Below are 288,358 nucleotides of genomic sequence, written 5' to 3'. Positions count from 1 at the left end.
TTTTTTTTTTAAATGTTCGTTTTTTTTTTTTGTTTAGCAAAAAATAGAAACCCCAGTAGTGATGAAATACCACCAAAAGAAAGCTCTATTTGTGTGAAAAAAAATATAGAAATGTCATACAGCATAGCATGACAGCGCAATTGTCATTCAAAGTGTGACAGCCCTGAAAGCTGAAAATTGGCCTGGGCAGGAAGGAGGTTTAAGTGCCCAGTAGGCAAGTGGTTAAATTTTACCTGAAAGTTGAATACCAAGTTTGCTTTCCTTAAAAAAATTATAATAAGATTAATATTATAATAATGATATTATTTCATATACTTACCGGATAATCCAGTTAGTGCTGAAGACAGCTGGAAGACTTCGGTGGAGGTCTACTCTACAAAGAATGGGGTTGGCTATTATAATAAAAGATAAAAGTTGAGTACACAGAAGTTTTAACTAAAGTTTGAGGTAAAAGTCACATCTTCCTTGGGAACACATATCTGATAGCACATGTATTTACTAAAATATTTACCTGCTATCCATAGGCGTGCGCAGGGGGTGTGCCAGGTGTGCCTGGGCACACCCTAATCACTATGTGTGGTGCAGATTCTCCCTACTGCCTGGGTTTCCCTCCTCTCCTCCTGTTGGCCCCACAGTGCTGCTAGCTTTCCTCCTCTGCCAGGGCCGGTACAAGGCAGGGGCGGAAGGGACACGTGCCCTGGGCGGTACCATTTGCTATGGGGGTGGGCGCAGCCTGCAGGTGAAGTTCTGCCACGGCCGCCGCCCGCCAGTGTGTACAATACAACTACTGTCTACAGTGCATTTACAGCGCCCAGCGGCACTGTACAAATTGCCGACTTCGTGCGCTCCTGCATCCTCCCTTCGCTCAGCACAACTACACTGTGTTACAGTTTACTCCCCTACGGAGAAGTCCCGTAGTCCCTGCCAACGGCGTGACGTCACTCACGGCTGGAGGCAAGGTGGGAGGACGCAGAGGAGCGCAGGGAGGCGGGAGCTGTGTCGGCGTGCTGTTACCTCAAGGAGCCAAGCTGAGGAGCTGCTGCCTGCCTGCCTGGCTGGCTGGCTGGCTCTAGTAGCTGCTGCTGGATTCTGGAAGGAAGCGAAGGTAGAAGATTGCAGTGCCAGTGTGTGCCAGTGTTCTGAGTCTGAACTTGTGTATGTAAACACTAAAAAACAGATTAATAAATGGCTGGATTGGGGGAGGGGAGGAGGCTGAGGCGAGGTTGCCATCCCTAATGCTCTGCAATGCCCCACAATACTCTGCAATGCCCCAGAATACTGTGCAATACTCTGCAATGCCCCAGAATACTATGCAATACTCTGCAATGCCCCACAATGCCCCACAATACCCCGCAATACCCTGCAATACTCTGCAATACCCCGCAACACTGTGCAGTACTCTGCAATACCCTGCAATACTCTGCAATACCCCGCAATACTCTGCAATACCCCACAACACTGTGCAATACTCTGCAATACCCCGCAATACTCTGCAATACCCCACAACACTGTGCAATACTCTGCAATACCCCACAATACTCTGCAATACCCCACAACACTGTGCAATACTCTGCAATACCCTGCAATACTCTGCAATACCCCGCAATACTCTGCAATACTTTGCAATACCCCGCAATACTCTGCAATACCCCGCCATACTCTGCAATACTCTGCAATACCCCGCAATACCCTGCCATACCCAGCCATACCCTGCAATACTCGGTGATACCCAGCCATACTCTGCAATACTCTGCCATACCCAGCCATACTCTGCCATACCCAGCCATGCTCAGTTATACCCAGCCATGCTCAGTTATACCCAGCCATGCTCAGCCATACTCGGCTGTACTCGGCCTCTGTATGTGGCCAGGCTGTGGAAGTCTCACACATGTGGTATCGCCGTACTCAGGAGGAGTAGGAGAATCTATTTTAGCGTGTCATTTTTGGTATGTACATGTTATGTGTTAGAAATATTGTATAAATGGACAACTTTGTGTTAAAAAAAAAATGCGTTTTAACCACTTCCTGTCCGCCGGTTGTCATACGACGTCCTTGACTTTGTGCGGGGATATCTGAATGATAAATGGGCGGGGGGGCGCAGTTTGCCTTCTTCGCCCTGGGCACCAAATGGCCTTGTCCCAGCACTGTCCTCTGCTGCAGGGGATGTTTCAGGATGGAGAGTGGGGGAAGGGGCTAGTATATATGTAATTTACCAGTGCCTTCCTTTTGTAAATGAACACAGTGAACACACTCACTAACTGTGTTCGTTCATAACTGAAACATAGTGAACTGTGTTTACTTTGCTTCAATTTGTGAATGAACAGGAAGCTGCTGAGCGCAGATCAATTTTTATTCATTCACTGTCCAGTGCAGCTGAGGCTGCAAAGAAAGGCATGTGTATGTGAGCTCTAGGGGGCACACCCTGTTCCCATTCTGTTCTGTTCCCATTGGTGGTGCTCAGGACGGCATTCAGACTTCTGTCAGTATGGACAGAGTCACCTCAACTGACATCACACAACAAATATTCCAGCACCCCTCAGCCCCAGACCAGCCCGGCATGAGGAGGGACACAGGATTACTACAACTGCTCTGCCTCCCATCCCACTGCTTCAACCAATGGGGACTGGCAAATTGTATCTTTTATTACAAATAGAATAACAAGGACTGTATATGATAAGAGCATCTCAATCATACATGAGAACTGGTAAGACCCCCCCCCCCACCTCATAATAACTTAAAATCTTCCTGACAATATGAATTTTTAGTTATTGTCAATGCTGATCCAGAAGCATATGAAGAGCTCTATGAAGAGCATGTTGATGATTTGCAGGTGTCATTTTATCTATAAATGAAGTTATTGTCTACTTTTGGGAGGCCGTGGTTTGTAGGACTTCCTTAGTTGAAGATGCTGCTGGTGAAGAAATACTTTGTGATGATCCAGAAACAGCAGAAAGCGTGTTTCTGAAATGAGAACTCTGGGGGGAAAAGCTCCTCACACTTTCATTCCGGTCCTCATCATTTCATTCCATAACGTATTAATGTTTTTAGGGCATCTCTGGCATGCCAGGGTATGCTTTGTCATCCTTGTAGTACTTGGAAAATAATATTTCTTCTCACAATACAGTGGAACCTCGGATTACGAGCATAATCCGTTCCAGCAGTATGCTCGTAATCCAAAGTACTCGCATATCAAAACGAGTTTTCCCATTGAAGTCAATGGAAACGAAAGTAATTTGTTCCGCATTGACTTCAATGGGATGCAATACCGCATGGCGGGGGGGCACCGGAGAGCCTTGGAAACGGGAGAAAGGCCCGAGCACACTTCGGCTGATCTCGCCAAACCTCTGAAAGAATCCGTTCACGAGCCTTTGCAAGGTTTGCCGAGGTCAGCCGAACTGTCCTCGGGCCTTTCCGTGCATTTCCGAATGGTGACGATCGGCACCGTTCGGCTCCGGCGCCCCCACCTCAGGCCAAAAGCAGTACTGCACACCACTTTGGCCTGAATCCTGCTCATTTTGTGAGACAACACTCGCAAACCGAGTTAGGATTTTTAGAAATACAGTGCTCGTATTGTGAAACGCTCGTTACCGCGTTACTCGCAATCCGAGGTTCCACTCTATTTGCAAATTGCAGCTTTGCTCTCAGCAGAAATTGAACTGTGGAAATGTTTCCAAACTCTAGATGCTGGTTGCACCATTTTACTGGAAGGAGGGAAAGAAAAAATAATCTACTGACCAGACTATTGGGAAACATTATGCTGTGATGGTGGAGAACATTATTAGGAATCCTTTAAGGTTAAACAAGATAAACTAATTTGTCAGACAAATGTACCCTTTTACCTGTCAATTATGGCCTCAGGGGACTGAAATCATCACCTACTGTATCTCAACAATCACCCACGTAGGAGGTGCAAGATGGAGCCCACAAACAAACTAAACTGGAGCTTTTCCCCTGTAGTGCCCCCTAGTGGCAGAAATGCATATGTGTGTTGTTTGAGCACTGCATTGAGAAGTACAGTGTTACTTGAACGGTATTCCAGGATATGCTTGTTTTTGGCCGCCAAGGGCCGTTCTACCCCCTGAAGACTCTGCAGGCAGTTTTTGCCACTGAGGGCCATTCTGGGCGCTGAGGGCAGTTCTGGCCCCTAAGAACTCTGAGGTCCATTTTGGTCCCCGAGGGCAATTTTTTTGGCCCAGATGGCCATTCTGGCTCCTGATGGCCATTTTTGGCCCCAAGGGTCCTTCAAGCCCCTGGGGACTCCGAGGGCCGTTTTGGTCCCCGAGGGCCATTTTTGGCCCCCGAAAGTCCTTCTTGGCCTAAGGACTCTGAGGGCTATTTTGACCTCCGAGGTCTGTTATAACACCATTGGGCAATTTTTGGCCCCCAAAGGCTGTTTTGGACACCGAGGACTCTCATAGCAGTTTTGGCCCTGAGAGCCATTTTTATCCCCGAGGGCCATTATGACCCTAGAGGGCCATTTTTGGCCCCAAGAGCTGTTCTGGTCCCCGAGGGCCATTTATGGACTCAAGGGCTGTTTTGGCTCCTGAGAGCCATTTTTGGCTGCCCACATCTGTTCTGACCCCTGAGGACCATTTTTGGTTCCCGAGGGCCATTCTGACCACTGAGGACTCAGAGGGCTGTTCTGGCCCCGAGGGCAATTTTTTGGTCCCAAGGGTCATTCTGACAATCGAGTGCCAATTTCAGCCTCTGAGGGCTGTTCTGCCCCTAAGGACTCTGAGGGCCGTTCTGGCCCCCGAGGGACATTTTTAGCCCCCAAGGCCATTCTGGCCCTGAGAGCTATTTTTGTCTCAAAGGGCCATGTTGGCCCCTAAGAGCGGTTCTGGCTTCAGATGGTCATTTTTGGCCCCTGAGGGCTGTTCTGACCATCAAGGGTCATTTTTGGCCCCCAAGGGCCTGTTTAGCCACTGAGGGCCATTTTTAGCCAGAGAGTTCGATTCTGACCCCTAAGGACCCTGAGGGCCATTTTTGGCCCTAAAGAGTCAATTTGGCCTCTAAGGTCGTTATTTGGTCCCTGAGGGCTATTAACAGCTCTGAGGACCGTTCTGACCCGTAAGGACCATTATTAGCCCCCAAGGGCCTTTCTGTCCTCCGTTGGCCTATTTTGGAACCCAAGACCAATTCCTGGTCCCTGAGGGCCGTTCTGGCCTCTGAAAGATGTTCTGACTTCTGTTCTGATCCCTGAGGACCATTTTTAGCCCCCGAGGGCTGCTATAACCCTAGATGGCCATTTGGCCCCAAGGGTCATTCTGACATTCGAGGGCCAGTTTTGGACCCTGAAGGCCACCCCGTCCCTAAAAACCCTGAAGGCCGTTCTGGCCCCCAAGGACCATTTTTAGGCCTCAAAGCCATTCTGGCCCTGAGCACCATTTTTGGCTCAAAGGGCCATTTTAGCCCCCGAGGGTTGTTTTAACCCCAGAGGGCCATTTTTGTCCTCAAGGACCGTTCTGACCATCAAGGGCTACTTTTGGCCTCCGAGGGCCATTCTGACCTCTAAGGACTTTGAGGGCCATCCTGGCTCTGAGAACCATTTTTGACCCACAAGGACCGTTTTGGCCCATGAGGGCCATTTTTGGCCACCGAAGTACGTTCTGGCCCCTGGGGGCCATTTTTAGCTCCTGAGAGCTGTTATGACAACGGTGGGCCATGTTTGGCCCCAAGGACTGTTCTGGTTCCTGAAGACTCTAATGGAAATTTTTACCTTGAGGGCCCTTTTTGAGCCCTGAGGGCTGTTTTGGCCCCTGAGGAGTCCAAAAGACATTCTGGCCCTCGTGGGCCATTTTTTAGCACCGAGGGCCCTTTTTGACCACCAAGGGCCATTCTTGCCCCTAAGTACTCTATGGGCAGTTCTGGTCCCCAAGGGCAATTTTTGACTCCCAAGGGATGTTCTGGTCCCCGAGGGCCATTATGCCCCCCCGAGTTCCATTTTCAGCCAAGATGGCAGCTCACTTCATAGAAGATTAATAGATTAGTCTGGCAAGAATGATTCTTCATGAATCCACGCTGATTACTACCAATGATACCCCTTTTCATTACTAAAATCTTGCATATAGTCCCTTACAGGAATGTGCAGTTGCCTCACCTGCCATGAACATAAAAAAATTATTAACTTCGGGCTATGAGGAACCCCCATACCCAAGGAAAGGCCACCTACCTCCAGAGGTTTTGCACCGTGGTAATGGACCCAGTCCGAATCCTCAATGTCAACGGCTTCTGGATATGTAAGTGGTCTGTGCTTTGCAAACTTAGAAAAGACACTTTGGGGGACATTCAGCACCTGCAGCCGTGCTTCTCCCTGGGATCACCTGCAGGAATCCTTTTCTACCCCACAACTCTTACAGATGTGGCCATCCGGGACACATAGGTAAGGATTGTACAGAGCTTGCTTGCAGGTTCTGTAGGCTTTCAGGCCACGAGACCAAAGACTGTCCGAGGTCCAAAGCCTGCAACCTTTGGGGATTGGCAGAGCATGTTTTCAGACACAGCGCCCAGAGGACCCGGACCTACGCTGGAGCCCTGATCCAGGGTAAGCCATCTCCATAACTTCCATATTAGCCTTTAAAATTCATACTTTTGATTGCTCACGTTCGAGTCCCATAGACTTTAACGATGTTCGAAAGTTCGCGCAAACTTTCGGTCTGTTGGCATGTTTTGGATGCGAACCGAACCGGGGGTGTTCGGCTCATCCCTAGTGGCTGCATATGATGGGCACAGGTGGCTACATTGATGGGCTCAGTGGCTGCATATAATGGGCACAGGTGGTTGCATTTGCTGGGCACAGGTGGTTGCATTTGCTGGGCACAGGTGGCTGAATTTGCTGGGCACAGGTGGCTGCATATGATGGGCACAAGTGGCTGAATTTGATGGGCACAATGGCTGCATTTGGGCACAAGTGGCTGTGTTTGATGGGCACAAGTGGCTGCATATGATGGGCACAAGTAGCTGCATATGATGGGCACACGTGGCTGCGTTTGATGGGCACAATGGCTGCATTTGATGGGGAAAGTGAGGCTGCAATTGATGGGGGGGTTTCAGTATTTTTTAGTTTGTTTGCGTCCCCCAAAAAATTTGGAGCAGCAGCCGCCAATGCTGCTGATGGGATGTTGAAGCTGACATCCCTATACACCAAGGACTAAAAAAACTTTGAAATGCATCAGTGAGATGGCCCCCTTCTCCACCGCTCCTCCTTTGACAAACAGATGCCTCAAACTAGCTAACCTAACAGAGTCTGGAAAGGTGTTACATAAACTCTTCTATAAGGTGTCCTCAAGATATTTTATCCTCTGCTCCCTCTGCAAGGGCAGGATGAGTTCAAAGACTTTCTTCTTGTAATGGTGGTCAAGGAGGGTTGCCAACCAATAATGATCCTTATAAAGCGATTGGATACCTAGAATTGATGCCCTATGAATGAGGAATATGCAAATGAAGCTGCCCCTTGAAGTTGAACAAGTCACATAAAAGTTGGAAAAAATATAGAAAAGGTGGTGCTAAGCATATACAAGTGAATATACAGTATATATCATGAACCAAAATCATGAACATATATCACTGCAAAAAAACGCATATTGTTGAACATATAGCAAGCTAAAAAGTCCATTAGTGATAGTTCTTCCACCATAGGTGCTCAATGGAAAGGTGGCAACTCACCACAGGTGTTTTTAAGCACTTTTTAAGGTAGGTCAAATTCCGCATTTGGAATAACAAATTGATTTCCACTGCCAATACCACTCCATGGATCCACCGAATGAAGCTAGGGCATAAAAATTGACTCCACGGGAGACGAGGGAGCAAGTCTCATAGTGTAGTATATTTAATAAAATTTAAAAGCAATGACAAAGTAGTAGGTTGCACTCACATGTAAAAGTGCCTGCCTGGCACTAGGGAAAACAGCGTGTGCGGATCTGGCTGGTTCCTAACATAATAGCATGCATTCTGCATCCCACTCGTAGGGGTAAAGCCTGGTGTGGGGTGACAAATCAGGACCCGGAAGTAACGAAACCTCTGCTCCGACGTACGTTTCGCCATAAATGGCGTCTTCAGGAATGATTCTTAGCCTTGATGCCACAAATTCTCGGGTCCTTTTGCAGGCTTTGAAGAATAAGGAAGCCCATGCATTGCAAGTTTGCAGAGGAATGAGAAGCAGAGTCTTTGGGTCACTGAGGGTTACAGTGTCTGAAACTGCCTTCTCCCAGCCACGTACTACTCCCAAGGGATCTGGGGACAGAAAACCATCTCTTAAGGTTTGATGTATGCCTTCCTCTGCTTCAATGCCTCTAAAACTGCCAGAGTCGTCCTCCTCCCTCTATTTTTTGTGTGTTCTGTGGCGTCGCAAGAATGGTGTCTGCATAAAGCGGGCCTTGAGAGGAAAGGAAGTCCTTCTCTTTCTCCCACTGCTCTGCCTCAAGTGCCCTGTCCATAATGGCATGTAGAGTATGCTTCAGCAGGAACACAAGAGGGATTGTGTCACTGATGCATGCATTGTCACAGCTTCCCATCCTTGTCGCCTCCTTAAATGGTGACAGTACAGAGCATGCATCCTGTATCAGCAGCCGTTGGTGTGGGGGAAAAAAAGCTGAGCTGCCCTGAGACTGTCCTTTGCCATACTCACACAAGTACTTTTTGACGGCCCTCTGTTGCATGTGCAGCCGCTGCAGCATTGCCAAAGTTGAGTTCCACCTGGTGGGCATGTCACAAATCAGGCGGTTTATGGGCAGGTGGAATTCCTGCAGAATTTCAGCCAACTTAACACTGGCTGTGTATCACCGCCTAAAATGGCTACAGATTCTTCTGGCCTGCTTTAGAAGATCTTGCAAACCTGGGTACCTGTTTTAAGAAATGCTGCACCGCCAAATTGAGGACATGTGCCAGGCATGGCACGTGTGTCAACTTTCCCTGTCGAAAGGCAGACAGAAGGTTAGTGCCATTATCACACACCACCATTCCTGGCTCAAGCTTCCATGGTGTGAACCACCTCTGGGCTTGCCCCTGCAGAGCTGAAAGAATCTCTGCTCCAGTGTGGCTCTTGTCCCCTAGACAGACAAGCTACTGCATGACATCTTTATGACTGACTCGTTGATTGGCCCCTTGAACGCTTAGGGGGTACTTGAGGTTCATAGGACAGTCCAGTAGAGGAGAGCATGAAGGAGCAGGAGGGGGTTGGTGCTGACAAATCTCGCATCATCACCACCAGCTGTATGGAGAAGTGGCCGCAAAACAAGCTGCAGCACTGAGACCTGTCCTGCATCCTTACTAGTTGCAAGCAGAGTTACCCAGTGTGCTGTGAACAAAATATTGTCCTTGACCATGCTTGCTTGACCATGAGTCTGCAATAAGGTGGACTTTGCATCTGACTGCCTTGCCCAAGGATGCCAAAACATTGCCTTCCACATGATGGTACAGAGCTGAAATGGCTTTACGTGAAAATAAATAACGATTGGGAACCTGACATTGTGGTACAGCACATTCTGCAAATTCATGTAACTAGGCAGAATCCACCAGATGAAAAGGCAGGAGTTGTAAAGCCATCAATTTGGACAAGCTTGAATTTAGATGCTGGGCATGTGAGTGGCAGGGAGTGTATTTTTTTTTTTTTTTGTGCTGCACCAGCTGGGGCAGAGAAATTTGCCTGCTATACTGTACAGCTAGTGGTGTGCTGCTGTTGCAACGACCCGGGACACCCTTTGCTATACTATCATCCCTGTCAGTGGAGGCTGCTGAGAGGTTATGAGATATAGCAGGGTAAGACATGAGAGGTGAGGAGTGAGGAGGAAAAGAATTGTGTCCCTTGTGTGTGCCTTTCAATGGGCTGAGTGGCAGGAGGTTAAATGCCTTGTCAAGCATGTGGTACTCAAATAGCTAGTGTTTCCACCAGCCGAGCTGAGCTGTTGGAAGTGGGTAGGGAGATAACAGCTCCAAGAACTGATGAAATAGGGTGGCTGCTCTCTACTCTTCCATGATGCCTGCCTCTGGAGGACATCCTGCCTATTTGGGGTTGTGCCTCCCCCTCACTATCCTCCTCTGCTCTGTCTGGCACCCAAGTCATGTCAGGGACCTCATCATCATCATTCAACCCCAACCTCATCATCACTGGAGCCAACTTGGCAATACGCTGCAGCTGGGGGAACATGACTGCCAATTTGTTGTTTATCAGTGTTCTCCCCTCTCTGTAGCCTCATGTTACTCCCTTCCTCTACCTCAGAACCAACATCAGAATCAAGTAATGTCTATGCATCCTCCCTTAGGAAGTAAGTGGCTGAAGCTGTGTTCAAATAATTCAGCTGACTCCTCCATGCATGACGCTGCAGCTATGGCAGGAGTAACTGTGGACAAGGGGACAGAATAAGCCGCTCTGGCAGCTGCGGTGGACTGTGCACTAGTGCCAGCTTGGGTCATAGAGGATGAGCAGGATGAGGATGGTTTAGTAAGCCAGTCCATCACCTCCTCTGTATGCTGTGGCTGGATGGCACAGGCAACATCACTAAACAGAGACAAAGGTGCCCTGCTCCAGGACAGAGCATATCCACCTTTGCCTGTGGACACAGATGCTGCTGGCCCCCTCATAGTGGCATGGGAACATCTGCCTCTCCTTGTTGGCCTCCCAGACATGATGGGGGAGGCTTATTATCCAAATTTTATAGATGCTGGGAAATGTGTAATTGGATGCACTTTATTCAATGAAAAGTGATGTTTGGTGCACTTTAAACTGAGGACTGATGCTGACAGAATTGTAAATACTATAAAAAAAATAAAAAAGATATACTGTGGCACAATGATTCTCCTGGGCGAAATCCCATACGGGTACATCCTACTCGTTTTCGGCCACCAGAGGGCGTGCGTGCCCACTACACGGTGGGGGACCTGATGCGCGTGGCCCGGCTGCCATGATCGCCGTTGGCCACGTGCGATTGCTTGCACGAGTGCCAGCGCAGGGACTTGTGTGTGTGTGTGCGCTTTTTTTGTTTATAGCGCAAAAAATAAAAACCGCAGAGGTGATCAAATACCACCAAAAGAAAGCCCTATTTGTGGGGAAAAAAAAGGACACAAATTTTGTTCAGGTACAGCGTTGAACGACCGCGCAATTGTCAGTTAAAGCGACGCAGTGCCAAATTGTAAAAAATGCTCTGGTCAGGAAGGGGGTAAAATCTTCCAGGGCTGATGCGGGTAAACACTACAATGCATTAACACACTATTTTCACACACTATACTAATGTGACACTAACACTCTACACTCAGAGTCAAATGTTAGGTACAGTAAAGCTGTGTTAAACACTGCACTACTGTACACTAACACACTACACTGACACACTATTCTCACACACTATACTAATACTACATTTACACTCTACATTAACTTTTGCTTGAACTGTTCACCCATCTCTATTGTTGACCCTGATTGACATAGTTTGTCTTATTGAAAAAGGATATAAGTCCATCCAGTTCAACCAATAGAAGGGGAAAAAATGACAGTCCTATATACACAATCCTATACCACAGTTGATCCAGAGGAACAAAGTCACCTAAATTCCAATTCTTCCCCATTCTGATGCTCCATTTGAATTTCAGCAAGTCGTCTTCACAACGCTTAGATGCCTAAATGTATTGAGTTGCGGCCATGTGATTGGCTGATTTAGCAATTTGTGCTATCAAGCAATTGAACAGGTGTACCTAATAAAGTGGCCGGTGAGTGTATAAAGCAAAGCAAAAATATGGGCTGGAATTCCTCTTAAATTGCTTTTGCATTAAAATTTTCTAAATAGTAGATCAGGAGATAACTGCTGACTGGGTGCTGATATTTGTCCCACCTGGAGGCTAGAAGGTAAAAATTTGAATCAATCCATGTGGTAAAACGTTTGTGAAAAAAGAAAGATGTGACTTCTAAATAGAACTTTAATTCAAATTTCTGTGTACTCAACTTCTTTGTTTTTTATTATATAAGCCAACTCCGGTCTTTGTAGGGTAGACCTTCATTGAAGTCCAGTCTACTCCACTTCCAGCCTTCTTCATTCTCAGCACCAACTGAATTACCTGGTAAGGATAATCTTGAAATATCGTTATCATAATATTATTCTTAATATAATTATTGATAAGGAAAGATACCTTGGTATTCAGATTTCAGATAAAGTTTAAATGACTCCTCTGTTTTATTTGTATTTTAAATGATAGCAAGGTTCCTCATATCACTTTTACCATAATGGATTATTTTGCACAATGAATGTTTTCGATCATTTCTTTTCCCAAGTTTCTTCAAGCTTTAACTGCATTTGATATGTAAAAGAGGAATCCATTATTTTAGGTATAATGGTTGCTATAGGGGCAGGGCCAGATCTAGCCTGTCCGATGTGGGGGTGCAATAAAAAATGTAAGGGGACAGAGGATGGGAGGTCAGCAGGGAAAAGTACAGGGGTCAGCAGTGCAAAGGATAGGATCAGCAGTTTGTAGCCCAGTGTATTGGGGCTATTCGTTTTTAGGACAGCATACAGGGGTCAGCTGGACAGTGTATAGTGAGTCAGTAATGGAGTGCACAGGAATTAGTAAGGCAGTGTACTGGGTAGGGCAGAGGACAGAGGTCACTGCTGGCAGGAGAGAGGACAGGGGTCACTGCTGGCAGGAGAGAGGACAGGGGTCACTGCTGGCAGGAGAGAGGACAGAGGTCACCGCTGGCAGGAGAGAGGACAGAGGTCACTGCTGGCAGGAGAGAGGACAGGGGTCACTGCTGGCAGGAAAGAGGACAGGGGTCACTGCTGGCAGGAGAGAGGACAGTCACAGGGGTCACTATTGGAAGGAGAGAGAGGACAGGGGTCACTATTGGAAGGAGAGAGGACAGGGGTCACTTTTGGAAGGAGAGAGGACAGGGGTCACCGCTGGCAGGAGAGAGGACAGGGGTCACTGCTGGCAGGTTGAGAGGACAGGGGTCACTGCTGGCAGGAGAGAGGACAGGGGTCACTGCTGGCAGGAGAGAGGACAGGGGTCACCGCTGACAGGACACTCACCATAGCTCCCATCCCTGCACTGTACATACACAGCTTGAGCACAGGCAGCAAGATCTCCTCTTCCGCTCTTCTCCACACAGCACAGAGCTGTAATCCAATTCTCTCTCACATAGCTATGATCTGCATGGTGTGTAGCCTGTGACTTTATTTTACTTCTGACCTGTGAAATTCCCAGGTCAGAACAGCGGTGTGCCTGTAGTCACCAGCTGATCACATTGCAGTGCACATAGCTGTGTGAGAGAGAGAGTTGGATTTCAGCTCTGTGCTGTGTGGAGAAGAGTCAAGCAGGAGATCTTGCTGCCTGTGCTCAGGCTGTGTATGTACAATGCAGGGATAGGAGACAGCCGGGCACAGCGTCAGGTGTGGAGGGGGGTTGTGAGATGAAAGGTTTGGGGGGCGCAACTGAAATCTAGGGGGGTGCAGCCAGTGCCAGGATAAGGTCATTCAGCACCCAGGGCAAAGATGACAAACTGCACCTCCTCATGCATGAAGTGCAAGCTTAGGAGATCCTACACCCAGCAGTTACTTGCTTGTCAAAATCACTGCCGCTGTCATTACTCCTTTAGGCCTTGTAACAGAAGGTAGGCGCCCCCATTCCTACAGTAAATCATTGCGCCCAGAGCAGTCACCCCTCTCGCACACCCCTCGTCCCGGCCCAGGGCACAGCCCACCCCAGCACCCCCCCTAGATCCGGCCATGTATAGAGCTATGGTCAACCAAAAGTATAAAATGCCTGTTTGGAAAGAATGATTACCTGACCACTCATGTCTGCATTACTTTTTTTTAATATCAATTTATGATGTAGATCTACACATGTGGACTCTTGTAGGCTCTCTGGGCTGTATTTAGCTTAACTGTTAAAGTTCAGACAGCGCTGAATCAAATAGCTTTTCAATAGAAAAATGCTTGCTAAATCTTATTAGTTTGATCCCCATCGAATGTTCTTGCTCATACTGTACTGTAACCCCCCTAAAAATGAGTGAATACTTCCCCCCCCAGACCCTTCCTACCCCCTAACCCTATTCCCCCTCTCTGTAATGATGTGAATGCTGGTGTCCAAACAAAAGTCGCACCAGGTTGGTAAGCTCTGCAGAGGATTGTTGATAACTAGTTGCTCTATACCAGATAGTCCACTACTCTGTGTAATACTCCTCTCACATGTGCCAGGTCCAATCTGTTGCAAATAGTGATAAGCTTGGGCGTGTTCGAATCAAACCCCCCAGGAGGCTGTCACTGCACACTGCCAATCATAGGCAGTGAGGCATTTCCCAACCAGCAGCTGCACATACACACGCTGGCTATGATTGGCGGTGTGCAGTGCCGGCTTTCTGGCGGGTTCGATCCAAACACATCCGAGCCCATTCCTAGGTGTAAATTACAGATAGAATATAGTGAAGGCTAATCAACCTTCGGCAGGTACGGGGACCGCGTATAGCTGAGGTACTGTAGCGATAAGCATAAGCTGTAGAGCTATTGTGTGCAATCTTCATATACCAGGAAACTGCTATGAATCCAATATGGTTGTCACAGGTTTATGAAGGTGTCTCATAAATAGTAAGCTGAGTCCAGCCTGCTAGTGATTGGATCAGCTAACCCTTTGTGGTTTAAGCAGCTGATTGATCTTCAGCTAAACTACTGGAGAATTCCCACACAGCCTGTCATTGCATTAGTAGTGCAGTACTCTATACAGCCATCACAAAGATCTTCCACTGATAGAGTCCTAACCTAATGCAAAAGAAAGCAACAACCACACAACATGTCCATAAAGCCTGTAGCTTCTCATCTTCAACATATATATGAACTGTGCTGCACTGGATATGGCCAGGGTGTAACAGCCTGCAGCTATATATGTAGCTCATGGGAAGCATGGGAAGCCACACTGCGTATTGAACTTAATTTTTCTCTGCTCGTCGTACGTGTTGTACGTCACTGCGTTCTTGACGTTCGGAATTTCCAACAAGTTTGAGCCAACATCTGTCAGAAAAAATCCATGGATTTTGTTGTTGGAATGTCTGATCGTGTGTATGGGGCATAAGTCCAGTTAGTAAAGAAGATTCGTATACAGTAAAATGATTTTCAATCTAGCATCCTTTAGCATTGTTTGAGTGAGGACCACAGTGGGTAGACAAGGTGAGGCAAGAGGCATCCCTGTTTATGATAGAAAGCCCTGGAAACTATAGATACTGGAGATTGGAACTTGGATTTTTGTGAACCAGCTCCAATGGTATCTGAGAACCTGCTGTGCTCTTCCTTTTGTTTTATTGAGGAATAAGATCAAATTCCCTTAATCATTTTTAATCCATGGGTAGCCAGGTCATATAAGGTCTGGAAAGCCTCAAGCAAATCCATGTCATTAACAACACTCAACCTGCCAATAATGGGTTCCAGTCATGCGTGATCCCTTAGAACAAATGAACATTGGCCCTTTTACCGTATTGGAAAAACCATTTTATGTGTGCCTTACATTAATATGGTTTAACATTAATATGCCTTTTTTAGCCATATTTTCAATGTTGTCTTCTTTTTCTTTCAATAATCCAAATACTCCACAGAGCCCAAAGATGTTCACCTTGAAGAAATCCCTGTTACTCCTTTTCTTCCTTGGGACCATCAACTTATCTCTTTGTGAGGGACGACAGTAAGTATGTTAAGACTTTTTAAAATAAAAGTATAGACTTTTAAAGCTTCAAGTGGTTCTAAAATCTAAGTATGTTTTACCTTAACGCATTCTCTGCATTAAGATGCCCAACTCTCCACTATAATATCCACAGCAACCGCACTTATGGGTCTACTTCATTACTATATACCCCTTAACCCAAATATCCAATTATCAAATGTGGGAATATTCAAAATGTACAGCTGTTCACCACATGTACCCATGTACATGTATTCAACAAAGTATTAAAAGATTCAGAGCCACACTTGGCATAAACCTTATATAAATCCACCCCAAAGGACCTTGTCCCTATGTTGATGGGGACAAGGGCATCATCCCCACATCCGTTGGCGGTGGTTGTGGGGGTCTGCGGGCAGGGGGCCCCGAGATCCTGCCTCCCCTACCCATTCACCAAAAAAGTGTCAAAAAGTAAAAAAACACAGTTTTTGATAACTCTTTTATTAAAAAATAGTGTCCCCTGATGTAAATCCATGGTCAATCACCCCGCACCCAAAAAATAAAAAAACAAAAACTCCCCCCCCCCGCTGGCCGCCTACTGCTGGTTAAGCCATTTCACATTTCTTATATAAGTAAGGACTAGAGCCACCTGGCGACGTCACCTGGTGGCACCGCCCCCTTCTGCCTTCATGGACTGGTGCATGCTGGGTTGGCAACATCAAAAGGGGGGCGGTGCCACCAGGTGATGTTGCCAGGTGTCTCCGCCCCTTACCTATATAAGACATGTTAAATGGCTTAGCCTGCAGTAGGCGGCCAGCCTTCATAAACGGCAGGAGCAACTTTGCCAATGTTCGGCCCAAACTAATGCTCGGGCCGAACTGTTCACCCAACACTACATCTGGGGTATATAAGACCCCACATCTCTCCTCTACCCTTTAAAAGCATGAGATATAAAAAAATTGATCATTGAACATGCTTTCCAGAAAGAAAAAATTGCGAGTGTCATTTTCCAAGTAATTGCTCCGCAGCCAGGCACACATTCACAGTCACTCTTTGACACAAGGACAAGTTCAGGGTCTACATTTTAGTGTTTTTATTTTTGGTGTAACTTGGATAGGGTTGGGGAATTTGAGTGGGATACTTCAAAAACAGAAACTTTGTACAAGTCCCTTCAAAGAGAATTAGATAAGCTGAGCTCTTCAGGACGCCAGGTGATGTCCCCTTTACACACACGCAGCTGACTCTCTAGCACAAGATGGGTGGCATCAGGCCAAAAGCATATAAGATCTCTCACAGCAGTCTGTAATCACAAAATGTCCTTGAAAAGTTGGTTGCCTCCTTCCAAAATCCATGCGACTCCTTTCTCCTGTAATATCAGACTAGATCTTCAGATGACAGCGCCTCAGTCAGCTCTCTGTAACTTCAGGATCCAGGTCCCTTAGCTAGCCCAGCTGAGGCCTCGTGAACAGCAAGCACATGACAGGCCTGCCCATAGGGCAACAAGCCCTCCAGGCTGGACTTCTTCTCTCCAGGACAAGACAAGACTGCTGTGTGTCTCATAGTATTTATACAGACTCCCAGCAGCCTTCAGGCGTGGGCATGAGATACTCCAGTACTGCTGAGGATGTAGTCCCTGCAGAGCGGAACTATAGGACCCTTTTCAGGGCTGATGTCCCAGGCAAGGTAGTACAGGACATGGGAGGAATAGCTCTAGTCGCCCTGTCTCCCCCGACTTTCTTCTGTGGGTCCTGCAGTGAGGTGCTTAAAGTGGTAGTAAACTTATAATTTAAAAATGTCTGCCTTATAATCCTTATTAAAATCATGTATATGTTGCTGTTTCTACATTTGTGCTAACCTTTTCCGTTCTCCTGCAATCGAGGCTGGAGCACTGAAATGACACATACACTATATTGTCAAAAGTAGTGTGACGCCTGCCTTTACATGCAAATGAACTTTAATGGCATCCCAGTCTTAGTCCGTAGTGTTCAATATTGAGTTGGCCCACCCTTCACAGCTATAACAGTTTCAACTCTTCTGGGAAGGCTGTCCACAAGGTTTAGGAGTGTGTCTATGGGAATGTTTGACCATTATTCCAGAAGTGCATTTGTGAGGTCAGGCACTGATGTTGGAAGGCCTGGCTCACAGTCTCCGCTCTAATCCATCCCAAAGGCATCGGGTTGAGGTCAGGACTCTGTGCGGGCCAGTCAAGTTCCTCCACCCCAAACTCGCTCATCCATGTCTTTATGGACCTTGCTTTGTGCACTGGTGCGTAGTCATGTTGGAACAGGAAGGGGCCATCCCCAAACTGTTCCCACAAAGTTGGGAGCATGAAATTGTCCAAAATGTCTTCCCAGAATAGTTGAAGCTGTTATAGTTGCAAAGGGTGGGCCAACTCAATATTGAACCCTATGGACTAAGACCGGGATGTCATTAAAATTTATGTGTGTGTAAAAGCAGGCGCTCCAATACTTTTGACAAGTGTATCATCGGCTATTTATGGCATGTACTGTGTGCTGTTAGTCTGTTCCAGCTGATGCCTCCATCATGTACTCTTTGCGGCATTGCAATGCCGTGAGAGTTCAGCCCCATGTAGAGCTTCCTGATACACCCCAAGTGACTTGCCATGTCACATGGGGGTGTAAACATGTATAAATATTCATGCTGCTCAGTTCTCCAGAAAACAGAGGAAGCAATCAAACCTGCAGCAGCTGAAACACTGAACAGACCTAACTAATCACATGCAGCTGCACTGTTTACAGTGAGCCCAACTAAATTAATCGAACAGCAAAACAGCTCCACTGGGTACAGTGAGCCAGAACTAAGTTTACCTAATCCTAGCACCTATCTAGGAGGGTGCCACACATACAATAATTTAGATGGAGACAAACAACCCTAGAAGTGCACAAGGGGAGATGGGAGTCGCTGATGTGAGATTAATCTGGGATGTCCCGAGAGATGCCTGATATCATTGAGGAGACAATATTGGGTAAGGGCAATGCTTCCTTCCAAAGATGTCTCTGTTGCTCCTTCATCAAGAGCGTAGGATCCTTTATAAATGAGGTGTGTTACTGGCCAGATCACAAGGACAAAACAGGGGGGCATAAGCCTAAAAAAAATACAACTAATGCAGACACCACTTCTAATGATTTGTAAGCTGTAATATTACATTTTGGCCATACACTGAAAGAATATATTTAGAATATTTTCATTTTTAAAAGATTGGTTTGATTTCCTAATGGTTTGTGGGGTCATATTGTTGATTGTTTTTGACCATAACAATGAAAATATTTGAGGGAACAGAATGGGAAAATCACACATATTGTAATGCAGATCTTTTAAGGCATAAAAGAAACATTTTTAAACTACTTAAGGACCGGGCCTACTTTTCAGACTTGATGTTTACAAGTTAAAGTCAGGTTTTTTGGCTAGAAAATTACTAAGAACCCCCAAACATTAAGTATTTTTTTAGACACCCTAGAGAATAAAATGGCGTTGCAATATTTTGTCACACCATATTTGAGCAGCGATCTTACAAGCGCAAATTTTTGAAAAACTACACTAAAAACAACAGTAAAGTTAGCCCAATTTTTTTTATATTGTGAAAGATAATGTTACGCCGAGTACCCAACATGTCACGCTTCAAAATTGCGCCCGCTCGTGGAATGGTGACAAACTTTGACCCTTAAAAATCTCCATAGACGACGTTGAAAAGTTTCTACAGGATACCAGTTTGGAGTTACAGAGCAGGTCTAGTGCTAGAATTATGGCTCTGGCTCCAACGATCGCAGAGATACCTCATGTGTGGTTTTCATATGCGGGCGCGACTTACGTATGTGTTCGCTTGCTCGGCGGTATGGGGCACTTCAATTTTTTATCTATTTTACTTTTTTATTTTTACAATGGGGTCAAAAAGACCTCAGATCTCATTTACACGCCCAAAAAAGATTAAAAAATAAATAAATGTCTTTTTTTTAATTTTTTTCCACAAAAAAATAAAATTCCCATTTAAGACCATTGGGTGGAAGTGACGTTTGACATCCAGTGTTATGGAGCCGAGTGGGGGCCATCTTTCCCTCACTTGGCTTCAGGCCTGTCAGGCACCAATTGCTCCCATAAGCAACGGAGACGACCATGGCATGGCGGGAGGGGGGCCTCTCCCGCCCCGATAAGTGATCTTGCGGCGAATCCGCTGCAGAGACCACTTTTATCTGAAAGTGGACCGCCTGCCGTTTAAGAGGATACCGGAGTTATGGCAGCTATCTGCTGCCATAACTCCGGTATTCCACTTCAAACAGCCGACGTACAACGATGGCGGACGATCCGCAAGTAGTTAATACATCTGGGATTCCATTCAAGTAGTGGGTCTGGATGAATTTCTAAGGGCATTAGAACAGAATTAGTTGACTTAGTGATAGCAAGATCAAATACTCTGCTGTATGATTTTTCAGAATTTCCATACAAATGAAACCCTATTGGTGTATGGCAGCTTTAGCTGTGTCCACTTACTGATGGGAAAGCTCTGTGCCGTAGCATGAAACACAGAGTGATCCAGCTGGCTATTCAGTAAGACCCCTTTCTCACTGGGAGCGCCCGTGCATTAGCGCTAAAGTGCTGCTCGTTTTAGCGGCGCTTTAGTGCTGTTTAACCAGTTGCCGCCTGCCCACCGTCAAATGACAGCGAGGTGGTGCGGCTCTCGTTCTGGGATGTCGTCATATGACAGCATCCCAGAATGGCTGCTCTCGCACGCCTGCGGGGGCGCGTAGCATGGCCGTGCCGTGTTGCTAAGACACAGCGCGACCCCGATCTATGTAAAGAGCCGCATGCGTGGCTCTTTAACCATGTGATTGGCTGTGTTCAATCACAGCCGGTCACATGTAAACACAGAGATGGCGGTAATTGGCGCTCCTCGCCTCACACTGACAGAGTGTGGCGAGGAGAGACGGTCAGCGGCATCTCCTTGCAGGGGGACATCTACACATGTAATCAGGGCATTGATCATCAGTGCCCTGTTTACAATATAGCACCAGCAATGTCACCAATCAGTGCCCACTATTGCCAGCAATCAGTTCCTACCAGTGCCACCAATCAGTGCCCATTAGTGATGTCAGTCAGTGCTGGCTATCAGTGCCGCCTATCGGTGCAGCCCAACAATGCCCATCACTGCTGTCCATCAATGCCCATCAGTGTAGCCCATCAGTGCCACCCCTCAATGACCATCAGTACCACCTATCTATGCCACCTAACAGTGCCCATCAGTGCCACCTAATGGTGCCCACAAGTGCGGCATATTAGTGCCTCCCTATCAGTGCCACCTAATCAGTGCCCATAAGTGCCGCCTTATCAGTGCCCATAAGTGCCACCTCATCAGTGCCCACTAGTTCAGCCTATCAGTGCCCATCAGTGCCGCCTCATCAGTGCACATCAGTGAAGAAGAAAAATTACTTAGTTACAAAATTTACTAACAGAAACTAGGTAAAACAAAAAAGTTTTTTTTTCAAAATTTTTGGTCTTTTTATTTTTTTTTTGTAAAAAATAAAAAACCCAGCAGGGATTAAATACCACCAAAAAAAAGTTCAATTTGTGTGAAGAAAATAATAAAAAATGTCATCTGGGTACAGTGTAGCATAACCGCGGAATTGTCATTCAAAGTGTGACAGCGCTGAAAGCTGAAAAATGGCCTATGCAGGAATGGGGTGAAAGTGCCCTGTAGGCAAGTGGTTAAGCGGCGCTTTTAACCCCACTAGCGGCCGAAGAAGAGGTTAAAAATGCCCGTGTTGCAGTGCTGCCCATTCATTGCAATGGGCAGGGCCGGTTTGGGAGCGCTGTATTCAGTTCTCCAGTTTTCAGGCGCTTTACAGGCGCTATTGCTAACACTAAAACACCTGAAAACTGCCTCAGTGTGAAGAGGGTCTAAGAGATTCAATTTTGTGACATCTTGTTGTGCCGTATTCCTTCACCATGTTACTGTGGTCATAGAATAGTAATCAACGTGGTCTAAAAATACACATTTGTGGTCCCAGCGAAATACGGTTATTGTGTAATAATCAATGTTGGTTTATTTACCGATAATCGTGTCTTCTCCCAGGAGAGATGTCGATCAAGAAGAAAGAAGAGATGATCCAGGTGAAAGGGATGTTCAAGTAGAAAAACGATTTTTAACATTTCCTGGAATGACTTTCGGTAAATTGTTGGGAAAATAACCAGAAATGTTGAAACTTTGAAAATGGAATTGGAAATCATCTGATGTGGAATATTATTTGGCTAAATGCTCAACAGATGTCTTATAAAAATAAATAAATATGTTGCATATACTGTGTTTTCCTCTTTTTTATTATTTTTATATGATGAACCTAATTTATTTGGGGAAATAATGTCCTTGGAGCACTTCCCAGGGAATGTAATCATTTATCGACTTTCAGTTGGATTCAGCCGCCCCCCTGATCCGGATAGATCCTCCACCTTATCCAATCACGATAAAAGCATACAGAATGGATCAGTCCACACTTAGGTCTCATGTACTCTGGTTTCTTCTAAATTCTGTTAATCCCGACAGGAGAAAATCAGAATTATAAACTCATCTAAGCTGCATTTTTTCAAAACAGTTTATGTGAGTTTAGCAGAGTTTAAAGTTTGGGAGTTTATTTATTTCATTGGCCAGAAGTTTAATTTATTCTGGCCATTGAAATAAATAAACACTGAAGTGCTAAATGTGCGTTTAACAGCGTCCAGCATTTTTTAATGTGATTTTAGGGTGTACAGAAAACAGCCTATATGTGTGTTCATGGACACATAAGATAACATAGAGGGGAGTTTAAGGGCAGAAAAAAATGTAGCAGTGTACATGAGACCTTACTCTTTATACTTTCACTTCCTCTCTACTTATATTTATAAACCATTTTCCTTCCGACAAACCACCATCAGTAATTCTCACTGGATTTCATTGCAGCAATACCAACATTGCTATATATCCCATATAAGATTAGCTGAATAGGAGTGCTATCATCCGCTGTCCATTAAACATAGCAGCACACTATGTATAAAGCTTTGACTGTATAAATGTGACAACATGTTGCCATTCTTGTTTGTCTGCATTCAGTTGCCCACATGTTGGCAGGTGCAGTTAGCCTGCCCACCACTAGATGGCTTAATTCCCATTAAAGCAGGCAGGGCAAACCTTGGCACCCCAGATGTTTTGGAACTACATTTCCCATGATGCTCATGCACTCTGCAGAGCAGTTGGGCATCATGGGAAATGTAGTTCAAAAACATCTGGGGTGCCAAGGTTCACCATCACTGCATTATAGGGAAAGTTGTAATTGGATGTTGGCTCCCTTCTAGTGATGTCATGGTTGCAGTCAGTGCCAAGAAAAATGTCAGCGTAGGAGGAGAACCAGCTCTCAAATTTTTGTTGTGGGAAATTCCATCAACAAATGTCCGATGGAGCCTACACAAGGTCCGAATTTCCAACAACAAGCTCACATCAAACATTTGTTGTCGTAAATTCCGACCGTGTGTACTCGGCATTATACTGCTTACCAGAAGCTTAGAGCCGAGATTATAGGAGGTCTGGCAGAGTTTATTTTTGATATCCCAATCTAGTAATGGTAACCTGGATAGATCTTTTACTCTCCGGTTCTTCATGTAGCAAATACTCAATATCCGGCACATAAAAAACAGAGGAGGAACTCCATAGTGTAGCAATTCAAATTAAAATAGTACCGCACTACAGTAACCAAAATAATAGGATGATTATAATATTTGCAACATTTGTAAAATCAAAAATGTCATATGTATATACAGGCATACCCCACTTTTAAGTACACAATGGGGTTTATTTACTAACGCTGGAAAGTGCAAAATCAGGCTCACTTCTGCATAGAAACCAATGAGCTTCTAACCTCAGCTTGTTCAATTAAACTTTGGTAATAATACCTGGAAGCTCATTGGTTTATATACAGAAGTGAGCCTGATTTTGCACTTTCCAGCTTTAGTAAATATACCCCATTGCGTACTTAAAAGTGGGGTATGCCTGTATATATATACAGTTCCTTGAAAAAGTATTCAAGCCCCTTTGAAATGTTCCACATTTTGTCATGTTACAACCAAAAACGTAAATGTATTTTATTGGGATTTTATGTGATAGACCAACACAAAGTAGCACATACTTGTGAAGTGGAAGGAAAATGATAAATGGTTTTGAAATTTTTTTTCAAATAAATTTCTGAAAAGTGTGGGGTGCCTTCTTCCACTTGTTTGCTGTGTCCCCCACATGGCTTCTCGCAAACTGCAAAGGGTACTTATACCTTTCTTTCAACAATGGCTTTCTTCTTGCCACTCTTCCATAAAGGGCAGATTTGTGGAGAGCACGACTAATAGATGTCCTGTGGACAGATTCTCCCACCTGAGCTGTGGATCTCTGCAGCTCCTCCAGAGTTACCATGGACCTCTTGGCTGCTTCTCTGATTAATGCTCTCCTTGCCTGGTCTTTCAGTTTAGGTGGACAGCCAAGTCTTGGTAGGTTTGCAGTTGTGCCATACACTTTCCATTTTCGGGTGATGGATTGAACAGTGCTCCGTGAGATGAACCTAACCCTGCTTTAAACTTTTCCACAACTTTATGCCTGACCTGTCTAGTGTGTTCCTTGGCCTTCATGATGCTGTTTGTTCACTAAGGTTCTCTAAAAAACCTCTGAGGGCTTCACAGAACAGCTGTATTTATATTGAGATTCTATTTATTAATTAGGTGACTTCTGAAGGCAATTGGTTCCACTAGATTTTAGTTAGGGGAGCTGAATAAAAATGCACTCCACACTTTACAGATATGTATTTGTAAATAAAATGTGAAAACCATTTATCATTTTCATTGCACTTAACAATTACGTATGTGCCACTTTGTGTTGGTCTATCACATAAAATCCCAATAAAAACATTTACGTTTATGGTTGTAACAAGACAAAATGTGGAAAATTTCAAGGAGTATGAATACTTTTTCAAGACACTGTATACAGTTGTGCTCATAAGTTTACATATCCTGGTAGAATTTATGATTTCTTGGCCATTTTTCAGAGAATATGAATAATAACACAAAAACATTTCTCTCACTCGTGGTTAGTTTCTTCAAACTACTACAAAAGACTTCAAGCTGTCATTGATGTTAAAGGGGGCAATACATGGTATTAAGAACTGGGGTATGTAAACTGTTGATAAAATAAAATAGCAGCCAGGTGGAGGAGAGGACAGAGTGGGAGCAGACAGGTGGAGGGGAGGACAGAGTGGGAGCAGACAGGTGGAGGGAAGGACAGGGTGGATGCAGCCAGGTGGAGGGGAGGACAGAGTGGGAGCAGCCAGGTGGAGGGGAGGACAAGGTGGGAGCAGCCAGTCGGAAGGGAGGACAGAGTGGGAGCAGCCAGGTGGAGGGGAGGACAGAGTGGGAGCAGCCAGGTGGAGGGGAGGACAGGGTGGGAGCAGACAGGTGGAGGGAAGGACAGGGTGGATGCAGCCAGGTGGAGGGGAGGACAGAGTGGGAGCAGCCAGGTGGAGGGGAGGACAAGGTGGGAGCAGCCAGTCGGAAGGGAGGACAGAGTGGGAGCAGCCAGGTGGAGGGGAGGACAGAGTGGGAGCAGCCAGGTGGAGGGGAGGACAGGGTGGGAGCAGCCAGGTGGAGGGGAGGACAGGGTGGATGCAGCCAGGTGGAGGGGGAGGACAGGGTGGATGCAGCCAGGTGGAGGGGGAGGACAGGGTGGGAGTAGCCAGGTGGAGGGGAGGACAGGGTGGGAACAGCCAGTGAAAAGGTCCTGTACCTCTATGGAAGCCTGCATCCCGCCCCCCCATCCCCCCACCTGGAGGTAAGTTCTTACCTTGGGGGATATATAGTAGAATCAGATCACTGACACTTTCTCTCTGGCTCCCTCCACCCGACAGCTTCGTGGTCCCTCTTCTCCTTTCATGGTCCTCTCTCCCCTCCTCCCGCTCGGCATGTTGGGGGCTGCAGTGCACTCTCAGGGAATCATCTTGGGGCCTGCTGGTATCCGGGACTACATGTCCCATAATCCTGTATTGTTAGTTTCCCAGCCATTGGCCCTGAATGTAGCCAATAGGAGTGGGCATTGACGGGTGAATAAGAACTGTTCGGCTCAAGAAGGAGAAAGAGGGGTGGAAATCTCCCGCAGCTGCGGCTCTGCCTGTGTCCCTTCACAGAGCTTGTCTGTCTCTGTGGCGCTGCCCTGTGTCAGCAGCGGCTGATGGGGGGGCAGCATCAGCACCCGCTATTAAAAAAAAAAGCCATTTTAATTGAGGGGGGGCAGAATAATGTTGCCACTGGTGAGAGATGTCATCTCTCTGCTCACTCACTTACCCCCGGTGGTGGCCCGCTCAGCAGCCTGCCTGCTAAGTCACAGACAGACAGCCTGCTCACTATTTTCTCGGGGGGGAGGGGCAATTGCCCTGCTGCCCCCCCCCCCCCCCCGGATCTGCCCCTGATTTGTGCAAGGTGCAGGATATGACGACTGCAATCTCTTCACTCCCACTAGACTTTTTGCCAGCACAGTACCTTCTTCATTTCCTTAAATATCCCCAAAAAACATACTGTAAATTGGTAGCTATGCATATGGTCAGCGCTGCTAGGCTTTGCATACCGGTCCATTAGAAGTCCATATCTCCCCTTCAGTGAAGGAATGTGCCTCTCATATTAACCATGTAAAGCGATGGAGGAGCTGATCTACACCACTCAGGATAAAATATCCAGTTTCTCGGACACATGAGAAACTTGGATTCAATTTCAAAATTCTCAGTTATACCACAAACAAATACAGGACAGCACTTGAACTGTTCTTATGGTACAATGATCTATTAGATGTTGAAATCAGGGGTCGTTGTGGGTTCAATATAAAATACATAGTTACCAGAATTAGATGGAGAGGGTAGTTGGTGGTTTTCCCACCCCCTCTCCTTTCTTTTTGTGTGCATCCCCCCATTCCCCTTCTCTCCTTTGTCCCCTCTAACTAAGTCTTAGTAAACGGGGGCTGTGGGGCATAATGTTATGCCGAGTAAATAGATACCTAACATATCACGCTTTAACATTGTGCACACTTGTGGAATGGCGTCAAACTTCAGTACTTAAAAATCTCCACGTTTTAAAAAAATTTACAGGTTACATGTTTAGAGTTACAGAGGAGGTCCAGTGCTAAAATTATCGCTCTCGCACTAACGTTCGCGGCATATGTAACCTGTGTGTATCTGGCTTTGATACTAGCCAGTCCCTCACCAGCCACTGACCTCACCGCATGTCCCTGGTCCCTTATCATCCTTTCCAATAGCTTGCAGACTATATTGCCCCGTACACACGATTGGACATAGATCGGACATTCCGACAACAAAATCCATGGATTTTTTCCGACGGTTGTTGGCTCAAACTTGTTTTGCGTACACACGGTCGCACAAAGTTGTCGGAATTTCCGCTCGCCAAGAACGCGGTGATGTACACCACGTACAACGAGAATAGAAAAGGCCATTTCAGAACCAAGCGCGGCACCTTTTGGGCTCCTTTTGCTAATCTCGTGTTAGTAAAAGTTTGGTGAGAGACGATTCGCGCTTTTTCAGACTCGTGGTTTTCAGATGGTTTTCTGCTGTTCAGTTTGTGCTTGTGGGTTTGTATCTGCTCTTCAGTGCGTGCAGCGAGTACCATTGACTTGTCATTGTGTTCTTGTTCGTTCGTTACTGTTTTTCAGGTCGCTCTTCACAGGCCTTGCTGTTCTTCAGTGCGTTCTGTTACTTCATTCTGAGCAGCCGACCGTTTTCTAGCCATGTTGCGTATACGTACTCCTCGTAGAGTTCGTGCTGTGCGGGGGCTTGGTGTTGGGGTCCTGACCTTGACACAAGTCCAATCCATGAACAGGGTGGGGAGGAGTTCATGGACCAAGAATTGGTTGCTTCAGCGTGACCAGTTCTGTCATATGCCTTTGCTCCGTGAGATCCGTGAGAATAATCCTGATGATTTCAGGAACTTTCTCTGGAGGACGGACCCCGTTTTTCACCGTTTGTTGGCTTTGCTGACCCCCCACATCAGCAGGCAGGATACCTGCATGAGGCAAGCCACCACTCCAGAGAAGAGGCTCGTCGTCACCCTGCGGTACTTGGCGACAGGGAGAAGCCTGCAAGCCTGCAGGACTTGAAGTTCTCGACAGGCATCTCCCCCCAGGCTCTGGGAATCATTATCCCAGAGACCTGTTCTGCCATCATATAGGTCCTGCAGAAGGAGTATATGAAGGTAAGATTTTTATCCTTTAACATCAACTTTTATTGTATTTAATGTTTGATAATATATTGTATTTCTTTCCTCATCCCTTAATTACCATGATTGGAATATGCTGTGAATGTCCCCTTTGTTCTCATGCATGCTGGATTTTTATGTAATTATTTTTTTGCTCCTTCATACATATTTGCCTTCACTTACCTCCCCAGCATGCTCTCCTGGCCCTATATTCACCTCATGTAGTCAATTAACAATGTATTTTATCAGCTCCATAGTAGTGCTTTACCCCAAACACCCCTAAAATGTTTTGAAATGTGATTGGTGCTTACAATTCAGGCCGAGTGCCAGAGGCTTTTTTTGGGGGTCTCCAAATCATTTGGAACCCTCCCTCCCCCCAACTGCTAAGTCAGCTGATACCAATCCTCTATCTATCCTCAATCATCCATCTGCTGACTTTGCCAAACCCATACACACTATACCCACCTCTTTTGTGGTCATATTTATGGATGAATTCCCCAAAGCATGTAGTGCAAGGGCCTGCCTGAATACTTTCAAATGGTACTGTTTCATGTTTTTGTATCCTATTATTATCTTGATATGTAATAGCAGAATGTCCAAATATGCTCAAATGTGTACAGTGTGTATTTATATCTTTGTATTATGACACCTCTTACCTGTCCAGTGGGCTGCCAATAGTGTAACTAAGGAGGGGCTGTTCAAAGTAATACCCATTATTTAGGCATTCATCTCTCAATGAAGTGGAGAGGGTTACCTGTCCCAGAGTCCCCCCCCCTATAATGTTAGAAATGGCCCAGGAGGGGGGGGGGGATCTGATAGTTGGACCTTATACTTTGGTTTTTAAAAATTTCCTCTAATAAATGTTATCTTGATGTTGGCCAACAATGTTTGTGTCTAATCTGCTTTCCCTGTTTATGTGCACAAAGACTAATTTTTTTTTTGGTTTTGACTCCACAGTTTCCTTCCACGCCACAGGAATGGCAGACTGTGGCCTCCCACTTTGCCCAGCGGTGGGACTTTCCTAACTGCAGAGGGGCAATTGATGGGAAACACGTCCACATCGTCCCACCGCCCAACTCGGGGTCGTAGTATTATAATTATAAGGGGTTCAATAGTATTGTGATGTTGGCGGTGGTGTCGGCTACTTATGAATTTCTGTATGTGGACGTGGGGAAGAATGGCCGGATGTCCGATGGTGGAGTCATCACCCAGACCCAGAACCCAGAGTTCTACAGGCGTCTCCAGAATGGCAGCTTGGACTTGCCACCTCCAGAAGACAATGTGGAAGGACTCCCATTTGTCTTTGTTGCGGATGAAGTTTTTGCGCTGGGGGACCATCTTATGTGGCCATTCCCGATGAGGACCCTCACCCTGGACCAGAGGGTTTTTAATTACCGGCTGGCCAGAGCCAGAAGAGTGGTGGAGAACACGTTTGGAATCATGGCCAGCCGGTTCCGCCTATTTCTTACACCCATACATATGGCGGAGTACAAACTGAATCACATCATCCTGGCGTGCTGTGTTCTACACAATCTTGATTAACAATCTTTTTAATAACAGCACAATCACATGTGCATTTCCAAAAGGTTTTTAAAACAAACCAACATGTTTGATGTTTAACAATTTTTGGGGTCACATTAGAAAAAGTAGAAATGTCCATTTAAGATAAAACAGGCATGTGTAAAACCCACAAGAAATACACAAATTTAGAACTTACAAAGTTCACATTTGTTAGAACTTGAAGGCAATATCAGACATGAGTATTTACAATTCAAACAGGTAAAATTACTGCGCTATCCCCAAACCCAGTATATAAGGATATACAGTGTATAAATAATGTGAATGGTGTAAAGCTGCAACTAAAAATGTGAGACACATCCACTGAATATACCAAAAAAGCAAAAATAGCTGTGCTGCAAATAGGGAAATGATATAAAAATGAAACAATATAATCACCTCTATATATACAAATTAAGCACCCATTATAGTGTGACTAACAGTGAAGAAAACACTTGATTGTCATCCTAAATGAAATAATAGAATAACTCATGGAACGATGAACATGTACAGTCCAATTCCAAAGTACATAGAATGTAAAGTTCACTGGCAGAGCAATCTTTCAAAGGACAAAATGACAGGCATCCATGCGGTGTGAAACATGCGACCATATCACTCAGGAAAGTGTGATGACAGAAGGCTTCCTCCACCATTAAAAATGCTGCCCCTTACCAGCTCCTTTGATCTCTTGTTAAGGAGATCGTGTAAGCGTGTGGCTATCTACCCCAGCCTCGGGTCTTTAATGAGGACGGATCCCAGTATGTCTCCTCGCCGAGAATCCTCTGGATGGTAGATGGACACTCGTCTCCCATAAAGGAATATATAAAAGGGGCTTCCATAGTGTAACACGTTTTAACAAATTTATTAAAAGGTAATAGAAATGCACTTACAATATCGTTGTATAAAAGACTCATTTAAAATCAATATCTGGCCGGCTTCAGACTGCTGCCCGTCGCTTCCGGGATCAGCGTGGTAAGTGGTGACGTCAGCACGCCGCTCCTCCCTACGCCGCTTCGTCACAACTGACGTCTTCCAGGGGCACGGGCAGCGTGCTGACTCACCGCCTATATGTATCCTACTAACTATAAGGAACGCCCCCCTCTGAGCTCAAGGTGTCCCGTGATTTGTGTCGCCATCTTATAAGAGGGCAAACGCCCTTCCCCGAGGAGGACATGTGTATTATTGTTAAATATCAGTGAAGATTCACTCGGTATCCTTAAACCACGTATTAGCTACTAGAAAGAACTGATAAGGAGAAAAATCAATAAAAAATATTTACTAAAAAGCAACCTTCACCGTCCAAACATAGATAGGTGGTGGAGATTAGCAATCAAAAGAGGTCCCATAAAACCACATTGTTCCTTATCGGCCCGGGTGTTCATGGCAACCACGGACCCAGGATAGCTGAATCCCTCACATTGCTCAGTGCTATCACAGTGCATGTGATGAAAAACAAAGGGCACAGAGTATAACATAGGAAACCACAACACACTCTCAAAAATTAAATGCATATACAGCAAATCCAAAATTACTTGGTAGGTATAAAAAAACTTTGAAAATAAATTTCATTCGTCGTCCCCCCAAAGTCGCATCGCAACTTAGGGTCGCGAGGAATCCAACGAGTTAAAAATTATGTGTACAGCCTTAATTTTAGTAGAAACCCTCTTAATTGTAATGACTGAGATAGGCCATAAATAATCAATTTATTGTAAATGGGAAGGAGAGATCCCTCTCTGTGTTCCCTTAAATTGATGTAATAATATAAAAGATATCATTATTTCAAAAAAAGAAGAGAGAGTTGGGTCCCAACCTTACATGTATTTGGGAATTTATAATCTTCATTTTTTGAGATAATGATACCTTTTATATTATTACATCAATTTAAGGGAACACAGAGAGGGATCTCTCATTCCCATTCTTCTACTACTACTTCATTCTTCTCACATTATAAAGATGAACAGAGTGAGCTGTATTAAACTATTTCAAACATTGTAGCCTGACGAAAGTGCTGTATCCATTCCGAACGCTAATTTTACCAGACCGAGCTGTTCCGTCTCGGAATTTCTTCTGAGCATGCGTTGCACTTTGTGCGTCGGAACTGGCCACACACGGTCGGAATTGACGCGATCGGATTTTGTTGTCGGAAAATTTTATAGCCTGCTCTCAAACTTTGTGTGTCGGAAAATCCGATGGAAAAAGTCCAATGGAGCCCACACACGGTCGGAATGTCCAACAACACGCTCCGATCGAACATTTTCCATCGGAAAATCTGACCGTGTGTAAGGGGGAATTAATGTTAGGCTGACTGGCCTGTAGTTCCCAGATATATATCTTGGCTCTTTTTAAATTTTGATGCCACTTCGGCTTTTTTTCAATCAGCTGTCAGCATTCCAGTCAGTAAACTGTCCATAAAAATTAGGAGCAATGGTCTGGCTACTGCCAGTCACTTTCTTTTAAATGAAAGTGACTTAACACTTTAACAGGAATACAAAAACTAAATGACCCCATAATACTATATACAGTATAAAGTAAAGCAAAAATTTGGGCTGGAATTCCTCATAAACTGATCTTAGATTAAAACGTTCTAAATAGCAGATCGGCAGATAACTAAACTGCTGACTGGGTGCTGATGTTTGTCTCACCTGGAGGCTAGAAGTTAAATATTTTAATTTAGTTTTAGGTATGTGAGAAAAGAAAAATGTGAATTCTAAATTAAACTAATTCAAATTTCTGTATACTCAACTTGTTTGTCTTTTATTATATAAGCCAACCCCCTTCTCTGTAGGGTAGACCTCCACTAAAGTCTCCCAGCTCTCTACATTTTCAGAACCAACTGAACTACCCAGTAAGTATATGCTGGAATATCGTTATTTTAATATTAATTTTAATATAATAATTGATAAGGAGAGAAACCTTGGTATTCAGATTTCAGGTAAAGTTTAAAAATCTGCTCGGTTTCATTTTAATTTTAAATGATAGCAAGATTCCTCATATCATTTTACCATAATGGCTTTTTTTTTTTTTTGCACAATTAATTTTTTAGGTAATTTCTTTTCCCAAGTTTCTTCAACCTTTAACTACATTTAATATGTAAGAGAGTAATCCATTGTTTCAGTATAATGGTTGCTATAGGGGTATGGTCAACCAAAAGTATAAAATGTCTGTTTGGAAAGAATGATGACCTGCCTGCTCATGTCTGCATGACTTTTTTATACCAATGTTCTTAGTGTTTTATTTATGATGTAGATCTACACATGTGGACTCTTGTGGGCTCTCTGTGTTGTATTTAGCTGAATTGGTTCAGACAGTACTGAATCGCAGCCATTAATGTCTAAACCGCTGCCAACAAAATTGAGTACACCCCTAAGTGTGAAAATGTCCAAATTGGGCCCAATTAGCCATTTTTCCTCCCCGGTGTCATGTGACTTGTTAGTGTTACAAGGTCTCAGGTGTGAATGGGGAGCAGGTGTGTTAAATTTGATGTTATCCCTCTCACTCTCTCATACTGGTCACTGGAAATTCAACATGTCACCTCATGGCAAAGAACTCTCTGAGGATCTGAAAAAAATAATTGTTACTCTACATAAAGATGGCCTAGGCTATAAGATGATTGCCAAGACCCTGAAACTGAGCTGCAGCACGGTGACCAAGACCATACAGCGGTTTAACAGGACAGGTTCCACTCAGAACAGGCCTCGCCATGGTCGACCAAAGGAGTTGAGTGCACATGCTCAGCTTCATATCCAGAGGTTGTCTTTGGGAAATAGACATATGAGTGCTGCTAGCATTGCTGCAGAGGTTGAAGGGGTGGGGGGTCAGCCTGTCAGTGCTCAGACCATACGCCACACACTGCATCAAATTGGTCTGCATGGTTGTCGTCTCAGAAGGTAGCCTCTTCTAAAGATGATGCACAAGAAAGCCTGCAAACAGTTTGCTAAAGACAAGCAGACTAAGGACATGGATTATTGGAACCATATCCTGTGGCCTGATGAGACCAAGATAAACTTATTTGGTTCAGATTGTGTCAAGCATGTGTGGCGGCAACCAGGTGAGTAGTACAAAGACAAGTGTGTTCTGCCTACAGTCAAACATGGTGGTGGGAGTGTCATGGTCTGGGTCTGCGTGAGTGCCGCCGGCACTGGGGAGCTACAGTTCATTGAGGGAACCATGAATGCCAACATGTACTGTGACATACTGAAGCAGAGCATGATCCCCTCCCCTTGGAGAGTGGGCCGCAGGGCAGTAATCCAACATAATAACAACCCTAAACACAATTCCAAGACAACCACTGCCTTGCTAAAGAAGCTGAGGGTAAAGGTGATGGATTGGCCAAGCATGTCTCCAGACCTAAACCCTATTGAGCATCTGTGAGGCATCCTTAAACGGAAGGTGGAGGAGCGCAATGTCTCTAACATCCACCAGCTCCGAGATGTCGTCATGGAGGAGTGGAAGAGGACTCCAGAGGCAACCTGTGAAGCTCTGTTGAACTCCATGCCCAAGAGGGCAAAGGCAGTGCTGTAAATTAATGATGGCCACACAAAATATTGACACTTTTGGGCCTAATTTGGATATTTTCACTTAAGTGTGTACCCACTGTTGTTGCCAGCGGTTTAGACATTAATGGCTGTGTTGAGTTATTTTGAGGGGACAGCAAATTTACACTGTTATACAAGCTGTACACTCACTACTTTACATTGTAGCAAAGTGTAATTTCTTAAGTGTTGTCACGTGAAAAGATATAGTAAAATATTTACAAAAATGTGAGGGGTGTACTCACTTTGTGAGATACTGTATATGATCTGTACTGCACCGGATATGGCCAGGATGTAACAGCCTGCAGCTATATATTTAGCTTGTGTGAAGCATGCAGATGCTGGACAGGCAATTTTCATATAAAACACCTATATACAGTATGGCTTGTCTCACCATCTCTCATGAAACAATAGTCCTCATGTCCTGCTTCGTGCAGATATGAGGGCGGTGCATTCAATGTAACAGTGTGTGTTGACTCGTCTAGCTGTTACCCACATCCAGTGGAGCTTCTGTGCAGTGTAGTGAGGTATCCTGGCTGAGCATTCACAGCAGCGTGCTCTCCAGTGTGACACGAGGGCTACCAGCAACAAGAGGGAGGGTGCCCAACCTGGTGCGACTTTTGATAGAACTCCAGCATTCACATTAGTAGAGAGAGGGGAAAAAGGGGCTTTGGTAGGGGTGGGCTATCAGGGTTTGACTGGGGTGGGGGCTTGGGTTGAGGGATTGGAAGGGTCGGTGGGGAGGGATGCGCTAATTTTTAGGGGCGTTTGTCACTGGTTATTTGTATATGAACATATGTCCCATGATCAATAAAGACTAATGATAGCCTTATTAGGTGCTGTATCCTCTTGTGGTTTGTCTTTCATGTTATATTTTGGATGTGCCTCCCCTACATTTTTGGGTTTAGTCACCATAACCGTTTACACTCCCAGATCTCATTTTTGGTGTGCTTCTGTAGTGCCATAATAAGTACCTGTTGGTAGGTTGATCAGTAGTCCTTTGTTCAAAATGATTTTAGGTACTACTTAAACTTTGAAGAAATGCCATTTTAAGGATGAGAAGTATATAACGATAGAAAGGTACTTATTTACTTGTATAAAAATAAAAAATATGTTTAACAGTACAATTTACTGAGTAAGCAAATAAAACCTAAGAAACATAAAGGTATAGTTGAAACAAAAACCTTTGCTTACGTCCATTTTGTTTGTGCAGAGTTGTGGAAATGTGTTAGATTTAGAGAACAATTCTGGTACAGAGCAGATATAGGTAGCACATGGTGTTATTCATGTTTTTGTTACCAACCGACCAGTGGAAGAGGGGGATGGGATATTGCCCTTTAGAACATAGTAAAACCTAACATACTTTCACTGAATTCCAATATCAATCATTTGACTCAAACAGTGGCGGCTGGTGAAGTTTTAGGATGGGGGGGCCAGACCGCGCCCTTCCCCAGAATCACCGGACAAGAGTATATAGCCCCAGCATCACAGGACAGAGTATACAGCCCCAGCATCACAGGACAGAGTATACAGCCCCAGAATCACAGGACAGAGTATACAGCCCCAGCATCACAGGACAGAGTATACAGCCCCAGAATCACAGGACAGAGTATACAGCCCCAGCATCACAGGACAGAGTATACAGCCCCAGAATCACAGGACAGTGTATACAGCCCCAGAATCACAGGACAGATCATACAGCCCCAGCATCACAGGACAAGAGTATATAGCCCCGCATCACAGGACAGAGTATACAGCCCCAGCATCACAGGACAGATCATACAGCCCCAGAATCACAGGACAGAGTATACAGCCCCAGCATCACAGGACAGATCATACAGCCCCAGAATCACAGGACAGAGTATACAGCCCCAGAATCACAGGACAGAGTATACAGCCCCAGAATCACAGGACAGATCATACAGCCCCAGAATCACAGGACAGATCATACAGCCCCAGAATCACAGGACAGATCATACAGCCCCAGAATCACAGGACAGAGTATACAGCCCCAGCATCACAGGACAGAGTATACAGCCCCAGCATCACAGGACAGAGTATACAGCCCCAGAATCACAGGACAGCATATATAGATCAGCATTGGAGATACGATATAAAGATCAACATCACAGATGGGGTATATAGATCAGCATCACAGATAGTGTAGCATGACAGCACCCCCCCTCTCAAGACCCTACCCCCCCCGCTCATGGCACACTTATAGGAATTTTTTTTTGTAAAAACCCTGGGTGCAGGAGGTCCGGCACTTACCGGGCTGTCGTGTCCTCTCCTCCTGTGTCTCCTCCAGGCAGCAGCAGCGGCGGAGGAGTCTGCTCCTCCAGCTTCCTCCACTCTGTCTCCTCTTCCGCCAAAGCGCTGGGCATCCAATAGGATCGCCTAGTGCTTCGGCCAATTGGGAAACAGGTCTTGACCTGCCTCCTGATTGGTGGGGAGGCACTATGGTTTGAAAATAGCAAAAATCCATTTGCGAAGGTCACACAATTGGGTGCGATCAGGGTGCACACTCTTCGCCCTGAGCCCACTCTTTTTTTGAGCCTGTTAGAGCCTCTGTGTCTCTAATTAAGTGCTTAAAAAAACACCTCCTCCCACCCCCGCCATAGGAGGCTATGTGTCCGGGATCCTGAAAGGGGCCTGGTGCATGGAGAGGGAGGCAGCGGCAGGGACAGGGAGGGCGACGCCCGTGCGCCCACAATGCACGGGCCACCACTGGACTGAAATATTATTGCATATCCTACTATAGTTATATATAAAATAGAAAGAAAGATTGCACTCATAAGTTATATACCTTACAATGATCAATTATTTTCACATAATCTCTGTGGACTCTTCTCATTCATACAAGAAATACCCTAAAGAAACCCATATACAGTAAAAAATATTTTCAATCTAACATCCTTTAGTACTGCTTGAGTGAGGACCACACTGGGTAGACAAGGTGAGGAAAAAGGCATCCCTCTTTGAGATAGAAAGCCCTGGAAACCATAGGCAATGAAGATTGGAACTATGGTTTTTGTGAACCAGCTCCAATGGTATTTGAGAACCTGTTGTGCTCTTCCTTTTGTGGTATTGAGGAATAAGATAGCTCAAATCCTCTTGTCATTGCTTTATCCATGGGTAGCCAGATCATAAAAAGTCTGGAAAGCATTAACCAAATCCATGTCATTAACAACACTCAACCTGCCAATAATGGGTGCCAGTCATTAGTGATCCTTTATTTAGAACAAATGAACATTGGACTGTATATTGTATTGGAACAATCATTTTATGAGTGCCTAATATTAGGGTGCCTCATGTTATTTTTAGCCATATTTTCAATGTTGTCTTCTTTTTCTTTCAATGAATCCAAATTAGCCACAGAGCCCAATGATGTTCACCTTGAAGAAATCCCTGTTACTCCTTTTTTTCCTCGGGACTATCAAATTATCTCTCTGTGAGGAAGAGTAAGTATATTAAAACTTTTTTTTTTTTTTTTTTTTAATAAAAGTATAGACTTAAAGCTTAAAGTGGTTCTAAAGTCTAAGTATGTTTTACCTCAATGCATTCTCTGCATTAGGATACACAACTCCCCACAATAATATCCACAGCACCCGCACTTATGGGCCTACTTCAATACTATATACTAATATAATAATTAAAATATCCAATAATCAAATGTGGGAATATAAAAAATGTACAACAGCTCACCACATATACCCCTGTATATGTATACAACAAAATATTAAGTGTAGAGCCATGCTTAGCATAAACCTTTTACCCAATTTGTACAAACTTGAATTTAAGTTATGTGTAAATGTGATAGTGCTCAATTGTGGCATAAATTACAAACCAGCACAAACTGTGATATAGAAACACAAATTAATTTGATAACCCCCACAACATATAAGTTGAAAACATTTTAGTCCAACTGTGATATAGTTTTATAAACCAAATAAATCAGATTCCTGCAAAGTCTTATGCCTCAATCTCCTTGCAGCTCGTGATCACAAAATAATCCTCTCCCAGAAATGGAAGGTCCATTTTCATTTTGTCCCCAATTGTTAATAGCTTATTGTCATGAACTCGTCATTATCCAGGATTTAGTGTTAATGTACCTTTAAAACAATTATTAAATGTATCGAACTGTATTCTATATATTTTGAAATTAAAATATTTTGAAAGTAAAATAATCCTCTCCAATGTGAATGCACCAGCTTTCCCTAAATAAATCTTCACTCACCACCTTCAACTCAAATTTGTGCTCCAAAGTGCCCCTTTAAGTGTGCCCACTCACTGGATTTAATTGACCTCTTATACGGTATATAATAAGTAGGTCCAGCCAGCACTTAAATTTTTTGTTTTCCTCCTCCAAGCCAAGGACACTCTCAGAGGGACATGTAATTGGCCACCCACCAGTATTTACATCATATGTTTGTATGGTACATAGGAGATACACACCCAACATAGCAGCATTGCGCAATGCCTTTTATTAGAAAATGCCCAAAAAGTATGCACTCACAATGGCACCCAGAATCACGGCACAGTAAGTTATCCATGAAAGCGGCGCAGCGTGGAGCCAGTGCGTGTTCCACCAAACAGAAATGATGTCACTACGCACTTTATCACTTATCGGATGTCTTCAGGAAGCAGATCATCTGGTGCCATCTCCGCGCCATAGATTTACTCATTAACCCTTGCTTTGACAAATCCAATCTCAAATATATGAATGATTCTATATTCGGTCATTTCAGGCTTGAATGGTATTTCATTGGTATTGATATACAAAATAAAATGTAAAGTAAAATGGGCCGTGAAATATTACCTAAGTAAACCTTGATTGAAAAACCTCTATATCAAATCGTTTAGCACTATCTTATGGTTAAAAAGTATTCTACCTCCCCCATACACACCTTACTGCATCTAACATCACATTATGGTTAAAAAATGTGTACTATCTATCCTACAGACATGCCCTCCTACTCCTTCTGTATTAAACGGTATTGTAATTGTACTGTCCCCCTTTTTATTGTAAAGTGCTGCTTAAACTGTTGGCGCTATATAAATTATGTACAATAATAATAATCCTACATACTCATGTAGTGAAAAGATTGTATACTATCTATCCCCCAGCTCTAATTATAACAAAAAAAAACAAATAAATAATACACTATCAAATTTACAGGATAAAATCATCCTTACATTATTAAACAAAATACATAAAAAATATGGTGCTGTGCCGATATAGCAGGTGATTCTGCATCCCAAGCTCCAGCCTGCAGAGAACGACCACAGGTGGTACAAAAGGTTGTAACTGTGGGGAATGAGCTGTTGGAAGTGGTAGGAGATTAGTTGGAGAAGTGATACGCTTTCCTGAAGAGATTAGATTATTTAACCAGCAGCCCGCTAGTTATTTTCAACTTGTCATATCTCACAGTCAGTCTGAAAGAATAGGGGGTCTGTCAGTGTTGGGGGTGGGCAGTGTCACTGTACGGGGTATGGAGTGTCAGTGTAGGGGGTGTCAGTGTGGTGGTTGGGGAGCAGGGTGTGTTAGTGTAGGAGGTGGGGGCGTCAGTGTGGGAGGTAACAGTGTAGGGGGTGTCAGCGTGGAGGGTGGTGGTTGTCAGAGTGCAGGGGTTGGGGTGTCAGTGTTGGGGAACGGGGGTGTCAGTATTGGGGGTGGGAGTATCAATGTGGGGGAGCAGGGGGTGTCAGTGTAAGAGATGAGGGTTTCAGTGTGGGAGGTGACAGTGTAGGGGGTGTTAGTGTGGGGGGTGGTGGTTGTCAGAGTGCAGGGTTTGGGGTGTCAGTGTTGGGGAATGGGGGTGTCAGTATTGGGGGTGGGAGTATCAATGTGGGGGAGCAAGGGGTGTCGGTGTAGGGAGTGGGGGTGTTAGTGTGGGAGTGGGGGTCTATCAGTGTGCTAGACGAAAGTCTGACATGGTGGGGGTGTCAGTCTGGACTCTGGAGGGGTGGGAGTGTCAGTCTTGGGAGTCTGTTGGAGTGGGGGTTTTAGTCTGGGTGGGGATCTGTTTATGAGGGAGGTTAGTAGTTGGGGATGGGGGGTGTCAGTCCGGGAGAAGTGTGGCTCTGTCAGTGAGGGGGGGGGCAGGGGTATTATGGGGTTACAGAACATCATGGTCTATTTTACTATTAGAGGAGATAAAAAGGGGGTGCGGAATATGACGGCCTGCATTGCTTTTAGAGGAGAAATAGAAGGGATTCAGAATGTCACGGTCGTCATTATTATCAGAGGAGATATAGAGGAGATATAGAGGGGGTGCAGAATATCATGGCACATTCAAACATTATTCTGCAGGCTGTGATATTCTGTATCCACTCTATATATCATCTGATAATAATGAATCCTGTGATATAGATAGATAGATAGATAGATAGATAGATAGATAGATAGATAGATAGATAGATAGATAGATAGATAGATAGATAGATAGATAGATAGTTAAATACACGCATGTGCATACATACATGCACACACTTATGCATATAAATGCAAATACAGTGGAACCTCGGTTTGCGAGTAACGCGGTTAACGAGAGTTTCGCAAACTGAGCACTGTATTTCTGAAATTTCTAACTCGGTTTGGGAGTGTTGTCTCTCAAAACTAGCAGGATTCAGGCCAAAAGTGGTGTGCAGTACCACTTTTGGCCTGAGGTGGGGGGCGCCGGAGCCGAGCAGAGACAAAAGTCGCCAATCTGCTCCATTCGGAAATGCACGGAAAGGCCCGAGGACAGTTCGGCTGACCTCGGCAAACCTCGGAAAGGCTCATGAACGGAGTCTTTCCGAGGTTTGTCGAGGTCCGCCGAAGTGTCCCTCTGGCCTTTTCGGCCGTTTCCGAGGCTCTCCGGCGCCCCCTGCCTCTGGCCGCATGCGGTATTGCATCCCATTGAAGTCAATGCGGAACAAATTATTTTAGTTTCCATTGACTTCAATGGGAAAACTCGCTTTGATATGCAAGTACATTGGATTACGAGCATACTGTACTCCTGGAACGGATTATGCTCGTAATCCGAGGTTCCACTGTATGCATAACCATATACAAACATGCATTCATAGATACACACATGGACATATATACAGACACACATACATATATATAAATAGTTAATTAAAACAAACTTTGTAGCAGTGATGGCCCATCCATATGCCCCCCTAATCCATGTGTCCGGCCCCTAATCTACATGCAGGGCACGGACACATAGATTTCCATTTTTTTTTTCTCAGAAGCACGTGATTAGAGCCAGAGGCTATTTTTATTATTTATTGTATACAAAAAAATGTTTTATTTTTGACACTTTTTTTTTAATTAACTTTATTGCTATCAGAAGGGATTAACAGCATTCCTTCAAAAGAATCATATTTAATACATCTGGGATTCCATTCATGTAGCAGTGAATGATTTTTCAGAATTCCCATATGAATGAAATCCTCCTGGTGTATGGACAGCTTTAGCTGTGTTCACTGATGGGAAATGTTCCAGCTGGTTATTCAATAAGAGATTCAAGTTTGTGACATCCCGATGTGCCGTATTCCTTCACCATGTTACTGTGGTCATAGAATAGCCTAAAAATAAACATTTGTGGTCCCAGTGAAATACAGTTTTTGTGTAATAATCAATGTTGTTTTATTTACCGATAATCGTGTCTTCTCCCAGGAGAGATGCCGATCAAGAAGAAAGAAGAGATGATCCGGGTGAAAGGGATGTTGAAGTGGAAAAACGATTTTTACCAAATGTTGGAAGCAGTGGCGGCTGGCGTTCAAAATCATCAATTGCAGCCACTATGCCCATCAAACGCTGCCACTGTGCCATCAAACGCTGCAACTGTGCCATCAAACGCTGCAAGTGTGCCATCAAACCCTGCCGCTGTGGCCCCAAATGCTGCCACTGTGCCAAACGCTGCCACTGTGCCCATTAAACACTGCCACTGTGCCCATCAAATGCTGCCACTGTGCCCATCAAACCCTGCCAGTGTGCCATCAAACCCTGCCACTGTGCCCTCAAATGCTGCCACTGTGCCATCAATTGCAGCCACTGTGCAAAACGCTGCCACTGTGCCCATCAAGCGCTGCCACTGTGCCAACAAACACTTTCAGTGTGCCCATCAAATGCTGCCAGTGTGCCCATCAAATGCTGCCAGTGTGCCCATCATATGCTGCCAGTGTGCCCATCATATGCTGCCAGCGTGCCCATCAAATGCTGCCAGTGTGCCCATCATATGCTGGCAGTGTGCCCTTGAATGCCCCTGGCAGCATTTGATGTGCCCATCAAATGCTGCCAGTGTGCCCATCATATGCTGGCAGTGTGCCCATCAAATGCTGGCAGTGTGCCTATTAAATGCTGCCAGTGTGCCCTTGAATGCCCCTAGTGTGACCCCTGCCTGCTCGCCATCTGCCCAGCACTTACCCTGACTTGGTAGGGCAGTGGGTGAGGGTGACGAGCGGGGTCCTCAATGCATCCCCTGCCGTCCTCATCTCCTGTCCTCTCCTCCTGATAGGCATCCAATAGCGGTGCCTGTCGTTTCAGCCAATCAAGTAACAGGTAACAGACCTGAGCACCTAATTGGCAAAGAGACGGTTTAGTGTTAGGAAAGCGAATAGTCATTCGCTTTTCCAGCACAGCTGAGCGATCTGCGAGCGCCCAGCATGGCACTCGCGGGTCACCTTTTTTGACACCTATTAGAGCCTATGGCTCTAATCAGGTGCTTCAAAAACACCCCCCCTCCACTGTAATTCAGGCGCCCGGCCCCCGAAAAGGGGCCGGGCGCCTGAATAGGGCGTGGCAGCGGCGGCCATAGATAGATTCATGCAATGCATGAATCTATCTATTGGTGATAGAGGGGGTGGCAGGAGAGAGGGGGCAGCGCCCGTGTGTCCTTAATGCACGGGCAGCCACTGGTTTGATGGCTTCTCTCAGGTTTGTTGGGAAAATAACCAAAAATGTTAAAACTTTGAAAATGGAATTGGAAATCATCTGATGTGGAATATTATTTGGCTAAATGCTCAACAGATGTCTTATAAAAATAAATAAATATGTTGCATATACTGTGTTTTCTTCTTTTTTATTATTTTTATATGATGAACCTAATTTAGTTGGGGAAATAATGTCCTTGGAGCACTTCCCAGGGAATTTAATCATTTATTGACTTTCAGTTGGATTCAGCCGCCCCCCTGATCCGGATAGATCCTCCACCTTATCCAATCACGATAAAAGCATACAGAATGGATCAGTCCACACTTAGGTCTCATGTACTCTGGTTTCTTCTAAATGCTGTTAATCCCGACAGGAGAAAATCAGAATTATAAACTCATCTAAGCTGCATTTTTTTCAAAACAGTTTAGGTGAGTTTAACAGAGTTTAAAGTTTGGGAGTTTATTTATTTCATTGGCCAAAATTTTAATTTATTCTGGCCATTGAAATAAATAAACGCTGAAGTGCTAAAGTGCTAAACGTGCCTAGAGTTTATGCGCGTTTATGAGTGTTTAACAGCGTTCAGCGTTTTTTGTGGTCAGAATTTCTGCTCTTGAATGCGATTTTAGGGGTGTTCAGAAAACAGCCTATTATCTCCCCTGCTAATAAACTGCTAAAAATGTCCATGTATGTATGGACACATAGGATAACATAGAGGGGAGTTTAACCACTTGAAGTCCGGGCCATAACCGAATGACGGCTACAATGCGGACCTCAATTTCCGGGAGGGCGTCATATGACGTCCTCCCCTGTGCACGCTCCCAGCGCGCCCCGCAGGTCACTGAGTCGCTGAGACTCGGGTGATCACCAATCGGAATAAGGGGCTGATCCCGGACCCTTACCATGTGATCAGCTGTCAGCCAATGACAGCTAATCACTTGATGTAAACAAAAGCTCGGTAGTCGTTTTTTTTTTTTTCTCCTCACGCAGCGTGAGGAGAAAAAAAAGCCGATTACTGGCTTATGTTCAAGGGACATCGGTCCCGAAGAGGAAGGAGGCACATCTGCCTCCTCTGTGCCCACTAGTACCCCCTGCCAGTGCCACCTGCCATTGCCAGTGCCCACAGTGCCCATTAGTGCCACCTATCAATGCCCACCAGTGGTGCCAATCAATGCCACCTAGCAATGCTGCCTATCAGTGTAACCGATCAGTGCCCATTATTGCCACCCATCAGTGCCCATCACTGCCACCTATCAGTGCCCATCAGTGCCGCCTCATCAGCGTACATCAATGAAGGAGAAAAATTACCTGTTTGCAAAATTTTATAACAAAATATAAAAAATATATATATATTTTTTTTTAAATTCTGTCTTTTTACATTTTTTTTAACAAAAAATAAAAACCGCAGAGATGATCAAATACCACCAAAAGAAAGCTCTATTTGTGGGGGGGGAAAAATGATAAAAATGTAATTTGGGTACAGTGTTGTATAACCGCGCAATTGTCATTCAAATTGCATCAGCACTGAAAGCTGAAAATTGGTCTGGACAGGGGGGATGGGGGGGGGGGGTTTAAGTGCCTAGTAAGCAAGTGGTTAAGGCAGAAAAAAAAAAACCCATCCAAATGTGAAAAAACGCGAGTTTAACAGCAGCAGTGTGCATGAGGCCTTACTCTTTATACTTTCACTTCCTTTATACTAATATTTATAAAACATTTTCCATCCAGCAAACCTCCATCAGTAATGCTAACTGGATTTTATTGCAGCAATACCAACATTGCTATTCCCATATAAGATTAGCTGTATAGGAGTGCTATCATCCGCTGTCCATTAAACATAGCAGCACACTATGTATAAAGCTTTGACTGTATAAATGTGACAAAATGTTGCCATTTTTATTTGTCTGCATTCAGACTTACCAACATGTTGGCAGGTGCAGTTAGCCTGCCCACCACTAGATGGCTCAGTTCTCATTATAGTATGGTAAGGGGGAAGTTGTAATCGGATGTTGGCTCCCTTTTAGGAAAGTCCCTCCTCTAGTGATGTCATTGGTGTAGTGAGTGCCAAGAAAAATGTCAGTGTAGGAGGGGCCCAAGGTAGATGGGGCGTGGACATGAGATACTCCAGTAGTGCTGAGGCTGTAGTCCCTGCAGAGCTGAACAAAAGGGCCCTTTTGAGGGCTGATGTCCCAGTCAAGGTGGTACAGGACATGGGAGGAATATCTCTAGTCACCCTGTCTCCCCCCCGACTTTTTTTCTGAGGGTCCTTGCGGTGTGGTGCTTAAAGTGGTAGCAAACAATTAAAAAAATCTCAAATGTGCTGCCTTATAATCCTTACTATTAACCAAATGCAGACTGTTCCACGTACATTTACTGTGGCAGGGCAGCTGCTCTAGGCAGAATCACGTACGTGATTCTGCACTTCTGGGTCTGGGACGTGACCTGCTCCAGCTGTAATTGAAAACAGTAGGATCCAAACAACGGGTCCGGCGGACGTGCCAATCGTTCGGGACACAGGCAGAACGGCGATCTGCCTATGCAAACAAGGCAGATTGCCATTCTGTGACAAGGAAAGGTAGAGATTCTGTGTTTCTGCTGAGCGGGAACACGGATCTCTGCCTTCCCACAGTACAAGCACTTCCCCCACAGTTAGAAAGCATGCCCTAGAAACACATTTACAGGGGTTGTAAGGCTTAATGTTTTTTCACCTTAATGCATCCTATGCATTAAGGTGAAAAAACAACTTGCACGCTCTGGCCCCCCCGAGCCCCCGTTTTACTTACCTGAGCCCCGAATCTCCGTGGGCACGATCCGCGCCGTTTTCCCCATGGCTGATCGGCTCCTTATTGGATAGATTGATAGCAGTGCAGCCATTGGCTCCCACTGCTGTCAATCAAATCGCCGCGTCACTGGATTTGATTCCAAAAATTGTCTGTCTTTTTTGTTTATAATGCAAAAAATTTAAAAAAAGGCGATCAATTACCACCGAAAGAAAGCTCTATTTGTGAGGAAAAAAGGGCGTCCATTTTTTTTGTTTACAAACGATTTTTATTATTGTAAAAGGTCATAGGTTAGTACAAATGTGTAACCAAAACATAACATAGGTACTTCCGATATATCAAGTATGTACTTAATATGAGGTGAATGGTACATATAAGAACATATTAATACAATATAAGAATAATAATGGTGCGATCTAGGTATGTATATTTCCTATCGGGTTATATAATTTAACAAACAGAGTTTTGTTTTATAATGATATGCATTATTAGACCATACAAGGTGATATTTAACCGCTTGCCGCCCGTGCACGACGATATACATCGGCACAATTGCACGGCTGCACAAATGGGCGTACCTGTACATCCCCTTTAAGACGCGGTATTGTGGGCGCACGCCCGCGCGTCCGCAGCGTACTCCGTGACCGCTGGTGTCCCGCGATCGTGTCACGGAGTGGCAGAATGGGGAGATGCCTATGTAAACAAGGCATTTCCCTGTTCTGCCTAGTGACATGACAGAGATCTACTGCTCCCTGTCATCGGGAGCGGTGATCTCTGTTATGTTGTAGTGAGCCCATCCCCACCACAGTTAGAATCACTCCCTAGGACACACGTAACCCCTTGATCACCCCCTAGTGTTTAACCCTTTCCCTGCCAGTGTCATTTATACAGTAATCAGTGCATTTTTATAGCACCGATCGCTGTATAAATGACAATGGTCCCAAAATAGTGTCAAAAGTGTCCGATGTGTCCGCCATAATGTCGCAGTCACAATAAAAATTGCTGATCACCGCCATTACTAATAAAAAAAATTAATAACAAAAATGCCATAAATCTATCCCCTATTTTGAAGACACTATAACTTTTGCGCAAACCAATCAATAATTGCTTATTGCAATTTTTTTACCAAAAATATGTAGAAGAACACATATCGGCCTAAACTGAGAAGGAAATTTGTTTTTTTATATATTTCTTGGGGATATTTATTATAGCAAAAAGTAAAAAATATTGCTTTTTTTTTTCAAAAAATAAAAATCGCAGAGGTCACAACAAATTCCGACCGTCCAGAACGCGGTGACGTACAACACGTACGACGGGACTAGAAAATGGAAGTTCAATAGCCAGTAGCCAATAGCTTCCGTCTCGTACTTGCTTCAGAGCATGCATCGTTTTTGGTACGTCGGAACAGCATACAGACGAGCAGTTTTCCTGACAGGAATTGGTTCCTCTTGATCTCACGCATGCGCGATTCACCGGCGCTCGTAGCGCCATTTGTTTCTAAAGTTGCCATAACAAAGGGCGGCGACAGAGGAAGGTACCGCCCTGTCGTTGTAGCAACATAGATAAACACATCTTGGCGCTGTGATCCGCCTTAAATCGCATCATTTCCTGTCAGGAAATAACGCGATTTTTGATCACAGTACTGCCCAGAGACTCCTGGAAAATTATCATTTCCTGGGTGCACAGGTAAGGGAGGAAGTGACGAAGAGCTCCGTGGACCAGGAAGTGGCAGATTAGGAGGACTACATAGCAACAGGGCGATTCTGGTAAGTATAAAAACATTTTTTCCTCCAAATGTTTTTTTATAGGTTTAGAGAAGTCTGATTCAGGGTGGAACTCCACTTTAAACAGTGTATGTATTAGTCTAATATGCTGTATGGGTATATTTGGTATAGGTGCAAACAATAAACACATCTTAGGGGTGAGGGGAATTTTTTTACCCATATGTTCAATCTTAGCAGCTGCTGGTAGCCATATGGGTTTCACAATTTTGCAGTTCCAGAATGTGTGTAAGATGGTACCTTGATCTGGGCATCTTGTAAAACATGTGGAAGATACCGATGGATAAAATGAGTTTATTTTGTACGGGGTTAGGTACCATCTGGTGGGTAACTTCATGGCCGTTTCTCTTGCTGAAATTGAGCAAGTACATTTCAGTAAGTTTTGGATCAAAGTGGTCCATTCTGGTAGTGTAAAAGATTGGTCCAAGTCAATTTCCCATGGGAGCAATGGTTTTGACTTTTCTGAAAGAGGAAATTCATTTAATCAGCAGTAAATACGAGAGATCAATCCCCTATCTCTCGGTGAGGAGATGCAGATTTGTTCAAATTGGGAATAAGGGAATGTATTGTTAGAGAGAAGTATTTTAAGCAGAATTTTTAAATTTGAGTATAATGGGGTAATTCTGAAATTAGGATATTGTATAGTTTCCGTAAATCTGAAAAAGGGCAAAATGTATTATTTAGGGATAGAGATTTAGAGGTAGGGAGGTTATGTAGTTTCCATATATAGAAAGCGGTGCTATTTCTAAAGGCCCGGGAGAAGCGGGGGTCTCCTATAAAGGATGCTGCCGGGGGGGGGGGGTGGAAGAAATCAAGTCAAATTTATCTTTATATCGGTGCCACAATTGATATGAATGAGCCACCACTATATTTAAGGGAAAGATCTCTCTGGGTTGAATTGACTTGGACCATAAAATAACTTGAAGATGGAATGGTATAATTGACTGTTCTTCAAAATGTAACCAAGACACTTGATTGGAAAGAGCAAACCATTGAGCTAACTATGTAAATCTTGCAGCTGGATAATAACACCATAAGTTAGGAAGGCTTAAACCACCATTTGAATGAGATCTGTGCATAAGAGAGTAAACAAACCTCAGTTTATTGTTGAGCCATATAAATGTGTTAATTTCTCTTTGATGGGAGTCTAAAGTGCTTTTAGGGATCAGTATGGGCAAAGCTCTAAAATAAAATAGTAGTTTAGGTAAAATCACCATTAAAGGACATACATTTTATATGGGTACAGCATCACATGACCGTGCAATTGTCAGTTAACCTCTTGACATCCACGCTATAGCCGAATGATGGCCAGAGCGTGGACCTTAATTTCCGGGAGGCCGTCATATGATGGCCTCCCCTGTGTGCACGTGGAGCGCTGTAATCACCGAGTCACTGAGACTCGGATGATCACCGAGCTGAGTAAGGGCCGGTTCCGGCCCCTTACCATGTGATCAGCTGTCAGCCAATGACAGCTGATCACACGATCAAACAAAAGCTCTGTGATCATTTTTTTTTTACTCCTCACGCTGACAGCGCGAGGAGAAAAAAAAGCCGGTCACCGGCTCATCTGCAAGGGACATCGGTCCCGAAGAGGAAGAGGCAATTATGCCTCATCTGTGCCACATGCCATTGCCACCTGACAGTGCCCACCAGTGCCACCTATCAATGCCCACAAGTGCCACCTATCAATGCCCACAAGTGCCACCTATTAATGCCCACCAGTGGTGCCAATCAATGCCACCTAGCAGTGCTGCCTATCAGTGTAACCAATCAGTGCCCATTATTGCCACCCATCAGTGCCCATCACTGCCACCCATCAGTGCCCATCACTGCCACCTATCGGTGCCCATCAGTGCCGCCTCATCAGCGTACATCAATGAAGGAGAAAAATTACCTGTTTTAAAATTTTATAACAAAATATAACAACAACAAAAAAAAAAAATTTTTTTTAATTTGGTCTTTTTACATTTTTTTAACAAAAAATAAAAACCACAAAGGTGATCAAATACCACCAAAAGAAAGCTCTATTTGTGGGAAAAAAAATGATAAAAATTTCATTTGGGTACCATGTTGTATGACCGCGCAATTGTCATTCAAAGTGCGTCAGCGCTGAAAGCTGAAAAATGGTCTGGATAGGAGGGGGGTTTAAGTGCCCAGTAAGCAAGTGGTTAAAGTAACGCAGTGCCGTATCGCATAAAAATGGCTTGGGGGTAAATCTTCCCACAGCAAGTGGTTAAATGTATATGTTGCTGTTTCTACATTTGTGCTAACCTTTTCCGTTCTCTTGCAATCCAGGCTGGAGCGCTGAAATGATGTCAACGGCGCATGTGCATATTTTTGGCTATTTATGGCATGTGCTGTGTGCCATTAGTCTGTTCCGCCCGATGCCATGCCCCTGTCATGTACTCTCTGCAGAATTGCATTGCTATACCACGAGAGTACAGTCCCATGCAGAGCTTACTGATACACCCCCGGTGGGACTTGCCACGTCTAGTGCTTTAAGGTCACAGAAGTCTAGACAGAGTCTTCTTATGTAACTAGTGGTGGAAGCCTTGGACATCTGGGAGTGTGATCGTCTGGGCGGAGGTATAGAAGGAAATGTAAATGTAAAAACATCACATAGTGCAGTGCAACCAATTCAATTAAAGGGAGCTGCATTCACCAGATATTGGAATACAAATATCAAAACATTTAAGTGCAAAACAATTAGTTTTACTTCCCCTTCAAATCACATGACTTAAACTAATGCAATCATAATAAATGTGATCATAATAAAAAAAACTCAGGTGTCCACATAAATGACCAAATCGGTGATTCTAATAATATATACATACATAAAATAACAACAATCAAGTGATCCACAGTGCGAAAAAGTCCACAAATTCAAATTCAAATTCCGAGCAGCTTGTGTTATCTTTCCGACAGAAAATGTGCGATCGGAGTTTGTTGTCAGAAATTCCGACCGTGTGTGGGCTCCATCGGACTTTTTCCATCAGAATTTCCGGCACACAAAGTTTGAGAGCTGGCTCTAAAATTTTCCGACAACAAAATCCGTTCACGGAAATTCCGATCGTGTGTAGACAATTCTGACACACAAAGTGCCACGCATGCTTGGAATCAAGCAGAAGAGCAGCACTGGCTATTGAACTTAATTTTTCTCGGCTCGTCGTACGTGTTGTACGTCACCGCATTCTTGACGATCGGAATTTCCGACCAACTTTGTGTGACCGTGTGTATGCAAGACAAGTTTAAGCCAACATCCTTTGGAAAAAATCCGATGGATTTTGTTGTCGGAATGTGCGATCTCGTGTACAGGGCATTATACTGCTTACCAGAAGCCTAGACCTCAAATTATAGGAGGTCTGACAGAGTTTTGTGATACCCCAGTCTAGTTATGGCAACCTGGATAGATCTCTCACCCTCCAGGTTCTCCAGTAGCAAATACTCAATAATATCCGGAATTAAAAAAACACTTTTACCCCCTTCTTGCCCAGGCCAATTTTCAGCTTTCAGGGCTGTCACACTTTGAATGACAATTGCGCAATCATTCAACACTGTACCCAAATTACATTTTTTATCATATAATTTTTATCATTTTTTTTAGATAGATAGAGCTTTCTAATGGTGGTATTTAATCACCACTGGGTTTTTTACAATACAAATGAAAAACGACCAAACATTAAAAAAAAAAGCTTTCATTAGTTTCTGCTATAAAACTTTGCAAATAAGTACCTTTTCTTCACTGATGTGCGCTAATGAGGCTGCATTGATGGGCACTGATAGGCACTCTGATAAGGATGCACTGATAATGTGGCACACTGATGAGGCAACACTGATAGGCGGCACTGTTGGGCAATGATAGGCACTGATGAGGCTGGCTGGACAGCCGTACAGAAAAAGAGCTTTTAAGCTCTAACCACCAATCTGTACTTTTGTAGTAACAGATGTCTCCTATAGCAACTGGAAAACTACTCACATTTTCTGAATTTTCTGGATAAGGCCATCTTTTCTCAGGCTCTCCACATTCTCCGGTCTATGGCACAGTAACTTCTGGTACTTCATCTCAGGTCTCCATTCTTTCCTTCACGTCTCCAGGCGACAAACAGGCTCTCTCACCAGGCTTAGGAGAAACCCCAAATGATCACTGACTACAAATCAGCCAGGTTAACTACATCCCAGAAAAGCTAAATTTACTAGTAGCCCTGTTTACGACAAGGATGCTACAGGTTAGTCGAAGCTTCAGATGTATCTTAATCTCCGAATGAAATAGTAACAAATTTAGTTGAAATTCATTTAGTTTCATGTCATATTTAATGAATTCCATCTTTTCAGAATGATTTGAATTCGGATCAGTTGAAAAATGATCGACGGATATGAATTTTGTGTGAAGAATAGCTGGTTGTTAAGGAGCGGCCAGGAAGCAATCAACGACTCACCAGAATGCCTGAAAAATGCGAAAAAAAAAAAACGCGTGAAGTCCCCCCCAATCCTTACCAGGCCCTTAGGGTCCAGTCCTTTATTAAAAAAACAAAACAATACAAAATAATAAATGTCCCCGGAAGTAGATCCAAAGTAAATCACAAAGCCCGCTGCTACTGGCGACCCGGAAAAAGAAACCCCGGCTCCACATCCGACGAAGGCTCCTGCCGTCTGACTGCTCTGCCGTCTGACAGTTTTTAAAAAACCAAGGGGGAGGCCACCAGATGACATCACCAGATAACCCTGCTCCCTTGTGACGCCATCACTCGGGGGGGGGGGGCATGCTGGGTCGGTGATGTCACAAGGGAGCGGGAGTCACCCAAAGAGTCAGATGGAGAAGCTGTCAGATGGAATCAAAAAGGAAGGATAAGTACAGCGCTGCCCCAATGATGTTAAAAAGATAGTTACACAATAAGCGGCTAACACGCCTCTAAGACATAGATAGAAGTAAATTAATCAGAAAATATATAGTGTAGCGCTATGCGTATAAATAATAATACAAAATAAAGCTCGAGCTATCTCTCAATGGCCGGCACATAGACAAAAAGTATTTCAAAGTTAGATAAAGAGTGACTCAATACAAAAAGTGCACTATATATTACAAAATGACATGTAAAATATAATAATTACAATACACCAGTGAAGTGTGAAGACAAGACCAAATAATGGATAAAAAATCAACCAAAAAAGTCCAAAATATTTAAAAAGTGTATTCCTGATGAGAATCGAAAACCACCACCAAGTCTCTGAGGGTTAACTGGTGAAGATAAAAAATTGGAAAACTTCTGGTAGGTGAAAGGGTAAAACATCAAGTGAAATGAGACGTCTGGATATATGATAGAACCATCACCAGGGCATCTGAGGAGGCTTACCGGAAGCAGGTGACTTGAAAAGACATACGTCTTACAAGTCTCAAAAGGCTTATTTAGCCGCCAGGGCTGGCAAGATGGAACATCGGGTATCCACAACTTCAAAATAGGGGGGAAGGGAAGATCTGTCACAGCTTCAACCGTCCAAACTTTTCAGCAGGCCAACCGGATGTTTATGTAAAAACCATGAGAGAAAGAAACTCACATGGCGTGATATCGTTTAAAAAGCATGCATTTATTAGGATAATAAAAAAAGAACACTCACATGATATAAAATCGTATACAGCTCAGATTGTATCAAACGCGGTGATCATAGGGGGTCCACCCAACATGTTTCGGCTAACGAGCCTTCATCTGGGGTGTGGAGCCCCCCTATCCCACCGCTATTTAAACTGGAAATGACCCCCACTGGGAGTGTCACGACCCAGGAAGTGACCGACTGACGTCACTTCCGGTTCTCGAATTGATGTTGGTGTATATAAAATGTGTATAAAATATATCACATAGAAAATACAATAAGCGGTATTTATACCGCTGTCCCTAAACTTATGACTCAAAAAATAAACAAAGATATAACGTAAATAATAATGGCATTGTGGCCGGCCGATCAGGAAGTGCTTGGGATATAAACCAAGCCTCCTTATCAGCACGGCCAGATCGTATAGGACAGAGCGCCCTCGCGCTCCACCCACCAAGCTCGGTCGGACACTGAGGCCATGCGCAATAGCGGAACTCACACAGAGGAAGTCCGCCAGCGCACCAAGCCTCGTTTTCAGCCGAAAAATTCTATAGGACAGGGCGCCGTCACACCCCGCCCCCTGATCTTACGTCTTTAGCTTATGTAAAGAACGCGGCCGGCCTCTGTCACTTGCGGTCCGCCCACGTTCACATAGTAGAGCCAAACCTCTCATCCACATCAGCGGCATGGATGTTTCCTGTGTAGAGAGCCGCGATTGGATAGAGAGGACCGGAACTAAGTCCCGGCGCTCTAACAGTGAAAGGAAGTGTCAGCAGAGGTGGTACAAATAACAAAAAACAAATGCCATAGATCCAAAGGTCCGGCAAGGATAAAAATTATAATGATAAAATGTTAGGTAAAAATAAAGAACTTAACAATAAGTTAATGATAACATATATTTAAAAAGAGAGTGACACTGCCAGTGAGAGACACCCCCCACATCCTATATACTAGAACATATGTAAGGGGAACCAGCAGTAACAATCTTACAAAGGAAGGAACATCTAGCAAATAGAAGAAATAAATAAAAACTAGTGGGAAATGACATAATAAAGGCATTAATACCCAAAAGTATCCGACTAGCAATGATAGGCCCATGTAGATGTATGCAAAGAGATTCACCCAGAAAATGTAAAAATAGAATAAAAATGAAAAAATATATTATAAAATAAATAAAAATAAGGAGGATCATGAATATAGTAACTATGCCTGATTAATAAATGAATTGATGTCCCACTCTACGTTAATACCTTGTGGAAAGTGGGAACCCAACTCATAGATCCAGTAGGTCTCCAACCTGGAGACCCCCCTAAGTGTTGACCCACCCCGCCAGGGAGCCACACATTTGTGAATGATGAGGAACTGAGTGCCCTCAGGGTTTCGGTCGTGGAATTCCCTGTAATGACGGGGCACAGTGTGCTTAGTACTACCTGCCTTAATAAGATTATTATGCTCAGAGACTCTTGTAGTAAACGACCTGATTGTCCGTCCCACATATTGTTTGCCACAGGGGCAAGTCAAGAGGTAGACTATCCCCGTCGTAGCACATGTGCAAAACTGCTTTATTTTGTAGGTGCGACCATTCACCCTAGAGGAAAAGGTGTAGCTGGCACGTCTGCCACTGGTATTATACTGACAGACTAAGCATTTTTTGCAAGGGTAGAACCCTATCAGGTTATGAAAGAAGGACGGTTTAGTTGGAGGATTGACCACATTAGGTGCCAACTTGTTACGGAGGGATGGAGCTCCCTTAAAAACTACCTTAGGGATTCCGGGCAGTCTAGGGCCCAAGATCTTATCAGTTTTTAAAACATCCCAATGGTGTTCGAAAATTCTTCTGATGTGCTTGTGTTGAATGGAGAAAGATGTCATAAAGGACCATTTAAAGTCCTCATTTGCTTGTTTAGGTTTGTCCTCTAAGAGTGATTGGCGATCAACTAAACTAGCATTATCTATCTCCTTGTCTAGGTCTGAAGGTTTGTATCCCTTTTCTAAAAACCTATTTCTCAGAGACGCTGCCTGGGTCTTGAAAGTATTAAGATCACTGCAGTTCCTACGTAATCGCAGGAACTGGCTCTTGGGGACTGATCTGATCCAAGGGACATGATGGCAGCTATCGGTAGGGATATATCCATTCCGATCGGTGGACTTAAAGTATGTACTGAATACAAATTGACCTTCCCTTCTATCGATGACCAAATCCAAACAATGGACAGAGGTTGCACTTGCCTCAAAGGACAAAACAATGTTTCTATCGTTAGCATTAAGGTTCATAAAAAAATCGGCCAAATCATCTAAGCTCCCAGTCCATAGGAGGAGGATGTCGTCTATGTACCGCGCCCACAACAAAAGGTGTGGGCACTGCATATTATAGACGACATCCTCCTTCCATTTGGCCATAAATAAATTGGCCAGACTGGGAGCGAACTTCGCTCCCATCGCGACACCCTTAATTTGATGGTAGAATCTCCCATCGAACCAGAAATAATTGTGCTGTGTTGCAAACTCAATTAGCTCGACAATGTAGTCCACCTGGGGTGAGGCGAGGGAAGCATCTCTATCAAGAAAACACTTAACTGCATCGATACCTCTACTTTGCGGAATGCAAGTGTAGAGAGATGCAACGTCCGCAGTTGCCATGATCAGGTCGCCTGAATGGGAAACCTTGGAGAGTAGTTTGATCACATCTTTGGTGTCCTTTAAGTAGGACGGCATCTTGGCAACTGATGGCTGAAGAAAATAATCGATATATTTCCCGATTTTAGAGCTTTTTTGGTTGATTTTTTATCCATTATTTGGTCTTGTCTTCACACTTCACTGGTGTATTGTAATTATTATATTTTACATGTCATTTTGTAATATATAGTGCACTTTTTGTATTGAGTCACTCTTTATCTAACTTTGAAATACTTTTTGTCTATGTGCCGGCCATTGAGAGATAGCTCGAGCTTTATTTTGTATTATTATTTATACGCATAGCGCTACACTATATATTTTCGGAGCTGTCAGATGGCAGGAGCCTTCGTTGGGTGCAGAGCTCTTTTTTTTCGGGTCGGCGGTAGTGGCTGGCATTGTAATTGATGTTGGATCTACTTTGGGGACATTTATTTTTTGTTTTTTTTTGGAAAGGACTTTTTCAAAACTGTTGTTGTGTGTTATTAATGAGTAGTGTTCTGGAAGTTTTATAGATAGGCAACTCCTATCCTCGTATAGATTAGTGATTCCAAATTAATAACTACTGCAGTAGGGAACAGGCACAAAAGATACACTACTGCATATTCAGTACGAATATTGCCATCCTGGGTATAAAAACCATTATCAAATCTACAAAAAAAAATCAAATATCTGAGTCTTCAAGGAGAGTGTCCTGCACTGGGCTCACAGCAGCTGATTCCTGCGTCATCAATGTAACACGTTTTTTCTAAGTCTCAAGCCTCCTTCAATACAGGCAATAAGGTGGCTGGGTTCAATGGTACAACTTTTTCATAAATACATAAATAACAATAAAAACTCATATTTTGTGGACCTTGCATTAGACGAATATTTAGTTTGGCTGTTTGCAATATTTAGATGTATAACAATGATTCCGCGCTTAGGAATAAGAGACAAGTTGAAGGGACTGCTGCCCCCCTGTAAATGAGGATCACCTAGGTGAAATCCAAAAATGGTTAGAATTCTACGCAGGGGAAATGGCGCTGTCCGGCTATATGCACGTAAAAGGCTACTTAAGTAAGAAATATTTTAAATAAAATAAAGTGAAAAATATTTCTAAAAAGAAGTAATGTGTGTAAACAAAGTGTAACAAGCGCTAGGGTGTATAAAATAATAATACCCCTAGTGGGTAATACAATAAAGTGCAAGGTGCTCCTAAAAGTGAAGAATGTGCCTTAATCTCAATTCATCAAATGCCCATTGTGTGTATATCAAGTTCCATAAGTGTATGAGGAAATATGCCCACAGTAGAATGGGCGATAGTGGTAATCTAAACAGTGTTCTACAATACAAGCAAACAATGGCAGCATTAAAAATAAAAATCATGAAAATAAAAATGAAAATAAGAATAAAAATAAAAATAAAAATAAAAAATAAAAATAAAAAAAACCCAACAGGTGTAATAGATATCAAGGATTATAAAATGTGTAAAACATAAATGTCCAAAATCAAAAATCCCAAAAAAGTGTCCTTTTGATAGAAAAACGTGATCTCAGCTACAGGAGATATAGTCCCCCTCATCCACTGCACCCCCACTCGTGCTTGCGCTCACCGGACTACCTTACCCCTGCAGGGGTAAAAGGTATAAGTGGAAAAAATCCCGCTGGCGAATCCAAGAAGCGCTCCTCCGTCTAGGGGTGTTTTATCCTTGATGGTATCCCCAATAGCGAACAACCATGTAATATAAGGAAAGGAGGAAACCTCATAGCGTGAATCCACAAAAGATGCAATTTATTTGTAAAGGTCCATGACAATCGTGGTAAAAATGAAACCAGTAAAAACAATGGAGAAAACACTGGAGCTGACAGTGCTCCCGAAGCCGGCTCTCAGCTGTTGAGTAGCGTGGTGCGGCGTGCGTTCCACCGCTCACAGCTGGAGACCGGAACAATCACAAGCGATACTGACGTGTGCGTATCACGAGGCCACGCCTCAGATGACGTCTTGATGATGAAACGCGTAAGGCATACCATCAAGGATACCATCAAGGATAAAACACCCCTAGACGGAGGAGCGCTTCTTGGATTCGCCAGCGGGATTTTTTCCACTTATACCTTTTACCCCTGCAGGGGTGAGGTAGTCCGGTGAGTGCAAGCACGAGTGGGGGTGCAGTGGATGACGGGGACTATATCTCCTGTAGCTGAGATCACGTTTTTCTATCAAAAGGACACTTTTTTGGGATTTTTGATTTTGGACATTTATGTTTTACACATTTTATAATCCTTGATATCTATTACACCTGTTGGGTTTTTTTCATTTATTTTTATTTTCATTTTTATTTTTATTTTTTATTTTTATTTTTATTTTTATTTTTATTCTTATTTTCATTTTTATTTTCATGATTTTTATTTTTAATGCTGCCATTGTTTGCTTGTATTGTAGAACACTGTTTAGATTACCACTATCGCCCATTCTACTGTGGGCATATTTCCTCATACACTTATGGAACTTGATATACACACAATGGGCATTTGATGAATTGAGATTAAGGCACATTCTTCACTTTTAGGAGCACGTTGCACTTTATTGTATTACCCACTAGGGGTATTATTATTTTATACACCCTAGCGCTTGTTACGCTTTGTTTACACACATTACCTCTTTTTAGAAATATTTTTCACTTTATTTTATTTAAAATATTTCTTACTTAAGTAGCCTTTTATGTGCATATAGCCGGACAGCGCCATTTCCCCTGCGTAGAATTCTAACCATGTTTGCAATATTTGCTGCACAGAAAGTGGGACCATTAAAGTTAAATAATTGACTAAAATAATGTCTGTAACTTTTTCTAGTACTGCTCTGCTATAGCTGGGTGAACCCTTCATTACTGGGTCCAGATTGCATGAAATATATCTCAATGGCTTGTTTTTTTCATATCATGCTCTTTAAGTAAAAACTTCAGTTTCATATTTCAGAAAGACAACCTTTTCCTGGCAATATTATAATTACAACACAAGTCCTTACTTTCCATCTTTACATTATTTTCCTGATGTCACAACATAATATATTGCAACAATACTGTGCAGTTTATCACTGTTAGATCAAAAAGCAAGCCAACCAAAGGTTGACCTGGGTCAAGGAGTTTGCCCACAATAGACAAGGGAAAAAGCAAGTAGCAATGTCGAAGTAGGAGGTGCTCGTGTGTGCTATAAAATGCCTGGTCAAGCCATATTTTATTCTTACGTATTCTATAAATGAGGCACGGGCCATGACCAGGTTCTGAATTTAACATGTAGTGCCCAACCTAAGGACTAAATAAAGATAGCACTTGAATGCCTTGAAAGCGTATGAAGAGTGCTGAAGTAGTGACTGTTTGTAGAATATGGATGAGGATAGATATTTCTACCCTCATAGGCTCCCTGAAAATTGGATTGGAGTTTGTGCTCCTAATAGGGACACGCACTTGGGACAGGTCAAAGGGTAGAGTCCACATAAATAGATATCCAAGGGTTTGACAGGACTTTAAGGTGTCACAAAGCTATACTCTGATCCGTATTTCTCCAGTTGTCTTCTCGTATCTTCAAATTATTAATTGATTTGAGTGAGTGCAGAACCTTCTAGAGAGTGGACACTTAACTTGTGGAGGTATCCATGGTATGTAGATCCCTTCAAGTTGTACCAGTTTTGATGAGCGAGGAAAGTTGTTAAAGAAGGACTTTTCTTTTAATAGCTATGCCCCATATTATTATCATTTAATCTTAAGGGAGCAAATCACAATTTTAATGGTTAGGCTTTGGTTTGTCTCCTCTTGGCCAGCAAAGCCATTACACTTTGTGCTCAATATAACAATTCAGAAAGCCAGAAATAGGACAGTGCCATAGAAGCTATGGATTGTAGAGGAATGCTAGATGGCCCTGGGGTTAAGGAATCCTAAAGAGAAGCGAGGATAAGATTAAAGAGATCTATGTTGGCCATTGGCCAATCTGAAAGCTTGAAATGGTAGATCATCCAGGTTGTGTGACTAGCAGCATTGATTATAGAAAATATGGAGCATCATAATTGTGTAAGTTGAACTTTCCTAAAGAAAATACCAGTTGCTTGACTTTTTTCAGGTTTTCATTTCAAAGTACTGAAATATGAGACAGCCAGCATACCAACAATTTCTGAAAGTGGTCAGCAACAACAACACCCATGTTTCTCAGCACAGGTCTTCTTTAAAGTTAGACCGGTGGTGTTTATTATTCTCACCTAATATTTGTATCTGAAGTCATGCCTTTCTTTCTTGTGTAATGTTTGCTTAAAGCAGTGTGTGTTGATACATAATTAAAAGTCTCAAAACATTTTGATAAAATAGAATTCCTACTACCTTTATTAACCTGAACGCACCCGAAGAAATTAGTTCAGATGGCAATACTGATGGGAAAAGTATTTTACTCAAAGCCCCTGGGGGAATTAGGGGTGAAAAAAAGATCTAGGGTAGGGATGGGCCGAACACCCCTTGTTTGGTTTGCAGGACTCCCAAACAGGGGAAATGTTCTAACCCGAACGGCGAATCCCATTGACGTCTATAAGAGCCAAACAGGAAAAATCAAAAGTGCCCATTTTTAAGGCTTATATTCAAGTAATAGGCCATAAAAGGGGTCTGGGTACTGCCCTGGGGGACATGTAGCAATATTTTTTATTTATTTTTTAAACCATTCTTTTTTAGGAGCAGTGATTTTAATTATTCTTAAAGTGCAACAATAAAAATGAAAAGTTCCTGCCCCTTAATGTGCCTGTAACGTGGCGCATCTGTAGCATGCATAAAACATGCTGCAGTAAAAATGACAAAATCCCATTACAAATGACTCAGCAGGCGATGTGATTGAGAATGGATTTACATCGAGGGACACTATTTTTTGAATAAAGGAATTGTCTCTTGTGTTTATTACCTTTTGACAATTTTTTGGTGAGTGGGTAGGGGTACGATGTACCTGATACTCATTCACATGGGGGGGTGGGATCTGGGGGCCCGTTTGTTAAAGGGGGCTTCCAGATTCCGCCCTGCCCACAGATCCCCACAACCACCGGCCACGGTGGGGACAAGGTGCTTTGGGGACAAGGTGATTGGGGTGAGGGAGGGAACTTTAGAAATGTAACTTGTTCTTTAGAAATTTAATTTTCATTTGCAATCGTGAGTTGCACCACTTTACAGACAGACTAAGGGGACCCCCCCCCCCAGGCACTATATTTAAAGGAATTAGTTATTTTTATTGTCTCACTTAAAGTGTTTCTTTTTGCTTATAATAGTGATGATCACTGTTATAAACAATAGTTTTAGCTGTCATGAATGGAAGCCATACATGACAGCTTGCATACAATTGAATGAAAGCCATACATGACCGCTTGCATACAATTGTGATTGGCTATAGCTAATCACATGGTACAGGGTGCCAGGTACCAAGTGTTAGCTGTGGGCCAATCACAGCATCACAAAGGTAAGCAAACAGTCATGAATGGAAGCCATTCATGACTGTTTTGTTTACATTGTAATCTTGTGATTGCTATGATTGGTCACAGCGGTCTCATAATTTCCCAGCCGCTCACACCAAGTACAGAGCGCTGCGATCCACTGTTAGGATCACACCACTGCGCACTCTAAGGGGGAGCACCGGTGTGCATTTTACATACCAGTACGTTGGTGAGCCTGTAGCTCTTGTCTGCTCGCAGTTACTGTGGGCCTGCAGCAAGCAGTAAATGCATTCAGGAACAGAGATTGATGATTTAAATTGATTGTAAAGGTTTTTTTATTTTTAAATAACAAACATGTTATACTTACCTCCTCTGTGCAAGGGTTTTGCACAGAGTGGCCCTGATCCACCTCTTCTGGGGTCCCCCGGCGGCGCTCCTGACTCCTCCCCGCATCGAGTGCCCCCATAGAGACCCGCATTCCAAGGGGGCACCTGTACGGAGGCGCTCCTGAGTCCTGCTGCTATGGCTGCTGCTGCTATCAATCTATCCAATGAGGAACCGTGGCTGGAGCTGTTTGGCTTGTTCTCGTCGCTGGAAAGATCGGGTTCAGGTAAGTAAAAGGGGGGGGGCTCTGGGGGGCTGCTGCACTAAGGAAGGTTTTTCACCTTAATGCATAGAATGTCTTGCAAAAGGGATTCCCTGGGATTCCCTGGATGGCTGCCAACACATGCAGGAAGGGTCAGAACCAACAAGTGCCTCGCCCTACACCTTCCCCACTGGGTCCAAATGCGTGGCTCCTTGTAAGCCCCGTGGACTACGGACGCGCCCAGAGGTGACAGAGGGAATGAGCAAACATTGTGGGACCACCGCACGCAATGGTTTTTATTAATTCAAATTATGCGACACAAGCCCACTTTCCTATTCCCAAATGAATTTAAAACTCCCCCCGAAGAAGACCAGAAAAGGAAAAAGGGTCGAAATGCATTGAGGTATTTATGGGGATTCACATGGATAGTATTGTTAAAATGTAACCATACAATTAGAACTTTTTTAATGAATTGATTGCCATGGGAGATGGTCCTTTGTTGTTGCTTGTGTCGACTACTGGAATTTTATGTGATATTGATTGTATCTATATAATGCATTCTATGTCCGAATTAAACAATATTTTTACCAAACATGGTTACTAAACATTGTTTCAATATTTTGCTGCTTTAAAGCCCCCCCGGGGAAACTTTTCCAGTAATTTTGCAATGCATTTTGGGGTGTGCAGCTGTGTCAACTTTTGCATGTGTTACTTCACTTTGTTATGCATAGAATGTCATAGAATGCATTAAGGTGAAAAAGCTTGAAGGTTTACAACCCCTTTCATAATTACTGCATGGCCCATGGAATGAGCTAATGGCACTGATAAACACAGGAGAGGACAAAATCAGAAGCATCACTTACATTTGAGTAACGTTGTATGCATACAAGTAGGGTTGGAAACATTTTCTCACATTCATACAGTGAAAGCTTTATATATAGTGTGCTGCTATGTTTAATGGACAGCGGATGATACCACTTTCAAAATAGAGCAGCAGTTTACTCCTATACAGCTACTCTTATACAGAAATAGCAATATCAATATTGCTGCAATTAATTCCAGTGAGCATTACCGATGGTGGTTTGCTGGATAGAAAATTATTTATAAATATTAGTAGGAAGAACGTGAAAGCAGGGCCATAGATAGGGGGTACCACCAGCAGTGGCAGCTGGTGATTTTTTTGGTGGGGGGGCAGCAAACAACTACCCCCCGGTTTGTCGTCCGGTGGCACCACCCCCCACCCCAGCACTTACCCCATCGGTTGCAGGTGGGCGGGCTCCTACGGGTTGTGGGCTTCTATGGGCAGGTTGCGAGCTCCTCCCTCCTCCTCTTAGGCGTCCAATAGGATCGCCTGTCCTTTCAGTCAATCGGGTTACTGGTGTCAAAACCTGCTTCCTGATTGGCCGGGAGGAGGATCAGTGTTACAACAGCGAATATTAATTTGCTGTTGTAACACACCTGGGTGGGCTCAGAGTCCACCCTATATTGAAGCCTATTAGAGCCCCTAGCTCTAATTGGTGCTTCAAAAAAACAGCCCCCCTGCATTGGAATCCATGTGCCGGTGTCCTGAATGGGGCCAGATGCATGGATAGCAGAAGAGGCGATGGAAAGAGGGGGTGGCGCCCATGCGCTCTTAATGGACGGGCCGCCCCTGACCACCAGTCCTCCTGTATGGGGCCCAGTCAGCAGGGTGAATTGGATGTGAGCAGGGATGGTGATTGGGGCTGCAGGGGGGCAATTACTGGAACCAATCCCCTGAATGGCTCTCTCTGCAGCAGCTGAAAGCTGGCTCCTTCTCCTCTCCCTCCCATTGGCTTTAAGCTGCTGCAGGGAGAGCCATGCAAAGGATCGGTTCCATTAATTGTCCCACCCTCACCACCCGCCACACCGATCACCCTCCTTGTGCATCATACGTTTCCCCCTTCTGCTCAGGCCCACATGTGTGCCCCCTCTATGCCCACAGTGCTTCCAGCCTCTCTCCCTTCCTTCCTGCTGGCAGCTGCAAGCACACAACATAATCTTTCAACATTGGGAGTGGGGGAATATGTTATATTTACCAGCCTCTACCTCTCCTGAATGAACACAATGAGTGATCAGTACCGATCACTCACTGTGTTCATTCATAACTGAAGCATTGACTGTATGGGGCCCTAGTGGTTTCTAACAGCAGAACTGCATGAAAGTATAGAGAGTAAGTGTGGAGTGATACATTCTGTATGCTTTTCTATTGATTAGATAAAGTGGAGGATTCATCCTGATCAGTGGGGTTGCTGAATCCAGCTGAAAGTTGATAGGTGATGATTACATTCCCTTGAAAATAGGTATAACGTTTAAAAATAATAAAAAAGAAGAAAACACAGTGTATGCGTATTGTCATTTTTTATTAGACATCTGCTTATATATTTTTTATTAGACATTTTTTATTAGACATCATTTAGCTAAAGGATATTCAGATGATTTCCAATTCAAGATTTCAGCTTGTTCGGAATGTTTCTTTCCAAGGACTAGGGGGCAAAACTCTTTTAATTTCCTCCACTTTAGCTTCCCCTCCATTTTCCTCTTCTTCATAGGCATCTCTCCTGGGAGAAGACAGTCCTTTTTTTTTGTTTCAGTATTTACAAAAAATTTTTATGTGCTAGTATGATACTAGCTCTCATGCTCATTATACCTTTATATTTTGTATAATTTTTTCATTTTTCATTCACCTCTCTATACATTTGAGTTAGCCCCTTCCCCTCCCTCTTCCTTCCTTCCCCTTTTATCACAGGGAAGACATTTGCTTGATTCCTCCATCAACATAGTGTTGATGCAGGAATCCCTCCTGTTGGGACATTGTCTTCTTATGCCGGGGGGCGGGCGGGGTAAGCTGCCCCCTAGGAGAAGACAGGGATTATCATAAGCGGCTAGAGCAGCTGCTAGCAATAAGTGGGAAAGAATCCGACAGGCTGGTTGTACCCTAGTTGACCGATCAACTTGGTACATTCAGCCTGCCCATTAACGCTTCAAATCTTGGCTGGTAGAGCATTCAAACTTATTATTATTATTATTATACAGGATTTATATAGCGCCAACAGCTTACGCAGCGCTTTACAATATAAAAGGGAGACAATACACTTATAATACAATAAGATACAAGAGGATTAAGAGGGCCCTGCTCAGAAGAGCTTACAATCTAATAGGGTGGGACAGGTGGTACAAAAGATTGTAACTGTGGGGAATGAGCTGATGGAAGTGGTAAGAGATTAGTTATAGGCTTTCCTGAAGAGATGAGTTTTCAGGGATCGCCTGAAGGTAGCAAGAGTAGGGGATAGCCGGACAGGTGGAGGTAGCGAGTTCCAGAGGATGGGAGAGGCTCTGGAGAAATCCTGGAGATGAGCATGAGAGGAGGAGATGAGAGAGCTTGAGAGTAGGAGGTCTTGAGAAAAGCAGAGAGGACGATTTGGGTGATATTTGGAGTTTTAAAAGCCCCTCATCCAGACTTGCTACTTGAGTGGAATCCCAGATGTATTAAAATATTTCTTTTGGAACGCATTCATTACAATATGTGTAATTGTTCCCAAACCAAAATCACATTCATCTTAGAATTTTGCTCATTCAAGTAAAGCTTTCCATGGTGATTCTTTGAATTTTCTCATCATTACGGTCAAAAACAAACATCTATTTGACCTCATTATCCATTAAGAAATCAAATGAACCTTCAAAAACTATAATCTTCTAACAAAAATTCTGCCAGTGTATAGCCAGCATTCAGGAAACATGTAGAGGGAATGTCAAGATATCCTTATCATGCTCAGTTAGAAACTTTAATTCACATATGGTGGATTGGCCAAGTAGCAAGGCACTTCTGGGAAGAAATATTTCAGATGATCTCAGAACTGATGGTCTTCATGGTCTTCTTTATAGCTTAACCACTTGACCTGAAGATTTATCCCCCTTCATGACCAGGCCATTTTTTGCTATATGGCACTGCGTTATTTTACCTGACAATTGTGTGTTCATGCAACGCTGTACATAAATTAAATGTATGTTATTTTTTTCCCCCACAAATAGAGCAATTTTTTTTTTCGGTGGTATTTTTTTTTTCCCACTTTATTTTATTTTTTTTTTTTTTTGTGCTATAAACAAAAAAAGACTAACAGTTTTGAAAAAAAAACTATATTTTTTCTTTTTGCTATAAAACATATCCAATAAAACATGTAAGAAATGAAATGTCTTCATAAATTTAAGCCAATATGTATTCTGCTACATATTTTTGGTAAAAAAAATCCCAATAAGCGCATATTGATTATTGTTTGGGCAAAAGTTATAGCGTTTACAAATTATGGGATATACACTGGAATTTACAGTGGGGACGGAAAGTATTCAGACCCCCTTAAATTTTTTACTCTTTGTTATATTGCAGCGATTTGCTAAAATCATTTAAGTTCATTTTTTTTCCTCATGAATGTACACAAAGCACCCCATATTGACAGAAAAACACAGAATTGTTGACATTTTTGCAGATTTTTAAAAAAAGAAAAACTGAAATATCACATGGTCCTAAGTATTCAGACCCTTTGCTGTGACACTCATATATTAAGGTTCTGTCCATTTCTTCTGATCATCCTTGAGATGGTTCTACACCTTCATTTGAGTCCAGCTGTGTTTGATTATACTGATTGGACTTGATTAGGAAAGCCACACACCTGTCTATATAAGATCTTACAGCTCACAGTGCATGTCAGAGCAAATGAGAATCATGAGGTCAAAGGAACTGCCTGAAGAGCTCAGAGACAGAATTGTGGCAAGGCACAGATCTGGCCAAGGTTACGAAAAAATGTCTGCTGCACTTAAGGTTCCTAAGAGCACAGTGGCCTCCATAATCCTTAAATGGAAGACGTTTGGGACGACCACAACCCTTCCTAGAGCTGGCCGTCCGGCCAAACTGAGCTATCGGGGGAGAAGAGCCTTGGTGAGAGAGGTAAAGAAGAACCCAAAGATCACTGTGGCTGAGCTCCAGAGATGCAGTCGGGAGATGGGAGAAAGTTGTAGAAAGTCAACCATCAATGCAGCCCTCCACCAGTCGGGGCTTTATGGCAGAGTGGCCCGACGGAAGCCTCTCCTCCATGCAAGACACATGAAAGCCCACATGGAGTTTGCTAAAAAACACCTGAAGGACTCCAAGATGGTGGAAAATAAGATTCTCTGGTCTGATGAGACCAAGATAGAACTTTTTGGCCTTAATTCTAAGCGGTATGTGTGGAGAAAACTAGGCACTGCTCATCACCTGTCCAATACAGTCCCAACAGTGAAGCATGGTGGTGGCAGCATCATGCTGCGGGGGTGTTTTTCAGCTGCAGGGACAGGATGACTGGTTGCAATCGAGGGAAAGATGAATGTGGTCAAGTACAGGGATATCCTGGATGAAAACCTTCTCCAGAGTGCTCAAGACCTAAGACTGGGCCAAAGGTTTACCTTCCAACAAGACAATAACCCTAAGCCTGTGGTTCTCAACTCCTGTCCCCAGGACCCACTAACAGGCCAGGTTTACAAGATAACTGAAATACATCACAGGTGATATCATTTGCTGCTCAGTGATTGCAGTATTCTAGTCTGCATCTCCCCAAGGTAATACTTAAAAACTGGCCTGTTGGTGGGTCCTGAGGACTGGAGTTGAGAACCACTGCCCTAAGCACACAGCTAAAATAACGAAGGAGTGGCTTCACAACAACTCAGTGACTGTTCTTGAATGGCCCAGCCAGAGCCCTGACTTAAACCCAATTGAGCATCTCTGGAGAGACCTAAAAATGGCTGTCCACCAACGTTTACCATCCAACCTGACAGAACCGGAGAGGATCTGCAAGGAGGAATGGCAGAGGATCCCCAAATCCAGGTGTAAAAAACTTGTTTTATCTTTCCCAAAAAGACTCATGGCTGTATTAGATCAAAAGGGTGCTTCTACTAAATACTGAGGATGGAAACAAAAAGTGTAGCGCTAATAAGTGGGAAGTGAAATGGTGACAAATGCCAAAAAAAGGAGGTAAAACTCAATACCTGATATAGAAATATATATATATATATATATATATATATATATATATATATATATAAATGAAAATATGTGGGAGAATAATAATGGAAGCGGAAAGATGGGTTCATAAGGTAAAGGGCCAACACAGGAAATTTGAAAAGAAATGGGCAGGCTGGAAGGAATGTTTAGTTGAGATGGAAAAAGAAGACGGAGATGACTAAAATGAGTAGGAGGTGGAGGTACAGCCCTTGTAAATATGTAAAATAAAAGATACTGACCTATGGAAGGAAGAAAAGGGGAAGAGAAAAGAAAAAAAAAAAAAGGAAAGAAAGATGAAAGGAATATTGGAATTAGTTCGCTGGCCCAATATGTAGGGGAGGGTTTGGAGGGGGTGGGGTTGTGGTTTTCCTGTGTTTTTCCTTTCCCCCCCTTTCCCCCTTTTTTTTTTTTTTTTTTTTTTTTTTTTTTACGATGGGTAAAGGGTAATAACACCTATAGTTTGGCCATGGAGGGCTTCCTCTCAAATTTAAAAATAATGATAAACACGGGGTTTGGGATGGGGGTTTGGGTTTTTTTTTTTTCTCTCGAGATAACGTGATGGGTAAGGGTAATAACACTTATAGTTCGGCCAATGAGGGCCTTTTACACAAATTATATAATTGATAAACTTGGGTTTCGTGTAATTTTTTTTTTTTTTTTTTTTTTAATACGACGGGTAAAGGGTAACAACACTTATAGTTTGGCCATGGAAGGCCTCCTCTCAAATTTTAAAATAATGATAAACACGGGGTTTGGGATGGGTTTTTTTTTTTTTTTTTTTTCTCGAGAGATAACGCGATGGGTAAGGGTAATAACACTTATAGTTCGGCCAATGAGGGCCTTTTACACAAATTATATAATTGATAAACTTGGGTTTCGTGTATTTTTTTTTTTTTTTGTTTTTTGTTTGGTTTTCTGGTGTTTTGATGGGTAAAGGGTAATAACACTTACTAGAATAGCTTGGCCAATGAGGGCCTCGTACACAAATACAAATTGATAAACACGTACACTTTTTATTCAATTATGTACACTTATGCACTTTTATGTCCCCCCCTTTTTGAATTTTTTTTTTTTTTTCTCCTCTCTCCTTCTCACAAAGGGTAAGATGTCTTCTTGCACAAAGAGAGGAGGGGGAAGGAGTAACTACAGGATTACCGAGTGGTTTGGAAAGGGGGGGAGGGATAAGATTTAAGCGAATGTGGTAGTAGAAGATGTAATGTAATAAGGGTCTGGGGTGGGTGAGGAGGGGTTTTTCTTTTTTGTTTGTAACAATGTATGAAGATTGTTGTATTGTAAAATGGAAATAAAAAATTCTGATTATTAAAAAAAAATATGTGGGAGAAAATAATAATGATACATAAATGTAAACGTCTATAAACAATAAACACAATGAACCCAGTGAATGGTGATGAGCAATTGAAAACCATATATCAAAAAAATAAATAAAAATGAAAATAAATATGGAATCCAAGTGAAAAATAAATAGGAATATCAAAATGTGATGATGAGTCCCATATATATATAAAACTTCATGCGAAGTTCATGACGGTGAACAGAATGTGAACTTGAAATGATGAGGTACCGCCACCGAAATAGGGAGGCTTACCGGAACATTTGAACCCAAAAGAACATACGTTCAGTGGGTCAAACAGGCTTGTGTTGTGTGGACAACCAATGAAAACAAACATGAAATCTTCTGGAAGCTCCAACGGGAACACAGAGCCGTTCTCAGAATGATGTGTCACATGGAGATAGTGACCCGGTATACATGGATGGGATGGGTGGGTTAAAATGGGGAGAACAAAAAGGGCCACATAGCGTAAATCCGTAAAATATACAATAAAATTTATCAAGTTGAAAAAACTCACATTTGAGTAGATAAAACAGCGCTTTTGGTATATAAAATGGCGTCAGTGGAGTCCTTCCCGACGCATTTCATCTCCTTAGACATCGTCTGGGGGTAAACCCAGAAGATTTCATGTTTATTTTCATCTGGTTCTTCCTCCGGTGTTCTCGTCCGGCATCTTCCTCCGCGGCGCCGGCGTCTTCTTCCCTTCGTCTTCTCGGGCCGCTCCGCATCCACCATGATGGGAGGCTCCCGCTGTGTGATGCTTCTCCAGATGATGGAGGAAGAAACCAAAGGAAGACAGAAGATAGAAGAAAGAAGATAGAAGATAGAAGAAAGAAGAAAGAAGAAACATTTAAATAAAGGAATTGTCAAAAACTGTCTCTTGTCATCTTTAACATTTTTGACACTTTTTTTGTGAAATGGTAGGGGTACTTTTGTACCCCCTTACCATTTCACACAGGGGGGAGGGCCGAGATCTGGGGGTCCCCTTGTTAAAGGGGGCTTTCAGATTCCGATAAGCCCCCTGCCCGCAGACCCCCACAACCACCGGGTAAGGGTTGTGGGGATGAGGCCCTTGTCCCGATCAACATGGGGACAAGGTGTTTTGGGGGGCTACCCCAAAGCACCCTCCCAATGTTGAGGGCATGTGGCCTGGTACGGTTCAGGAGGGGGGGCCGCTCTCTCACCCCCCCCTCTTTTCCTGCGGCCTGCCAGGTTGCGTGCTTGGATAAGGATCTGGTATGGATTTTTGGGGGGACCCCACGCCATTTTTTTTTGGCGCGGGGTTCCCCTTAAAATCCATACCAGAGCTGAAGGGTCTGGTATAGATTTTGAGGGGGACCCCACGCCATTTAAAAAAAAAAAATTTGGCCGGGGTTCCCCTTAATATCCATACCAGACCTGAAGGGCCTGGTATGGAATTTAGGGGAACTCCCACGTCATTTTTTTTTTTTTTTAATTTTGGTTTCTGGGTTCCCCTGTGGGGAATTCCCAATGCCGTTTTTATCAATGAACTTTTATGTGTATTGTCGGACCGGCAATTCATTAATAGCCGCGAGTAGTTTTAAATGACTTTTTTTCCTTTGAAATGTCATTTTGCTGTCAGACTGTTCTAAACACGGGAAACATGCGCCCCTTTACAGGCATACTATAGACACCCCCCAGGTACGAAATTTAAAGGAATATTACACTTTTATTGTTTCACTTTAAGCATTATTAAAATCTCTGCTCCTGAAAAAACGGCCGCTTTTAAAACTTTTTTTTGCATTGATCCATGTCCCCTGGGGCAGGACCCAGGTCCCCAAATACTTTTTATGACTATAACTTGCATATAAGCCTTTAAAATTAGCACTTTTGATTTCTCCCATAGACTTTTAAAGGGTGTTCGAATTTGCCGCGAACACATCAAATTGTTCGCTGTTCGGTGAACTGGCAAACAGCCGTTGTTCGAGTCGAACATGAGTTCGACTCGAACTCGAAGCTCATCCCTACTTCCCACACATTAGCTCTACACTTTTTGTTTCCATTTTTAGTGCATATATCTATATTGCTGTGTTAGCTGCTTTTTTTTTTAGGCAGCGCAGAGTTATTTGTTACACCATTACTAAATACTGAGCAAAGGGTCTGAATACTTAGGACCATGTGATATTTCAATTTTTCTTTTTTAAGAAATCTGCAAAAATGTCAACAATTCTGTGTTTTTCTGTCAATATGGGGTGCTGTGTGTACATTAATGAGGAAAATAAATGAACTTAAATGATTTTAGCAAATGGCTGCAATATAACAGAGTGAAAAATTTAAGGGGGTCTGAATACTTTCCGTTCCCACTGTATACTCTGCATTTTGCATAGACTACTGTAGATATTCAGTGTAGATTCTCTATATTCAGTCAGTGCAGGCAGTGTAGTTTATATAACACAGTGTATTGAAGTGGTTAAGGGGAACCCTGAGCCAAAATAAAAATAAAAAAATGGTGTGGGGGTCCTCCCAAAATCCATACCAGGTCCTTCAGCTCTGGTATTGATTTTAAGGGGAACCCCACACCAAATGTAAAAAAAATTGTGTGGGGGGGGTCCCCCCCAAAATCCATACCAGACCCTTATCCCATCGTCCAAATGGGGGACGAGAGAGCGCCCCCCCCTCCTGAACTGTACCAGGCCACATGCCCTCAACATGGGGAGGGTGCTTTGGGGTCTCCCCCAAAGCACCTTGTCACCATGTTGATTGGGACAAGGGCCTCATCCCCACAACCCTTGCCCTGTGGTTGTGGAGGTCTGCAGGCGGGGGCTTATGGGAATCTGGAAGCCCCCTTTAACAAGGGGCCCCCAGATCCCAGCACCCCCAATGTGAATGAGTATGGGGTACATTGTACTCCTACCCATTCACCAAAAAAGTGTCAAAAAAGTAAAAACGACAGCAGACAGTTTTTGACAATTCCTTTATTAAAAAAAGTGTCCCGGGATGTGAATCAATCTTCAATCACGACGCCGACGGTACAGAGAAAAAAAAAACATGGATACATTGGAGGCGTCCCGCCGACTGCAGTCTTTTCGCAGTGACATCTGTTATATAGCAATGGGCAGGGCCACTCGGTGACGTAACCGGGTGACCCCGCCCCTTCTGATGTCATTTAACATCAGAGGGGGCAGGGTTACTCATGTATGTCACCGGGTGGCCCCACCCTCAGCTATATAACAGCTTTCAAAGCGAAAAGATGGCAGTTGGCGGGACGCCTCCCATGGAGGCAGAGTTTTTTTCTTTTTTTTTTACTCGGGACTGTCGAACGCCGTGATTGATGATGGATTTACATCGCGGGACACTTTTTTTTTTTTTAATAAAGGAATTTCCAAAAACTGCCTGCTGTCGTTTTTACTTTTTTGACACTTTTTTGGTGAATGGGTAGGGGTACAATGTACCCCATACCCATTCACATAGGGGGGTGAGATCTGGGAGCCTCCTTGTTAAAGGGGGCTTCCAGATTCCGATAAGCCCCCCGCCCGCAGACCCCCACAACCACCATGCAATGGTTGTGGGGATGAGGCCCTTGTCCTCATCAATATGGGGACAAGGTGCTTTGGGGGGAACCCCAAAGCACCCTCTCCATGTTGAGGGCATGTGGCCTGGTATAGTTCAGGAGGGGAGTGGGGTCGCTCTCTCACCCCCCCTTTTCCTGCGGCCTGCTAGGTTGCATGCTCAGATAAAGGTCTGGTATGGATTTTGGGGGGGGGCCCATGCCATTTTTTTTATTTTGTGTGGGGTTCCTCTTAACCACTTCAGCCACGGAGGATTTGGCTGCTCAATGACCAGAGCACTTTTTACAATTTGGCACTGCGCTGCTTTAACTTGTAATTACGCAGTCAGTCATGCAATGCTGTACTCAAACGAAATTTGCATCCTTTTTTTCCCACAAATAGAGCTTTCTTTTGATTGTATTTGATTGCCTCTGCGACTTTTATTTTTTGCGATATAAATGGAAAAAGACCAAAAATTAAAAAAAAAAATTATATTTTCTACTTTTTGTTACAAAAATAATCCAATAAACTCAATTTTAGTCATACATTTAGGCCAAAATGTATTCAGCCACATGTCTTTGGTAAAAAAAATGGCAATAAGCATATATTTATTGGTTTGCACAAACGTTATAGCGTCTGCAAACTAGGGTAAATGTTCTGGAATTTACACAGCTTTTAGTTTATGACTGCCTATCTCATTTCTTGAGGTGCTAAAATGGCAGGGCAGTACAAACTGCCCCCAAATTACCCCATTTTGGAAAGTAAACACCCCAAGGAAATTGCTGAGAGGCATGTTGAGGCCATTGAATATTTAATTTTTTTTCACAAATGATTGAAAAATGACGAAAAAAAAATACACAAAGTTGTCACCAAATGATATATTGCTCACACATGCCATGGTTATATGTAGAATTACACCCCAAAATACATTCTGCTGCTTCTCCTGTGTATGGGATACCTCACGTGTGAGACTTTTTGGGAGCCTAGCCGCGTACAGGACCCCGAAAACCAATCACCGCCTTCAGGCTTTCTAAGGGTGTAAATTTTTGATTTCACTCCTTACTACCTATCACAGTTTCGAAGGCCATAAAATGCCAAGATAGCACAAATCCCCCCAAATGACCCCATTTTGGAAAGTAGACACCCCAAGCTATTTGATGAGAGGCATGTTAAGTCCATGGAATATTTTATATTTTGCCACAAGTTGCGGGAAAATTATAATTTTTTTTTTTTTTTGCACAAAGTTGTCATTAAATGATCTATTGCTCAAACATGTCATGGGCATATGTGAAATTACATGCCAAAATACATTCTGCTGCTTCTCCTGAGTACGGGGATACCACATGTGTAAGACTTTTTGGGAGCCTAGCCGTTGGCCATTCTGGCACATTTGTCCATTTTACCCTTTTTGCCCCTTTTGGCGTTATTGCTCCTGTTGGCCCTTTTGCCATGTCTGTCTCTTCTGCCCCTTTTGTCCTTTCTGCCTGTTTATCCCCTGTTGGCCCTTTTGGCCCATCTTGCCTCTTTTACCCCTTCTGCCTTTTATGTTCCCTTTGGATCTTTCATCTTATTTGGCCTATCTGGCCAATTTTTACCTTTTTGACCTTTTTACAACTTATGCCCTATTTGGCCCTACTGTCTTTTTATCCACTTAAGGACCAGAAGGATTTGCCCCCTTAATGACCAGGCCATTTTTTGTGATACGGCACTGCATCGCTTTAACTGACAATTGCACGGCTGTGCGACGCTGTACCCAAACAAAATTGATGTCCTTTTTTTCCCACAAATAGAGCTTTCTTTTGGTGGTATTTGATCACCTCTGTGGTTTTATTTTTTGCACTATAAATAAAAAAAGAGCATCAATTTTGAAAAAAAAACAAAACATTTTTTACCTTTTGCTATAATAAATATCCCCAAAAAATGTGAAAAAAAAGTTTAGGCCCATATGTATTCTACATATTTTTGGTAAAAAAAAATTGCAATAAGCGTATATTGATTGGTTTGCGCAAAAGTTATAGCGTCTACAAAATAGGAGATAGATTTATGGCATTTTCATTATATTTTTTTTTATTAGTAATGGCGGTGATCAGCAATTTTTAGTGGGACTGCAGACAGATCGAACACTTTTGACACTTTTTTGGGACCATTAACATTTATACAGCGATCAGTGCTAAAAATAGCCACTGAATACTCTGTAAATGTCACTGACAGGGAAGGGGTTAATACTAGGGGGCGATCAAGGGGTTAAATGTGTTCCCTAGGGAGTGTTTCTATGTGTGGGGGATGGGACTGCCTGAAGGAGGAGACCGATCGATCGCTGTCCCTAATCATTAGGAACAGCAAATCTGTCTCTACTCTCCTGACAGAGCAGAGATCTGTCTGTTTACATTGACAGATCTCCGTTCTGTCTCTCTCAGGAGCAATCACGGTTACCCTACAGCTCTTAAAGTGGCCGATGTACCGTGATGGCGATTTGCCTAGGGGAGCCAACCTGCCACAGTATAACTCGGCAGCTGGACCTTAACAGGTTAAACCAGTTTTACCAGCTTTGTCCATTTTTACCCTTTTGGCTATTTTTTTCATCAATTTTGCTCATTTTGGCCCTTTTCTCAATTTTGTCCTATTTCTCAATTTTTCCTGTTTTGACCCTTTTGGTCCTTTTATCCCTTATGGTCATTTTGTCCCTTTTTTCAATTTTCTCTTTTGGTTCTTCTGACCCTTCTGTCCCTTTTGCCCTTTTTATCTCTCTATCCCTGTCTATTCCTTTTTGTTTTTTTTGTCCTTTTTTTCCTGTTTGACCCTTCTGACCCTTTTCAATATTTCTGTCCCCTTTGTCCTCCTTTCGTCATTTTGCCTTTTTTCACTCCTAACCCCTTGTTTCCTTTTTGCCTTTTTTTGACCCTTTGGTCCTTTGACCCTTTTGGCCATTTTGCCCTATCCATCAATGTTTGCCTATTTTGCTCCTTTTGCCCATTTTTTCACCTTTTAGCTCCTTTTCTCTGTTCTTTTTATTATTATTATTATTATTATTATTTCAGCCCTTTTGGCCTTTTAGCCCCTTTTGGCTCTTTTACCCCTTCTTGCCCTTTTGACCCTTTGGCCCTTCTGCTCTTTTGTGCTATTTGTTTTTTTCCCTTCTATCCTTTTTTGGCTCATTTTGCTCTTTTGACTTGTTTGTTCTTTTATGCCATTGTTCTTGATTATGCTACTTTTGTGTTTTGATCCCTTTTGGTTCTTTGCCCTTTTTAGCCCTTTTGCCTCTTTTTTATCCCTTTCGGCCCTTTTGCCTTTTTGTCCTTTTTTCAGCTTTTAGCCCTTCTGTCCCTTTTTATCCCATCAGCATTTTTTGGTCTTTTTGCCCTCTTGGCTCTTTGTGCCACTTTTGCTCCATTTTGCCCATTTGGCTTGTTTTTCCCCTTTGGTCCCTTTACCCCAATTTGACTATTTTTCCACCTTTTGGCACCTTTGGTCCTTTTGTTTTATTTTCCCCTATCGCCCTTTTGTCCTTTTTGCTCCTTTTTTTGGCACTTAGCCATTCTTTACTTTTGGCCTATTTTCTCTCTTTCCATCCCATTTGGTCCTCTTGCCTTTTTTTACCAATTTCTTTCTTCTTTTGTTTCTTTTGTCTCTTCTGTCCTTTTTGTACCTTTTGCACTTCTTTCCTTTTTGGTACTTTTGTTCATTTTGGCAATTTTTTACCTTTTAGTCCTTTTGCCCATTTTGTCCCTTCTTCTCTTTTGTAGAGCATAGAGGGAGGGAGCAGCCACTGTAAAGGTTGATTTTTTTCTAATTCCCAGACTTCAAACTGGCTGAACAGTAGGATTTTAATAACAGAAGGGACCCTTTTGGTCTCGTTTGTCATAACTGCTTCTCCATACCTGTGCGCATGCACAATGTATATTCATGTCATTGCTCAGTGCTGAGACTTGTGATTTCCAAGCGCAGGTGCTGGAGCAACATCATCTCTGGCTAGCTAATCAAGATGCCAAGGAGTCCAAATTCAGAACAAAGACCAGGAGAAGATGGAAGCACCCGTGAATGACAGTGCTGACACCACAACACTGGAATGAAATTGCGTTCAAGGTGCTAATATGGAGAACATACTAGCAAATTATGGCAAAACGTGCCGGGGGCATTTTTAGGGAGTTAATTCTACTTTGATGCCTTTACCACTTAGAAAATAGAGCAACGGTTTACTCCTATACAGCTAATCTTATACAGGAATAGCAATATCGGTACTGCTGCAGTGAATTCCAGTGAGCACTACTGATGGTGGAAAATGTTTTATAAATATTAATAGGAAGAAAGTAAAAGTACAAAGAGTAATGCTGGGCCATACTTGGTCGAATTTTCGAAAGAATTTTCTTTTAAAAATCTTATCTAAGGATTTTCTTTTGAATTTCGCACCATTATTGAATTTATTGAATTTGAGTAATCGGACATATTGGAAATTTTTTGAAAAACTAACGATTTTCTAATCAATGATGGGAAAATCGTGTGCGAAATATTATTGGAAAAAAAATGCGCATGAGCACAAGAAAAGAAAGTTCCTGGAAAGAAAATTTCCAGCCACAAAAATTCTTTTCCGTAGCAACATTAGGGGAAATTGAACACTTGGTTGGTGGAATTTCAAAATCAATGGTGGCACCATCCGATCATAAAACACAAAGTTTCTGATTTGCAAAATAAAATTTGTTTGGTATTCGACTCATGTATGGCCTGCATTAGTGTGGACTGATCAGGAGAAGATGGAAGCACTCGTGAATGACAGTGCTGACACCACAACACTGGAATGAAATTGCTTTCAAGGTAATTGTATCCCAACGTGCTAATATGGGGATTATTTTCTGTAGCAACATTAGGAGAAATTGAAGGTTTGGTTGGTGGAATTTCGAAATCAATGGTGGCACTATAGGATCATAAAACACACAAAGTTTCTGATTTGCAAAAAAAAATTTGTTCGGTATTTGACTCATGTGTGGACTGATAGTTTTATTTTGATTGAATAAAGGAGAGGATCTATCCGGATCCGTGGGGTTGCTGTATCCAACTGAAAGTTAATAAATGATTACATTCCCTGGAAAGTGCACTAAGGACATTATTTCCCCAACTAATGTAGGGTCATTATGTAAAAATGAAAAAAATATAAGAAAACACAGCATATCTGGCATTGTTATTTTTATTAGACATTTAGCATTTAGCTAAATGATATTCCACATCAGATGATTTCCAATTCAGGTTTTAACATTCACCTTTAATTTTTCAGCCTGCAAAGTCTATCCCATCTATGAGCGGAAGCAGAATTGGCTTGCCTCTGGCCTTGTGTAATCTGAAGTATACATTCTTAGTCCCGGTAACTTTTGTGAAAATATCTCTTTTTATTTTGCTTTCCTCGTCTTCCTCGGCATTTCTCCTGGGAGAACACAGTTATTGTTAATCACTTCAAAAATGGGTCAGTTCTGACATTAATCACATACATATTAAAATCTGCATTTTTTTGCTATAAATTTCTTAGAATCCCCAAACATTATATATTTTTTGAAAGCAAAAGAAGTGGAGACTTTTAATATAAGGACACTAACCTGTCCAGGGATCCAGCGATGTTGGCTCCCCAAGCCGATTTGTCAATCGGCTTCGGGTGCAGGTGCATTGTAATTAGGGGAAACCAGTAGTGATCCCGTCAGGCTTCACAGCTGGTTTCCTACTGTGCATGTGCGAGTCGTGCTGCACTTTCTGAATGGTCCCACTGTCTTCTGGGAATTGTGTGTGTCCCAGAAGGCAGCAGTGGGGGAAGGAGGAGGTGCCAGAAATTCCATAGATTGTGATGGCGATCTTACCCGGCGATCGTACTGTGACATACTAAAGCAGAGCATGATCCCCTCCCACCGGAGACTGGTCCACAGGACAGTATTCCAACATGATAACGACCCCAAACACACCTCCAAGATGATCACTGCTTAGCTAAAGAAGCTGAGGGTATAAAGGTGATGGACTGGCCAAGCATGTCTCCAGACCTAAACCCTATTGAGTATCTGTGGGACATCCTCAAATGGAAGGTGGAGGAGCACAAGGTCTCTAACATCCACCAGCTCTGTGATGTCATCATGGAGGAGTGGAAGAGGACTCCAGTGGCGACCTGTGAAGCTCTGGTGAACTCCATGCCCAAGAGGGTTAAGGCAGTGCTGGAAAATAATGGTGGCCACACAAAATATGGACACGTTGGGCCCAATTTGGACATTTTCACTTAGGGGTGTACTCACTTTTGTTGCCAGTGATTTGGAAATTAATGGCTGTGTGTTGAGTTATTTTGAGGGAACAGCACAATTACACTGTTATACAAGCTGTACACTCACTACTTTACATTGTAGCAAAGTGTAATTTCTTCAGTGCTGTCACATGAAAAGATATAATAAAATAATTACAAAAATGTGAGGGGATGTACTCACTTTTGTGAGATACTGTGTATATATATATATATATATATATATATATATATATATATATATATATATATATATACACTATATTACCAAAAGTAACTGGGACGCCTGTCTTAACACGCACATAAACTTTAATGGCATCCCAGTCTTAGTCAGTAGGGTTCAATATTGAGTTGGCCCACCCTTTGCAGCTATAACAGCTTCAACTCTTCTGAAAAGGCTGTCCACAAGGTTTAGGAGTGTGTCTAGGAGTGTGCAGGCCAGTCAAGTTCCTCCACCCCAAACTCGCTCATCCATGTCTTTATGGACCTTGCTTTGTGCACTGGTCCAAATCATTTGGTGGAGGAGGGGATTATGGTGTGGGGTTGTTTTTTAGTGGTTGGCCTTGGCCCCTTAGTTCCAGTGAAGGTAACTCTTAAAGAGTCAACATACCATGACATTTTGTGGGAACAGTTTGGGGATGGCCCCTTCCTGTTCCAACATAACTGCGCACCAGTGCACAAAGCAAGGTCCATAAGGACATGTATGAGTGAGTTTGGAGTGGAGGAACTTGACTTGCCTGCACAGAGTCCTGACCTCAACCCGACAGAACACTTTTGGAATGAATAAGAGCGGAGACTGCGAGCCAGGCCTTCTCTCCAACATCAGTGCCTGACCTCACAAATGCGCTTCTGGAAGAATGATCAAACATTCCCATAGACACACTCCTAAACCTTGTGGACAGTTTTTCCAGTAGAGTTGAAGCTGTTATAGCTGCAAAGGGTGGACCAACTCAATATTGAACCCCATGGACCAACACTGGGATGCCATTAAAGTTCATGTGCGTGTAAAGGCAGGTGGTAGTATATATATATGTGGGCGGCACAGTGGTGTAGTAGGTAGACACTACCTGCCTGGAGTTTGCATGTTCTCCCTGTGCCTGTGTGGGTTTCCTCCGGGTACTCTGGTTTCCTCCCACACTCCAAAGACATGCTGGTAGGTTCATTGGATCCTGTCTAAATTGTCCCTAGTATGTATGAATGTGAGTTAGGGACCTTAGATTGTAAGCTCCTTGAGGGTAGGGACTGATGTGAATGTACAATGTATATGTAAAGCGCTGTGTAAATTGACAGCGCTATATAAGTACCTGAAATAAATAAATATAAAATGGGTATTTTATTTTTTATAACTATTCTATGACATTAACACCACACAGAGGGAGGCCATACACTTGAATCTCTTATTGAATAGTCAGCAGGAGCATTCTGATGTACAGTATCTCATGCTATGGTACAGAGCTTCCCAATCAGTAAGAGGACACAGCTAAAGCTGCCCATACACCAGGAGAATTTTGTTTGCATGAAAATTTGAAAAAAAAAAAATTTACCAGAGCATTCAACCTTTTCCATCACCGAGTCAACTCATTTTGTTCAAAAGCCCTTCAAATTTCATCCAGACCTTCTACGGAGTATAATATGTGTGATTTTTCCCAAATGAAAATCACATTCATGGTTTCACAATTTCTTCTATTTTTTTTTTTTCTTTCAAATATTTTTATTGGGTTTTACATTTAAATACATTTGATAACAGTAGAAATCATATACATACATTTCTACACGTAAGACCATATAGATTACTAACAGTAAGGTTATGTACTAGCGTGTGTACAGATGATATTTAAGAAAATATAACCTGTCATGAACTAATTATAGTTCTGTATCCTCGGGTGGTGGTTGTTTGCATTTCCCTCTCACCCCTAATGGGATCACACTGTGATTGGGATAGGCTGATTACAGGATACAGATACCAAAATGCTCTGGTTACCTGATAAGGTAATGTGATATATAAAGCTATGCGTTTTATTGTCAACAAAAGGAGGCTAAACTAAAAACAACATAAATTTTAGAACATAACATAAAAACAGACAAAAGGGGAGTGTAATAGAAATTACAGTTACCTTACACTTGTAATCCAGTTAAAATAGTCCATAAATTTCACTCACATCTCGCAACTTTATACAAGACAAACAATGAATTTAATCCTACAGAGGCTGAATCCTTCTTCTCAAAAATAACCTTACCTGAGTTATCTCAGAATCAAAAAAGCAGTTTGGATGAGCCTATAACTATAGATGAAGTTGCTAACGCCATAAAAGACCTAAAACTTAACAAAAGACCAGGCCCAGACGGCTACTCGGCTTTATACTATAAAACATTCTCAGAAATACTCTCTCCCATTCTCACTGAAACTTTTAACAAACTTCTAGATGGACATTCTTTTCGGCAAGAAACACTAATGGCAATTGTTTGTATGATCCCAAAACCCCTTTCTGATGATACTTCCTGTGTGAATTATCGGCCTATCTCTCTGTTAAACCTCGATATTAAATTATTAGCAAAAATAATAGCAAAACGCCTCAATAGCATTATAGGAAAATTAATACATAGAGATCAAGTAGGCTTCATGCCAAATAGACAGGCAGGCGATAATATACGCAGGGCAGTGTTATTGGCACATATTGCTAAAAAAACGGAAAATCCCTTTATGTTTTCTATCTCTCGATATTAAGAGGGCATTTGACACAGTATCCTGGCAATATATGCAATATTCATTACAAAAATGGGGTTTTGGACCCCACTTTTTAACATGGATCAAAGCATTATATAATAAACCCAAAGCCTATATAAAATATGCTGGATACAAATCTGAAGCCTTTAATATCGAAAGAGGTACCCGACAGGGTTGCCCATTACCTCCCTTATTATTTGCCCTTATACTCGAACCCATGGCCCAATACATCAGAACAAACCAAACTATAACTGGCATTGAAGTAGGAGGTATTACACACAAATTATGTATATTTGCAGACGATATATTACTTTTTCTATCATCACCACAGGTCTTTGGTCCTAACTTAATACCAGCTCTTGATGGATTTGCAGCTCTATCCGGCCTTATGATTAATCCTAAGAAATGCCTAGTGCTTAATATTTCACTCACAAACATGGAATTGATCCCGGCTAGGGCTGCACTCCCATTCACATGGGCAGAAAAATCAATCCCATATCTTGGAATTCATTTAACAGCATCTCATTCTGACTTATTCTCAACCAATTATCCTCCTGTATTAAGACAGATCACAAATCTAATAAAACAATGGTCGCAACTTCCTTTATCCTGGATGGGGAAGATTAATGCAATAAAAATGACTATTCTACCCAAATTGCTTTATCTATTCAGAGTCCTCCCTATTCCAATTCCTTCCTATTTTTTGAGACTAGTACAAAAAAGAGCAACTTCGTTTATATGGGGCTCTTCTAAACCACGTATACCTATACACACACTACATCTTCCCAAAAATAAAGGAGGCCTGGGATACCCTAATTTTACTAACTACTACAGAGCAGCACATTTGGCCAGTCTGTCCAAATACCATGCAAAACAGGAAATCCCATTATGGGTATTTATAGAGGCTTCAGAAAATGACCCTCTATTAATATCAAATTTATTATGGCTTGATCCTAAAGACTGCTTTAAAATTCATAATCCCATAACTAAACACTTCTTATCTCTCTGGGATAAACTAAAAACCAAATATCAGTTACAATCTCCACACAATCCTCTCCTTTCTTTTATCAGAAATCCGGCCTTTTATCCGGCATGGATCTACCCAAATTCTTTTAAAGCTTGGACAACATCAGGCATTCAGACACTAAATGACTTCATAGCATCTAAATCATTCCTTTCATTCCCATCGCTTAGAGAAAAATATGATCTACCAAACTCTGAGATATTTAGATATCTCCAAATCAAAAATTTCTATACACCATTCCTAAAGGGGGATACACCATTATCCCAATTATCCATTTTTGAATCAATCTGTACAAAAGATCCATTTGCTAAAGGTACAATTTCATCACTTTATAATCAATTATATGGAGTAGCAAATCTTAATAGACCCTCTTACGTTCAGAGGTGGGAGGAGGACCTGGGACGAACTTTAGAAGACACGGACTGGTCTAACATATGGCTCACATCTAAGTCATCTTCACCCAACATCTTAGCACTGGAGACAAATTATAAAGTCCTAACTCACTGGTACCTTGTACCCGCTAGAGTGGCAAAATATTCACCTAATACCTCAGCTCTTTGTTTTCGAGGATGCCCAGAAATTCTGGAAGGAAGTCTTCGTGATTGCATCTAAAATATTTAAAAAAATAATACAACCAGATCCATATTTAACTTTACTTAATCTAAAACCGGAATGGTTAACACTCTCTCAATTCAAACTAATGATCCAACTAATAACGGCTGCAAAACAAACAGTGGCCAAGGCATGGAAATCTCCTACATTGGTACTAGCAGAAACAATTCACAGAATGAATAATACAATGTCCCATGCTAAGATGGTAGCCATTGATCAAAATCAAATTCCAAAATTTGAAAAACTTTGGCATCCTTGGATAAAACAACAGTTCCTGTCAAACTTCAATGACTCTGTCCTGTTGCCATGGTAACAGATTAAATGACTTACAGAGACACCCATTCTAAGGCTTCAAAGAGAACTAAAAAGAATAATAAACTGACGAGCGGGACAACCTTGTGGACCATACCTCTACCTTTCAACCCTTTTTCTTCTTTCTCTTTCCTTTTCTCCACCTTACGATTAAAGCTCATTATCAGAATTTATTTGACCTATATACACTCTACTTGTAAACAATATGTATAGTAGGTATAAATCATTTAAATACCTACAAAAGTAACTAAGGAAATTATATATATCTTTAATTTAGGTTTACGTGAACCCAATGTTTAATATTTGAAATTTCATGATATTTACCTATATAAACTCTACTGTAAAACAATGAGCTTACTTTATAGATCCTTGTAAACTTACTTTATGTATCTTTATAACATTGTATACTCAATAAACTTCTTTTGACAAGGAAATTACAGTTACCAACATTGCATTCAGATACCACTTTATTCAGTATAAATAGTTAGGATACCCAACAATTCCTGCAGGCATAACAAGCCAAGGTTATAGAGGTCTTTGGCCGCTTCTGGATGATGGAACCAAGCTTGCCATACTTTCATAAATTGTGGCGCTTTAAACTTTTTAAATGCCGGTATTTTTTCATATTGACATTGTATATTAACCCTTGTGGTTATTTCTCTCCTAGCAGGGAGAACAGGGGATTTCCATTTACTAGCAAGAGCAGTTCTAGCTGTGAATAGGACATGGGCGATTACTGTTCTGACTGTACTCTGGTAGGAGTCAAGGCCTATATTCAAGAGGGCTAGTTCCGGGGTCAAGGTTTTGTATTGACCTGTGATTTCACTGATTAAAGAGGCTACATTTTCCCAAAATGGTGTTATGTGCGGACAATTCCAGAAAAAATGGTACAGATTCCCAATTCGGTTACACAATCTCCAGCATTTGTTCGTGGAGTCTTTGAATATTTTGGACATCCTGTATGGAGTCATGTACCAGCTATGATACATTTTTAGGAAATTTTCCCAGCCCTCCACACATGATGACATACGGAAGCTCATTTGTATGGACTTCAACCATTGCTTCTCTCATCAGGAATTCTTCTTCTATTTTTTATCTAGTGATCCAGCCAGTAAGTCTGTTCTTCAAATGGCCAAGCTCTCCAGCAGAATGTATCAGTTTACATGGGTGAGACAAACCACCTCACATTGGCAGGGGTGCTTATAATGATCAGCTTTCATTTTTTGGTGTAAAACCTTTATCCCAAAAGGAAAAAAAAAATAGTTTGCTGTAACTCATTTTAAAGTGTGAGCTGGAGTTGGTGATATGAAACTGAATACATTTAACACTACCCCCCCCCCTAGACTGACAATGCTGCTGACTGCTGTGCCACCTGTGCTCATTCCTCCAGGGGGGTGTCTCACTAATACTGGAGATGTGTTACTGGCCAGAAAACACGAGGTGAAAAGAGGGGGGGGGGGGGGGAAGCCAAACAAAACAAATGCAGCTACCATATCGAATGATTGGTAAACTCCAATGTCATATTTTTGGTTTTGAGTTTTGAGTTTATTTATTTAAAATTAATTACGTCGTGGGAATTTCAAGCTGTCCTTACTGAAACTTTTTTCAACATTTGGTGGACTTACCCTATAACATGGCACTTTTAGGAAAAAATATTTCAGTTTAAAAAGAAAACTAATGCAGCCATCAAATCTAAGAATCAGGGCTGGTGCAAGGATTTTGGACACCCTAGGTGAAACCTCATTTTTGCTGCCCCCTGGCTCCACCCCCTTTGCCCTGCCCATGTATAGCCCACCTTTTTAATGAAGCGCCCATCAAATGCAGCCTCACCAGCGCCCATCAATGCAGCCTACCAGCGCCCTTTAAATGCAGCCTCACCAGCGCCCATAAATGCAGCCTATCAGCTCCCATCAGTGAATGTTTGCTTGCTTTCATTCATTCGGGAGTCGGGACACAGACACAGTCCTCCGCCGCCACTGCGCCTCTGACACTATGTGCGAACTGAGCGGCGGCTGCCTGCTGATGCTGAGACTTAGTTGCTTGCTGAAGAGAGTAGGAACACCAGTGTGTGGGCGCCCTAAGCAGCAGTGCGCCCTAGGCGGCTGCCTAGTTTGCCTAGTGGTAGCACCGGCCCTGCTAAGAATTGGTAGGCTACAATAGAATAAATGTTTGCTTTTGGGTGCTTTAAACTTCAAACCTCCATGCCTTTCCAAGATTTAATTATAATTTCTTGCTTATGCTTTTAAGGCATCCATTGGCACACACAGCACTGGTAAGCCATCCCCCACTCCCTCATCACAGGAGTTGGGCTGACAGCAGTTGGAGTCTATGGTTCCTGCTGCTTTCAGAGTCTCCTGTGAGTCCAAGAAGAGAGGAGAGCGGTGGGGCAGCCGGGACAGTGCTAGATCAATGGGAGGAGTCAAGTAAGTGGTTAGAGAATGGGGGAGAATTAGTAGAGGGGAGTTTTGTATCTTAACCACTTCAATGCCGGGCATTGATTGGCATACCTGGTGGTCCTGGGTGGGCATCCCTAGTGGTCCTGGGTGGGCATCCTTGGGGGGGGGGGCTGCACTGATAATCAGCGTTGAACACCCAGTCAGGAGAGCAGCCGATCGGCTCTCCTCTACTTGGGTCTGTCAGTGTGAGTGGAGGAAAAGCCGATAAATGGCTCTTCCTATTTACACTGTGATCAGCTGTGATTGAACACAGCTCATCACATGGTAAAGAGCTTACGTCATAGGCTCTTTACCAAAATCGGAGATACGGTATGTCAGACTGACACACCACACCACTGATCGCCCCGCAGGCACACACTGGCTTATTATTCTGCTGGACGTCATATGACGCCCAGTCAGGATAACTCAACCACTTTCTGGCCGTCATTCTGCATACGGCGTGCAGGAAGTGGTTAATGCAGAATACATTACGGTAAAACACACTAATGCCCCGTACACATAGTCGGATTTTCGGAAAATGTGTGATAGGACCTTGTTGTCGGAAATTCCGACCGAGTGTGGGCTCCATCACACATTTTCCATTGGAATTTCCGACACACAAAGTTTGAGAGCTTGCTATAAAATTTTCTGACAACAAAATCCGTTGTCGGAAATTCCGATCGTGTGTACACAAATCCAACACAAAGTGCCACACGTGCTCAGAATAAATTAAGAGATGAAAGCTATTGGCTACTGTCCAGTTTATAGCCCCGACGTACGTGTTTTACGTCACCGCGTTTAGAACGATCAGATTTTCCGACAACTTTGTGTGACTGTGTGTATGCAAGACAAGTTTGAGCCGACATCCGTCGGAAAAAATCCATGGATTTTGTTGTCGGAATGTCCAATCAATGTCCGACCGTGTGTACAGGGCCTTAGACTTTAAGCACTTTAAAGGGGTCAAATTAAATGTATCCTATGCATTAAGGTGAAAAAAATTCTGTCACTCAGCAGCCCCCCCCCCATTTTCCATTCGTTCCCACAGCGGAGACACGCTCTACCTCTCTGCCCGGGGTTCTGGCACTTGATTGGATAGATTGATAGCAGCGCAGCCATTAGCTCCCGCTGCTGTCAATCAAATCCAATGACCGGGGGGGCGGGGCCAAGGCAGGCATTGTGTGTCTATGGACGCAAATGCTGGACTCGGGAGCGCGCCCACACATTAACCCCCTGGGAGAGCGATTCTCCTAGGGGGTTTACAGATGCCAGGAGGAGCGGCGAGCACCGCCGGGGGACCCCAGAAGACGGGGTCACTCTGTGCAAAACGAACTGCACAGTGGAGGGAAGTATGATATGTTTGTGATTTAAAAACAAAAAAAAACGAGGGTTTAGTAACCCTTTAAGCTTTAAAAGTCTATATGTTTATTTAAAAAAAAAGTCCAATGCCTCGTACACACGATAGGATTTTCCGACGGAAAATTTTCTATAGGAGCTTGTTGTCAGAAATTCCGACCCTGTGTAGGCTCCATCGGACATTTTCCATCGGAATTTCCATCACACAAAATTTGAGAGCTGGTTCTCAAATTTTCCAACAACAAAATCTGTTGTCGTAAATTCTGATCGTGTGTACACAATTCCGACGCACAAAGTTCTACACATGCTCAGAATCAAGCAGAAGAGCCGCACTGGCTATTGAACTTCATTTTTCTCGGCTCGTCATACGAGTTGTACGTCACCGCGTTCTCACGTTCGGAATTTCTGACAAGATTTGTGTGACCGTGTGTATGCAAGACAAGTTTGAGCCAACATCCGTCGGAAAAAAAACATGGATTTTGTTGTCGGAAAATCCTATCGTGTGTACAGGGCATTGTACTTACTCTTGCTCACAGAGAGATAAGGAGATGCTCCCAAGAAGGACAATCAGTAAAAGGGGTTTCTTCAAGGTGAACATCTTTGGGCTCTGTGGATTCTCTAAATTGGATTCTCCGAGAGAAAAAGACAAAGTTGAAAGTATGACTCAAAAATAACATGAGGCCCCCCAATGTTACACACCTAAAGTGGTTGTTCCAATACAATAAAAGGTCCAATCTATGTTTGCTCTAAACCAGCATAAAAGACCATGTACATCTGGCACCCATTATAGGCAGGAGAATTGTTTTTTATTGACGTAGATTTGCTTGATGCTTTCCCAGACCTTACTGGATCTGGTTACCCATAGATAAAACAATGATTATGGGGTCTTTATCATCTTGTACCTCAATCTCACAAAGGGAAGAGCACAGCAGATTCTAATGGAATTTCTGACAAAATTTGTGTGACCATGTGTATGCAAGACAAGTTTGAGCCAACATCTGTCGGAAAAAAAACATGGATTTTGTTGTCGGAAAATCCTATCATGTGTACGGGGCATCAGATGCATTGGAGCTGGTTCTCAAGAACTGAAATTCCAATCTCCATTGTCTATGGTTTCCAGGGATTTCTATCTTAAACAAGGATGCCTTCCCCTCACCTGAGCTACCCACTCTAGTCTTCACTCAAGCAGTGCTAAGGCCCCTTTCACATGGGCTCTACGATCAGGTCCGCCTGTCAGTTTTTCAAGCAGACCTGATAGGATGCTGTATTCACCTCTATGGAGCGGCAGATGTCAGCTGTGACATGTCTGCTGACATCCGCCGATATCAAATCCTATCCGTGAAATCCAGACGCATGGAAACCCTATTTTCCACCTGTCTGGAGGATCGGTGATCCAGGAGAGTGGGGCTCTGACCGCACAGTAAGCTATGGTTGCCACCTCATCCTTTTAAACCTGAACACATATGAATTACACAGGTTCTGTGGCTGATTAAGGTGGTAATTAAACTTACTTGCTGCCTTATCTGCATTTAATTAGCCTCAGAACCTGTGTAATTCAAAGGTGTTCGGGTTTAAAGGGATGAGGTGGCAACTCTACAGTAAGCGGAGACAGACCTGTCATCTGCCTGCTCAGCGGGGATCAGCGGATCGACGGACAAGCCCGTGTGAAAGGACCCTGAAGGATGTTAGATGAAAAATAATGATACTGTATGTGAATCTGCTTTACTAACTGGACTGAGGGTTTCATTAGGATTTCTCTTGCATGGATGAGAAGAGTCCCCAGATCATATTCTCTGTGATTTTAATTTGTTCCAGGTTTGGAGAGATGAATTAAACCATTGAAATTTTGTGAAAATAATTTATCATTACAAGGAATATAACTTATGAATGTTTTCTTGTTTTCTTTTTATTGTACTATTTCCTAATAAGAGCATAAATATATGAAAGAACAGTATTTAATGCATAAATATTATTATTATTATTTAAGGTACTTATATAGCGCTATCAATTTGCGCAGCGCTTTACATATACATTCACATCAGTCCCTACTCTCAAGGAGCTTACAATCTAAGGTCCCTAACTCACATTCATATACTAGGGGCAATTTAGACAGAAGCCAATTCACCTCCCTGGCGGTATGATTATTTCAGATTTTTAATGCTGAATGTGGTACAATTATTTTGAACGTAAATTTGGCATTTTATATTGTAGGCCTGTAATTCTTAGGAATAACTCACTTAAATCTGTCCAAACAAGAGTCTAGTAGACATCCCGGGTATGATAAAGTTTGAAAAAAATTTTAATATAATAAATAACTATAAATAATTTTAACAAATAATAATATAATAATAATAAAAATTATTCAATAATGTAATCAAATCAAAAAACACTGAAATTTGCTCAGTTGCAGAATTGTCGCTGTCATTACTTTTAGTGTTTGCTGACGAATTTCCCCACAAATCACTATCGCTCAATTCTGCAAGTGATTCTAATTTACTATCGCTGTTTTCTAGCTGCTCTAAAACCACTTTTGATGTAAAGGGACGGTTTTGGTTGTTATGGACAATCTCCAGTTTCCAGACAGAAAGAACAGTATTTATAATATAAAACTGTATGTATACTGTGTTTTTTACTTTTTGAATTTGGCGCTAAACTCCATCCCCGTGCATCGCAACGCTCGCAGGGAACGGAGCTCGTCACTGTGAATCGAGCGAGACACGGCAGCTCACAGATCACAGCGGGGAGACATCGCAGGATCCAGGGGACAAGGTAAGTAACCTCTACATGGATCCTGCGATGGGTTACCGATTTTGGTACTGAAAATCCACCCCGAGCCAGACTCGGGAATACCGCCGGGGGGGGGTTAACCTACCAGCATGTCTTTGGAGTGTGGGAGGAAACCAGAGTACCCGGAGGAAACCCACACAGGCACAGGGAGAACATGCAAACTCCAGGCAGGAGGTAGTGCTAGGCAAGAGCCACTACACCACTGTGCCACCTAGCATATGTAATAATACTTGCGTCAAATGATTGATATTGAAATTTAGTGAAAGTATGTTAGGTTTTACTATGTACTGAAGGGCAATATCCCACCCCCCCCCCCCCATTGGTCAGCTGGTGACAAAGATTTGAATTACACAATGTGCTACATATTACTGCTCTGTACCAAAAATGTTCTCTAAAAAAACGGACATAGGCGTGCACAGGGTGTGCCAGGTGTGCCTGGGTACACCCTAATCACTGCGTGTGGCGTATATTCTCCCAGTTTCTTTTTTCTGCAAAAAAAAAAATTGTAGATAAATAATCAAAAAAATAAAATTGTGAAAAAAAAAATTCAAGTAAACTACTAACATCCTCCACCACCCTACTGACACTAATCTCTATCCTTATGACACCTTCCACTGCTCTACTGACACCGTCAGTATATATAACCACTTCAGCTCCGGAAGGTTTTACCCACTTCCTGACCAGTCCATTTTTTGCGATACGGCGCTTTAACTGACAATTGCGTGGCCGTGCAACTCTGTGCCCAAATAAAATTGATGTTTTTTTTTCCCCACAAATAGAGCTTTCTTTTGGTGGTATTTGATTGCATATGCATGTTTTATTTTTTGCGCTATAAAAAGACCGACAATTTTAAATAAAAACATTTTTTTTTACTTTCTGTTATAAAACATTCCCAATAAAAAAATGTAAAAAAATCAAATGTCTGCTACATATTTTTTGTAAAAAAAAAAAAATAAGCGCATATGGATTGGTTTGCACAAAAGGTTAAATATTCCTTAGGGAGGTGTTAACTAACTGTGTGAGGCAGTGTCACACTGAAGGAAAAGAGATCTGTGATTCAGCTTAGCTGAATCACAAAATCTCTCTTTCCCTTCCTGAAGGGTCCCCTGTTTGCCTTGTTTACACAAGCAGATGGCTGATCCGTTTCCCCTGTGAACGATCGGCGGGTCGCGGCGGCCATCTGGACCCGCTGATTGGCTCCCGCTGTGTTTGTTTCTAATATACCTTTCAGTTTGATATGCTTTAGATCTTATTTTATTTGCTTATTCAGAGTTTTATGAGTAAATAAGTACCTCTTATCTTTAAACGTTTCTCATCCTTGGAGGTATTTTGTCAAAGTTTAAGACGTACCAAAAATAAAGTTAAACAAAGGACCACTGATCAGCCTATCAACAGTTACTTATTACTGTACGCCGCTAAGAGCTGTGAAAGAACATTAGAGACCGAATATTATGCTGACCAGGGAAAGAAGAGACACTGTCTCTTCTTTCCCTGGTTAGCCTGCTATTCCGTCTCTAATGTTCCTTCACAGCTCGTGTTTTTTTTTTCCCCAGAAGGCTTTCTTACTGAATTCTTTCCAGGGCAGCGAATTTACTAAATGCACACAAGGCCATTAGATGGGGATCAAACTAGAATGATTTAGCAAGTATATAAATATTTGCCATTGAAAAGTTATTTGATTCAGAGCTACCTGAACCTTAACAATAAGCTCATTACAACACAGAGAGCCTACAAGAGTTCACATGTGTAGATCTACATCATAAATAAATCACTAAGAACATTGGTAAAAAAAAAAAAAAAAAAAAAAAAAAGTCATGCAGACATGAGCAGGCAAGTCATCATTCTTTCCAAACAGACATTTTATAGTTTTGGTTGACCATACCCCTATAGCAACCATTAGAGCAAAACAATGGATTCCTCCTGTACATATCAAACATAGTTAAACTTGAGAAGTAAAATTACTTAAACTTGCAAAACTGTAAACATGGTTTTGTTAAATAAAACTCTTTACTTGCATCTGTTGTATATGAGCAAGATATTTAGGGATTAGAATTTCAAAAAGTTCCATTAAAGTTGTAAAATAAACCATTATGAGAAAAGTGATATGAGGAACCTTGCTATCATTTAAAAACAAAATAAAACAGAGGAGTCATTTAAACTTTACCTGAACGTTGAATACCAAGTTTTCTTCCCCTATAAATAATTATAATAGGAATGATAATATAATAACGATATTCCAGCGTATACTTACCGGGTAGTTCAGTTGGTGCTGGGAATGTAGACAGCTGGAAGACTTCAGTGGAGGTCTACACTACCAAGAACGGGGTTGGCTTATATAATAAAAGTTAAAGAAGTTTATTGGACATAAGTTTTAATTAAAGTTTAAGTTTCTTTCTTGGGAACACAACTGATAGCACATCTATTTACTAAAATATTTACCTACTAGCCTCCAGGTGGGACAAATATCAGCACCCAATAAACATTTCAAATATCTCCTGATCTGCTATTTTAGAAAGTTTTAATCCAAAACAGATTTAAGTGGAATTTCAGCCCACATTGTTGCTTTGTTTTATATAGCATGGAGTCATTTGGGGCAATTACTTAGTCCTGTCTAAGTGTTCATTCAGTTTTGCTTAAAATTGTTTAATTGCCACTGAGTTTTTTTATTTTTGATATATAAAGGAAAAAATTTAAGAATATTTTAAAAAAAAAATGTTATTCTTAGTTTGTTATAAAACTTTGCAAATAAATAATCTTTCTTCATAAATTTCGGCCAAATGTATTCTGCTATATTAGGTTTACAGAATATTACTTAGTCTGTGTGAAAGTTATAGAGTCTACAAACTATGGGATATATCTGAAAATTGATTAATCCCGATGTACTGACTTACTTCTTGAGGCCCTAAAATGCCAGAACAGTACAAATACCCTCCAAATGACCCCTTTTTGGAAAGTAGACAGTCTAAGGTATTTAGTAAGAGACATGGCAAGTTTTATAACGTTGTGAATGTTTTTGTTATAATTTTTTGGATAATGAAGAAATTAAATAAACTTAGTTTTGTCGTTTTAACAAGTTATTTCACACACATAGCAAAGGCATACTTAGAATTACAGCCCAAAACACATTCTGCTTCGTGATACCACGTGTGCGACTTTTTTTATAGCCTAACCACATAGAGAGCCCCATTCCCTCCTTACATCAGAGTCTGCAGAGACCCCTTATATCAGAGTCCCCCCTTTATCAGACTGCTTCATACACTCTGTGGGGTAGTCACTTATTTAGTCACTCTGTAGGGCAGTAAGTCAGTTACTCTATGGGGTAGTATGACTGACCGTAGAGTCTAGTACTTGGCCTGAACAGTATGATTGACCGACTGACTGCCCCACAGAGTGCCAACAGCTAGGTTCCTGGCTGGCTATGTAGAGAAGCGAAAGCAAGGTGGGCTGAGAAAGCGGGTAGCAGGTGATGTGGATCCAGTGGCCTGGAGCTGTCCCACTTTATTTAATTTCTGTGCAGGGAGGGCTCAGGCTGTTGGTCCTCCTCTCTTGCTCCTTCTCACTCTGGAAACGGTCTCTGGGAGCCCTGGCAATCTTTGTGGCATTTCCTGTGGGAGCCCTGGCAATCTCTGTGGCAGGGGCGGCCCGTCTATTAGGGGCACCCAGGCGCCGCCCCCTCTCTCCTTGCCACCCCCTATATGCAATCGATAGATTCATGCATAGCATGAATCTATCCATGGCCGCCCCGACTGCCCCCCTATTCATGTGTCCAGCCCCTTTCAGGGCACCAGGCGCATGAATAACAGTGGCCAGGGTTTTTTTTTTTAAGCATCTGAGTAGAGTCAGAAGCTCTAACAGGCTTCAAAATTGAGTGGGCTCGGGTCGCAGAGAGTGCGACCAGAGCCCTCCCAGGTGTGTTACAACAGCGAATGAATATTCGCTGTTGCAACACTGATCCTCCTCCTGGCCAATCAGGTAGCCGGTCTGATACCCGTTACCCGATTAGCTGAAAGAACAGGCACTCCTATTGGACGCAAAGGAGGAGGGGAGGAGATGGCAGAAGCAAGGAGGAGAAGAGCCACTGGCCGATGCATGGATGCCCTGTCCCCACCGCTGATCCTCGGTTTGCCCGATCCCTGCCACTCCTCGGATGCCCAGCATCTAAGTGCCGGGGGCTGGTAAGTGCCAGGGCGTCGGTTGTTTGCCGCTCCCCCCAAAAAAAAACACCAGCCACCACTGCTCTGTGGGGGCAATTTTTGTGGGAGCCCTGGCAATCTCTGTGGTTAGTTTCTGTGGAAGCCCTGGCAAACTCTGTGGGGGCAGATGCTGTGGGAGCCCTGGCAATCTCTGGAGGGGCAGTTTCTGTGGAAGCCCTGGCAAACTCTGTGGGGGCAGATCCTGTGGGAGCCCTGGCAATCTCTGTGGGGACAGTTTCTGTGGGAGCCCTGGCAATCTCTGTGGGGGGCAGTTTCTGTGGAAGCACTGGCAATCTCTGTGGGGACAGTTTCTGTGGGAGCCCTGGCAATCTCTGTGGGAGCAGCAATCTCCGCCCTTGAGACTCCGGGAGCCCTAGCAATCTCTATGGGGCAGAGAGTGCCCCCACAGAGATTGCCAGGGACTAATGGACAGAGACTGCTGCTGAGTGCCAGTGATCTCCCACAGAAACTGCCCAACAGAGACACTAGTGCTCCCACAGAAACTGTCTCAAAGAATTCTCCCAGAGAGATTGCCCCCATGTAACAGGGGCTTCCCAATAGAATTTTCCCACAGAGCCTGCCCCATGTCACAGAGACATCCCCACACAATGCACACACACAGAGATTACCCCATGTCACAGAGACTGCCACCGACACCCAAAGAAATATTTTTCCACACCTGTTTGACAGGTGCATATCATTACAATTTTTGACAGCAAGGCCAATTCTTGCTTTCATCAAGAGTACCTCTATAGAGTTACGGTGTGAAGGCACCATCGACATCCAAAAAACAATTTTTCCACACCCGTTACAGAAGTAGAAATCCAAAGTCTGTGGTAGAGACACCAAAATATATCCAAAAAATCTCTAATCTTGTATCCAGTGCACTATATTGTGGCCTCATCATACAAACTGATTCTCCAAGCCGTTGCTTACAAAATATAGAAAGCTTGCAGGAAGAAATTCACTTTTTGGGCTTTATAAATGCAATTATTTCTGCAGCAGCTTCTATACACAGTACAGATGTGCCACTTTACAGGTAGACTAAAGGGACCCCCCAGGCACTATATTAAAAGGAATTTTTCATTTTTATACTTTCACTTTAAGCATCAATAAATCACTATTCATTTAAAGATGAAGTGTTTTACAAACTTTTTTGTCATTGATACATGTCCCCCAGGGCAGTACCCGAGCCCCTCATAACCATTGTATGCCAAATTACTTGCATATAAGCCTTCAAAATGGGCACTTTTGAATTTCACGTTTGGGTCCCATAGACTTCAATGGAGTTCGTTATTTGGTTAGGAACTTTCCCGATGTTCAAAAGTTCTGGTGCAAACCGAACAGGGGGTCATTCGGCCCATCCCTACTGGGCAGAAAGGGGGTCAAAGTGCAGATACTGATGGGGTTAAAGGTAAAGTTTAAGTACCCTTTTTCCAGAAAATAGCCAATGCAATCAAGGGGCCCCAGTAGATTTGAGATAATTGTGCAGCTACTGTATGTAAAACAACCCAAAATACATTTTACTTTTCCTGATAATTACAGCGGTACCTCATATGTGCATAAATGTTTTTTTGCACCTTTAGTAAGGCCCAGAAACATCCATCCAGCATAAAATTGAAACTTGCTTCAAATCTTCCCGCCGTAACTCCGCCGGACTCAGTTCCTATCGGAAAGCCTGTTCGTCTGTATGCTCGTCCCACAGATCAAATACGATGCAAGGGCAGCTACAGCACCTGCCTGTGAGAATGTTTCCAGCGCGATCCTATCTCGCTGGTTCTCGGCAACAGGGTACTACATCTCACGCTCGCTGCAATAGGAAAAACACATTTTGCCAATGCAGCGAGCGTGGGGGGAGGCGACAATGTCCCTTAGGTCTGGTATGGATTTTAAGGGGAACCCCCTACGCTGAAAAAACTCACTCGTCCCCACCCCCTTTCCTGACCGTCCAGGCTGCGTGCTCGGATAAGGGTCTGGTATGGATTTTGGGGGGACCCCCACGCCGTTTGTTCGACGTAGGGGATTACCCATAAAATCCATATCAGACCTAAGGGCCTGGTATACCCTGCGACAGGGGCCCACAAGGTGTCAATCTCGCCAATAAAAGTGGCGAGATTGACTTCCTTTTCCAGTCCCGTCGTACCTGAGTCACGTTCAAAATGAACGGACTTGTCCGTGTGTGGGCAAGTCCGTTCATTCGGAAAGTCCGCCGTAACTCCATTGAAAGTCCGTCAGGAAGACCGGCAGACCTGTAAAAACAAAAAGAAAAATACTGCGCTATCCCTTAATTCAGAAAAATCAAGAAATGTGTTAAGTGAAAAACTAAAAAGGAAAAACTAAAGTGCTGCTGCAGCCTGAAATGTGAGACACCCCCCACCTCAATAACTATACAAAACAAAGAGCTGCGCTGCTAATACATGAACGTGATCATAATGATTACAACCAACGCTGAAAAAAACATGCAAAAAACAATAAACAAATGAATTAGCGATAAAAATAGCTGGGAAACTAGAATCTCACAAATAAAATGATGTAATAAATGATGGTGACTAAGGATTCAATATCCAGAAAGATTATAATAAGTCCATATAATCAGAAAAAAAGGAGTCCTTATGGGTACAGAAAATCTGCTGGTAAAGGGAGAAAAGAACACATTTCTTCAAGTGGTGTGAGGCATGCAAAGATGGTCTCCCTAGGGAGAGTGATGTTACAGGGAGATCCTCCACCTCAAATAAATCAGCCCCTTACCAAATCCATAGATCTCCTGTCACAGAGATCATGCACGCAGGTGGCTGTGTCCCCCAGCCACTGGGTCTCTGCTGGGATGTAATTCACAGGTCACCGCTCCAGGAGATCAACTTAATGAGTTACCGCTCCCAATCCACAGATAGACATGAAAAGGAAATGCTCCATAGCGTAATACAGTTAAAACACGTTTATTAAAAAATTAGAAATGCACTTACAGTGTGTGCAGGTATAAGATCGTAAATAAAATCAATGTGCGCCGGCCGGCTCTCAGCTGCTACCCGTCCACTTCCGGGATCAGCGTGGTGTGGTGGTGACGTCAGCACGCCGCTCCTCCCTACGCCGTTTCGACAAATCTGTCGTCTGCCTGGGGTACGGGCGGCGTGCTGACACACCACCTATATGGGTAAAGTTGCTAACAAGGGAACGCCCCCCTCTGAGATCAAGGCGTCCGAGGTCACCGCCGCCATACTTTAAATAGGGCAACCGGGACCTGTGTATCATGAATTAAAATGTATTTGCGCCAGGGCAAAAAAAACTTTTATCATACAAGACATATTTATTCTGCTGTTGCCAACAGCTTACGGACCCCATTGCTATCCTTGATATTAGCAAAGTTAAAAAACTCAGATCAAAATATACCACATCTAGGGCTAAGTAGTAAACATTAGAGTGCAAAAACGTGAGCATCACATCTAAAGTATATCAAGATACCCTAATGGACTAATATTATTCTCTGTTCACCTTAAACCAACAGGTAATTCAACCCTTATGAACAAAGTACTCCCATGTAGTAGCCCATTAAATTGTGGTATATGACAGTGTAAATACGGGGGTCACACCATCCCTGCTAATACTAAACAAATGAACTGCTGTCAATCCATGCTGGGCGCACAGAGTAAGATTTGAAAATTAAAAAATATCACTCTAGTACCTTTGGACTTAAATGTAAATAGATGTATAGAAAAATATATATATATATAAAAATTATTTAAATAAATTATATTTAAATAAATTAATATTGGTTTTCACAAAAAATTCCCTTTGAATACAAAAATTTACTTCCTCATAGAGAGAGCATGGATTATCTATGCTAATCTGAGCATGTGCTGATGGGTTACTGCGATAATCACATTCATTGCGAATCGTACCTCATTGATAAAAAAAAAGTGTTACTTGACCTCCATAATCACAATGGATGGACTAAAATTCCTGATAGGATACACCCCCTATCCTAGTATGTTAATATGCCAATAGGGATATTAAAAATATCCAATCCTTGGGTTGGTTGTTTAACACGCTGAAAAATTAAATATCCATCCAGGGCTGGGAGTATGGGGAGGGTTAGCCCGTAAACTGTCCACCCACCTCCGAACACCTTGATCTCAGAACGAGGCCCTAAAATTACATATCTAACCATTATCAATAAAAGCGTTTACATCAGTATCAATGTTTAAACCATGGGGGGTATAACAACGGACACGATGGATCCAGGACATTTCCATTCTGGACAGTTCCCTGACCAGAGATCCACCCCTCCAGTGGGCACTATACCTGTCTATTCCCAAAAATAAAGTGTTAGCAGGGTTCCGATTATGATGTAGCGCATAATGTTTAGATACCGAATGGTATTGATATCCATTTTTGATATTGGTGATATGTTCTCCTAGACGGACCTGCATGGGACGTTTTGTCCTGCCTATATATTGCAACCCACATGGGCATTGCAATAAATACACCACCCCTTTTGTACTACATGTGACAAAAGGCTCAATATTATGGACCTTGGATGTGCTGAAAGATGTAAAAGACTCTGTTTTCCTCTGTTTACTACTATTTAGTGAGCAGATCTGGCACCTTCGACATTGATGGTAGCCAGATAAGTTCTGGAAAAAGGATATCTTTTGGGTAGGTGGGTCCACTACATTAGGGGCAATTCTGTCCCGCAACGAGGGGACCCCCCTAAATACAATTTGTGGTTTATTAGGCAAAACTGTTTTGATAACCCTATCGTTTTCCAATAGGTGCCAGTGTTTTCACAAGATCTTAGTAATCAGGTAGTGTTGCGTAGAGAAACCCGTAATGAACGGTAACGAAGGTCCCCCTGTGTCGTTTTTAGGGGCCTCATTCAACAGGGAAGCCCTGCCAATGGTTTCCACTTGTTGCTTGGTTTTAACCAAAAATTCTTTATCGTATCCCTTCTCCTCCAATCTTTTAGATATAATATCAGCCTGTATCCTGTAGTCCCTGATGTCAGTGCAATTACGCCTCATTCTAGTGAACTGGCTTTTCGGAATGGATTTAAGCCAAGGGTCATGATGGCAACTTCCAATGGGGATAAAGGAGTTCCGATCCGTTTTTTTAAAAAAAGAAATTGTTTTAAACATACCTCCTTCTTTAGAAATAGTGAGATCAAGGAAATTGATCCTCTCGTAGCTGTTTTCCTGAACAAACCTTATCCCCCTATTGTTATCATTAATTGAGGAAAAGAAGTTTTCAAGTTGGGAGATGGACCCCTCCCATAGGAGGAGGACATCATCTATATACCTAGCCCAAAACTTGAGAAAGGGGCTCCGGTCTTTATAGATGATGTCCTCCTCCCACTTAGCCATAAATAGGTTGGCTAGACTAGGGGCATACTTTGCCCCCATGGCTACGCCACGTTGTTGTCGATAGAATTGATGACTAAACCAAAAATAATTATGGCCAGCTGCGTATTCGAGTAATTCAACAATATATGCCTGCTGTTGTTCGTGTAGGGTGGAGAATTTCTTTAGATAGTATTCCACAGCGGCCACTCCCAGATGGTGGGGGATAATGGTGTATAGGGATGTGACATCCGCAGTCACCAATAATGTTCGATCGTTAGGCCTCTGTTCAGACAATAAGTTAATTATATGTCGTGTGTCTTTCACATACGAGGGCATTTTATGCACCAGTGGTTGGAGGAAGTGATCTATATACTTGCCCACCCGGGACGTGATGGAATCGATCCCACTAACAATGGGACGTCCCGGGGGGCAAGTCAAACTTTTATGAATCTTGGGTAAGCAATACAAAATTGGGACTCGCGGGGCCTTCGGAATGAGAAACAGTTTTTCTTTCTCATTTAAAATACCCATCTGAAAGCCTTTATCAACTATGGGTATTAATGTCTTCTTGTAGTCCCGAGTAGGGTTACCTGGTAATCGGACATAAGTGTCCTGGTCACCTAGGATATTCTGCATTTCCAAGAGATATGCGTCTCTATCCAAAATGACGATGCCCCCGCCCTTATCCGCTGGGCGAATCACTATGTTTTTTTTATTGCAGAGTGAATCCAGCCCTTCCTCAAGGGTTTTCTCCATGCGAGGGATAGGGTTCTTTATAAGTTCCAAATCACGTATAAGAACGTCCCTAAACACTCTCAATGAAGGAGCTAGGGTTCCGGGGGGGTTGAATGTTGAAGCATTCGACAACCCCGAATGTTGGATACGTTGCTGTTCACTTGTAGTATGGATTGTTTGATTTATCGCAAAGTGTCGTTTGATATTTATCTTGCGAACAAATCTATGTATGTCCATATAGGTTTGAAATTTATTTAACTTCCTAGGAGGTGCAAATTTCAAACCCTTACTCAGCAAAGAGGTCTCCGCAACAGTAAGGGTTTGAGAGCTTAGATTAAAAATACAGTCACTATTTACTTCCTTAGTTTTTTTTAGACTGTGCTCTCCTCCCCCCTCTGGTTCCTCTTTGTTTTCCACCGGCCTTTTGACCCCTTGGTTTGGCCTGGGAAAACCCCTATTCTGTTGTGAGTGGTTTCCCCCTTTTGGATTATTAGAGTGTTCACTGGAGGGACCTGGTCTTACAAGTTCATAATCCCGATTGCGATTAACTGAATTTGCCAGACCTCTGTTCTATGGGGCCTTCCCTATCACTTAAGGGAAAAAAACGATTCTGAGTGTCAATTCTATAATCATAGCCATCATCGTTATCCCTTTCAGAATATGTACGGTCCCTATGATGATATTCATATCATAATGCCTAATAGGGCCATAATCATAATATGGCAATCTATCGGTTTCCCTTCTAGGGTACTGATGTTCCCTTCCTTGGTCACGATAGGAGCCCCTATGCTGTGGAGAGCCATATTCATAATGAACATTCCTTCTTGATGGCGGTGGACCATTGTCCCCTATAGGTTTCTTGGGATATCCGCCTCTGGGCATACCCCTCCCCCTTTGTGGGGATTGATAGGAGACCCTCCTCCCTTTCTTATCGCCCTTGTTGGTACTAGATTGTTTTTTTTATATCTGTTGCGAATGATGTGTCTTAGGCAAATAATGTGACGTTATGGGGGTTGTGTCTGGGCACTTCTCTCCCTGGGTAATAGCTTCCATACGGGGATCAGAGTGAACAGTTTGTTCAGCCACCAATTTCTTCTGCCATTCAAAAACCAAGCTAGCTTGATAATCATCATAGTCCCTATTATATTTTTTACGTGTTTTGATTTTCTGATCTTTCTCCTCTTTGTCGAGGGTTTTTATCAAGGAACAAGTCCTTTCTTTGTATTCATCACCATCTTTATAGGGAAGGAGACTGTCTTTAAGAGTCTTAATTTCCAAATCCAATCTAGTAAGTTTATCTTTTTTACGGGTTATCAGGAACTGAAGGAAATCAATACCAGCGCCATTGAAATACCGGAACCATTCCTCAAGTTCCATCTCTCCTTTCTGTGGGCAAACCTCCCACCTCAAGCTCCTGGGGACCATTTTCAAACGGATGTAGGTTTCCAAGAACGCTACATCCCACTGTGTATGAATTTCCGAGACCATAACATTTTTTCGTCTCATGAAGAGGCCTCCCAGATCCCTATCCCCATCTCTATAGGTTTCGAAGACCCCATCCGTATTGACTGTCTTCGATGCCCTATAGTCAAAGATGTCCATATTTGTGTGTGAGAATCCTCTCCACCCAAAAATAAAAACAATTATTTATGAGTGAAAAAAACTCAATTAGTTAAAATTATGTGCAAACCAGTATTTATCAGATTTGAAAAATGGTGCAAAATGCAAGTGATTATAAGTGGTAATGATTAAATAATATTCTGATGTGGATTAATTTATAGGTGAACTCATATGAGTGATGCGTTCAGGGATTGCTGCTGTATATTTGTGTCTCAATAAACAACTGTAAAAACAAAAAGAAAAATACTGCGCTGATAATGCTGATAATGGTTAGATATGTAATTTTAGGGCCTCGTTCTGAGATCAAGGTGTTCGGAGGTGGGTGGACAGTTTACGGGCTAACCCTCCCCATACTCCCAGCCCTGGATGGATGTTTAATTTTTCAGCATGTTAAACAACCAACCCAAGGATTGGATATTTTTAATATCCCTATTGGCATATTAACATACTAGGATGGGGGGTGTATCCTATCAGGAATTTTAGTCCATCCATTGTGATTATGGAGGTCAAGTAACACTTTTTTTTTATCAATGAGGTACGATTCGCAATGAATGTGATTATCGCAGTAACCCATCAGCACATGCTCAGATTAGCATAGATAATCCATGCTCTCTCTATGAGGAAGTAAATTTTTGTATTCAAAGGGAATTTTTTGTGAAAACCAATATTAATTTATTTAAATATAATTTATTTAAATAATTTTTATATATATATATATTTTTCTATACATCTATTTACATTTAAGTCCAAAGGTACTAGAGTGATATTTTTTAATTTTCAAATCTTACTCTGTGTGCTCAGCATGGATTGACAGCAGTTCATTTGTTTAGTATTAGCAGGGATGGTGTGACCCCCGTATTTACACTGTCATATACCACAATTTAATGGGCTACTACATGGGAGTACTTTGTTCATAAGGGTTGAATTACCTGTTGGTTTAAGGTGAACAGAGAATAATATTAGTCCATTAGGGTATCTCGATATACTTTAGATGTGATGCTCACGTTTTTGCACTCTAATGTTTACTACTTAGCCCTAGATGTGGTATATTTTGATCTGAGTTTTTTAACTTTGCTAATATCAAGGATAGCAATGGGGTCCGTAAGCTGTTGGCAACAGCAGAATAAATATGTCTTGTATGATAAAAGTTTTTTTTGCCCTGGCGCAAATACATTTTAATTCATGATACACAGGTCCCGGTTGCCCTATTTAAAGTATGGCGGCGGTGACCTCGGACGCCTTGATCTCAGAGGGGGGCGTTCCCTTGTTAGCAACTTTACCCATATAGGTGGTGTGTCAGCACGCCGCCCGTACCCCAGGAAGACGACAGATTTGTCGAAACGGCGTAGGGAGGAGCGGCGTGCTGACGTCACCACCACACCACGCTGATCCCGGAAGTGGACGGGTAGCAGCTGAGAGCCGGCCGGCGCACATTGATTTTATTTACGATCTTATACCTGCACACACTGTAAGTGCATTTCTAATTTTTTAATAAACGTGTTTTAACTGTATTACGCTATGGAGCACATCCTTTTCATGTCTATCTGTGGATTGGGAGCGGTAACTCATTAAGTTGATCTCCTGGAGCGGTGACCTGTGAATTACATCCCAGCAGAGACCCAGTGGCTGGGGGACACAGCCACCTGCGTGCATGATCTCTGTGACAGGAGATCTATGGATTTGGTAAGGGGCTGATTTATTTGAGGTGGAGGATCTCCCTGTAACATCACTCTCCCTAGGGAGACCATCTTTGCTTGCCTCACACCACTTGAAGAAAGACCGGCAGACCTACTCTGCCGGAAAGTCTGGTCGTGTGTAGACAAGTCCGCCCATTCAGAAAGTACTTCGTGTATAGGCAAGTCCGTCCGTTTAGAAAGACTAAAGCAGGGGTCTCCAAACTTTCTAAACAAAGGGCCAGCTTACTGTCCTTCAGACTTTAGGACGGCCAGACATTGGTGTCAGTGGGAGGAATAGTACCCCATTGATGGTGTCAGTGGGAGAATTGGTGCGCCATCATTTGTGTCAGTGGGAAGAATAGTGCCCAATCATTTGTGTCAGTGGAGGGAAAAGTGCCCCATCGATGGTAGTGGGAGGAATCGTACCCCATCGTTGATGTCAGTGGGAGGAATAGTGCCCCATTGTTGGTGTCAGTAGGAAGAATAGTGCCCCATCATTGGTGTCAGTGAGAAGAAAAGTGCCCCATCATTGGTGTCAGTGGGTGGAATAGTGCTCCATCATTGGCATCAGTAGGAATAATAGTGCTCCATCATTGGCGTCAGTAGGAATAATAGTGCCCCAATCATTGGGGCAGGCAGTCTCAAAGAGGACATGGTCAGTGCAGCAGGTGGCTGTTGGGTCATTTTGATGCAATGTTGGGAACACAGGCTGAATAGTGGGCATCTCCTGGTTTATGGGACTCTACTGTCAAACCTGCTGTCATCACCTGATTATGGAGAGGTCATCAGTGCAGCTGAAATTGCTGAGCCTCAGTAAGGGAGCAGAAGAAGACCAGTCGTAACCCTAGGATTCGGTAAGAGGCTGCCAACCATTCCCTACCACACGGTACTTAATGGAACAGAATTGATTACTAGCGACACCATTCAAGCACCTACAACCAGGATCAGAGGGACTAATTTGAGCACTCCAATGCTAGATTTGGGCTCAAACGTACTGGACAGAAGCTAAGGGTTTGACTAAGACGGCTGAACCATTGTCATAGCATAGACCCCTAGACATGACCTTGTCAACTACAGGGATTAGGGGCCATTCAGTGCTCTGTTCGTTTATTACCAATTAAATGTGTTCATTTACTAGCTTTTGCTTGTTCTGAACAGGCTTGGGTCCAAACCAAGATGTCAGCTGTTTTTCCTGGGCCAATGAAGTGTGGGTGGGGGAATTCCCCATCAGCTTATTTATACAAAGGGATGGGGATGTTTGTGACATCATTGACCTAATATGACCACCTGGATGAGAAATTGTTGCTGAGTGAGAGTGTTAATATGCTGTTTATAATGTGAATTGTCGTTATATCTTTAGATTTAATGCTATGTGTCCAGCAGCATTTTGATTGTCATATCTGCACCAGCTTTCCAACATATGAGGAGCCTTGCCACCATTTATGATATAAATAAAACCGAAGATTAAGAAAGCTTGAGGTTACAGACAGTAGAATTTCAGTGGAGGTCTACCCTACAAAGGAAAGGGTTATCTTATGTAATAAGGGTTGCAAGTTACTTTAAGAACAGTTTTCACTGAAGTTTCTCATGCAAGTCGTGTCTTTGTTAATATCACATATTTGACATCACATGTATTTGTTGAAATATTTACCTGCCTGAATAGGACAAATATTAAACCCACATAAGGAGTCTCATTATCTCTTGATCTGCTAATTATTTCCAATCCAAATGTTTGGGGGAATTTCATCGATATTTTTATTTTGGCTTTTTTTTGCACAGTGTAGGTCAATTGGGGCAGTTTTTTACTGCTGTGTGCATGTCCAGCCGGTTTCTCTTAAAGGAAAACTGTGAGGGCAGAAATATGGAGGCTTCCACAACATTCTATCCAATTACTGTACTTGTATCTCTCACATTGCTCAAACTACAGTAATATACAGTGCCTTTAAAAAAGTATTCATACCCCTTGAAATTTTCCACATTTTGTCATGTTACAACCAAAAATGTAAATGCATTTTATTGGTATTTTATGGGATAAACCAACACAAAGGGGCACAAAATTGTGAAGTGGAAGGAAAATGATAAATTGTTTTCAACATTTTTTTACAAATAATAATGTGAAAAGTGTGGGGTACATTTGTATTCAGCCCCCCTGAGTCAATACTTTGTAGAACCACCTTTCGCTGCAATTACAGCTGCAAGTCTTTTTGGGGAGGGTCTCTACCAGCTTTGCACATCTAGAGAGTGACAATTTTTGCCCATTGTTCTTTGAAAAATAGCTTAAGCTCTATCAGATTGGATAGAGAGCGTCTGCGAACAGCAATTTTCTTGTCTTGCCACAGATTCTCAATTGGATTTAGGTCTGGACTTTGACTGGGCCATTCTAACTCATGAATATGCTTTGATCTAAAACATTCCATTGTAGCTCTGGCTGTATGTTTAGGGTCGTTATCCTGCTGGAAGGTAGACTATATTTACTAATTACGTGACTTCTGAAGGCAATTGGTTCCACTAGATTTTAGTTAGGGATATCAGAGCAAAGGGGGCTGAATACAAAAGCACGCTATACTTTTCACATATTAGTTTGTAAACAGTTTTGAAAACCATATATCATTTTCCTTCCACTTCACAATTATGTGCCACTTTGTGTTGGTCTATCACATAAAATCCCAATAAAATACATTTACGTTTTTGGTTGTAACATCACAAAACGTGGAAAATGTCAAGGGGTATGAATACTTTTTCAAGGCACTGTATGTGGATACAATGTCCATATCTCCTTCAATAACCCCTTAATGACAAAGGTCCAAGCAAATCTTAATTCCTGAAACCAGTTTTGCAATTTTGGCATGTGTAAGTAAAACGGTACTTGTATCTTTTCAACTACTTAGTGTATACAGGTGTATTATACCTGTTTTTTTACTGGACTGACTAGTCATGTGGCCATGGGGAAGCACCTTGCCAAATCATTCAGCCCTGAGGGAATGGACCCTTCTGGGTGTTGTTGACCATAACTACTGCTGTTATGGTAGAAGGACAACCTACCAGGAAACACTCATATCACTGCAAAAATAACCCGGCAGCTAGCACCAAACTAAAAAGACAGAGAACATTCCTTAAAAGTCCAAAAAAAAGGACTATTGGGTCTCTGAAATGGGTGGGGGCGTTAAAAACAATATGTAGTCAGCCACACTGCAGTTTACAACAATTTAACTCAATGCAGAACAGCATAGCATGGTATAGCTACTTAACTCTCTCTACATAGACTGTCCCCTCTTTCTAATGTACTCTAACACAACACTGGCATATGGCTACTGGGAACCCACCCTTTTATGGTAAGGAGTTGGCCCATATCTAAGCCTCCATTATTGCCCTTTTAAGCTATAAGACCTATATTCCTTAAGCCATAAAGTGCATTATGAGTATAAATACTTTTTTCCTGCAAATTTAGGCTGTAACTGATCCTGAAACATGCAGGGTTTAACTTAAGAGGTTATAACCCTAGAAAAAAAAAAAAAAAAAAAAAAAAGATCCTGTTCCTTAAGACCCCTTTCACACTGGAGGCGTTTTTCAGGCACTTTAGTACTAAAAATAGCGCCTGTAAAGCGCCTGAAAAAGCCTCAGCTGCAATCCCAGTGTGAAAGCCTGAGCGTTTTCACACTGGGGCGCTGCGCTACCAGAGCGTCACAAAAAGTCCTGCAAGCAGCTTCTTTGCAGCGCTATAGGAGCGGTAAATACACCGCTCCTAAAGCGCCCCTGCCCATATAGACACAGATGAGCGAGTTTGGGGTGGAGGAACTTGACTGGCCTGCTCAGAGACCTCAACCTGATAGAACACCTTTGGGATGAACTAGAGCAGAGACTACAAGTCCACATCAGTGCCTGACCTCCCAAAGAATGGTCAAACATTCCCATAGACACACTCCTAAACCTTGTGGACAGCCTTCCCAGAAGAGTTGAAGCTGTTATAGCTGCAAAGGGTGGGCCAACTCAATATTGAACCCTACGGACTAAGACTGGGATGCCATTATATTCATGTAAAGGCAGGCGTCACAATACTTTTGACAATATAGTGTCCTGTATATGCGCAGCTGGGGGACTGTGGAGCAAGTGTTTCTGGTGCTATGATGGTACAATAATGAGAGGTGATTCTTACTACTATTAATAATAATAATAATATTAGTAAGAATCACCTCTCTATCATTATTGGACCTTCACAGCACTGGAAACACTTGCTCCACAGTCCCCCAGCTGCTTCCTGGTTGCCATAGTGTCAAAAATTTTATTATGATTACTATACTATTTTTATTATTAATATTATTATTTTACTGTTTCTACTACTATTATTAATATTTTTATTTTTTACTATTATTATTATTATTTTTTTACTATTTGTTTTCTTACTATTGATGTAACTATTATTATATATTTTTTTACTAATATTACTATTATCTTTCAAATATATATATATTTTTTAATTACTTTCTATGATTATTCTGATACTATTAACGTTTTTGCTATTATTATTATTCTATAATAGCAATAATAATACAAGAGAGAATAAAATAATAATAATAACAATAAAGATAATAACAATTCTAATAACAAAATAATAATAATAATAAATATTATTATTATTATACAGGAATTATACAGCGTCGGCAGTTTACGCAGCGCTACAACATTAGGGCAGACAGTACAAGTACAATACAATTCAATACAGGAGGAATCAGAGGGCCCTGCTCGTTAGAGCTTACAATCTAGGATATAATAAAAAAATAATAATAACAATAACAATAAAGTTTATAAAGATAATAATAGCAATAATTAAAATAGTCATAATAATAACAATCATAATAAATATAATATTGATATAAAAAAATAGTAATATATCATTATTACTATTTATTAATATTATGATTGTTATATTTATTACTACAGTAAAAATCATCTCTCTATCATTATTTTACCACCACAGCACCGGAAACACGCTTCCTGGTTGCTATAGTGACGTTCTCTTCATTCCTTCCTATGTGGAGTTTTGCGGCCATTTCTCTCAGCTCACATGTTATCAGGGTTGCCATCCTCCCGCAGCATTTTTTACTGACAAAACATGGAAATTTTACTGGCGGAGCACATTTTTTACTGGTAACCTGAGAAATTACAGAACTCCTATTGAAAACTAACACAGTGAATATTTAAACAGTAACAACATGATATGGAAACTGACGATACCTATAACAAATTTGCTTGATTTACACTTAAAGTGGAGGGCCACCCCGAAAAAAAAAAAACTACACCAAAAATACTAAAAAAAATTAAAAAAAAAAAACATTTGGAAAAAAAAATATTTAAACTTACCTAAACCCTTGTTGCTAGGCAGTCTTCCTAATCTGCCTCTTCCTTTTCCGCGGCGTCTTCTGCTCCTCGGTGAGCGGCCCCGTTGCCTTCTGGGAACTGTGTGTGTTCCCAGAACACCATGGGGGCCATTCACAGAGCCCCGCGCAGCTCGCACATGCACAGTAGGAAATTGGCAGTGAAGCAGCAAGGCTCCACTGCCTGTTTCCCTTACCTAGGATGGCGGTGCCGGGACCCGAGAGCCGAGGGACGGGTCGGCCTCGGGTGGCCAACATCACGGGCACCCAGGACAGGTAAGTACTTATTTAAAGTCAACAGCTACAGTGTTAGTAGCTGCTGACTTTTATTTATTTTTTTTTTTAAAGCCGGAATCCCGCTTTAAAAAGTCAACACAGCATGAAATTATCAGCCCCTGATATTTACTGGCAGTTGTAAAAAAAATCACAGATTTTTACAAACTGTCAGTAAATTTACTGGCGGTTGGCAACCCTGCATTTTATGTTTTAGTTGTTTTACTTTAGCATTGAGCTAGAAAAAGTATAATGCCCCGTACACACGATCGGACATTGATCGGACATTCCGACAACAAAATCCATGTATTTTTTCCGACGGATGTTGGCTCAAACTTGTTTTGCCTACACACGGTCACACAAAGTTGTCGGAATTTCCGATCACCAACCACGCGGTGACGTACACCACGTACGACAAGACTAGAAAAGGCCATTTCAGAACCAAGCGCGGCACCCTTTGGGCTCCTTTTGCTAATCTTGTGTTAGTAAAAGTTTGGTGAGAGACGATTCGCGCTTTTTCAGACTTGTGGTTTTCAGATCGTTTTCTGCTGTTCAGTTTGTGCTTATGGGTTTATATCTGCTCTTCAGTGTGTGCAAGCAAGCTACGCGTGACTTGTCATTGTGTTCTTGTTCGTTCATTACTGTTTTTCAGGTCGCTCTTAACAGGCATTGCTGTTCTTCAGTGCGTTCTGTTACTTCGTTCCGAGCAGCCGACTGTTTTCTAGCCATGTTTCGTATACGTACTCCTCGTAGAGTTCGTGCTGTGCGGGGGCTTGGTGTTGGGGTCCTGGCCTTGACACAAGTCCATTCCATGAACAGGGTGGGGAGGAGTTCATGGACAAAGAATTGGTTGCTTCAGCGTGACCAGTTCTGTCATATGCCTTTGCTCCGTGAGATCCGTGAGAATAATCCTGATGATTTCAGGAACTTTCTCAGGATGACGGACCCAGTATTTCACCGTTTGTTGGCTTAGTTGACCCCCTATATTAGCAGGCAGGATACCTGCATGAGGCAAGCCATCACTCCGGAGCAGAGGCTAGTCGCCACCCTGCGGTACTTGGCAATGGGGAGAAACCTGCAGGACTTGAAGTTCTCGACAGGCATCTCCCCCCAGGCTCTGGGTATCATTATCCCAGAGACCTGTTCTGCCATCATCCAGGTCCTGCAGAAGGAGTATATTAAGGTAAGATTTTTATCCTTTAATATCACATTTTATTGTATATAATGTTTTCTAATATGTTGTATTTCTTTCCTCATTCCCTAATTACCATGATTGTAATATGCTGTGAATGTCCCCTTTGTCCTCATGCATGCTGGATTTTTATGTAATTATTTTTGTTGTCCTTCATACATATTTGCCTTCACTAACCTCCCCAGCATGGTCTCCTGGCCGTATATTCACCTCATGTAGTCACTTAACAATGTATTTTATCAGCTCCATAGTAGTGCTTTACCCCAAACACCCCTAAAATGTTTTGAAATGTGATTGGTGCTTCAAATTCAGGCAGAGTGCCAGAGGCTTTTTTTGGGGGGTCCCCAAATCATTTTGAACCCTGCCTCCCCCCAACTGCTAAGTCAGCTGATACCAATTCTCTATCGATCTTCAATCATCTATCTGCTGACTTTGCCAAACCCATACACACTATACCCATCTCTTCTGTGCTCAGATTTATGGATGAATTCCCCAAAGCATGTAGTGCAAGGGCCTGCCTGTATACTTTCAAATGGTACTGTTTAAAGTTTTGGTATCTTATTATTATCTTGAATGGTAATAGCAGAATGTCCAAATGTGCTAAAATGTGTACAGTGTGTATTTATATCTTTGTATTATGACACTTCTTACCTGTCCAGTGGGCTGTCAATAGTGTAACTAAGGAGGGTCTGTTCAAAGTAATACACATTATAAACGCATTCATCTCTCAATTAAGTGGAGAGGGTTACCTGTCCAAGAATCCCCCCCCCCCCCCCATAATGTTAGAAATGGCCCATGAGAGGGGGGGAGGGGGAATCTGATAGGTGTACCTTATACTTCGGTCTTTAAAAATTCCCATAAATAAATGGTATCTTGATGTTGGCCAAGAATGTTTGTGTCTAATCTGCTTTCCATGTTTATGTGCAAAAAGACTAATTTTTTGTTTTGTTTTACACCACAGTTTCCTTCCACGCCACAGGAATGGCAGATTGTGGCCCACTTTGCCCAGCGGTGGGACTTTCCTAACTGCGGAGGGGCAATTGATGGAAAACACGTCCACATCATCCCACCACCCAACTCGGGGTCATACTATTATAATTATAAGGGGTTCAATAGTATTGTGATGTTGGCGGTGGTGTCGGCTACTTATGAATTTCTATATGTGGACGTGGGGAAGAATGGCCGGATGTCCGATGGTGGAGTCATCGCCCAGACCGAGTTCTACAGGCGTCTCCAGAATGGCAGCTTGGACTTGCCACCTCCAGAAGACAATGTGGAAGGACTCCCATTCGTCTTCGTTGCGGATGAAGCTTTTGCGCTGGGGGACCATCTTATGCAGCCATTCCCGATGAGGACCCTCACCACAGACCAGAGGGTTTTTAATTACCGGCTGGCCAGAGCCAGAAGAGTGGTGGAGAACACGTTTGGAATCATGGCCAGTCGGTTCCGCCTATTTCTTACACCCATACATATGGCGGAGTACAAACTGAATCGCATTATCCTGGCGTGCTAAAAAAAGTAGAAATGTCCATTTCAGATAAAACAGACATGTTTAAAACCAACAAGAAAGACACAAATCTTGAACTTACAAAGTTCACATTCGGTAGAACTTGAAGGCAATATCAGACATGAGTATTTAGAAACTGTGTTTGATATTGCATTCAGATGGGGTGAAGTCACCCTCGGAAAAGCCAAATTTTGAAGATGCACACAAATAGCCGAATGTCAACATGTGCTACCTGCCATCACGGGGGATCAAGGGACGTGTTTTGGGGGTGCAACCCCTTCCTCTCAGCTACTTTATTATTGAGGAAGGGGTTGCACCCCCAAAACGCATCTATTGAACTCCCGTGATGGCAGATAGCACATGTTGACACACTGTGTGCCTCTTCAAAATTTGGCTTTTCTCCAATTTGACAAAAAATGTTAAAAAATTGTAGCACACCAAAAAACAAAGGGATTTGGAGGGGTTTTAAACTCTCCCCAAAACATTAATGATGTTCTTATTTTTTTGAAGAACATCATTGATGTTTTTCTTGATGTTTTCCAAGTCCCTATTACACCCCATGATCTCCCCGATCAGGATCTGTGCACTTTCCGAGGTGAAAGGATCTGGATCCACAACATCACGATCACCTAAAAAGATAGAAACCAAAAAAAAACGTATTATAAATATGCCGGCATCCATCTCTTACCTGAGCCTGTGGTCGCAGACACTCACCTGTTGTGGTGCCAATTTCCACCACGTCTTCCTCCTCCTGCTCTGTTTGTCTTGGGTGGATTTCCCCTTCTTCCAGAGGTGGGGGTCTCTGGTCTCCTCTGATGAGGGGTGTCCTCCGAGTCTTTTCTCCCCATGTCAAAAAAAAATGGTATACTTAGCACACAGATATTTGATGGCAGAACTATAAATATGAAACATTGCTTGGAAGTGGGGTACAATTGTCTGTTTTGGCAGAGTTCCAAGATGTAGAATTTTTAGTGTCCTTTGTCAAGCTTCAATACTTTACCTGTTTTGTACAAGCTTCACAGATGGAGACACCCCTATAGTATCCACTGGAGCACCTGTGTGGGACCCCTAATAAAAAGGGTGTTCTTGTGTCCAACACTAGTGCTCCAGCGTCCAGATGTGTAACCAGCTGCTGAGTGTCCTCTCCTTACACAGAATCTAGTTTGCATTTCATTCTAGTAACAAACACATCTACACAACCAAATTAGTTTCAGACAAGTAGGCCCTAAAAAATGTGGGCAAATGCATATGGCCAAAACAATGGTGTTTTCTAGGCTGCACGAAAAATGTTTGATACGAATGAATAATGTGCCCATGAACATGAAAGTTCACATTTAGAAATGGATAACAGTTAAGAAAAGCACATGGAGCAGCACGAACGTAATAAGCATAAAAAGAATCGGAACACAGCACAACTACTTACTTTTTTGCAGCACTCTCCGGATCTTTCTGTACTGCTCATGCTCTCTTAATTTGAGGTCCGACCACCATTTCCAGAGCTGATCTTTCGATCGTCGTACCCCGAAATTCCAATGCAGGCTCTTGATCTTGGCCTTTCTGACATTGGGGTTGGGGTAAGGTCCATACTTCCCGTCATAGTCGGCCTTCTTCAGGATGTCCACCATCTCCAACATCTCCCCAAAGGACATATTTGATGCCTTAAATCGTCTCCTTCTGGATCCAGACGTTTCAGGCTCTGGGCTTTCCTCCCCCTCCTTCTCGTTGCTGTAATTAGCATGCACCTGCTGTGTCTCTGCCATGTGCTCTTCCCCCACTGCGCCGAACGAAAAGGGCCGGGGAATAGACTAGAAGGAACGTCAGGGGTGGGTGGAGTTACACGCATGCGCAGTGTGCATAAAGCGTAGCACGCGTGCGTAGTACGTACGATCTGTGAGCAGAGGAAGGAGTATCGGAGGTCTAAATTTGGGCCTATACTACTTTTAGATTGAGGCCTATATTGTAACCAGATTAGGAGAGTTTTGCCTGACATTAGGGTTTGTCTTGTGTTGTGTCTTGCAGATAAAATTGATGGCTTCAATGACCACAACTTCCTCCCCCTGTTCATAGACAAGTACAGGGAGCTGCCCTGTCTGTGGCAGGTGAAACATCCACATTACAATAATAAACAAAAGAGGCAGGCAGCACTGGAGAAACTGCTGGAGTTGGTGAAGCCGGTGGTCCCCACAGCAACCATCCCCCTAAAGACCAAAATTGGTGGCCTGAGGAGCACTTATCTTAGGGAGCGCAAGAAGGTCACGGATTCCCAGAGATCCGGAGCTGCAGCAGATGACATTTATGTCCCCAGGCTGTGATACTATGAGAGACTGCGATTTCTGTCAGACCAGACTGGAGTCAGGGAATCCCTCTCAACCCTTCCTTCCACTTTTCCTTCCACCCCAGCTGAGACATCCGATGTCCAACCTGGGACTTCCAGCCAGGAAGAAGTGGAGGAGCCCAGCTGGAGTCAGGTATAGCATTGTTCTACAGATTTCTGGACAATAAATAAATTATGTTTACTAGATGTTATTATTGATCACTAATTGCTGATTTAAGAAAGTGTTTTACATATCAATAGACAGTAGTGGCCAAAAATAATTGGGACAAGAATGAAAAATGCTGGGCTCAGAAGGATAGTCTGTTATATATTCAATTTGCAACAATCATGAGTTGAAAATTGTGTATGATTGATGAATAAATTATACTAAAAATATGTCCCTTTTTCATACACAGGAAGACCTCAGCCAGGACGAGGCTGTGGAATGTGCCACACAGGAGGAGGCTGTGGAATGTGGCAGCCAGGAGGAGACAGGGGTTAGTGGCAGCCAGGAGAAGCCTGGGCCCAGTCGTAGCCTGACCGAATCACAGGTTCCTCCCCTCCGCCTTCCATACAAAAGACCTAGGAAGGGGTGTAACGTGCAGGATTCAGCACTCAGGCTGATTCAGGAGGCTTCTGCGTCCCTCAGAGCCACCCCCACTCCTGAAGAGGCCTTTGCCTGCCACCAAACTGCAGGCCATGCAGGAGGGTCAACGCAAGCTGTGTGAGGACCTGTATAAAGTCCTAAGTAAGAGGGTGAGTGGCGAAATCACACCCAATACCCACCTGAGTGAGTTGGCCCATCCCCCTCCTCCTCCTCCTCCTCCTGCTGCCACAACTCCACCACCACAGCCACAGCGTGGAAGGAAGCGTGGAGGGAAGACCAGAGAGTGATGGCCCTGGGCTCAGTCTGGTCTTACAAAAGATGCAGTCTCTTGTAGTACCACAGCCTGGGGACACAGATGTCATCTGCTGCTTTCCGGATCTCTGGGACTTCTGGACCAGACTGCACTCCCTTAGATATGGACTCCTCAGGCCACCAATTTTGCTGTAAAAGAATTGATGTGTGCCCTGGGGGCCAAAGGCTTCACCAATTTCTGCTGTTTCTCCAGCGTTGCCTCCCTCTTTGTTTGCTTGTGAGCCCTTAATAAAGGAATTTTTGTTTTAATTATACTTGCCTATGTGTGTTTTCCTTAAAAAAAACAGTTTGTTGGTGAGGAGGCAGGTACATTTCAAAATACAATGTGAAATGAACAAGGGACACCAACACCAAACAATCTCATTGAGATTAAATAATACAAGATAATAATGGTGTTGTGGTAACTTGACACACAAAACATACACAAAAATATTCTGGAGTAAAAACCAAAAAAAAGAAAAAAATACAAACCCAAAAAAAAAATGAAACAGCCTTGAAAAAAATTTTTAAAAAAATTAAAAACAACCAAAAAAATTTGTCAGATGTGACAAATCAAAATATATTGAGGTAATCCCGATAAAGAATAAAGAAAGAAGTTTGTGAGAAGTTTATGTGAATATGAGCAGCAAAACTACTTCATTCTTCTCACATTATAAAGATAAACAGAGTGCACTGTATTAAACTATTTAAAATAGAGGTCGACCGATATGGGTTTTTCTCTGGCCGATGCCAAAGCCGATATTTAGAAATCGCGGTGGCCGATGGCCGATATATGATGCCGATTTTTTTTTTTTTTTCCCTTCATCTCATAAAATCTAACAGTTAGACCCCTTTCACACTGGGGCGTTTTTCAGGCGCTTTTGGGCTAAAAATAGCGCCTGTAAAACGGCTCCCCTGCAGTCTGTGTGAAAGCTCGAGTGCTTTCACACTGAGGCGATGCGCTGGCAGGATGTTAAAAAAAAAGTCCTGCAAGCAGCATCTTTGGAGCGGTGTATACCACCCCTCCACAACTCCTGCCCATTGAAATAAATGCACACCGCTGCCGAAGCGCCTGCAAAGCGTTTCGGCAGCAGCGCTTCAGGGGCGCATTTAACCCCTTCTTCGGCTGCTAGCTGGGTTATAAGTGCCCCGCTAGCAGCAGAATAGCGCCGCTAAAATGACGGTAAAGCGCCGCTAAAATTAACAGCGTTTTACCATCAACGCATGCCCGCTCCAGTGTGAAAGCAGCCTTAAGTAATAAGTGATACAGAAAATTTTTTATATTTAAACATTCATTAAACAAAACAAACCTCCAATCAGTTCACTTGTATGTAGAATTTAGATTAAAAAAAAATAACTATATCTTAAATATTAAATACACAAAAACAGGTAATCAAAACTTTTGGACAAAAAAAATGGGCTAACTTTACTGCTTTTTTTTTTTTTAATTTCATTAGTGTATTTTTTTTTTTTAAATTGCGTTTGAAAGACCGCTGCGCAAATACCGTGTGACATAAAATATTGCAACAACCGCTATTTTATTCCCTAGGGTCTCTGCTAAAAAAAATATATATATAATGTTTGGGGGTTCTAAGTGATTTTATAGTAGAAAATACAGGATTTTTACTTGTAAGCAACAAGTGTCAGAAAAGATTTAGTCTTTAAATGGTTAAACTGAAAACTTCTCCACAGAGTTCAGTCTATTGATAAAAGAACCTGAAAGAGATACAATGTATCTTCTTATCAGACTTGGCAGGCTGCCCAGAGGAGGAGAGAAGAAAACTTCAGACAACTTGCAATTGACTTCTATTACAGAAGTCATTTGCAAGTCCCATCAGCACAATCGGCCGATGCCGATTAAGTAAAAAAAGCCAAATATCGGCCTATATATCGGTCGACCTCTAATTTAAAACATTGCAGTGTGACGAAAGTGCTGTATCCATTCCGAACGCTAATTTTACCAGACCGAGCTGTTCCGTCTCGGAATTTCTTCTGAGCATGCGTGGCACTTTGTGTGTCGGAACTGGCCAAACACGGTCGGAATTGACGCAATCGGATTTTGTTGTCGGAAAATTTTATAGCCTGCTCTCAAACTTTGTGTGTCGGAAAATCCGATGGAAAATGTCCGATGGAGCCCACACGGAATGTCCGACAACACGCTCCGATCGCACGTTTTCCGTCGGAATATCCGACCGTGTGTATGGGGCATAAGTGTCTTTCAATAAGGAAGCAGGATTTAATGTGTCCATTCATTTAGACGTCTTTTGTGTCCTCAGTTCAGGAGAGGCGGTGGCCATTTTGTTGTAGCCCCAGGTAGAGTACAAGGAGTTCAGGCAGTATGAGGATCCTCCTGGCATGGATGTGAGTGTGGAGAGTGTGTGCCCAGTGAGGAGGTAATAATAATTTTCTTATTATGAGAGAAGGGGGTCCCAGCACTCTGTGTGGACTGGTTAGGGTGGTCCATGTCTCTTCCCATTAATTATCTTCCTGCAAGTCCTATGTCATCTAGAACATTAGATGGGGGCTCCTCTGGATACTCCCTGGAAAGCTACAGCTGAGACCCCGGCACTGTAGAATAACATAAATTGTTGGGCTTTTTCTCTTTTGGACTAAATATAAATGTTTCTATAGTCATCGCTTTTTATATCCCAGGGTATAAATCCCTATGATTATAAGGACCAGCTACCTCCTAAGGTGTTGATATTAGATCTTTACTGCAGAGTCCACAGAGTCAGTGATTATGTTGCTCATGTTGCACATTTCAACCATTTTTCATTCTCTCCGTCTGAAAACACAGATAAATGTGGCTAGGCTATCATGGACAGTGCGACTATTTATTGTACAATAAGATTTATTTTTTATTAGTCAACTCATGGTAGTATTTTATGCTATTGGGACCATCCATTGGGTTCTCCAGGCAGGTTGTAGGGTTTTGTGTTGTAAGGTGATTGACCGACCTTTCCTTCATGTTGTTCAAATCATGACCGTATTTTATGCTATTGGAACTATCCATTGGGTTCTCCTGGTAGTTTGCAAAAGGAGATTGCCCAACCTTTCCTTGATGTCGGTCAACTCATGGCCATATTTTATGCTATTGGGAACATTCATTGAGTTCCCCAGGCAGGCTGCAGAAGGAGAGCAACCTTTCTTGATGTTGGTAGGCAGTTAAAGCGGTTGTATACCTTTTTTTAACTTTTACCTACAGGTAAGCATATAATAAGGCTTACCTGTAGGTAAAAAAAATATCTCCTAAACCCTGTACGGTTTAGGAGATATTCCCCTCGGAGGTCTGGGCGGATGCCTCTCGGCGCATCGGCGCCACGTCCCCTATGTCATGCGCGGGACGTTGAATTCGACGTCACCGCGCCGACGTCTGGAGTACCATCTGCGTGATCGCCATGGGGGAGGGTTGTTCTGGCGCCAAACACCGAGCGATCATCTAGCTCAGGTGCGTACGCCGCTCCCCTCCCCCCGCAGGCCTCACGCACGTGGCGCTGGCGGCATGTACTTATAGGTCCCCCAGTGGTAGCGGGCTGCTCACACGGCCAGTCTCCTCTGTTGGTTTCTGCACACTAACTGTTTCCACCTTGCTAGTTGTGCATGACATGTAGCATCAGGTAAGCACTCTCTGTCTACACCAACTTTCACTGTTATGTTTCTACTTTGTCACCATCCATTTTTTGCACCAGCTCTTTACAATCCTTCACATCAAAACATTTAGATTTTTCACTAGTCATTTCCTTCATTAGATTCCCCTTACCACACGATCTCCACTACATCACTCACCAACACTCTGCATAATTCATACTTTATTCTACATAATTTTTTCATTCGTATTTAATTAACATATATTCACACAATACTTCCTAGATATCCCTCCTCTTTTTTCTGACAAGCCATGTTACATTGTTGCTTTTACAAATACTTTTTCATTCAGACCTTTTTCATTATAATTTCCATTATACTAGCTACCACTACTCTCCATTTATGAGTATCTCTGGGTATAATATCTAAATATTACTCAACGTAATCTAATTTATTTAGTTATCTTTTTAATTTATACTGATATATTATTCTTTAACATCCATTCCCAGATTTTCTCTATTTCTGACAATTCACGTTTCATCAACGGAGATCATCTCACTACTCATATAGTGTCACCCCACTACCTGATGCTATTCAGACACTACATGCTGCCTCAGCTCCCGCCACGAGGCTTGCTGCCCCCGGCCTACTCCATGCCATCCGCCATGCGCTGCGCTCAGTGTCAGGGTTGGTAAGTGTATTTCTGGCCATACTTTTCCAACATTTTTTCAATTCCTCCCCTACGGATTGAGGTTGATTAGATGTACATATCGTACAGGATTATTATGCATCAGCTCCTGATGAGTGGAAAACATCACCCACGAAACGCGTCGAGCTATAATTGATGCCTACTCTATCCACTGTACTTTGATGCCATCATTGTTCGTTATTACGATTACATTATCCCTGTATGCAACTTTACTATCAGTCACCGGGCATGCCACCATTGGCACCCATGCTATGGTCCACCAATACCATTTTGACTACCATCTACTTTGTGAAATCATGTATTCAACTGTGTGTACTTGCCCATCGATTATGTCTATATTTTTGTGCCAATTATCTGTACATGTGTGTATATATGAAATTCTTTTATTATATCTACTATGATCAATAAATGCACAATTTTAACCCTCCGCATTTCAACTGCTTCATTTTAAGTCCCATGCCCTTTCTATATATACCTTCGGTATTACCGGGATGGAGGCGACTAGTGCGCCTCATATAAAGTCCCAATTCCCCCTCCATTGTACAATTTATTAACCGGGATGGAAGCATTTGGAAGAGTTGGATTAGCAGTGTTCCCCTGCTATCTACGCGAGAGGTTTAATATATGCCCTAAGTGGGGCTAAACTTCTGGAATGGTTATATATTCTGTACATATTATGCATGTTTCCATCTGTTTTATACATTGTTACTATTGATGGCATTTCCGGCACTGGTTGCGTTATATATACAATTTTTTTCTTTGTTATTAATAACTTTTTCCCTGCCATCTACCCTATCCTTATCGCTCTGCCACTGACCCGCAGTTGCGTGTGCGCTTGGTGTGGTTTTGTGTTGGGGTTTGTTCGTCCTCAATGCGGGAGCTGCGATGCGCTCTGAGGATCCTCCCTCCCCTCCCCATTAGGGAGGTCTGGGCGGATGCCTCTCGGCGCATCGGCGCCACGTCTCCTACGTCATGCGCGGGACGTTGAATTCGACGTCACCGTGCCGACGTCTGGAGTACCATCTGCGTGATCGCCATGGGGGAGGGTTGTTCTGGCGCCAAACACCGAGCGATCATCTAGCTCAGGTGCGTACGCCGCTCCCCTCCCCCCGCAGGCCTCACGCACGTGGCGCTGGCGGCATGTACTTATAGGTCCCCCAGTGGTAGCGGGCTGCTCACACGGCCAGTCTCCTCTGTTGGTTTCTGCACACTAACTGTTTCCACCTTGCTAGTTGTGCATGACATGTAGCATCAGGTAAGCACTCTCTGTCTACACCAACTTTCACTGTTATGTTTCTACTTTGTCACCATCCATTTTTTGCACCAGCTCTTTACAATCCTTCACATCAAAACCCCCCCCCCCCTTTTTTAACTACTCACTCACACATTTAGATTTTTCACTAGTCATTTCCTTCATTAGATTCCCCTTACCACACGATCTCCACTACATCACTCACCAACACTCTGCATAATTCATACTTTATTCTACATAATTTTTTCATTCGTATTTAATTAACATATATTCACACAATACTTCCTAGATATCCCTCCTCTTTTTTCTGACAAGCCATGTTACATTGTTGCTTTTACAAATACTTTTTCATTCAGACCTTTTTCATTATAATTTCCATTATACTAGCTACCACTACTCTCCATTTATGAGTATCTCTGGGTATAATATCTAAATATTACTCAACGTAATCTAATTTATTTAGTTATCTTTTTAATTTATACTGATATATTATTCTTTAACATCCATTCCCAGATTTTCTCTATTTCTGACAATTCACGTTTCATCAACGGAGATCATCTCACTACTCATATAGTGTCACCCCACTACCTGATGCTATTCAGACACTACATGCTGCCTCAGCTCCTGCCACGAGGCTTGCTGCCCCCGGCCTACTCCATGCCATCCGCCATGCGCTGCGCTCAGTGTCAGGGTTGGTAAGTGTATTTCTGGCCATACTTTTCCAACATTTTTTCAATTCCTCCCCTACGGATTGAGGTTGATTAGATGTACATATCTTACAGAATTATTATGCATCAGCTCCTGATGAGTGGAAAACATCACCCACGAAACGCGTCGAGCTATAATTGATGCCTACTCTATCCACTGTACTTTGATGCCATCATTGTTCGTTATTACGATTACATTATCCCTGTATGCAACTTTACTATCAGTCACCGGGCATGCCACCATTGGCACCCATGCTATGGTCCACCAATACCATTTTGACTACCATCTACTTTGTGAAATCATGTATTCAACTGTGTGTACTTGCCCATCGATTATGTCTATATTTTTGTGCCAATTATCTGTACATGTGTGTATATATGAAATTCTTTTATTATATCTACTATGATCAATAAATGCACAATTTTAACCCTCCGCATTTCAACTGCTTCATTTTAAAGTCCCATGCCCTTTCTATATATACCTTCGGTATTACCGGGATGGAGGCGACTAGTGTGCCTCATATAAAGTCCCAATTCCCCCTCCATTGTACAATATTCCCCTCGCAATGAGCCGCTGACTGCAGCGGCGCATGCGCACAGGGGATTCCGGACAGAAGTCTCCCACGCGCATGCGCGGGAGTGACGACATTGTGGCTCCCTCAGCGTGGACAGGGTGAGATGCCGGCGCCTCGTTCTAAGGTAAGTATCTCATAATGAGCTAGTATGCGGTGCATACTAGCTCATTATGCCTTTTCCCTTGCAGGTGTAGGAAAAAAAAAAAAGCCAGCGGGTATATAACCGCTTTAAAGGGCACCCAAAGCATGTGAACTACCATAACTGGTAAAGAGCAAACAGACTTTTGGTGCTAATATGTGCTAACATGTTTCTTTGCACCTGGAGGATCCTGGACCTATTGCCAAGATCACGTACAGGGTTTTAACATTTCTCTAAGGCTGCATGTACACCTGAGAGTTTTGGAAGCTTGGAGCTACAAAAGAAACTTGAAGCTACAAAACAGTGTGTCTGTTCACACCTGAGTGAACGGGCCCCATAGAGAACAACTGATTTTTTATTTTTACATTTAGGCATTTTGTATTTATAGCTTTATGCTACAAGTTACACAGGTGTGAATGCAGCCTAAATTAAAACCTAAATCTGAGCTTGAGTAATGGCATGGCACTGTAGCTTTCCTACAAGAAGTAGGTTGAATAGCTCTGGGTGTCTTTCAACACGAAGGAGATTGTTGGATCTGTGGGGGTTGGCAGTGCCAAAGACTGGATGAGCATAGTAGATTGAGCTGCTGAGGCAATCCAAATTTTATTTAAGTATTTCAAACTGGAATTGTGTGTTAGGCTCCCCCCCCTCCCCCCTCCTTGGCATTCATTCAAATCCAACATCAGAATCTTGGTCAGCAGAGGTTCTGCTAATTGCCTGGCTGTCAAGCTTATCCTGGTTTCTACTTTGTGAGTGACTGTCCAAGAACAAGTACATAGATCTTATGAGACATGTCAAAGGTCCTTATTTACGTATTTGTTCCAGGCTGGTGACTTGAGGGTACAGAGCCAGCATGATAGACATCTTGTGGCCAGCTTAGTGAAACTGAGGCAATCAGATATTAGCCAACTTTACTTTACTTTTACTTATAGGCCAGACTCTTCTATCAATTAATTTGACTGCACTATTGTCATGACGGATCCACCGAGAAGGGACAAGGAATGGCAGAAGGTGTCTGAGAGGATATTTAGCCTCACGCTAGAGATTATCTATCTGCTGACCGGAGAGGTGAGGAGGATTCTGGGAGATCACATGACATCACTCTTATCTCTATTAATAAAATACAGACCTGACCGGAGAGGTGAGGAGGATTCTGGGAGGTCACATGACATCACTCTTATCTCTATTAATAAAACACAGACCTGACCGGAGAGGTGAGGAGGATTCTGGGAGGTCACATGACATCACTCTTATCTCTATTAATAAAACACAGACCTGACCGGAGAGGTGAGGAGGATTCTGGGAGGTCACATGACATCACTCTTATCTCTATTAATAAAACACAGACCTGACCGGAGAGGTGAGGAGGATTCTGGGAGGTCACATGACATCACTCTTATCTCTATTAATAAAACACAGACCTGACCAAATAGGTGAGAGGAGGATTCTGGGAGGTCACATGACATCACTCTTATCTCTATTAATAAAACACAGACCTGACCAGAGAGGTGAGGAGGATTCTGGGAAGTCACATGACATCACTCTTATCTCTGATAATAAAACACAGATCTGACCAGAGAGGTGAGGAGGATTCTGGGAGCGTCTAATGACACTACTCTTATTTCTATTAACCACTTGACCTCCTGAAGATTTACCCCCATTCATGGCCAGGACATTTTTTGCGATACAGCACTTGCGTCGCTTTAATTGACAATTGTGCGACCCTGTACCCAAACAAAATTGACGTCCTCTTTTTCCCACAAATAGAGCTTTCTTTTGGTGGTATTTGATCACCTCTGCGGTTTTTATTTTTTGCGCTATAAACAAAAAAAGACTGACAATTTTGAAAAAAAAATCAATATTTTTAACTTTTTGCTATAATAAATATCCTCCCCAAAAATATATAAAAAAAACTAATTTCCTCCTCATTTTAGGCCGATATGTATTATACATATTTTTGGTAAAAAAAAAAAAAAAAAATCGCAATAAGCTTATATTGATTGGTTTGCACAAAAGTTATAGCATCTACAAAATAGGGGATAGATTTATGGCATTTTTATTATATTTTTTTTCATTAGTAATGGCGGTGATCTGCAATTTTTATTGGGACTGCAATTGCACCAGACAGATTGGACACTTTTGACACTATTTTGGGACCACTGACATTTATACATCGATTAGAGCTAAAAATAGCCACCAATTACTGTATAAATGTCACTGGCAGGGAAGGGATTAAACACTAGTTGGCGATCAAGGGGTTAAGTGTGTTCCCTTAGTGTGTTCTAACTGTGGGGGGATGGGCTACCACTGACATGACAGAGATCACTGCTCCCAATGACAGGGAACAGAAGATCTCTGTCATGTTACTAGGCAGAACAGGGCAGAACATCGAGTCACCGGGACACGCGGGCACACTGCTATATCGCAGCGGGCGTGCGCACGCCTGCTATCCTGCTTTTGCGGACTGATGTATGGGTATGTCAGTTTGCACAGGATTGCCATTCTGCCGACGTAGTTCGGCGTGAGCCGGTGGGCAAGCGGTTAATAACACACAGACCTGACCAGAGAGATGAGGAGGATTCTGGGAGGTCACATGACATCACTCTTATCTCTATTAATAAAACACAGACCTGACCGGAGAGGTGAGGAGGATTCTGGGAGGTCACATGACATCCCTCTTATCTCTATTAATAAAACACAGACCTGACCAGAGAGGTGAGGAGGATTCTGGGAAAGCCACCCCGGGGAACAAAGCTAGCTTTGTCACAGGGTTATCACCATCCGTTGTACTGCAGAGCTGTGCTTTACCCACAATTGCAACCTCTTCCAGCCATCATTTTTTTAATTTACATTATAAACATTATTTAAAACAGGTAGATGTATGATCTTGTAAATGCACAACTTTTTAGGCAAGGCATGTGATCAAGCAAATATCAGGCCTTACAGTGCCTTGAAAAAGTATTCATACCCCTTGAAATTTTCCACATTTTGTCATGTTACAACCAAAAATGTAAATGTATTTTAATGGGGTTTTTTTGTGATAAACCAACACAAAGTGGCACATAATTATGAAGTGGAAGTAAAATGATAAATAGTTTTCAAGATCTTTTACAAATAAATATGTGAAAAGTGTGGCGTGCATTTGTATTCAGCCCCCTTTACTCTGATACCCCCAACTAAAATCTAGTGGAACCAATTGCCTTCAGAAGTCACCTAATTAGTAAATAGAGTCCACCTGTGTGTAATTTAATCTCAGTATAAATACAGCTGTTCTGTGAAGCCCTCAGAGGTTTGTTAGAGAACCTTGGTGAACAAACAGCATCACACAGGGGGCACCATCTGACATGGTTACCTTTATACATACCTCACTTATTTAATGATACATAAGTGATTAAAACCTTTTATCTATATATGAATCAACCCATGAAATTAAGAACGAATGATATCTGTTCAAAAAGGGTAACAATCTAATTTATTTAAACTTACTATTGTACAGAAAAGAAACTTGTGGTAATATGAGATTAGCAACTATAACATAAATGATACAACCTTAAAAACAACAATGTTACCAATGATAATAAATATTGCCATAATGGTCATACCCATGCTATCAAGAGATTAATAAGGTATTAAGGCCAAATCCTACGATAGAAAAGGTTACAGGAAAGAAAAGAGACAGAAGATAATAGAGATACATTGTATAGAGAAGTCTTACGTAACCATCCTTCATCTAGACCGTCAGCACAAGAGAATGGGCAGTGATCTGTGCTGCAATATATACACTTGTAAACCCCCCCTTCCTTCCATATGCCAAAACTGCTACATTGAGTCAATGGGGGTGGGGGGCTCTCTTACCAGCTACCATATACTGACCAGGTTATTCCTGTTCCCTTCACACCTCCCACCTCCTTTGAAGTGACACTGTACTATCAAATGGTCAGATAGCCACTCCAGATAACATTCCACAGCAGGGCAAGATGTCTCTGTTGATTCCAAACTAGGGTTCTCAAACTATAGTCACTGAAAAGTCACTGCAAGTAACATTACTAATAAGTTCCATCACCTTCAGAGCCCAAATCTCCACCACAGTCCCCCCTGAAGTTCATTCTTGAACTTATGTCCTCCTTCAATGATTCTGTACCCACCCACAACAGCCCAGAAGCCCTGACCCTTCCCCACCACCACTGCGGCCTCCTCTTCCTTTCTTGAACACGCCGGAACTCCTCAAGGTAGGCTTAAGATAGTAAAGAAATCCTGGTGCCTTTGAGACTTTACATCCAAACCATGAGTGTCTGTACTGCAATGTTTCATCGCCCCTCTGCCTTGGAGGAACAGAACTCCAACATTGATGGCGGGATCCTGGCATATCTAGTCCTGTATCCTAGTAAGACCATGTAATGGTTGCATCGATTGGATCGGACCGCGAGACAGCACTTTTCAGCATGGTGAAGGAAAGTCCAGGAAAGTCTTATTCGTGACACATTTATCTCAAGAAATAACTTGGTGGTCGCTGCTTCTTCAGGTGGGGTCGGGTGGGCCTCCAGACAGTCGTGCATGAATACAAAAAGAGAGAGGAGAACGTTAGTGTACAGATATTGGAGAAATGCTGGACAGGAGCAGAGTGTTGGCCATTAAGACTAAATACTCCGAAAGGGTGTAATGTGGACGAGCAGAGTGGGTTCCCCACAGGGTAGAGTCTGAGCAACAGCCAGTATCATCCATGGCCCTTGATGGTAGGGATAGTCAATACTGTCTGTTATTGCCAGGTCCCTGGGTTCACCACACCTGCTCACGGGGCTCAGGTTAAGGCAGTAGGTAGACTAGGGGAGGTGGAATTACATTAAGACATAAAACTGGATGTCCAGGGATACTTTAGTTAAAATATGGTACTTGCGGGCAGGCAAAGTCTTTTTTTTAAAGAAAAATTATATGACTGATGTCTTAGTTACATTATCTTGAGAAGATAAATGATAGAAACCAAAGGAAAAACTTAGAGAGCATAATATTAAAGAAGAAAAAGGAATAGAAGAGAGGTGAGTAATGAAAATGAACAGGAAAAATAGTGGGAATAATAATGAAAAAAAGAACAAAAAACGGAAAAAACTACAGATTGAACGCTGCTCCAACCAAGACTGTTAAAGAGCCTTGAATCTGTATTTTAAAAAAATGAATACATTGGTTAAAAAAACATAATAAAAAATAAAAACAAAAGAACAAAACAAATGTTTTTCAAAAAAAAAAACTCCTCTCCCATTAACAGTATTTTTGCAGGTCAGGTACACAGATATTAACAACAAAAGGGAGAGAAAAAAAAAAATAAAAAAAATAATAATAAAAAAAAAAATGATTGAAACTTTTGGAATTTAGGTAAACCTGACTGCACTTTATTACTAAAAATTGAAGAGGCTTATCCCTGGAACAAGAAAAATATAGTTCTAGGGTCCTCTCTTAAATGCGCAACTTCTTTGTACTGGTCTGGATTGGATATGGCTTCCTCAGAGATTTGTTTCTGAGTTAGTGGCCTTTCTGTTCCTTGAGAGAAGATACCTTGTTGAGGTGCACACATTCTCATAGCTTTGGCATTCATTCTCCTGATAGTAACGCACATTATTATCTGCATCAGGAAAAGCAATAAGGCTGCACAGGTTAGGACAACAACCGGGTGGAGCAAAATGTTTAGGAAAGCTGTAGCGTTCGGACTATACCCAAATAAACTTTCCCACCAGGAAATCTTAGCATCTGCGTTTAAAGCGTGGGATACTTGGATCAGTCTATTTTGATCATGGGTGAGTCGTATGGTGGCTTGTTTTTCAGCATCTCCTAGTACATTTAATATTTCATCCTGTTGTCCGAAATCCATCAGCCAAGCTTTTAACTCAGCCCCAAATCCCAGAGGAAGTTTCTGTAGGTGTAAGGGGATGTCAGGTTTGCTATAAAACCTTTCTTCAGGGGTGATCGGAGTACAACCCGGTGTTCCTGCTATATCTATGCCACGGGCCAGAGGAGGTGTACTATAGACTCCCCGAGGTAGTGTACCCTGCTGAGTACCATTTAACCTGATGCTGAAAACAGTGCATCATTAGACATGTGATACTAGCACCAGTACCCTGGTCTCCAGTCTCAAGTAGTTTTAACTTTGTTTAGGACCAATTGGGACACTACCCCGGCATCCATTAGACATGACCCCCCCCTGTGCCAGCATTATTGCCTTTTCCCATAGCACAACCCTTACCTTCCTTTAGCACTCATCAGTACCAGTCATCTGAGGCTGTCCAGACTCAAACCATCGGAACAAGATGGACTCCAGGGTGTAATCCAGTAGAGTCTGATAGGATAGTACCCAGATTGACCGTGATATCTGCACAATGTTCCATCCCTGCCATTAGGGATGAGAACAGTGCAAGTAAGATTTTTGACGATCCTGGAACTGAGTCATCCACCAATCTATCACGACTCATAGGCAACCTGGATACTACCCCCCCCCCTGTCTGTCCTTGCAACGTGATGCTGGACAGAGCAAGTTGGCTTTCCTAACCCCTTCCCTGATATGTAGCACAAGACCCCCCCAATGTGATCCTGAATATCCTGAATATCTCCAGCTCCATAGTGTTTTAAGGTACCCAGTGCCCCACCTCCAGCTCCAAAGACAGTCTCAATTAAGCCTCTCTTTCCTAAGGATGGGAAATAGTCAGAATACCCGGATTGAAAACCACCTGCCACCAGGTACACTTGTCTCTTCATAGAGGTTGCACACCTTATGGGGCACTGGTCTTCCTGTCATGCAGGACACAGACCACTAGTTAAGGTACGCAAGGAGTCTAGGACAGGAAGGACACCTATGGGTATCCACTGAGGAGAATACAGCGTGCCCACACAACTCCATCCCTGTGCCTGGATTTCAGAGACCATGCCCAGGGTATACAATGCACCACTACCTATGGTTAGGTTCAAAGAACCCTCTAGTTCCCTGACTAACGTTACATCGGTATTCCTTAGGACACAGAAACAAACTCGTCTATGTCCCAAATAATACCCAGGTGCTTCCTTCCCAGCAATGACCTCTCCATCCAGAACACAGAGTGCAATATACACAATCTTCCTGCACAACTCTTCTCCAGGCTCTCCCAAAACTATACACTCTCAACTTGTATGCCATCAGGCAGGCCCTCATACTACACATCTGAAGGTAAATCTGAAGGAAATTGGAAAACAAAAAATTGCATAATGTGTATCCAACTCGAGGAACTTCTGCTACCAAACACAACTGGCCAAAGGGCAAAGAAATATCCCTTGCAGCACTGAGGCGCCGGGATCACTGAACAGTAGTGGGTACACGAGCCGACCGATGTGCCCTTTAAAGCCAGGAAACCCAATTATCGAATCTGAGAAATAAAACATCAATAAAATTTAGTAATAAATATTCCATTTTCCTCCTAGAAACAAAATAATCCAATGGTTATATACCTGTAACAAGACATTAGCATATGAAACACAAATATACATTACATTACATTACATAAACAGTGCACTTTTTTTTTTTAGATACCAAAAAATTGTTGAGCTCAACTTATCATTAATATGTATTACTTAATACACATTAATACCACGTGGATTTTTTGTTTTATGGTATACCAATAATTCCCAAAAAAAATGTATTCACCATGGTGGAAAAAAATTAGCAATCCGTAAAAAACCTTTTAGCAGTACCATTTGTCAACAGATGATAATACCTCACCACAAAGAACCTCTCCAGTACTGTTTTCCTGAAAAACAAACCCATTTTAGTACATGTATCTTTCAATTCACTAGCACAGATAATTATCTTGGCTCAGGTCATTTGCATGTCAATACAGTTCGCTGCACCTTTTCACAGACCTGGTGAGAAAGAAGGGTGGTCATTTGGGTGGGCTGTCAGCAGCTGAGAACAAACGTTACACAACACGACATATATTGCATATTCCACACACACACACACAAATGGCTAGGTTATAGATGAACTCTAGACATCACACATCAGCATGTTTTCTATAATACCCTGTACTTCTTCTTAAACCCATAACATCTGTTTGGTAAGGTTAAAATTCTTTCAGAGATCCATCCCATTTCATTAGCCCCTTCTCAGCCTGTATGGACGCATTCTCAGGAGTTTGGAATGATTTCTCCTTAAATCCCATAGTAATAACATTCACTTCCTCTGTTTTATTTGCTGACTCCAGCCTCCATATAAATAACGTGTCTTTTCCATATGGCCGTGTCATCTTTCTGTGGTGAGCAAGGTACAGATTTTCCCAAGCTGTTGGCTTAAAAGTACCTCTTTTAAAATACTTCTTCCCAGTCCAACGATCCCAATCTTGCAAATATTTCACAACCCAAGGTCCATATCTATCTATAATCTCTTCCCTTGGGGTCATTTGATAGGGTTTACCCCATTCAAACCCCCTCTTTGAAGCGATTAGATTACCCATCCTTTACGGACTCCGGACCTTGAACTGATTCCCCAACCTTTTTACAGGTTGCCTTTACTTCAGAGGTAGCTACTCTCTGACCAAGAATTGGGTTGACAGGTACCGCCCCTGTCACCCTTGCCGATTTTTTTTTTCACTACTTGTCAGAATAATTTTTTTTCCGGACTCTGCGTACAGAGAACCCCGCGCTTTACTTTCGGAGCGGTTATGGTTTGCGCCTTTATCACGATAACCGGCCCCCGCATTCCGGTTATTTTACACGGCCTGAGCGGGCTGCTAGCGTACTACTCCTAATGTTCCCTGTTCTGACTATAGTCCTTCAAAAAAAATAGCGTGGAGATTTTCCAAACTATAATAGTTCAATCTCCCCCGTGGACTTTTCAGAGGTATTCTAAAGGAAATGCTTAACGAAGGGCTATTACTTCTGTTATCTCCATAATGATTAACATAAACTTGGATAATCAGGACCCTATGGGTGCTTGTAGTACAGGAGGCAGTTAACTGATGCACACCTAAGTTCAATATGATTGGTATCAGTTTACAATATAGCCAGTGTATACAGGTCTAATTACAAAGCTCACCATCCACAGTTAGTAGTTTACAAAGAGACAGATCCATACTAGGGCTGAAACAACTAATCGACTAATCTACAACCAATCGACCACAAAATCATTCGACTACTACCTTCACAATCAATCAATCGGCCAGTAACACAATGGAGGTTAAAAAAACAAAAACAAAATGAGCCCTCTATAGTACAAAAAGAGCAAACAATCGCAAACGTAAATATAACTTTCATCGTTCTACAGTAAAAAAATGAACCCCTTACAGTAGTGACTATCTGCTCCCCCCTGCACCCCAAAGGGCCAACCCTAGCCTTCTCAACCCCATTATGTTAATAAACGTCTTAGACCTGGTTCACATCTATGTGCTTTTCTGGTGCCTTTTGCAGAAACACACTACAGTTCATTCACATGGCCTCCCATGAGACACGTTCACATCCATGCCCCCCCCCAGCATATTTGGAAAGGGTCGGGGACTCCCTCCTTAATGCAAAACAGCGCCTCTTCTGTTCAATACACTTCAATGGAGAAGCTGCAGAAAACATACAATGCACCCCTGCAGCAACCCGTGTCCTCCAATCTGACCTACAACAACCTGGCCAGAAAAAAACAAAAATGCAAATTGCAGCAAAATCACATGCAAGAAAATCGAAAACGCACAGCAAAAAGCACTGCAGAAATAGATAAAAAACAAACTGCATAGGCGTGCACCGAGCCTCATGCTGGCCACACAGATCAATTTTCAGACAGGAATATTCAGACGAAAAATCTTTGTACCTTTTGCTGAATGGAAAAAAATGTTTGAAATTTTAACTTGTTTTTAACATTCTGTTTTTAAAATCAATGTAATTTCTGAACGAAAACCACATACACTGTCTGACAATTCCCTTGACCAAGAAGTTCCCTATTTATCTCCAAATCTTCCCATCACTGTGGTTAAAAATAAACGTCGACCCGACCCCGCTAACGATTAGAAAATCAAACGAACGCTCCCAAAAATGACACCCTTCTTAAAAGAAGACATTGTTTTTTTTTTTGTTTGAATAAAAAAATTTGATCTCTGAGTCTGATGATATCAGCCAGACTCACCCCCCACAGTACACACAGCATATCTCTCCTCTAATAGTCCACACAGTACATCTCTTCTGTCTGCCACTCCCAGAGTTGACCAAACATCCTGCTCCCTAACCATAACTGCATAGAGATATCTAAGAATAAATTGGCCCCTTCCTAAACTCTTGCAGGATATACAATACAAGTCTCAAAACAATGAATTGCCCTCTGAAGAACTCCAAAAATATTTTAAAAACACGCACTGCTAAAAGTACAAAAACTCAGTTGAAGCGATTAAATTCGATGCAAAGTAGACTGGATGGCTACACCCTTACAAAGGAATTGGAGCAGCTTCCCCTCTGGGATGATTTACAGGCTAAAAAGCACAAAATCCTTAAACTGCACTTCTCAAAATGGCCGCCGACCATGGCCTCATGGTGACTACAACAAAAGCCAGGCCACAACAAAATGGTGCATTTTCCCACCAAAACAGAAATCCAATACAAAAATCGCCACTCTTCTACTGAAGAGTTGACAAAAAGTACAAACATAGAACACCTACAAAAGCTTACATTCACTTAAAACAGAAATAATGCCTAGAAACAAAATGGTGGCTCATATCACATGGTTTCACACACAAAGGAATGGTGGCTGCACCTTCCCCTATAGGATGACCCACAGGCCAAACAGCACAAACGAAAGCCAGGCCACGACCACATGGTAGACTACAGCAAGACGGCTGATGAAAACCACAGCACAGTCACATGGTAACAACAAAAGGAAATGGCAGAGGAAGGCCAGGCCACAACAAAATGGCGCATTTTCCAGCCAAAACTAAAATTTCTCCCTACAAAATTACACATTTGAGATACTAAATGAACACTTACAAACATTTCATTCTGCATATCACTAGGGACCCTGGCAGGCCTCAAATACAGGCTCTCAACATCGAGCCACAGTCTCACAGCGACCACAAAATGGCCAATGAGAAAAAGGGCACACTAAAACACCAACACGTGAAATGCAATTGTTGATCCTGCTAAATCAGACTTCTTCACTAGACTCCTTTCTCCACAAAGACTGACTACACATTTGTAAATGCACACTTAACCATAGACACACAGTTTAGGAACAGTTCCACTGAAAAGTATGTAATCTCGCCGCACAATTGAGAGTGCACACTTAGCAACACATGCTTTACAATGAAACAACAACGCCACAATATAACACAGCTCAAACATACCCACTTTTCTCAAAGAAAGTTCAATCCTTCTTCTGGCATCAGCTTTCACAGAAAAAACATCTCAGAAATACAAACAGCATTTCTGGGATCCTGAGACCATCCCACCCACAGTGAATGCTTGCATGGTCTTTTCATCTCAAAAACAAAAAGAAAGCCTCCCTCTTCCTATTGTGCACAGGGAGTAGCCCTTTCCACATACATATCCTAATGTAACAACCATGGGACAGCGAGCCTGGCTGCCCCTCCCCCGTGCATGGCCACAAACATGCAGTTGCTTACAAAACCCACACATTGCAGGTTGCAACTAATCCCACATCTATAATCATACACAATATACAGTTTCCATTTCTATTTCTCATATGCCTTATTCAAAATCAGTCTCATCAAAGAATTAACATAGACAAAAGGTAAACAGGAAAGTTCTGATAAGTTTTTTTTTTTAGTCTGGGTATTCAGATGGGAGACAGGTAAACACAAAACCAGCTCTGTCTTCCATACAAGAAATCGCGTTCACCCCCAACATTAAACTTCCTCACACAGGGGGCACCATCTGACATGGCTACCTTTATACATACCTCACTTATTTAATGATACATAAGTGATTAAAACCTTTTATCTATATATGAATCAACCCATGAAATTAAGAACGAATGATATCTGTTCAAAAAGGGTAACAATCTAATTTATTTAAACTTACTATTGTACAGAAAAGAAACTTGTGGTAATATGAGATTAGCAACTATAACATAAATGATACAACCTTAAAAACAACAATGTTACCAATGATAATAAATATTGCCATAATGGTCATACCCATGCTATCAAGAGATTAATAAGGTATTAAGGCCAAATCCTACGATAGAAAAGGTTACAGGAAAGAAAAGAGACAGAAGATAATAGAGATACATTGTATAGAGAAGTCTTACGTAACCATCCTTCATCTAGACCGTCAGCACAAGAGAATGGGCAGTGATCTGTGCTGCAATATATACACTTGTAAACCCCCCCCTTCCTTCCATATGCCAAAACTGCTACATTGAGTCAATGGGGGTGGGGGGCTCTCTTACCAGCTACCATATCCTGACCAGGTTATTCCTGTTCCCTTCACACCTCCCACCTCCTTTGAAGTGACACTGTACTATCAAATGGTCAGATAGCCACTCCAGATAACATTCCACAGCAGGGCAAGATGTCTCTGTTGATTCCAAACTAGGGTTCTCAAACTATAGTCACTGAAAAGTCACTGCAAGTAACATTAATAATAAGGTCCATCACCTTCAGAGCCCAAATCTCCACCACAAGGCCAAGGAACACACCAGACAAGTCAGGGATAAAGTCGTGTAGCAGTTTAAAGCAGGGTTAAGTTATTAAAAAAATATCCCCCAATTTGAACATCTCATGGAGCACTGTTCAATCCATCATCCAGAAATGGAAAGAGTATGGCACAACTGCAAACCTACCAAGACATGGCCGTCCACCTAAACTGACAGGCCGGGCAAGGAGAGCATTCATCAGAGAAGCAGCCAAAGGCCCATGGTAACTCTGGAGGAGCTGCAGAGATCCACAGCTCAGGTGGGAGAATCTGTCCACAGGATCCACAAATCTGACCTTTATGGAAGAGTGGCAAGAAGAAAGTCATTGTTCAAAGAAAACCATAAGAAGTCCCATTTTCAGTTTGTGAGAAGCCATGTGGGGACATGTGGAAGAAGGTGCTCTTGTCAGATGAGACCAAAATTTAACTTTTTGGCCTAAAAGCAAAACGCTATGTGTGGCAGAAAACTAACACTGCACATCACCCTGAATACACCATCTCCACCGTGAAACATGGTGGTGGCAGCATCATGCTGTGGATATGCTTTTCTTCAGCAGGGACAGGGAAGCTGGTCCGAGTTGATAGGAAGATGGGGCCAAATACAGGTCAATATTAAAAGAAAAACTGTTAGAGTCTGCAAAAAACTTGAGACTGGGGCGTAGGTTCACCTTACAGCAGAACAACGACCCTAAACATACAGCCAGAGCTACAATGGAATGGTTTAGATCAAAGCATATCCAGTCCAAAGTCTAAACCTGAATCCAATTGAGAATCTGGGACAAGACTTGAAAATTGCTATTCACAGACACTCTCCATCCAATCTGACAGAGCTTGAGCTATTTTGCAAAGAAGAATGGGCAAAAATGTCACTCTCTAGATGTGCAAAGCTGGAAGAGACATCCCCAAAAAGACTTTTGGCTGTAATTGCAGCAAAAGGTGGTTCTACAAAGTATTGACTCAGGGGGGCTGAAAACAAATACACGTCACACTTTTCAGATATTTGTAAAAAAAATTGAAAACCATTTATCATTTTTCTTCCACTTCACAATTATGTGTCAGTTTGTGTTGGTCTATCACATAAAATCCCAATAAAATACATTTACGTTTTTGGTTGTAACATGGCAAAATGAAAAAAAAGTCAAGGGGTATGAATACTTTTTCAAGGCACTGTGTTTGGAGTCCATAACTTGCAAAAAGCCTGAATGACATTTAATCTGGTGCATTCATCTGTTCATGCACAGGACTACACAGTAGTGAAGAAGACATCTGCTGATCACATGACACCCAAAAGCAATCCTTTTGGATCTGGAGTATGGACCAGGAGTCAAAGCCCCATAAAGGAACTTCCACCACATTGTCTAATATTTGAGAGGAACAACAAGAAGATTTTAGAAGTCACCAGAGAGACCATTGAACTGCTAACGGGAGAGGTAAACTAGGAATTCTGGGACATTATCCAGTAACAGACAAGGGATGTGTCTGGCTGGATGGTGACTGTATCGTGTGTGTCAGGTTCCTATATGGTGTCAGGATGTCAGTTTCTATTTCTCCATTGAGGAGTGGGAGTATATAGAAGGACACAAGGATCTCTACAAGGACGTCATGATGGAGAACCGGCCGCCCCTCACATCATCGGATAAGAGGAGACTTTCATTTCTTGTAAAGGAGAGAAGAGAGTATTGAAGATCCACCTAGATACACACATCCTCTGATATATAGACATAGAAACAATATATTCAGTCAGTGTGTGTGTTTCCTACAGATGGATCCAGTAACAGAAGTACCCCAGAGAGATGTCCAAGTCCTTTCTATTCCTGGGATTCCCCACAGGAACATCTTAACTTCCCAGAGGACTATGAGGTAGGGGTAGCTACCAAACAATGACATGAATCCACCCACAAAATTGGATGATCACCTAAACTGTAATCATTTTCTGTAAGATAAAAAAAGATAAATGGAACCTAAATATTATTTGTCACTCATCTAGGTCGAGGAGCTCATTATCACTAGGGTTGAAGATATAGATGAAGAAGAAATATGCATGGGGGATAATGATCCATGTGAGGAGGACAATCCTCCAGAGATCAGCACAGGTGAGTAATACAAACTAAATTCAGACCCAGATTCTCCTTGTTCAGTCACTACAACAATTTCCTCTCTTCTGACCGTAGAGAGCTACAGTTGTGGTCAAAAGTTTGCAAACCCTGGCAGAAATCTTGAAATTTTGGCATTGGTATTAAAAATATGACCGATCATGCCAAAAAACTCTTTTATTTAAGGATAATGATCACATGAAACCATTTATTATGACATAGTTGTTCAGCTCCTTTTTAAATCCTAATGAAAACAGAAATTACCCAAATGGCCCTGATCAAAAGTTTAAGATTAACCACTTCCCGCCCGCCCTATAGCGGATTGACGTCCGGGAAGTGGTTGTGTTATCCTGACTGGACGTCATATGACGTCCAGCAGGATAACATGCCGCAGCGCGCCCCCGGGGGCGCGCATCGCGGCGATCGGAGGCTCTTTACCACGTGATCAGCCGTGTCCAATCACGGCTGATCACGCTGTCAATAGGAAGAGCAGTTGATCGGCTCTTCCTCACTCGCGTCTGACAGACGCAAGTAGAGGAGAGCCGATCGGCGGCTCTCCTGGCAGGGGGGGTCTGCGCTGATTGTTTATCAGCGCAGCCCCCCCTCAGATCACCCCACTGGACTACCAGGGATGCCACTAGGACCACCAGGGAAGGGGCAACGTGGATGGCCAGGTATGTACCCCATGGCCATCCACATGTGCCCAATCTGTGCCAATCAGTGCCCACAAATGGGCACTGATTGGCACTATTATGTCCATGATATGCCCAGATCTGCCCAGCAATGCTCTATCAGTGCCACCTGTCATTGCCCATCTGTGCCACCTGTCATTGCCCATCAGTGCCACCTGTCAGTGCCCATCAGTGCCCATCTATCAGTGCCCATCAGTGCCACACATCAGTGCCACACATACGTACCCATCAGTACCACCCATATATACCAATCAATGTCACCTACGAGTGCCCATCAGTGCCGCCTATGTGTGCCCATCGGTGCCACCTATGAGTGCCCATCAGTGCCGCATACCAGTGCCACCTATCAGTGCCCATCAGTGCCCCCTATCAGTGCCCATCAGTGCCGCCTATTAGTGCCCATCATCAGTGCCGTTAGTGCCACCTCATCAGTGCCACCTCATCGGCAAAGAACTGTCAAAAGACCTGCGTAACAAGGTAATGGAACTTTATAAAAATAGAAAAGGATATAAAAAGCTATCCAAAGCTTTGAATATGCCAGTCGGTAACTGTTCAATAACTTATTAAGAAGTAAAAATTTCAGTGATCTCTTGATACCAAGCCAAGGTCAGGTAGACCAAGAAAGATTGCAGCCAGAATTGTTAGAAGATTGTTAGAAGAATTTATTCGAGATGCAAAGGAAAAACCCACAGGTAACCTCATGAGAAATACAGGCTGCTCTGGAAAAAGATTGTGTGTTTTTTTCAAGGAGCACAATATGACGATACAGGAACAAAAATGAGCTGCATTGTTGAGTTGCCAAAAAGAACCCTTTACTGCGCCAATGCCACAAAAAAGCCTGGTTACAATATGCCTGACAACACCTTGACACACCTCACAGCTTCTGGCACACTGTAATAAGACCAAAATAGAGCTTTATGGTCACAACCATAAGCGCTATGTTTGGAGAGGGGTCAACAAGAATGCCATTCCCACTGTGAAGCATGCTGGTGCCTCATTGATGTTTTGGGGGTGTGGGAGCTTTAAAGGCACGGGGAATCTTGTAAAAATTTATGGCACAAGGAATGCAGCATGCTATCAGAAAATACCGGCAGACAATTTGCATTCTTCTGCACGAAAGCTGCGAATGGGACGCTCTTGGACTTTCTAGCATGACAATGACGCTAAGCACAAGTCCATATTGACTCTCCAATATTTTTAGCAGAAAGAGGTGAAGGTTCTGCAATTGCTATCACAGTCTCCTGACCTTAACCACTTGTCTACTGGACACTTTTACCCCCTTCCTGCCCAGGCCAATTTTTAGCTTTCAGTGCTGTGGCAATGACAATTGCGCAGTCATGAAGCACTGTACCCATATGAATTTGAGCTTTCTTTTGGTGGTATTTAATCATCATTGGGTTTTTTTATTTTTTGTTAAACAAATGAAAAAAGACCAAAAATATGGGAAAAAAGTTGTTTTTCCTAGTTTCTGTTATAAAACTTGCAAACAGGTATTTTTTCTCCTTCACTGATGTGGGTTGATGAGGCACCACTGATGGGTACTGGGAGGCTGCACTGATGAGGCCACTCTTATAGGCACTGAGGGGCACTGATATGCATTAATAGGCAGCACTGATAGGCGGCACTGATGGGCAATGTTGTGGCTGCACTGAAGGGCACTGATATGCATTAATAGGCGGCACTGATGGGCACTGTTGGGGCTGCACTGATCATCAGGACACTGGTGATCAGTGCAGATGTACCCCTTTCACACTAGCTGCTTACCGGCTTTTTCCACTCCTCACACTGTGACATCGCAAGGAAAGGAATACCGATAACCGGCAGGTGTGTTTATATTGTACTCAGCTGTGATTGGACACAGCTGATCATATGATAAAGAGCCACTGTGATTGGCTCTTTACCCCAATCTGTAATCAGCTGTGTCCGAAGGCGGGCAAGATCACAAGAGGACGTTATACGGCGCCCTCCCAGAACTGTCTGACTGCCCTATAGCCGTCATCGAGCCACTCTGGGGAGATCACAAACATGCAGTTCATGCAAGACACCCAAAGACTTTGCATGACATGGAGGCTGACAAATGGGCAGCTATACCACCTACAAGAATTTGGGGCCTCATTGACAACTATTACAAAAGACGTTACGCTGTCATTGATGCTAAAGGGAGCAATACACAGTATTAAGAGTGAAGGGTATGCAAGCTTTTGAACAGGGGGCATTTCATTAGTTTACTTGTTGCCATGCTGTGCGATTGTGACATTCTGTTATGACCTACAGTTGAATATGAATACCCATAAGAAATAAAATAAATATGTTTTGCCTGCTCACTCATGTTTTCTTTACAAATGGTACATACTGTATTTTACCAATTCTCCAAGGGGATGCAAACTTTTGAGCACAACTGTATGTGAAGACAGTTTGCACAGTGGTTTTTCAATCGCAATTTTTTTGGAAAAAATACACTGTAAATGAATTTCAGTGCACATAAACACAACATAAGAACCATTTTTTGGTAAAATATAAAAGATGATGCTATGCCAAGTTAATAAATACCACAAAGAAATTTAACCCCAACAAGGACTTTATAGACAGATAGGGGGAGGGTATGAGTAAGAAGAAGAAGCGTAATAATAGTAATTAAAAAAGTATGACAAAGTTTATTGATTACAAATCAATAAAAAATGTTCCCAAAGGTGAGGACATAAATATATAAAAATCACAACATGATTCGACATATATGCACAAGCACCCTGATCATGAAGTAAGCTGGAGCACCAAACCGGCCTACATGGAGAAAAAGGCCACCAGGGTTGCAAAGGTGTTCACAGCTGAACCCAAACAACGTGTTCGGAAGTGTTATGCAATTTTCCTTCCTCAGGAGAGAGAATACGGGTGCAATATGTCTACAAAAGTAATCATGGATATAAATAACAGATGTATGATAGTAGTATGTTTAAACAGCATATTCAGACCGGCTTAGCATGACAGAGGTAGATGCATCCGAGGAGACCAACTCCGTGCAAGTAAGATACAAGTGTATCTCCTCTCATGCAAAAGGAGGGTAGGCAACTTGTGGAAAGATGTCCATTCGCCTAGTCTGGAGCTGATGGAGAATTTAAATTTCTTTGTAGTCGCTATTTGGGATGCTGACAGATTCAGTGGGCTCTTAGTGATCTATCAAGTAAATAGATACCTCACATGTTCATTCTTTAAAATTGCATACGCCTGTGGAATGGCGCCAAACTGTGGTACCTAAAAATCTTCATAGGTGATGCGTTAAAAGCCTTTACATGTTACCAGTTTAGATTTACACAGGGCGTCTGGTGCTAGAAATGTTACTTCAATAGCAATACTTTACGTTCGGTGCAAACACCGTTTACGTATGTGTGCGGGACCTATGTATGCATTCGTCTTTGCACGCAAGCACGGGGGGGGGGGTTGGGACGCCTTTAAAGGGTAACTCCACTTTCCTGGGAAAAATAATAGCAAATAAAGAAAAAATAACATAGCATATACAATTGTGACACATATTGTTATTGAATATTTTAACCACTTAAGGACCGGGCCTATTTTTCAAACTTGTTTACAAGTTAAAATCATTTTTTTTGCTAGAAAATTACTTAGAACCCCCAAACATTATATAATTTTTTTCTAACACCCTAGAGAATAAAATGGCAGCCGTTACAATACTTTTTGTCACACCGTATTTGCGCAGTGGTCTTACAAGTGTACTTTTTTTTTTGGAAAAAGCCACACTAGCGATAAACCGTTCTCATGTTCTGTGTGCGGGAAATGTTTCATGCAGAAATCAGATCTTATGAGACACGAACAACTTCACACAGGGGAAAAGCCATTCTCCTGCGCTGAATGTGGCAGACGTTTTACACAGAGAGTCCATCTCATCTCCCATCAAAGGACCCACACGGAGGAGAAGCCCTATTCTTGTTCTGAGTGTGGGAAATGTTTCACTCAGTGATAACATCTCACCAGAGAACTCGCACAGGAGAGAAGCCATATTCATGTCCTATATGCTGGAAACGATTTGGTTATAAATCCAATCTTGCTAATCATGAAAGGACCCATACAGGAAAGAAACCACATTCATGTTCTAAGTGCGGGAAATGTCTTTCTCAGAAAGGAGCCCTAATCACAGATCAAAAGACCCATGCGTCATCGTAGATGGTAACAAGGAAAGGGTGCAATGCTAAGCAAACCATGATTATGGGATAGACCAGTTCTTTGTCTGATCAGTCAGCAGTCATCCTGTTAGCTTTCAGTTTTATTGAAAAAAAAAAAAAAAAAAAAGGGAAGGATGAAAGAGTTGGATTGTTAGGGGTTAAAAAGTAAAGGGGGGTCAGTAGTGGTCACTATGAGGATCTAGAACAAACAACGAGAGGTAGCAACACCTAAAACTCCCAGGTAGCTAAAAATTGGGCCAAAATTTATGGCAAGGAGATCTTGTTGTTTGAGTATCCATGAAGCCAGGAGCTGACTTATCCCACAAGACTCCAGTTATAACTAAAGTATCATTTTGGGATGGGTTGACCAATTCAGAGTACTCAGCTACACTGCTTCGACCTCCAGTGCAATCAGCATCTGTGACTTGCATGCCTTAGGACCTGTCTTTTTACTTTTGCTTTAAACAGGTTTTGAATTCCCATAGTCTAGAAAAATGCAAAACCCACTTATACCAGATCATTTTTAAGTTAGAAGGAGCTCAACTGAAGGTCAAAAGCACCTCTCAGTAAATTCTGAATCTCAGAAGCATCTGAAACTCATTCCATCGACACAAGCCCAAATGGTGATGTTGTTCTTTGCCCATGCTGTGTTCCAGCTGTATGTTTATGGGCATGATGGTGACTCTCTTGGCTTGTATGGCACAGAAGTTGGTGTCTTCAAAGAGTCCTATGAGATGAGCCTCCTGCAGCACCATTACAGTGGACCTAGGTACTAGATCGCCCTGCTCAAAGCCAGGGAAACAACTCCCCTAGCTAAAGAGGGTGCAGGCTGCCGAATGAACCCAAAGTGATACATATGCCAGGTTAGAGAAGCGCTGCACTCCAGACCAGCCAGCATGGTATAAACATGAAAACAACCTCATCCTATGAGTCTGTGCCAAAAGCCATGCTAATGGGTTTCACCCTGCCCACCAGAGCTTAATCGTAGTGTGTGGCTTCTGATAGAGACTTATGGGCTGATACCATTTTAATGTTTATAACACGCTGGCTGGTTGGGAGTGTGGCACTTCTCTAACCCTGCACCATGACAGTGAAGCTATGGAAGAGAAGGTCGGTTTTGAAGTCCTTGGCGATCTTCCTTAAACGTTACTGGAAGGGCACCTTTCTAATGAGCAGCTTGGTGGATTTCTCAGAGAGCCACAGTGCCGGGCCTCTAGTGATGAGACTATTTGACTCCACCGGAGGCCGGAACACCCTTTTGGCCAGTGCCAGTGCCTGTCCTGTAGTGGTGAGGCTTCTTGACTCCATCAGTGGCCGGGAAACTCTTTTAGGCAGCTTTCCTGAGAGGTCTGTTTAGTTTAAGCCATAGCTGATGACTGCTCTTCAAATGAGATGGAAGCCTGTTGATACAGGCCCTTAGAGTGTTGAAAGAATCATCAAAGCTGGCTGTAGGTCCCAGTAGTGGGGTGCACCAGGTCTTGTCAGCAAAACACTGGAAGAACTTGCAACTCCTCAATGGTGGCTAAACTATACTGTTGGAAAAGTTCTAAAGAAAACTCTATTTTGTGTTGTATGACTGAGCAATTACCGGTTAACCTCCTGGCGCCGGCTGCCCCCAAATATGCAACCACTTGGGCCTTGGCGCCGAGCAGCCACATATTTGTGTGCAATATTGCACTTACCGGCGGCTAACGAAAAGCTCCCGATTACTACTTGCGATCAGGAGCTTTCCTAATGTGACAGCCCTTAATGGCGGTCACATGATCATAGACCCCACCCTCTCGGCATCCTAAACCCCTTAAAGGGCCGGGAGGTGCTGGCTCCAAGGGGTTAAAGCAGCGCAAAGCAGAATAGCAAAAAATGCCCCGGTAATGAAGGGGGTAAAACCTTCCGGAGGTTAGGTGGTTAATACTTTTGTTTTTGGCCTTGTATGCATAGGACATAGTAGGTATCCGGATGTTTTAGTACAAGGGGCAGATGGCAAGTGGTTAGTCACTTGACCTCCGGAAGAGTTACCCCCCCTTCGTAACCAGGCCATTTTTTGTAATTTGGTGCTGCGTGACTTTAAATGACAATTGTGCGGTCGTGCGACGCTGTACCCAAATAAAATTTATATCCTTTTTTCCCACAAATAGAGCTTTCTTTTGGTGGTAATTGATCGCCTCTGCGTTATTTTATATTTTGCGCTGTAAACACATTGTGAAAAAAAAAAACAATTTTTTTTACTGTAAAAAAAAAAAAAAAAAAAAAAATTTAATTTCTTCATAAATTTAGGTCAATATGAATTCTGCTACATGCGATGGTAAAAATACCATGCTAATTAGTACTCTATAAAGCGGCAGCTCTAGCGTGAGATACACACAGAATAGAAAAATATGGAGCTGCGCTAAGAATGAATAAATTCAAACATATAAATTGTATGAAACATAAAAAATATTAATGAATAAACATGAATTATGAGTCCATATATGGTATTCAGTCCAAAACAAAATAGTGAATGTGAATGGGCCTCTTTAAATCTCAGTGACACTGGGATATGAATCCCATACACCACGACAATAATGTGCACCTCCACCACATAGATTGTGTGCTTACCAGATGGCAAGCTTTGGAAAATACCCAACCAGGGCCTATATCCAGAGTGTTGATCAGATGTCACAGACACTCACACACAACCCCATTCAACTGAATTCGGCCAGGCAAAGATCACAGTATTCTCATGTGTACCAGGAATGGACTCTGTAATCAGTAGGCATAATTACCAGAGCAGCCAAAGTGACCCAAAAAGAAAAAAAAAGCTTGCCATAGTGTAAAACCAAACACCTTTAATTATTAAATGGTAATGCACTTACACAAGGAGTAGAATAAAAAGCATTGGATAAAAAGCAGGCTGGCTTACATGAACCACCCCATCCTTTGGCCCCAGGACGACGTCAGCATGTGACGAAACGCGTCGGAAGAAGTGACGTTCTGCCGTTACCGCGTTCCTATGATCCCGGAAGGACCACAGGAACAGAATCCATGCAGGAACATAGGATCCATACCTTCCCTGCTGTCAGAACAATCTGCCTTTTTTTACATAGGCAGATCGCTGTTTTGTCTCTCTGCAGCTTGATCGGCGGGTGCCAGCAGACATCGTGAGCTGCCAGCAGCACGCCTTGGCGTCTGCTACCTGGAAGCGCAGAATCCCGTATACATATGTGATCTTGCACACAGCGGATGCTGCTCTGTAGCAGTAAAACTGCTATAGGGCGGTCAGCAAGCGGTAAAAGCAGATTGTAAAGTATGTGGCTAGCTCTACAAATAAGACATATATTCATTTTAAACATCTTTATTGAAGAGTAGAAACCGTGAAAACAAAAATAGATTCTTAATTGCATAAAACAGGATAACGTTTGAGGGTAAGAACGTATCAACATAACTAAAACGTCAGAACTAATACATGTACAACGCCATATCACTGGCTATATAATCACTCGGCCACAGGCCCACTTCTATGTAACGCCCATCTGGGTCTGGGAAGGCGTTTCGGACAGCCCATACAACACAAGAGGGCACTGGGATTCTCTTCTTCTTCCCCCAAAATCCATGAATCATCCGAGTGTAAGACCGGAAGGCGGCTTTCCGCAGGCACCTGGAAAAAGGGAAAAAAAACAAAATCAATCGATTTGCTGGCTCCAGCAATTAAAGCAAGTCTGTCACAATGTCAGGCTCTCCGAGTCTTGCTATTGGTGAATAAGGCTACCTCTCACATTCAGAGCAGGTGTTGGGTGGGGTCAAGTTCAGCTTTGACAGCAATGAGGGTGCCTTGCTGATGTCCTTGCTGCAAAAACATTGCACCTTACATGTGGCTGAGGTTTAACTTTTGCACTTGTAGATCAAGGTGGTGAAATAACTGCCTGCAATTAAAACTGCTAGATGTGAAATCAGTGTTGGTGACCTCGATGCTGTTTTTATTACCGGCGAGTACGAGATACCTTTGCGGAGCGATCTGAGCCCATACAAAATAAATGGGCTTGAATCGCACTGCAAAGAATCGCATGTAATTGGAACAGGAGTATGGTGCAATTCCTGTCCGAATCGCATGCGGTTTCCCACACCGCTCCTGTGTGAACCCAGGCTGGAGTCACTATCGCAAGCCTATGTTCACACAGGAGCGGTGCAGGAAACTGCATGCAAATCCGTCAGGAATCGTACCATATTCCTGTTCCAATTGCATGCGATTCTTTGCAGTGTGATTTGAGCTCATTCAATTTCGATTAGCTGAAATCGCACCGCAAAAGTATCGGTTTCGATACAAGCACTCATGAAAATATCTGGTATCGGTGCAACCCTAGAAATCAGCATATGCCGAACTGCCACTTTAGGCTAATACTATCATTTTCTGCTGTAAAGACGGCCATTAGATAAGTAAACGTCAGTTCTTCAAATGTGTGCATAATCTCTAGTACAAATGGAAAAAGGCTTACAAAAAAAAAATCCACATTTTTTTCTTGGAGGGCCACAGGAAGTTAGATACAGTGGGGTTATACTGCCATCTACAGGAGGCTTTGACACTTGCAAACAGAAACATTTTAACCACTTCAGCTTAGAAAGGTTTTAACCACTTCTTGACCAGGCCATTTTTTGCGATACGGCACTGCGTCGCCTCAACTGACAATTGCGCGGTCGTGCGACGCTGTACACAAATAAAATGTATGTCCTTTTTTTCCCACAAACAGAGCTTTATTTTGGTGGTATTTGATCGCCTCTGCAGTTTTTATTTTTTGCGCTATAAACAAAAAAAGAGCGACAATTTTGGAAAAAAAAAAAAAATTATTTTACTTTCTGCTATACAACATTTTTGATAAAAATTTTTGAAAAACATCAATCGAATATCTTCATGAATTTAGACCAATGTGTATTCTGCTACATATTTTTGGTAAAAAAAAAAAAAAAAAAAAAAAAAAATCCCAAAAAGTCAAAAAGTGTAAATTTATTGGTTTGCACAAAAGTTATTGCGTCTACAAACTATGGGATAGATTTAGGGACTTTAATTTTTTAAAAATGTTTTTACTGGTAATGGCGGTGATTAGCGTTTTTTAGCAGGACTGCGACATTGCGGCGGACAAATCTGACACCTACTGGGGACCAGTGACACCAATACAGTGATCAGAGATAAAATAAAGTGCACTGACACTATATAAATGACACTGGTAGGGAAGGGGTTAACATCAGGGACAATCAACTGTGTTTCCTATGAATGTTTTCTTACTGTGTGGGGGACGGACGCGCTCGAGGAGGAGAGACATCTGTGTTCTGGATTAGCAGGAATCACAGATGTCTCTCTTCCTGTCTGACCGAAGGAGGATCTGCCTTGTTTACATAGGCAGACCGTCCTGTCTCTCCAGCGAGTCAACGCGGGTGGCTGGCAGCCATCAAGGCGCTGTACCCACTGATTGGCTCCCACTGAGACCAATCACAGCTGGGGAGCACGGCTCCGGCGGAGCTCGCCCCAGAGCCGCGCAGGAGAATCATGAACAGGTACGTGATTTTGCGCTCAAGTGCCACAGTAAATGTACGTGGGGCGGTCTTTAAGTGGTTGACCAATTACACTTTGGGACAATTCTGACATTCTTCTCCAACATGTATAAAAAAACATTTATTTATTTTTTGCTAGAAAACTAATTAAAACCCCCAAACATTTTTTTTTTTTTTAAGCAGAGACCCTAGAGAATACAATGGTGAGTGTAGCATATTTGTATGTCACAAAATATTTGCGCAGCAGTTTTTGAAACTCGAATTTTTGGGGAAAATTACACTTTAATGCACAAAACACAAATAGAATACCCAATATAAAAGATGTTACATTGGGTAATCAGATACTAAACATGTCGCGCTTTAAAATTGTGCACGCCCATGGAACAGCGCCAAATTAGGGCACATGAAAAAATGTCTATAGAGGATGTTTTAAAAGCCTTTACAAGTTATCAGTTTAGAGTTACATGGGAAGTCTGGCCCTAGAATGATTGCGGCGATACCTCGCAAGTGTGGGGCGATAGCCGTTTACATATGCGCATGGGATCGACATGTGCATTTGCATTTATATATGGATACATAGATAATCAGGTTGAAAAAAAAAAAAAAAAAGACACAAGTCCATCCAGTTCAACCAAAAGAGAGAACCCCCCCCCCCACTCACACAGCCGGAGTGCGCGGACCTGGAAAGAAGACGAGCGAAGATGGATGCGGCCTCCAGCGGGGACAATGAGGGTTTTGTTTGCAGGTAAGTTTCACATAATGTGCTAGTATGTGATGCATACTAGCACATTATGCCTTTACATTGCAGGTCAGAAAAAAAGGGAAGCACTTTACTTCTTTAAAATAAAAATTTACACTGTATTAGACATGTGCACTGCCGAAAAATTTGTTAGTTTCTGTTTCATTTGTTTTTTTTTTTTTTTTTTTATGACATTCGTTATGATCAAAATTAGTTATTTCAAATAAATTCACAACCTTGGAAAAATTTGAATTCGTTATGTACCATTTGTTTAGATGCGGTATTCGAAAATTAGGAAATTAAAAAATTTGCAATAATAACTAACACTAACTATTAAATTATAGGTATTGGAATTTCCTTTCAAATTTGGCTGTCAGTGAACATAACGAATCTATCCAAAGTTACGAGTTATCCAAAATAACGAATGCCACATCTAAATGAATGGAATGTAACGAATTAACAATAATAAAAAAATAACAATAATAATATATTTTTTTTTTTCGTTATTACTATTTATTATGAATTCGTTACGTTCCATTTGTTTAGATGCGGCATTCGTTATTTCGGATAATTCGTAACTTCTGATAAATTCGTTACGTTCACTAAAAGCCAATTATGACAGGAAATTCCAATACCTATAATTTAATAGCTAGTAAAAGTTATTATTATTAGTTAGTTATTATTTCGGATTTTCAAATTTTCAGGTTTTGGGATTTTCATTCTTATTTTTGAATTTTCTCATTTTTGTTTCTCGAAAATATTTGTTAAACGGGTTTTTGTTAATTTGAATATTTCCCAATTAACGAATTTGTCGAATTTAATCAAAAAACTCATTCGGAACGAAACTGATTACACATGACTACACTCTATCTAATTTTTTTTTTTTTTTTTATCACAGTTGCAATCACAAGGAATGAACATCATCCATTGTGATAGCATGGGTCCTCTTTATGGAGACATCTGGGGTCTATTAGACCCCAGATCCTCCCCTTTGCCCCCCAAAGCATCAAAACAAATGGAGATCAGTTTGATCAGCTGCTTTCACAAGCCAGAAATAAACCGAAAATTGGAAGCGATTAAATCCCCGTTGCTTCCAGTTTCTGTCATCACACAGCGTGAGGAACAATATCAGTTCCTCTCACTGTGTCCCAGGAACCTGGATGCCGCCGGTCGCATTTTTACTGGGCTCTACCATCTGATCAGACTGTGGCTGCAGAGGGAGGGGGTCACCCCCTTCCACCACCTGTAAAAGTAGTCCAGCAGCTCTATAGCCACTAGGATTACTTTTACAGTGAAGGGATATCTTACTGACCATCAGCCTTCCCATCCAAGGATGTACAGGTATGTCCTATGCATGGGAAGTGGTTAAATCGGTCAAAGCCTCATTGTAAGTCAGCCTCATTTTTTTTTTTGATAATGTCCTAAAAGGATGACCGACCTTAACCACTTAAGGTCTGCCCTAAAGCAGTTTTACTGCTACAGGGCGGCACCTCTGCGCTGGATCACGTGCCACTGGCGGCTCGCTCCCGCTGTGAATACATACAGCAGGAGCCGATCGGCGGGTACCAAGGACTTGATGTGCTCCGGCACCCGCCGATCATCAGGCAGAGAGACAGAATGGTGGTCTAACTATGTAAATAAGGCAGATTGCTGTTCTGACAGGATGGAAGGGATGGATTCTGTGTCTCTGCAAAGCATGTACATGGATCCAAGTCTTCCCCTAAGAAAAGCACCTCCCACACAGTACAGAAACACTGGCTAAGCACACAGTTAACCTTTTGATTGCCCCTGATGTAACCCCCCTTCCCAGCCAGTGTCATTAGTAGAGTGACAGTGCATATATTTAGCACTGATCACTGTATTAGTGTCACTGGTCCCCCAAAAAAGTCAGGTGTCCAATTTGTTTGTCGCAATATCGCATTCTCCCTATAAGTACTACACTAGTAAAAAAATAAATTAATAAAAATATCCCATAGTTTGTAGACGCTATAGCTTTTCTGCAAACCAATTTAGGCTTACTTATTTTGTTTACCAAAAATATGTAGCAGAATACATATTGGCCTAAATTTATGAAGGCATTAGATTTTTTTTTTTTTTTATTGGATATGTTTTACAGCGGAAATGAAAAAATATTGTTTTTTTTTTCCAAATTGTAGGGTTCTTTTTGTTTATAGCGCAAAAAATAAAAAAAAGAGGTGATCAAATACCCCCAAAAGAAAGCTCTATTAGTGGGAAAAAAGATATAATTGTATTTGGGTACAGCGTCGCACGACCGCGCAATTGTCAGTTAAAGTAGCGCAGTGCCGTATCGTAAAAAATGGCCTGATCAGGAAGGGGGGTAAATCTTCCAGAGGTCAAGTGCTTAATAAAGAAATCTACTAGACAGGTAAAGGGTGCTTACCTTTAACCACTTGCCTACGGGGCAGTTTTTTCATCTTTTGCACACATTACTACATGCTAAATGTTGCTATAAATTACTGTAAACTCCCCAAAGAATAATAGGATTTTTATAACAGCTTACTTGTAAAATCCTTTTCTTGGAGAACATCAGGGGACACAGAGCACCATAGTAATTACTATGTGGGTTATAGTCCACCTTCAGGTGGTGGACACACTGGCACACCCTAAACAGGAAGTTGCCTCCCTATATAACCCCTCCCATACCGGGAACACCTCAGTTTTTTTAGCAAACAATATACATATACCCCAAAAGAAGAGGGGCGGGACCTCTGTGTCCCGTGATGTACTCCAAGAAAAGGATTTTACAGGTAAGCTGTTATAAAAATCCTATTTTCTTTATCGTACATCACGGGACACAGAGCACCATAGTAATTACTTTGTGGGACGTCCCATAGCAATGCTATTTGAGGGGAGGGAGACACAACCCATAGGGCGCCAACAGACTTGAGGACCTATACTGCTGCCTGCAGCACACTGCGCCCAAAGGCGATATCCTCATGCCCTTTTTTACATCCACTTGATAAATCTGGTGAATATATGGACTGCAGACCAAGTTGCAGCCTTGCAGATCTGAGCCATGGAGGCTTGTGATGCACTGCCCCAGAAGCACTAACCGCTCTAGTAAAGTGCACTTTGACATGAAAAGGTGAAATCTTACCTTTTAATTATTAGGCCTGAATTATAAATTGCCGAATCCACTTAGCTATAGTAGATTTCGACGCTGCCTGTCCCTCCCTAGGACCCCCTGGCAGCATAATAAAACATCAGTCTTTCAGACCTGAGCAGTCATCTTTAAATAGACCTTGACCTCTCTCGCTACATCAAGACAATGTAGTGAGTTCTCTACCCTAGACCCTGGTTTTGGAAAAAAAAAACGACGTTAGGACAATATCTTGGTTTAGGTGGAAACCTAAAACCACCTTAATAATTAAATATGGCTTCTTTACAGGAAAGAGTGGCCGACTCCGACACCCTTTTGCAGAGAGTATAGCAACTCAAAACACTATTTCCCTTGTCAGAAGGACCAAGGGAGTATGCTGTAACAGTTCAAAGGGCTGTTTTGCAATACCGACAAAAAGCTAAGTTCAAGTCCCAAGGGTTCAAGGGTGGTCTAACTGGCGGAATAAGCCGCCTTAATCCTTGTATAAAAACCCTGGACCAAAGAATGCGAAGCAAGCGGTCTTTGGCTCTTAATAGTACTCAAGGCCAGCTTCATTTGTACTTGTAGAAAAAAACAAGAATTCTACCTATGTTATATTTCCGAGGGTGCCAACCCTTGGATTCACACCAGGAAACATAAGCCCTCCAGAGTCTATAATATCTAATATATATATATATATACACACACACATTATATATATATATATAGATATATCTATATATATATAGATATATCTATATATCTATATATCTATATATATAGATATATCTATATATATAGATATATCTATATATAGATATAGAAGCTGGCTTCATTAATGAAGGGGTAGAAATCACTGACCAGGAGAGACTACGTCTCTTCAGAATGTGGGCTTCAATAGTCAAACTTAGAGTTTGCAAGAAGTTTGGCTATTGAACAGTTTGTAAGGAAGGATGGAATATCGGGCCCTGTGAGAGTAGGTCTGGCCGTAGTGGAAGGGACCATGGATCCTCCACTGCCATCTTTACGATTTCTGCATACCAGGACCTTCTGGGCCCTGCTGGGGATACAATAATTACCAGCTTTCTTTCCAGCTTGATCCTGCAAAGAAGCCATGGCAGCAACTGAATAGGGAATAAACCTAACTCAGTGAAAACTGACCCTCATGGGGTCACCACGCATCTGTCTCGCATGCGAGTGGATCCCTTGTCCTTGACATAAAGTTGACCAACTACATGCTGAACCTGGACGCCAAAAGATCTATGTCCGGGAGCCCCCATCTTTGGCATATAGCCAGAAAGATTTCGGGGTGAAGGGACCACTCCCCCGGGAACAACTGCTGGCAACTCACGTAGTCCGCCTGCCAATTCTCTATTCCTGGAATGAAGACTGCCGATAGGCAAGGAACATCCTTTTCCGCTCAAGTTAGAATATGGTCCACCACTCTCTGAGCTGCGTGACAATTAGTGCCCCATTGGCGATTGATATAGGCCACAGCTGTGGCATTGTCGGATTGGATCCTAACAGGACAATCCCGTAACCTGAATGTTCAGGGCTTCAGAGTCAGACGCACTGCCCCAATCTCTAGGATGTTGATGGGCAAGGCTTTTTTGGTTCCACTTCCAGGTAACTGGTATGAAGGATTTTTTCCTTCTGCAGATTCCCGGATACCGAGCACCAACTGAGGCTCTGGAACACCTTTGGGGACAGTCGCATTGGCAAGTCTAAAGCTTGAATCGTTTTGTTCCAAGCAGACAGGATACTGTTTTGCAACAGTCTCGAATGGAACTGGGCACAGGGAACTGCTTCGAATGATGCCACCATCTTTCCTAACAACCTCATGCAAAGGCGAATGGAGGGATCTCCTTTCGACCTGACCATCCGCATCAGCTCTCTTATGGAATTGATCTTTGCCTGAGGCAAGAACACCTTTTTCTGGGCTGTGTCTATGATCAGACCCAAGTACTCCAGCCTTTTTAAAGGTAACTGGTTGTAATGCGTATCACTGACTGATCTTTTAGCAATAGATCGTCTAGGTGCGGCAAGACTGTCATGCCCTGTGCCCTTAACCTGGCTAGAGCTGGGGCCAGGACTTTTGTAAACACCCAGGGTGCTGTAGCTAGCCTAAAGGGCAAGGCTACAAACTGGAAATGCTGCTGTTCTACCTCAAACCGCAGAAACCTTTGGTGAGCGGGAAATATAGGAACATGCAGATGTGCATCCCTGATGTCGATAGATGCCAGAAGTTCTCCTCCTTGTAGGATAGAAACCACTGACCTGATCGACTCCATGCAAAAGGAGCGGATCTTCAGGAACCGATTTAGATTTTTCAGATCTAGAATGGGTCTGACTGCGCCATTCGGTTTTGGCAACGTAAAGAGGTTTGAATACAACCCCAAACCTTGCTCTTCTGTGGGAATTTGTATGACCACCCCCTGAACCATTAATCAGTCTAGTGCCCGAAACAGAGATTTTTCCCTGGATCTTTGGGAACGTTTGACCTCAGAAAACGAGACGGTGGAAAGTCCCAAAATTCCAGTTTGTGCCCTAGAGTTACCATGGAGATGACCCATCTGTCCTGAATTTCCTCGTGCCAGACTTCTGAGAACTGGGAGGGGGGGGGGCGGCGCCCCTTCATACTGAGGCTTTGGAATTCTGTTTTGCAGGATTCCGGCCACAGGACTTCTTTTGTGCCTGGGCCTGATCCTGAGGTCTTCCTCTAGAGTCTGACAGCAGAGGCCGTCACCACTGTTTAGAGGCAGATGCCCCTGGCGCAGGAGAAAGAGTCCACCTAAATGAAGGGCATTTATTCTTTCTTTTGACTGGCAAAAGAGTACTTTTCCCACTGGAAATCGTTTGGATGCATTTGTCCAAATTATCCCCAAATAGCCGATCCCCATGAAAAGGTAAACCAGTCAGAAGCTTTTTGCATGGTGCTTCGGCTGACCAATTTTTTAACCACAGGATTCTACTAGCACAAGCGCAGGGCGGGACGCCTGGTGAGCGTCTATGGCAAAACATAATGCTCTTGGTAGCTTGGCCAAATCCCGGGCTTGCTGCTGTATAGGGACCTCTTCAAGGGCCTGTCTAAATTGGTCCGAACTTTCAGCAGACTCTGTTAGGGGTAGCATGAAAGTAGAACGAACCATCTCCGTAAGAGATTGTATCAGCAACTTCTCAGGCTGAAAAGGGTTCATCTACCGTTGCTTCCTCCGCAGAGGAGTCATTGGTTTGTCTTTCCTCCTGATCGCCTGAGGGTAAAACCTCATCCTGTACCCACTGTTCCCCTTGCAAAGGGTCCAAGGTGAGGGAGGGGGATCTAACACGCTTCCTATCCATTTGGATGGAGGATGCGATTAAAGCCACTAATCTTCCCTCTAGGCCCTGCAGGTGGAGGAAAAGGCATCTTCAGTCACGTATACAGGGGCTGAGATGTGAGAAGCAGCTGCACCACCAATTTGTTTCGCTGACTCACCCTGGCTTGGCATATCTGGTATTTCAGGTGAGGATGACAGTGTGGAGGCACGACTGGAGTTCCTAGCACCTGGGGGTGAAATCTTTGGTACCTTTTTGGTCTTTGTGGTGTCTTTTTTGGTACACATAGTCCTAAGCACAAAAGCAGAGGCACCATTTGAATGCACTATTTGCTGAACATAGTCTGAAAGTGTAATGCCACTATACAAGTTCAGCCTAGCGCTGGGAAAAATGTCCTTTCCATGTTAGGAATGCCCTTCGGTGCCCTTACGTGCCCCACTGCTCATGTGTCCCGAGTGTAGCCAGGCTTGCTTCTCCTTGCTTCAGCCGAGGAAAGACTGCTCCAGTAAAACTCTGAAGCCTGCATCCTCGTGGACGCTGTGTCCTATACACGGCGCCGCGCCTAGGCCCCACCCCTACTTTCATTTTTAAAAAAACGTTCCCGGGCGGTCTTCGGGTCCGCAGACCCAACACAAGGGGGGGGAGGACCGGGTCCCTTTTTATTGGGGTTCAACTCCCTTGGACCTGTAATAGCACCCCGCCGGAAAAAACTAGGTAATGTAGCATGACCAAAGCTCTGGGTCCCAGGGTCCAGCCCTGCAAAGAGAGGCATTACAGGCAAAACCTCGTGCTTTGTATACGAAGCCCGGGTACCATCCACCTTGGCCTCAGTGGCACTTTGGATGGATCTGGTCTGTGGAGGCTATTTAAATCCAGCAAGGATCCCACCTGGAGCTCCTCAGAGCAAATCTTCACTCGTGACCAACACCTTAGACACTGGCGAAAAAATGAGGTGTTCCCGGTATGGGAGGGGTTATATAGGGAAGCAAATTCCTGTTTAGGGTGTGCCAGTGTCCATCACCTGAAGGTGGCCTATAAATTACTATGGTGCTCTGTGTTCCATGATGTACGATAAAGAAAGAAGGTTTCTGAAAGCAGAGACCCTGTTGATAAAAATGATGGAAGTTGCAATTTTTTTATGTGGCACAATGTTTGCGCAGTTGTTTTATCTGTTTTCAGAAGAAAAAAACCACTAAAACAAATTTTAGTGCAAACACAATATAGTACCCAATTTTTTGGTAATATATGAAAGACTGGGTTGCGTCAAGTAAACAGATCCCAAACATGTTAAGCCTTAGGCCCCTTTTACACGATCGGACCGTTTAGGTCCGCCTGTCAGTTTTGACGGCGGACCTGAACGGGCGCTCCATGTTAGCCTATGGAGCGACGGATGTCAGCGGAGACATGTCCGCTGACATCCGACCCCGGCCGATCCACAAAAAGCAGACGGATGGCTCTACGTCCGGATCCGTCGCTGGCAGATCGGATCGGGTGAGATCTGATGAAAACGGACATGCTGTCCGTTTTCATCCGATCCCTCCACAGGCAGCAGCGGCGCCTGACAAGCCCCTCCCCGCTCAGTGAGCAGAGAGGGACCTGTCATCCGCCGGCTCAGCTGAGATCAACGGAGAGATCTCCCGCTGAGCCGGCGGACAGAGGCAGGCTCCGTGGAAGCGGAGTCCGCCTCGTGTGAATGAGGCCTTAGTCCAAAGACATGCTGGTAGATTAATTAGCTTCTGACTAAATTGGCCCTAGTTATATGAATGTGAGTTAGGGACCTTAGATTGTAAGCTCCTTGAGGGTAGGGACCGATGTGAATGTACAATGTATATGTAAAGTGCTGCGTAAATTGATGGCGCTATACAAGTACCTTAAATAATAATAATAATAATAATAATAAAAATAAAAATAATAAGCCTTAAAATTGTGCACGCTCGTGAAATGGCAAAAAAACGACAATGGCCAAAATTCTCCATAAGTGATGCTTTAAAAAGCCTTTACAATTTACTGATGGGCACCGATTGGCGTTTTTGATGGGCACTAACTGGCATCTCATGGGCACTGATTCACATCTAATGGGCACCTCTGATGGGGGCTGCGGTGATCATCAATGCAATGATTATCAGTGCAGACCCCCCCCCCCCGGTCAGGAGAGCCTCCGATCGCCTTGTCAGTGCGAACTGAGGAAAGCCGTTAAACGACATTTCCTGGTTACCGAAGTGATTGATCACAGCTGATCACATGGTAAAGAGCCTACGTCATAGGCTCTTTACCAAGAACGGAGATGCGGTGCCGCTCTGCGCTCCCCTGCGGGTGTGCACGAGCGGCTTATCCTGCTGGACGGCACATGACGCGCAGTCAGGATAACTGAGCCACTTTGCGGACGTCAATCCGCAATAGGGCGGTAGGGAAGTGGTTGTAAACCTCAGACATGAAATACGAACAAAGCATATCCCTCTATAGTATGTACTTGTCTCAGTCCAGTGTCATTTCTTTCTGCCGCCTCCTTCCTCTGTTATCTGCATGAGTTACTTCTGACAAGTTTTCATGACACCAAGAGGTAAAAAGGTGAGAGCGAAAGGAGCTCCAGCACGCTGTCTGTGATTGACAGTCTCAGCTCTGTTCTGTTGTGCAGGGGGGTATCCCTTCTCTCCAATCAGCTCTCACTGAGCTCTGCAGAGTGTAACTTCAGCCCTCTGCCCCCTGCTTTCTGAAAGCTCAGACAAGCTGTATAAATTCTGCACTTTGAACGGATGTAGAGAAGAGAAGATGCAAATAAACAGGTGCAACTTATGTAGGAGCATTTGTTTAATATCACCTGAGGATAGTCACTTCACTGGGTACGTGTGACGGTTTACAACCACTTTAAGGGGGAAAAAAAAATTAATAGGACGCATGTAATTTGTACTCACCGATTCCTATCATTATCAAAATCTTTTTTAGTTGTAATGTTGTCGCATTCAAGCAGGTACCGAAGGATTCGTTCATTTAGGCAACGTTCACGGAATTCTTCTGCCTCCGTTAGGCAGTGCATTTCACCCGTGATAAACCGATCGGCACTGTCCACGTTGTGGCAGCACACCGATTCATAATTTGTCAGCATGGGTCGGCAGTTCCCGCAGACACACCAGTCACTGTTGCCGATGAGGGTGTCCCCCGAGGGGCTTTCATCAGATGGTGAAGGAGGTCTAAGCCGTATTGGATCGTCTTGGAAGCATGGAGGCGTTGGTTGACCCGGAGGATTTACTCTCTCATACATTCTTTGAAGTAATTCTTTAAGTTCCTATTAAAAAAAAAAAAAAGTATTAATGTATTATGGTATAGAGGCAATGATAAACACCTTGTTCCCTAAAGTACTATCATCCCTAATATTTATACCATTGTGTTTTCCTTAACCCCTTAGAGCTGGCGCCTGCCGCCCCTTTAAGGGGCTTAGAATGCTGGGAGGCAGGGATTATGGTCATGTGACCGCAGTGATTGGCTGTTACAGCGGTCACATGATCTTTCTGTTAGACGTCTGTAACTGTGCTGGGAGCGCGCTCTCGGCACAGCTGTATTTGCACTATTGGCCGCTCAACACTAAGGCCCCGCCCCCTGAGAGGTTAAATGAATTGTCCCAAAAAAAATGGAAGGTGGTAGATAATCCAAAAATAAGCGAATGGTTCGATAGAATAGATGAAGTCTATAGGTTGGAAGGACTTAGATTCTCTGAAGAAGGTGGGAGAGAGGGGTTCCACAAAAGATGGGAAAAATTGAAAAATTGTTCAAACTGACTAAAGACTATAGTGAGGCAAAAAGGGTCTAGGGGGTAAGGGGGGTATGGGTGGGAGAGGGGATAAGGTAGGGTCAATTATAGGGGAGGTTAGCGGAAGGAAGAATGAGTACTGCTTTGTAATTCATTTTCTATTATTACCCCTGTTGAGAATACAGGAGTAAAAAAGATGTCTTCTTACCCAATTTTTGTATATGAAAATTTTGATAAAGATTAAAAAAAAAAAAAAAAAAAGGATTGTTAAGGTTTTATTTATTTTTTCTTTAACCACTTCCATACCGGGCCTATTCTGACACTCCTCTCCTACTTGTAAAAATCATCATTTTTTTTGCTAGAAAATTACTCAGAACCCCCAAACATTTTATTTATATATATATATATATATATATATATATATATATATATATATATATATATATATATATATATAGAGAGAGAGAGATAGATATAGATATATCTATCTATCTATATATATATATAGATAGATAGATATAGATATATCTATCTATCTATCTATCTATCTATCTATCTATCTATCTATCTATCTATCTATCTATCTATCTATCTATATATATATATATATATATATATATATATATATATATATCAGACACCCTAGGGAATAAAATGGCGGTCGTTGCAACTTTTTATCTCGCACGGTATTTGCACAACAATTTTTAAAATGCGTTTTTTTAGGAAAAAAAAACATTTTCATGATTTACAAAAATAACATAACAGTAAAGTTAGCCCAATTCTTTTGTATAATGTGAAAGATGATGTTAAGCCGAGTAAATAGATACCCAACATGTCACACTTTAAAATTGCACATACTCATGGAATGATGCCAACATTCGTTACTTAAAAATTTCCATAGGCGACGCTTTAAAATTTTTTACAGGTTACATGTTTAGAGTTACAGAGGAGGTCTAGTACTAAAATTGTTGCACATGCTCTAATGCATGCGGCGATACCTCACATGTGTGATTTGAACAGCGTTTACATATGTGGGCGGGACTTACGTGTGAATTCGCTTCTGAGCGTGAGCTACCGGGGACAGGGTACAAAAAAATATGGGGACAGGGGCGGTTTAAATTATTATTTTTTTTTTTTTTTTTTTTATGTTACTTAATTTTTTTTATTTTTACACTTCCTTTTACATTTTTTTTTTTGATCAATTTTATTCCTATTACAAGGAATGTAAATATCCCTTGTAAAAGGAATCGTTCGTGACAGGTCCTCTTTAAGGAGAGATGCGGGGTCAATAATACCCCACATCTCACCTCCAGGCTGGAAAGCATGAGATGTGATTGGAAAAAAAAATCCACGATGTCATGCTTACCAGCCGCGATCGCGGCTTTGTTTACATCCACGGCCTGGACATGACATCATAACGTCACGTCCGGGCCTCCGACGGTCATAGAGATGACTGGTGACCATCTGGTCACCGGAAATCTCTATGGTCGCCATCCAGCACTGATTGGCGTTTTTAATACGTTTTGTACTCTGGCATTCCTATAGTTCAATATCTACCTATCATACATAATCGTACAATGATCTTGACTTTGAATCTGAGGCAAGAAATTTGCAGGATTGCCTTCTTGTTAGAGGAAATAGCAGAAAATGCCTAAAAAAGGCACACCGATGTGCCAAAAGCAGTCCACGGGATTCGTTTTTGTACCAAGGGGAGTGTCCAATAGGGTCCATCTCCTTTGTGACCAATGAAGGATCTCGTCATTTCTGGTTTCAGAGACGTCAGTTCCTGGCTGATACAGTCAGGGGAGCAGCTGATTAAATGAAATCTGTCTTTAACCCCTTCATGCCTAAGCCTTTTTCTGACATTTTGTTGCTTACAAGTTAAAATCTGTATTTTTTGCTAGAACCCCCAAACATTATATACATATATATTTTTTAGCAGAGACCCTAGAGAATAAAATGGTGATCGTTGCAATATTTTATGTCACACCGTATTTGCGCAGCGGTCTTTCAAATGCAATTTTTTTTTTTTCAAGAAATACACTTTCAGAAAAAAAAAAAAAAAAACAAACAGTAAAGTTAGCCCAATTTTTTTGTAGAATGTGAAAGAGAATGTTACGCCGAGTAAATAGATACCCAACATGTCGAGCTTTAAAACTGCGCACACTCATAGAATGGCGACAAACTATGGTACTTAAAAATCTTCAAGGCAACGCTTTAAAAATTTCTACAGGTTAACAATTTAGAGTTACAGAGGAGGTCTTGCTCTAATGATCGCGGCGATACCTCACATGTGTGGTTTGAACACTGTTTACATTTGCGGGCGCGACTTACGTATGCGTTTGCTTCTGCGCACAAGCTCGGAGGGACGGGGTGCTTTAAATTTTTTTTTTACACTGTGCCTTTTTTTTTCTGATCACTTTTATTTCGGTCACAAGGAATATGAACATCCCTTGTGATAGTAATGTGACAGGTACTCTTTATGGAGGGACCAGGGGTCTAGAAGACCCCAAATCCCTCCTTTGCACTTGAAAGTATTCAAAATGCCAAGTTTGGCTGTTTTGAATACTGTAATTTTTTTTTTTAATTTGGCGCCTTTAAGTCTTCCGTAAACCGAAAGTGATGTCATGATGTCGCTTCCGGAATACTAGATCCAAGACCCGATCTAAGCCGCCCCCTCCCGCTGCTTGGGAAAACGATCGAGCGGCTGCTTAGCTGCATATTTTTAGCACTGATTATTGTATGAATGTCACTGGTCCCCAAAAAGTGTAAAAAGTGTCCGAATGTGCGCCATTACTAGTAAAAAAAAAAAAAAAAAAAAATAAAAAAAAATCTATAAAAATAATATATGTGTATATATATATATATATATATATATATATATATATATATATATATATATATATATATATATATATATATATATATATATATATATATATATATATCCCATAGTTTGTAGACGCTATGACTTTTGCGCAAAACCAATCAATATATGCTTATTGTTTTGTTTTGTTTTTTACCAAAAATATGTAGCAAACATGGCCTAAATTTATGATTTTTTTTTTTTTTTTTATTGGATGTTTTATAGGAGTAAATTTTTTTTTTTAAATTGTCGGTCTTTTTTTCTTTTTAAATTGTCGGTCTTTTTTTCTTTTTAAATTGTCGGTCTTTTTTTCTTTATAGCGCAAAAAATAAAAACACACAGAGGTGATCAAATACCACCAAAATAAAGCTCCATTTGTGGGAGAAAAAGGGCGTACATTTTATTAGGGTACAGTGTCGCACGACCGTGCAATTGTCAGTTAAAGTAACGCAATGCCGTATCGCAAAAAAAAATGTCCTGGCCATGAACAGGGGTAAATCTTCTGGGGGTCAAGTGGTTAAATATAATTTAAGACCCCTTTCACATTGGGGCGGTGCGGGTGTTACAGTAGAGCTATTCGGCCGCTAGCGGGGCGCTTTTAACCCCCACTAGCGGCCGAAGAAAGGGTTAATAGTACCCGTGTTGCTGCTGAAACGCTATGCAGGCGCTTCAGCAGTGCTGCCCATTCATTCCAATGGGCAGGAGCAGTGTATACAGCGCTCCCCCCCCCCCCCCCCCCCCCACAGATGCTGCTTGCAAGACTTTTTGTCCTATCCTGCAAGTGCACCGTCGCAGTATGAAAGCACTTGGGCTTTCACACTGGGGTGGCTTGAGAGGCACTTTTCAGGTGTTATTTAAAGCACTAAAAACGCCTGAAAAGCGCCCCAGTGTGAAAGGGGTCTTAGTGTCTTTTTTGCTAAAAATTTGTGTCTGTCTAATTAGGTGACTATGTGTCATATAAAGTTTAATGTAGATAAAGGTAAACTTATGCACTTGGGTGCTAAGAATATACATGCATCATACATACTAGGGGGAGTACAACTGGGGGAATCCGTAGTGGAGAAGGATCTGGGGGTTTTGGTAGATCATAAGCTCAATAATAACATGCAATGCCAAGCTGCGATTTCTAAAGCGAGCAAAGTCCTTTCTTGTATTAATCACTTAAGGACCGGCTTATTTTTCAAACCTGTTGTTTACAAGGTAAAATAATTAAAAAAAAAAAAAATGACATTGAAAAAAATGTGCCTTTAAGACGTATGGACGGGAGTGACGTTATGACGTCGCTTCCGCCCTGCAGTGTCATGGAGACGAGTGGGCGCCATCTTCCCCTCGCTCGTCTCCATGTACAGCAAGGGGACAGATGCGATCGCCTCCGCCGCTGCCGACGGCTCCGGTAAGCGGCGGAGGGGACCGGATCGCATCGGGAGGGGGCCCTCTCCCGCCACCAATATAAGTGATCTCACAGCGAATCCACCGCAGAGAACGCTTTTATCTTGTAACCGACCGCAAACGGGGATACCGGGGTTATGGCAGCTAGCTGCTGCCATAACAACGATATCCATCCCCAAAAAAGGGACGTACATCGGCGTGCGGCGGTCGGCAAGTGGTTAAAAAAAAAAAAAAAAAAAAAAGTGTCACTTTTATTCCTATTACAAGGAATGTAAACATCCCTTGTAATAAAAAAAAAAAAAATGACAGGACCTCTTAAATATGAGATCTGGGGTCAAAAAGACCTCAGATCTCACATTTACACTAAAATGCAATAAAAAGCGTTGTTTGAAAAAAAATAAAATAAAAAAATGACCCTTTAAGAGCTATGGGCAGGAATTGATGTTCTGACGTCGCTTCTGCCCTGCAATGGTATGGAGACGGGAGGGGGCCATCTTCCCCTCACTCATCTCCAAGCTAGGGAGCAGACGCGATCGCCTCCGCCACTGCCAGCGGCTCCGGTAAGCGGCTGAGGGCACCGGAGAGCAGCGGGAGGGGGCCTCTCTCCTGCCGCCGATAAAAGTGATCTCGTGGCGAATCCGCCACAGAGACCACTTTTATCGCAACTGCCGCCATTTTATTCTCCATGGCCTCTGCTTACAGAAAATATATAATGTTTAGGGTTCTAAGTCATTTTCTAGTAATTTTGAAGGTAAGGTTGAAGCAGAACACTAGTTCGATGTATAGAAGTTTTCGGTAACTGTTTGAGTTGAGGTTTTCCAGTAGTGCAAATGACCTGCAAGCTTCACATTAAAATCAACATACCTCATCTGGCTCCCTTTCTGGAGAGGATGGTTCTGATTCCTCGTCTTCATCCGATGAATTCTCAAAAGACTTCAAAGTAACAAAAAAAAAAATTAAAAAAAAATGGTTTAATATAAAACAGAATTTTTATTCTTCAGGCAATCAAACTTAAAGTGGAAGTCCCGTCAAATACTATGCTTAAACCTGCTTCCATCCCCATTCTAATCCCTATTCTAACTATCCCCCCTGTAGGGGACAGATGTACCTATCCTAAGGGCGCTCCGGTCCAGTCATGTGATTGGCTCCCAGTGCTGGTTTCAGTGCAGAGGAGGGACAGCCGACAACAGATGCTTCATAGTAAGTCTTTGGGTGATGTCATCACACAGACATTGGAGTTGTCGTTATTGCTCTCTCCTCTTCACTGAAGCCACTTGCTGAGGAGATCATGTGACCAGACTGGAGCATCCTCCAAAGAGGTAAGTACACACATATTTCCTTTACACTAGGGGTCACCCATCGGTGGTGTCACTGGGGAGAATAGGGCCCCATCGGTGGTATTAATGGGAGGAACAGTGCCCCATTGTTAGTTTTAATGGGAGGAATATTGCCTCATCGTTGTTATAATTGGGGAGGGAATAGTGCCCCAACATTGGTACCAGAGGCAATAATAATGCCCCACTGTTGGCATCATTAGGATGAATAGTGCCCCATTGTTGGTATCATTGAGAGGACTAGTTCCCCATTGTTGGTATTAATGGTAGGATTACTGTCCCATCATTGGGATGAATAGTGCCCCAGCATTGGTATCAGTGGGAAGAATAGTGCCCCAGCATTGGTATCAGTGGGGGGAATAGTGCCCCAGCATTGGTATCAGTGGGGGGAATAGTGCCCCAGCATTGGTATCAGTGGGGGGAATAGTGCCCCAGCATTGTTATCAGTGGGGGGAATAGTGCCTCATCGTTGGGATCATTGGGAAGAATAGTGCCCCACCGTTGGTATAATTGGAAGGAATAGTGCCCCATTGTTGGTGTCAGTGGGAGAAATGGCACCCTATTGTTGATATTAGTTTGCAGAATAGTTTCTCAGTATCAGTGAGAGGAATAATGCCCCAAGGGCCAGATAAAGACAAGCAAAGAGCGGTAGTTTGGAGACCACTGCTTTACAGGGTAGTTAAAATAGAGCTTAGAATTGGGGTGGCAGCAGGTATACGAAAAATTTCTTTTTGACTTTAATTCTACTTTAACCGCTTGCCGACCGCTGCACACAGATGTACTTCAGCAGAATGGCACAGGCAGGCAAATTGGTGTACCTGTACGTCCCTTTAAATTTGCCACCTATTGGGCACGCCCACCGCACGAGTGCGTCCATGGGTCCTGGGAACTCGATGTTTGCCGGCGGCCCGCAATTGCGGTGAGGAGAGGCAGAATGGGGAGATGTCTTTGTAAACAAGGCATTTCCCTATTCTGCCTAGCAACATGACTGAGATCCACTGCTCCCTGTCATCGGGAGCAGTGATCTCTGTCATGTTGTAGTGAGCCCATCCCCCTACAATTAGAAAACCTCCCTAGGACACACTTAACCCCTCGATCGCCCCCTAGTATTTAACCCCTTACCTGCCAGTGACATTTACACTGTAATCAGTGCATTTTTATAGCACTGATCACTGTACAAATGACAATGGTCCCTAAATAGTGTCAAAAGTGTCCGATGTGTCCGCCATAAAGTCGTAGTCACGATAAAAATCGAAGATCGTTGCCATTACTAATAAAAAAAAAAAAAATTATAATAAAAATGCCATAAATCTATCCCCTATTTTGTAGACACTGTAACTTTTGCGCAAACCAATCAATATGGGATTATTCCGATTTTTTTACTAAAAATATGTAGAAGAATACATATCGGCCTAAACTGAGAAAGAAATTTGTTTTTTTTTATATATTTTTTGGGGGATATTTATTATAGCAAAAAGTAAAAAAAATTTTTTTTTCCAAAATTGTCGGTCTTTTTTTGTTTATAGTGCAAAAAATAAAAATCGCAGAGGTGATCAAATACCACCAAAAGAAAGCTCTATTTGTGGGAAAAAAAGGATGTCAATTTTTTTTTGGTTTACAGTGTCGCACGACCACGCAATTGTCAGTTAAAGCGACGCAGTGCCGTACCGCAAAAAGTGCTCTGGTCAGGAAGGGGGTAAATCCTTCCGGGGCTGAAGTGGTTAACCAGTTCCGGGCCGCCCACTGCACATATACTGTGGCAGGGCAGCCTGGCTGAGAGAGACAACGTACCTGTACTTTGTCCGCACAACCTGGTATGGGGTGCGTGTGCGCCGCCGACGGCCCGCTCCGTTTGGACAAAGCGGGAGCCGAACAGCGGGTGCAATGTCCACCGGTGTCCCGCATTCGCTCCAGGGAATGACAGAACGGTGGTCTGCTGATGAAAGCAAAGCAGACTGTCCTTCTGTCAGACAAGAACAGAGAAATCTGTGCTCCCTGCTATTCGGGAAACACAGATCTCTTTGTTCCTCCAGTGAGTCCACCCCCCACACAGTTAGTAAGCACACTGAAGGAACACATTTAACCTTTTGCTCGCCCCTGATGTTAACCCCCTTCCCTGCCAGTGTCATTAGTACAATGTCAGTGCATTTTTTTTAGCACTGATCACTGTATTGGTGTCACTGGTCGCCAAAAAGTACCACCTAGTTTCCAATTTGTCCGCCACAATGTCGCAGTCCAGCTAAAAATTGCTGATGGCCACCATTGCTAATAAAAAAAAAAGTCCCTAAATCTATACCATAGTTGGTAGACATGATAACTTTTGTGCAAACCAATCAATTTACGATAATTGGGATTTTTTTTACCAATAATATGTAGCAGAATAGAAATTGATGAAGAAATTAGATTTTTTTACATTTTTTAATTGGATGTTTTATAGCAGAGTAAAAAAATATTATTTTTTTTTTCAAAATGGTTGCTTTTTTTTGTTTATAGCACAAACATAAAAAAAACGGAGAGGTGATCAAATACCACCAAAAGAAAGCTCTATTTGTGGGGGGAACTAAAAAAACAGTTTTGTTTGGGTATAGCATCGCACGACGAGCAACTGTCAGTTAAAGTAACGCAGTGCCATATCACAAAAAATGACCTATAAACTGTACAACTCAGTTGAACAAACAAATCTTTTAGGTGGAGGGAAGTAAAAATAAAATAATATGGTTGCATAAGTGTGCACACCCTTACACTAATACTTTGTTGAAGCACCTTTTGCTTTTATTACAGCACTCAGTCTTTTTGGGTATGAGTCTATCAGTATGGCACATCCTGACTTGGCAATATTTGCCCACTCTTCTTTGCAAAAACACTCTAAATCTGTTGTCATTGTCATGCTGAAAGATGAAGTTCCTCTTCATGTTCAGCTTTCTAGCCGAAGCCTGAAGGTTTTGTGCCAATACTGACTGGTATTTGGAACTGCTCATAACCTTGACTAAGGCCCCTGTTCCAGCTGAAGAAAAACAGCCCCAAAGCATGATGCTGCCACCACCATGCTTCACGGTGGGTATGGTGTTCTTTTGGTAATGTGCAGTGTTGTTTTAGCGCCAAACAACATATCTTTTGGAATTATGGCCAAGAAGTTCAACTTTGGTTTCATCAGACCATAACACATTTTCTAACATACTTTTGTGAGACTTCAGATGTGTTTTTGCAAAATATAGCCAGGCTTGGGTGTTTTTCTTCGTAAGAAAATGCTTCCATCTTGCCACTCTACCCCATAGTCCAGACATATGAAGAATATGGGAGATTGTTGTCACATGTACCACACAGCCAGTACTTGTCAGCTATTCCTGCAGCTCCTCTCATGTTTCTGTAGGCCTCTTGGCAGCCTCCCTGACCAGTTTTCTTCTCATCTTTTCATCAATTTTGGAGGGACGTCCAGTTCCTGGTAATGTCACTGTTGTGCCATATTTTCCCCACATGATGATGACTGTCTTCACTGTGTTCCATGGTATATCTAATGCCTTGGAAATTCTTTTGTACCCTTCTCTTGATTGATAACTTTTAACAATGAGATTCATCTGATACTTAACGGTTTTTACTGTAGGATATGACTAAGAAAATGTCAGGAAAGACCTACTAGAACAGCTTAACTTAATTTGGGGTTAATCACTTTAAATGATGGTAGGTGTCTACTGACTCCTATTTAACATCAGTTTGAATGTGATTGCTTAATTCTGAACACGGCTACAACCCCAGTTATAAAAAGAGGGTGTGCACACTTAAGCAACCACATTATTTTAGTTTCCTATCTTTACTCCCCCACCCTAAAATATTTCAGTTTGTGTTTCAACGGAGTTGTTCAGTTTATAGGTCACATTAACGGTGGAAAAAGTTCTGAAATTATTTATCTTGGTCTCATTTTTTTACATCATAGAAACCTGACATTTTAAAAGGGGTGTGTAGACTTTTTATATCCACTGTACCTGCAGTGATCGCTGGCTGTGTAGAGAAATTACCCGGCTGTGCCAAGAGCTGCGGTTAGCTGCAGCCACCGGCGACCTGTCATTATAGTGAATGGGGCTGCTAAGAGCTGCAGTGGGAATCTTTGGTTCCTGCCGCTACTATTCACACAGGCTCTAATCACCAGTGTGAATGTATCCTTAGGAACTTTTCGCAGTTGGTCTCAGAGAGTGGTGAGACCGCTATCTGTCTGTGGCTATTACAACAGTCATGACATAGCAACATCAAATACAACTCACTCCTCGATCGGAGTCCATGGTGTAGGAATACATATCTTCAATCGTTTCTTCATCATAAAGAAAATCCTGGTTAAAATAAAAAGAAAAAAAAAGTCATTGATCAATATGCATGATTCACATGATCCTACAAAGTATAAATAGCCCTGTGGCCTATATACATCTGCACCAACCCATTTTAACCACTTCCGGACCGCCCACCGTCGTTATACGTCGGCTGTTTGAAGAGGGATATCATTGTTATGGCATAAGCTAGTTACCATAACCCCGGTATCCTCTTCTTCAGTGAGTGGTCCGGTTTCAGATAAAAGTGGTCTCTGCAGCGGATTCACTTTTATCGATGGGGGGAGAGGGTTCCCCTCCCGCTGCGCTCCGGTGCCCTTTGCCGCTTACCGGAGCCTTTGGCAGTGGCGATCGAATCCTTCTTGTGGCCTGACATGGAGACGAGTGAGGGGAAGATGACCCCCACCCGTCTCCATATCATTGCAGGGCGGAAGCGACGTCAAAACTTCACTTCCGCCTATAGCTCTTAAAGGGACATTTTTTTTTTTTTTCATTTTTTTAAATGACATTTTTTTTTTTTTTATTGCGTTTTAGTCTAAATATGAGATTTGAGGTCTTTTTGACCCCAGATCTCATATTTAAGAGGTCCTGTCATGCTTTTTTTCTATTACAAGGGATGTTTACATTCCTTGTAAAAGGAATAAAAGTGACACAATTTTTATTTTTTTTTAAAAACAGTGTAAAAATAAAAGGTAAAATAAATAAGAAAAAAAAAGTTTTAAACGCGCCATGTCCGACGAGCTTGCGTGCAGAAGCAAACGCATACGTGAGTAGCGCCCGCATATGAAAACAGTGTTCAAACCACACATATGAGGTATTGCCACGATCAGTAGAGTGAGAGCAATAATTCTAGCCCTAGACCTCCTCTGTAACTTAAAACATGCAACCTGTAGAACTTTTTAAACGTCGCCTATGGAGATTTTTAAGGGTAAAAGTTTGTCGCCATTACACGAGCGGGTGCTATTTTGAAGCGTGACATGTTGGTTATCAATTTACTCGGCATAACATTATCTTTCACAATATATAAAAAAATGGGCTAACTTTACTGTTGTCTTATTTTTTTTATTCAAAAAAGTGTATTGTTTCCAAAAAAAGTGTGCTTGTAAGACCGCTGTGCAAATGCGGTGTGACAGAAAGTATTGCAACGACCGCCATTTTATTCTCTATGGTTTTAGAAAAAAAAATGTATAAATGTTTGGAAGTTTTAAGTAATTTTCTAGCAAAAAAAAAAAACTGTTTTTAAACTTGTAAACAACAAATCTCAGAAAGAGGCTTGCTTCTTAAGTGGTTAAAAACTCTCCGACCCATACGTCCACCCCCCACACCACTCTGACCATCCTGCACCTCTTAACGTCATATATTTGGCCCTCAAACGTTAAGAGGTGCAGGATGGTCAAAGCATTTTTTTGGAGCATATCATGCCCTGTCATATGCTTAGCTTTGCTCCAAAAAAATGTGCTTTAGCCACGTGGCAATCAAAGGGGCAAAAAAACCAAAACATTAGCCACAAGATTTCTGCTAAGAGTAGGACCAGCCCACCAACAGCTCCGCCTGAACACCTTTCATACAGCAGAGAACCATAACCAGAATCAATGAACAGCCACTGCCATAGAGATGTAATTGTGTGGCCCTTCTATTTTCTGATCACACGATGCATGAAGTGAGGACACACTCATGAGTGGGCACCAGATTCTCCCATGGTCGGAGGGAGATTAACATATGGAGTGGTATCATTCCTCTTAGAATCGACTACTTACTGTTGATCTTCCTAGCAGTGGGTCAGCGCCACCAGGAAATCTACAAAAGAAAAGGGCAATGTCAAATAAATCAATATTGAGCTTTCTTATATACAGCACTATTATAGAAACGGTATAAATAACAAGGACGCCACACACCTAAACAGCCCGGGTACTGAGCGAATGAAGTGCAGCTTCAGCCTGGCTCCTCTCAGGCCACGTCCTTTGATACGTTTCACCCCACCCACAAGGCCTTGTCATAAAGATGACTCTGTGACTAACCCCTGTGGGTGGGGTGAAACGCGTCAGTGGCATGGGAGGAGCCAGACTAAAGCCACGCTTTATTCAGTCAGTACAAGGCTGTTTAGGTAAGTGGAATCCTTGTTACTTATAACACGCTAGGATGGGCGCTTCAGATGTCAGCAGTGAGGATCACCGGAAGATCCTCGGATTGGCGCTTGGAGCAGCTAGAAGGGTATGGCGGGTTCACATTATTATAGCATGTCTACATTCTATTATAATGAATTAAGCCTGGTCTTGTCCATCATCAGCACCTGACCTCACAAAGGTTTTTTTTTTTAGGTGGACTGACACAAAATCCCATAGACACACTCCACTCAAAACAGTAGGGGCTGTTATAGCTTCACAGGAGGTAAACTGCATATTAATGGCCATAGTTTTGAAATGGAATGTCCTATAAGCTCATAAAGTTGCAGTGGTCAGGTTCCCATTACCTTTTGGCCACTATATGGTAGCTGGAACCTCTTTTGCTCTATCCCTGAGGGTTTTCCTGTTGGGTCTCGTCAAGGACTTGGATCCTACCACAGCCAAGAGGACACTGCTTGGGCCTGCTAATGTTTTACACCAAAAGGGCGATTACTTTGTCTCAGAAAAAAAAACATCCCCACCCTCTGTTCAATTTTGGAAACAATTAATGAATGCTAGCTTACCCCTATACAAGGATACTTACTGTATGCAAACTGAGAATGTTTCAAAAAAATCTGATAAGGTTTGGGCAAGGTGGATAGAAAATGTTTCTACAGCCACGATGCCTGATGTGTTGTAACCTATGATGGTGGGTCATCATTCTTCTCTGTAGCGTGAGACACACACACACTTTCCTTGAATTTCCCATTTCTGTACTGAGTAGTAACCGGTATCAGACTACTTATGTGTAGGCGGCATACCCCTGTGTGGGTGGAGCCACCTTTTCTACAACGTAATAATTTGCTCGACTTTTAACTCAATAAAAAGATTCATTAGAAAAAAAAAAAACACTTTTGCTCACTTAGGCTCAGTTCACACTACTGCGACCTGAAGGTCGTGCGCTTTGCCAGGCGACTTGGGTACTGCTTTGATGCGACTTTAGAAGCAACTTTTGGGAATGCTAGGCTAATCTTCCTGTAATGTCACATCAAAATCACATCAATATAGATGAGCAAGGATCTGACTTGTGCCAAAGCTACGACTAAGGCTACTGCCGAAACGCGTCAGCTTTATTGTTTTATTGTCACTCTGATGTACCAATAAACGACACTTCAAGGATTACAGTGTTGCCGGCTCTTCTTACTACTGCTACAAGCCAAACAGCAGTTGCCTTGATGTAGTACGTTAAGAAAAAGGGGGGATTTGGGATTATGAGTGAGATGTGTGTTAGACAAAAATAAATAAATTGAATAATGAGAAAGTTTATTCATATATTTCCTCAAGTATCAGGTTATAGCATTCCATGACCAACTTTAGAGCTGATATGTAAGTAATTTTTTGGGATTGCTTTTCTCCTCCTCCTACATCCTTATTTCATTTATTGGAGTAATTTGGAATATTTTTTTATAGATACGCATTCAGCACTTGCTTCTGAAGAAGTCGAACTTCATCCACAAAACGCGTCAAGCTTTTTAATGCAGTTTTTTATTCAATCATGCGTTTATATTATACCCTTTTCATATCTGCTATGTACCATGTCCCATGTGTATTTATATGAATAAACTTTCTCATTATTGTGCAATTTATTTATTTTTGTCTAACACACATCTCACTCAATGTCCTAAAAACCCCCCTTTTTCTTAACGATCAATAGGGATGGGGGTGTATGCTCGTTTGACCAGATACCTCATTTAAAGTCCCAAAAATGACCCCCTTTTAACCCTTGAAGTCGTACAGGAACCTTTTCTAAAGTCAGAGCGACTTCAGTAGTGCTAATTAACCGCTTCAGCTCCAGAAGGTTTACCCCCCTTCATGACCAGGCCATTTTTTGCGATATGGCACTGAAATTGACTGAAATTGTGCAGTCCTGCGATGCTGTGGCCAAATAAAATTTATGTCTTTTTTTGGTGGTATTTGGTCACCTTTGCGGGTTTTATTTTTTGCGCTATAAACAAAAAAGACCAACAATTTTGAAAAAAAAAAAAAAAACTAAATTTTTTACCTTCTGCTCTAAAACATATCCAATTAAAAAAAATGAATTTCTTCATCAATTTAGGCCAATATGTATTCTGCTGCATGTTTCTGGTAAAAAAAATCCCAATAAGCGTATATTGATTGGTTTGCGCAAAAGTTAAAGTGTCTACAAACTATGGGATATATTTATGGAATTTTTATTTATTTATTTTTTTTACAAATAATGGCGGCGATCAGCGCCTTATAGCGGGACTGCGATATTGTGGCGGATAAATCAAACACTTGACACTTTTTTTGGCGTGACTGAGCAATACAGTGATTAGTGCTAAAAAAATAAATAAATAAAAAATGCACTATCACTGTACGACACTGAGAGGGAAAGGGTTAACATCAGGGGCGCTCAAAGGGTTAAAAGCTCTAAAAAGCACATTCAGAACCCAGAAAGACTTCACTAGTGCCTCCCGAATTCCAAAACATGAACATGGTCCATAATGTGAAAAAAAATAAAAATAAAAAAAAAATCAATCTGCGCAGTCAACTTAAATTACCCACCAAAATTTACACAAGCCGTAAAGCTGCAGCTATAACTGATAGAGTGGATACACAACACCCCCAATAGTAAAAACATCAAAGTATTATAAGTGAAGTGCAAACAAATATTCTAATCACATCTAAGTATTCAATAAACTAAAAGTGAAAAGTGATTTCCTGCTGATGAAGCCCATACTGAGGGGCGTAACGCGTACAGGAAGCAGAGCCTTATGCCGACGCAGTCATCATGTTAACAAGTGGAGACCACTGGATGGTGAGACTGAAGGACTTTGTAAAGGCTGTGTTTTAGCGCTGTATGGCACAGGGTAGCGTCATTATGGTTTTGTTTTTATCGGTATACCTGCTATTTTAATAAACCAGTGAGCACTATAAGTCCCTTTTGTCTTATATGTGATGTGTGTGAGGAACATTGCTCGGAAAAAAAGCATAAGAGTCATTTGTGGGACAGTGTAAGGCAAAATCATTTAAAAGGAGACGTACCCATTTTTTTGGCAATGAAAACATCATGCTAATTTTGACCTCATTATATGCAGGGGTCAAAACGCTAAGTTGAGCAGAATCTGAGATCGCATGGGTGTTTTCAATCACTCAGAAGGTGGTCTGACAGGAATTGTGCCATTTTCTTTGGGGTGTTTGGATTCACATTAGGAGATTTGGACTTTTTCAGTTTCTACTCTCTACATAGGAGTGGATGATTTTCACCATTGGACAATATGATTTATTTCACTTTTATTTTATTAAATAATTAGCTGTGATTATAATATTTGGTTGCACTTCACTTATAATACTTTGATATGAACATGGTCCATGTGAAAATTTTCAAAATCTGTTGAAGAGTTGACTTCCATAGGAAGCTTTTCCTGCATTGGGCATAAAAACTGTTCCTGACCTGTGTGAGTCAAGCTTGGTTCTCCGGGTAAAACCTTTGCCCCTCTTTGAAGAGAACATTCCCACCATAAAAATGGTTCCTGACCTGTGTGAGTCAAGCTTGGTTCTCCAGGTAAAACCTTTGCCATTCTTTGAACACCATAAAAATGGTTCCTGACCTGTGCGAGTCAAGCTTGGTTCTCCGGGTAAAACCTTTGCCCCTCTTTGAAGAGAACATTCCCACCATAAAAATGGTTCCTGACCTGTGTGAGTCAAGCTTGGTTCTCCAGGTAAAACCTTTGCCATTCTTTGAACAAGAGAACATTCCCACCATAAAAACTGTTCCTGACCTGTGTGAGTCAAGCTTGGTTATCCGGGTAAAACCTTTGCCCCTCTTTGAAGAGAACATTCCCACCATAAAAATGGTTCCTGACCTGTGTGAGTCAAGCTTGGTTCTCCAAGTAAAACCTTTGCCGCTCTTTGAACAAGAGAACATTCCCACCATAAAAATGGTTCCTGATCTGTGCGAGTCAAGCTTGGTTCTCTGGGCCAAACCTTTGCCACAGTCTGAGCGCAAGAACATTCCTACGACTATTGACAAGTTGTGAGGGATCAGGAAACTTTAGATGGATGATCTGTAACTAGGACACAATGGAAGGGTATTTGGGGTTTTCGGATTTTCTTCTGAAGTACGGAATGGGATATCATCTTCCATTTCACTATCAGTAAATAAAATTCTATCACTCAGTATCGTACCTTCTGTATTGTCCATCTGAAAGAAAATGGAAATGGTAATGGTTACTCAAATTCTTGAACATGTTCTATATAATAAAACACATTCTGGAGAACAAGCCGTTAGAGGACCTGTTCTACATAAGTAGACAACTCTACAAAAAGTTTGCTTTTTTTTTATTTCAGGGTTTTGGTTTTCCAGGTATGACCACAAACTATAGCTCCAGCCGCCACATTGGAAATAGACAATTACTTCAATTAGATCTAAACCCAACTACTGCAACCTGTGTTTATAAACACAACTCTGTGTGTGATTGGCTAAAGTCAGCTGCCAAACTCATGCTGCGTCCAAGCATCCCCTCCCCACGAACCCGGAAGAAATGCAGGTACATTTTTTTTTTGGCGGTGGGCGGTAGTTTTAACGGGTATCTGCTCCCATTTCCACTCCAAAAGCCTAGGAGGTTGGAGCAGAAGTTCTTGCTCCCCCCACCCTCTTCTGCAGGCCCAGTCATAACACAGTGCAGTGGGAAGCCAGCTGTGAAGCCACAAGGAGTCACGGCTTCCCTAAGTAAACATGCCAGTGCCGGGTACTCAAAGACCGGTGAAGAACTGGCCCGGGTGAGGATGGCGCAGGATCCTTGGACAGGCAAGTGTCCTTTATAATTTTTAAAGTCAGCAGTTACATTATTTCTAATGTTTTATTTTAATTTTTTTGGTAAGCGTGAAGAACCACTTTAAAAGATAAGTTCACTTTTGGAACACTGGAGTTGCCACCTCATCCCTTTAAACCTGAACACATATGAATTACACAGGTTCTGAGGCTAATAAAATGCAGATAAGGCACCAAGCGAGTTTAAATACCACCTTAATCAGCCACAGAACCTGTGTCATTTATATGTGTTCGGGTTTAAAGGGATGAGGTGGCAACCATATGTTCCACCCATTTTTAGGGTGGAACGTGTAATATGTTCCAGCATCTGCAGCCTCTTCCCCTGATCCCTCCCCATCCATATGACAGGGGGCCAGGTATCTTTTCCCTGCACCCACTGTCACTAATTGCAAATAGTACGGCTCCACCCACACAGCTGCGTCATTGATTCACAGATTCCTATGAATGAATGCCTACAAGTAGCGTTAGCCATTGCGGCTGACAGATTGTAGTTCTCAATGAACTGAAGGGCGCTGCTGAGCATCCTCATAGTCCATTGATCTTCCTGTTCTCAAGTAACTGTCTGTCCGTATGAGGTATGATCAGACCGCTATCCTGAGAGTCTGCAGGAGCTGGACTTTGCACCCTTGATCTGCTGATCGCGGGTGTCATGCTCTGCAGGTTCCTTAGAAAAAAAAAATAATAAATGCACATTTTTTTACCTGCAAAAAAAATGTGCATTACTTTTTTCTTAAAACGGTGAACTTATCCTTTAAGATGGCATGGAAACCAGGGATCTAATAGAGGCTGATGGCTCCTGACTCCTCCACTTGGCACATAGGGGGAGATTTACAAAAACTAAAGCACACAGAATCTAGGGCAACCAATCAGCTTCTAGGTTGTATTGTCAAAGCGTAATTGAACAAGCTGAAGTTAGAAGCTGATTGGTTACTATGCACAGCTGCACCAGATTCTGTGTGCAACAATTTTAGTAAATCTCTTACATAATGGGGTTGATTTACTTAAAGTGGTTGTAAACCCTTGTGTTTTTTCACCTTAATGCATCCTATGCATTAAGGTGAAAAAACTTCTGGCAGTCACCGGCCCCCCAATTTTACTTACCTAAGCCCCGTATTTCCCTCGGCGGAGACGTGCTGTCCCTCTCTGCACGGGGTTCTCAGCTCGATTGGATAGATTGATAGCAGCGCAGCCATTGGCTCTCGCTGCTGTCAATCACATCCAATGATGCAGGCGCCGGGTGACGAGTCCAGCATTCGTATCTATGGACACTGAATGCTGGACTCGGGAGCACGCCTGCAAGGTAACCCCCCGGGAGAGCGCTTCTTCTAGGGGGTTATCTGACGTGAAGAGGAGCCGCGAGAGCCACCGAGGGACCCCAGAAGTTGAGGATCAGGGACACTCTGTGCAAAATGAGCTGCACAGTGGAGGTAAGTATAAAATGTTTGTTATTTTAAATAAAAAAAAAAACAAGCCTTTACAATCACTTTGAAGTGCAAGTCCACCCTAACACTATAATCAACAATCTAACACTAAACCTGAATCTAACCCTGTAAAGAAGAAATCTCTATACATACCTTTTTTAAGCCGATCCGACCCGATCCCGCACTGAGCTGTCAGCTGCAGCTTCACTGTGTAGTTGGGTGCAGAGGACACAGCCGACAAAAGAAGCCCCATAGTAACTCTATGGATGATGTCACTTACCATTCATTTCACAGCCGTTGTCGGCTGTCTCCTCTGCAGAGCTTCCGCTGCTGGAGACCGGATTGGCTTCAAAAAAGATATGTATACTGATTTCTTCTTCGCAGGGCTAGATAGGTTAGTGTTAGATTGCGGATGTCTGTAGATGTAGTGATTTCAGTGTTAGGATGGGCTTCCCCTTTAAGGCAAATTGTCTGTGCACTGCAAGTGTAGTTGCTTTAGATCTGAGGGGGAAGCGCTAAAATGAGAAGCTTTTGCTGGTTTCAATCATCCAATCATGTGCAAGCAAGAATGCTGTCTTTTTATTTTCCTTGCATGTTCCCCTCAGGTCTAGAGCAACTGCACTTGCAGTGCACAGACAATTTTCCTTTAGTAAATCAACCCTACTGTTTCCCCGTTACTATGTACTGACAGAGGAGGGGGGAGAAGGAGAAATTGTTGTAGTGACTGAACAAGGAGAATCTGGGACTCTTCTCTGGATTTGGTGCCACTTACCTGCACCGATCTCTGTAGGAAATTCCTCCTCCTTACATTGCCCTGCATCTCTCATGTCTGAGTCTTGTGCTTCCTCCTTCACTTCAGCTTTAAGACTGTCATTCTGAATGGCATAAAGCAAAGAGCACATTACAAAAATGCAAAGTGCCTACATACATTGACACAACATATGACGGCCCGTAGGATCCTTGTGACGAGCACTGTACAGGCATGCTTGTGTCTCCTGTGTCAGAGTCACTGCTACAGATGTGATATCACTGAGCTGGGCCGCAGAGAACAGGAAAAACTTTCCCGGTCTGTGCAGCTGCGGATCAGGAAATGTCTCAATGCCTGTGATTAGCGGTGTGCAGTGTCAGCTTCCTGGCGGGATCAGGCAGGTGGGTTGGGACTAGGATCCCGAACACACCAGAGCCCATCTCTACTCACGTGCTTTGTGCAATAGTATTACACAGAGCGGTCCCAAATCTCTTCTTCTGGGGCCCCACGCAGGCAATCTTGGCTTCTCCTCTTCTTTGTGTGCCCCCATAGTAAGTGGTTTGCTACGGGGGCACACAGTATGTGCTCGCTCTCAAGCTGTAAGTTTCTGTGGAGCCACGCTTCATAGACACACACACACAGCTGGGCTTGGCCCTGCCCACTGCTTCCTATCACTGCATTTGATTGACAGCATCCCATTGGAATAAGGAAGAGAGGGGAGAAGAGATCCAGTGCAGTGCATGGCTGCATCTCTTCACCCCTTTCTTCCTCTCCACACAGGGAAGGGGGAGGGGGGGGGGGGGGGGCAGAAAGCTATAAAACATTTTTTACCTTAATGCAGGGAATGCATTAGGGTAAAAAAAACATGCTGGCTTTAGAACCACTTTAACAGTTCCAGTTTCTCTCCTTTTTGCCCATGTTTTATGTCATATCCATTTAAGCTGTAATGTGAAACATGGTCACATTCCTTCCCCCTCTTCCCACACGCACACCCTCAAACTACCTACCTCTTACCTGAACTACAGGGTACTGGAGTGCCCCGTTTTCATATGAATTTAGTATGGTTCCGCCTGCACAGCCACATCATCCATTCACAAGGATCTGTAAATGGAAAGACTACAAGGAGTCCCATTTGCCACCGCGGTACCCGCAGATCGCAATGGCACAAGTGTAGTAACACTTCAGAAGACGTCATATGTGATGAAACACGTAGGGGGGAGCCGATGTAAGTGATGTATCACAAACCTCTTAACCCAGAAGTGGCCAGTTCGTATCCTGAGTCTGGCTGGTTTGACTGATAGGCTTTTCTGTTATCTAATTTTGTGAGTACTTTGATGTATTTTAATAAATATTGTCAAAGATGGTTTTACATGATGGAATATCCTTCCACTTTTTTAAATGCTTAATGTGGAGCTGATGTGGATTCCCTTGTATGTCCTGTTGGGGGGGGGGGATTCCAACTTTGTGAGCCCATATTGAGATCTCTTAATGGGGGGGTCAATATGATATAGTAAGCGTACCCATTTCAGTATTGTGGTGAAAGATCACTGTGGTGTCACCCTTTGGAGTATACATGTAAAGCCGCCCATAGATGGAGCGTCTTTTTTTGCAACCCTGTCTCGATTTCCCCATCAACTCAGTGTTGATGGGGGAATCCCTCCTGAGGAGCCATTGTGTTCTCCTGGTCAGGAAAGCCACCTCCAGCAAGAGAACACAGTGATTATTGCAAGCAGCTATAGCAGCCGCTAGCAACAACTGCATGTAAAATGTAGTAGGCTGGTTCTAACCAAGTTGATCGATTCAGTCTGCCCATACATGGTTCGAAACTTGGCCGGTTCCTGCTAAACTGGCTGAGATTGGAACCATCTATGGTCGGCTTTAAACTGGAGATTGAAGATCCTTTCACTTTGATATCACCTTTTATCTATATTGGTGGACTGTTTTTTCACTATTTGGGAACTTTCTCAATTTACTTATATGACTATTTAAATAGCGCAGCACGAGTATTTATTTGCTGTTTATTGTTTGCCTACTCCAGCCCCATGACAGTAGGTCGTTACCTCCGAACTGACCTAGAATGTAAACGGTACAAAAGCCTGCACATTGCACCAATGATACATTGATCACAGTTGCAATCCTCTGCAGATTTATTAAATGCACAGTTTTTAATTCATTAATGTGGGTGCATTTATTACATTTTTGCAAATATTGGACTATGCCTTTAAAATGCCCAGCGGGGTTCCAACAAAATCAGAATCCGTTTGAGGTTTGTCTCTATAACTATTGCCTTAACTTCCTACAGAACACAAAGTTATCTGCTGAAGTCTACAGCCGCTGGCAGTGATCGCATTAGAAAAAAACTTGACAGGCTGGTTGTACTGAAGCCAATCGATGAATCAACTTCAGTACAACCAGCCTGGCCATAGAACCGGCTGAGATTCGATCTATCTATGGCTGGCTTAAGTAAGTGCACTTCTACAGCTACACCTGAAAGTTGTGGATATGGACTCTTAAAGTGTAAGTCCACCCTAACACTAAAATCCCTGCATCTACAGACATCCACAATCTAACACTAACCTATCCAGCCCTGTAAAGAAGAAATCAGTATAAATACCTTTTTTGAAGCCGATCCAGCGGCTGAAGCTCTGCAGAGGACACAGCCGACAACGGCTGTGAAATGAATGGGGAGTAATGTCACCCATAGACTTACTATGGGGTTTCTGTTGTTGGCTGTGTTCTCTTCACCCACCTCTACAGAGAAGCCGCAGCTGACAGCTCAGTGTGGGATCGGCTTCAGAAAAAGGTATGTATACCGATTTCTTCTTTACAGGGCTGGAAAGGTTAATGTTAGATTGTGGATGTCTGTAGATGCAGGGATTTTAGTGTTAGGGTGAACTTCTACTTTAAGTTCTGATTTTCCTTGCAGAATGCAGTACAGAGTTCTGCTAGGTCACATGGGTGCTCAACCTGTGGCCCTCCAGCTGGGCCAGCAAGTCCCATCATGCCTCTGGGAGTCATGCTTGTAACTGTCAGCAGCCTCATGGGGACTTGTAGCTCCACAACTAGAAGGCCACAGGTTGAGCACCCATATGCTAGGGCATTTCAGTTTTTGGTTCTCTCTCAGGCTTGCATTTGAATAAAAGTTGTACGTGTGCTGTGCTGGTTTGTACCTTAGCCCTTTCCTTTGTTACAGTACCCCCCCCCCCCCCATGTATTATAAGATTTCAAAAGGTCATCGCATCTACCTGATGATCCTGTACGATCCAGCTATCTTCCCGTGCACGCCTGTTTCCGAATTCAACTGTAGGAAAAAAACACTTTATTGTTAAAGTGACCCTGACACCATGGCTCACATTTAAGCCTAAACACAATCCAAAAATCAGCAAGAAGCCCTCACTCGTGGTCCTGTGGTCAATAGTACCTTCCATTCATAATAATCTTGGCTGCATTTTTTTTGTAATCCATCACTTACAGGAGTGTTGAGGTTCTCTGAAGTAGACAGTCTGCAGCTGCTCCCCAACATCAGCAGAGCGGAAGGGACTGCCTTCCTATGTGTGATCTGGAACAGCTTTTGGCACTGCGCAGGAACTTTTAAAAGCCTCGGTTTTCAAACTTCAAATGTGGTCACTGACATCACCAACACGTCACACATAACATTTTGGATATATAAAGCTAGAGACTGCAGAAATACTAGAGCAGGGGTCTCCAAACTTTCTAGCGAAAGGGCCTGTTTACTATCCTTCAGGCTTTAGGGGGGCCCAGACTGTGCTCAGTGGGAGCAAATAATGCCAGATCTTTGGTATTAGGGGGAGGAATATTGCCCCATCGTTGGCATCAGTGGCAGGAATTATGCCCCATTGTTGGTGTCAGCGCCAGGAATAATGCCACAAGGGCCGGATAAAAGGCAAGCAAAGGGCCACAACTGGCCCCAGGGCCAGAGTTTGGAGACCACTGTACTAGAGGATAGGATAGTCTGAAACTGAAGACATATTACAGGTCTGGTCAGATGAGGCTAGTAGTAATCACTACTATTACACCCCCAACCTGTGGCTCTTTAGCATGCTTTGTGTGGCCCTCAGGGCCCCTACAGACACCAACCTGTGTTTCTCTATTGTCCTGTTACGGCAGTGTTTTTTGTTTTTGTTTTTTTTTTACAAAACAGGAGTGCTTTATTGAAAATGATGACAGGACAGTATCAAAACATATACAATGACATGGTATAATGCCTGATATATCTTACAGCTGATAATACAGAAAAAAAAAATAACTAAATTGTGAGAAAAATACAATAAACATACCCAAGGTATAAATAACATAGGAGGATGGAACAGCCAATATTATATATCCAGAAGCAAAGGCAAAGTCAGGGAGGGGGAGAGGAGGAGGAGGGGGGGGGGTGATCGAGGTGTAATAGAAAGGGGGGGGTGGGGATAAGAGCCAAGCCATCCATCCCATTGCCCTGATTGGTATGCCCCATCTCGACAATAATACAAAACCATCAGTTAACGCTCAGTTAGACGTCCACGGGCATCAAACCTGGTTATACTACCATGGACAACCTCTATTCCAGTGGTGGCTGGTGCTCCATTTTCTTGTGGGGGCGGCACGCGCCCCCCAGCCAGCCAACCACATAAACCACCCACCCCCTTGGTGCTCGTTCGCTCGATCGATTGCTGCTCCCCCCGTCGCTCGCCCGTCCAGGTGGCGGCTTCTCCCCCTGTTACTTCTCCTCCCGGCCAATCAGGAGTTAGGACTCGCAGCCAATCAGGTGTTAGGACTCCCGGCTAATCGGGACTCAGGACCCGCTTCCTGATTGGCCGGGAGGAGAAACAGGAAGACATTAGCGAATATTAATTCGCTATTGTCACACAACTTTTTGGAGCCTCCGGATTGGAAACATGCCACTTCAAGGCTAGTTGCCTTCTCCTCCAGCTCATCTAAGGATCAGGACGCTTCCCTCTGAAGATGTGAGATTCAGAAGATATATTCCCCGCTAACCCATGACTTGAAGGAGTCCCACACCAACAAGGGGAGGCAGAGTCATCATTTAACACCCAGTAATTGCAAATAGATGCAGTTTACGACTCTTGCAAACGTTCATCCATTGCCCAGAATCTGGAGAGACGACACAGGCGGGACTCAGGGGGAGTAGACATAGCAAGGGTTAAACATAAAAGGGGCATGATCAGACACTCCACCCGGTAGTACAGACACTCTTTGAACTAAACATAGTGCAGAAGAGGAGGCAAAAGCCATGTCAATTCGGGACAGAGTCTTAAACCTTGTACACACGATCAGATTGTTGGCCAACAGAGGGTCAGACTTTTGTCCGAAGGGCATGTGCCAGGAACTTGTCTTGCATACTAACGGCACAAAATTGTCATCCAACAAACACGATCGTAGTGACGTACTACGTGGAATTTCAGCTCTTGAGCGCCACTCTTTGGGCACCTTCTGCTAATGTCGTGTTGGGTGAGCATTGATTCTGAGCATGCGTGTTTGTACTTTGGACTTGAGTGTGATGGACTTGTGTACACACGATACGAAAATCTGACAACAGACCATTGTCCGCCAAAAATTTACTAGCCTGCCATCCAACATTTGTTGGCAGAAAGTTGGACAACAATTGTCTAATGGAGCGTACTAATGATTGGATTTTAGGCAAACAGTCTGTCAACACACAATCCCCTGCCAAAAATCAGATCGTGTGTACAAGGCTTTATATGTCAAAAATTAATTTGTCGAATGAGTCAGGTTCATGTGTCTCCAAACATCAATCAGGGCGAAGGTCGAGGCCCAATGCCGGAGATCAGTAGAGGCACGAGCCAAGGTATGTAATCTATCCAGATTACATACAAGGCACCATATTGAAAACACCCAGCAGTAAGACAATATCCATGTCAAATTGCACCAGAATTTTCATAATCCTATAAAGAATCTGGGTAGAGGCCGGAGGCGGGATATACAATCCTACAATCGCCACGGTTTTATCAAATACGGGCATGTAATATAACATATCTACCTTCTGGATCCTTTCGAACCTCAAGGGCCTGGAACGGAAGAGATTTCCTGACCAGGATACTGACCCCATGAGCATACGTGGAATAGGTAGCATGAATGCATACCCACCCATGATTTTTGAAGACAATTCTGGAACCTTGGAGAGGCTTTTCCTGTAGGATACAAACACGAGGATTGTATCACTGCAAGAAGCGGAACACCAGTGAGTGCTTGACAGCAGGACTTAGGCCCTGGACATTCCAGGAAATTACCGTAAATTGAGACATTAGAAATCTAAAAGATATAAATGTACAAAGGATAAGCTCATGGGGGCAGCTGCCCAGGAGAAAACGTTTCTAAAGGACAGGCCAAGAGACCAGGGCATGCATTGTACAGAAACATATATTGAATAAATATAGGAAATGGTGTTAGACCACGCCAAGGTGATACTAATTCATTAATCCTGTCCTGCTGCTATCTGATTGAGAAATCTCAACATGGAAAAAAATGTTAAAAAAAGACAGCGTCGTGCCCAGGTGTGTGTTTAACGAATCCATCCAAAAATAAAAGGGAATATAAACACAACACAATCCTATAATCTCTCTCCACTCATTTCTAATGTAACAGTGGTAATTATATCTAAAAAATGTGATAAAGAAAAATGAAAAATATTAAAATGATAAAAAATACTTTGTGATGTGATATTTTGTAATCTTGACGTCCAACGGGTAATTAATTACCTTTCCTTTTCAAAGCGCAATGGTCTGCAAAACCAACAAACAGCCACTTTTCTCCACTTTTATATAATGAAACAGGAGTTGTTAGTCGGCTTATTGACTGCAAGTTGTGCCACATCCTATGATTAAATATTCAAGCAAGAAAAAAGTTCCCCTAATGGTGGACTTTGAAGGCACATGTGGAGAAACATAAAGAAAAATGTATCGTATATAAACAATAATTTATTCATTTCAAAAACATCATAAAAACATCAATAGCAATATAACAAACAATGAAAGGAATGCGGTTCATGCATATGTATATGTATGGGATATTGATACCAATGTACTTGCACCCGACGCGTTTCGGAGTTGTTTAGTCTCCTCCTTCAGGGGTGGATGTAAATTTTAGCAAGGGTTTATTGGCAATATGTAGGCTAGCTTCGCATTCCAAAATAGTTTAAAAGCAAAGGCGCTGACACTGTCTGCCCATCCAGCGTGTATCCCGATTGTGATAAGTGAGGGTTGATTAACATACCCAGAGTTTTAATATTTCATGCGTAACAGATGAAGATGACCGTAACAGATGAAGATGACGGACCGTTCCTGTGTGCAGGACGCTGTCGGTCTGAGCTGATGTCCAGCAAGTCTATAGAAAAATTACCCAAGATACATTCAGCCTACATCAGCTACCTTCACCATTTCCTTTGAACCCTCTACAGTAATTGTATCAGGATCCGCATTTGGCCTCAGTGGAATCTCAGATCCAAAATTTCCTTACGCCCCACATGTGTGGGCTCTTCCTCTGATTGTGAGGAATCAAACTATCTATATACATCCATACTTAGTCATCTTCATCTGTTACGCATGAAATATTAAAACTCTGGATACGTTAATCAACCCTCACTTATCACAATCGGGAAACACGCTGGATGGGCAGACAGTGTCAGTGCCTTTGCTTTTAAACTATTTTGGAATGCGAAGCTAGCCTACATATTGCCAATAAACCCTTGCTAAAACTTACATCCACCCCTGAAGAAGGAGACTAAACAACTCCGAAACGCGTCGGGTGCAAGTACATTGGTATCAATATCCCATACTTATACATATGCATGAACCGCATTCCTTTCATTGTTTGTTATATTGCTATTGATGTTTTTATGATGTTTTTGAAATGAATAAATTATTGTTTATATACGATACATTTTTCTTTATGTTTCTCCACATGTGCCTTCAAAGTCCACCATTAGGGGAACTTTTTTCTTGCTTGACCACTTTTATATAATCAATCTCTCCAGAGGTGTAATCCGAAATAAAAGAAGCACAGTATAGCATAAAATCCTTTAAAAAGGTTTCTTTTATTTAAGCCACATAGCACTCATGTTTAAAGTCGTCTCCCAACGCTGGTAAAACAGGCATAGTTTATATGTGAATATTAAAATCCTTCGCGCTAAAGTGACAGACAGGAAGTAAAGTGACAATCACAAAGTGAATAAATAAAACTAAAAAAAGAAAGAATTATATGATGATATCTAGGATGATTGCAGCGAAATCGGAAAGTGTACACATGGCACTCCAGAAAAAATAGGGATAAGAGGATTTCGCGCATAAAATCTATCATATAAATAAATAAATAAACATATACACAACTACTAATATTAATATGTGAGTGTGCAACAAAGCAAATCTTAAATAAAGTGTATCAATAAAGTGCCTGTGCTAAAAATTCATATGTCACAATGCATAATCACATAAAAAATCAAATCGAACACGTGTGCAAAAATGCAAAACATGTGCAGCAAGGATGCCAAACTGCAAACAACGTAGTGTAGGATACTTCCAATCAATGGATATATCAGAAACAAGTTCATAAAAATGACCATACAGAGTTCATGAGTAATGATGGTAATAGAAAAAATAAATGTAGATGATGATGGTAATGATAATCTTCATTAAACAACTGGAGGCTCAACCAGGCTCCCCAGTTGAAGTCACGAGCGGTGACGTAACGCGTAGGGCGTGGCAGAGAGTTGACTACACCGGAAGTCACGTAAGGAGGCGCCTCGGACGCCGCTCCTTCCTCTTTCATGTGATTTTAATTGTTTTTTATGTAAGAGACCACTTCGTTTTTATACCCAATAAACTAAATATTTGAAATACTACACCATCAGAGGCCTCCTCTCTCCTCCCCCTCCTCCCACCGGGCTGTTACAGCCTAGGTGGAAAAAATTCCCAGTTTATCTTATAGGTGCCGGACATCTAACAGAGGGGAACGCTGCCTGTATTACTACAGTGAAACATTGTTGTCAGTGGTTTCCATCCCTGATTTGTCTGACAGTAAGCAGAGGGGAACGTTGCTGCTATCACAACAGAGAAAGATATACATTGATGCCTGATATTTCCATTTTTGAGGTGAGAGTCTAGAGAGCCTGGTTGAGCCTCCAGTTGTTTAATGAAGATTATCATTACCATCATCATCTACATTTATTTTTTCTATTACCATCATTACTCATGAACTCTGTATGGTCATTTTTATGAACTTGTTTCTGATATATCCATTGATTGGAAGTATCCTACACTACGTTGTTTGCAGTTTGGCATCCTTGCTGCACATGTTTTGCATTTTTGCACACGTGTTCGATTTGATTTTTTATGTGATTATGCATTGTGACATATGAATTTTTAGCACAGGCACTTTATTGATACACTTTATTTAAGATTTGCTTTGTTGCACACTCACATATTAATATTAGTAGTTGTGTATATGTTTATTTATTTATTTATATGATAGATTTTATGCGCGAAATCCTCTTATCCCTATAGTTTATATGTGTCCATCTCGAATCTCACAATCCCATTTATGGATTTTTGTATTTTGCTTTTTGGTTTGATATAGATATGTACACAGATTTAAGTAGATGTTTATCTGGGTTTAGTTACCCACTCGTTCATCACATGTTGGTGTGGTCGCACATCACAATATATTTATTATCATTTAATATTTTTCGTTTTTCTCTATCACATTATTTTTACATATAATTACCAGTGTTACATTAAAAATTATTGGAGAGGGCTCCCCGGGTGTGTTGGAGATGCCGAGATGACACTGACTCCCACTTTCATATTTTTTGGGAATGTCCCATTATTCAACCCTTCTGGTCCTCTATCCATACATACTTGCAAAATCTTTTTGAAACCAATCTACACTTAGATCCAATCCATTTCTTCTAGGGTTGCCATTCCCGGCTTCCCCAAACACGTCCAAAAATTAGCTGGCTTTATCCTTTTGGCAGCAAAACGAGCCATACCCTTGAGATGGTTATCCTCATCTCCACCCACCCTCTCAAGTCCTGCAAATATTGGAGCAGATCCGCAGAATGGAACACCTCACTGCTACTATCCGTGAAACACTTCCTCAATTTTCAAAGATTTGGGACCTGTGGGCCCACACAAAGCTCAACCCTGAGACTATCCCATTACCTTCCAATTCCACAGGTGCGCAGGGCAGCTTCAACTTGATCAAAAGATCTCCAAAGCTTCTGTGTCTTCACAGAGTAGTCGGGGAAGATACGCAACTTGGTATTTTGGTAGGTAAGCTCTCCCTGCACCCTGGCCGCCCAAAGAACTTCATCTCTGTCCCTAAAATTCAATAACTTCAGGATGAAAGTGCGGGGTGGTGCCCCCGGGAGGTCCAGGCTTGGACGGTATACGATGAGCTCTCTCCACCGTGTAAAAGGGAGAGAACTGGGCCATAGGTAGCAGGGTGCGCAGCAGATTCTCCACAAAAACTGTTGGATTGGGGCCTTCTGCACCCTCAGCCAGGCCCACAATGCGGAGGTTGTTCTTCCGGTTGCAGTTCTCTGCATCTTCAGCCTTGTATTCCAGTGCCTGAATCTTGGTCTGTAAAGAGTGGAGAGCAGTAGTGTGCTGAGACACAGTGCCTTCAGTTTGAGCAAGGCGCCGTTCTGCTGAGGAAGGCTGGGATCCCACTTTATCCATGTTCTGACGGAGAAGCCCCACATCCAGCTGCACTGCCTCCATCTTGAAGGTTAAGGCAGCCTGAAAAGCAGCAATAGCCGCCATAATATCAGCCAAACCCAGCTGGGTGGAGGGAGCTGGCTCTTCCAACTCTGTCTGAGACGCCATGTTGGAGAAGGGGTGAGTGCAGGTCTCCATGTGGGCGCCAACGGCCAGGAGAATCTCTTCCACCAGCGGCGGGAAATGAAGCTTCTTACTACATCCGGATGAAGGGCCTGACAATTGGCAGCATGCATTAGTGTGTCAGCGGCTGCTGTAGAGAGGAGAGAGCGGAGCAACAGGAGAGGAGATGGATAAGGCCAGCAGAGCTCCAACATGTGCTTCCACTCAGGCCGCCATCTTGGTCACGCTCCCACATAGCAGTGATTTCTAGCAGCCTCACATAATATGTCCGCAGTCTCTGACCGTCTCTTGTATCATGTCCGCAGTCTCTGACCGTCTCTTGTATCATGTCCGCAGTCTCTGACTGTCTCTTGTATCATGTCCGCAGTCTCTGACCGTCTCTTGTATCATGTCCGCAATCTCTGACCGTCTCTTGTACCATGTCCGCAGTCTCTGACCGTCTCTTGTATTATATCCACAAAATGCCCCGTAAAAACGCCTGAAAACGCATCAACCGCACAGATGTGAACCTACACTAAGATAATTCTGTAATTATTATTCACCTGTGCTGATCTCTACAGGAACTTCCTCCTCTTTAATCATCATGTGCATTTCACCCGCCATGTCGATTCCGATGTCCCTGGTGTTTCCACGGTCTGTGAATAAAGGATATGAAATAGAAAAATTGTTGGTGGCTTGGTATTTTTTATTTTTTTTTGCATTTCTTGTTTTGATGGGGGAAACCCCTGCATGGGCAAATTTTCTGTTGAACTTTTACTTTCGTATTTAAAGCAGTAATAAACCCAAAAGCAAAAATGTATTATATTGCAGCTTACCAATCATTAGATGTAATGGCTGCATTGGTTTTCTTTTTTTTAGGCTTTTTTCCATTCTTCTATTTTCTTCTGGTGATCTGGCCAGCAAGTCAGAGAGCAAGAACAAGCTCTCTTCCAAATGTATCAGTTTACAGGGAAGAGACTAACCATTCAACACTAGCGGGGGTGCTTACAATGATAAGCTTTTATTTATCCATGTAAAACCTTTATCCCAAAAAAAAAAAAAACTGTTTGCTGCAACTGATTATAAAGCGTGAGCTGGAGTTTGTCCTCAATTGGTTAGAGTAGTTAATTCTGTTAATACATTTAACACTCCCCTACCTCCCCCAGACTGACAATGCTGCTGTCCAAAGGTTCCTCCTTACTCCTTCATCCAGAGTAGGGGCACTCTAATGCCGCATACACACGATCGGACTTTCTAGAAAGCTAGGTCCGACGTACTTGCCGCCAGACTTCCGGCGGACTACCGCCGGACTTTCTGAACGGCCGGACTTGCCTACACACGGCCGGACTTTCCGGAATCCGGTCTTCCCGACGGACTTCCGCCGGACTTTCAGAATGAACGGACTTTCCCACACACGGACAAGTCCGTTCATTTTGAACGTGACTTGGGTACGACGGGACTAAAAAAGGAATTCAATCTCGCCGCTTTTTTTGGCGAGATTGAAACCTTGCGAGCCCCGTCGCAGGCCCTTAGGTCTGGTATGGAACTTTAAGGGGAACCCCCTACGCCGAAAAACCGACGTGGGGTCCCCCCAAAATCCATACCAGACCCCGATCCGAGCACGCAGCCCGGCCGGTCAGGAAAGGGGGTGGGGACGAACGAGCGCCCCCCCCCCCCCCTCCTGAACCATACCAGGCCGCATGCCCTCAACATGGGGGGGTGCTTTGGGGGAGGGGGCGCCTTGCGGTGCCCCCCCACCACAAAGCACCTTGTCCCCATGTTGATGAGGACAAGGGCCTCTTCCCGACAACCCTGGCCGTTGGTTGTCGGGGTCTGCGGGCGGGGGGCTTATCGGAATCCGGGAGCCCCCTATAATAAGAGGGCCCCCAGATCCCGGCCCCCCCACCCTATGTGAATGAGTATGGGGTACATGGTACCCCTACCCATTCACCTAGGTAAAAAGTGTCAATAATAAAACACAACACAGGTTTTTAAAATAATTTATTAAACAGCTCTGGGGGGGTCTTCTTCCGTCTTCGGGGGTCCCTCTGGTTCATCTTCTCCCGGCGTCCGGTTGGTTCTTCTCCGCTCTCCGGCCTCTTCTCCCGGTGTCCCAGGTCTTCGGCCGGCCCCTCCGCTGTCTTCAGGTAGCTCTATTGCCAGCGGAGGTCCGGACTTCTTGGCTTCTTGGCTTCTTGTGTTCTTGTGTTCTCTTCTCTTCTCTTCCCCCAGATGATAAAACGTCACAGTCCCAGCATGCCCAGGGACTGTGACATCATATGGGGGTGGGGTCTCCGCCTATATAAGTCACAACGCAGCCCTCAGAGACCAGTCCAGCCGGAGAGAGCGTCGTGTCAACATCTGGGGGAAGAGAAGAGAAGAGAACACAAGAAGCCAAGAAGCCAAGAAGTCCGGACCTCCGCTGGCAATAGAGCTACCTGAAGACAGCGGAGGGGCCGGCCGAAGACCTGGGACACCGGGAGAAGAGGCCGGAGAGCGGAGAAGAACCAACCGGATGCCGGGAGAAGATGAACTAGAGGGACCCCCGAAGACGGAAGAAGACCCCCCCCCGGAGCTGTTTAATAAATTATTTTAAAAACCTGTGTTGTGTTTTATTATTGACACTTTTTACCCTAGGTGAATGGGTAGGGGTACCATGTACCCCATACTCATTCACATAGGGTGGGGGGGCCGGGATCTGGGGGCCCTCTTATTATAGGGGGCTCCCGGATTCCGATAAGCCCCCCGCCCGCAGACCCCGACAACCAACGGCCAGGGTTGTCGGGAAGAGGCCCTTGTCCTCATCAACATGGGGACAAGGTGCTTTGTGGTGGGGGGGGCACCGCAAGGCGCCCCCTCCCCCAAAGCACCCCCCCCATGTTGAGGGCATGCGGCCTGGTACGGTTCAGGAGGGGGGGGGGGGGCGCTCGTTCGTCCCCACCCCCTTTCCTGACCGGCCGGGCTGCGTGCTCGGATCGGGGTCTGGTATGGATTTTGGGGGGACCCCCACGCCGGTTTTTCGGCGTAGGGGGTTCTCCTTAAAGTTCCATACCAGACCTAAGGGCCTGGGATGCCCCCCGCGCTCGCCGCAATGGGAAAATTAGTTTTTCCTATTGCAGCGAGCGTGAGATGCAGTAACCTGCTCCTCCGTCGTATCTGGTCCTTCGGATTAGCATACAGACGAACGGGCTTTCCGTCAGGAACTGAGTCCGGCGGAGGTACGACGTAAAGATTTGAAGCAGGCTTCAAATCTAAAGTACGTCGGATTTCCGCCCGAAACGGTCCGTCGGAAGTCCGATGGAGACCACACACGGTCGGATTGTCCGCCGGACTTGGTCCGGCGGCGTCCGTCGGACTTTTGCAGGTGAAAAGTCCGACCGTGTGTACGCGGCATAAGGCCCCTTTCACACGGACGGACAGAATTGTGCTTTTAGCTGCAGATTTTCTAGTTTTCTACCGCAGCTAAAAGCACACAATGCTTTCCTATGGCCCCATTCACACACTGCGTTTACCTGCGATTTAGTTACATGCAGTTTGGTGCGGATAGAAAAAATAGAATTGACTGCGTCCAGGAGCGATTTAGCGCAGCTATCTGCAGCTATCTGCACATAACTGCAGGTAATCGCAGTGTACTATTTCTCCTGCGGATAGCAGCGGCAACAAGGAAAGAAAAGCAACAGGAAGCACATCAGAAATGGCAAGAATGTTCCAAACGCAGCTAAACGCAACCGCATGTAAACGCACGTAAACAAAGGTGATCGCACTGTACAAATGCAGCTGATCGCAGTGCCTGGAGTCTTGAATTTCACAGAACATATTATATGCTTTTAACTGCGGCAGAACAGCCGTCCCTGTGAAAGGCGCCTAATACAGGAGGTGTCTTACTGGTCAGATCAGCAGGTGAAAACAGAGGAGAAAAAAAGCCTAAATAACACTAATGCAGCCACCACATCTAATGACTGGTAAGCTGCAATATTTTACATTTTTGGTTTTAGGTTTAATACCACGTTAATAAAAGTGGGCTGACAAGACCTAAAACAAAGTTCAGATTGTCAGGATCTCACTAAAATTCCTACTACCAATAAGTGAACGATCCCGCCACATCAGACTATATAACAAAAGATTTTGGCTTGACATATCCTTTATAAAACTACAGCCATATATACATCTCATACTTCCATTTCTCCCACTCTTTGGACCAGGCTAAACTTATATAATACTAGCATGCCTTAACCACTTGTCTGCCCCATAGCAGTTTAACTGGTACAGGGCGGCTCTCCTGTGCAGAATTTATTACACACATATATATATATATATATATATATATATATATATATATATATATATACACACATATACACACACACACATACATACGATTCTGGACTTCCTTCTGCAGCTAGCCACTTCTGCTGCGATTATTCACAGCAGAAGCCAATCTGCGAGTGCCGGCCACTCGATGTTCTCCGGCACTCGCCGATCGTCAGAAATACACACAGAATGGGGATCTGTAAACAAGGCAGATCTCCATTCTAACAGGGGGAGGGCACGGATTCTGTGTTCCGCAAAGCAGGGAATATAATCCATCCCTTCCCCTAGTGAAAGCACCACAGTGTACACAAAACCACTGTCGCTAGGCATACAGTTGACCCTTTGCTTGCCCTAGATGTTTAACCCCTTCCCAGCCAGTGTCATTAGTACAGGCACAGTGCATATTTTTCCCACTGATCACCGTATTAGTCACTGGTTACCAAAATTGTGAAAAGTGTCCGATTGTTCACTACAATATCGCAGTCCCCCTTTAAAGCGGAGTTCCAACAAAAAAATAAAAGTCAGCAGCTACAAATACTGCAGCTGCTGACTTTAAATAATCGGACACTTACCTGTCCCGGGTCCAGCGATGAGGGGGAATGAGCCCCGCTCGTCTCCCCCTCCTTGCTGCAGCGCCGGCATTGTCACTGTGGGCACCTGGCTGTGGCTTCACAGCCGGGCATGCACTGTGTGAGCCGCGCTGTGACTGGCCGGGCAATCATCTGGGACCTGTGATGTGTCCCAGATGATTGCCGAGAGGGAGGGGGGAGAGGTGAACTTACTTCTGGCGCCACGGTGCCCCGGGAGGAAGTGGGAGCTGAAACCTTCTAAAAAGAGGGTTTCCGCTCCCCCCCCCCCCCAAAAAAAATGACATGCCAATTGTGGCATGTCAGGGGGTCACCTTCCCTTAAAGCGGAAGTTCCATTTTTGGGTGGAACTCTGCTTTAAGTCACTGATCGCCACCATTACAAGTATATATATAAAAAAAAAAATTGCATAAATATATTCCATAGTTTGTAGATGCTATAACATTCGTGTAAGCCAATCAATATACACTTATTGGGATTTTTTATGAAAAATGTGTAGCAGAATACAAATTGGCCTAAATTTATAAAGAAATGTGGATTTTTTTTTTTTTATTGGATATGTTTTACAGCAGAAAGTAAAAAAAAAATATTGTTTGTTTTTTAAAATTGTCAGTCTTTTTTGTTTATAGTTTAAATTAAAAAATGCAAAGGTAATCAAATACTACCAAAAGAAAGCTCTATTTGTGGGGGGGGGGGGGGATTATATAAATTTTGTTTGTTTACAGCGTTGCATGATCGCGCAATTGTCAGTTAAAATAACGCCGTGCCAACAAGCAACAAATGGCCTGAGCATGAAGGGGGTAAATCTTCCGGAGGTGATGTGGTTAATAAGCCTATAAGCCTTACCTGTAGGTACTGTGAATATCTTGTAAAACTTATGCTGTTTAGAAGATATTTACTTCTGGATGTAGCCGGTAACATCACCAGCGCATGTGCAGTAGCTCTACATTCTGGGCGCACCGACTATCAATGCAGAGAGCACTGTGCCGCAATCATGACTCCCAGATGCATGCGCAGGGGTGAAGTCATCACAGCTTGGCCGTTCAACAGCATGAATCCAGGAGGAAGAGCAGGTGGGGATGGATGCCCTGGCAGCAGTGACAGCGTGCCCTGCTGGAGGGCTCCGCTTTACAAGTAAGTCTGCCATAATATGCTAGTATGTGGTGCATACCAGCACATTATGGCATTACCTGCAGGGGGGCAGCTAATCTACATAATGGGAACACAGACAATAAAAATCTGACAGAGGTTCTAACACCTCGTCACTATCAAAAAAAAAAAAAAAAAGGTTTAGATACAGTAAGTGTCATCTGTACAAGACTGCAAATTCTTTTTGTATTTAGTGTTTATTACTCACTTGTGCTGATTTCTGTAGGAATGTCCTCCTCTTTTATCCTGCTTGTGCTCCTTCTTTCCTCAGCTCTGGTGCTTCTCAAAGTGCCTCTGGTGTCTGTGAATAAAGATGAGAGTGAAGCCCCCTGTACTTAAATGTATGAAAGATGCTCAATGCTATAATATCCAAGTACACTTAAGTAAGTCACGTGATGATGTGATGAAACGCGTTGGGGAGAGCTTTTTTTACATCATTCCACAAACCCGGAAGAAGGCAAACAGCGTTCCAAGGAGGTGATGCAGAATTGAGGTGCATATCATTTGGATGAGTGGTATAACCCTTGCTACTGTATGAGAGACCCCAGAGAGTGTGTGTGGGGGGAGACTGGTCACGTCTCTTGGCTGGTAACACACAATGACATGATGTGAGGAGGAGAGCCGGAGTCTAATAGAGGCTGATGGCTCCTGACTCCCCCACTGGGCACATACTGTCTCCCCATTACTGTCTACTGACAGAGGAGGGGGGAGAAGAAGAGATTGTTGTAGTGACTGAACAAAGGAGAATATGGAACTCTTCTCTGGATTTACTGTTTATTACTTTGTTGCTTCTGATATTTAAAATCTTTTTGCTTTATAAGTACACATCAGGTTTCTTTGAGTGGATATTTTTCAAACAAATATCCCTGGAATGTTTGCATCAGCCATCCAAAGGGAAAATAGGACTATGACTAAGCCCTGTGGGCGAAACGTGTTGAAGCCTCTTTCACTTCCTTTCCACCTGGGTTGTTTTTCCTGGAGTGTGGCCTTTTATACTCTTCCCTCCCACAATGGGAAAGCAGGTAATGTATTATGTTGGGCCAGTGTAAACGAGTCAATCGGCAGTGTACACATTTTTAGGTGCTTCCATTGTTTGAGCTCATGCCAAACATTGGCTCCAGATGTCAAAAGGTTAACAATAGCATGACCCTTTGACATCTATGACCTATTGCATGTATAATACAACAGTGCCATCTAGAGATGGAGTTTGTGAAATATTCGCCCATAAAAACTGATGCAAAAAATGTATACGGCCACATAGGAATGGCTACACCGACTTTCCAGAACAAGCTGAAAGGGTGGGCTCCATAACAATGAAGGAAGATCTGTTCCAGAGAGGTTCCATAACCACAAGACGACTAAAGAATGAACTTCACCTGAGGGTGACGCTAAAGCTACCCAATGAGAAAGACCCGTTTCTGCAATCTCTCAAAGCCTTGGAAGCCCTGGTTGCCTACAGAGATCATGAAGCCGCTATATCCAGAGCTAAGTGATTAAACATCTCAAGTATATCTAAATCCGTGTCCCATTTGAGAGTTTATCATGCACTTTCTGTGCTGAAGACACAACAGGAATCAGGAAAAGTCTCTCCAAATTAGTTAAAATTGTAGTAAAGTCTTTGTGTGGACTTGTACCTACAGGTAAGCTTTTAATAAGGCTTACCTGTGGGTACTGTGAGTATCTTCCATACTTGTGCTGTTTGTGCCGCCATTGTTCATGCTCATTCACTAGGAAGGGTAGGTAGTGTGTGCATGTGTTGTATATATATATGTATATCTGTAACATTTTGTATGTCTTGTATTGTTTTCCTACGGTTGTAAATAGTTTGTATGTGCAACAGTCTTGTTTAGTAAAGCACCTTATCCACCTCAGCTCCATAAGGTTTTACCTCCTTCATAACAGGACGTTTTTTTTGCTATTCAGCACTGCGCTAATTTAACTGGCAATTGCGCAGTCATGCAACGCTGTACCCAAACACATTTTATATAATTAGAGCTTTCTTTTGGTGGTATCTAATCAGCACTGGGTTTTTTATTATATAAACGAAAAAAGACCAAACATTTTTTGGGGGAAAAAAAAAAATACATTTTTAACTTTCTGCTATAAAACATATTCAATAAAAAAAATCAAATTTCATCATAAATTTAGAACAAAATGTATTCTGACACAGGTCTTTGGTAAAAAAAAAATAAACAAACAAATAAAAAAAATCCCAATAAGTGTATATTTACTGGTTTGTGTGAAAGTTATTAGTGCCTACAAACTATTTTATCCCCTGCAGATTTTGTAAATTTGCCAACTTACAAAGAAATGAAGGGTCTATAATATTTATCATAGGTGTATTCTAAATGATAGAGACAGAATATCAACCAAAAATACAGAAAAAGCATGATACATATGTTATAATTTGAGTTGCAGATCAGTGAGTAAAATAAGTATTTGATCCCCTACCAACCACAATTCTGGCACCCACAGACTGGCTACAATATGTGCTCATGTGGTACACAGAAGAGTCCTGTCAATTTAAGAAGGTGCTCCTAACGACAACTCGTTATGTGTATAAAAGACACTTGTCATTCAAACCTCCACACCATGGGCAAGACCAAAAAGCTGTCAAAGGATGTCAGTGACAAGATTGTAGACCTGCACAAGGCTGGAATGGGCTACAAGACCATCAGCAAGAAACTTGGTGGGAAGGAGACAACAGTTGGAGCGATTATTCGCAAATGAGAAAAATACAAAATAACCATCAATCACCCTTGGTCTGGAGCTCCATGCACGGTTTCGTCTTTATGGGATAAGGATGATCATGAGAAAGTGAGAGATCAGCCCAGAACTACATGAGAGGAGCTTATGAATGATCTCAAGGTAGTTGGGACCACAGTAACCAAATAAACCACTGGCAACACAATACGCCGCCATGGACTGAAACCCTTCAGCGTCCACAAGGCCCCCTTCCTTAAGAAGGCACATGTACAGGCCCGTCTGAAGTTTGCCAATGAACATCTAAATGATTCAGAGAAGGATTTGGAGAAAGTGCTGTGGTCAGATGAGACCAAAATTGAGCTCTTTGGCATTAACTCGATTTGCCATGTTTGGAGAAAGAAAAATGCTGACTATGACCCTAAGAACATTCCTAGAGTCAAACGTGGAGGTGGAAACATTATGCTTTGGGGTGGTTTCTCTGCTAAAGGTACAGGCTGACTTTGCCGCATTGAGAAGCCAATGGAAGGGGTCATGTATTGTAAAATCTTGGATGAGAACCTTCTTCCCTCAGCCAAAACACTGAAGATGGGTCGTGGATGGGTCTTCCAGCATGACAATGACCCAAAGCATACTGCCAAGCAGTGGTGTATTTTGATTTTGCGCTGCCCTAGGCAAGACTAAAATCGCCCCCCACACACACACACACACACACACACACACACACACACACTTTCCATTGGACGCCCCCCTCATCTAGATTTGTCCCACCACTCCCTCTCACATGAGCAGTCCAAATGGATATGCCTGTCGGTTTTTCAGGTGGACCCAATTGGACCCTCCATTCTCCTCTATGGAGCAGCAGGTGCAATCTCCAATCCATTCCAGTCCGCTAAAAACAAAACGGAAGGGGATCTGTTCTCCTCCGTCTGGGCGGATCAGATCATCGTCGGGTGTGAAACGGACAGCAGAGTTTGTTTACATCCGACCGCCCATAGAGCAGAATGGGCTCCGCAGAGGGTGTGCATGGCGCACTGTACATCAACAGACAGGTAAGTAACTTTAATGCAGAAGAGACAAAGCATGTCTATTCTGCATTAAAATCCCTGCCTGTCCGTTCATTTTAAAAAACAGGATTAAAGTTTCACTTTAATATAGGTCTTACAGTTTCAGGCAGGTTCTAATCTTTTTTTTGTGCTGGGGCTGGGATGCCACACTTTCTGCCAAAGAATGCATATGGCAGCATGATACTATGTGGGCAGGACCTATGCGGGAGGAGTGTGACCTCACACGCACCATTGCTAAATCACTCCGCTCCTCCTACCCACCCCACAGAAAACCATTCTTAGTGACACTGCAACTAGCTACTAAGTAACAGTAGTTGCAGTGTCACTAAGAATGCTTTTCTATGGGGTGGGCAGGAGGAGCGGAGTGATTTATCAATGGTGCCCTGTGAGGTGCTGGCACCACTGTGAGTAACCAGACAGGCTGACAACAGTGTGCGACATTAGACTTGATCTGCACTGGCAACCTTAGATCTGTAGTACCTGGTGTGAGCCGCAAACCCCCCCCCCCACCTCATCCCACTCCCTAGGTACGCCACTGCCCCTCATTCTCCCCTCTTTGCAGAGCTCCCCTCTTCTCCCACCCCCCAGTACTGACTCTTCTTACCCCCTAGTTTCCCCCCCCCATTACACAGATGTAAGTACTGACTCCCCTCACCCCCTAGTCCCCCCATTAAACAGAGTGCCCACCCCCCAGTACTGACTCCCCTCACCCCCTAGTCCCCCCATTAAACAGAGCGCCTATTCCCCAGTACTGACTCCACTCACCCCCTAGTCCCTCCATTACACAGAGTGCCCACCCCCAGTACAAAGAGCCCACCCTTCTTTCACCCAAGCACATTGCTCCTCCTTCAACTCTGACCCTCCCCCTTTACCCACTACAAGGCTCACCCCCCCCCCCCTCCCCATTCTCCCCGAGTACAGAGCTCACCCCTCCCCCCTCACCCAGGACACAGCACATCCTTCTCTCACCCCTACCCCCCCCCCCCCCCCCCCCGCCCAGTACATTCAGCTCCTCCCGCCCCCGCCCAGTACATTCAGCTCCTCCCGCCCCACATTCTCCCCATACAAGCAAGATCTGCTGCAAAGTTTACTTAGTACAGCACTTACTTCAGTTTATCGGTGCCCCGCTTCCTTCCTGTCCCATCTGAATGACATCACCTTAGGGGCCGGGACTAGAAGTCACCTGTCAGGCGGAGTGAGATCCCAATGCAATGTATGTACACAATGGTGCCGGGTGCAGGAGCGCACTTGGCACCCCGCTGCAGCTCTGCTTTCTGTCTATCTTCAGCTGGGAGACTTTAACCCGGGCTGCCTGCACACCAAATTTTACCCGCGCCCCCCCTCTTCCAGTTAATTATTACGCCCAGAGCTTCTGTCCCTTCCCCATCCCGTAGTCCCGGCCATGCTGCCTGTCACCGTGCTCTGCTGGATAAATGTGCAATCAGGCACCGCCCCCCTGCTAAGTGTCGGCCTAGGCCAAAATACAGCATTGCCGCCAAGGCAACAAAGGTCATGGAGTGGCCTAGCCAGTCTCCAGACCTTAATCCTATAGAAAATTTATGGAGGGAGCTGAAACTTCGACTTACCAAGCGACAACCAAGAAACATTAAGGATTTAGAGAAGATCTGTAAAGAAAAGTGGACTAAAATCCCTTCTGAGATGTGAAAAAACCTGGTAACCAACTGCAAGAAATGTCTTACCTAGTGTGTTTGCCAAAATGTATTTCTCCACCAAGTACTAAGGTGTCCGTTTATGAAGCAGTGAAAAATATTTCACTGCTTCATTCTCCGGCATTCTCAGAGGAGATTGTTCACCTCGGGATGCCAGTTTATGAAGCTTTGTAGATCGCTTCTCCTTTGGAGGAGTGAAGTGATCTACAAACGCTTCAAACAGTGGAGAACGGCCCCTGATACTGGAATCTCGTTAGACTTTATGAGATTACAGTACCAGCAATTCACAGAAACAGAGAGAGATTAAGCAGTGATAAATTATCACTGCTCAGTACACGGACAGACGGCGTGTTTGAGACTAAAAAAATAAAAAGTCCCCATACATACATAAAATAAATTAATATATATATATATATATATATATATATATATATATATATATATATATATATATATATATATATATACACACACACACACACACATACACCAACGTTAGATTATATATATGTATATATACACACACATAAATATGACAGGGGGGCATGGTTACTGTCTTGGGGGGTCTGATTGAGGAAGGAAGAAGTTAATAATCTTCCTTCTTCCCCCTCAGATCCCCCAGGATTCTGTCTTCATTTCCCGATTCTCCACCTCTGAGCCGGTGGATCTGGGAGTGTGAATTCTGACAGTGAAGCGCTGAGATCGCACCTTCCTAAACTGCCCATTTCTGTGTCAGTTGATGAGGATTCTCTGTGTGTGGAGATGATCGGCGGAGAACATGTTCTCCCCCAATTATCTCTGTTTCATAAACCGTTTATGGACTGTGATCAGTGGCGATCCTCGGGCTTACCACTGTTCACAGTTTCATAAATGGACACCTAAGTCATGTTTTGCTTGGGCATCAAATACTTATTTTACTCACTGAACTTCAACTCAGTTTATAACATTTGTATTACCGTATATACTAGAGTATAAGTCGAGTTTTTCAGCACATTTTTTTTGTGCTGAAAATGCCCCCCTTGGCTTATACTCAAGTCAAGCATTTTTCTGCAGCAGAAAATTACATTTTCCAAACCGAATTTGGGGCCCCGTATCTTGGGGCCACTTGGTGCTAGGAACCCCAAATTTGGTGTGCAAACCCAGTGGAAATAGCAAATAGCTGGGGTTCCTAGCACCAAGAGGTCCCAAGATACGGGTCCCCAAATTCATTTCGGAAAATGTCATTCTCTGCTGCAGAAAAGTGCTTGACATTTTCCGAACCGATTTTGGGGCCCCGTATCCCGGGGCCACTTGGTGCTAGGAACCCCCAGAAATGGATATGCTGTAGTGTTTGTTTCACTGGGTTTGCACACCAAATTTGGAGTTTCTAGCACCAAGTGGCCTCGAGATACGGGGTCCCAAAGTCGGTCAACTGTATCCATCTGCAGCAATGTCATTTCGGGACCCTTTGGGTCCAGAGACCCCAAATTTTGGCTGCAGCTAGGGGGCATCTAGGAACCCTTAACTACCGAGTTTGATGTTCGGGGGACCTATGGCTGCAAATGGGCACAGTGAGGCATGCAAATGGGCACAGTGAGGCTGCAAATGGGCATTGTTGACCCTCTTTTCCACTTACAGTAGCTGTGCATTTCTCACCCTAGGCTTATACTCGAGTCAATAAGTTTTCCCAGTTTTTTGTGGTAAAATTAGGTGCCTCGGCTTATATTCTGCTCGGCTTATACTTGAGCATATACGGTATGTGTTTTTTTTTCTAGATTTTTGGTTGATATTCTGTCTCTATAATTTAAAATATAGTTATGATAAAATTTGTAGACCCTTCATTTCTTTGTAAGTGGGCAGGGGATCAAATAATTCTTTTCTCCACTGTATACTAGAATTTGTATATATATATATTTTTTTTAATAGTAGTAATGTCAGTGATCAGCGACTTATAGTGGAACTGTGATAGTGTGGAGGGCACTCTGACACTGGGTGAGATCTGACTGACATCACCAGTGACATTAATACAGTGATAAGACAATACACTGTCAAAGTACTAATGGCACTGGCTGAGAAGGGGTTAACATCTCAGGGTAAACAAGGGGCTAAATGTGCGCCTAACAAAGTGTAATGTGTGCTGATTTTTACTAAAGATCTCTTTGTTTCTTATCCCTGCTTTGCAGGGATAAGAAACAAAAAGAGATTGACCCCTCTGTTCAGAGCTCTGTGTTGATTGTCAACACAGGGCTCTGGACTGTGATTGGACTACAGACAGACTCCCGTTGTGTACAATCACAGAGGTTGTTAGCATGGGGGCACCCCTTCTATTCACAGAAGCAGGCAGAGATGTGCCGGTATGTGGCTTTGCCTGTACGGGCCACCTGTCTGCAGTACATTGCGAAAATGGGTAATACACTACAAAGGTTTATGCTTCCTTGATTTACTGCAAAGTGACCTTAAAGACAAAGACGATTACTCACCTGTGCTGATCTCAGGAGCTATTTCCTCCTCAATACATTGCTCATCACCCCACATATATGTCTCTTCTACTTCCTCTTTCACTTCAGCTTTAATGCCACTTGAATTTCCACTCTTAAAAATACAAAACAAATATTACATGCTATAACATAAAGCCAATAGGCACCCATAAAAACAACATAGAGCATTACAAAGACCAGGCCATTATAAAGACTATTTTCTGCTACCTTGTGATACTGTGGGAAATTGCGTCCTTCCTGTCTATCCGATGTATTTTTATTACTGGATCCACCTGCAGGAAACACACATACTGATTGAATATGGCGTTCCTAGGTCTTTATATCAGAGGATGTGTGTATCTAGGTGGATCCTCAATAAAAAAAATCTCTCCTTCAGAAGAAATGAAATTTTCCTCTTACCTTCTGACATCCGGGGTGGCCATTTCTCCATCTTCTCCTCCTTCCAGAAGTCCTTGTGGCTTTAGAAACAGTTCCTCTCTTCTGGCCTGTTGGTTTTGCTCACGCTGAAACATGTAAAGAAAATGCACAAATTTTAGAAATACTGATGGGAGCCAACCAAGTTAAAGTTGACGTTCAACCTGGAATCACTTTAAGAACACTAAATAGCCATATGCTCTTGATAAATGCATGACACGGTTTGACTTTAGTCCAGGCTCAGGTTGTCCAGCAATCGGCACTTGAGTATGAAAGAACTCCCAGTAACAGATGATCCTTTTACTTAATTTATTTCAGAACTTTATTGGTGATGGTAAAGCCCACAGATGTAGCCAGCGTATTTGGGGGGGAACAGCCTCCCCCTTCTTCAGGGTTGTAGATATGACATTTTCTACAGCAGGGGTCTTCAAACCGTGGCTCTGTGCTTGCCTTTCTCCGGCCTTTGGGGCACTACTCCTGTCTCCGACACCAAAACAGAGAACTATTCCTCCCACTGACACCAACGATGGGGTACTATTCCTCCCGCTGACACCAACGATGGGGTACTATTCCCCCCACTGACACCAACGATGGGGTACTATTCCTCCCACTGACACCAACGATGGGGTACTATTCCTCCCACTGACACCTAAGATGGGGTACTATTCCTCCCGCTGACACCTAAGATGGGGTACTATTCCTCCCGCTGACACCTAAGATGAAGCACTAATCCTCCCATTGATATCAAAGACGGAGTACCGTTCCTTTCACCAACACCAAAAACGGAGTACTATTCCCCTTACTGACATCAAAGACGGAGTACTATTCCTCCCACTGACACCAACAATGGGGTACTATTCCTCCCACTGACACCAACAATGGGGTACTATTCCTCCCACTGACACCAACAATGGGGTACTATTCCTCCCACTGACACCAACAATGGGGTACTATTCCTCCCACTGACACCAAAGACGGAGCACTTTCCTTCCCTCTGACTCCAAACAATGGACTACTGTCCCTACCACTGACTTTAAAGATGGAGCACTATTCCTCCCACTGACACCAACAATTGAGTACTATTCCTCCCACTGACAAAAAAAGACAGAGCACTTTTCTTTCCATTGACACAAAGATGGAGTACTATTCTTCCCACTGACTCTAAACAATGGGGTACTATTCCTACCACTGACACCAACAACGGGGTACTATTCCTCCCACTGACACCAACAATGGGGTACTATTCCTCCCACTGACACCAAAGACGGGGTACTATTTCTCCCACTGACACCAACAACGGGGCACTATTCCTCCCACTGACACCAACAATGGGGTACTATTCCTCCCACTGACACCAACAATGGGGTACTATTCCTCCCACTGACACCAACAATGGGGTACTATTCCTCCCACTGACACCAGGGATTGGGAACAAATTCTCCCGCTGACATCAATGCTGTAAAAAACCTCATTATAATGGCTTCTCCTTCTACTAGATAGTTTGGTTTATATCTTTTACTTGTTCCTGCTCCATCTTACAGGCGCCCCCACCGCCATGCATCCTGGACTCCGGTTGCCCATCTGTGGACCTGGGACTGGCATATTTTATTGTATTATAAGTGTATTGTCTCCCTTTTATATTGTAAAGCACTGCATAAACTGTTGGCGCTATATAAATCCTGTATAATAATAATAATAATAATAGCGGGTGCCACCGGGTAGGAGGGAGGGAACTTCTTCTAATTGGCCCAGAAGTGACGTGTAAACCGGCCAAGGGTGAATCTTCAATAATAGTGTGTACATTATTGTAGGGAGAAAAGGAAGGGAGGTCTTCTCACTGATCCCCATCACCAGACTGCGGTGCAGAAAAGTTGAACTATACATAGGGTTACCCAGGCTCCGCCCCCTCTTACAACAGCCCGACCAATCATAACCTTGTGATAAAAAGTCCTCTTTTGACAAATCATGGAAGGACGTTCCTCTTTTTCGAACTCATAAACCAGGACGGGACCGCTAACCTGCACACGCCCTAGAGGTTTCCTATCGTCCCACCGCGTCTTAACCTCAGATCCCCCAAACCACTCTATAAGCTTATTTCTATAGAATGTGAGCTCTATCGCCCCCAGCACAGCCCCCCATCTAATGTTCTACACATCAGAGGACTTGCAGGAAGATGATGATGTGTGGAGGTGACATGATCCCCCCATCCAGTCCACACACAGTGCTGGGACCCCCTTCTCTCATAATAAGAAGACATTATTACCTCCTCCTCATTAGATACACATTCTTCCACACTCAATTCACGCAGCAGGACCGCTTTAGTGCTACAACATCCCCTCCCCGCCTCTTCCTATGGGCTACAACAAAATGGCGGCTACCTGCACTCCTCCAGCAAAACCTGAGCCACAGGAAAATGGCGACTTCCTTCCCCTTCTCCAGGGACCCAATCAAAATTGCTGCTCTCCCCGGCAGCAGAGGGCGCTGGTCGGCGCTTTCCCTCCTGCGTTCTGTACAGAGGAGGCGCTGCTCTGTCACTCACTTCCGGTGAGTGGTAGCGACTGACCAGGGACTTCCGGTCAGGGTGGCTGCAGAGCTGCTGGTGAGTGCTACCTGATAATGAGCTAATGAATATTAATGAAGGAGGAGAGGGGGATTGTGGGAAGAGGAGGGTGCTCCTTTGACCTAATTTTTAGAAGAAAGGGGCAGATACAGAGGGAGGAGGGAATAATGACTTCTTATTAGGAGAGCACACTGTGTGAACTGACATCATCATATAAATACAGGGCCAGTGCCCATTGCTGTTTTGCAATGTGATGACCCCCCCCCCCCCTCATCTAGGCTAACTGATGTCATCACTACGTCTCTGTGCTTCTCTATGCAATGCAGGCAGATTGTGGGAGGGGCCAGCAGGGTTCTGCACTTTCCTAAAAAGATCACAGCACTCCATCTCCTTACTCCTCTGAAGAGCCCTCGGTCGTGAAAAGGAAAAGTACAGAAACATTGCTTTAACCTCTTCTGGACCAGCCGTCGCAGTTTTACTGCGCAAAATCACGTTACTGTACGTGATCTCGCGGGGTCTGCATAGCAGGGGCGCGCCCGATGCTCCTGGCCGACGGTCGCAATGATCGCCGGCCACGAGCGATCGTGACCAGGAGACACAGAACAGGGACGAGTGTGTGTAAACACAGACTTCCCTGTTCTGTTCTGACAGGAGTGACAGATCGTGTGTTCCTATTAGCTAGGAACCACAATCTGTCACTTCCTGTAGTTAGTCCCTCCCTCTTCAGTTAGAATCACCTCCCAGGGAACACAGTTAACGCCTTCACTGCCCCCCCTAGTGTTAACCCCTTCACTGCCAGTGACATTTTTACAGTAATCCATGCATTTTTAATCGCACCGATCGCTGTATAAATGTGAATGGTTCCAAAAATGTGTCCGCCATAATGTCGCAGTCACCATAAAAATCGCAGATCGCCAAAATTACTAGTAAAAAAAAAAAAAAATGCTATAAATCTACCCCCTATTTTGTGGATAACTTTTGTGCAAACCAATCAATATACGCTTATTGCAATATTGTGACTCATGCTGATAGCAGAGGAAGGAGGCAGCAGACAGAAATGACACTTAGTGCTTTGGATAAAGACAAGTACACACTATAGAGCAGTGGTGTCCAAACTATGGCCCTCCAGTTGTTAAGGAACTACAACTCCCATCATGCCTAGTCATGTCTGTGAATGTCAGAGTTTTACAATGCCTCATGGGAAGTGTAGTTCCTCAACAGCTCGAGGGCCGTAGTTTGGACATCCCTGCTATAGAGGGATATACTTTGTTCAGATATCATGTCTGCGGTTTACAACCACTTTGAGATGAAAGTTTTCCTAAGAGATGAATACAATAGAGCCTGCATCCTCATTTATATTGTTACAGATCTGTCACCATCCCCCAGTACAACAGTTACCATACAGCCATATATGGTACCAAGTGCCAACTGCACATTATATTTAGAACCGGTGTCATTCATGAAATACGTGCTGCACACTGACGTTTACCAATTTGCATATTTTACAGTTGGGGTTTCAGATGTCGTTCTGTGAGGATCCCATGATGGAGGATGAGCGGTGCCCAGTCTCACATGGTAAGAGGATGCTTTAACCACCATTGTACTGTGGACCGGCGCCTCCTACAGGCACAGCGACGTTCCTGTACATTGCTGTCCTCCTCCGAGTCACCTATCCTGCCCACTCCCTCTGTGATAAGACACAGCAGGATTTTGTCAGCAAGTCCCGGCCAATGATTCCTGCTGATCAGCTTTGTCCAATCACAGCCCAGAGCTCTGTGTTGAAAATCAACACAGGGATCTGTACAGAGGGAACAATCTCTTAAGCCCTTAAGAGCAAAATCACGTACCTATATGTGATTCCTCGGATTGGCTCTGGGGCGCGCGTGCCCGCCGTCGGAGCTGTGCTCCCGCTGTGATTGGACACAGCGGGAGCCAATTAACGGGTCTGGCGGCTGAGATGGACCTGCCAATCGTTCGTAAGAGAGGCAGAACGGCGGTCTGCCTATGTAAACAAGGCAGTTTGCTGTTCTGTCAGAGAAGAGAGGGACAGAGAGATCTTGTGTTCCTGCTATACAGGGACAGATCTCTTTCTCCCTCCAGTCAGTCCACCCCCACCCCCCCACACACAGTTAGAAAGCACCCCCTAGAAGCACACTTAACCCTTTGATCGCCCCTGATGTTAACCCCTTCCCTGCTAGTGTCATTTATATAGTGAATGTGAATTTTGTTTAGCACTGATCACTGTATTGGTGTCACTGGTCCCCAAAAAGTGTCACTTAGTGTCAGATTTGTCCGCCGCAATGTCGCATTTTGAAAATCGCTGATCGCCGCCATTATTGGTAAAAACAATAAAAAGACCATAAATAAATCGCATAGTTTGTAGACGCGATAACTTTTGCGCAAACCAATTAATGTACGCTTTTTGGGATTTTTTTTTACCAAAAATTTATAGCAGAATACATATTGGCCTAAATTGATGAAGAAATTAGATTTTTTTTATTGGATATGTTTTGTAGCAGAAAGTAAAAAAAAATATATATTTTTTTTGTTTATAGTGCAAAAATTAAAAACCACAGAGGTGATCAAATACCACCAAAAGAAAGCTCTATTTGTGGGAAAAAAAGGACATCAGTTTTATTTGGGTACAGCGTCACTAGACCACGCAATTGTCAGTTAAAGCAAAGCAGTGCCGTATCGCAAAAAATGGCCTGGTCAGGAAGGGGGGTAAAACCTTCCTGAAGTGGTTAATATAATAATAATGTGGATTTACAAAGTTAAAATAGAAGACCTAATATTGATATTGAATATATGAAATTGCACTGGATCCCACCAAATATAGTGCATGCACAACTTTTCAAAAAGGAAAAATTGTGTACAGCAATAACATCATACAGTGCAATATCATGAATGACCACTAGATGTCCCTAGCAGATTAATTACCATAAGTGAACGTGCAAGATATATAATATATGATACAATCATACATGGAATTAGTGCCGGTTCACACAGGGGCGACTTGTCAGGCGACCTAGCCGTCTGACAAGTCGCCTCCCGTTCTGTACAATGGAACCGTTCTAATCGGAGCGACGCAAGTCGCTCCGACTTAGAAAAAGGCTCATGTACTACTTTGGGGGTGACTTGGGGCGACTTGCATAGACTTCTATACAGAAGTCGTTTTGCAAGTCACCGTGGCAGTCGTGTGCAGGTTGCTTCGGTGAGGCGACCTGCAAGTCGTGCTGCCCCTGTGTGAACCAAGGCTTACTCTAAAGCAGTGTTTCTCAACTCCAGTCCTCAAGGCGCCTCAACAGGTCATGTTTTCAGGCTTTCATTATTTTGCACAGGTGATTTGATCTGTTTCACTGCCTTAGTAATTATCACAGCTGTTTCATCTGAGGGAAATCCTGAAAACATGACCCGTTGGGGCGCCTTGAGGGCTAGAGTTGAGATCCGCTGCTCTAAAGTGCTAATAAACAAATATACATGAAAATTGCCACCCAATGTCTCCAGTGGATAACAAGATATAAAGTGCAGTGTCCAAAGAATTAAATTAAATTATTATTGAAAAAGTGAAAAGTTCAAAAACTTCCATCAAATGGTTTTGAATGGTGCATATTATTTCACTGATCCAACAATAGAGTGACTAAGGGTCTTCCTCCACCAACTCCGGTCACACAGCCTACTCACCAGATTTATATGACCCCCCCCCATTACAAGAGTCATATACAGCAGATTGGTACAAGGTTACTGCCGATGTCCATCTCAACGACTCAGCAGAGAAGCCTCCAAGGGCAAACCAGATGAAATGTCACCAGATTTCCAGACATCAATAAGGGAATGTAAAGAAGAAACAATCTCCCATGGTGAAGTACGTATATTTTATTAAAATAGGGCAAAAAAAATCAGTCTTAAGCAAGTGCACATAAAATACAAAAGAAGGTGTGGGCAGGGACACCAACTGTGCTCCACCTGCGTTCCACTATAGGCGGAAGTGATGTATCACGCTCGACCATACTCAACGTGTTTCGTCAGCACGTCTGACGCCATCAGGGGTCAAAAAACTCAAAAATGAGTCTAGATGTGTTTCCTACAGATGGATCCAGTAACAGAAATTCCCCAGAGAGATGTCCCCGTCCTCTGTATTCCCGGGACTCCACACAGGAACATCAGGAGATCCCTCAGGAGGATCAGGTAGATGAGACTAAAAATCACGTCTAATTGTCTACTGAATCTACTCCTATATGATTGCTGCAAATGTTTATTAGATCTAACAGTGTGCAACATTTATCTTTGTTTTTAGCATAAAAATATGAATACAGTTAAAGAGGAAGCAGAAGATCCGTATGTGATGGGTGATGATCCATGTAAGAAGGAAGAAATCCCTCCAGAGATCAGCACAGGTGAGTAATAAACACTAAATCCAGAGAAGAGTCCCAGATTCTCCTTGTTCAGTCACTACAACAATCTCTTCTTCTCCCCCCTCCTCTGTCAGTAGACAGTAATGGGGAGACAGTATGTGCCCAGTGGGGGAGTCAGGAGCCTTCAGACTCTATTAGACCGATGCTTTCCTCTCATCCTGTTATTGTGTGCTACCTGACAAGAAGACCATCTCTAATCCAAGACCCTGGAAGCACCACAGTTGCACAGGAAAATCTCTGCATTGAAGAGGAGGAAGAGGGGCATGTGAAGATTAAAGAGGAGGAACTTCCTGCAGAGATCCCAACAGGTGAGAAATTAAAGTGATAATAATGGCAAGTTTTTGTTTTTTTTATTTAAATAACAAACATGTTATACTTACCTGCTTTGTGCAGTGGTTTTGCACAGAGCAACCCAGATCCTCCTCTTCTCGGGTCCCCCACTTGGTTCCTCCTCTCTGCCGAGTGCCCCCATAGCAAGCCACTTGCTTTGCCTGCTTCCGAGCCACTTCTGTATGTCAATTGCCTTGTACCTTTAAAACGACTTTAATTGAGAAAAGAGTCCCAGATTCTCCTTGTTCAGTCACTACAACAATCTTTTCTTCTCCCCCCTCCTCTGTCAGTAGACAGTAATGGGGAGACAGTATGTGCCCAGTGGGGGAGTCAGGAGTCAACCTCTGTTAAGCTGGTCATACACCATTCATTGGTGGCTAAACGTAATAAAACAAACAGATAGGATGGAGGAATCCTCCACACAGAAACATTATATTCAGAATACACTGATCAGTGGCTGTAGCCACCGATTGAGGGCAATTTTCCAACATGTCCCTTTGACAGAAGTCGATCAATCAATTGACTTCTATCCAGTGGGGACAGCCATGCACTGATCGAATTTTCGATAAATGTGTGGCCAGCTTTAGACTCTTGCTCTCCTAATTAATATTGTATTTACTGCCTACTTGAGGATAGTGGGGGAAAGGGATGTTTGGTGTTACCCTGGGAAACAGTGTACCCTTTGAAGTCCCAACTGAGATGACAACTGCTGCATTTTTTGTCTTTCATGCCTCGACTTCAGTAGTCAACATATATAATTAATAGACGCAAATCCATTTTATTCACAGACCCCAGAGACATAACTCGCAACCATGTCAAAGTTGAAGAGGAGGAAATACAAAGTGTGAAGATTGAAGAGGATGAAATCCCTGTAGAGATCAGCACAGGTGAGGGATAAACACTAAATCCAGAGAAGAGTCCCAGATTCTCCTTGTTCAGTCACTACAACAATCTCTTCTTCTCCCCCCTCCTCTGTCAGTAGACAGTAATGGGGAGACAGTATGTGCCCAGTGGGGGAGTCAGGAGACATCAGCCTCTATTAGACTCCAGACAGCAGTTGCTGCTTTCAACAGTACAGCTGTCAAAGCCCAGTTTTTGAGACAGGGGCATCTCTGAATTGGTGATTCCCACAATGTTAAAAAGCTAAGAAGTCTTCTTCTTCCAAGGTCTATCATTGGAAGGTAAAGGTATAATTCTCTTGGTGTGAGATCTCAGAGCTTTCAACCCAGGAGATTCTCCATGGAATGAATTTGTTCCTTCCTTCAGCTACATCTGAACTAGTGTTTTTCTCTCGGCACCATCAAGGGCCAGGTTTCTGTTCTTGCTTTCCTATTTCAGAGACCAGTGGCCTCTCATTCCTGGATTAGGACCTTTGTACAGGGTGTCTCCCATGTTGACAACCCTGTTCATTTCCCTGTGACTCCATGGGATATGAACCCCAACACCGAGGGACCTTTGAAATAACTTTCCGGTTTCAGGGAACCTCTGCTAAAAATGATTATATCTACAACTCATGATACATTAGTGTGATGGTCAGTGGGAAGAATGCTCCTTACACTTGTGGTCATTGGGAAGAATTACCCCCTTACAGATAACTAAAAAGATCAAGGGTGTCAGTGGTAAGGGGTCGACCAATATCGTTTTTTCAGGGCCGATACTGATTTTCAGCCTCCCTTCAGGCCGATAGCTGATAACAGGTGCCGATATTCTGTACATCACCACCACAGGCCACCAGATGAAACATCTCACTTGCCACCGTCTCCTGCCACCCAGATGCAGCATTTAATTTGCCATGGTCACCTGCCACCTATATGTAGTTTGTCACTATTTACACTACTTCTGGCAGCCTCTCCCCAGAAAGCATCCGAGCGGGTAAACTTCCACATGCGGGCTGGTGGGCGGTGAGAGATGACGTAACTATCTCTATGCTCGCCTGCGGCTGCAGCTCTGTCAAGAGCAGCCTTCGCGGCCCTGTTGTAGGGGCGAAACAGCGGTGATGCGAGGCGGGCAGTGAGATGCCGTCACCTCTCTGCTTCATGCCGCACCGCTGACAGAGATTGGCAGAGACTGCAGCGAGCGATGTACGGGGACAGGGGGAGGAGGTCTGACCAATATTGGTAACATCAGTACGTTTCTGACCGATAATTTAAAAATGTGAATATTGGCCCCCAGTAATCGGCCGCTCTGATAATAAGTCGACCCCTAGTCAGTGGGAACCTATATGAGAGGCAGTAATTGCTCATTGCTCAAGAAACCCCTAGCAACCTCTGTACGAATTGTAGAGTTTCATAGGATCCCTGGTTGAGAAACCCTGCCTTAGAGACTTTTATCTCTCTACTTTCACTCACAAGGTGGTATTCCTAGTCCCCATCACTTCTCTGAGGCAAGTGTCTGAACGCTTATCCTGTAAGGTGTCTTCTCTGGTTTTGCATAGAGACAAAATGGTATAGAGGCCCAGGATATCCTGCTTGCCTACATAGTGGTACAGAGGCCCAGGATATCCTGCTTGCCTACATAGTGGTATAGAGGCCCAGGATATCCTGCTTGTCTACATAGTGGTACAGAGGCCCAGGATATCCTGCTTGCCTACATAGTGGTATAGAGGCCCAGGATATCCTGCTTGCCTACATAGTGGTACAGAGGCCCAGGATATCCTGCTTTCCTACATAGTGGTACAGAGGCCCAGGATATCCTGCTTGCCTACATAGTGGTACAGAGGCCCAGGATATCCTGCTTTCCTACATAGTGGTACAGAGGCCCAGGATATCCTGCTTGCCTACATAGTGGTACAGATGCCCAGGATATCCTGCTTTCCTACATAGTGGTACAGAGGCCCAGGATATCCTGCTTGCCTACATAGTGGTACAGATGCCCAGGATATCCTGCTTGCCTACATAGTGGTAGAGAGGCCCAGGATAGCCTGCTTGCCTAGAGTAATCTCTGCAAATGCAAATTTCACTGGAGAGAGTCGTTTGACAATTAGCGATTGCAGCCAATTACCACTTCCAAGCTACCAGGGTCTGGTGGCAATGTGTCAGCAGGCACTGCAGGAGTCACCATGGCCGTGTATCCAGAAAAGTGTGTGTGCACTCCACTTGGCTGCTTTTTTCGGAGTCCTATCCACTTGGATGGTGCCAGGATTCTGCCCTTAGGCATCCCAGGGTATCAGGAAGATACTGGAACCCGAATAGATACAGCAGGGGTGATTCTTGTCCTGAAAAGAGTCACAATGAATGAGCAGAGCCCTGCCGTTAAGCATCCAGCACTGTCGCCAGCTTGGACACACCCCCACCTAGGGCAATCTCTGCCCTTCACCTCAACCATCTCTATGTGACTCAGACAGACCGTTATTCAAGCTTTTGGTCCCAAGGATCCCCTTTCCTGTCCAGGCACCCTCCACTAGCTTGGCTTTTCAGCATCAAGCCAGATTTGCAAGGCTGCCAACTGGTCTTCAGTTAACACATTCCCTATATTTGAAAAACTAGATGTTTTAGGGCTCATTCGGTGCCAACTTTAGGTATAAGGTATTTCAGGCTGCTCTTTGAGCTGTTTGATTTTTTTTATTTTTTTCTCGCTTGGATTATTAGAATTGTTTGCTGTGTTTCCAACCACTGCTGGACTGCTTTTGGATGTCCCAAAAGTGAATGACGTCCTGTGTCCCTTGGAGGATGAGAAAGAAAATAGGTATTTTGTACTCAACGTAAAATCCAATGGACTCCCAGAAAAGGATTTTACAGGTGAGTACAAAAACCCCATTTGTTTCAATAAGGAGTAGAAATGAAAGGAGAATTGAAAAGGACCAATTTTGTAGATCCAGCAGCTCCTAACTTTTTACAGTATTTTGCAGCTGGAACTTAAGTAAAAAGTAATAGTTAAGCCCAACTCCAAGCAAAAAAAAAAAATTCCCATGCAGTGGAGCTGTGCCCGCACTGCAAGGTTAACTGCTCCTTTTTGTCTAGAGGAGAGAGATTTATTTACTTAATCCTCCGATCCTCACAGCACAAGACCCGTCTGACACCCCCGCGCTCCAGCAGTCTTGAATTGTGGACTGTTCCTCCGCTGAATCGGGGGGTGGGGGGCGCTATTTTCCTGTGGAATGAAGGATCGGGTGAGTATAACTTTCTCCTAACCCCAAGACAAAAAGAGCAGGTGACTTTGCACTTTAAAGGTGGTTGTAAAGGATCAGGATTTTTTTTTTTTTAAACATATTATACTTACCTGCTCTGTGCAATGGTATTACACACAGGGTCCCTGAACCTTCTCTTCTGTGGTCCACCGCTGGCGCTCTAGGCTGCTCCCCTTCTTGGTGCACCCCCATAAGAAGCCATTTCCTATGGTGGTGTACCTTCAGGCTTGCTCCCGTGCCAGGCTGTGTGCATCCATTAACATACACAGAGGGTCTCAGCCCCCCACTCTCTCCTCACAGGATTTGATTGACCGCATAGGGATCCAATGGCTCTCGCTGCTACAAATGGGCACAGTGCTGGATCGAGTGAGGTCTCAGGTAAGTATAAGGGAGTGAGGGGGCAATACTGATACCTAAAACATTTTTTGTTCATGACCAGGGCATTTTTTGCTGTTTAGCACTGTGCTACTTTAAAGAGAAGCTTCAGTAATTTTTGTGTTTATTAAAAGTCAGCAGGTACAAAAACTGTAGCTTTTGACTTTTAATAAACAGTCGCTTACCTGTCCCAGGATCAAGCGATGTGCTCACCAGAGCTGTCCCTTCCCTCAGTCTTCTCTCCTCGGCACAGGCATCTCAAGCATCGGCCCCTGGCAGCTTGCGGCTTCACAGCCGGGTGCCCACTGCGCATGGCCAAGCCATGCTGCGCATTGTGAATGGTCCTGCAGTCTTCTGGGACCTGTCGCAAGGGGAGGGAGGGGGAGAGGAGAACTACCTTTTCAATTGCCTAGGCAATCTGAGCGGAGGTGGGAGCGAGCACCTGTCAAAACCAGGTACCTGAACCCCTCCATCCCAAAAAAAAGTGTCATTTGGAGAAGTGGAGGGGGAGAGAGCATACATGTTGTGAGCAAACCCAACAAAACAGAAATATATCACATAAAATTCCAAATTTATTTTACAAAAATTAAAAAAGACATAGTAGTAAATACATCCATGTGTTGTACCCATGTAAAGTTCATATGTACAACACAGAGAATACTGAGCACATGCTCAGTTTGGTGTGTATTGCTAGAGAGTTTTTTTTACTTGGGAAAGTGCATGCGATCAGCACAGGGCCAGTCAGCACTGTCCAGATAGAGGGTCAGGAGTCTTGCATCCTCATAGGACAATCGGGGTAGAGTGAAAACTCCTCCTACATGTTTTAACCAGACACTGATAGAAGTCATAAGACTGCTATATACTGCTGATGAGAAAAGGTACTTAGCAGTTTATATTTACAAAAACGATTGGATTTCCATGTTCTGTGTACTGTGGGAGACCAGATATAGTGAATGCAGGGTGCTGGGTTTAGTAACACTTTAATTGGATGGAGTTTTATCTATTATATTCATATATGCCGCTTTCATTTTCTCTAGATGGAGAGTATCATAGATATAGTGAAGAGCCTCCAGATGACGGAAGAGAAGTTACATCCGACTCTTCAAAAGAAAACCCGATCACCCCAAATCTTCATCCAGCACCTCAGAATAGAGATCTGTCATTCATTGGGAATGGGAAGCATTTTTCTGGTCACATACACTTCATCATCCAACAAGCAGCACTTAGAAAGGGAGAACTATTCTCTTGCACTCTGTGTGGTACATATTTTACTGATAGGGCAGGACTCCTCTCACATGAAAGATTGCACACGGCACATAAACCATACTCATGTTCTGTATGCGGAAAAGGTTTCCCCTGGAAATCATCCCTTGCCAAGCATGAAAAAATCCACAGGGGAGAGAAGCCATATTCATGCTCACAGTGCGGAAAGAGCTTCATTGAAAGATCCTCTCTTGTTATCCATGAGAGAATTCACACTTGTGAGAAGCCGTTTTCTTGTTCTGAGTGCGGAAAAAGCTTCACCCATAACGGGAATCTCATCGCTCATCAGAGGACTCACCAAGGAGTGAGACCATTCCCATGCTCCGAGTGCGGGAAGTGCTTTAGTCGGAAATCGACTCTTGTCATGCACGTTAGGATTCACACGGGAGAGAAACCATATGTATGTTCCGAATGCGGGAAGACATTTTCTTTAAAGCAATCTTTAATCTCGCATACAAGAATTCATACGGGAGAAAGGCCGTTTTCATGCCCCGAGTGCGGAAAATGTTTTCGCTGCAGGACCCGACTTCTCAAGCACCAGAGGACTCACACGGGGGAAAAGCCGTACGCATGTTCAGATTGCAAGAAATTTTTCTCATCACGAGAATGTCTTATCAGACATCAGAGGATTCACACGGGGGAAAAGCCATATACGTGCTTAGAGTGTGGAAAGTGTTTTGCTGACAGATCGGTTCTCGTCATACACCAAAGAACGCACACTGGGGACCGTCCCTATCCGTGTTCTGTGTGCGGGAAGAACTTTTCTTGTAAACGGCAACTGACCGGACATCAGAAAGTTCACACAGGGGAGAAGCGACATTACTGCGATGAATGCGGGAAATGTTTTAGCCGAAAGTCAACTCTCGTGACGCACCAAAGAATTCACACCGGGGAGAAGCCTTACTCGTGCACGGAGTGCGGGAAATGTTTTTCCGTGAGAAGACGTCTTATTTCACATGAAAGAACTCACATAAAAGACAAATTGTTTTTTTGTTCTGAATGTCAGATATGTTTTGCTGACAAGACAGCATTTGAAACACATCTTAGAACACACACGGGTGATATCGCATGTTCATAGTGAACCAGAAGCTTTTCTGAGCGGACATCAGTGAATTAACTCCGAGGTGAAGCCATGTTCCTGTTACGATTTAAGGAAATGTTTCAGCCGGAAGTTAATTCTCACAACACATGAAAGAGTTCACTCGGGAAAGAAGATGTTTTCAGATTCAGAGGGTGAGAACCATTTTATCTGGGGAAAACAAAGCTGGTTTCTCCTGAACAGTATTGCACGGGGGAGAAGACATTACTACTATAGATGTTTTTCCTTGTAGATTGCAACTTCAAAAAAAACAAGAGGATTTATACAGGAAAGAAACTGTATTCATATTTAAATTATGGCCAGTAGTATTTGTCCAGGGAAAAACCTGATTATGCAGCAGAGAAGCCCCTTATACATGGGCCCAATGCAGGAGATGCCTTATCTACAAAATGAGCCAGATTAGACACAAGGGAGTCTAATGCCGCGTACACACGAGCGGACTTTTCAGCATCAAAGGTCCGACGGACTTTCAACGGAGTTACAATGGACTTTCGAACAACCGGACTTGCCCACACACGAACGGACTAAAGTCCGGTCGAAAGTCCGTTGGTTTGAACGTGATGACGTACGAAGGGACCAGAATAAGGAAGTTCATGGCCAGTAGCCAATAGCTGCCCTTGCGTCCTTTTTTGTCCATCGGACTAGCATGCAGACGAACGGATTTTTCAACCGGACTCAAGTCCGTCAGAAAGGTTTGAAACATGTTCTAAATCTAAAGTCCGTCTGATTTTCGACAGAAAAAGTCCACTGAAGGTCCGATGAAGCCCACACACGGTTGGATTGTCCAAAGGATTTGTTCAGTCGGACCAGTCCGGTTGAAAAGTCCGGTCATGTGTACACGGCTTAACAGTCAACTGTATTCATTCTCAAAGTTTAGATAATCGTTTTCAAAGGAAATCTTTCCTGACAAGTGACAGGTTCTGTGTAAAATCCAACCATCTAATACTCGTCTATCCAGCATTTTGCAACCACTTCCACATGATGTGGTGTTGGAGTTTAGCAAAGACATTATGTTAAGAAAACAGCAGCACGCTCTATATGTCAAAAGGCATATAGCAAGTTCAGCACTCTGCAATTCAGTTCTCAGCAGAACGGCCAGTATACTCTGGCAGAAGTAGGCCAGATGAACACCAGGATCCTGCTGCTCCTATATTAAATTCAACCAGTAAAAGAGCAAAGCAGCAAGGGCACAGAATAAGTGTATAGCATAATTTATTAACCACTTGACCTCTGGAAGGTTTACCCCCCCCCCACCCTTCCTGACCAGGCCATTTTTTGCAATACGGCACTGCGTTACTTTAACTGACTATTGCGCATTCATGCAACAATGTACCCAAATAAAATGTATGTATTTTTTTTCCCTACAAATAGAACATGCAACGCTGTACCCAAATAAAATGTATGTATTTTTTTCCCCACAAATAGAACATGCAGTGCTGTACCCAAATAAAATTTACCATATTTATCGGCATATAACACGCACAGGCGTATAACATGCACCTTCATTTTAGGAGGGAAGTTTCAGGAAAAAAACTTAAATTTTAAATAAAGAACTTTAAAGCAAAATAAGGGTCAGTGCCCATCAATGTAGCCTCACCATTGCCCATCTGCAGCCTCACAATTGCCCATCAATGCCCATCTGCAGCCTCACAATTGCCCATCAATGCAGCCTGATCAATGCCCATCTACAGCCTCACAATTGCCCATCAATGCAGCCTGATCAATGCCCATCTACAGCCTCACAATTGCCCATCAATGCAGCTTGATCAATGCCCATCTACAGCCTCACAATTGCCCATCAATGCAGCCTGATCAATGCCCAGCTACAGCCTCACAATTGCCCATCAATGCAGCCTGATCAATGCCCATCTACAGCCTCACAATTGCCCATCATTGCAGCTTGATCAATGCCCATCTGCAGCCTCACCATTGCCATGAATGCAGCCTGATCAGTGCCCATCTGCAGCCTCACTTCAGATTACTGCTGCCTCGAAGGGGACAGGGAGGGGAGCGGGAGGAGCGCCGTCAGATTACATACAGCGAGAATTTCCTGTTTACTCGGCAGCCTCTTTAATACAAAGTTCTATGATAGACAGAACAGTGGTCCAATTCCGGCCCAGGAGACAGGACTTCCTATTACAGAGGCTGCTGAGTGAACAGGAGATTCTCGCTGTATGTAATCTGATGGCTTTCGTCCCCTTCCTCCCCGTTCCCTCCTAGGCAGCCCAAATTGCAGTATTGGCGTATAACACGCACACTATTTGCACCCGATTTTCAGGGTGAAAAAGTGCGTGTTATACGCCAATAAATACAGTATGTATTTTTTTTCCCACAAATAGAACTTTCTTTTGGTGGTATTTGATCACCTCTGCAGTTTTTGTTTTTTGCTCTATAAACAAATAAAGAGGGACAATTTTGAAAAAAACAATATTTTTTACTTTCTGCTATAAAACATATCCAATAAAAAAATTGAATAGATTACATTTCTTCACGTCTTTTTGGAATTGATATACTAATTTAGGATTCCTGTATGGCACTTACTTGTTTATTTAAATATTTAGTTAAATTGTAATACCATTTATGCAATTCTGTTCACTGGTAACACAGACCTAGCACCCCCCCACCACACATTTTTCTCACTTGCACTAGAATTTTCATCTAGCTTGGGGGATAGCAGCTTTACATGTGTATATTCGCTAACAATTTAATTTAGTGGCGCGAGGTTTAGAGAAATTATTTTTTACATTTTTTCATACATTTAGGCCAATAAGTATTCTGCTACATATTTTTGGGAAAAGAAAACCCCAATAAGTGTATATTGATTGGTGTGTGCGAAAGCTATAGCGTCTACAAACTACAGGATATTTAATTTTTTTTTTTACTAATAATGGCGGCAATCAGCGACTGCGATATTGTAGCGGACATTCTGACACTAACTGACACTTTTTGGGGACCAGTGACACTAATACAGCGATCAGTACTAAAAATATGCACTGTTACTGTACTAATGACACTGGCTGGGAAGGGGGTTAACATCAGGGGCGATCAAAGGATTAACTGTGTGCCTAGCCAGTGTTTTACTATACTGTGTGAGGTGCTTTTACTAGGAGAAGAGATTGAATGTATTCCCTGCTTTGCAGAGACACAAATTTCATCCCTTCCCTCCTGTCAGAACGGTGATCTGCCTTGTTTACATTGGCAGATAGCTGTTCTTTCTCTCTGCCTAACGATCATTGGGTGCCGGAGGACATCGGATACCGTGCACCCGCCGATAGGCTTCCACTGTGTGTAATCGCCCCCTACCCGGAAGAGTCGGATCACGTATAAATATGTGATTAGGGGCACAGATGCCGCCCTGTAGCTGTAAAACTGCTATAGAGTGGACCTTAAGTAATTAAACAAAAAATATAGCACACTTACATATAAGAAGCCTGTAAACCGTCTGAGGAGCAGAAGGGGTATGCTGTGCAGCCAATGGTGAGGATGACAGATAGGTTGCTGATATGCTAAGCCTCTGTGCAGTGAATCTGTACTTGCCAGTTTGGGAGAAAGCCGGCGGTGTCTACAGCCATCCCTCATATACCTCTGAAAGGCAACACAATGTCAATGGAATGGGTGGACGGCTATGTGTTTCAGGGGCCCCTGTCAAGTTTCGACAAACTGGGCAGGGCCCCTAAAACATGTAGCAGTCCACCCATTCCATTGACTTTGTGTTGCCTGTCAGAGGTACATGAGGGACAGCCATAGATGCTGCCAGCTTTCCCCCAAATTGGTGGGCCTGGCTTCAAGAGGAGGGCCCATCAAAAAAAAAAAAAAATTAAAAGTCAGCAGCTACAAATACTGCAGCTGCTGACTTTTAATTGGACACTTACCTATCCAGCGATGCAGGGGATCGAAGCCCCGCTCGTCTCCCCCTCCGTTCAGCGGCGCCGGCATTGCAACTGTGGGCGCCGGGCTGTGGCTTCACAGCCTGGCACCCACTGCGCATGCGCAAGCGGCACCGCGCGCCGTGATTGGCCGCTCAGTCACCTGGGACCTGTAATGGGTCCCAGATGATTGACAGGGGGGAGGGAGCAGAGCCGAGTCCTTCCTGTGCCGAGGGGGAAATGATGTCACCAGCCCAGGCACTAGAAGAGGCAGACTATGAGGGACCCCCTAGCAACAGGCATTTAGAGGTAAGTAAAAAAAAAAAAAAAAATTCAAATTTTTTTTTTTTTTTTTTTTTTTTTTTAGGCACAGTCATGAATTTTTTTTTTTTTTAGGGTGGAACACCACTTTAAGTGCACAGAGGCTTACCATCTCAGCAGCCTATCTGTCATCCTTGCCATTGGTGGCACCGTGTACCCCTTCTGCTACTTAGGCTGTTTACAGGCTCCTTATATGTAAGTGTGCTATGTTTGTTTTAATAAAATGATGCTATACACTGATCCTGCACCCTTGCTGTTTTACTCTTTTACAGAGCATGATGTTACCCCCATATAATGTCACTGTGCTAGGGACTAGTGACTGGTCACAAGGCCCAAGAACTACATCCTAGGAGGACGTCATATGCTTTTGCATATCCAGAAGCCATGGGTATTTTGCAGCAACGGCCAGTGAAAGAAACAGCAGCTGGGAAGTGTTGGAGAGGCAAGTATATGGTAGTCAGGGAGGTAGACTTTGAGGGCCCATTCACAACTGGGCGTTTTCAGCTCGTGAAACGTTTGGAAAATGCTCATCTCAAAAGTTCCAGAACGCCCAACAGGCAAAATCCTATTCATTTAAATGGCCCCTGTTCACATCTGAGCTCAATAAAGTACATGAGCTTCTTTTTTGGCAGATTACAGGCGTTTTTCTGCTTTGTACATTGGCGACCTTTTCGCAGCAAAATCACAGTAAAATTGAGCGACCTTCCACCTGAAATGATACGTTCAGGTGTGAATGCAGCCTAAAGTGACCCAAACGGCTAGGTGACAGGGGCCCTTTACATATTAAACAGCTATTTAGCTGTTCCATTTTGACATTGCAAGTAGTATGTGAATTGGCCATTAATATTTGTATGAAATCTGTACAGTTCTTGAAAAGTCCAGCAATGCATTTTAGCGTTTAATTGTCCATAGTTTCATGTTCATAAGGATTCTTAGAGGTCATGTAAAAAATGAACAGTCTAATGAAGACTTTTGGAAAATAAATGTCTTCTATTTTAAGAGAATGTTATAATCATGCTTCTTTGGATAATTATCTAATGCACACCTGCTATGTAGTTTTTAAATCAAGACCCTAGTTGTGTAACAGCCACAACTATTAACAAGTCTCTTATCTGTAACAGTGCTGGATCTATTAGATTGCTTAACCACTTGTCTACCGGGCACTTTCACCCCCTTCCTGCCCAGACCAATTTTCAGCTTTCAGCGCTGTTGCACTTAAATGACAATTGCGCAGTCATGTAACACTGTACCTATATAAAAAGTGTATATATTTTTTTGAGACAGATAGAACTTTCTTTTGGTGGTATTTAATCCCCATTGGGAGTTTTTATTTTTTTGCTAAACAAACGAAAAAAAGACAGAATATTAAAAAAAAAACAAAAAACGTTTTCTTTGTTTCCGTTATACAATTTTGCAAATACCATATTTATCAGTAAATAACACGCACTTTTTCCCCCTGAAAATAGGGGGCAAATCACGGGTGCATGTTATACGTCGATAGTGTACCTCGGAGGGGAAGGAGGGGGACGAGCGCTGCTGTCATCTCCTGTTTACTCGGCTCTCGCATCACACACACAGTCCGGCCTCCGACACCGGCATTGGACCAGTGTTCTGTCTGTCACAGGAGCTGGTCCAATGCCGATGGTGGAGGTGGGACTGTGTGAGTGACTGCCGACTGAGAGCTGAGTAAACAGGAGATGACAGCTCAGTGATTTCCTACACTGTTCAGGCTGCATTGATGAGAGATGGTGCAGGTGGGCACTGAGGGTGAAAATGGTTATTAATCAGTCTGCATTGAGGCTGAAAATGGGCATTGATAAGGCTGCATTGAGGCTGCAGATGGGCATTGATCAGGCTGCAGATGGGCATTGATCAGGCTGCATTGAGGCTGCAGATGGGCATTGATCAGGCTGCAGATGGGCATTGATCAGGCTGCATTGAGGTTGCAGATGGCTATTGATCAGGCTGCATTGAGGCTGCAGATGGCCATTGATCAGGCTGCATTGAGGCTGCAGATGGCCATTGATCAGGCTGCATTGAGGCTGCAGATGGCCATTGATCAGGCTGCATTGAGGCTGCAGATGGCCATTGATCAGGCTGCAGATGGGCATTGATCAGGCTGCAGTGAGGCTGCAGATGGGCATTGATCAGGCTGCATTGAGGCTGCAGATGGCCATTGATCAGGCTGCAGATGGGCATTGATCAGGCTGCAGTGAGGCTGCAGATGGGCATTGATCAGGCTGCATTGAGGCTGCAGATGGCCATTGATCAGGCTGCAGATGGGCATTGATCAGGCTGCAGTGAGGCTGCAGATGGGCATTGATCAGGCTGCATTGAGTGTGCAGATGGCCATTGATCAGGCTGCAGATGGCCATTGATCAGGCTGCAGATGGGCATTGATCAGGCTGCAGTGAGACCGCAAATGGGCATTAATCAGGCTGCAGTGAAGCTGCAGATGGGCATTGATCAGGCTGCAGTGAGGCTGCAGATGGGCATTGATCAGGCTGCAGTGAGGCTGCAGATGGGCATTGATCAGGCTGCAGATGGGCATTAATCAGGCTGCATTGATGGGCACTGACCCTTATTTTGCTTCAAAGTTGTTTATTTAAAAAATACATTTTTTTCGGAAACTTCCCTCTTAAAATGAAGGTGCATGTTATACGCTGATAAATACGGTAAGTCATTTTTCTTCTTCACTGATAAGGCGGCACTGATATGTTGCACTGATGGACACTGATATGCTACACTGATGGGACTGCACTGATTACTAGTGCCCTGATTATCAGTGTAAATGTCTCCTGTAACTGGAAAGCCGGTTATCGGCTTTTTTTTCGACAGCGCTGAGGAAAGGAAATGCATTTGTTTACATGTCATAGGCTGTGATTGGACACAGCTGATCACATGGTAAAGAGCCTACGTCATCAGCGCTTTACCCTAATTGGTGATGCGCTGTGTCCGAGGGCCACAGCTCACCACCAATCGCCGTGCTGCGCACAAGTGGCGCGATGTGAAGGACATCATATGATGGTAAGGCAGGGGAGGAATAGTGCCCCATTGTTTGTTTCAGTAGGAGAAGTAGCACCCCATTGTTGATGTCAGTGGCAGGAATTAACAATTGTTGGTGTCGTTGGTGTCAGTGGGATGAATAGTGTCACATATCAGTGGGATGAATAGTGTCACATATCAGTGGGATGAATAGTGTCACATATCAGTGGGATGAATAGTGTCACATATCAGTGGGATGAATAGTGTCACATATCAGTGGGATGAATAGTGTCACATATCAGTGGGATGAATAGTGTCACATATCAGTGGGATGAATAGTGTCACATATCAGTGGAATGAATAGTGCCCAAAGGGCCAGATAAAGTCAAGCAAAGGGCCACAGTTTGGAGACCCCTGGTCTACTGCATCAAGAACTACCATTGGGCAAGGCAATGTATGATTTTTTCCCAGAGGAGCCATGTGGAGGGAAAAGAGATAAAGCGGGACTACACTGCATCTGAGGACCAAAAATCAAAAGCGCTATTTGATTAATTTTTTAATATTCAAAGTAAACTTCCCCCATCCCACCATGACTCCACGCTTTTTTTTGCTGAGCAACAACTGTGAAAAACACCTCCTAGCATTTCTGGCCGTGACCATCTTGAGTAAGAGCAGACGACTAATGTAGCATTTTCTTCTTGGAATCCAGCTGTTCTTAGCTCAGGCATAGGAACAGCAAGGTGTGCTTAGCTGAAAAAAATTCTGAAGACTCCTGGGATGTATGACATCATTTGCCATGCCTTGTAACCAGGAAGTAACTGAAGAAATGTAAAAAAATAAAGTTTACCAAAAATACATTGCCAGTTTGGAAGGTTACAGGTTACAGGTATCCCAGTATTGCATTTTTTTTAGCAGTCAATGCTCTTTTATGTAAAATTAGGCACTGGATTGCTTTTACAGGTCCCCCCTCCTGCTGCCCTCCGGTGCCTTTCCAGGCTCTCCTGTCTCACCAGGAAGCCCGGAACTGAAGCCGGTTGTTCCCCCCCGCTTACCATAGAGGAGATCAGGGACCTGGAACATCCCCGATCATCTCTATGGTATAGGAAACCGGAAGCAACGAGTATGTTGTCAGTTCGGTTTCGCCAGATGTAAACAAAGCCATTTTTGATTTGGGAAAGCATCTGATCACAAAGATCTTAGTGTGATCAGATGCTTTTGAGGGCAGAGGAGACATCTGGGGACTAATAGTGCTTGCGCGCAAAGGTGAGCACATACACAGGTCCCACATGCATACCTAAATGGCGATCGCACCAGGCGTGAGGTATCACCACGAACATTAGAGCAAGAGCAATAATTCTAGTACCAGACCTCCTCTGTAACTCTAAACTGGTAACTTGTAAAGGCTATTAAAGTGTCGCCTATGCAGATTTTTAAATACTGTAGTTTGGCGCCATTTTACGATTTACCAAAAAACTAGGTATTATATTGTGTTTGTGTGCATTAAAAATGTATTAAAGTGTAATTTTTCCAAAAAAATGCATTTGAAAAACCTCTGCGCAAATACCGTGTGACATTAAAAAAATTGCAAAACCCACCACTTTAATCTCTAGGGCCATTGCTTAAAATATATATTATATAATGTGTGGGGGTTATAAGTATTTTTCTAGCAAAAAATACTGATTTTTAAAGGTAAACAAAAAAAGTCAGAAAAGGTCTTCAAGTGGTTAAATATGATATACAGTACTTTCCTATCTACAGTGGAACCTTGGTTTACGAGTAACGCGGTTAACGAGCATTTTGAAAGACGAGCAACTTTTTTTTTTTTTTTATTCTGACTCGGTTTGTGAGTGTTGTCTCGCAAAACGAGCAGAATTCAAGCTAATGGGGTGTGCAGTACCGCATTTGGCCAGAGGTGCGGGGGCGCCGGGGACACTCGGAATGGTTCGGGGGCCGTTTGGAAATACTCAGAATCACTCAGGAATAATCTGAAACACTTGGAAATACCTTGTTCTTGAGTGTTTCCGAGTTCAGCCGAGCCGTCCCCGAGTATTTCCGAGGCTCTCCGACGTCCCGCCCCCCCCCCCCCCCCCACCTCTGGACACATGCAGTATTGCATGTAATAGAAGTCAATGCAGAATGAATAATGTTCGTTTCCATTGACTTCTATCTCAATGGAAACGGGCCTGTTTTATCGGACAATCCGACCGTCTGTATGCTTCATCGGACAATTGTTGGTTTTTCAACGGACAAATGTTCGCTGTGCATGCTCTCAAACTTTTCAACAACAAATGTCCGATGGAGGATAATCCGATCGTGCGTACACAAGTCCATTGGACTAAAGTCCAAATTAAAAACACGCATTCTCAGAACCAGTGCTAAACATCAACCAACAATAGCACAAGTTGCCCAAAGGGTGGCGGTAAAGAGCTGAAAAACCACGTGATTTTGTGAAAGTTGGCTGAAAATGTTCTGCCGTGTGTATGCAGAACAAGTTCACGGCCAACGCCCATATGGACAAAAATCAACAGAAAAGTCTGATAGAAGTCCGATCGTGTATATGAGGCTTTAGAAATCTTCCTCTGTCAAAGACATCCTCATCGCTGTAATCTTCCGGTGCAGCGGGGGCCTATACAGCTAAGGGGCTGTCAGGAGCTCTCATCAAGAAAACAACTATGCCCTCCCCTTCCTGCCAGATCCGCCATTTATAAAATCTGTACTACAACTATCAAAAACAGTTTTCTCCATTTTGATTGGAGTGGGTCAGGGTTTGATTCCTTGCCAGCACCAGCTTTAACTGATTCATTGCTGACAGGAATATCTGTCAGAGGGAGCAGAGTGCAGAACTGATTCTTTTGAAAACTGATTTTTAACAATTTTTACACAAGGAATACAGGACAACAATGCAGCATGGAGTACGAGGGTTCCAAGATATATGCTACCAACAGTTGCCGTGACATCAATAGCAATCAAACAAGATTAAGGCCTTCAGTAATGCATCACGTCAGCAAACCTTAGTTAAAAGAGACTACATGTCTAGCCTCAGGTAGGCCACAATTTCACAAGTAACCATACATGTTCAGCCTTAAAGTGGTGTTTCGGCCGAAATTATACTTTTTAAATAAAAATACCCATATAATACACAAGCTTAATTTATTCTAGTAAAGTTAGTCTGTAAACTAAGGTCTGTTTTGTTAGTTTATAGCAGTAGTTTGTTGTTTTATAAACTTACAGCAGGCCGTGGCCATCTTAAGTGTGGGCATCTGAAGCCAGACTGTATTTCTTCCTGAATCTCATCCTTGCAGATCTCACACATGCTCAGTGCAGCACAAGCGATGTAATAGGTTTCAGGTCAGGTTTCCATAGCAACGGCAGTGTCAGAGGAAGTTGCCGCCCCTTCCCAGAAGGCATTGCAAACAGGAAATGATGCGATGGGCCACGGCCAGGGAGGAGGACGTAAAAAATGAATACAGCAGATATACAGTAGGTGCTGAGAAAAAAAAAATTAAAAATATCCAATTCGTTTACAGTGCACAGTTTAGTGAGGGATGCTGAAGAGTTGTAAAAGTGGGTGGAACTCCACTTTAAGCTACTAACAGGTAAGTCCTGTGCCAGTTATGAAAAAGGGACAGAAGAATTCAAAAGAATGAAAGGGAGACAGGATAGGGGGGAGTAGGATGCCCAACTGCCTTGCCCCCCCCACCCATTCCAACACAACTGCGTGCCCCACAGCAAGTTCTGTTCAGAGTCTGCAGAGGGTAGATCAAGTGAAGGGAGTCTCCAAGATGTCCCACAGTTCCCAGACTCAGTTGTGATCATGTAATGAGTTCAGACAGGCGGTAAGGTATTCCATCCTCTTTACGACTTGGATCCTCGCATGAAACTCGACCAAGGAGGGAGGCTCCCCTGTTTCTCTTGGTGTATGACCAGTTTGAACTTGTAAAAATAACACTGCACTTTTTTCTGCTCTCTAAACAGCTGTATGGTCATTCTTCTCTGTGCAGAAAAACAGATTGGTGCTCGTGTGCATTACTTGATGCTTAACAAGCATTGTCTTTTCAGGGAACCGTTTCTAACACATGGCCCAGGTGTACTGCTCTTTACCTATGTGTGATTTTTATGTTGTACAATCTTGTATTTGGCTGGAGTCTAGCTATCTATATTGCGTTTGGTCACTGTGGCTTGTCAAAAAATATTATACTTCTTAAGAGCAATCACCGGAGTGCGGATCATCTTTTCCTCATCAGTCTAGCTATCTGGGCTGACTTGATCTACCTGACACATGCCAGAGCGTCTCCTAATCATCCCGTGGACTTGGTAACTCCAGGAGTTTGGGAGCTGTTGCGTAACTAAGGTAGACATTGATCTCTTGCAGGGACACCTTTTCTATTGAACTAGATAGTCTTTTTTCAACCTATGTTGAGAAACATAGGTTGAAAAAAAGACTAGTGGTGTAGTGGGTAGCACTCTTGCCTAGCAGTAAAAGGGTCGTTGGTTCGAATCCCAACCATGACACTACCTGCCTGGAGTTTGCATGTACTCACTGTGCCTGTGTGGGTTTCCTCCCACACTCCAAAGACATGCTGGTAGGTTAATTGGCTTCTGTCCAAAATAAATTGGCCTTAGTATATGAATGTGAGTTGGGGACCTTGTGGGCTCCTTGAGGGTAGGGACCGAGGTGAGTGTGCAATGTATGTGTGGAGCAGTGCGTAAATTGATGGCACTATATGGGTACCTTAAATAAATAATAATAGATGAGCATTTTAATGAGACACAATGTATAGGGATAGGGACAATTGTAGACACGCACCCACACTCACTCAGGATGGACTGGTCTTTATTCAACCTTACTAACTATGTAACCTAGACAGACCAAGGACGCAAAACAAAAATACATTTGAATTTTCTCCTGCATACAGTGCTTTGATGTCCTCACCTGTCAACTAATTTTCATGGAGTTAGGCCCTGAGTCCATTGAGTGGCTGGTATACCCCCAGGGGTTCTTGTGTTCTCCAAATTCCCCTACCCTACCCACCCCCCTCTCTTTTCTCCCCTCCCTTCTTTGTAATCACCTATAATATGGCTCTTAACTTCCTAATTTACCACCAATAGTAGCTCACACCTTATGAGCCTCTCCTTGCTCTACCTCTACTAACCTCAATGTGATGAACCTCGGCCTCTCTGGCTAGGTTCCTTCTCATTAACAAGATTCCTATCTATATATCTTCTGCAGCTGATGATTGTCAATGTGTTTTACAATCTATACAGACAACCTTTATAGCTCTACTGGCCCCTACCCAGCTTTTTTTTTCAGTTTGAGCTTCTGTCAACTTTGTCTACCTTTTTATATTGAAAGCTCTAGATCAGAGGTGTCAAACTCAATTTCATTGCAGGCCGCATCAACATTATGGCTGAGCTCAAAGGGCTGGTGGTATCTGTAAGGCTATATAAATGTATCTACTCTATATCATATTAAATAATTGTCTCTGCATTTGCTTATTACTGGTTTTAGTAATTTCTTAAGCTGTGAATGGCAGGTTCAGAGTGGCACAGAGCCCACTCACACTCCTGAAGCAGATGATGCAAGTCTAAAAAGGACAGTCACACATCACTGGTGTCATCCAGAAGTAACTGTATTGGAGACTGCTCAGACAGAACATGGTTCTGCCATGGTGTTCTCTCTGAGCAGTCTCCAATAAAGGTTCTTGTGGTGGGGAGGTTGGCGGAGCTGGGATTTAGAAAGTGCAGGGTCTGGAGGAGAACCAAAGGAGGGTTGAAGTCAACTGCTGGAGTCTGCTGAATGCTGAGATCAGGGGTGGCAGAGACGAGGGGGTGCCGCAGTTGCAGAAAGAGGCACAGAATCTGATGGAGGAGTTCTGTCCTCTCAAACTGATGACTGTTGAGACAAGGGAGGTGCCACAGCTGCAGGAGACGTGTGAGGGCCACATAAAATGACCTGGCAGACAGGATTCAGCTGTTCCTGTACTTTTCTCAGGAACCATTTACTCTACTCTGAGGTTTTTCATGATTATCATTTTAGGTGGAACTAGCCCATTGGTTATGTAAACCAGAGCGACACTGGTGTCTTAGAAGGTGAGATTATCCAAGAATTTTTTTTTTTTAACCGCTTCAGCCCCAAAAGATTTTACCCTCTTCCTGACCAGAGCACTTTTTGCGATTCGGCACTGCGTCATTTTAACTGCCAATTGCGCGGTCGTGCGACGTTGTACCCAAACAAAATTGACGTCCTTTTTTTCCCCACAAATAGAGCTTTCTTTTGGTGGTATTTGATCACCTCTGCGGTTTTTATTTTTTGCGCTATAAACAAAAAAAAGAGCAACAATTTTGAAAAAAAAAAATTTTTTTACTTTTTGCTTTAATAAATATCCCCCAAAAATATATAAAAATAACTATTTTTTTCCTCAGTTTAGACCGATATGTATTCTTCTACATATTTTTGGTAAAAAAAAAAAAATCGCAATAAGCGTATATTGATTGGTTTGCACAAAATTTATAGCGTCTACAAAATAGGGGATAGTTTTATGGCATTTTTTTTATTATTTTTTTTTTTTTACTAGTAATGGCGGCGATCTGCAGTTTTCATCAGGACTGCGACATTATGGCGGACAATTTTGACACATTTTTTGGGACCATTGGCATTTATACAGCAATCAGTGCTATAAAAATGCATTGATTACTGTAAAAATGTCACTGGGAGTGATCAAGGGGTTAATTGTGTTCCCTGGGAGGTGATTCTAACTGAAGGGGGGAGGGGACTGTGTAGGGGAGATGACAGATCGCTGTTCATACTCTGTATGAACAGACAATCTGTCTCTTCTCCCCTCAGAGAACCGGAAACTGTGTGTTTACACACACACAGATCCCGGTTCTCGGTGTGCCCCAAGCGATCGCTGGAGCCCGGAGGTGACCGCCGGGCACTTGCATTGGCTCCATGGGCGAGCAGGGGGCGCCCGGGCACCCCTAGTGGCCACAGGGCGAATCGACGTTACATAACGTTGTTTCACCCAGCCGTGCCATTCTGCCGCAGTACAACTGCGGTGGCTGGTCGGCAAGTGGTTAAGAGATTAACGCCATAAGGACTCTCAATGGTATTCCCTGTAGGATTAAAGTGCATGAAAAGGCAAAACTTTGTTTTTTAGATTTGAAATGCAGTAGGAAGGGGTTAGACCCTGTGCAAAGTTTTTATTGCTTTCTGTGACTCAATGTTTCTTCTGGTGTCACGGGGACAGAAATAGATTGGAAAACCAAGGTTTTAGAATTGTCACCAGAAAAGGATCTAATTGGGACTGGTGACAACAGTCTAAGCAGAGATTTTCCTCACTTTGGGTGATTTTCTTGAACATCTTGCTGCATTTCAGGGACAAGAAGGGATGAGCTATAGACACACACACTTTAATTGGATTCATAAATGTATTGCTGCCCCTCATATACAGAACCATAAAGAGGAGGAATGAGGAGCAATCATTACAAGTTAAACCAAACAATATTTTCCTGTTTGCGTCAGACGCCATGTCCGCTGCAACATTCAGATGGTTGGGTCAGAATTTGGTTTAAACAACATAAAAACATGGATCCATCCTGCCTTGTATCAATGGTTCAGGCTTGTGGTGGAGGTGTAATGGTGTGGGGGATATTTTCTTGGCACACTGATGGGCCCCTGAGTACCAATTGAGCATCGTTTAAACACCATAACCTACCTGAGTATTGTTGCTGACCATGTCCATCCCTTTATGACTACAGTGTCCCCATCTTCTGATGGCTCCTTCCAGCAGGATAATGCTCCATGTCATAAACCTCCAATCATCTCACCACTGGATTCATGAACATGACAATGAGATCACTGTACTCCAATGGTCTCCACAGTCACCAGATCTCCATCCAATAGAGCACCTTTGTGATGTTGTGGAATGTTGCGTGATGCTATCATGTCAATATGGACCAAAATCTCTGAGGAATGTTTCAAACACGTTGTTGAATCTATGCCACAAAGAATTAAGGCAGTTCTGAAGGCAAAAGGGGGTCCAATTCGGTACTAACAAAGTGTACCTAATAAAATGGCCAGTGAGTGTATCCCGAATAGGTCCAACTTAGGGTAATCAGCCAACACCCCCCATGCTGGGCTCCATATTTGGTTAGATGATAAGATCTTAGAAGGAGCGCCTCATTTGCAGGTACCAGGAAATCAGTGATGGGTGTTCAAGTGTAATATTAGATCTGGGGTCTCCATACTTTTAAAACAAAGGGCCAGTTTACTGCCCTTCAAACATTAGGGGGGCCAGACTGTGGCCAGTGGAAGTAAATAATGTCATAGGCTTGGCGGTCAGTGGGACTACAAAAAAAAAATACAGTATTGGTGCCAGTAAGAGGAATGATGCCTCATCATAAGTGTCAGTTGGAGGAATAGTTCCCTGTCTCAGGTGTCAGTGGGAGGGATAGTACCCCATTATCACTAACGGCTGCTATAACCATTAGCGATAATCACTGTATTCTCCCAGTGGGGATGGCTTCCCCCACCCTCCTGCCATGAGAAGACAATGGCCCGGCATGAGGGATTCCCCTATCAACACTGTCTGAATCAACCCCTGGTTGCAGGAAAGAAATTCACTTTGCGTATGGCTGGCCTTAGTCAGGCCATAGATGATGCAATTTTTTTTCATGCAACCTGTGCAATTCCCCCAGTCAGTGTTAATGGGGGAATCTCTCCTGTGGAGCTATTGTGTTCTTTCAGAGATGGAGTGTGCCATTGACAAATATGGCTGCCCCAAATACTGACAGCATACCAAACAGTACACAAAGTTGTTATTTTTTTATTTTATTAAAACACAGATATTGATAAAAATATTAACATCACACTGTTCTCATTTAGACATATAACTTAAATATAATTGATAAGAATATAAATTCCCTTCAACCCTTATCTTGCCTTTTTGACCACCCCCCACACACACCTCTTGGGTTGTACTGATTCCGCTTTTATTTACTTTCCGTCACCAAACTTCGAGCATACCATTACGATTAGTAGACCAAGCATTGGCGTGTTTCCGCACGTCACGTATAGGGCATCCCATTCATTTCGATGGTCTGCCCTAACGCACAAAATATGGAAAAGAAGCTCTTGACTCTTTTCCAAAAATGCGCCACAATAAACCACAAGCATGCCTTTGCAGATGCATGGGGGTGCCATTAACAATTAATGGTACAGCCGCACATCTGCTAAAGGGCAGTGTGAGTCAGCGAGGCATGCATTTTTGCGCACATTCACGACACGCAAAGATCTGAACCTACCTAAGACAGTGTAAAGTAAGGGGGGTTTTTGTGGACTTTGAATGAGGTGAGTACACATGACTAAAAGTATGGGAAGAAAATGATCACGGGCTCCCTAATAGCCAGTTACACACCTCCATCCCTACATTGATATGAACTAAAAAGGGCAAGTTTGTAACTGGCTATTAGGGAGCCCGTGATCATTTTGTTCCCATTTGATCTAGGCGATTTTGTTTTTGAATGGCTCACATTGGACCGTATTAGACTTATTTACCGTATTTATCGGCGTATAACACACACATTCATTTTAAGAGGGAAGTTTCAGGAAAAAAAACTTAAATTTTAAATAAGGAACTTTGAAGCAAAATAAGGGTCGGTGCCCATCTGCAGCCTCACCATTGCCATCAATGCAGCCTGATCAATGCACATTTGCTGCCTCACAAGTGCCATCAATGCAGCCTCATCAGTCCACATCAATGCAGCCTCACCATTGCCATCAATGCAGCAGCCTCGCCATTGCCATCAATGCAGCAGCCTCACCATTGCCATCAATGCAGCCTCGCCATTGCCATTAATGCAGCAGCCTCACCATTGCCATCAATGCAGCAGCCTCACCATTGCCTTCAATGCAGCAGCCTCACCATTGCCATCAGTGCAGCTTGATCAATGCCCATCTGCAGCCTAGAGGGGACACGGAGGGGGGCAGGATGTGCGCCGACAGATTGAATACAGTGAGAATCTCCTATGATAGACAGAATAGTGGCCCTGTGGTGGCCCAGGAGACGGGACTTCTTATTACAGAGGCCGCCAAGTAAACAGTAGTTTGCTATGTACAGGGTGCAAGGCTCAGAAGTTCGCTATGTACAGTGTGCAAAGCTCAGAAGTTGGCTATGTACAGAGTGCAAAGCTCAGAAGTTTGCTATGTACAGGGTACAATGCTTAGAAGTTCGCTATGTACAGGGCGCAAGGCTCAGAAGTTCACTATGTACAGAGTGCAAGGCTCAGAAGTTTGCTATGTACAGGGTGCAAGGCTCAGAAGTTCGCTATGTACAGGGCACAAGGCTCAGAAGTTCGCTATGTACAGGGTGCAAGGCTCAGTAGTTCGCTATGTACAGGGCACAAGGCTCAGAAGTTCGCTATGTACAGGGCGCAAGGCTCAGAAGTTTGCTATGTACAGGGCACAAGGCTCAGAAGTTCGCTATGTACAGGGCGCAAGGCTCAGAAGTTCGCTATGTACAGGGCGCAAGGCTCAGACGTTCGCTATGTACAGAGTGCAAGGCTCAGAAGTTCGCTATGTACAGGGCGCAAGGCTCAGACGTTCGCTATGTACAGAGTGCAAGGCTCAAAAGTTCGCTATGTACAGGGTGCAAGGCTCAGAAGTTCGCTATGTACAGGGTGCAAGGCTCAGAAGTTCACTATGTACAGAGTGCAAGGCTCAGAAGTTCGCTATGTACTGAGTGCAAGGCTCAGAAGTTCACTATGTACAGAGTGCAAGGCTCAGAAGTTCACTATGTACTGAGTGCAAGGCTCAGAAGTTCACTATGTACAGAGTGCAAGGCTCAGAAGTTCGCTATGTACAGAGTGCAAGGCTCAGAAGTTCGCTATGTACAAGGTGCAAGGCTCAGAAGTTCACTATGTACAAGGTGCAAGGCTCAGAAGTTCACTATGTATAAGGTACTGCATGCTTCACAGGACAGAAGAGGAGCTACAACTTACAGAGGGTGTGCAGTATGCACACATCAGCTTTAGAAGGTACTGCTGGGCAGGGAGGACTGTGCACACCGCACAGGAAGAGCTGGAGCACTGTCACCTGTTCTGTGTTAAAGTGAAAGCAATGAACCGCGTGTAAGGGGCTCTCACCGGAGGTGGTCACTGGACAAAAAAAAGCTCTGGTGTCACCCCTCTGACAGGTGTCACCTGGGTGCGGCCGCACCCCCATAGCAACGCCACGGCTCATGGCAGCACCTTTTTGCACACACTGAAAACTATTTGGAATCTACTTTTCTACATCAGTAACAGGTAATTACAAAGTCATTCTTTAACTGTTCATGCTCACAGAGGCTCACTCCTATTTTTGTCATTTATATCTGTTTCATGGTTTTCTTTTTTATATCTGATCTGCTCTTTCCTCCTCACACACTATTTTCCTTTCCACTCACTTGTTCACCTGCACTTTGGTGTTGGGCTCTAGCAACTTCTCACAATATAGAGTATTTACAGTATACCCAATATATATTCTTAGATATGAAGCCCACTCACACCACTATCTGGATCTTTGTCTTCCGTCTTCTTGGGGATGACGTTTATGCGCCCGCTCCCTCTTCTGCGGGTCCCTTTCACAGCTCCCGGTACAGACAATTTGGGCAGCCTCTGACTCCTCGTCCCCATTTTCCAGACTTATTACGATGTAAGTACTTATAGGGATAAGTAACTCTCTCCCTTTCTTTTTGTACATATCCTCCCCATTAAGGGATACAACATTGGACCATAATGGTCTACTCATGTTTTGTTTTATAGATTTGTGTGCACCCGCCCCTGAAGAGTGGTATTATCCACGAAACGCGTTGGGCTAACGTGGATGCCCTTATTCTTATGCAGACGCCTCTACTCATTACATTAATTTAAGTTCACCACCTACCATGTATTTTTAAGTGTTTTTATTGCATCCAGGATTTCGGTTGGCTGGTTGCTACTAATGTTTGTTTCTATATATGGTCTGTAATATGTCATTGACAATTTTAGTCATTGCTGCATGTATCATGTCATTTTGGCATGTTCCTTGTTTCACCAATAAAAACATGTTTTTGATATTGACTCATCTTCTAGCCATGTGTACTCACCTCATTCAAAGTCCCCAAAAAAACCCTTTCTTTACGCAGATTTAGGGATGGAGACATGTGGCCCACATGTCTCATTTAACCACCTCAATACTTGGCACTTATACCCCCTTCCTGCCCAGGCCATTTTTCAGTTTTCAGCGCTGTCACACTTTGAATGACCATTGCACGGTCATGCTACACTGTACCCATGTGAAATCATTTTCTTTACACAAATAGAGATTTCATTTGGTGGTATTTAAGTACTCCTGTTTTTTTTTTTTTTCTTAAAAAAAAAAAAAAAATACAAAAAGGTTTTCTTAGTTTCTGTTAGTTGTATTTTGTAAATTTTTTGTAAATAAGTAATTTGTCTCCTTCACTGATGGGCGCTGATGAGGCGGCACTGATGAGGTGGCACTAATGAGGTGGCACTTATGGGCACTGATTAGGTGGCACTGATGAGGAGGCATGAATATGCCGCACTTATGGGCACTGGGCAAAGATAGGCGGCACTGGTGGGCACAGATAGGCGGCACTGGTGGGCATAGATAGGCGGCAAGGATAGGCCGCACTGATGGGCGGCATTGATGGGCAGCTGTGATGAGCATTGATGGGCAGCACTGACTGGCATCATTAATGGCTACTGATTGCTGGCACTTGTGTGCACTGATTGCTGGCACTTATGGGCACAGATTGGTGTCATTTGTGGGCACTGGTTGGCACTGATTGCTGGCAGTGTTGGGCAATCATTGCTGGCACTCGTGGGCACTTAATTGTAAGCAGGACACTGATTACATACCTAGCTGTCCCCTTTGAGGAGATGCCTCTCGCCTCTCCTCACACTCTGTCAGTGTGAGGCGAGGAGCGCCGATTACCGGCATTACAATGCCCCTCTGTCCCTCTTTACTCCTCATTTGTCCCTCAGTTTGGTCTGATCTGTATAGTTGTATATAAAAAGCAGTTTTCAAAAAGTATTTCCCAGCGCTAAACCTTTCATCCAATTTCATACAGAGGGACATTGTTCCAAATCAGGGACAGTCCCTTGAAATCAGGGACATGAGCTCATGCCCATGAGCTGCAGCCTCACCAGTGCCCGTGAGATGCAGCCTCACCAGTGCCCATGAGATGCAACCTCACCAGTGCCCATGAGATGCAACCTCCCCAGTGCCCATGAGATGCAACCTCACCAGTGCCCATGAAATGCAACCTCACCAGTGCCCATGAGATGCAACCTCACCAGTGCCCATGAGATGCAACCTCACCAGTGCCCATGAGATGCAACCTCACCAGTGCTCATGAGCTGCAGCCTGCCAGTGCCCATGAGATGCAACCTCACCAGTGCCCATGAGATGCAACCCCACCAGTGCCCATGAGATGCAACCTCACCAGTGCTCATGAGCTGCAGCCTTACCAGTGCCCATGAGATGCAGCCTGCCAGTGCCCATGAGATGTAACCCCACCAGTGCCCATGAGATGCAACCTCACCAGTGCTCATGAGCTGCAGCCTTACCAGTGCCCATGAGATGCAACCTCACCAGTGCTCATGAGCTGCAGCCTGCCAGTGCCCATGAGATGCAACCTCACCAGTGCCCATGAGATGCAACCCCACCAGTGCCCATGAGATGCAACCTCACCAGTGCTCATGAGCTGCAGCCTTACCAGTGCCCATGAGATGCAGCCTGCCAGTGCCCATGAGATGTAACCCCACCAGTGCCCATGAGATGCAACCTCACCAGTGCTCATGAGCTGCAGCCTTACCAGTGCCCATGAGCTGCAGCCTCACCAGTGCCCATGAGATGCAACCTCACCAGTGCCCATGAGCTGCAACCTCACCAGTGCCCATGAGATGCAACCTCACCAGTGCCCATGAGCTGCAGCCTACCTGCCAGTGCCTGGTAGTGCGATCTCACCCTGTGTCACAGAGCTGGATCTGAATCGCTGGGCAGCCGCTGTAACAATGTCTTGCCTCCTTTGACACATGGCACAATGATTCCCAGCATTGGATTGGTGTGCTGTCTGCCACAAGAGCCAGTCTAGGAGGTGAGACATTGTTACAGAGCTGCCTGGTGATTCAATCCAGCTCCGTGACACAGGGTGAGATCGCGCTACCAGGCACCGGTGAGGCTGCATCTGACACTTGTAAGGAGAGGAGGGAGGGGAGGACTCTGACAGGGGCGCACCAGGATGACACATGTGCGGCACCCGGTGGGGCGGACCTCGCCCCCTTTTTTCGGCTTTATTATCTACATTTTTTTTCTTTCGGCTGCCGAAAACACCATTTTTAGACAATATGTTTAAGTCCACCACTACTAAAAACACCAAATTTTTGGGCATTCAGACATTTTTCTTCACTGAGCTAAATACAGCCCATTGTTTTTGATGGGCCTGTACACACACGTGTGTAAACTTACGCTGCATATAGATCTGTAACACAAAAATACAAAAATCAGCCTTGTCGGTCAGTAGTTTTACACGCAAAGCTATAATAATTTTATGCACACGTACGCGCACAGTCAGTTCTTGCGCTTTTTCTGCCAGGAATATCTGATGATCATATACCAGTACCGTGTACAAATACTAGCAACCTCATAGCTGATATTTTTTCAAATCACTAGGCATATTTCTAGAAGACGAGGGTTCCAGCTTTCTGGAGAATATCCCCCCCAAGGGTCATTCGCCCTGGCACCAGCAGAGCTGACCATCTAAGGTCCTAATAGAGGACTTGCAGGAAGGTGATGATGTTTGGAGGTGACATGATCCCCTCATCCAGTCCACACACAGTGCTGGGACCCCCTTCTCTCATAATAAAAACACATTATTACCTCCTCATCATCACTAGGCACACATTTGAGGTCAGATGTAAAAAAAAAATACACCTCAGCTACAAAGAAATAATCCTCCGAAATAAAATGTCCTCAAAGCAGGAGGCTCAGACGCCATTTTGTTGTAGACAGCAGACGAGCTAAAGAGTCTACAAGCGGCGAGCGCCGACCTGCGCCCTCTGCTGGCCGTTGTGTGCATTCCACACGTTCTCAGAAAGAGGGCCAGGAAGTGAGCGAAGCAGCCATATTCTTGTAGCTCTGAGGAAGTAACGCAGCCATTTTGTCGTGGTCCACCAGGAAGTTGTAGAATTGACAAAAAAAGGGGACGGGTGTCAGATTGCCCTGCTCTGTCTATTGTGTATTTATTCCTGCAGTTCTGGCTGTGTGTGGCTGGGCTGACCAGGCTGAAACAGGTATGAGGAGGCAATGTTTGTTGTTATTGTCTGTTTGGGGAGGAAATTGCAGCTATAGGAGGGATGTTACCAATGTGAACCAACAGAGGGGGCTGTTAGTGTTGGGCAACCAATCTTGGTTATAATCAAGCCCCAAAACAATGGGTTGCCCTATTACTTTGGCATGAAATGTTGCCTATCCATTTTCACTGCTTGCTATTGGTCAGGAGCCATAGCGGTAGAAGCCAATAAGAAAGGCATGAGAGAGGGCAGATTGGAGTACCGATAGGATGCCTGTCATCAGAGGGTAATAGGGATCACCGGTGCAGATCTCCTTCTGAAAATACCGGTTGCCTGACTTATTCTGATCCTCAGGCTTCAGTACTTCCAGCTGCACACCTGGAACAAGCAAGCCAGTTCGAACAACTTTCCTGATCTGCCTCCAACTTCCGGAAAATCAAAGCCCAACCCTGGACCACTTTTTAGAGTCCTGGAGCCATTTTTAAATTGTTTTGTTTACAGGTAAAAAAAATAAAAATATAGAGAGAGAGATTTAGTGTAGGGTGACCAGACATCCCCAGTTTCTGGGGACACTCCCCGGATTGAGGACACTGTCCCCGGACCAAGTCTGTCCCCAGTTTTGTCCCCAGATTGGACTTGAACAGGGGCACCCCCCCCCTCCTCTGCCGCTCCTACTAGCTTATGGGGGTTTATTTTTTCCATTATCTGTGCCCCTTTCTGGTGATCATGTGCTGGTCGGAGCGGAGGGACTATTTCTTCAGCTCCACTCGCATGTTCTTCTGCCTTGGCTCAAGTCCCGGCCAGCCGCCCGCCTGCTTATCTCCTTGCCTTCCCTGGTGGAGTGATCTTCCTCTGCTCCCCACCCAGTAGTAGACAGGGCCCGAAGAGTAAAGCCCCATACACTGCTGATTTTTGTCTTCAGATTTATCAAAACCATGTAGTGCAAGGGCCTGCCTGATTGCATACAAATTGAAAATTCTAAGGTTTGACCTCATATTATATGGTTTTGGTAAATTTGAAGGAAAAAAAATCAGCAGAAAATCTGATAGTGTGTATGGGGCTTTAGACTTGACAGGCAGTGAGGTGGGCGCCGGAGACGGGCAAAGAGTCGTCGATTGCTGTCATTACTAGTAAAAAAAAAAATATTTTTATGTCCCCGGATTTCATTTTAAAAATCTGGTCTTAATTTAGTGGGGTCACTGAAGGGGGGGGTTGTGCTATCTGGATATTTCAGGGCCTCTGTAACTGTGATAGGTAGTGAGGAGTAAAGTCACAATTTTATGCCTTTAGAAATCCTGAAGGCGGTGCTTTGTTTGTAATCCCACATATGCCTATGGCACGTGTGAGCAATATATCATTTTCTCTCATTTTGTGACAACGTTGTGCACAAAAAAAAAAAGTTTGTAATTTTCCCGAAACTTGTGGCAAAATATCAAATATTCCATGGTAGAGCTGCACAATTAATCGTTAAAAAATCGTGATCGATTCACCTCCCCAGCTGTCAAAAGAAAGCATCCGGGCATTCTGCCAAGTCTTTTAACTTGAAACGTAACTAAGCTTCCTTCTTGGATCAAAGGGATAGAACTTCTGTGTAAATAAATAATCCGGGCAGTCTGCCAAGTTTTCAACAACGTGTAAATGCAGGAAGTTTAACCACTTAAAGTCTAATGCCCCGTACACACGGTCGGATTTTCCGATGGAAAATGTGTGATAGGACCTTGTTGTCGGAAATTCAGACCGTGTGTGGGCTCCATCACACATTTTCCATCGGATTTTCCGACACACAAAGTTTGAGAGCAGGATATAAAATTTTCCGACAACAAAATCCGTTGTCGGAAATTCCGATCGTGTGTACACAAATCCGACGCACAAAGTGCCACACATGCTCAGAAGAAATTAAGAGACGAAAGCTATTGGCTACTGCCCCGTTTATAGTCCCGACGTACGTGTTTTACGTCACCGCGTTCAGAGTGATCGGATTTTCCGAAAACTTTGTGTGACCGTGTGTATGCAAGACAAGTTTGAGCCAACATCCGTCGGAAAAAATCCTAGGATTTTGTTGTCGGAATGTCCGACCAATGTCCGACCGTGTGTACGGGGCATAAGTCTTTTTCTGACACTTCTTTCTTAAGTTAAAATCAATATTTTTTGCTAGAAAATTACTTGGAACCCCCAAACATTATATATATTTTAGCAGAGACCCTAAGGAATAAAATGGCAATTCAAAGCAATTTTTTGGGGAAAAAAATACACTTCTAAGCAAAAAAAACTGTGATTCTCACTTTAGCCAGAATCGTGCAGCACTATTCCATGGACACAACATGCCTTTCAGCAAATAGCTTGGGGTGCCTACTTTCCAAAAAGTGGTCATTTGGGGGGGTTTGAACTGTCCTGGCATTTTATGCACAACATTTAGAAGCTTATGTCACACATCACCCACTCTTCTAACCACTTGAAGACAAAGCCCTTTCTGACACTTTTTGTTTACATGGAAAATTGTATTGTTTTTGCTAGAAAATTACTTTGAACCCCAAACATATTATATATATATATATATATATATATATATATATATATATATATATATATATATATATATATATTTATTTTTTTTAAGCAAAGGCCCTACAAATTAAAATAGTGGGTGTTGCAATTTTTTTTTTTTTTTGGTGAAAAAAACTTTTTTTTTTTTTAATTTTAATGCACTAAAACACACTATATTGCCCAAATGCTTGATGAAATAAAAAAAAGATGATCTTATGCTGAGTACATGGATACCAAACACAACATGCTTTAAAATTGCGCATTAACGTGCAGCGGCAACAAACTACATACATTTTTAAAATCCTTTACAGGTTACCACTTTAGATTTACAGAGGAGGTCTACTGCTAAAATTACTGCCCTCGATCTGACCTTTGCGTTGATACTTCACATGGATGGTGCAATTGCTGTTTACATTTGACACCAGACCGACGCTTGCGTTCGCCTTTGCACGTGACCATGGGGGACAGGGGTGCTTTATTTATTTTGCTTTTTTGTTTTATTTTTAAACTGTTCCTTTCATTTTTTTTTTAATTGTTATCTCAGGTTATGTAAATATCCCCTATGATAGTAATAGGTAGTGACAGGTACTCTTTATTGAAAAAATTGGGGTCTATTAGACCCTAGATCTCTCCTCTGCTGGTCCTTGTTGGGCATATATTGTAATGTTTTTTTTTTTTTTTTGTTTTTTTTTTTCGTGCAGCCTGTGGGCTAAACAAAAAAAAAAAGATTGATCTGTGGGTATGCCCACCATTAGAATACCGCCCTTCATCCACCCACTTCTAATGATGGGCATACATGCACCATTTTTTTTTTTTTTTAACTGTGGTGGTGAAATCACCTCCTACAGCGCTGGAGTCGCTGATTTTCGTATCATGAGAGCAAATGCTGTTGCTGTCAAGATAAATAAATCAGCGCTGCAGCTGAATACCGTATATGAAAAGCAAACAATGGTAACAATAAAACATTAACTCAATAAAACAACTTGATTTTTTACCGCAATCTGTGCCTAAAAAAATATACGCCGAAGCATGGGGGCAATCCGCCCCTAATGTTAGGAGCAAATCGCTCCTCCACCTCTGCCTCCATGCTTCGGCATATATGCTCTTTTTTTTTTTTTTTTTTAACTGTGGTGGTAAAATCGCCTCCTACAGCGTTGGAGTTACAGCTTTACGTATCATGGGAGCAAACACTGTTGCTGTCAGAATAAATAAACCCGTGCTGCAGCTGAACGGCGTACCTGCTAAGCAAATGGTTAACACTGAAAACAGTAATCGATTAATTTCATAATCGATTAGTTGTCGATTAATCAATTAGTTGTTTCAGCCTTAATCTCTTCCCTCGTAAACCATAAAACTATATATATAGCCTGTGGCACTGTCACAGAGCTTATACATCTTGACCCCATATCTGGCACGCTTGCTGGGAAGATACTGTTTGAATGCCAAGCGGCCAGAAAACTTAATCAGGGACTCATCAACGCAGACAACTTGATTGGCAGTAAACAAGGCTGCAAACTGCTGGTTGAAGTGGTTTACGAGGGGCCGAATTTTGTAGAGCCGATCGTATTCAGGGTCACCCGAGGACGACAGAGTTCATTGTCATTGAAATGCATGATCGTATCGTATGCATGCTCGTATCGTGTCCTGTTCATGGAGGCAGAGAACACGGGTCAGTGTTCAATGTTAAATTGGGTCAGTGGACCAATATGACCGCATCTCTTTTTAGTTATGCCCATGAGGAGGGATAGGCCCAGGAAGGTCTTAAATTTGGAGACCGTAATAAGTCTCCAATCTCTGTCAAGGGTCAACTGGGGATTAGCGGCGATGAATTGACCAGCAAACAAATTGCTTTGGTCCACAAAAGATCTATAGAGATCTTCCATGAAAAACAGCGAATAAAAATCAAGTGACGTAAAATCAACTGTTTCCACCTAAATTCCGGGTTGGCCAGTGAATGGGGAAGTTCGGGTGCTGCAGAAGTGGTGGGCTCCCAATTTCGGATTAGCAAATGCAGCAGGAAGGACACTATGGGCTCGACGGGCCTGTCTTTGTCTTCTTGGTGGCAGCGGGACACTACTTGTGCTTGCCACCTCACCAGCTTGAACTGCACTTATGGGACTCGCCACGTCACCATGTGATACTGCAGTGCTGGATGTACGACCAGGGTGTACTAGGCCTCTGGTGCTTGCCAGTTCACCGGAAGGATGAGCGGCATTAGTACTGGCTCTCTGCTCCATACGAAAGCTCTGCGCTTCTTGCACCTCAACAGCTGAACGGGGTTGGGTACGCCTGACCTTGGCAGGGACCACTGCTCTGTCTTCTGAGCTATCTGTCAGGGTGCCGCTGCTGTCTACAGGATCGTATTCTAAGCCTGAATCTGACAGATGAGTGACTTCCTCTTCACTATCTGTCATGCTCAGAAACGTGTGGGCCTCTTCACTAGTATACCTTTTGATTTGACATTTTGGCCTCTACATTAACTGGTACAGTAGTGAGACTCACAGGAAGAAAAGAGCACCTGACTGTCAGCGACTGCTTCCAATGCTACCAAAAAACTGTTAGCGTTCACAGGGATCAGGCCTGACTCTGCGAATGCTGCAGTTATGTGTTTAGTGTTTTGTAAGTGACAGTGGTTGATCGATACTGCACTTGGGTGGGCTGGGCTGGGCAGAGGGGCTAAACGCAGGTGCTAGCAGGTATTTGGGCTGATCCCGCTAACACTGTGTTTTTGGGAACCCTAAACTACTGGGGAAGCTAGTATAGATCTGATCAGATCAGATATTGATCCGTTCAGACACTATACTACTAAGGTATGGTGCGTGTGTGGGTGTTAGCGCTACTGGCCCTAATCTGACGTAACATAAAGTCTCTTCGCCCACCCGTGCAATTCTGCCGCAGTAAAACTGCAGCGGCTGGTCGGGAAGTGGTTAAAACAACAAATGGTAAAAACAAAATGTCTGCTTACATTGCTAAGTGCCTGTGTCCCGGCACTGGATAATAGCACGGCTCCATCCGACCACATACGCACTATCCTCCAGTACCGGGACACAGGCACTTAGCAATGTAGGCAGGCATTTTGTTTTTACCATTTGTTGTTTTAACCACTTGACGACCACCGCACGACGATATACGTCCACAGAGCGGCACGGGCAGGCAAAAGGACATACATATACGTCCTTGCCTTCCCGCGGGTGGGGGGTCCGATCGGACCCCCCCCTGGTGCCAGCGGCGGTCGCCTTTGGTCTGGGAGCGTTCAGTGATGAGGGGGAGGCCATCCGATCGTGCCCCCCCCCCTCGCGATCGCTCCCAGCCAATTAGATTTTTCCCCTGCCTCTGTGTAGTACACAGAGGCAGGGGATGTGATGTCATCTCTCCTCGGCTCGGCAGTTTCCGTTCCAGCGCCAAGGAGAGAAGACTTCACTGTGAGTGCACCAAACACACACACACACACAGTAGAACATGCCAGGCACACATTACACCCCCCTTTCCCCCACGATCACCCCCTAATCACCCCCGTCACACTGACACCAAGCAGTTTTTTTTTTTTTGATTACTGCATGGTGTCAGTTTGTGACAGTTACTGTGTTAGGTCAGTTAGAGTTAGCCCCCTTTAGGTCTAGGGTACCCCCCTAACCCCCCCTAATAAAGTTTTAACCCCTTGATCACCCCGTCGCCAGTGTCGCTAAGTGATCATTTTTCTGATCGCTGTATTAGTGTCACTGGTGACGCTAGTTAGGGACGTAAATATTTAGGTTCGCCGTCAGTGTTTTATAGCGTCAGGGACCCCCATATACTACCTAATAAATGTTTTAACCCCTTGATTGCCCCCTAGTTAACCCTTTCACCACTGATCACCGTATAACCGTTACGGGTGACGCTGGTTAGTTCGTTTATGTTTTATAGTGTCAGGGCACCCGCCGTTTATTACCGAATAAAGGTTTAGCCCCCTGATCGCCCGGCGGTGATATGCGTCGCTCCAGGCAGCGTCAGATTAGCACCAGTACCGCTAACACCCACGCACACAGCATATGCCTCCCTTAGTGGTATAGTATCTGAACGCATCAATATCTGATCCGATCAGATCTATACTAGCGTCCCCAGCAGTTTAGGGTTCCCAAAAACGCAGCGTTAGCGGGATCAGCCCAGATACCTGCTAGCACCTGTGTTTTGCCCCTCCGCCGGCCCAGCCCAGCCCACCCAAGTGCAGTATTGATCGATCACTGTCACTTACAAAACACTAAACACATAAATGCAGCGTTCGCAGAGTCAGGCCTGATCCCTGCGACCGCTAACAGTTTTTTTGGTGAACTGGCAAGCACCAGCCCCAGGCAGCGTCAGGTTAGCGCCAGTACCGCTAACACCCAAGCACGCACGTACACCTCCCTTAGTGGTATAGTATCTGATCGGATCAATATCTGATCCGATCAGATCTATACTAGCGTCCCCTGCAGTTTAGGGTTCCCAAAAACGCAGTGTTAGCGGAATCAGCCCAGATACCTGCTAGCACCTGCGTTTTGCCCCTCCGCCCGGCCCAGCCCAGCCCACCCAAGTGCAGTATCGATCGATCACTGTCACTTACAAAACACTAAACGCATAACTGCAGCGTTCGCAGAGTCAGGCCTGATCCCTGCGATCGCTAACAGTTTTTTGGTAGCGTTTTGGTAAACTGGCAAGCACCAGCGGCCTAGTACACCCCGGTCGTAGTCAAACCAGCACTGCACTAACACTTGGTGACGTGGCGAGTCCCATAAGTGCAGTTCAAGCTGGTGAGGTGGCAAGCACAAGTAGTGTCCCGCTGCCACCAAAAAGAAGACAAACACAGGCCCGTCGTGCCCATCATGCCCTTCCTGCTGCATTCGCCAAGCCAACCCACCACTTCTGCAGCACCTGTAATTCCCCCATTCACATCCCCAACCAAATGCAGTCAGCTGCATGAGAGGCATTTTCTTTATGTCCTCCCGAGTACCCCTACCCAACGAACCCTCCCAAAAAAGATGTGTCTGCAGCAAGCGCGGATATAGGCGTGACACCCGCTATTATTGTCCCTCCTGTCCTGACAATCCTGGTCTTTGCATTGGTGAATGTTTTGAACGCTACCATACACTAGTTGAGTATTAGCGTAGGGTACAGCATTGCACAGACTAGGCACACTTTCACAGGGTCTCCCAAGATGCCATTGCATTTTGAGAGACCCGAACCTGGAACCGGTTACAGTTATAAAAGTTAGTTACAAAAAAAAGTGTAAAAAAAAAAAAAATATATGAAATAAATAAAAATAGTTGTCATTTTATTGTTCTCTCTCGTTCTATTCTCTCTCTATTGTTCTGCTCTTTTTTACTGTATTCTATTCTGCAATGTTTTATTGTTATTATGTTTTATCACGTTTGCTTTTCAGGTATGCAATTTTTTTATACTTTACCGTTTACTGTGTTTTATTGTTAACCATTTTTTTGTCTTCAGGTACGCCATTCACGACTTTGAGTGGTTATACCAGAATGATGCCTGCAGGTTTAGGTATCATCTTGGTATCATTCTTTTCAGCCAGCAGTCGGCTTTCATGTAAAAGCAATCCTAGCGGCTAATTAGCCTCTAGACTGCTTTTACAAGCAGTGGGAGGGAATCCCCCCCCCCCCCCCCCCACCGTCTTCCGTGTTTTTCTCTGGCTCTCCTGTCTCAACAGGGAACCTGAGAATGCAGCTGGTGTTTCAGCCAGCTGACCATAGAGCTGATCAGAGACCAGAGTGGCTCCAAACATCTCTATGGCCTAAGAAACCGGAAGCTACGAGCTTTTCATGACTTAGATTTCGCCGGATGTAAACAGCACCATTGGGAAATTGGGAAAGCATTTTATCACACCGATCTTAGTGTGGTCAAATGCTTTGAGGGCAGAGGAGAGATCTAGGGTCTAATAGACCCCAATTTTTTCAAAAAAGAGTACCTGTCACTACCTATTGCTATCATAGGGGATATTTACATTCCCTGAGATAACAATAAAAATGATTAATAAAAAAAAAAAATGAAAGGAACAGTTTAAAAATAAGATAAAAAAGCAAAAAAATAATAAAGAAAAAAAAAAAAAGCACCCCTGTCCCCCCCTGCTCTCGCGCAAAAGCGAACGCAAGCGTCGGTCTGGTGTCAAATGTAAACAGCAATTGCACCATGCATGTGAGGTATCACCGCGAAGGTCAGATCGAGGGCAGTAATTTTAGCAGTAGACCTCCTCTGTAAATCTAAAGTGGTAACCTGTAAAGGCTTTTAAAGGCTTTTAAAAATGTATTTAGTTTGTCGACACTGCACGTTTGTGCGCAATTTTAAAGCATGTCATGTTTGGTATCAATGTACTCGGCCTCAGATCATCTTTTTTAATTCATCAAACATTTGGGCAATATAGTGTGTTTTAGTGCATTAAAATTTAAAAAAGTGTGTTTTTTCCCCAAAAAATGCGTTTGAAAAATCGCTGCGCAAATACTGTGTGAAAAAAAAATGAAACACCCACCATTTTATTCTGTAGGGCATTTGCTTTAAAAAAAATATATAATGTTTGGGGGTTCAAAGTAATTTTCTTGCAAAAAAAAATAATTTTTTCATGTAAACAAAAAGTGTCAGAAAGGGCTTTGTCTTCAAGTGGTTAGAAGAGTGGGTGATGTGTGACATAAGCTTCTAAATGTTGTGCATAAAATGCCAGGACAGTTCAAAACCCCCCCAAATGACCCCATTTTGGAAAGTAGACACCCCAAGCTATTTGCTGAGTCATGTCGAGTCCATGGAATATTTTATATTGTTACACAAGTTGCGGGAAAGAGACAATTTTTTTTTTTTTTTTTTGCACAAAGTTGTCACTAAATGATATATTGCTCAAACATGCCATGGGAATATGTGAAATTACACCCCAAAATACATTCTGTTGCTTCTCCTGAGTACGGGGATACCACATGTGTGAGACTTTTTGGGAGCCTAGCCGCGCACGGGACCCTGAAAACCAAGCCCCGCCTTCAGGCTTTCTAAGGGCGTAAATTTTTGATTTCACTCTTCACTGCCTATCACAGTTTCGGAGGCCATGGAATGCCCAGGTGGCACAAACCCCCCCCCCCCCCCCAAATGACCCCATTTTGGAAAGTAGACACCCCAAGCTATTTGCTGAGAGGTATAGTGAGTATTTTGCAGACCTCACTTTTTGTCACAAAGTTTTGAAAATTGAAAAAAGAAAAAAAAAAATTTTTTTTCTTGTCTTTCTTCATTTTCAAAAACAAGTGAGAGCTGCAAAATACTCACCATGCCTCTCAGCAAATAGCTTGGGGTGTCTACTTTCCAAAATGGGGTCATTTGGGGGGGTTTGTGCCACCTGGGCATTCCATGGCCTCCGAAACTATGATAGGCAGTGAAGAGTGAAATCAAAAATTTACACCCTTAGAAATGCTGAAGGCGGTGATTGGTTTTCGGGGTCCCGTACGCGGCTAGGCTCCCAAAAAGTCCCACACATGTGGTATCCTCGTACTCAGGAGAAGCAGCTAAATGTATTTTGGGGTGCAATTCCACATATGCCCATGGCCTGTGTGAGCAATATATCATTTAGTGACAACTTTGTGCAAAAAAAAAAAAAATTGTCACTTTCCCGCAACTTGTGTCAAAATATAAAATATTCCATGGACTCAACATGCCTCTCAGCAAATAGCTTGGGGTGTCTACTTTCCAAAATGGGGTCATTTGGGGGGGGTTTGTGCCATCTGGGCATTTTATGGCCTTCAAAACTGTGATAGGTAGTGAGGAGTGAAATCAAAAATTTACGCCCTTAGAAATCCTGAAGGCGGTGATTGGTTTTCGAGGCCCCGTACGCGGCTAGGCTCCCAAAAAGTCCCACACATGTGGTATCCCCATACTCAGGAGAAGCAGCTGAATGTATTTTGGGGTGCAATTCCACATAGGCCCATGGCCTGTGTGAGCAATATATCATTTAGTGACAACTTTTTGTAAAATTTTTTTTTTTTGTCATTATTCAATCACTTGGGACAAAAAAAATAAATATTCAATGGGTTCAACATGCCTCTCAGCAATTTCCTTGGGGTGTCTACTTTCCAAAATGGGGTCATTTGGCGGGTTTTGTACTGCCCTGCCATTTTAGCACCTCAAGAAATGACATAGGCAGTCATAAACGAAAAGCTGTGTAAATTCCAGAAAATGTACCCTAGTTTGTAGACGCTATAACTTTTGCGCAAACCAATAAATATACGCTTATTGACTTTTTTTTTACCGAAGACATGTGGCCGAATACATTTTGGCCTAAATGTATGACTAAAATTGAGTTTATTGGATTTTTTTTATAACAAACAGTAGAAAATATCTTTTTTTTTTTTTCAAAATTTTCGGTCTTTTTCCGTTTTTATAGCGCAAAAAATAAAAACGGCAGAGGTGATCAAATACCATCAAAAGAAAGCTCTATTTGTGGGAAGAAAAGGACGCAAATTTTGTTTGGGTACAGCATTGCATGACCGCACCATTAGCGACGCAGTGCCAAATTGGAAAAAGTCCTCTGGTCCTTAGGCAGCATAATGGTCCGGGGCTGAAGTGGTTAATAAACCAAGCAATATTACGCTATTTTAGGAGAACATAGCGTTGGACTGTCTGAGATACCACACCAAGCTGCAAGGTAGCAGCACAAGCGCATTCTAACCTTCTTTTTGGGTAAAGAGGTCATGGCTGTTTGGTGAGCAGATATTTTACAAGAGCACTTTGGGTTTTTGATGTTTGCATGTGGTGGAGGATATCTGCACATTGATTTACCAACCACGTTTCAATTTTTTTGAACAATCACAGATGAATATGGACTTTTTTTATTTATAATACTCAGTGTTTTGCATAGTTACATTGCTGTATATTTTAGTTACCGTATGTAATTTGGCATCTGTTCACAAATTGATATATGTAGGAATATTTCTAATTAGTAGTCACAGCACCCCCCATTATCACTTCACAATTGCCCATTTGTTGCCCATGCATTGCCACAATTGCCTGTTTATTGCCAGTGTATTGTAACAATTGCCCAATTGCTGCTGGCTTATTTTAGTATATGTGGGTTTGTATAGTATTGCTGCCCCTTTTATGTCAGAATAGGATGCCATTCTTTTGCCTACATACTGTCACGTCAGTTTGTTTAGACTCAACCAAGGTTCCGTGGAACCCTAGGGTTCTTCCAGGCTAGGGGTTTCTTGAGCTGGGTCTAACTGAAATCCCATCTGATGGTGCCTGCTTAGTACTTGGCAGAGCCAGTGACAATACTGCAAGGGTGTCAGAATGGCCATTCCTGTAGGGAGGCATTCTTCCCACTTGCCACCACCAATGCAAGAGGGATTTTTCCAATGACCACCAATAGTCCAATACCCCTAGGGATTCCCCTGAAACCTGAAAATGATTTCAAGAAATCCTCTGGGGTAAAAAGGTTGAAAGGCTGGCAGCAAAGGAACACTTGCTAAAAAACTATCTACAACTCATGATACATTAGAGCAATGATCTCCACACACTGGCCCAGGGGCCAGATTTGGCCCTTTGCTTGCTTTTATCTGGCCCTTGGGGCATTATTTTATCCAATGATGCCAACAATGGGACTCACTTCCTACCAACGACACCAATGGCGTGGCACAGTTCCTCCCAATGACACCAACATTGGGACACAATTCCTGGCAATGATCCCAATAGGGCACAGCTCCTCCCAATGACACCAATGATGGGGCACAATTCCTCCCAATTACACCAGCGATGAGACTAAGTTTTTCTTACTGAGACAAAAGATGGGGCATTGTTAACTCCCACTGTTGCTGGGACATTTTCTACACACAATGGCCACAGTTTGGCCCCCCTAAAGTTTGAAGAACAGTCAACTGGCCCTTTGTTTAGTTTAAGTTTGGAGACCCCTGCATTAGTGTGGCGGTCAGTGAGAAGAATGCTCCTTACACTTGTGGTCATTGGGATGAATTACCCCCTTATAGATGGCTAAAGGGATCAGTGGTGTCAGTGGGAACTTATCTGAGAGGCAGAAATTGCACATTGCTCAAGGAACCCTTAGAAACTCTGGGGTTCCATGGAAACTTGGTTGAAAAACCCCGGTTTAGAGTATCACATGTCACTGCAGGACCCCCAGGCATCTTGGGCTCTCTATTTTCTAAAGGTTCCCAGGTTTGGGCTTTGGTGAAGCTCAATACTGATGTTAGTAGACAAGATCATGGTTTGTGTTGGGTTTAGGCCAGACCTACCTACCATTTGTAGCCACTGAGGTCTTCAGTACAGCGTGTTCTGTCACCAATTTCCATAGCTGAGATTTCATGGCAGTGTTTTAATTATATTCCCGTGTTTGGTGTTTAAGAGTGTCAAGATACCTTTTGGAAAATGTTATCATTGTTCTAGCTCTAAAGCAGGGGTAGGCAAACTTTGGCCGTCCAGCTGTTATGGAACCACAAGTCCCATGTGGCATTGCGAGAGTCACAAGCATGACTATTTTACTTTGCTTGCAATGTATGGAGGACTATTACCGACCAACCATGACCCCCTATTTATTACATATATATTGCTTTATAACCAGAGTCCAGTACTGCAGCCATGACTGATCCACAGACCATGGATGAGGAGAGGATGATGACGGAGAAGATATTAAACTTCACTCTGGAGATCATCTACCTTCTTACCGGAGAGGTGAGGATTCTGGGAGGTCACATGACATCCCTCTTATCCCTAATAATAAAACACAGACCTGACCGGAGAGGTAAGGAGGATTCTGGGAGGTCACATGACATCACTTTTATCTCTATGTATAAAACGCATATCTAACTAGAGAGATGTGATTAATTATTTGATTAAAATAAGAGTTCCAAAACTTTGTCGTGAGTTGAGTAATATTTTTAGTAATATGTTTTTATCACATATAGGATTACATAGTGGTGAAGAAGACATCTGTTGACCATACAACAACCAGACACATGATTTCTCCTCATGCTCTGATAACTGACAAAAACAACAATAGGAAGATTCTAGATGTCACATGTAAGATCACTGAGCTGCTGACGGGAGAGGTGAGCAGTCCTGGGAATTCTGGGACATTATCCATAACAGACGAGGGATGTGTTTGGATGGTGACCGTTTTATTGTTTGTTCCAGGATGTCACTGTCTGCTTCTCATCAGAGGAGGAGGTGAAGGAGTTTGAAGACAACAAGGATCTCTACAAGGACGCCATGATGGAGAACCGGCCACCCCTCACTTCACCGGGTAGGAGGAGACTTTAATTTCTTGTAAAGGAGAGAAGAGTATTGAGCAGTGGTGGTGCGTCCATTAAGGGTGCACGGGTGCCGCCCCTTCTCTCCAGCCTCCCCCCTATGACTAATGGATAGATTCATGCATGAATCTATCCATGGCCGCCGCTGTCACCCCCTATTCAGGCGTCCGGCCCCTTTTTGGACATTGAGGCACCTGAATTACAGCGGCGGGGGTGTTTTTTTTGAAGTACCTGATTCGAGCAAGAGGCTCTAATAGGCTTCGAAAAAGGTGAACTCGGAGCACAAAGCATTGTGCTCAGTCCACCCAGGTGTGTTAGAAAAGTGAATTATTATTCGCTTTTCCAACACTGAGCGGCCTAGCAGGAGGAGGGTAGGAGATGCATGGAGGACACAGGAGTTGCTGTCTGACCCGCTGCGAGGTTCCACAGCTCGCCGCCGTCACCCGCTGCCTGACCTGCAACCAAGACAGGGTAAGTGCCGGGCAGACGGCGGGGGGGGGGGGGGGGTCACAGTGGCAACTTTTGATGGGCACAGTGGATGCAATTGATGATTTTTTTTTTTTTTTTTTTTTTTTTTTCAGTTTGTTTGTGCCCCCCCCCCCCCTGAAAAAAAATTTTGAGCACCAGCCCCTACTGGTATTGGGGTTGCACAAAGATACCCACATTCTCTGACAGAAAGACATAGAAACAATGTATTCAGTCAGTGTGTGTTTTTTCCTACAGATGGATCCAGTAAGAGAAATCCCCCAGAGAGATGTCCCCGTCCTCTGTATTCCCGGGACTCCACACAGGAACATCAAGAGATCCCTCAGGAGGATCAGGTAAATGTGATTGACACTCAACAGTCTACTCTTTATTATCTGTATTGTCTGGTCATTTTAGGATTATGCAATCTGCTGTTTGTGTTCTGTGTTTTTCAGGGTAAAAACCTATTTACTATTAAAGTTGAAGTTAAAGAGGAAGTAGGAGAACCGTCTGTAAGGGATGATGACCTATGTAAGGAGGAATTTTCTCCAGAGATCAGTACAGGTGAGTAATAAAAGCTAAGAGTGCATTCACACCTAAATGTATCAGAAATGAGCTTGCGGTGACATTATTTTTAAATGCCACTCCCAAAAAAAAAATGCAAAAACTCGCTTGGCTCAATGCCAAAAAAGGTACATGAGCTACTTTGGCACCAAATGTGTTGCGTCCCTTGGGTGTGAATGCAGTCACAGTCCAGAAAAGAGTCCCAGATTCTCCTTGTCCAGTCACTAAAAGAATCTCTTCTTCTCCTCCCCCCTCCTCTGTCAGTAGACAGTAATGAGGAGACAGTATGTGCCCAGTGGGGGAGTCAGGAGCCATCAGCCTCTATTAGACTCCGGCTCTCCTCCTCACATCATGTCATTGTGTGTTACCAGCCAAGAGACGTGACCAGTCTCCCCCCACACACACTCTCTGGGGTCTCTCATACATCTCAGTACAGGGGGCTTCAAGCATATCCAAACCCAAAAACAAAATGTACTATATTGCAGCTTACAATCCTCAAAAGTGTTGGTAGCATTTGTTTTCTTTTTTAGGCATTTTTCTTACTTATTTTTGCCTGCTGATCCTGCCAGACTGTTTGTTTGTTGGAGGTTTTTGTTTTTGTTTTATATTTTCTATAACAGACAAAGCTATCCTGCAAAGGTGGCAGTTACAGGGTTGAGACAAAACATTTAACATTGACAGGGGTGCATACATCAGTCCAGCCTCTTTTAATTTAGTTAAAATATATCTCCAGTATAGGTTGCTTTATTCTTCTTCAATCATCTTTATTCAGACCTTGGAGACACCAGAGCCACTGAGGGAGATGTCAAAGATGAAGAGGGGAAAATTCTGCAAATCAAAATTGAGAAAGATGACATACCTCTAGAGACTGGCATAGGTGAGTAATAAACACTAAATTCAGAAAAGCTACTTTGGCGCCAAATGCGTTGCGTCCCTCAGGTGTGAATACTGTCTGCATCCAGAGAAGAGTCCCAGATTCTCTTTATTCAGTCACTACAACAATCTCTTCTTCTCCCCCCTCCTCTGTCAGTAGACAGTAATGGGGAGACAGTATGTGCCCAGTGGGGGAGTCAGGAGACATCAGATTCTATTAGACTCCATCTATACATCATGTCATTGTGTATTACCAGCCAAGAGACATGACCAGTCTCCCCCCCCACACACACACACACACTCTCTGGGGTCTCTCATACATCTCAGTATGAAGAGGAAGAAGAAATGGTAGCGCACCAGAGCTAAGAGGATACTTGCTGAATAAAGTCTTTATTGTCATAAGCCAGACAATCATGAAGAGGAGGAACCACAAGTAATTCAAAAGGAGGAAGAGGAGGAAATTTCTCCATATATCACCATAGGTGAGTAATTACACTTGTGTGAAACGCTTCAACTGTAACTCTGCATGATTGTCTGGCTTATGACAATAAAGACTTTATTCAGCAAGTATCATCTTAGCTCTGGTGTGCAACCATTTCCTCTTCCTCTTCATACTACAGAAGGTGGTAAACCGGGGTTTGCACCTGGAGCTGGATGCACCTGATTGCTGCCTGAAACGGTGTGTGCGTGCTTCTTGTTTTGATACATCTCAGTACAGGGGGCTTCACTCTCCTCTTTATTCACAGACACCAGAGCCACTCAGACAGAGGTCAAACATGAAGAGGAGGAACCACAAGTAATTCAAAAGGAGGAAGAGGAGGAAATTTCTCCATATATCACCATAGGTGAGTAATACACTAAACTCAGAAAAGCTACTTTGATGCCAAACGCGTTGCGTCCCTCGGGTGCGAAAACACTCTCAATCCAGAGAAGAGTCCCAGATTCTCCTTGTTCAGTCACTACAACAATCTCTTCTTCTCCCCCCTCCTCTGTCAGTAGACAGTAATGGGGAGACAGTATGTGCCCAGTGAAAAGATATATATATAATCTAAATATATAAACTTGTGCTGATGGTGAAAAAAATATATAGGCAATGTAGAGTGAATGAAGCTGCTATACACAAAGTGCTAAACACTTGGACACAATAGAGATACATAAATACAGCGCTCACAAACACAGACCCATCATATGTGAAAATAATGTTGTTTTCACATATGATGGGTCTGTGTGTTGTGAGCGCTGTATTTATGTATTTTTATTCTATTATATGCACCAGCACGACTGACCAGTCTTCTGTCCAACCCTTGTGTGACTGCTAAATTCTGCAGGACCCGGTGATGGGCCCTTCCAACAGCCAATGGGCAATGTTCACATCAGGTGGCAACATGGATGCTGCAGATGAGACCCTTCCACTAGTGAAGCAAAAAGAAGGAAGAACGTGAATCCTGAGTGTCACATGACTCGTGTTTAGGTAGGTGCTTAAAGGACTTGTAAAGGCAGAAGGTTTTTTTTATCTTAATGCATTCTATGCATTAAGATAAAAAACCTTTTGTGTGTAGCAGCCTCCCCAGCACCCCCCAAACTTGAGCTCCTTCTCTCTCCAGCGATGTCCACGATCTCCTCAGCCATCCAGTACACTCCTCCTGATTGGCTGAGACAGAGCAGCCGCGCTATTGGCTCCTGTGGCTGTCAAAGTCAGTCATACAATCAGGGGTGAGGGCAAGTCGGGGCTCCGTGTCTGAATGCATACATGGAGCTCTGTCTTGGCTTGGGTGACCCCCTGTAGCAAGCTGCTGGCTGAGGTGCACTCAAAGGAGGGAGGGACTAGGAGCAGCAAAGAGGGACCCGAGAAGAGGAGGATTGGGGCTGCTCTGTGCAAAACCACACAGAGGAGGTAATTATGGCATGTTTGTTATTTGTAAAGGCTTGTTTTTTTTTTTTCTCATTGAAAATGTGCTTTAAAATGTTATAATTAACAATTAGCACTTTGTCAGCAACCACACAGAAAACGATAAACATTTTTCTTTTTCTGTGTGGTTGCCGACAAAGTCGCATTAGAGGTATAAAAGTTTAGTGTTGATATAACAAGGACAGCGACAATCAATACCTACATTTTGAAGGGTGGAACAATTTTTCGGTAAAATGCTATAATCAACTGCTTCCCAACCGCACTATAGCCAAAAGACGGCTACAGGGCCGTTGTCTTGTTCCCGGATGGCATCTATGGACGTCCTCCAAGAACCACACCCCCATGCGCCTTCTAGGGCGCGCAGCCAGCGTGCTCTGTGACCGCTGCTCGGCATAAAGGGCCAATCTCAGCGGCCCTTTACCATGTGATCAGCTGTGCCTGATCACATGTAAACACACTTGCCAGTTATCGTCATTTCCTATCCTCACGCTGTCACTGCATAAGGAGATGAGAGCCGGTAATCGGGAATTGTGACGGGACTTTTACCCTGATAATCAGGGCACTGATCATCAGTGCCGCCTATCTATGTCCATCAGTGCAGCTTATCAGTGAAGAAGAAAAATTTACTTATTTGCAAAATTTTATAACCGAAACTAAGAAAAAATATTTTTTTTTTGTTTTTTTTAATTCTCAGTCTTTTTTGTTTAGCAAAAAATAAAAAATCCGGAGGTGATTAAATACCACCAAAAGAAAGCTCTATTTGTGTGAAAAAGAAAATGATAAAAATGTCATATGGGTACAGTGTAGTGTGACCGCGCAATTGTCATTCAAAGTGTGACAGTGCTGAAAATTGGCCGTGGCAGGAAGGGGGTAAAAGTGCCCAGTATTGAAGTGGTTAAACAGGCTTACCCATAAACTCTTTATATTCTCTCCCTTTTTTTTAAGCTTTATTTACTTTGTAAAAACTGAGATCTGACAATTGCTGCCATGCCAACTCCCCTGCCATTGAATGAAAAATTATCTATGAATGAGAAGATGGGTGGATTTATAAAAGGTCCTCCTTCTCTATTCATAAACCATTTTTTATTCATAGAAGCTATGGTGCAGCTTCTATGAAAGGAGGAGGGGGGGTGGAAAGGGCAGACCTAGTTGTCACTCTTGATGTGTGCCTATGACCGGCACATTGGCTCTAATAACCCCCACCGCACCAGAAGATTACAATGGTGGGGGGTTGAAGGGGGAAGATTTCAACAAGAGACAGCAGTGCAAGGGACATATCACATTGACAGTAGATAATGTCTCTTGTGCTGATTATTTTTAAAAGTTTTCTTCTTTTTTTGTTTACTAAACATAGGCTTTAACGCCCCTTTCACACAGGGCGGATACATTTTGACAGACTCTGCTTGCTCAGTGGGGATCGCCGCAGGTGGATGACAGCTCCGTCTCCACTCACTGTGCAGAGACTGACCTGTCGGTCCTCCTCTCTATGGGGAGAGTGGAAGAAAATGAACAGGCTGTCTGTTTTCTTCCAATCCGACCCATTGGACGGATGGCGAACGACATCCACCTCCCCATAGAGGACAAAGGGTGGCCCGAACGGGTCTGCCTGAAAAACGAACAGGCGGACCCGATCGGTCCGATCCTGTGAAAGGGGCCTTAAGCTGATCTCAAGTTTTATTGTCGCTTTAAGAGGTTCTTCTATTGTGCCCCTCAAACACAAAAATTAAGTCAACAGCTACAAATGCTGTAACTGCTGACTTTTAATAATAGGACATTTACCTGTCCAGGGGTCCAGTGCTGTCCTCACTTGGGCTGGTTCTTCGTTGGTCTTTGGGTCCCTGGCGCTGCCATCCTTACTATAGGGAGCAGGCTGTGACTCCCTCAGAGTCGCAGCTTGCTCCCTACTTTGCATATGCGAGTCGTACTGCGCCCTGTGAACGGTCCCACAGCCTACTGGGACCTGTCATCCGTCCCAAGAGGCTATGCACAGAGGTGGGCGCAACTTCCACTCGGATCACCTAGGTGTCCAAAAGTTAAAAGGGGGGGCATGGGGCGGGGGGTCGGAGGAAGCAGAAAAGCAGAACTTCCCGTTAGGGCTGAAGTTCTGCTTTAACTAGTTTGTTTGGCCCAAACAAACTCTTTCCAACACTGACAGGTGCGTCTGCTGGGTGCACTGTATAAAACTGCATGTAGCCTCAGCTACATACAATAAAAAGCACCGTGTTCTGACTGTGGAATGCAAACTTCCTATGCCGCACCATGTCAGCCATTTATAGGCAGCTTTGTATTCTCTGAATGTATTCAATGCTTTTCCTGATTCAGTGAGGTGGCGAGGCAGGCAGATGATGTCACAATCTCCATGCCCCAGCCAATCAGAGGAAGTTTTTTTACTTATTCAGAGAATACAAAGCTGCCTATGAATACCAGGGCAGTGCTCAGCCCGGCTCCATTTTATTCCGGGTATGCGATGAGATTTTTGTGTCCCACAACCGGAACATAGGGCTGTCTACTGTAGCTGGAAATCAGCTTTAAAGGCTGTGTAGGGAGGTGATGGGAGGGGTTGAGGAGCTGGGCTAGCAAAAACAGTAGTTGGACAATTCCAGTAGAGGAGAGGGCAATAACAAGCAAGGAGGGAGAGATCTGTTCTAGAGAATTGACGCCTCCTGGAATAGTCCTTCCTTCTTTTTTTTGCACGTATGAAACTACAATGCAAGTCAATAAAAAAGGCTTTATGGAAAGGAAAAATGCAGGTAAGCATTTAAGATTAAAAATTTTTTTTGTGCTTATTCCCTGCAAGGCTGGTGACAGGGTCTCTTTTTAAAAGTAAATAACACTCAGTAGTGGAAGCACCACATGTGTGGACTGAAAACTCCCATGCATAATTTGTACCTATAGGTAAACCTATAAGAAGGCCTACCTATAAGTACTGTAAATATCTCCTAAACACTCACTGTCTAGGAGATATTTACTGTACATGCAGCCATTTACATCACCTGGCGCATGCGCTCTGAAGGAATGGCCACCCAGGCCGTCCCTTCAGAGTCCTGTGCTGTAAACGGCAGCTCCCGCATGGGCGACGTCATCGCAGCTCTGGCCACTCACAAAGTCGGAGTCCACAAACCGGAAGTAAAACCGGGTGAAGATATCCTTGTCAGCAGTGACAGTTCGCCGCTGGAAGGGCTTGGTTCTAAGGTAAGTTTCACATAATGTGCTAGTATGCGATGCTTACTAGCGCATTATGGCTTTACCTTGCAGGTTAAAAAAAAAAAAAAAAAAAACAGTGGTTTTACTACCGCTTTAACTGCATCCAACTGTCCATTTCCTGCAGTTTAATTAGTTCTTACAATTTTTTTTTTTCCTTTTTAGATGTAAGACGCAAGAGAAATAACATGAGATCCCATCAAATGATCTCTCCAGATGGTGAGATAGAGGAGGATGATGTCACGTTTGATTCCTCAGATAAAAGTCACATTATCGTAAAGGTTGATCCTGCAATTCATGGCGTAAATCTGCCATCTGATCACCCTCACAATGTGGCCAATCAGGCAGCTCATGCTGGGTGTGAAACCTCCCCATGCGCTGAATGTTTAGTGGAAAGAACAGGATGTAATTTGGGCCAAAAGTCTATCGCAAGGGAGAGACCGCATTCATGTTCAAAATGCGGGAAATGTTTTTCTTGCAAGTCCTACCTAATCATGCATGAAAAAATTCACACGGGGATAAAGTCCTATTCATGTCCTGACTGCGGTAAGTGTTTTTCTTGGAGGAGGACTCTTACCATACATAAACGAGTTCACACAGGAGAGCGGCCATATTCCTGTACCGTGTGCGGGAGGTGTTTTAGACAGAAGTCAGTTCTCGACCTCCATGAACTAACTCACAGGCCGGACAAGCCGTTTTCCTGTTCCGAATGCGGAAAGCGTTTTATCCAAAGAGGACAGCTTATTGCTCACATGAGATCTCACACGGGAGAGAAGCCTTACTCATGCGAAGAGTGTGGGAAATGTTTTTTTTCAAAGTCAGGCCTTTTAAGGCACCAGAAGAGTCACACGGGGGAGAGGCCATTCTCCTGTCCAGAGTGCGGGAAGTCTTTTTCTCACAGAGCCAATCTGGTCCAACATCAAAGAGGCCACACGGGCGTCAAACCGCATCTGTGCTCTGAGTGCGGGAGAGGCTTCAAACGAAGATCGCATCTGAAGGAGCATCAGAGAGTCCACACAGGCGATCGCCCCTACGCTTGCTCCGAGTGTGGAAGAGATTTCGCAAATCGCTCAGCCTTGATTAGGCACGAGAGACTCCACACTGGTCATCGCCCGTATTCCTGCTCTGAGTGCGATAAAGGTTTTACCAACAAGTCCGACCTGGTTAAGCACGAGAGAGTCCACTCTGGCGCCCGTCCGTTTTCCTGTTCAGAGTGCGGGAGAGGTTTCGCCAGTAAATCAGCCATGGTTAGACATGTAAAGGCCCACGCCGGTGAACTTCCATATTCATGTCCTCAGTGTGAGAAACAGTTTTCCCATAAGTTCTCCCTTATGTCCCATCTTAGTTCCCACAAAGGACAAGAGGTCCCAGTTTCGGGAGGCAGCTGAGCAAGGATGTGTACACTGGTGCTTATTATGGGGCTACAGTGTTAGGACAGAAGCTGGAAAACCAATATTTCTGTTATAACTGTGGCGGATGTGCAAAGTGGGTGACTTCGCTGATTCTCATGTGGACAGTTGGCAGCAGATATATACTTTCTGCTCTGGCCAGGTGGTAGTTCTGTGGATTCAACACACAGTATTGCAAGCTAAGGAAATATCTTATTGGTTAAAACTTTTATCGTGCATATCATAACATATTTATTGTCAATGGGTGTGAAAAGTGGATGAAATGTGTATGTTGACACTGCTCACAAATTTAAGAGACTGCATATGCATACCCTCCATATTCAGTTTTACTCAGGTCTCTCCAAGCTTGTTCTGTGTGTATGAACATTAGACTGGATCTGGAACATGAATAACTGCAGTCCTCTTTCTGGAAAAGATAAGAATGGCATAGTGTCTGTTTGGTAAGCAAGATGCCTACTTTTGAAAAATGGAAGGACAATACAGCACCATGCAGGTCTGCTTTATGCTTTTCTTCTGCAGTTGTTAAAAATACTACATTGTGAAGGATTTTTGGGGGAGGGCTATTGGGAGTAGATCCTGGCAACATACAGTGCATCCAGAAACTATTCACCACGCTTCACTTTTTCCACATTTTGTTATGTTACAGCCTTATTCCAAAATTTATTAAATTCATTATTTTCTTCACAGTTCTACAAACATTACCTCATAATGACAATGTGAAAGACGTTTGTTTGAAATCTTTGCAAATGTAATAAAAGTGAAATAAAAAATCCCATGTACATAAGTATTCACAGTCTTTGCCATGACACTCAAAATTGAGCACAGGTGCATCCTTTTTCCACTGATCATCCTTGAGATGTTTCTACAACTTGATTGGAGTCCACCTGTGGTAAATTCAGTTGATTGGACATGATTTGGAAAGGCACACCTATCTATATAAGGTCCCACAGTTAAAAGTGCATGTCAGAGCACAAACCATAACGTCCAAGCAATTGTCTGTAGACCTCTGAGACAGGATTTTATTGAGGCACAAATCTGGGGAAGGGAACAGAAAAATGTCTGCAGCATTGAAGGTCCCAATGAGCACAGTGGCCACCATCATCTGTAAATGGGAGAAGTTTCTCTGTGGAGCGAGGAGAATCTTCCAGAAGAGCAACCATCTCTGCAGTACTCAGGCCTGTATGGTAGAGTGGCCAGACGGAAGCCACACCTCAGTAAAAGGCACAGGACAGCCCGCCTGGAGTTTGCCAAAACGCACCCGAAGGATTCTCAGACCTTGAGAAACAAAATTCTCTGGTCTGATGAACCAAAGATTGAACACTTTGGCCTGAATGGCAAGCGATATGTCTGGAGGAAACCAGGCACCGCTCATCACCTGGTCAATACCATCCCTACAGTGAAGCATGGTGGTGGTAGCATCATGCTGTGGGGGTGTTTTTCAGCAGCAGGAACCAGGAGACTATTCAGGATTGAGGGAAAGATGAATGCAGCAATGTACAGAGACATCCTTGATGAAAACCTGCTCTAGAGCTCTCTGGACTTCAGACAGGGACGAAAGTTCATCTTCCAACAGAACAGCGACCCTAAGCACACAACCAAGATAACAAAGGAGTGGCTATGGGAGAACTCCTGTGAACGTCCTTGAGTGGCCCAGCCAGAGCCCAGACTTGAACCCGATTGAACACCTTTTGTAACAGCATATTCAAAGACTTGAGGCTGTAATTAGTGCCAAAGGTGCTTCAACAAAGTATTGAGTAAAGGCTGTAAATACTTTTGTACATGGGATTTTTTTTTTTTTTTTATAAATTTGCAAAGATTTCAAACAAACTTCTTTCATGTGGTCATTATGGGTTATTGTTTGTAGAATTTTGAGGAAAATAATGAATTTATTCCATTTTGTAATAAAGGCTGTAACATAACAAAATGTGGAAAAAATTAAGCACTAATATTTTCCGGGTGCACTGTAATTGGTTACAGCAGTAGGTTAGCGCAGGGATTTATTCAACTGTATGGTCTGCTATACAGTGTGGTGGGCCAGCTCTGTGCCAATTTCCCAAAATGCTAGAGGCAACACACAAGGAGGTTGAGCTGAAACACATCTGACCCTAATGAGGTTTGGGTGAAATATTGACCGATCAGCAGATTTATTTGCATGCGTCCATGGTAAAGTTACCAACACTGGCAGTATAGACTTTACCAAAAGTAGACAGCATAAGAGAAGGTTGGGTGCAACCACAATCTTTATTAAAATTGGCTCTACACTTGACCAAAGGTTGGGTGCTCCCATGATCTTTATTAAAATTGGCTCTACACTTGACCAAAGGTTGGGTGCTACCATGATCTTTATTAAAATTGGCTCTACACTTGACCAAAGGTTGGGTGCTACCATGATCTTTATTAAAATTGGCTCTACAGTAAAGTTGTAGCTGAAGATATACTAAGAGGCCAATCGTTTTAAGACACCTGAAAATTACACCTATATTAGTCGTTTGTGACTATAACAGCCTTCACTGTTCTGGGAAGACTTTCCACAAGATTTTTGAGTGTCTATATGGAAGTTCGGTAGGGCTGAGGTCAAGACTCTGTGTGGGTTCCTCAATACCATACTGAAAAAATCATGTCTTTATTGAGGTTCACCAATGGCCACAGTTGTCTATAATGACTCTGTATGCAAATGGTTGTCAATATGGATTGCATGGTTGTGTGCTTGATTTTGAAATGGGATGACCAGCAAGCTTATTTGGATGTGAAGGGCAGGTTTCTCACACATTTTGTCCACGTATCGGAGCTCTGGAATCACCCACCTAGTTGGGTATAGAACCATTGGTTTGAATGGAAACCATTTCTTCTGAATTGATCCAAGCCTATGGTGCTATTTAGAGGCCGTATGCTGCTGAATTCAGCCCTTGCTATATTTAACATATATATTATGTAAGAAGGTCTCTGCCCTGTGACACCTGGGCTAAGGGCTGTTCAGTTTTAGCACTGCTCGCTGGTCCGCTTAAAGGATATGCAGTACTTCTCTGCAATATATGCATATTTCCCCATGTTACAGTATCTCAAAGTGAGTACACCCCTCACATTTTTTTAAAATATTTTATTATATCTTTTCATGTGACAACACTGAAGAAATGACACTTTGCTACAATGTAAAGTAGTGAGTGTACAGCTTGTATAACAGTGTAAATTTGCTGTCCCCTCAAAATAGCTCAACACACAGCCATTAATGTCTAAACCGCTGGCAACAACAGTGGGTATACTCCTAAGTGAAAATGTCCAAATTGGGCCCAAAGTGTCAATATTTTGTTTGGCCACCATTATTTTCCAGCACTGCCTTAACCCTCTTGGGCATGGAGTTCCCCAGCGCTTCACAAGTTGCCACTGGAGTCCTCTTCCACTCCTTCTTGACGACATCACGGAGCTGGTGGAAGTTAGAGACCTTGCACTCCCCCACCTTCCATTTAAGGATGGCCCACAGATGCTCAATAGGGTTTAGGTCTGGAGACACGCTTGGCCAGTCCATCACCTTTACCCTCAAGGCAGTGGTCGTCTTGGAGGTGTGTTTGGGGTCGTTATAATGTTGAAATACTGCCCTGTGACCCGGTCTCCAAAGGGAGGGGATCATGCTCCTCTTCAGTATGTCACAGTACCTGTTGGCATTCATGGTTCCCTCAATGAATTGTAGCTCCCCAGTGCCGGCAGCACTCATGCAGCCCCAGACCATGACACTCCCACCACCATGCTTGACTGTAGGCAAGACACACTTGTCTTTGTACTCCTCACCTGGTTGCCGCCACACGTGCTTGACACCATCTGAACCAAATAAATTTATCTTGGTCTCATCGGACCACCGTACATGGTTGCAGTAGTCCATGTCCTTAGTCTGCTTGTCCTCAGCAAACTGTTTGTTGTACATCATCTTTAGAAGAGGCTTCCTTCTGAGATGACAGACATGCAGACCAATTTGATGCAGCAGGCAGATGGTCTAAGCACTGACAGGCTGACCCCCCCCCCCCCCCCCACCCCTTTAACCTCTGCAGCAATGCTGGCAGCACTCATACATCTATTTGCTAAAGACAACCCTTGGATATGACGCTGAGCATGTGCACTCAACTCCTTTGGTCGACCATGGTGAGGCCTGTTCTGAGTGGAACCTGCCCTGTTAAACTGTTGTATGGTCTTGGCCACCGTGCTGCAGCTCGGTTTCAGGGTCTTGGCAATCTTCTTATAGCCTAGGCCATCTTTATGTAGAGCAACAATCCTTTTTTTCAGATCCTCAGATAGTTCTTTGCCATGAGGTGCCATGTTGGACTTCCAGTGACCAGTATGAGAGAGTGAGAGTGATAACAAATTTAACATACCTGCTCCCCATTCACACCTGAGCCCTTGTAATACTAATGAGTCACATGACACTGGGGAGGGAAAATGGCTAATTAGGCCCAATTTTTCACTTAGGGGTGTACTCACTTTTGTTGACAGCGGTTTAGACATTAATGGCTGTGTGTTGAGTTATTTTGAGGGGACAGCAAATTTACACTGTTATACAAGCTGTGCACTCACTACTTTACATTGTAGCAAAGTGTCATTTCTTCAGTGTTGTCATATGAAAAGATATAATAAAATATTTACAAAAATGTGAGGGGCATACTCACTTTTGTGAGATACTGTATATCTCTCCAAAGACCCTGCAAGTACAGAAAATCCTGTTGTTCTGCCAGAGATGCACTCGGCTCCTAAATGACTGTTTAGGGCTTAGTAGTGTCAGCTCTGCCCAGTTGTCTTTTACTTAAAGTGGTTATAAACCCTTACAATACACTTTTAACTACAGGTAAGCCTAGATTAAGGCTTACCTGTAGGTGCTGTAAATATCTCCTAAACCTATATGGTTTAGGAGATATTTACAATTCCCCGTACAAGGATTTCTTCTGCGCATGCGCCGACCTATTCAGCGCATGCGCACTTTAGAAATCTCACGCTGTGCTGTTCCAATGGGCGGTGGAGCACGCGCTGGAATGACGTCACGCGACTCTGGCCAGTCACAGAGCCGGAGTCCGTGACCCCAGAAGGAAGATGGACGCTTCCAGCCGGCGAGGAAATCGGGGACATCGCAGGCTCCTGTGTCAGGTAAGTGACACATAATGGGCTACTATGCGATGCATGGTAGCCCATTATGCTTTACCTTTACAGGGAAACAAAGAGGAAGTAAACCCATGAGGGTTTACTTCCTCTTTAACTATCAACCTAATCGCTCCCATTCTCATCTCCACAGCATGAACAATATATCTCAACCTTTTTAACACATAGGAACCCTTGAAATAGATTTCCAGTCTCAGAGAGTCCCTACTAAAAGTTAATATATCTACAACTCATGATACATTAGTGTGCTGATCAGTGGGAAGAATGCACCTTATACTTGTGGTCATTGAATTACCCCTTTTAAAGATATCTAAAATGATCAATGGTGTCAGTGGGAAGTTATCAGAGAGGCCGAAATTACTCATTGGTCAAGGAACCCCTAACAACCTCCTGGAGGAACCCTGGTTGAGAAACCCTGTTCTAGTCTAAGATGAGACCTTGGATGGACAATTAGACTCCTTGTGATAACACAGGACAGTCCCAAATTTCTGACATGATCAACAGGTAATTTTTCCATTGAACACATATAACAAAGACTTTTAATGCAAGATTTAACTCGCCAAACAGTAGTAGCTAGCAATTTAATGCAATATTTAATGCGCCAAAAGATAGCAATTAACTAAGACGATTGCTGACTACCCTTCCCTAGTGACTATGGCAGTGGCCACACTACTGTCTCTATCAGATTGTATAATGACTTCTGTAAATAGCTTCTTTGCACTTTGAGTTTGCCACCAGCTCAGGCTGAGCTTTTCTTGTCAAGGAGTTTAGTAAATCTGCTGGTATCTTTTACGGCTTCTGATCACTATGAACATGCAAAAAGTATCAGATTAATGCAGCCTAAGACCATCCCATATAAGTATTCAGACTGTGGTCAGTAGGTTGCCTTGATCCTCTTGTCCGTTTTATTGTAAGCAAAATCTGCCTAAATTTGCTATAAAGTGTCAGCATGGCAGAATATCCTGCTTCCCCAACGATCGTTAAGATTGGCTCTACACTTAACCAATTTTCTAGCAATTTTTGCCAGCTTTGAATGGCAAAAATGATGGAGCAGTCTACAGTGACCCCCCCCATAGGTTTCTTCTGATCCTTTAGTTAATTTGTGAAGTTGAAAGCTAGTTCTGATTGCGAAAACATAGTACCATGTGTATAGCCAGAGTAGTGCCTCATTGCTGCTTTTCATTATGTTTATAATACATTTTTCGATTAACTTTCTTTGTTTCCGTATTGAATAATAAAGATTTGATCATTGAAATCCTTGTTTGAAAGTAATTAAAGATTCATTTGGAAGTGTCAAACTTTAGTCCTGTGTTATTCCTGGAACAAACATTCTTCTGCATGCTGGAGGCCCATCTCTGACAATTGTGTTTATTTTCTGTAGACCTCTTTAGCGATTGTACAAAATGTGTGAACAAGTAGATAAAGATCCCCCTCCCCTCAAAAGATCAGAAGCACAATATCTCAATGCGAGACTTACACTATGGAGTTAGAGTAGAGTAAGTAAACCAAGTGTTTACAAAAGGCAAAAAGACAAGGGGGTTGTTAACAAGACAGCTTCACATAATAACAGGTCTATCAGTATCAAAGTAAGAGGGGTGCTCCTCACGATAGGCATTGGTGGCCTAAGTCAGGTGAGGAGAAGGGGTCCAAATACCACCATTCAGACCTGGGAGCAGAAATAGGAGCCTCAAATGTATTGTACAACAAGCCAAAAGAAGTAGAGAGGAAAGATAAGGATGAGAAAGGTGTAAGAGGGGGGGTAAGGGAAATAGAGTAGGAGGGGGATTGTGCAGGATTCAGCCATATGTACTGGGGCAGAAGCCATGGACAGGCTAATCAGGATGAGAGCAGGGTGCGGTCTAAATTCAGGCTGTCATAAATGATTCACAGATCCCAAACCTTCAAAAAAATGTGCATGGGTTTCATTCAAAATAGAAGTGAGGCTTCTCCTACACCATATTCCCCATACTTCAATGTTTAACTTTAACAAGGTTGGGAAATCGCTTCCTCCAAACTTTGTCCAATGCCTGACATTCTGCCATGAACAGAAAGCTTGTCAGTTTCCTTTGGTCCCTGGTCAATTTTAATTCTATTTTGTAATGGCCTATAGCAGTGACGGCCCGTGCATTGTGGGTGCATAGGCGCCGCCCCCCAGTCCTTGCCGCCACCCCTCATCCATGCACCTACCCCCTTTCAGGACTCCGGATGCATGGATTCTTAAGGCAGGGAGGGTTTTTTTTTTTAAGCACCTGATTAGAGCCAGAGGCTCTAATAGGCTTCAAAATAGGGTGGGCTCGGGGCTCAGAGAGTGCGCCCGATCCCATCCAATTGTGTGATGATAGTGAATTAATTTTTCGCTATTTTCAGACTAACATTCCTCCCCACCAATCAGGAGGCAGGTGGTGAGACCTGTTTCCTGATTGGCCAAACCGCCAGGCGATCCTATTGGACGCCAAGTGCTTAGGAGCAACAGAGAGGAGATGCGGGAGGAGCGGACACTGGAGCCACTGCCTGCACGAGCAAAGGAGACAAGACCACTGCACATCCCCAGATTGGATCAGGTAGGTTCCGACATGCTGGCAGCACGGGGGGGGTGGAGTTGTTAGTCCTGCGCCGCTGGCCTGGGGGGTTGTTATTTTTCAATCCTGTGCTGGGGGGTTAGTATTTTTCAATCAGGCGCCGCTGGTCGTGGGGATTGGGGGGGTATGGTGTTTGTCAATCCCATGGGGGGGTGGTGTGGGCTGTATACCCCTGTGGCGGCGCTGTATACCCTGATCTGTGAGACTGAGCTGTATACCCTGATCTGTGAGGCTGAGCTGTATACCCTGACCTGTGATGTGGAGCTGTATACTCTGTCCTGTGATGCTGGGGCTGTATACTCTGTCCTGTGATGCTGGGGCTGTATAGTCTGTCCCGTGATGCTGGGGCTGTATAGTCTGTCCCGTGATGCTGGGGCTGTATACTCTGTCCTGTGATGCTGAGCTGTATACTCTTGACACTGGGGGTGGAATACAGGGGACGGAGTGGGTGGATTCTATAAGGGGTGGAGCTTATGAGAAGTGGGAGGGGTCAAAAAGTTAGGGCGTGGTCGGGCACCCCTCATTCTAAAACTTCACTAGCCGCCACTGGCCTATAGTTCTCCTCTTATTTGGTGGTACCAGGACATCCGAATTTCAAGTCTTCCAATGTCTAGCGCTGTTATTTGCATGGGTACCTTTTAATAGTGGCCACATCCCATCCTAATAACTATAGGACAGATATGAGGTCTACAAGTGGGACAGCGACGTGACAGTGTAGAGTGATTTCTGGGGGCTGGTCATCAAAACAGGAAATGGTGGGGAGGAATATTACAGGGCTGAGACTTAAGTGAGAAGAATGTGAATCGTTTTTTTTTTTTTTTAATCATGCATACCTAGCTTGATACAGCATTGGTCCGATACTGCATCTGCCCCCCTCCGGCTCTAACACTGAGAACCGAGCAATCAAACACCGCCGACGGCTCGGTTCTCACAGCTCTCTGAGCAGAGAGCTGCTGACTGTCAATCAGCAGCTCTCTGCTCTGATTCCCCCCACTGACCCCGCGATCACTGGAGCAGAGGAGTTCAAGGGGACAGGAGGAGCGGCCGGCTAATCCGAGTGCAGAGTCAAGGCATGTAGTGGATCCTGACTTCATTGTGGTGATGTTGCCTGAGCCTGGACCGGCTCTGTGACGTCAGCGGACTTCAGCCCGCTGTCTAGGTCACAGGAGAGCATAACGATCTGCACTCCTGTGATCCACAGGAGAAGTACAGCCAAATAAGCTTTAGCTGTACTTCTCCTTTTAAGGAGAAGCTTCAGTCAGTTCTAGAAAATTTTAAAGTCAGCTCAGCAGCTACAAATACTGTAGCTGCTGACTTTAAGACACCCACCTGTCCAAGGTTTAAGCATCATCCTCACCCAAGCTAGTTCTTTACCGGTCTTCAGGTCTCCGGCGCCGACATGTCAACTGTGGGCAGCTGGCTATGACCCCTTGCGGCTTCACAGCTGGCTGTCCACTGCCTATGTGTGTGCCGTGCTGCGCTTTGTGAATGGTCCCATAGCCTTCTGGAACCTGTAACGTGTCCCAGAAGGTTGCAGTGCACTTGACTTTATCCGACTGTAAGTGAGAGTGGGTACCTGTCAAAAACAGGTATACGCCCCCCCTTCACAAAACATCTCCAAATGTGGCAGGGGGAGGGAGGGAAGAAGGAGGAGGAGAATGAGCGGAACCTCCCATTTTAGGTGAGGTGCCGCTTTAAGGTAAGTATAGCTGATTAGGAGGTGCACTCCGATCTTCCAAGTACTTTTATTCAAGCATCAACAGTATAGCTGCAATAATGGTGTCTCCACCCAAAAGAAACCACCTCCTCTCTAACATTTTTCACCACAAATGGCTTAATCCTTGTGATTAGGGATGGGTGAACGGTTCGGCCCGAGCATAAGTTCGGGCCGAACTTTGGTTGTTCGGACGTTCGGCGAACAATATGCGGTGTTCCGGGCAAATTCAAAAGCCGCGGAACACCGTTAAAGTCTATGGGACACTAACCTGAAAAATCAAAAGTGCTTATTTTAAAGGCTTATGTGCAAGTTATTGTCATAAAAAGTGTTTGGGGACCCAGGTCCTGCCCCAGGGGACATGTATCAATGCAAAAAAAGTTTTAAAAATGACAGTTTTTTCGGGAGCAGTGATTTTAATAATGTTTAAACTGAAACAATAAAAATGAAATATTCCTTTAAATATCATGCCTGGGGGGTGTCTATAGTATGCCTGTAAAGTGGCACAGTTTTCCCATGTTTAGAACAGTACCACAGCAAAATTACATTTCTAAAGGAAAAAAGTCATTTAAAACTGATCGCAGCTGTAATGAATTGTCGGGTCTCGGCAATATAGATAAAACTCATTGAAAAAAACGGCATGGGTCCTCCCCCCAGTCCATTTGGGTCTGGTATGAATATTAAGGGGAACCCTGAACCAAAAATTATTTAAAAAATTGCGTAGGGCCCTTCAGGTCTGGTATGGAAATTAAGGGGAACCCTGTGCCAAATTAAAAAAAAAAAAGTGGTGTAAGGGTCTCCCCCAAAATCCAGGGTCTGGTATGGGTTTTAAGGGGAACCCTGAGCCAAAATTTAAAAAAATGACGTAGGGGTCCCCCCCAAAATCCATACCAGACCCTTATCCGAGCACGCAACCTGGCAAGCCGCAGGAAAAGAGGGGGGGACAAGAGAGTCCTCCCTGAACCATACCAGGCCACATGCCCTCAACATGGGGAGGGTGCTTTGGGGTAGCCCCCTCAAAGCACCTTGTCCCCATGTTGATGGGGACAAGGGCCTCATCCCCACAACCAGCCCGGTGGTTGGGGTATGCGGGCAGGGGGCTTATCAGAATCTGGAAGCCCACTTTAACAAGGGGACCCCCAGATCCTGCCCCCCCCTCCCTTTGTGAATTGGTAAGGGGTACATTGTGCTCCTACCATTTCACAAAAGAAAGTGTCAAAAATAGTCAAAAAGACAGGAGACACTTAGGGACAAGTCCTTTATTAAAAGATAAAAAAATAAAAATGTCCTGCGATGTCCATTCATCTTCTATCACGCCGCTGAGAAGAGCCGAAAAAAGAAGAAAAAAAATGCAACACCTCCGCCTCCATGGGAGGCTCCCGCCGAGTGACGCTTCTTCTTGGTGACAGCTCTTGTATAGTTGAGGGCGGGGCCACCCAGTAACTTAAACGGGTGACCCCACCCCCCGACACCTCGTGACGTCAGAAGAAGGCAGGGTCACCTGTTGTTTATGTCACCGAGTGACCCCGCCCTCAGCTATATAAGAGCTACCAGGTTGCGTGCTCGGATAAGGGTCTGGTATGGATTTTGGGGGGGGGGACCCTACACCGTTTTTTTTAATTTTGGCACAGGGTTCCCCTTAAAATCCATGCCTGACCTGAAGGACCTAGGATGGATTTTGGGGGGACCCCCACACAATTTTTTATTTTTTTTTTTTTACATTTTGGTTCGGGGTTCCTCTTAATATTCATACCAGACCCAAAGGGCCTGGTAATGGACTGGGGGGGGAGGAACCCATGCCAATTTTTTTCAATGATCTATATTGCCGAGACCTGACAATACATTACAGCCACAATCCGTTTTAAATGACGTTTTCCTGTAGAAATGTCATTTTGCTGTGGTACTGTTCTAAACACGGGAAAGCTGCGCCACTTTACAGGCATACTATACAGGCATACTATAGACACCCCCCAGGCTCAATATTTAAAGGAATATTTCATTTTTATTGTTTCACTTTAAGCATTATTAAAATCACTGCTCCCGAAAAAAAACTGCCATTTTTTTATTTTCAACAAGTGTGCAAAACAGTTTATTGCCTTTCAGTTACAGTGAAACCTGGATGGTGACTACACAGATGAGCAGGATGTGGTACAAAATCTAATACGAGGAGATAATGGCTTTAATCATGGCGTCAGCTTGACAGACATCTTACATAATGCTCCTAGCTGGGCAACCTCAGGGCAGTTCCCCCGGATGGGCCGCCCGGGAGGCGGGGTCCCCCTTTCCCCCAGGCACCCCTATCGGGAACAATCTGTGCCTAGGGAGGGAACCTTCCACCCCCCCTCCCCCACGGCCCCACCCCGGGGCACCTGGAGCAGCCCAGCCAGATGGGCTCGACCATGTGGTCATTAATCTAGGCTAATTCGCCTGTCTTCTCGAGTCTCCTGCACAAGATGAGTAGGAGGTTTCCCTGAGGTCATCTCCAGGTGTAACAGCATCAGGGGACATCAGGGGATAAAGAAGAAGGGGGGGAAATAGGTGAAGAGGGGAGAAGGGGAGGGAAAGGGGTATGTGCCTACCCTGAAACTGTGGGGGGTGAGAAAATGATAGACCACTGGGAGTGAGGGAGATCCCCACAAATCTGGCCCAGGGTTCCCAGACCTTTTCAAACTTCTGGGTTGTATCTGTCAGGATACTGGTAAGTTTTTCTGGGGTCATTATCCATGACATTTGGGATTTGAGGTACGTGGGCATTTAGGAGGGCTACAGACGGGGACCTGGCAATTAGTCACCTTGAAGATCATATTAAAAATTTTGTTCCAGAATGCGTGGGTCCTAGGGCACTCCCACCAGATATGAGCCATCGACCCTAACAGTTGGCAGCCTCTGAAACAGGTCGGGTCGGCAGCTGGATATATGGCAGCAAGTCTGGTGGGGTTAGGTACCATCTGGTTAAGACCTTAATATTAGCTTCCATCAGGATTCCCTCAAATGACTATAAGGAAGCTGCAGAAGTAGGTTTTGTGGGCAGCCCATAGCATTTCAGCAGAGGTTTCCTCTGTGTCGTTAAGTGAAAAGTAGTCCTGAAGTGCTTTATTGATTTCCTCAGACCTAGCGGGATTGGAGAGGATGGACTTGTTTAGTCTCCATTGACCCCGTTTCCTACCGAGCGCAATGGAGTAGATAGCCATGATCACCACAGAGTGATCCGACAGGGCCTTGTCTATGATATGGGCGCTAAGTATTAATCGGAGAAGGGACACTGGGGTCAGAATATGATCTATTCTGGTATACGTGTTGTGCGGGTGTGAGTAATATGTGAAATCCCGTTTAGAGCGGTTCAGTTCCCTCCAGGCATCTGCCAAACCATGAGTTGAAAGTATTTTGGCTATTTTGTGGCTTTCCTTGGTCGGGCGAGTCAGTTGGGCCTTGGGGGGGTTTGGATTTGTCTAGACCCTGGTCGAATGCTGCATTTGAGTCTCCCCCATAAATGATTGTGCCTGCCAACATAGGGGTGAGGGTGTCCATCATGTTCTTGAAGAATGGGGCTTGTCCTCTATTTGGGGCATAGTAGGAGACTAGAGAGTAGAGGTGTCCTTCAATCGCACCCTTTACTAGTAGGAATCTCCTCTCGGGGTCTATGTGTACAAAATTCTTCTCGAACTTACAAGATTTTGAAAAAAACAAAGGCTACACCCCTGGTTTTGTTATCTGCACTGGCCAAGTATAACTGAGGGAAATGTGGGTGGATGTATTTGGGACTATACCGCATAAGAAAGTGCATCTCCTGGAGTAGGAGAATATCAATCTTAAGGGATTTGTAGTAATCTAAAATTTACCTCCTTTTGACCGGGGAGTAGAAGGGAGAGGGGAGAGGAAGGGGAGAGGGAAGTCTCCTAGCATACAAAACCGGGGTTTGGAGGGGAGACGCCCCCCTCGAAGCCCAGCAACAAAAAACAATAGGTGTCTGACCTGTGGGGATCAGACAACCTAACCTTCAGAGACCCTCGGGTTTCTAAGGGGTAGGTGGAGGAGCATGTGGACCACCCCTTAACAGGGCGCCCACGAAGAAAAAAGTAAAAAAAAAATTTATAGTAAACATAGCACGGCGATTCAGTCTGTAGCTTGTATGCGGTGATATCCATCCAGGTGTATCAGTGCAGACTCACTCCCCCAAACCCTAATAAAAAAAGGGGGGGAGGGGAGGTGGCTTCTGGTGTCCGCAGGCATCCCTCAAGGTTTCGTGTGGCAGTCCCAGCTGACGGTACCCCTCCGCTGGGCCTTTGCAGTGGACTAAGGAGAAGTTCACGTTTGCAGAGTCCAGTAGCTGGGCAGCTAAGAAGGGTGGTAAAAACCATGAGGGATACCTGATTTGTCTGGGGGGATCCGGTGTTTCTGGCATTTCAATGGAGCGAAAGGGAAAACTGGAGAACAAAAATTTAAAAAATCCAGAAAGTCCAGAAAACTGTAAAAAAACTTGTAGATTTGTCATAGGGAACATGTTGAATGTGGGAGGGTGCAAACCCCTAACAATGGTCACAGACGGGTCTGTGGTCGGACTCAAGGTCCAAGAAGAGTAAAAATGGTAGAGGTGTGGGAAGGGGTTCATGATTAGGTGGGTCAGTTGTCTTTAGCTTTCTTCACCTTCCCTTTGTTCCACGGGGGGGATTGTGGGCTGGTAGGAGTTGGTCTCTTGGCTGAGGTTGTACCGGCGGTGGAGGTGTCTATATCGGCTTCCTGAGAGATAAACTTTAGATGAAGCAGTAGTCTCTTTCCCCTCCGAAAGGCTGGAGAAGAAGTAGGATCTCCCCGTCGGAGAACTTGACCACAAAAGGAAAGGACCATCTGTACTTTGTCTCTCTGTGTCAGGACCAGTAGTAACAGTTTCAGTGCTCTTCTTCACTGTATCGTGGAAGAGGAAAGGTCTGCAAAGAGCTGAACTGGGTGGCCTTGGCACATCATTTGGGTTGAGGATCTGGCTTGTTTCATGGCCTCCTCCTTTACAGCATAGAAATGGGGTTTGGCGATGATGTCTCTGGGTTGTCCGTCCTTCCTAGAGGGTCCCAGGGCTCTGTGTAGTTCCAGACGGTGTTGGAGGATGTTGGGCAGCAGGGTTCTGATCAATTCCTGAACCACAGTGGGTACATCTGATACAGTTTCAGGTAGCCCCCTTATCCTAATGTTATACCTCCGGAACCTGTTCTCCAGGTCATCAATTCTGGAGTTGGCTAAGTCCAGTTGCTCCTGTACTATGTGAATATGTTTCAAATTTTGATTCAATGCAGCCACAGTTTGTGTTCTATTGTGTCTATTCTGGCACCTAGGTTTTGGAAGTCAGCTTTCAGGTCACCAGTAATTTTGGCAGCTGTTTGCGCCAGGCCTCTGTCTAGGACGTCTGAGAACCTCTGGAACAGGTCCGCCATTTGATAGGCCTGGTCCCTAGCCTGGTCGTCAGGGGACATGGTGGCGGTCTGGGCTGCTGTATTAGGCCCTAAGGAGGAGAGAGCAAAGATGAGGGACTCAGTGGATGCTGGGGATGGGGTGATCACCTGTTGGAGTCCCATCTGTGAGCCTGGGGTGAAGTTCAGGGTCGCCGAGGTGATCACTTGCCTGTGGTCTTTGAGGCTGTGCATGCTGATGGCTGGATGTTGTGCTGCGGCCGCCATCTTGAAAATCCTGTCCGCGACCACGGACTCGTATTACGGACATAGATCCCTCTTAACCAAGGGTTTAAGCATTCAGGGGTGTTCCCGGACGTTAGGGGGGTAAGCAGTGGCTTTGTGGGGGCTCCGGAATTGCCGTGTGCGTTGCTGCAGGCACCACTGTTTCGTGCTGGAGCGGAGCTCTCGGCTCAAGTGTCCATCTTAGGAACTCCGCGCATGCGCCTAAAAGTGCCATTTTTAAAACAAAAGGTGTAGACCATTTACATACCTCATGAAGCAATACTGAAATACTCCTTGGGATGGCATCATTTTGTCTTGCCTTGTTGCTAGGATATTGCTAAGATGTTGCTAGGACATTGCTAAGACACTTCCAACTATTAGGCTGGGTTCACACTAGTGCGAATTGGATGTGGGTTCCCAGCATCCAATTCGCAATAGCAGGAGATTGTGACCTGCTCTCTATATCTCCACAGAGGCTCCAGTGCGATTTGCACAGGATTGCTGTGCGTCTTTTGGTCCATTTCAGGTTCAAATTCAGCCAAAAATTTGGACCAAAATCTGACCTGAAACGGTGAACGAGGATGCACCGGACTCCTGCTGTAAGCCGCTGCGTGCTCATATATGAACCCAGCCTTACTTTTCATCTCCACCATCACAGGAGTGAGCTCTAAAACACTGAGCTCAGAGCTACTGCATCAGGGGTAAGAAAATGCAGGTTGAATCAGGGAAGAAGTTCACATCTGTGATGATCTCTGGAGTTTTTCAGTCCAGCTTCGGGAAGTACTCCCAGAATGTTGCTAAGAGAGGCCTAGCTGTTGCTGTTCACCGTCACCTTCAAAAGTGAGCTCTAAAATTTTGAGCTCAGAGCTACTACATCAGGGGAGAGAACGTGCATATGGGGGGGTTTGAATCAGAGAAAAAACTTGCTCCTGTGATGGTTGAGGTGAACAGTAACAGCTAGATGTCTTTTAGTAAAATCCTATGAGTTATCCATGCAGGTTTTATGAGGTACGTAAATGGCCTACACCTATAGCAAGGGCATTGTTCAACTTTGGTCAAAGCTACAGTTTGTTTTTATCTACAGATGCCCATTACCCACACAGGCAGTTTTATGGTAAAGGTGAACAATGCCTTTTATGGTGCGTGTGTAAATTCAGTGCAAAAGTGTAAACGGGCACTTAGGGGTTTCCATACACTTTTGCTTTTGGCCCCCATCATACATAAATACGGCCCTGTGTGATCCCTCAACAAAATGTTTGAAGGGTTTTTTTTTTTTTTTATATTTAAGATTTTTATTGTGTTTTTCAAAGAGAGAAGAAAAAAATACAAAGACATCGCCAATTGGGCATACCCTGGCGTCTTAGCATTTATACAAATGGCAATGAGAAAAAAAAACTTATTTAAGTGTAATTTTGCTTGATTTAAAGCAAATAAAAGAAACAATTGGTGAGTTATAAGTAAACAAGCATACTACAGACAACTATGGTAGTATAAAGGGTTCTAGTATTATTAGGTTAATTACTGATTGGGGGGAACATCTCTATGTAACTTAGATCATGGTATGACATTGTACCCTATATTACGTGTTTTAATAAGAGTCCGTGATATCGTAATAAGATAGTAGGGGCTGATGTAGAAGCTAGGTGGGCTAGGGGTTGGGCTGTTACAAGAGTGGTGTACTCCTAGAGTCCAAAATCCAGGGGTGCCAGTTTCTATTGAAACGCTCAATGGACATGTTGGCTTTGGCAAAAGAGAATTCCATCTGAAAGTGTTGGTTGAGTAGGTTGATAGCATCTTTAAGTATTGGCGGGTCGGCTGATTTCCATTTTTTTGCTATTGTTAGTCTTGCAGCAATGAGAATGTGTGTGACCAATGTTTGTCGATGGGTGGGCATTGTTGGGATCGAGAGACCAAGGAGTAGGTCAAGCGGGGACAGAAATTGGGGTGTACCACATAAAGCTTCAATTAGGTTGCGTACCTGTTCCCAGAAATGCTTGATTAGGTGGCATTCCCACCATATATGTGAAAGAGATCCGATTTGCGCACAGCCCCTCCAACAATTTGGAGAGGTGTTCGGGTATATTTTCGCCAGTCTTTCTGGTGTGAAGTACCATTTGTGGAAAAGCTTTTGTGCTGCTTCCCAGTGGTTAATGCAGTGCGACAGGCGTAGGGGCAGTGTGAGGGCTTTTGGCCATTGTGTTTCTGAGGGTAGTTGGTCCGATAGAGAGGACCAGTACTGTACGGAAGAAGCCAGATGGTTAGTGGTTGGTTTAGTGAGTAGCTTGTACATAAAGGAGATTCCTTTGGTCTTGGGTACAGTTATGTTATAAAATTTGAGTATTGGGAGTGAGATAGCGTCTTCAGTTGTCCAGGAAATTTTTGATAAGCTAGATCTGATCCTTAGATAGAGAAAAAACGTATGTTTGGGTAATCCGTGTTTTTGCATTAATTGCTCAAATGAAAACATAGTTGATGATGAAAAGAGCATACCTAGATGGGAGATGCCGGCTTTGGTCCATTCTGAGAGAGGTAAGTCCGGGGAGATGAGGTGTAATGCCTCAGTGGGTATTGCTGTTAGAGTGTCCTTTGACATCCCTCCTTTGAGTTGCAGTACTGAGGTCCAAATTCTTATGGAGGATGTGATAGTATCAAGAGGGTATCTTTTGGGGTGGGGGTTGAGCCACATTGCGGCTAGGAAGTTTTTGGTATCCGTGGGTAGTAGGTTGGATTCAATTTGTTTCCAGGTAGTGTGGTGTTTGTCTGACCACCATGATTTCAGTTGGTCTAGGATAGTTGCTCGGTGGTAGGCTTGAATATCTGGGGCGCCCAGTCCTCCATGTTGAACTGGGGTTGTAAGTATAGTTTTTTTTATTCTGGGTCTCTTCTGTTGCCAAATTAATCCGTTGATGATCCCTTGGATTTTTTTTATTTGATTTTGCGCTAAAGGAAGAGGCAGTGTCCGGAAAAAATATAGGACATGGGGAAGTAAATACATTTTTGTCTGGGCTATCCTACCAGCCCATGAGGCTGGAACCTTACCTAGATCCTTTGCTAGTTGAGTAAGCTTGTCCACAAGGTCTTCAAAATTAATTCTTAGTAGCATTCGGCTTGGGAAAGTTAATTGGATACCCAAGTATGGGAGAGAGGAGTTGGAGGCCCAAGCAAAGGGGGAGCTAGTGGTAATGGTATTTAGAGTTTGAGAATCAAGGCCTAGGTTAAGCATTAGGGATTTACTGTGATTTAGTTTGTACATTGACACTGCGCTGAACTTGTCAAGGATTAGTTGGACTGCTGGGAGAGACGACAGTGGGTTAGTTAAGGCGATAATCACGTCATCTGCGTACAGACCGATTTTATGATCGGTCTGTCCAATTGTTATTCCTGTAATCGAGGGGTCAGATCTAATAATTTGTGCTAGGGGCTCCATAATCATGGCAAAAATTAGGGGGGACAGGGGGCACCCCTGTCTCGTGCCATTAGTGATTTGGAATGGGTTGGAGACAACTCCTGACGTCCAAATGCGTGCAGATGGCTGAGTGTATAGGCCTAGTATGGCAGAGAGAAAGGTGCCCGAAAGACCAAATTTTTGGAGTACTGCCTCCATATATGGCCAGTATACCCTATCGAACGCCTTCTCTGCGTCCAAAGATAGGAAGAGAGAAGGCGTTCGAGTGTGCTCTGTCCATTGGATAAGGTCAATGAAACGTCTAGTGCCGTCTGAGGCTTGTCTGCCGGGTATGAATCCTACTTGGTCGGGATGAATAATCTGGGGGATGATGGTGGAAAGGCGTTGTGCTAACAGTTTAGCATAGATTTTGGTGTCTGTGTTGAGGAGTGAAATTGGTCTGTAGTTGGCTGGATTGTCTGGGGGTTTCCCCGGTTTGGGGATGGTGACCACTAGGGCATCGAGAGATTCCCTAGGAATTATGCCTGTTGTAGCAAATTGATTGTACATGGCACTTAGGTGGGGGACTAATGGTTGAGCAAAACGTTTATAATATTCGTTGGGTAGTCCGTCAGGTCCTGGCGCTTTATGTAGGGGTAGGTCGTTTATCACTTTCTGAATTTCAGTCTGTGAAAAGGGAGTCGTGAGAGAGTCTAGTTGCTCTGTTGTGATCGAGGGTAGGGAGATAGAGGATAAGAATTTCTTTATGTCATCTTGGGTGGGTGTGAGATGGGGGTCTGTTTTCGTAAGGTTATAAAGTTTGGTGTAGAAATTGCCAAATTCGTTGGCAATGTCTAGTGGGTTGGTCAGGCGTTTGCCCTGGGGATTTGTGATAAATGAGATTTTTTTATTAGAAAGTTGTTTTTTGAGTTGTTTGGCCATAAATGCTCCTGACTTATTGGCTGATGAATATATCTGAAGTCGTAGTCGTTTGATAAAGTAATCAAAATTTTTGTGCAGGTGATTACTGAGTTGGGATCTCAGTTTTTTAAGTTCTGAGGAGGTAGTGTTAGTGGGGGATTTCTTGTTTATTGTTTCAAGAGATCGAATTTGTTTCAGGAGGGACTCTGTTATAGAGGAGTGTTGTTTTTTAGCCTGGGCTCCAAGTTTAATGAAAAGACCCCGTAGACAAGCTTTATGAGCATTCCAAACAATAGCACAGTCAGTTACAGAATTGACATTTTGGTGAAAATAGTTATCGATCTCTGACTGTATTTGAGACACAAAGGAGGGGTTGTTGAGAAGGGAGGTATTTAGTCTCCAGACCGTGTGTCTAGTGGTTTGGGAGGGGGATGCTATTTTGATCGTGACTGGAGCATGGTCAGACCATGATATAGTGCCTATGGTGGAGTCAGTGATAGCCTGTAGTAGGTGTTTATCCGTAATAAATAGGTCAATACGGGAATAAGATTGATGTGGGGGGGGAAAGTAGGTGTAGTCTCTCTCCTCATCATGCATGCAACTCCATATGTCATAAAGGTCTTCTTTTTTGAGAAAATTTGATATTGATGAGGGCCTATTTCTCGTGGGGTTGGAGGTATCGAGTGTAGGGTCAATTACTTCATTAAAGTCACCACACATTACCAGGGGGGAAGATCTGTAGGGGGCCAATTTGGCAAAGAGAGTGGCGTAAAATCTTTTTTGTGCTGTATTGGGGGCATAAACGTTGACTATAGTGAGAGGTCGGTTGTCAAATGTGGCTGATAGTATTAGGAATCTGCCATCTTCGTCACTTTCACAATGATGAAGCTTAAAGTTTATTGCTGCGTTTATGGCAATCATTACTCCTCTCTTTTTTTTAGAGGCACTTGCGAAGAAGCAATGGGGATATTTTTTGTGACTACATTGGGGTTGATTGAGTTTAGTAAAGTGTGTTTCTTGGGCGCAGATTATGTCTGCTCGTTGTTGTATTGCTTCTTTCCATAAGAGGTTGCGTTTAAATGGTGAGTTTAGGCCTTTAACGTTGAGGGAGGTAATCGAGAGTGCCATATTGGTGTTGTAGTTGTGAGGGCCTGGGCAGAGGGAGAGAGACCGCACCTACTGGTGATGGATGTGAATACACAGTTAGATAATTAAGTGCCGTATATGGTACAAGTATATTGTCAAAACCAGATGCTTAATACAACAATCTATAATTCTAGGAGAACTTTATAATCAATACTAATTACTCTTTGCTGTAATCAGGAAAGAAGGAACAGAGAATAAGAAAAAAAGAGAGAGAAAAAAAAAAAAACACCAGAGACAAAAAAACAAAAACGTGTGCTTAGCACAACTGTAAACCTGAGGGGTGGTGAGGAAAAGGAATAGATGTGTCGCCCAGGCTGGATATAGGTAGATCTGGGGATCCGGGCTTGTATCAAAGTTAGGTCTTTTTGGAAGCTTTGTTTGCCACATTTCTGGAGTCAGATGACTTGTAGGAGGAAGTAGCATGTTCCGCTTCTCTGGGCGCTATGGGGAGAAAACCCCAATTGGTGAGCTTTTTGTAGCCATCCTTCGGGGAGAGAATAGGTACTATCTTTTGTTGATGAGTGACCAGCAATTTCGTAGGGAAGCCCCATTTGTAGGTTATTTTTCTTTGTTGGAGTATGGAAGTCACTGGGGCAAATGCTCTGCGCATCTCCATTGTAGCCGGGGACAGATCAGTGAACAGCTTGACGTTGTTGTAAGGGGCTGGCAGGGGTGTCACGGATCTGGCGGCGGAGAGAACTTGTTCCTTCACATGGAAGAAGTGAATGCGTGCCAAGATATCTCTGGGGATATCATCAAGGAGGTGTGGCGGTTTGGCAATTCTGTGGGCTCGGTCAATTAAAGTATCGCGGGCGTTGAGGCGTGGGAGTAGGGCTGAGATAAGCTGTTGCAAGTAGGGAGTTATTTCGTTTGGTTTAACCGATTCCGGGATGCCCCGGAATTTGATGTTGTTCCGCCTAGAGCGGTCTTCCAAATCCGCCAGTTTCATTTTGATACGGTGAATTTCTTCCGAATGGTGCTCATGAGCATCTAACAATTCGTTGTGTGCCTTAGAATAATCTTGCAGATTTTCTTCTAGAACGTCTGTGCGCTCTTCTAGGCAGTCTATTTTGTCATGCATTTGTGATAATGACAATTGAGGTCTCTATGCAGATCTTGTTGCAGTGTGAGAAGCATAGATTTGAGCATAGCTTCTGTCACTGTGTTGTCAGTGACAGGTATGGCAGCCAGGGATGGAGTATTTTGGGCACTGTGTGTCCCTGTAACAACATGGGACCACAGTTGCTTTTTTGCATGAGGCTCTTTGTTAGGGGAATGTGCAGGGGAGGTAGCCAGCCGCTTACCTCTGTCCTGTTGCAGTCCTCCTGGGGAATCCTCTGGAGGGGGGTGAACATCCATGCTGTCCCATTCCTTTGAGGTGGTCACAGTGCCCTGGTGATGGAGTGCTGAGGAGGCAGGCTGCAGGTCCTCTGTGCTGTTGTTGGAGCGGGCGCCGTCTCCTTCGTCGGCGCCATCTTGGGCCTTCTGCATGGCGGCGGCCGGCGGATAATAGTCGGTAAGACGGCGGGGGTTTGGCGGCTTATACCGCTGCATCAGTGTGCCCGAGTGGTTCCCCGATCCTTCCCCGCTGTTATGGTGTGAGCAGCGGGAAGGATGGTAGCTTAGGGTTGCTGGATACCAGGCCGTGGAGCGGAGCTCGGACTTCAGGCAGCCATCCTGGTCCGCAGCAGGCCACGCCCCTCTGTTTGAAGGGTTTTTTGTTCCCCCTGTGAATGGTAATCGATATCTTATCTTTTACACTTTCCCAATTCTAAATGATCATTTCAGCTGATTGGATTTTTACAGCACAGGCCAAGTGCCCAAAACAGGTCGTGCCCTGAGCATCATTAATCTGAAGGGGAAAAGAAGACACAATGATCACTGCCGTGACATGATTGTGCTGACAGCCAATCCTGAGGCAGCTCTACAGGCCCTGTTCCCTGATCTTGCATACAAGGCCTGCTTCCGGTGTGGAGCAACTGAGAACCTACATGTAAAGATGCAACAAGTGGTCTTGATGTTCTCCAGAGGTACTTGGAAGGTTTTAAGTGATTTGTGGTGTTGTTATTCCCAGACGTGAAAATGTTGAAGTGATAACATCTAGTGGGCCCTGCTTTTCTTTGGTGGGCTTATAAGGCAGTCAAGGCCTAGCCGTCCCCTAGGGCAGTGTTTCTCAACTCCAGTCCTCAAGGCCCCCCAACAGATCATGTTTTCAGGCTTCCCGTTATTTTGCACAGGTCAGAGGCGTAACTAGAACCTTCAGGGCCCCGATGCAAGAAACAATGATGGGCCCCCCTTCCATCCGAGCTCCAGGCTTCCAATTTTGGGAGGGTATCCATGGACATCCTCCCAAAACCGTGCTTCCCGCATGCCTCCTGGGACGTGCATCCAGCGCAATCCCTCCCTTCAGTGCCCATCAGTAAATCCTATCAGCGCCTCCCATCAGGGTCCCCTATCAGTGCCTCCCCTTCAGTGCTCATCAGTAAATCTTATCAGTGCCCATCAGAGTCCTCTATCAGTGTCCAATAAGAGTCCTCTATCAGTGTCCATCAGTGCCCTCAATCAGTGTCCATCAGTGCCCATCAGAGTCCTCTATCAGTGTCCATCAGTGCCCTCTATCAGTGCCCATCAGTGCCCTCTATCAGTGCCCATCAGTGTCCTCTATCAGTGCCCATCAGAGTCCTCTATCAGTGCCCGTCAGAGTCCTCTGTCTTCTCTGTTACCCCCCTCCACCAACTATAGCTCCCCCTCAGTGCAGACCCCCCTCCACTAACTGCAGACCCCCCTCTCAGTATAGACCCCCCACTAAGTACAGACCCCCCTCTTGCAGTATAGATCCTCCACACTAAGTACAGACCCCATCCATCAGTATAGCCCCCCTCATTGCAGACCCCCCATCTATCAGTATAGCCCCCCTCTATCAGCATAGACCCCCATCTATCAGTGTAGACCCCCTTAGTGCAGACCCCCATCTATCAGTATAGACCCCCCTCAGTGCAGACCCTCATCTATCAATATAGACACCCCTCTATCACTATAGACCCCAGTGTAGACCCCCCTCCATCAGTGCAAACCTCCCCTCCCTCATTGCAGACCCCCCTCCATCAGTGCAGGCCCCCCCCACAATACAGACCACCCCCCCTCCATCAGTGCAGACCCCCCATCAATGCAGACCCCCCTCATTGCAGACCACCCCCCTCCATCAGTTCACACCCCCCCTCAGTACAGACCCCCCTCCATCAGTGCAGACCTCCCCTCCCTCATTGCAGACCCCCCCTCCATCAGTTCACACCCCCCCTCCATCAGTGCAGGCCCCCCACAATGTAAGCTCCCCCCCATCAATGCAGACTCCTCTCATTGCAGACCAACCCCCCCTCAGTGCAGACCCCCCATGGTGCAGACCACCCCATCAATGCAGACCCCACTCAGTGCAGACCCCCCTCCCTCCATCAATGCAGACCTCCATCAATGCAGACCCCCCTCAGTGGAGACCACCGTCCCTCCATCAGTGCAGACCCCCTCCCATAGTGTTCCCCCCAGCACACATGTCTATTTGAATAAAAATGTTACAGACCTCAGAACAGAGCGGGATAGGGACAGCTGCATGTGTCCCTCGGACTCCTCCTCCTCCTCCTCCCCCTCCGTAAACAGAGAGGAGGGGGAGGTGGCTTCGGTCCGCTCCGCTGTGCGGACCAAAGCCACCGCCCCCCCCCCCCCCCGGCAACGCCTGTGTGTCTCTCATCTAACAGCAGCAGAGACACCGGCATCGTTTGTTTTTTTCCCTCTCCGTGTGTCCTCTCTCTCTCACGGGATGACAGAGGACACACAGCTGATCTTCTCCCCCCTCCTCTCTCCTGTGTGCTCCGCGGGCAGTCAAGTGTGAAGCTAAGCAGCTCACATTTCCCGCGGAGCACACAGGAGAGAGGAGGGGGGAGAAGATCAGCTGTGTGTCCTCTGTCAAATAAAACAAACGATGCCGGTGTCTCTGCTGCTGTTAGATGAGAGACACGCTCAGAGCCCTATGAAGAGCAACCCTGCTGGGCTCCCCCCACAGTGGCAGAATGCCGGGCCCCATCGCAAGTGCGACTGTTGCGACCCCAGTAATTCCGCCACTGGCACAGGTGATTTGATCAGTTTCACTGCCTTAGTAATTACCACAGCTGTTTCATCTGAGGGAAATCCTCAAAACATGACCTGTTGGGGCGCCTTGAGTACTGGAGTTGAGAAACACTGCCCTAGAGGACCACTCCTGTCCATCAACCAAGCCGCCTGCTTTTATTGTTGCTCTCCTTCTCTCTGGACAGAAGGCACTTGAGGTTGCCACTTTGAGTGTTCTCCAGACCAACTGGAGTGCTCCTTGTTTTACAACTAGCCAAAAAATGTTGTCTTAGGGCTCGAGGTGGAGATCAATCATAACTTTGTAAACACCAACTTAATATTGAGTAGATTCCCCTTTAGTTGCCAAAACAGACATGACTATTCAAGGCATGGACTCCACTTGACCTCTGAAGGTATGCTGTGGTATCTGGAACCAAGCCATCAGTAGCAGATCTCTTAAGTCCTGTAGGCTCTGAAGTGGGGCCTTCATGGATCAGACTTGTTTTTCCAGCACATCACACAAATTGAGATTTAAAGAATTTGGAGACCAAATCAAAACCTTAAGCTTGTTGTAGCTTTCCTCAAACCATTCTTAAACCATTTTTGCAGTTTGGCAGGGCACATTATCCTGCTGAAAGAGGCCACTGCTAATCAGGGAATTTGACCATTCTATCACCAAGATCAGCCTTTCTCAACCTTTTCAACACAGAGGAACCTTTGAAATAATTTTCCTGGCTTGAGATATTCCTGCTAAAAACTACTATATCTGCAACTCAGGATACATTAGTGTGATGGTCAGTGAGAAGAATGCTCCTTACACTTGTGGTCATTGGGAAGAATCACCCCCCTAAATAAATAGCTGAAAAGATAAATGGTGTCAGTGGGAACTTATCTGAGAGGCAGAAATTGATCACTGCTCAAGGAACCCCTAACAACCTCTGGAGGAACTCTAGGGATCCATGGAACCCTGGTTGAGAAACCCTGACCAAGACTGAATAAATCAAGCCTGTGACGCGCAAGCGTAAATGAGCCTTAAAGCGGAACACCACCTTCCAGGGCATGTTGCCTCCCATCTATCCCACCTACCCTCCACTGCAGAAATTGGACATTTTTTTATTTTTTTGTCTTTTTTAAAAAAAAAAAAAAAGGCTTGTTCCCGTGCATGTCATTCATCTAGGCAAATGACGTGCACTTTGCCTGCATCGCATCCTGGGATATCTGCGCCTCATATCCCAGGAGGCATAATCCTCCGTTGGGAAAGGAGAAGGGGGCGGGACCAGGCGGCATATCATCGGCGAAGCAGTCGGCTTAGCTTGGAAGAGCTGGCAGCTTACCAGTGATGTCACAGAAGAAGATGGCGGCACGGGACTGAGGGGAGTGCAGAAAACAAGCGGATCTCAGCAAGACAATGATGGATCCTCTGGGTGGTTGAGTACCTTAAAGCGGAGTTCCACCCAACTTTAGAACTTGTTCTTAAAGGAAAGACCTCCGCTCCTCCCCTTGTTTTTGGATAGTTTTTTTTCACTTACCTAGTAGTTTAAAGGTGAACTTCCGTTCCAACCTCGCAGCGGAGAGGTACGTCATGTCCTCTTCTGGCTCTGCCCCTCCTCTTTCCCCCCGCTGCCTTCTGGGATGTGTGTGTCTCAGAAGACTACCCATTCAGAAAGTGCTGCGCGCCTCGCGCATGCTTAGTAGGAAACCAACTGTGAAGCCTGGAGGCTCCAATGCCGGTTTCCCTTAACTACTATGGCGGCGTCTGCCCCTGATCCGATGGACAGATTGGCCTGGGGGGGGGGGGGGCGACATCGCGGACTCCCTGACTTAAAAAAAAAACCTTCGGGGTAGTGAGCAGGACCTACAACCAGGTGTGGGGGTTAAAAAAAAAAAAAAAGCGGGGGGTAGGAAGTGTAAAGTTCCGCTTTAACATGGTAACCAGGACAAATAGAGGGGACTGAGAAAGCGCTAAAAAACCTTTTTTTTACCACTGGTTCGCTCAAGCCCCCCCCCAACCCCCTTCAGCCTGAAACAAGATTTTAGAGGGGGGGAGCAGATACTGATTTTTCCGCTTCCACTACCTCAATCCTCGCCTAGGCGAGTGTGATGCCACTTGCCCCGCAGCCTCCTGGGACACGTGATATATCCCGGGAGACTGCAGAACCAAAGCACCACGTGAGCTTGCTCACGTGTAGTGGGGAGCCGGTGTTCTGCCAAAAACGCCAACTCACCGAAAACTCCAACCACGTCACTTCCGGTGACTCTGCAGCACCAATAATTGGAGATTTTGACGAGTTGGCTGTTTTGACAGAAC

At 43.7% G+C, this 288,358-nt stretch overlaps 3 protein-coding genes and 2 long non-coding RNA genes across 10 annotated transcripts; 3 read left to right on the top strand and 2 right to left on the bottom strand.

Annotated features, from left to right (window-relative positions):
* The first annotated feature begins 32,179 nt into the window (after positions 1 to 32,179).
* LOC141106545 (uncharacterized) lies at positions 32,180 to 41,702 on the top strand. Its single transcript, XR_012235733.1, has 3 exons — positions 32,180 to 32,290; positions 37,356 to 37,438; positions 41,647 to 41,702. It is a non-coding gene; the product is annotated as an uncharacterized lncRNA (long non-coding RNA).
* A 27,044-nt stretch (positions 41,703 to 68,746) lies between these two features.
* On the bottom strand, positions 68,747 to 92,521 carry LOC141105406 (uncharacterized). 2 transcript variants are annotated; one of them, XR_012235592.1, is made up of 4 exons: positions 92,401 to 92,506; positions 87,887 to 87,992; positions 77,892 to 78,052; positions 68,747 to 69,890 (listed from the first exon to the last, which is right to left on the bottom strand). It is a non-coding gene; the product is annotated as an uncharacterized lncRNA (long non-coding RNA). The 2 variants fall into 2 exon arrangements; XR_012235591.1 differs by lacking the exon at positions 87,887 to 87,992 and having other exon boundaries at positions 92,401 to 92,521.
* A 30,683-nt stretch (positions 92,522 to 123,204) lies between these two features.
* LOC141106749 (gastrula zinc finger protein XlCGF66.1-like) lies at positions 123,205 to 136,969 on the top strand. Its single transcript, XM_073597676.1, has 5 exons — positions 123,205 to 123,300; positions 136,110 to 136,298; positions 136,381 to 136,496; positions 136,623 to 136,728; positions 136,856 to 136,969. Exons 1-5 carry the CDS (start codon positions 123,205 to 123,207, stop codon positions 136,967 to 136,969), a joined length of 621 nt encoding a protein of 206 aa, XP_073453777.1.
* Positions 136,970 to 144,633: 7,664 nt separating this feature from the next.
* LOC141106530 (uncharacterized) lies at positions 144,634 to 204,926 on the bottom strand. 4 transcript variants are annotated; one of them, XM_073597373.1, is made up of 14 exons: positions 204,776 to 204,926; positions 202,498 to 202,601; positions 202,306 to 202,370; positions 202,081 to 202,192; positions 194,390 to 194,482; positions 188,698 to 188,790; positions 180,524 to 180,579; positions 177,303 to 177,405; positions 174,464 to 174,479; positions 169,910 to 169,949; positions 168,093 to 168,158; positions 163,367 to 163,435; positions 157,415 to 157,785; positions 144,634 to 145,462 (listed from the first exon to the last, which is right to left on the bottom strand). In XM_073597373.1, the coding sequence occupies exons 2-14, from the start codon at positions 202,526 to 202,528 to the stop codon at positions 145,264 to 145,266; spliced, it is 1,314 nt and encodes a 437-aa protein (XP_073453474.1). In that variant the 5' UTR covers positions 202,529 to 202,601; positions 204,776 to 204,926; the 3' UTR covers positions 144,634 to 145,263. The 4 variants fall into 4 exon arrangements, with proteins under 4 accessions (XP_073453474.1, XP_073453475.1, XP_073453476.1 ...); XM_073597374.1 differs by lacking the exon at positions 194,390 to 194,482; XM_073597375.1 differs by lacking the exon at positions 202,306 to 202,370 and having other exon boundaries at positions 204,776 to 204,827.
* A 34-nt stretch (positions 204,927 to 204,960) lies between these two features.
* LOC141106512 (uncharacterized) lies at positions 204,961 to 263,215 on the top strand. 2 transcript variants are annotated; one of them, XM_073597333.1, is made up of 9 exons: positions 204,961 to 205,111; positions 206,581 to 206,647; positions 209,163 to 209,260; positions 209,370 to 209,469; positions 209,562 to 209,795; positions 210,606 to 210,704; positions 215,356 to 216,551; positions 234,851 to 234,855; positions 260,433 to 263,215. In XM_073597333.1, the coding sequence occupies exons 2-9, from the start codon at positions 206,593 to 206,595 to the stop codon at positions 261,385 to 261,387; spliced, it is 2,742 nt and encodes a 913-aa protein (XP_073453434.1). In that variant the 5' UTR covers positions 204,961 to 205,111; positions 206,581 to 206,592; the 3' UTR covers positions 261,388 to 263,215. The 2 variants fall into 2 exon arrangements, with proteins under 2 accessions (XP_073453434.1, XP_073453433.1); XM_073597332.1 differs by lacking the exons at positions 204,961 to 205,111; positions 206,581 to 206,647; positions 209,163 to 209,260; ... (3 more) ...; positions 215,356 to 216,551; positions 234,851 to 234,855 and adding exons at positions 239,047 to 239,185; positions 252,300 to 252,409; positions 252,643 to 252,786; ... (3 more) ...; positions 254,789 to 254,893; positions 255,636 to 255,734 and having other exon boundaries at positions 260,165 to 263,215.
* Positions 263,216 to 288,358: the final 25,143 nt, after the last annotated feature.

Source organism: Aquarana catesbeiana, linkage group LG08 (assembly GCF_042186555.1).
Source record: "Aquarana catesbeiana isolate 2022-GZ linkage group LG08, ASM4218655v1, whole genome shotgun sequence".
Taxonomy (NCBI): domain Eukaryota; kingdom Metazoa; phylum Chordata; class Amphibia; order Anura; family Ranidae; genus Aquarana; species Aquarana catesbeiana.
The sequence above is the reverse complement of the archived record's forward strand: the minus strand, read 5'-3'. Positions and strand labels throughout refer to the sequence as shown.

Bases quoted from the DNA above. Each gene is read 5' to 3' on its own strand.
- LOC141106512 (XM_073597333.1), top strand. From the start codon at position 206,593: ATGTCGTTCTGTGAGGATCCCATGATGGAGGATGAGCGGTGCCCAGTC. The intron at 206,648-209,162 runs GTAAGAGGATGC...TGTTTCCTACAG, and splicing joins GCGGTGCCCAGTCTCACATG to ATGGATCCAGTAACAGAAAT. The intron at 210,705-215,355 runs GTGAGGGATAAA...CATTTTCTCTAG, and splicing joins CCCTGTAGAGATCAGCACAG to ATGGAGAGTATCATAGATAT.
- LOC141106749 (XM_073597676.1), top strand. From the start codon at position 123,205: ATGACGGATCCACCGAGAAGGGACAAGGAATGGCAGAAGGTGTCTGAG. The intron at 123,301-136,109 runs GTGAGGAGGATT...GTTCATGCACAG, and splicing joins TCTATCTGCTGACCGGAGAG to GACTACACAGTAGTGAAGAA. The intron at 136,729-136,855 runs GTAGGGGTAGCT...TCACTCATCTAG, and splicing joins ACTTCCCAGAGGACTATGAG to GTCGAGGAGCTCATTATCAC.
- LOC141106530 (XM_073597373.1), bottom strand. From the start codon at position 202,528: ATGGAGAAATGGCCACCCCGGATGTCAGAAG. The intron at 177,406-180,523 runs GTAGATGCGATG...TATGCCATTCAG, and splicing joins GGATCGTACAGGATCATCAG to AATGACAGTCTTAAAGCTGA. The intron at 168,159-169,909 runs GTAAGTAGTCGA...TATTTTAACCAG, and splicing joins CACTGCTAGGAAGATCAACA to GATTTTCTTTATGATGAAGA.